Here is a 288,358-nt window from a genome sequence, read left to right on the forward strand (position 1 = left end):
CGAATTTTGGCAGAAGGCCAGAAATTTTGGGAGAGGAAGTAAGTCAATGACATCGATCCCAGTACTCAACTGTTACTGACCCCATTTTATTGACCCCACCAAAGAATGAAAAGGTAAAGTTGATCTCAGCAGAATTTGAACTCAGAAGATGAGATGAAAATATTTTGCCCAGCATGCTAATGATTCTGCCAGCTCACTGCCTTACTACTACTACTACTACTACCACTACTACTACCACCACCACCACCACCACCACCACTACTACTACTACTAATAATAATAATAGGCACAGGAAAATACATCAAGCAAAAGTCGAAATTGTCCTTTTGATATTTGTGCACTTGGAACAGTTTCAAAGAATCTGGATGCAATACCTGAGATCTTAGGCATACTAGATATACTAAGGAGTGCACAAATGGCTGTGGTACTTGGAATAACTCCTGTGCTGTGGAAGATGTGCTTCTGAGCTGCAGGAAGCAGCTGAGGTATAATTACACACAACCCAGCCATAAGAGGTCCATGTGTCGGGGAACAACAATCTTAATAATAATAATAATAATAACAAACACACTCGGAGAGTGCAAACCACTGCCAAGGCAACACCAATGTCCTCTCAACGATTAACCAGAAATGATTTTTAAAATGAGAATATCTGAAATAAACTTGACTGCTCTCACAAACGAGAATACTAAAATTGAAACTGACCACTCTCAAAAATTAAGCAAAAAAACTGGAAAAATAATCCAGAATCCTGATTTATCCCAATGGTAGTCATGGAATGTGAAGGTGGATGTGCGGGCTGTGTTTGTAATGCTGTGTGTGTGTTGTCTGTAGTGGGAACAGGGACAGTTTTCTCTACGATGGCCTTTTTCAGTCTATCCACTGAAATAGTGTCTTTATGATCATTAAAGTCTATTGTGAAAAATTTATCCTAGTGTGAAAGAAAACGGAAAGGACCTGCATATAATGCTGTTAATGGAGGTTTAAAAACATTGTAGCACACAAAAACGTGAGTCTAAGAAGTAAAGCTTCCTTCAAAGCAGAGCTAGAAATGCAATTGTCAAATAGGTAAGAGGTTTTAAACAGGAGTGATATATTCAAAATTGGTAAAACTAAAAATTGTCGAGGATAAATTAAATTTATTATTGTTACTGAATATGTTAGTGTTATTTAATTTCTGAACAGTTTTGCTACTATTTATTTATGTAGTTTCATTTCTTTATCTCTCAGTTTCTACTAAGGTAGAGACGTGAGTAAAATTAATAATAGAGAAACAAAAATAAAACTTTGGAAACAGCAATGCCGCCATAATTTATGTGGAAACCATGAGCATGCTTTCAAGGGAGATAATTAGAGAAAGACTTGAAAGTCAAAGTAAGATTGTAATACTTCATGTAAAATAAAGTAAATATTACAAATAATCCAGAATCCTTATCTGATACTGGATTGATCCCATAATCTAATCAGTTTATGCCAGTCACAAGGCCAAACAGCACTGAAAGTTTCATCTGAACCCATCCAGCAGTTCTTGAGATATCTTGTCCACAGACAAACAAATAAACAAACACAACTGAAAACAATACACCTACCTTCGATAAGGCAGAGGTAATAATAATAATAATAAATAATAATAATAATATACCAGGCAGTGGTTCTCATGGCTTCTGATCTTAACTGATTGGAAGTGTTATCATGTACATTGTTTTACCTTGGTATAAAAGATGGGCTACAGCAAATATTCTGCTCACTACCACAGATTTGCTTGTCAGTTGCTTGACCTTAACCAGTTGAGCATGTCCGTTAGTGGCTGACGATATGTGCATCTCTGATCACGAGCAGAAGTAGTGGGGGAGCATCATAGCCATGTGTTGAGAGGGATTCTTTGGGGTTTGAATAATTCACCTCTGGAAACATGGGTGGTTCTTTCAACATCCTTAAACAACCCTTATTCAGGGACCTTTTGAGCGGGATGGGCTACTCAACCTGAAGAAAATTCTAACTGGGCCCCACCTGCAAGGTCATGTGCTGTTTATCTTGATATGAGATCACCATGTCGCGCACATATGGTTGTGATGCATGTGCCTGGTGTACCCTTATCAGACGAGTAGTCATGATGGGTATATTGGGCTTCGTATATTTTACCCCAGTGTCACTTTGATGGCATGAACTGCTCTCTCACTCAATAATAATAATAATAATAATAATAATAATAATAATGGTTTTGAATTTTTCCACAAAGGCAGCAATTTGGGGAAGGGGATGAGTTGATTACATCGACCCCAGTGTTCAACTGGTACTTATTTTATCGACCCTGAAAGGATGAAAGGTAAAATCAGCCTTGGTGGAATTTGAACTCAGAACATAAAGACGGATGAAATGCCGCTTGGTATTTTGCCTGGCATGCTAATGATTCTGCCATCTCGCTGCCTTAATAATAATAATAATAATAATAATAATAATAATAATAATAATGATAGTAATAATAATAATACTAATAATAATAATAATAATAAAAGTTGAGTTAGTATTAATATGGTTAATGTAGTTAGAATAAAAAAACTGATTAGAAATACTTTATGCAGTGGAAGTAACAACAAAATTATTAATTATTGAGTAAAATTATTTTGAGTCTTTCAGTAATTATGAAAGACAACTCTGTACATACTCCAGTGATATTAGACCTCCTCAGCAAAGTATGGACTTCACCTGACTTGCTGAAGAAGTGATGAAAGAATTTCAAAGTACATTTACAATAATGAATAGCTGCAGGTGTACAAAAATACAATCATCCAGAGAGTAAATTGCTCTTAGGCACTATCTGCACGTAAGAAATAAAATAAAAAACAACAACAACAAAACAAACAAGAACCAAACAAACAGTGGTTGAGTTTGTGTAAACATGTTTAATGCTGGGAGCATGCATTAAATATGTTAATACTATTTCTTTCTTCATGTGGTTGCCATGAAAGTGTACTTTATCTTTTGAACATTTCTAATAACGTTATTTTGTTTTATAGGTCAAACAATTTGAGACGGGGAAACATAATTTCCTGCTCCTGCCCCCTTTGCTAAAGAAATAACGGATCTTTTCGGTTTGAACGGCAGTTTTCTCTAGCAGTGTCATATGAAATTGTCACCCATAATTATGACCCTAGTATCGATCTATCGCATTTCAATCTGTTTTAGGGTTAGGGCTGGGGGAAGGGTATCTTTTTTTTTCTTCAGAAATGTAAATAAACCCAATCTGTTTCTTAAACGAGGGACATATTCATATGGCACAGAATGTTTTCACCTCAATAGACGTCATTGATTGGTTGAAATTGCAGAAATTGAAGAAAACAAACAACAAATATCTTACAAACTATAGAATTTTCTCAATAAAGCCAAGAGAAAAAGATGTTTTATGTAACACATTCAACCAGTATACGAAGTTTAAAAGTGTTTAGTTACCTAGAAATTATGTTAAAAACTGCCGTTCAAACCGAAAAGATCCCCGCCCTTTGTTAAAGAAAAAACTCAACTAGATATAAGAAAGTACTACAATATTGAAGGGATACGAAGTATTTGGTCTTCAACTAGTTGTGATCGTCGTGATTATGATTCTTCAATTTAATAGAAACATTAATTATTGGCCAGTTTATTTTCTTATAATACATACTGAAACCTAGTGAATCCTTTTGATTATCACAAGTGGCTATGTATGAAATATTGTCTCATTTTTTTTCTCTGAAACTTCCCTCGTACTTTATCTTCTTTTAAACATAATAGCAGAAATTTGTCAGAAGCTAAAAAATATTGATTTAGCATGCAGAACAAGGGAAGTAACATTAAATATCTGTAACACGAACTGAGTTACTTCCCTTAGACAAACATCTGTAATTATATTACTTTTTAATGTAGCACTGCGTGATTTCAGCTGAAGCTTAACCATTTCTTGCGTGCCATATGTGTAAAATAAGTAATTCTCTTAAGATTTATAACGTATTACTATATTACTTCAGCTGTAGCTAAACCAGAGCTTACATGCCATTTACAACGATACAGCACTTCATTAAAAGCTTGACGAATATGTTGATTAACTTTATTTCCTTACAGCAGATTTATGAATCTGTGAGGAAAAATTAATTAAGCTGTACGTTTACTTAGGATAGATTAATAGTCAGCTGAATAAGACAGCCAATATTTTGTCGGTGAGCAGGCAGAAACGTTAGCACGCCGGGCGAAATGCTTAGTAGTATTTCGTCTGCCTTTACGTTCTGAGTTCAAATTCCGCCGAGGTTGACTTTGACTTTCAACCTTTCGGGGTGGATAAATTAAGTACCAGTTACGCACTGCGTTCGATGTAATCGATTTAATCCGTTTGTCTGTCCCCTCTGTATTCAGCCCCTTGTGGGTAGTAAAGAAATAGGTATTTCGTCTGCTTTTACGTTCTGAGCTCAAATTCTGCCGAGGTTGACTTTGACTATTCATCCTTTCGGGGTCGATAAATTAAGTACCAGTTACGCACTGGAGTCGATGTAATCGACTTCATCCGTTTGTCTGTCCTTGTTTATCCCCTCTATGTTTAGCCCCTTGTGGGAAATGAAGAAATAAGACAGTTTATATTCTGAAAATACCTTTTAAAATAACGTTAGAAATCAAACCTAAAGTTACATTTTCTGTTATTGATATTAATTAGCAGAATAGTATAAAACAGATGAATGTAAAGGCATCAAATGAGCAGAGATTACTGAGAATTATCAGTGAGTTTATATAAAACAGAAAGGCCGAGTTTGATTATCTGGTGTTTAGTGAGATTGCAAATATTTCCATGATTCTGTGCCCCACAACACAGGACTAAGAATAATGTATTTTGAATGTTATAAAAATAAGTCTCTTCAAATACTACTAAATTTTTTATATGTAATTTCTGCTGTCTTTTAGTTTAGTCTGAAGATAAAAGGCATCTCCCAGTTACAACTTATTTGTATTGTCATTGCAAATAAAGGCGGACAGCAGGCCAAATTAAATACCTTGGCATTTCTTTCATCTTTACATTCTGAGTTCAAATGCTATTGGTGTTGACTTAGCTTTTTGTCCTTTAGGAGTCGATAAATTAAGTACCAGTTATACATTAGGGTTGATATAATTAACTAGATCTACTCCCACAAAATTTTAGGCCTTGTGTCTATAACAGAAAGGATTATTAATTGCAAATACAAATCAGAAACAGCTATTGATAATTTGAAGCAATTCTTTTACTCTTACACTTGTTTCAGTAATATGTCTGTGGCCAACGCCCTGTGAATGGATTTGGTAGACAAAAACTGAAAGAAGCCCATCGTATATATATATATATATATATATATATATATATATAGGTAAACAGTAAAAATAATTACAGACATGGACAAGAACATGAAACACCACAGAGACGACACAAGAACCACAGGACGGGACATTCGAAGCCCTCAGTCATCAGTCAAGAACCAGATCATCTTAGCAATATATATATATATATGTATGTGTGTGTATATGTTTGTGTGTCTGTGTTTGTCCCCCCCCCCAACATCGCTTGACAACTGATGCTGATGTGTTTACATCCCCGTAACTTAGCAGTTCGGCAAAAGGAACTGATAGAATAAGTACTAGGCTTACAAAGAATAAGTCCTGGGGTCGATTTGCTTGACTAAATGTGGTGTTCCAGCATGGCTGCAGTCAAATGACTGAAACAAGTAAAAGTATAAAAGAGTATTCAGTTGTAGAATTTTTTTGTTTATGACAAGTTCTTTCAAGTTTTAGAGTAAAAGAAATGCAAATATTAGAATTCTTTTGAGATTAAGCAAAATAAGAAAATGGCAAGTAAATCCCCCTCCTCTTTGCTCAAGACACTACACAGTGGGACCAAATCTGAGACTACAAGGTTTGGGAAACAAATGCCTTACCACCCAGTGATGAGATAAGAAATTTAAGTCTATGAAAAAAATAAAAAACAAAATAGATATAAAATATCTTGCTAGTTATGGTTGGAGACGTGGAGGCAAAATGGCCCAGTGGTTAAGGCAGCGGAATCACGGTCATAGGATCGTGGTTTCGATTCCCAGACCAGGCGTTGAGTGTTTATTAAGCGAAAACACCTAAAGCTCCCTGAGGCTCCGGCAGGGGATGGTGGCGAACCCTGCTGTACTCTTTCTCTCACTCTTACTTCCTGTTTCTGTTGTGCCTGTAATTCAAAGTGCCAGCCTTTTCACACTGTGTCACGTTGAATGTTCCCAAGAACTACGTTAAGGGTACACGTGTCTGTGGAGTGCTCAGCCACTTGCATGGTAATTTCACGAGCAGGCTGTTCCGTTGATCAGATAAACTGGAACCCTCGACGTCGTAAGCTACGGAGTGCCAACAGCAACAATGGTTGGATACAGGAGTGAATGGCATAGTTTCGGTTGTAGTAGCACAGATTTCCGTCGATTTCCGTAAAAAACTTTTATTTTTTTACATAAGTAATGAGAGCGAAAGAGACTAAGAGGAAGCGATTTTATGACGAGAAGGTTTCTCTTTGAAGTCGGCCTGTGTGTGTTTGATGGGGTGTGGGAGACAGACAGTATGTTGTGTAAGTGAAGTGCTTCTGTTAGTGTGTGCGAAGAGACAGACATACATATACACATACACCGAGTAAAAAATTACGATGAATCGGCCATACATACATACACACACACACATACATAGATACATACACACACACACATACATACATACACACACACATACTTACACACACACACACACATAGATACATAGATACATACATAGATACATAGATACATACACACACACACATACATGCAGACATACATATACACATACACCGAGTAAAAAATTACGATGAATCGGCCATACATACATACACACACACATACTTACACACACACATACATACATACACACACACACACACATACATGCATACATACATATACACATACACCGAGTAAAAAATCAGTTATCTCTCTCTTTCACACATTACTCTCTCTGTCTCTTCGCACACACTAACAGAAGCACTTCACTTACACAACATACTGTCTGTCTCCCACACCCCATCAAACACACACAGGCCGACTTCATAGAGAAACCTTCTCGTCATAAAATCGCTTCCTCTTAGTCTCTTTCGCTCTCATTACTTATGTAAAAAAATAAAAGTTTTTTACGGAAATCGACGGAAATCTGAGCTACGACATGCGAAACTTCGCCAAGTGAATGATTGGACAAGCAAAATTTTAATTTAGAGTCCTTATATATCGCATAAAAAAGTCCGTCGTGTATGTATATATATATATATATATATATATATATATATATATGTATGCATGTATTCGTCTCACACACACACACACAATCGCCTAACAAACGATGTTGGTGTGTTTACGTCTCCGTAATTTAGTGGCAAAAAAAAAAAAGACCAATAGAATAAGTACTAGGCTTACAAAGAATAAGTCCTGGGGTTGATTTGCTCGACTAAAGGCGGTGCTCCAGCATGGCCGCTGTCAAATGACTGAAACAAGTAAAAGAGAGTAAAAGAGTAAAAGAATAATATATATATATACACAAAAATCAGGGATAACTTGACAAGCAATCATAAGGGGAGATAATTCAAAGGAATTAAAAAATTCTCATGATTAAAAGAAAATATCATTTAAGGTAGCAACGACGCCATTCATATTGTTGCCTTATTGGACCTCTTCCGTGCAGTACAGTCAGCACGAACCTGCTTGATTAATCGAAAACAATTTCTTAACTATGGAAAAATGTTTAGAAATATTTTGGCTGATATTAACTTGCATAGAATAAGAAAATTGACCTAGGGGGAATAACTCCTATTTAATTTAAGGGAATTAACTTATAATTTAATTTCATAAATATATGCTTCATGCTTTGGTTTTTTTAATTCGAATTGTGATATCTAAGAGTTACGTCGCTTACATAGTTAATAATAATAATAATGAAATTATTGTATACAGTGCTCAGGTGCACCACAACTTGTCAGAAAGTGCATATAAAGTACATGCAGTAATGTAGAAATGTCTGGAAAGCGAACAATGTATGAGTCAGATACATGCTTGCGTGTGTATGGAGAGGAGAAAATCAGGTGTAGTGTTGGCGAATCTCAGGAAGCATGGAAGTTTTGAAGGATGCAGTGCTCCGATAACTAACAACTGATGCCAGCAGTTTGTTCCATGCTTCAGCAACTCTCAGCGTGAAAAAATGTTTCCTGAAGTCATGGGAGCTGTTGAATGGATACTGAATAAAAATAAAAATTAAAAAGCAAAAGAAAAAGAAAAATTTTGAAAGAAGCGAGTGTAGTGATTAAAGAAACTAATTTCGCTTTCCAAAAAATGTTTTAGTCTTCTGTAAAAGATTTATTGTCTTTTATAAAAAAAAAATCAGTGAGCAAATAATGATCTTTGGGTTGAACTCAAAAATGTCTAAGTCTCACGTGTCTTATTCAGAAAGCTCCAGTAAAGGAAATATAATAAGTTAAGATGGTTGATAACTAGTATTCTTAATTAAAAAAAAAAAATTTTTTACGTATTTTGACAGAAAAAAAACGTCAACACTAACATTAAAATAAAAATCAAATGGAAATTGTAGTTAAGATACCCATGCAGGTGACATGTAAAAACCGTCCGAACGTGACCGGTGCCAGCGCCACCTCGACTGGCTTCTGTGCCGGTGGCACGTAAAAAGCACCAATTGATCGTGGCCGTTGTCAGCCCTGCCTGGCACCTGTGCCGGTGGCACGTAAAAAGCACCCACTACACTCATGGAGTGGTTGGCGTTAAGAAGGGCATCCAGCTGTAGAAACTATACCAGATCAGACTGGAGCCTGTTGCAGCCTCCTGGCTTCCCAGATCCCGGTCAAACCGTCCAACCCATGCTAGCATGGAGAACGGACGTTAAACGATGATGACGATGAAGACAAAACTGCAAAAAAGAAAAGAAAAAAAAAGCAAACAAACAAAAACACACCGCTTTTACTCCATAATATTTTACAGAAAAAGAAAGGATTGCCCGAATGGAATTAAGAGAAATTATTGCCAGGAATGTAGCACAAATGAATCTAAAGGTCCAGCTGTTTATATATTGGTAATGCGTCCCCAAAGCCCATCCCCTCCTCACTGTGGTGGGGACGCTGGCAACGGATAGTGTCAGAGCTATGCCGTCGGGAACTTCGGTTCCTGGTAAGTCCACCCAAGGCGGATTGGTCTGACACCGAGTGGTATTAGGGCCGCAACCCGGCAGACAGGGCTCTGGTGAAAATCCTCAGAGTGTCTGTTTCGGCAACCGGCAGCTTCTCGGTCGTTCTGTCCCTGCGTCTGCGGACAATCAGCAGCAAACAGGATGTCTCTACATGCGAGATTGTTGGGGACCGCTTGTAAAATCCACATATTCCCACGAAACTTCTTCCATGGTAGAAGAAGCCGACTCAACCCGCCCAGGGTGAATGTCGCCACGAGTACAAGTACAAGTATATTGGTAATGCAACATAGCTAAATATAGAAATTAAAGTATTAAATAGCCGGGGATGGCTGAGACAAGAATTGTTTCATGATGATCAGCTGCCATTTGGGAATAGCAATGATGTTATTTTAGTTATTTATTGAAACAGTTGTTATACGGAAGATTGTTTTGATATTTATTTTACATTCTTACTTTAGAACATATTCATTATTATTTGTATTATTTCCTTAATGCTTTATTTTAATTTATGCAATTAAAAAGTGGTTAAAATGCAAAATAGAAATGTTGAAGTATTGTCATGTAGTGGTTTATTCCAAAAAAAAAACAAAAAAACATGTGCAAGCATGACTGTGTTGCAAGGAGCTTGCTTCCCAACCACATAGTTCTGGGTTCAGTCCCACTGCATGGTACCTTAGACAAGTGTCTTCAACTATAGCCTTGGGCTGCCCAAAGCCTTGTGAGTAGATTTAGTTGATGGAAACTGAAAGAAGGCTGTCATATGTATGAGTGTGTGTGTGTGTGTGTGTGTGTGTATGTATGTATGTATGTATGTATGTATGTATGTATGTATGTATGTATGTGCGTTTGTGTGTGTTTGTTGATCCCCATCCATTGCTTGACAACTGGTGTTTGTGTATTTATGTCCCTATAACTAAGAGACTAATAAAATAAGTACCAGACTTAAAAAAAAAAAACAAAAGTGCCAGGGTCTATTCATTTGACTAAAAATCCTTCAAGGCAGTACCCCAGTATGGTTGCAGTCTAATGACTGAAACAAGTAAAACTGTAGAACACTTTATATCTAGAAGTGTTCTACAGTTTTAAATCTATTATTAAGAAAGTTTATAATACAACATTGATGGCATCAAAAATACTTTTATGAAACTAAAAGATGTTATCATCTTGCATAGCATTCATTTAGCAATAATTCAAGAAGTGTCTTACTACCTCAAAAATAGAAAGCCTAGTATTCAAAATCACGATAGGATCAGCCTAGACAGAACCTGCACAATGATGTGTGAGTGTGTAATAAGATAAATGTAAATACGTATATAAGAAATATCAAATATGACATTAACAGGAACGAAACTGCAAACAGAAGCTTTCAAAATAAAAGGCAGCGACATGAAGCTCATTTAGTCTTTCAGTTGTTTCAGTCATTTGACTGCGCCCATGCTGGAGTACTGCCTTTAGTCAAGCAAATCGACCCTGGGACTTATTCTTTGTAAGCCTAGTACTTATTCTATCGGTCTCTTTTGCCGAACCACTAAGTTATGGGGACGTAAACATACCAGCATCGGTTGTCAAGCGATTTTGGGGGGACAAACACAGACACACAAACACATACACACACATACATATATACGGCGGGCTTCCTTCAGTTTCCGTCTACCAAATCCACTCACAAGGCTTTGGTCGGCCCGAGGCTATAGTAGAAGACACTTGCCTAAGGTACCACGCAGTGGGACTGAACCCGGAACCATGTAGTTGGTAAGCAACTTACCACGCAGTGGGACTGAACCCGGAACCATGTAGTTGGTAAGCAACTTACCACACAGTCACTGCTTACCACACAGCCACTCCTAAACATATATATTTTTCTAACACAAATCTCACCGACCGTCCCACTAAAATACACACTCAACTCCCACCCTTTACCAGAGTATGACACTGAGTACGGATCTTTTTCTGTTTGGTTGCCAGCCTCAATTTTCTGTTCGAATTGATCCCATATTCAGTGTAATGATACACTTTCATAGACAGGCTAATTAATGGCGTGAAAGTAATTTTCGATATATATCAATAAATAAATAGTTATTAGTAATTAAAGTTTGAAAATTTTGTTAATTTTAGCCAATCGTAAGCCAGGGACACATTCATGTCTGTTTCGAAAGTAACAAGCGGACACATAAGAATTCTTTTTTGTTATTGCCAAAGTAACAGTCTTTGAAAAGTTTGCGAGGAAGTACGTTTTGACAGCAGTCTTGTTTGCTCGTTTCTTTTTGTCATTGAGCATCGAGGTGGTTGTGAGGTGTGCTAAAAATAACAGCTAAATATGATCTTTGCAATAAATCTTTTAAATTAAAATTTATTTGCCAATATTTCGTTCAGAGATTTAAAACATATTACCGGAGACATAACACGTGTTGTTTACAAATATAGACAATACGTACTATTTTCGGGATGTTGACGACAAAATGTGCAGTCACGCACAAAATGACAGCTTCCAAATCCTGTTTCCTGACTGGTTGTAAATGATCAAACTTTAAACCTCTATAACTTTTTAAAAACATTTTTCTGAAGAAAAAAATAAATGAAATAACTCCAGCAGTTCAGTTTGGGCAAGTCTATTATTGTGCTAAATTTTAAAATTTTCGGTAAACTTTAATTTTTGGAGTCACTGGCAACCGAACGGAAAAGATCCCTGAACACTCAACGCATCTTCATTTTAGTATATTACAGATAATTAAAGAAGTAACAATAGTATCACAACTGAACTTTTTACATCCTAAATATCTCACATCAATACACATACACCTCACCAAGCTAACTAAAACAACTTTATCGCAGGCATCACCTTTACAACTTAACAAACACTTGTAGAAGAAGCTGTAACGGTTGATTAGTCCAAAGTCTGTGAAACGTAAACATGGAAAATAAAAATGTTGTTTACAGTTTTCATTCGTATTTAGGATCAGTATACAAGGCTGTAGTGGGGGCACATGGCCTAGTGGTTAGAGCAGCGGACTCACAGTCGAGGGATCATGGGTTTGAATCTCAGACCGGGCAATAAGTGTGTTTATGAGTAAAACACGCAGCTCCGGCAGAAGGTAATGGCGAACTTCTGCTGACTCTTTCTCTCACTCTTTCCTCCTGCATCTTGCAACTCACATGCGACGGAACCTATACGCCAAGGAGAGCCAGGCGTAGATCGAGAAGGAACAAACATACAAGGCTGTAGTAGTCAGCAGTTTAGTGGTACGATACAAATGAAGCTCGTGCGTCCTTAGGAATATGTCTGGTAGGAAAAGCTGTTTGATAGAAAGCGAAAATATACTGACCGCTAATGTTCTCTCCTATGTAAGTTCGAGAACAAAGGAATTTATATGTTTTATCTACCATAACCTTAAAATGACCGTAGAATTTTACTCTAACAAAGGAACAAAGATAAGTTTGACAGGTGACCTCGTAAATTTATAAGTACTAACGTCAAAAACAAAGCTAAAGACGTCGTAGGAAAATCTAGGTTAAAGTTTCGATTCTTGGCTATGAATCCAAGAAACGATGTCTCCTTAACTTTCCTCTGACCACCTACCAATTATAATCACACTACCAATGCGCGTCAATGTAAAAAGCAAAAACACTTTTATAAGCTTGGAAAAAAAGGAGAAAACAAGAAGCCAAATTAGAGAGAAATTTTACCAAGAAATTGAATCTGCTTTTCAAAATTCAATAACATTGCTATACACGCGGGCAACAAAATGATTACAGACGCATCCAAAAAGCCAATTCCAACACGACAACATAAAAAAAATATGACCCTAATTACCCATCAGAAATGCCTAATTTTATAAAAAAAATTCACACCAACAATGGAAATAAAACTCAGCATCAAGCAACTAAACTAAGAAAAAAAACTTTTTTTCGCCCTTTTCAAGCCGAGCCAGGCTCATGGGCCCGGTTTCCCGGTTTCTGTGGCGTATGTGTTCCCCCATCCCAGCTGGATGGGACGCCAGTCCATCGCAGCGTTACTCAAGAAACAGGAAGAGGGAGTGAGAGAAAGTTGTGGCGAAAGAGTACAACAGAGGTCGCCACCAACCCCTGCCGGAGCCTCGTGGAGCTTTTAGGTGTTTTCGCTCAATAAACATACACAACGCTCGGTCTGGGAATCGAAACCGCGATCCTCCGACTCTGCTGCCCTAACCAGTGGGCCATTGCGCCTCCGAACTAAGAACTAACAGAAAAAATAAATAGAAAAATAGAAAACCAAGGAGCAATTGTATCCAATGTAAACCGCAAAACAAGCAGTAACACACTATTTAGAGCATTCCCACTACCATCACCAACAATGGTTACACCACACCATGTGTCTCAATGATAACGTTTAAATAACACGTTCACAGTGCAACACGAAAATAACGTCTTGGTCAAACATTTCTCAAAAATCAATCACCAAAATCTATTCAAAGAAGACATAACATATAACAAACAATACACTCTTTCTACCTTGACCATCGTTTTGAATTCTTTCCCCATTAAAAATCCAAAAGACAATTGGTAAATGTGAAAACTCAAAGGGCCTCAAGGCCAGACAAAATGACAAAAATGCATATACGACATATAGGTACTTGAAGAATTTTACATACATTAACATTCACCACTGTCAAATTCTCAGATTCTGGGAACTTGCAAAAGTCACAATTCTAAAGCCCAACAAAAAACACAAGTGAAGTAACATCATACAAATCCATAATTCTTTATGTAAAAACTAAAAAATTCTAGAAAGGCTAACCATTCATTTGTCCAAATCACAATACTGGACACCGATATAGACCACAACATTCAAACGTCCGACAATCCACCGATTTTGGTTATCACCCGTCCTAGTCAACTCCTCAGCTTCACTTAATTGACCGTTCTTCCCCCACCTGATTTAGGCCAACGACAGAAATCATTATTATTACTATAAGGGTAGGACAGCGAGCTCACTCTTTATACTTTGCACTGTTTCTTGCGGTTCTTTACATTCTGAGTTCAAATCTCGCCAAGGTAAACCTTGCTTTTCAAGATCGATAAAAAGCAAGTATCAATAGATTAACACTGCCCTTACATCTTGTATCTTGTATGTTTTTGCATGCAGAATTCAAAAATAATGTCAAATTATCTGTATCACCCAAAGTTTCTCTGTTCCACGATATCCCTCTCAGTTCCTGTTACGTGGGCTAAATTTCAGTTAAGCTGTTGAAATGTGAAGCTAACGGTTAAAGAAATACTCCGAATTAAAATTTTCATGAACAGAATTAACCTAGTGAAATCATAAAACCAGCTAAGTCAACGAGTCCCAAAAATATATGAAATGAAAAATATGTAAAAATACTAAGTGTGAAAAATCAACATAGACAACTGTAGCACAGACAACAGTGAACCACAACACAGCGTGTAGTTGTTATGGTAACAAGTTGTTAATGTCACGCTGTCTGTTGATTGGCTAAAATCACCCAAATTTCCCGACTTTAATTCCACGTAACATCAAATTCTTTAATTTACGAGATGAAGTAATTGGTTGATCGTAATCAAAGTACAGAGTTGCATCGATACCCCAAAATTGAAAGCAATCTGAGCAAAATTAAGTGGGGCTCATTTTGTGAATGAGAAACTAGATCCCATCTCCTGCTCAGTATACCAACATCACTTAATATATTGAGTAGGGAGCTGACCTCATGGTATATAATGCTCACCACCGCAATTATATCCTTCCTCAACTCCTGATATAATCGTAGAACCTATGACTATATCAGTGGTTTCAGCTCAACTAAAATTTTCCTTTTCACTTCATTTCCAACACTACTTTCGAGAGACAGATTTTTTGAGTTGTAGACTTAATCTGACGCCCAGTTTAACACCGTCACATGGCTGTAAAGTGTCTTTTCACAGAGTACACCCTGTTTCAAGTATTTGATCCTAATCTTCTAATTTTCCCGTACTCAAAATAGACGTTTTTGTGCTTGGTCAAAACAAAAGAAGTGAGCGAACAAGGGAACTTTTGCATGGTTGTTAGACCAGCTAGAAAACACAACCAGGCCTGCCTTCAATAATTTCCTACTGTCTTTTAAAAAAAGACACATGGAATAACATAATTGTATATACAGTGTTCGAAGCAAGAAGAAAAACCATATAGTCATGGCTGGAAAGCTTTTGATCGGAGGACTCGTGCATCAGGGTTGATCTGGGGATCTTTTCGCTTTGACCGGAAGATTTTAAAAATAAGTTATTTTTAACTAAACACAATAGCAGTGACATACTGACTGCGCACCACCGGTTGTTGTTGTTGACAAAATAACACAGAAACAGTATTTACCTCAATACACGTCATTGATTGGTTGAAATTGCCGAAATTCAAGAAATTAAGCAAGAAATAGCTTACAAACTACACAATTTTCTCAAGAAGGCCAAGAGAAAAAGATGTTTTATTTGACACATTCTACCAGTATACGAAGTTTAAAAGTGTTTAGTTACAAATAACTTATTTTTAAAATCTGCCGGTCAAAGCGAAAAGATCCTGATCTGGGACTAAATAACACCACCACCAAAAACGAAAGGTAGTGTCTGGTTGAGAGAATGGTAAATGGTGAAAGTAGTACAGTAAGAATACAGAGTCTCTATTCTTTGGGAGCAAACGTACAACAACGGCGAATTTCGACAGTTTCAATTACTCCACTGACGTCAGACCATACAAGCTTTTTAGTTCAACTAATTTCGGGTATTGCCCTTTATCTGGGCGAGAAGGAAAAGAGCGACATACTTTATCTTTCACCGTCCGTCTGTTTCTGTTTGAGAAAGTGATGTAGCTTGGACAGTAAAAAAAAACCCAGAAAATCTCTTGGTAACCGAATTCGTTTTACAGCTTTCATTCTAGTATTGTAGTTATTTAAGTTTCACGCGCGCGAGCGTGTATGTGTTGTGAGAAAGCGAGAAATAGGAAGAGAAAGAGAGAAACACAAATATTAGGCACAAACATTCTCATATACCCAGTACTGCGCGTGAGCCCAGGAGGGCGCGTCTGCTTTTCCTTGGCTTGCTAGAAATAGCAACCAAATCCCACCCTACTTAATTCAAATCATATGTTGCCGTCTTAACGAACAAGAGAGACACATTGGATAATGTAAATCCTAGATATCATATATCTGATCGAAACACACACACACACACACACACACACACAACGGGTTAAATAAGGAGGTGGTCTCGACTGGCATACTTTTGATCATATGGAACTGCTCAGTCAGGGTTGATCTGGGGGACTAAACAACAATAACAAGAAGACAAACAATATTACCCGTAGTAGGAAACATTCTTTCCATGGAGACCGATTTGGCCTGTCGGTGAATCTGGTGTGAGTGGGCGAGGCGAGGCGGAAAGCCACGGAATTTAACCTTCTTTTATATATGTGTGTGTGTATGTATGTATGAATGGTGTGTATGTATGTATGAATGTATGAATGGTGTGTATGTATGTATATATGAATGGTGTGTATGTATGGATGTATGTATGAATGGTGTGTATGTATGGATGTTTGTATGTATGAATGGTGTGTATGTATGTATGTATGAATGGTGTGTATGTATGAATGTATGTATGAATGGTGTGTATGTATGGATGTTTGTATGTATGTATGTATGAATGGTGTGTATGTATGAATGGTGTGTGTGTGTGTATGTATGTATGAATGTATGTATGTATGTATGTATGAATGGTGCGTATATATATATGTATGAATGGTGTGTATGTATGTTTATATGTATGTATGCATGAACCTGTGTGTGTATGTGTGTAAGAGTATGCGTGTATACGTATATAACACACAGCTAAAGGAGATTATATATATCCATCCATCCGTCTATCTATCTATCTATCTATCTATCTATCTATCTATCTATCTATCTATCTATCTATCTATCTATCTATCTATCTAGATACATACATACATACACACACATACATGTCTGTATATATATATATATATATATATATATATATATAATATATATATATATATATGTGCGTATATGTACGTGCGTGTATATATATGTATGTATGTGTATGCATATATATATATATATATATATATATATATATATATATATATATATATATATATATATATACGTACCTATCTATATCTCTGTTTCTATCTATCTAGATACATACATACACATATATGTCTGTGTATATATGTGTGTATATATACGTGCGTGTATATATATGTATGTGTATGCATGAGTGTATGTACCTATCTATATGTGTATATCTATCTATCTAGCTACATACGTACATACACTCATTTATTCATACATATACATACATACACATATAATATCTGTGTATGTATATGTACGTGCGTGTATATATATATGTATGTATGTGTATGCATAAGTGTCTGTATGCATATATGTATGTACTTATCTATATCTGTGCATATCTATCTATCTATCTACACATACATAAGCATAAAAAGGTTTTATACATCCACATACATACATACATACACACACATACATACATATGTATATTCTCATTTACTTGCTAATTTCTCTTTTTTTTTCTTTTTTCCTTTTCTTTTTTCAACTTGTGAAACAGAAAGGAATTCGTAGAAAAAAAACTCAGTCGGTGTCAACTTCAGGTTAACGGACGTAACGACCCACTTTTGAAGTGCTTTATTTGTTGATCTTAGAAAGAAATAGCTCACTTGTATGTTTGTGTCTATTGCCCCAGTAAAGCCACCCTGAAATGTAAGGAAAAGCAACGTTGCTGCTTTTGTGTTGTGGACTTTTTTTTGAATATTAAACATTGACTTGGCTTGACTCTTTGTCGTGGGAGTGTAAAACGAGTTGATCGTAGCGGAAGGGTCAAATGACTGCTGCTGCTGCTGCTACTACTACTACTACTGCTGCTGCTGCTGCTACTACTACTACTACCACCACCACCACTACTACTACTACTACTACTACTACTACTACTACTACTACTACTACTACTACCACCACCACCACCACTACTACTACTACTACTACTACTACTACTACTACTACTACTACTGCTACTACTACTGCTACTGCTGCTACCACCACCATCACCACCACCACCACCACCACCACCACCACCACCACTACTACTACTACTACTACTACTACTACTACTACTAGAAGGCGGCGAGCTGGCAGAAACGTTAGCACGCCGGGCGAAATGCTTAGAGGTACTTCACTTCGTCTGCCGCTAACGTTCTGAGTTCAAATTCCGCTCAAAGGTCGACTTTGCCTTTCATCCTTTCGGGGTCGATAAATTAAGTACCAGTTACGCACTGGGGTCGATGTAGTCGACTTAATCCCTTTGTCTGTCCTTGTTTGTCCTCTCTGTGTTTAATCCCTTGTAGGTAGTAAAGAAATAGGTATTTCGTCTGTCGTTACGTTCTGAGTTCAAATTCCGCCGAGGTCGACTTTGCCTTTCATCCTTTCGGGGTCGATAAATAAAGTACCAGTTATGCACTCAGATCGATGTAATCGACTTGATCCCTTTGTTTGTCCTTGTTTGTCCCCTCTATGTTTAGCCCCTTTTGGGCAGTAAAGAAAAAAAACTACTACTACTACTACTACTACTACTACTACTACTACTACTACTTGATTAAGTAAGAGGAAACGGATCCTGCGTCAGTATCGACGATGAGCGTTTAGTTGTTCGATCAACTAAATTTTAACATTAGCACACACACGTACACACGACGGGCTTCTTTCAGCTTCCGCCTACCAATTCCACTCACAAAGCCTTAGTCAGCCTGAGGCTACTTGCAGACTTTGTAACCTCCGCATTAGCGAAGGCGGAGGTATCGTTTTCAGCCGCGTTTGTTTGTTTATCCGTGGACAAGATATCTCAAGAATTGCTGGATGGATTCGGATGAAACTTTCAGGAATGTTTGGACTCATGACTGGCACGAACTGATTAGATTTTGGGATCGATCTGGCACTGGACAGTTTTAGGGTTAGTGTTGCGGAAAAAAGTCAAAATTGAAGAAGTTGGGGGGAAGGGGAAAAATTTTTACAATGCAGATTTTTGGCAATTTTCCGGAATCTCCGTATCCAAAAACGGGGATTTTTGGCAAAAAAAAAAAAAAAAAATTTAAATAAGCAAATTTGGGAGAAAATGGGCGGAAGTCTTTCCGACAAGGATTCAGGATTATTTTTCCGGATTTTTAAATATAATTTTTGAGAGCAGTCGGGTTCATTTTTAGTATTCTCGCTTCTGAGAACAGTAGAGTTTATTTCAGAAATTCTCATTTCAAAAATCATCTCGGGCTAATTGTTGGTGTTGCCTTCGTAGAGGTTTGTGTTCTCTGAGTGCTCTTGTTAGAATTACTTTTAAAAAAATTATTTATTAGATTTTATTCTTAAAAATATATACTACATAAACTTTGCTCTGTTAAGTACATCAAGAACTTGAATCTACAGAAGTATGTAAGACAAGAGATTATGACCAAGAACTGTGTCCTAATTTCCATTTGTTTTCTGGCAGATTTAGAAAATAATTTTTTGTAACTAAACACTTTCAAACTTCGTATACTGGCAGAATGTGTCATATAAAACATCTTTTACTCTTAGAATTTTTGAGAACCAATCAATGACGTGTATTCAGCTGAATAAAATTACTGCTGTTGTTTGTCAACAACTATCGGCAATGTATATTTCGTTTGTCAATATTATTTATGACATCGTTTGTGTATTTGTACTGGTTTTAGCTTTAAGGTTTTAGGGTTAGAGTAACGGGAAAAAATGAAAAATGAAGCACGAATGATTATGGTGATGCCATGAAGTAAACATGCTTCAGATACACTCGTTTATTCATACAAACATAACTGAGATTAAATATGTCATAAATAACAGTGACAAACGAAATATACTCCACCGGAAGTTGTTGAACGTCATTGATTGGTTGAAATTACCGAAATACGACAACTTTAAAATGAAATAACTTCGTATGTATAGACTTTTCTCAAAAACGCTAACAGTAAAAGATGTTTTATATGACACATTCTACCAGTATACGAAGTTTGAAAGTGTTTAGTTACAAAAAATTATTTTCTAAATCTGCCGGTCAAAAGATAAAGATCCGTTTTTCTTTTTACTTCTTTCATTCTAATGGTAGTGAAGCAGGCACTTCCTTTGCCCTGCAACAATTGAAGATGATATGACAACATCAGTCATTGGAAGCGATCCTCTTCTGTACTGCTTGATTAATTATTCGAATGACTAGTGCGCACCCTGTTTTGTTGAATATTCCAATCCCTCAGTTAATATCTGATGATTCGGCTGTTCTTACTGCTTTCAGACGCTATCGTGGCTAGACGGGGTAGGGAGGAGGAAGTGGTCCACCCCATGGAGCACTTTTATGAGGGCGGCACCACTTTGGGGTCTGCTGTAGGTAATATGCATTTTTTGTTGGGACCCGGGGGCGGAAAAATGAAGGGTCACCCCGGGTGGCACACACTCCAGCTATGCTAATGCCTTCAGATCGTTAGTGTCCATTTTTATAGCATAGTGTAGGGCAGGATTCGTGGCAGACAAACTGTAGACAGATACTTCGCTGTGGGTTAGCTAGAAAGTTGGTCAGCAGGAAAGAAAAAGACTTCCGGGGGGAGAATGAAAAGACAGAAGAATGTCAGTAGCGAGCGTGGAACGAATCTGAGTGAACTATACAAAAATAACTGACGACTTAAGCCCTATTGTACCTAAAGTAATAAACCTTTTGGTAAATGTATTCTCGTCTCTACTAGTTTGTTTGCGTATAGCTTAACAAAGCTATAACTAGTGAGAGTTTACGCAAAAAACAAAAGACGAAGACAGGTGGTGTACAAAACAAACAGATGTATTAGTATAACGCTCAGGAATAGAAAAGTCTTTTACGTTTCGAGTCTACGCTCTTCTACAGAAAGGGACACAGAAAAAAACAAGGCGAGAGAGAAGCGGGTTTTTTTAAAATGAGTAAAGAGAGGTTAATGGACGGCTGAAAGCAGTGGGAAGGAAGTAAGCAGAGGTATTGTTTTAGGCAATGGTGAAGAGTGAGGAGGTAGGATTTCCAGTGGAGAAGTTCGTAGTGGTAAGAAAAGATAGGATCAACATGTGCGACCACGTAAGCGTGTGATATATATAGGGAGAGTTTACGAAAAAAACAAAGACGAAGACAGGTGGTGTAGAAAACAAACAGATGTATTAGTATAACGCTCAGGAATAGAAAAAGTCTTTTACGTTTCGAGCCTACGCTCTTCTACAGAAAGGGACACAAAAAAAAAAAACAAGGAGAGAGAGTGAACCCGACGATAGAATAATAGCTCCCGCTACCGAAACAAACATGGCTAGCAACAAAACACCACTGAGGCTACCACAGTTCTGGTCTCAGAGGGCTGAGCTGTGGCTCGCGCAGGCGTTAGCTCAATTTGAAATAAACAAGATAACGGCCGACCTAACAAAGTACTCGCACGTTGTGGCGGCACTAGACGAAGACACGGCAACGAGGGTGCTGGACATTTTAACCCATCCCCCACCAACAAAAAATACGCCATATTGAAAGATAGGCTAGTGGATACATTCCGATGCAGTGAAAGAGAAGCGGCAGCCAGGATACCGGAGGGGGAATTAGGCGATTCCAAGCCTTCAGAACTGATCGACAGGATGTTGGTATTAGTTCCCCCCACCCGGTGAGTCACCTTCCTTTTTGTTTAAAGAAATATTCCTCCGCAAGCTGCCACTCCAGGTCCAGGCCCTCATTACTCAGACCGAAATCAAGCACCTGCGGCAATCAGCAAAGGCAGCCGACAGGCATTTTTTATCCAGTGGTGTCTGGTCAACGCCATAGGGTCGGCTCCGAGACGGGGTAGGGTTAAGCATAATGACCTGTGCCTCTACCATGCAAAGTTTGGAAAAAAGGCGACAAAATGTAAACAACCATGTAACTTTCGGACCCATTCAGTGACTCAGGGAAACTCCAGGGCCGGTCGCTATTGAACACCCTGGTGGCCGGCAGACACGACCAAATGCTCCTCTATGTCAGCGATTGCAGCTCCGGACGCAGGTTCCTCATCGACACAGGAGCAGAAGTTAGCGTGATCCCGACGTCGGCAAGGGACCTCCGTCACAGAAAGCGTAGCCAACCTTTAACAGCCGCCAATATGACGTTGTGTCATATTATGCCCTCCTTGCATATATCAATGGGTACATGCAGTGTTACTAATCTCAGTCTGAGCACAGGTATCTAATGTTAGCTCCATATAGAGATAGTGCTTAATTGATCTATGAGGATGGTGGAAGGGGGAATGTTGTGCTTATGTGAGACTTACCATGCTGTACTCACTGAGTGGCATACACCATTCTATGCCTGACTGGCTGTACTGTAGCAGTATACAGTATGTAGATTTCCATGCTGAGCTCTGATTGGCCGTATACAAATGAGTTCATTACTGGGGTCCGAAACTCTCGTGGGGAAAAAAAATCTCGCGATCCGGTCTGTTGTTTCTGCATTACAGGTTACAATTATCTCCGCCTTTTCAACTTAAATATGACCCACGTCTGGCTGCGTGATCTCTCAGTTTCTATATCTTCCGTCTGGCAGAAACGTTAGCTGCCGTTACATACTAAGTTCAAATTCCGCCGAGGTCGTCTTTGCCTTTCATCCTTTCGGGGTCGATAAATTAAGTACCAGTTACGCATTGGGGTCGATATAATCGACTTAATACTTTGTCCCTGTTTGTCCCCTCTATGTTTAGCCTCTTGTGGGTAATAAAGAAATATATATCTTCCGTCTGTAAATTTTCTTGTCTTTGGGCCCATCTCGCTCTTAGCCTGATGTCACTAATCATTAGTCTATATCGAATATGACACCCTTCACCAGGTTCAGACTTAATATTCAGAACAATCTGTTTATCCAGTTTCATGGTAAGTATGAAGTCTATTTGGCTTGCGTGTTCGTAATAAAGTGACTGTTCAGTAACCTGAAGTTAAAGTTAGAAACGGTTAGCTATCTTTCATCATCATAGAATCCCACGTACTGAAAACTCTATTCCTTCCGTGTACCATGACCATAGTTTTCATATACACCAGAATAACCATAATATGCTTGTCCAACATGTCTACTGGCTGTGATAACGAAGTCACTATAGTCTTTTAACAAACTTGTATTCTTTTTTCTTTTCTTTCTTTTATTTGTTTCAGTCATTTGACTGCGGCCATGCTGGAGCAAATCGACCCCAGGACTTATTCTTAGTAAGCCTAGTACTTATTCTATCGGTCATTATGCCGAACCGCTAAGTGACGTTAAACCCTCCTTTCCTGAGCGTCCAATAATACTATATTTGTTCCACGTCCTCGCGTTGTTGTGTTTTTTTGTGCTTTTATGTTTGGATTAACCATATATATATATATATATAATATATATATATATTATATATATATATATATACGACGGGCTTCTTTCAGTTTCCGTCTACCAAATCTACTCACAAGGCTTTGGTCAGCCCGAGGCTATAGTAGAAGACACTTGCCCAAGGTGCCACGCAATGGGATTGAACCCGGAACCATGTGGCTCGTAAGCAAGCTACTTACCACGCCAAACATTCTTATAGAAATAGTTCTTTTGTTCCTATTCCAACTACTACAATTACCTTATCTATCCATTTCTCTATTTCTACTCCGCCAAATCCAGTCGTTATCTATGCAGAAGATTTTGTACTTGTGTTTCTTGTTCATGAGAAGTCTGACTAAAGATCCCCTCTTTCTTGTCTCTTGTACACAGCCCTCACTGCATCCTCTTTACAACCTCTCCAGACCTACCTGCCACTGTGACAACGCTGATGGCAGACTTGAATTTTTTACTTCGAGAGGGAGAAGAGTTTCAGATTAGTGGAGGTGGGTTGGTTATTTCTACATCTAAATGGAAGAGAGTTTGTGTGATCATCTGACGTTGTTTGAAAGGCTTTCACTCATTGCTAGACGTCCCTAGCTTGGCCAACTCACTATTTAGTCTTATACACACAAGAAAATGCATAGATGCCTACATACTCTCACCCCACCACATATGTATACACACGCACACATATACATACGTACACACATAAATACATTCATACATGCTAGCATGTAAGAACATCATGTATTAGATGTACATTGGATGCCTCACTTTGTTTTTACTGATCATTTGTGTTATTAATAAAATTAGAAACACGAAACCTGAGCAAGCTGGGGAAGAAAATAGAACTGTGTAGACAGGCTTCTGATGATTCAAGCTGTCTGGGATGCATTGATGATTTCCAAAACTGGTGAGTTGAAGGGAGGGCGGTATCCTCGAATCGAAAACCTAACCCGATTGTTTGCAGAAGAGTGGACTCTGTGAAAGGAACCCAAGGTACTTGGTGGTGGAGTTAAATCAAGCGATGGTTACCACCCAAGTAGGCCACAATGGGAACCGAGAACGCAAAGAGCCGGAACAAACACCACAAGTTATCTGGTCTGACGTTATTATAATTCTGCCAATCCAATTTGGTACTTTTTTTGTTGACCTCGAAAGGATGAAAACGAAGTTCACCTTGGCGAGATTTGAACTAGGTGCGCAGAAAATCAGAACAAATAATGCGAAGCCTTTTGTCCAACGCTCAACCAATTCTGCCAGTTCGTAGCTTACCTACTGACATACATATATATGTAATGTGAATATCAAGAGTTTCATTCGCTTTCCAGAGTGATTTAAACTTTTCAAAGGAAAGCTCTCTACAACAAGCATCTTATTCAACAAAAGATTTGCGCTTCTTCCAGTTCGTTCTTTGGACACAAGACAGAAGCCGTGGTTCACGTAGGATCTATATGTGATAAACAATATACTAATGATTGGTACAATTCCGCAGATCTTTTTGGCGAGTGTTGTTGAAATTGACTCAATTTTTGATTGGTATTTATTTCATCGATCTCTGTCGGAATGAAAAAGTAAGTTTAACTAATAACTTTTCAAGGTGGAACGTAAAAGGATGTAACTAATTATCGCCGTTTAACAGATTCTGCCATCTACCTATTTCTATACTACCCTCAAGGGGCTAAACACAGAGGACAAACAATGACAGACAAACGGATTAAGTCGATTATATCGACCCCAGTGCGTAACTGGTATTTATTTAATCGACTCCGAAAGGATGAAAGGCAAAGTCGACCTCGGCGGAATTTGAACTCAGAACGTAACGGCAGACGAAATACGGCTACGCATTTCGCCCGTTGTGCTAACGAATCTGCCATCTACAATACTCTATGTCAGGTATGGGCAACCTTCTTTCGAGAAGCAGTCTGCATGAGACATAGCTCATCACCAGGCGAACCGCACTGCTAAAAAAGAATTGAAGATAATTTTTCGTTCGGCGTGCCATGCAGAAAGTTTCGCAGGCCCCTAGGTTGCTCACGACTGCTCCAAGCACTCACACGCACACACACAGTATAATATTTTATAAAAGAAAATAAAACATTTATACATGTGGTCAAGTGGTTAGGATTCCTGGCTTTCTCCCAGGCGGCCCTAGTTCGATTTCCGGCATGGGAACGCATACCTCAGTGGCGGTGCTCCAGCATGGCCGCAGTCATTGGACTGAAACATATAAAAGAATAAAAGGATACATGAGACTTGGAATTAAATGATAAATTTTGGAATTAAATTTGTATTTGAAATATCCTTCATAACAAGATATTTTTGTTTCGTATCTGACATGTACACATTTACTTTTGCCAATTGTGGTTAAATCTTTCGATATTTCTTCGCATGTTGATGTGTTGTTGTCCAATGCCATTCTTCGTCTTTATATGAATAAAGAAATCAATTATACGCATTTATAAAGGGAGGTAACTTTGAATTTTATTTCCCTATTGCTCACAGGAGGCTAAACACAGAGGGGACAAACAAGGACAGACAAAGGGATTAAGTCGATAACATCGACCCCAGTGCGTAACTGGTACTTATCCAATCAACCCCGAAAGGATGAAAGGCAAAGTCGACCTCGGCGGAATTTAAACTAAGAACGTAACGGCAGACGAAATACCTATTTCTTTACTACCCACGAGGGGCTAAACATAATGGACAAACAAGGACAGACAAAGGGATTAAGTCGATTATATCGACCCCAGTGCGTAACTGGTACTTATTGAATCGACCTCGAAAGGATGAAAGGCAAAGTTGACCTCGGCGGAATTTGAACTCAGAACGTAACGGCAGACGAAATACCTATTTCTTTACTACCCACAAGGGGATAAACACAGAGGGGACAAACAAGGACAGACAAACGGATTAAGTCGATTATATCGACCCAGTGCATAACTGGTACTTAATTTATCGACCCCGAAAGGATGAAAGGCAAAGTCGGCCTCGGCGGAATTCGAACTCAGAACGTAACAGCAGACGAAATACCGCTAAACAGTACACCCGACCTGTTAACGTTTTATTCCATGTTTGTTTTTTGTTACACGTATATCGAGTGAAGAAAGATGTCATTCATAGTCTGTTGAATTCCTTTGAAGATGAAAATGTATGGAGATGATTGGCATTAGGGCTATCCTTCGGTATAGGTACCGTAAATACCGTTTACATTTCTGAAGATAACAGAAACCCTTTTCTCCCACCCCTAAACTTAACCCTCCTCCATATATATATATATATATATATATATATATATATATATATATATAAACACTTTCTTGAAATGTATCCGGTACTTCCGGTACCTATACCGAAGTTACGCCGACATTAGAATAATCAACGTATAGCCGAAGTTTCAGAAGCTAATAAAATTAAAAAGGTACTACCATTACTTTACGGTTACATATTTGCTGTAGAAGGGAAATCCATCTTTATCTTGATTCCCCAAATCTTGAAGTATTGAAAGAAAAAAATGCAGACCTGCAAATAAAATATTTAAATGATAGATTATAAAGACAGAAGACCAACCTGTTTATCAATATACCAGGAACTACTACATTGTTCAATGTAACCCTCTTTATTTAAAACTGTTGGGAGTTTAAGTTCAAGAAAATTTGACTGTTATTTCTAGCAAATCAGACGACAATATAGAAACCTCCTAAGTTAACTCATATTCATAGAGATATGTAAGATAGCAGACTGTGGTTTCAGAGAGATTTAGCCGGTATTTCTAGATGTTTTAGATTTGATTTTTAGAAAAGATTTCTACACCTATATAGTTTTTCATGCTAGATAGCTTATATTAATTTTAAAAGCTTGGTTTAAATTTGTTTGGGTTCAAGAAGTAGTTCTGGGAATATATGGCAATTCCGACTTTTGGTGTGTCAACGTTGGCTGAAATTCCTCACAATTTCAGCCTTTAAAGGCTCGTAACTTTTCCATTGTTAATTTCTCCAAAAATCGTGGATACCTATGAAAAATTATATCTGTGCATAAATTGGAAAAAAAAAAAAAAATCGGAACTGATGTGTTAAACTGAAAAGATTCAAATCGTCCGACGTTCTACTACTTGATTCGTACACATTTTAGCAATCTCGGAATGGAGAAAGGCAACGTTGACCTAAGAATATAAAGGGAGATAACTTTATGTACTACAGCATTTTGACTATTGCGTTACCGTTTCTGCCACTATTCTTAAAAACTAACACAGTATCTTTATTTGCATCCATAGATATATAACATTTACTAAGTACATATTTCTAGTTATTAAATAAGTGACAATTAGTATGTAAATAATTTCCTGTACTGATTCAATCAAAAACAAAGGAAAGACCCCCCCCCCCCATTTTCTCCCAAATTTGTTTATTTTTGTAATTTTTTTTGCCTGTCTGTTTCTGGCTGATTTTTATTCTAACCACCTGTGATAATTTCTACATATTGTATAGCTAAACAAGTAATGTCTTTATTTCTACAGTGGCCAATGAGATGAATGCTGTAAATAAGTCAACATTTTAAGTCTGAAAGAAAAAAATATTTTCAATTCTAGAGTTTGACTTATACAGCAACATTAAAATGTGAACCTTTACTTACAGAATGACCAACCAATGGAACAACACTTCTAATAATTGCTGCACACTAATTATCATAACTCAAATAGGTCACCACAAATATTTCTGACTAAAACTTGTGTTTGGTGAACATGGTTAACCCTTTTGTTACCAATCCGGCTGAAACCAGCTCTGGCTCTAAGTTCAAATGTCTTGTTTTCATGAGTTTTGAATTAAAATCTTCCACCAAACCTTTGTCACAATTTATGTTCTTAACACTAGCTGAATGATAAGTAAGTTATTTTACTAAATTCTTTGTTATATTTAAAGTAATTGAAAGAAACACAGAGCATCTCAAAATAAATACAGTAACAATAGGGTTAACATATTAACACAGAGGTTAATATAAAGTAATAAAATTGTAATAGAAGTTCAATATCATATTAATGTTATTGTGCACACACTGACAGTAAACACTGACCAGAAAGTCACTGGACCCAAGTGGCCAGTCAGACAACCATGGTATGCATGCCACTTGCGTAATTTCCTGATAGCACATTGCATTGTGAGCACTTACTACACTCTCGGAGTGGTTGGCATTAGGAAGGGCATCTAGCTGTAGAAACTCTGCCAGATCAAGATTGGAGCCTGGTGCAGCCATCTGGTTCACTAATCCTCAGTCAAATCATCCAACCCATGCTAGCATGGAAAGCAGACGTTAAACGATGATATTTGCCGACGATATCAAACTGGTCGCTCCTCGCGGTGATATAGAGGATCTTCGTCAATGCCTCCACCAAATTTGGAGGTGGTCTAACGAATGGGACCTGTGTCTGAACGTGTCAAAGTGCTGTCATCTGCCTGTTGGCTCTCCTCCTGCAACTCAACTTGATTTTGAGCCAGGTCGTCTGCTGCTGGAGAGGGCCGATCAGGTAAAGGACCTGGGTATCTTGGTGGATTCCTCCTTTTCGCCTTCGGCCCAGTGCGTCCATGCTGCCAACAAAGCACGCGGAATTCTGTTCCTGATTCGACGGTCATTCGGAATGCTCACAGCAGCCATATTCCTACCACTCTATGTCACGCTGGTGAGACCCATATTGGAGTACGTGATTCAAGCCTCTTCTCCTTATCTCCTCAAAGACATACAGCATCTCGAAAGAGTCCAGAAGCTGGCTACCCGCATGGTTCATGGTCTCAAAAATTTGTCCTATGAAGAAAGGCTGAGGACGCTCGACCTTTATTCTCTAGAAAAACGCTGCCGCCGTGGTGATCTCATTCTCGCCCACAACATCATAAGCGGAAAATATAACCTCTCGAAAGAGCTGTTCTTCACTCCTGCTCCAGAGCGTCGGCTGCAGGGTCATTCTGAAAAGCTCTACCTGCGACGATTTCATCTCAATTGAAGGAGAGGAGCTTTCTCCGTCCGGGTTGCGGATCTGTGGAACAAGCTGCCAGACGAGATGGTGAAGATGCCGACGACCGCTTTGTTCAAAGCCTCCCTTGACCTCAAGTGGCCTGAACTCTTTACATGAACACCACCCTGTACTTAACTCCATGTCCCCCTACATAGCCTTGCTATTTGCTTTTGAGCCAAATTAACTAACTAACTAACTAAGTATTTATGGCTTATGGATGTTACAAAAAATAACAAATGCATTTACTATAACATTTAAATTATGCACAAGATTTGCATGTTTCATAGACTCATGTGGTAGTCATAGGCCTAATACAGAATTTTGAGCTAAAAATCTTGAAGTTGACTCATATACCAAGCTGACTTACATGTTAGATTGACTTATGTGTCAAGTTGACTTATATCAGGTCATTAAAAATGAAATGTCCGATATTCTTATGCGCCAAGTTTGACAGTCGTTAACTCTATTGTTTTATCCTGACAATTCTTTGTTTTACAACATTGTAGAGTTACATCATCATTTTTCAAAATGCAATTCATGGTGTCTGATTATATTGTGAGCTTTTTTTTGTAAATCAATTTTTGTGAACCCATAGATTGATCAAACATTCATGTTATTTATGAATATGAGTTCCATTGTGGAACCATTGCATCCCAGACAGGTTGAAACATTAATTAGGTGTTTGGTGAGCTGGCAGAAACGTTAGCACGCCGGGCGAAATGTGTAGCCGTATTTTGTCTGCCGTTACGTTCTGAGTTCAAATTCCGCCGAGGTCAACTTTACCTTTCATCCTTTCTGGGTCGATAAATTAAGTACCAGTTATGCACTGGGGTCGATGTAATCGACTTAATACCTATGTCTGTCCTTGTTTGTCCCCTCTATGTTTAGCCCCTTGTGGGTAATAAAGAAATAGGTTTGGTGAAGATGTGGTGAATGAGTGCATTATACGTCAATGGTTTGAGAAGTACCAGTCTGGTGACTTTACTCTTGAAAATCAAACAATGTAGTTGACTTGAGACCAAGATAGATAATGATGAGCTGGAAACTGTAGTGGAAGTGGATACATCTCAAACTATGCGTGAGTTAGCAGCAAGGTTTGATGTTTCAATTTCAACTGTGCTGGATCATCTGAAACAAATTGGCAAGGTAAAACGCTGGACAAGTGGGTATCACACGAACTGAATGAACATCGAATGACACATGGTCTTGAAACTTGCTGTTCTTTGCTGTCATGGAATAAAAGTGAACCATTTTTGCATTGTATTGTTACATGTGATGAAAAATGGGATTCTTTTCAACAATAGCAAGCATTCTATACTGTAGTTGGGTAGAGACAAAGTGCCAAAACACAATCCCAAAAAGAATATCCATAAAAAATAGCTAATGGTGTCTGTTTGGTGGTCCAGCGCTGGTGTCGTAAAGTACAGCTTCATGAGACCTGGTTTGTCAGCTGCAACTTTTTTCTACTTCAATTATTACATATTTTTCTCTTAGAAAAAGGCACATATACAGGAGGGGTAAATGATATATATAATAATACTTTGAATGTGGCTCCTGAGAAACAGTAAAAGTAATTATCTAATCAATGATGGGTATTACTACTAGTGTATATATATATATATATATATATATATATATATATCATATAATTAAGGGCTAAAGAGGGTTATTCTAAAGCCAAATACACTGTTTTATCCACTTATAATCCGCTTGTTACAGGAAAATTGAAACTGAAAACGGGCAACTAACCTTTAGAAAATTTAAATTTCGTTATCTCTATATTGAATCAATTTCGGACTTAATCTTATAAAAAAAGATATATTCTTCTTCAGTAGAACTTTCGATATATATATATATATATATATATACATATATGTGCATACACATATATATATATATATATATATATATATATATATATATATATTATATATATATATATATATACATCTATCTATACATGTGCGTTTGTGTGTGTGCATCTTTGTGCCTGTGTTAGTGCCCCACTACTGCTTAATAACTGATAGAATAGGTAATAGGCTGAAAGGATTTAGTTGAACATATTGACTCTAGGACTTATTTTTTAAAGACTAGTACTTGTATCGGTTACTTTTGCTGAATTGCTAAATTACAGGGACATAAACACCAACACCTGTTGGCTTTTGTCACCCACCTGTTGTGGTGGGGGTGATGGAGACAAACACAAACACAAAGATACATGCATAGATATGTAGTGGTTTCATGCAGGCATGGCGTGGATTCGATCCTTGATCGCCAAATTTCACTTAGCAATTAAAACAGCACTTTTTTTCACAGTAAAACAATAATTTTTCTGTGATTGACAGCAGTTACATTTACCAGATGCCTTAGCTAAGCATAATAATGTCTTTACCACTTGACCCTTCTGATCTCTTCTAGGCCACCAAAAGTTAGAATTCTTCTCAACAATATGTCTCTCTTTCTGACTGGTTTTACATGGGCGAAGTTTCCTATGCCTGGTTTTAAATACTAGAAGCAATGTCAGTACACATGCACGGTAGACAGCAATTTTTGTACACATACATACACGCGCGCGCACACGCACACACACACGCGCACACACACACACACACACACACACGATGGGCTTTTGGTTTCCGTCTACCAAATCCACTCACAAGGCTTTGGTCGACTCGATGCTATAGTAGAAGACACTTGCCCAAGGTGTCACACAGTGGGACTGAACCCGGAACTATGTGATTGGAAAGTAAGCTTCTTACCACACAGTCACGAGCCTGTTCAGTCTTAAAACACATCGCCAACTGTACAATTTATAAACTAGTTCTGAAGGAAATATGAGGCAATAGACTGCAGTTGTAAATTCCAACCGATTACGCACATACACACCATCACGCCTTTCTTTCTCCCTCTTTTCCTCATGTACATCTAAAGCAGAAGAATGTATGTATCCCCACCTAGTTTCATATTCCAACAATTAATATTTGCATACAATATCCTCGACAAAAGCAAATTTAGAATTCAGCCTAGGACACACCTTAGCATAATTGATGTGTTGGTACCGGACAGTTTAAAGGAAGTCGTATAAAGCTAAATGATTGGTTAGACAAGTGAAACGTCACCATATTTATTTAACATGTACTTAAAAAGGTTTTACTCCATTAAGTTGTTTTCATTAGGTATTTCACAGACTTTATCAAAGCATCTCATCAGATCTTTTTCAAAGTCACCGATTGTATTTTATAGACAAATGTGTACTAACAGTGATACGACGATACATGATGCCCACATCACCGACATTCACGAAGTTCCTATTGATATCATCCAGCGACCGATACCTCCAGTACTGGATTCAGAGAAACTCAAATCATTGATGGAAACTATTAAGGTAGATTATACTGTTATGTTCGCTACATTTGATACTTTCTCGAGTTGTTATTGATAAACATTAACTTCTTGTTATCGTTGTAGTCGGTGCTCAGGGGAAGTAACTCTAGATAGTTTGCTAATAATGTGGTTGACTTTCGTTAAGTTCGTGAAAAGAACACGGATCTTTTCGGTTTGACCGGCAGTTTTTTCTAGCGGTGTCATATGAATTTGTCACCCATAATTATGACCCTAGTATCGATCTATTGCATTTCTATCTGTTTTAGGGTTAGGGTTAGGGGTGGGGGGAAGGGTATTTTTTTTTTCTTCACAAATGTATATAAACCCAATCTGTTTCTTAAACGAGGGACAGAATGTTTTCACCTCAATAGACGTCATTGATTGATTGAAATTGTAGAAATTGAAGAAAAAAAACAACAGCAAATATTTTACAAACTATAGAATTTTCTCAATAAAGCCAAGAGAAAAAGATGTTTTATAAACACATTCTACCAGTATAGGAAGTTTAAAAGTGTTTAGTTACGTGGAAATTATTTTAAAAACTGCCGGTCAAACCGAAGAGATCCAAGAACAGTGTACTTAATATTTTGGGACTGATCATTGTCTGAGAGAAAAAATGTTCTTTCACTCTCCGTCTTAGATAATTTTAATAGATTCAAAACTTCACTACTTTCCATGTCTACTGTATTAGTAAATGCATTTTTATATTAAATTATCACCCCTTAACGTTACTTCGCTTTTTTGTATGTGTATTTTCTCACGAAACTTTAATAGGTTTAAGTTTCTTATGGCCAACAGAATCACAGGTTTGACATGTTGCAACTTTTGACAGGAAATAGAGACTAGGATAGTGTTATACACTGAAAATTTAATAATCTCATTTCAATACCCAGATCTGTAGGTTCTGTATAGTGATCCAACATTCTGTATTAGCTGAAGCATTTCCATCTTATTATTGATTTCAAATTTTGGCACAAGGCCAGCAATTTCGGGGAGTGGAGTAAGTCAATTGCCTCGACTCCAATACCCAACTGGTACCTATTTTATCGACCCTGAAAGGATGAAAGGTGAAGTCGACTTTGGTGGAATTTGAACTCAGAATGGGAAGACGGACGAAATGCCGCCAAGCATTTCGCCCAGTGTGTTAACGATTCTACCTGTTCACTGCCCTAGTTTCATATTATTATTAACAGGTCAATAAGTGGTGAGCAGGCAGAATTGCTACTGTGCTGGGTAAAATACTTAGTGGCATTTCATCCATCTTTATGTTCTGTGTTCAAATTCTGCTAGGGTTGACTTTGCCTTTCAGCATTTCAGAGTCAATAAAAAATATGTACCTGTTGAGCATTGAGGTTGATATAATCAACTTACCACCATCCACGAAATTGCTGGTCTTGTACCACAATTTGAAATCATTAAGAAGTGGATAGGCTCCATATTAATTGCAAGTCCAACTGAACTGAACGTGTTCGTTTGTGGATTTAAAGAGGGGCCATGGGATTGCACCTAGAAAGTTACCCTCCCAGGCACAAGTCTGGGTAAGGTTGTTTATGGAAGACCAGCAGTCGCCCATGCATACCGGCCTCCCCTCTCCACACCACTGATGTTATCCAAGGGAAAGGCAACGGCTGATACAGCTTGGCACCTGTGACGTTGCAACTCATTTGTACAGCTGAGTGAACTGGAGCAACATGAAATAAAGTGTCTTGCTCAAGAACACAGCATGCAGTCCGGTCTGGGATTCGAGCTCCCAATGTCACGATCGTAAGCTTGACGCTCTAACCGCTGAGCCATGCGCCTTTAAAGTATTGGGGACTTTATAGCAATAGTAGAAAACATCCTTCTATATACAGTTAATGACTGTAATAAGTTGATATATTTTCTTGCTTTGCAAGAACATGATGTCTAACCTATCATATGTAGTCTGCCCTGGGTTAACTCTGATCAATCAAACCAATGAACAAAATGACTGTTACATCTTCTTTTTGTCTTTTTAGACACACTGTAGCTAGTACCACATTAATCAATGGGTTCATCTCAATTTTAATTAAGATGGCAATGTGTGATCTGGTGGTAATTTGAAGATTATTTCTGGCAGGGTTTTATGATTGTTATTTATGACAATATTTGAGAGTATTATAGGGGTGTTTACTTAGTATGCCTGTAAATGTATGTTGGTGATTTTGAACGAGATAATTTCAAGTTCCCTGTTTATGGAACCTGTCCCCTGAAAGAGATTAACCTATAAAACTGATGGAAAACCATTATGAAATTTGATTCATATTTGACCTTTTTGACGCTTGAGCAACATTAACTCTTTAGCATTCAGATTTATTTGAAAACTGGGAAAGGAGAGATGTTATTCAGCACCTGAAAAGAAGGTTCCCATGATCGTTTGGTAACAAATGTCATAAGAGTTGTTCTTGCTTTTAACCTATCGACATTCAAACATGTTAGAATTGTTAAAGTTGTTGCCTCTACTGGGGTGGGGGTGGGGGTGAGGAAGCATTGTATAATAAAGTTTTTGGGGCATTGTATATATAAGCATTATAGTATATATATGTGTGTGTGTATATATATATATATATATATATATATACACACACACACACATATATATGTGTATATATATATAAAAATATATATGTATGTATGTATGTACATACAGTGTACATTTAAACACATAAGAGATATACATCATAGCATACCTGGCACGCTAGAAGGAATAGCCAAAATCCAAACCACTATTAGGGATAAATTTTGAAGGGAATGAAAAATAAGAACATTTACCATCTATCTCCTAGACCATGGTTTCTGACTCTATATTAGCAAATAAAATAATTTGCTAGGTGGAGTCTTCATCAACAGGTACGCCTAGATTAAACATATAAATACAAGACAATCCAGCATGTGCCCCATGCTTATATATTATAATTTTTCAAATCCACTGTGCAAGCGCAGTTTTTTGTTGTCAGCAAATAAGTTAATGCCGGCGTTACTTTGAAAATTTGCCAAAAATGATCAATAATTAATAATATCAGGGTAAGAAATAATTTTAGAAATTTTTTACTGCCAGTGGCCTAGCGTGTAGAAAAATTAGTCAATAGACTATATATTATTCATCTAAATACAGTGTTCATTTAAACACATAAGAGGTATCCATCATGTATATGTATGTATATATATATATAGATGTATATGTATATATATGTATCTGTATATATATGTATGTGTATCTATATATATGTATGTATATATAAGTATATATGTACCCAATGTAAGCTATGGACACGTAAGACGTGCAGCAACATCAAAGGAAAATTAACCGAGAAGATAGCTTTCGTGTGCAGCAGATGCACAGGGGCAATAGACACCACAGATTCTCAGAAAACAGATTCCATTACACACCAGGGGGAGAAGCCAGAAGTAGTTGATAGTTTCCGCTACCTAGGTGACCAAGTTAGTAGTGGGGGTGGATGCTCAGAGAGTGTTACCACTAGAATAAGAATAGCCTGGGCAAAGTTCGCAAAGCCTCTTCCCCTCGCTCAGAGTGAATGGTAGATTGTACGATGCATGTGTGCGAACTGCCATGCTTCATGGCAGTGAAGCATGGTGTGTGACTGTGGAGGACATGCATAGGCTCGAAAAAATGAAGCTAGTATGATCCGCTGGATGTGTAATGTCAGTGTCCATGCACGACAGAGTGTAAGTGCCCTGAGAGAAATGTTGGACATAAGAAGCATTGAATGTGGCATGCAGGAGGGACGTTTGCATTGGTATGGTCATGTACAATGGAAGGATGAGGAGAGATGTGTGTGAAGAAATACCACTCCCAAACTGTTGAAGGAATACGGGGTAGAGGTAGACCCAGGAAGACATGAGATGAGGTGGTCGAGCATGACCTTCGAACGTTGGGCCTCACAGAGGCTATGACGAAAGACCGAGACCTCTGGAGATATGTTGTGACTGTGAAGACCCAACAAATGAAGTGAGTTCATGGCTCGGAGGACAGCCTGCTGTGCTTACCTTGGATTGCAGTACGTCAACATCAATATCAAAATAAAAGTCAAATGGAAATTGTAGTTATTATACCTGTGCCGGTGGTGCGTAAAAAGCACCATCCGAACGTGGCTGATGCCAGCGCCGCCTGACTGGCGTCCGTGTTGGTGACATTTAAAAAGCACCAACCGATCGTGGCCGTTTGCCAGCCTTCTCTGGCCCCTGTGCCAGTAGCACGTAAAAAGCACCCACTACACTCACAGAGTGGTTGGTGTTAGGAAGGGCATCCAATTGTAGAAACACTGCCAGATCGGACTGGAGCCTGGTGCAGCCTTCTGGCTTCCCAGACACCGGTCGAACTGTCCAACCCATGCTAGCATGGAAAATGGAAGTTAAATCGATGATGATGATGTATATATTTCTATTCCTGAGCGTTATACTAATACATCTGTTTGTTTTGTATACCATCTGTCTTCGTTTTTTTTTTTTTTCGTAAACTCTCCCTATATATATATATATATATATATATATATTATATATATATATATATATATATATATATATGAGGGCACCACAATCTATTGCTAAACAACCACACAAATGGTCTGTTTAGCTCATTCCTCCATCCAGCTGACATTGCTTGTACAAGTTCCAGGTGTGCCACAAGTCAGATGTCAACATGATTGCAGAGCAAAGTGAAATGAAGTGTTTTGCTGCTCCAGAACACAATACACCATGGAATGGGAATCGAAACCACGATCTCACTATCCTGAGTACAACACCCTAATCACTGGGCCATGTGCCTTCAAATACATTGATTGATTAATTGAGTCGTTCATTCATACTTTCTTCCTCTCCTTTTTTCTTGTCAATTATTTACCAGCTTCTTCAGTGTAATGAATTTAAACCCATCACCTATTGAGAGTTAAGTGGTTTGCGCTGATGACAACTTAATGTATTTGTCACTGGAATACACAACTCTGCATGCATTGTTTGGTTGGTGGGTGGGAAATACGATACAGTGATAACTAATTGCATTGATGCAAAACTTACAAAGGGAATATATTGGTGCAACAATTACTGTGATTTTATACCCACTTTTTTCAAACATTATGAATGTTATCTGAGAGAAATAATTGTGTATTATAGGTGCAAGCATGGCTGTGTGGTAAAACGTTTGCTTCTGAACCAAATGGTTCTAGGTTCATTCCCACCATGTGACACCTTGGGTGAGTGTCTTCCACTATAACATTCAGGTTGAACAAAGCCTTGTGAGTGGATTTGGTAGATGGAAACTGAAAGAAGCTTGTCATGAGTGTGTGCATATATGTATGTGTGTATATATATATATATATATAAATAGGCTCTTGGAGTGGTTGGTGTTATGAAGGGCATCCAGCTGTAGAAACTCTGCCACATCAGATTGGAGCCTGGTGCAGCCATCTGGTTCGCCAGCCCTCAGTCAAATCGTCTAACCCATGCTAGCATGGAAATCGGACAGTAAATGATGATGATGATGATGGTGAGCTGCCCGTGTGGATGTGTGGTAAGAAGCTTGCTTCCCAAGCACATGGTTCTGGGTTCAGTCCCACTATGGCACCTTTTACTATATCCTTGGGCCAACCAAAGCCTTGTGAGTGGATTTGGTAGACAGAAACTGAAAGAAGCTTGTCGTATATAGTTGAATAAAGTTAAAACATGGTCTGGTTTTCACCTTTTTTTATTATGGTATTATAAAAAAATATAAAAAAAAATAATTGTAATGTTCATAAAGTTCAATTAGCACTTCATACGTTCATAGTAATCATCAGATTTCAAAATATATTTAACTGACAATTGAGTTCTTGAGAGTTCCATGCAGATTGGTCAAAACCATATTCCAAAAATTGAGCTTGTTGGAGCATTCTAAGAGGTACTAAAGTTGTCAGGAACTCAATTGTCAGTTAACCCCTTCGTTACCAACCCAGCTAAAACCAGGTCTGGCTCTGAGTACAAATGTCTTGTTTTCATAAGTTTTGAATTAAAATCTTCCACCAAACCTTAGTCACAATTTATGCTCCTAACACTAGCTGAATGATAACTATGTTATTTTAATAAATTCTTTGTTACATTTACAGTAATTGAAAGAAACACAGAGCATCTCAAAATAAATATAGTAATGAAAGGGTTAAATACATTTTAAAATCTGATGATTACTATGAACATATGAAAGCTCTAATTGAACTTTATGAACATTACAAAATATTTGTTATTAATGTTAAAATACCATAATAAAAAACATGAAAACCAGACCATGTTTTAACTTTATTCAACCGATTATTCTATTCACAATCACACAAATTCGGAATCATCATCATCATTTAACATCCGTTTTCCATGCTGGCATGGGTTGGACAGTTTGACCGGGGTCTGAGAAGCCAGGTGGCTGCACCAGGCTCCAGTCTGATCTGGCAGTGTTTCTACAGCTGGATGCCCTTCCTAACGCCAACCACTCCATGTGAGTGCTTTTTACATGCCACCAGCACAGGTTCCAGGCAAGGCTGGCAATGGCCATGACCGGTAGGTGCTTTTTACATGCCACTGGCACGGAAGCTAGTCAAGAGACTTATGCACCTGACCAGGTTCAACTGACCTCACGTTATCTTACTTCATCCATCACAAAACTCTCTGATGGTTGCTTTCATTTCCTAATTTCTGATGATCCAACCAGTGCTCTGAACCACACTTACTGTATAGCATACTATAAATTAATATATATTATGTGTTTTATAATAAGAAATGAGGATCTTTGTGGTTTTTGTCACTGTTTATAATGACCTTTAAAGAAATTTTTTAATGTATCATATAGATGTAATTTTTGACGCTGAATCCGAATTTGTTATTCATTTATTCTAGGAAAATTTTGCAAAAATGTTTCAGGTATTCAAAGTTTGATAATTTCCAGAATTTTCAGCCAATCAGAAAATAGCACATTTGCTGCCTCTTCCATCATCAGTGGGTAGTGGGGCATTGGCATGTCAAAACATTAAACTAGGATTTTATAAAATAAATTATCTTTCTCGCATCTCCTTCTCCTCCATGTGCGCATGCACAGCATCTTTGTACTATGGAAACAGTTCTTCCCAATAAGCTATGCAACACGTGTTTCTTTGCTTTGGTTACTATGGAAATAAAAGTTTTTGCCACATGTTTGGCTAAAATACCTAAATTTTTCAAATTTTAAAGGCTACTAATTTTTTATTATGGATTTATAGGTAAAATGAATTTCATTTTCATGATTAGTATACAAAACCTAATCCTTATATCAAATTTGAAAACAATTGGTACAGAATTGTAAACAGTACCGAAAACCACAAAGATCCAGAAATGAATAGAATATGCATTCATTATTGTAATAAATAAACAAATATTTATTGGTAGAAATTTATCAAAGGATAAATATTTTCATTTAGTAAACTTATAATATATAAAAGACGTGGAAGTTGAAAGGCAAGTATTCACCACATTCTCTTTTCCCAGCTTACATCACCATCTCTATCGCTGAACAAGATTTAATGTTCATTCAAAAGTAATATTCTTTTGTAATTTTGAAAATTCTCCTCCCACCCCCAGCGAACAACATTTACAAGTAATCCAGAAAATGCTCAGCGTTGATGTATAAACAACAACTTTAGCATATCAAGCAGGAAGTTGTCTTTCTCACAATTTTCAATATCACAGGCTTGCAGACAATTCATTTAAAATCATGCTTTTAATTTGTGCACACACATGTGCGCACAAGCACACACACACACACACATTACCTTGATGAAGGTGCATCCAGAATGTACCTCTATTTGGAGGGAGAGAGGGCTGCATCAGCACTCAGCTGGTATTCATGCCCTCCGTCGTCAACCAGGAGAATTCATCTATGAAGCAATTGTCCCAGCTCCCCTTCAGGGTTGGTGAAAGCGATGTGGTGGACAACAAAAAACCTGGCTGATGACAGTCAAGGCTGATCTGGAACCCAACCTAGGCCCCCATATCTACGGTGTTCACCACTGGAATAGGGAGTGGTTGGAGATCACGCAGTCGTTAGCCTCAAATCGTCGGCATTTGTGAGAGATGCAGCATTGAGGATGAATGAAGCCAGCTCAACCCACTCCAGGTGAATGCTGTCTCAAGAAAGAAGACTCACGGCTGAGCGGACTGAACCAAAATGAAAATGAAGTGATTTTTTTTTTCAGGGACATAATACACCAACCAGTTGAGGAATTGAACCCCCATGTTCTTCCGATCAAGACCCAAAGAAACTAACCACTAGGCTATGCATCTTTAGGATTAAAAGTAGTCAAGCAGGAAGATAATGAGATTTGATGTTTAGCTCAATTTATCTCATCTTTGTGAAATAAACAAATAATGTATCTGTTTATCATTTGTCATACATAGATAAGAGATAATCTAGCTGATTAATTCTCTTTGAACTATTACTTCTATTAGGTTATGCAACCATCCTACTTTCTATCGAATCAGCTCAGGATACTTCTGTTAACCCACATAATGGGTTCAATAATTATACATCTTCAAAGGGATCGTTAATGATTTCTGTTAAAAGAATTATTTACATAAATCATAATGGTTACACACACAGGCGTAGTCTTCCAACATTATAGTTAATTCATTTGAAATGAGTATTATTCTACATGAATCAACAAACGCCATTCATTTGAAGTTAATGTTATATATATATATATATATATATATGACTTTTCTGAAGAATAAGTCTCCCTATATAGTGTTCACAGAAGCAATTTGACAACCCGATTAGCACATCATCATAATCAACATAATCATTGTAATCATTATAATCATCATCATCATTGTTATCTATAATTGGTTGTTGTTGTCATTGTCATCACTGTCATCGTCACTGTCATCATCATCATCATCATCACAATCTTTTCATTCTCATGGTAATTTTTAACATCACCATTCTCCTCATTAGCATGATCATTATAATTTTCATTGTCATGTATTTGGATAGTGGAGGGACCAGCTATGATTAGACAGCTCCCTAGTAGATAAAGCAATTAAGGGTATGAAGCCAGGAAAAGCCCCCGGCCTATCAGGAATCACTGCTGAGATGCTTAAAACATCTGGTGGTGTGGGCTATCGCCTAGTCACCCGCATTGTAAACCAGGTAGTTCATAATGGAGTCATACCCAATGACTGGCATAGCAGCACCTTAGTCAACTGCTACAGCCTCCCCTAGCACCTGTGCTGGTAGCACGTAAAAAGCACTCACTACACTCATGGAGTGGTTGGCGTTAGGAAGGGCATCCAGCTGTAGAAACACTGCCAGATGAGACTGGAGCCTGGTGCAGCCTCCTGGCTTCCCAGACCCTGGTCGAACTGTCCAACCCGTGCTAGCATGGAAAACAGAGATTAAACAATGATGATGATGACGATGATGATGAACATCATCATTACTATCAAGATAGCAATCATCATTTCTATATTCAACACGACTGATTTTTTTTTTTTGTCTTTACTTCACTGCAATATCCACAGAATTGACTGATATTAGAATCTCAGCGTCGCTTTTGCTTCCATCACCTATTCTTTTCTAGGAAAGAAAGCCTATTGTCTCTTTTAGCATGGTCATGAGACTGTTATTGCTTGTAAACAAGGAGAGAGAGAGCGAGAGAGAGAGAGAGAGAGAGTGTGTGTGTATGTGTGTGTGTGTGTGCGTGCCTATGCATGCATGCATGTGTGTATAATTGAAAAATAATGTAGTGTATTAATTTGTCTGTGTTGTCAATATCACATGTGTTGTAGGTTTATGATTTCTCTTAATACCTGGCTGCACTCTAATTTATTTAGGTCAGTGTTTTTCAGTATAATATGTATGTATGTATGTATGCATGCATGCATGTATATAGATATGAATATGTATGCATATGCACGTATATATGTATACATATACATCTGTATATAGGTGTATATATACATATAAATGTATATACATGTATATATAGACATATGCATATATATTGTATATATATATATATAATAATATTAGGGAGTAAATCCAAACTTACAGGGAAAAGTTAGATTTAAGATTAAATCTAATTTTATAGTATAAATAAATATATTAAATTAGAGATAAAACCACTATTAGGCAAATCAAACAGTGAAAATCATAAGCCAATACATAGAAATATAATTAATTAAAAAAAATATAAAATATAAAAAATATAAAATTCCAAATTAATTTGGAATTTTATATTTTTTATATTTTATATATTTTTAATTAATTATATTTCTATGTATTGGCTTATGATTTTCACTGTTTGATTTGCCTAATAGTGGTTTTATCTCTAATTTAATATGATATATATATATATAATATATATATATATATACACATACATATGTATGTATACAAATACATGTTTATATAATATATATATATATATATATATAAATAAAGGTACAAGGCCATGCTGGCCACTTGATAATATCGATATTATCCTTATTTATAAATATATATATATATATAATATATATTTGTGTGTATGTGTATATATATATATATATATATATATATATATAGTGTACTGTTCTGTTATTAGTTAAGATCAACAAAGAAAGTAATCTATCCAGTAATAGTTAAGTATCATTTAATAAACAAATTCACATCTCCACTGTTTCCAAACAAGGTAATATTTTCCCCCATTGCTAGACATTTTTTTCATGGAAAACTGGAAATCAACAACCTCACTTGTATGACTGTGATGCTCATTTACAACCATCACATGATGTCAAGACAAGGACACACACACACACACACACACACACATGATGGGCTTCTTTCAGTTTATCATCATCATCATCGTTTAGCTTCTGCTTTCCATGCTAGCATGGGTTGGATGGTTCAACTGGGGTCTGGGAAGCCAGAAGGCTGCACCAGGCCCAGTCTGATCTGGCAATGTTTCTACGACTGGATGCCCTTCCTAATGCCAACCACTCCATGAGTGTAGTGGGTGCTTTTTACGTGCCACCGGCACAGGTGCCAGACGAGGCTGGCAACGGCCACGATCAGATGGTGCTTTCTACGTGCCATATATATATATATATATGTGCATGTATTTATATGTATCTCATCATCATTCATATTAGTGGCACGTATAAAGCACCCAGCTTTTGGTGTTAGGAAGGGTAGCCAGCCATAGAAACCATGCCACAACAGACTATTGGAGTCTGGACTGTTCCTCAGCTGATCAGCTCTTGTCAAACTGTTCAACCCATGCCAGCATGGAAAACAGATGTTCAATGATGATGATGATGATGATGATGATGATGATGGTGGTGGTCGTGGTGGTGGTGGTGGTGGTGGCCATCATCATTATCATCATCATCCTTTAATGTCTGTTTTCCGTGCTTGAATGGGTTGGGCAGTTTGACCAAAATTGGCAAGCAGGAGAGCTGCACCAGGTTCCAGTTTAATTTGGCGTGAGTTTTACAGCTAGATGCTCTCCCTTATGCCAAACACTTTACAGTGAATGTTAGGTGCTTTCAACGTGACACTGGCATAAGTGCTTTTCGTGTGGCACCAGCACAGGGCTCTTGCCGACCAATCCTATTCACCAAAGGAAGCAACATCAACACTTCTGCTCTGGAGGACGGGTCTTTATATAAACATACATACTCATGTGTTTTAATCTTTTAATCGTTTTAGAATCCGAATACCAGGCATCTTGTGCCACCCATTGATGTTTTGTGGATCACAGGATCAGAAGGTGGAAACTATTATTATTCATTTGGTGGTTGTCACAGATTTGAAGCATACACAGCTTTACAGGAGAAAAGCATTCCTTGTAAACTAATTAAAGGTACAGCAGAAGACCTTAAGGTTTACATGGGATCATCTGCTCCTGATCTTCGATAGAAAAGGTAAATATTGTCTTTTTTTTAAGACGAAACATTTTACTCTATTTATGTTGATCTTTTTAGCTTAGTGCTAGGTCACAAATTTCTGTTTGTACAGTCAGTTAAATTAACTCCATTATACTATTGGTATTATCTTATTGATTATCCATGGCTCATAAGGGCCGGTTTCCCGGTTTCCTTGGCGTATAGGTTCCCCACCTGGATGGGATGCTGGTCCGTTGCAGGTGAGCTGTAAGATGCAGGAGAAATTTGTGGTGAAAGAGTCAGCAGAAGTTTGCCATTACCTTCTACCGGAGCCGCGTGGAGCTTAGGTGTTTTGCTCATAAACACACACATCGCCTGGTCTGAGATTCGAACCCGCAATCCCTCAACTGCGAGTCCGCTGCTCAAATCACTAGGCTTTGTACCTTCACTCTCTCTCTCTATATATATATACAATTTATAAGTAAGGGCAAAAGAAAAAAATTTCTAATACCAAGCACTATAAGCACGTGCTTGTAGTGATAAATTACATGGTTATTGACGTAGTGTCCATTTTCGGCATATTTTGGCATTAAAAATTTTTTTCTTTTGCCCTTACTTATAAATTGTTTATAAATTCAACCTTTAAAGGTATTTTTTAATATACTGGCCATTGATAGAATTTTTTTTTTTTCGAAAAATTCTATCCTATATTAGATGTTATATCATCATCATTTAACGTCCCCTTTCCATGCTAGCGTGGGTTGGACGGTTCAACTGGGGTCTGGGAAGCCCGAAGGCTGCACCAGGCCAGTCAGATCTGGCAGTGTTTCTACAGCTGGATGCCCTTCCTAACGCCATGCCCTTCCTAAAAGTTTTAATGAATCTCAGTGAGAGTTGAACTCGTGACATATAGAGATGTAACTAGAACTACAGAGTGTTTCACCTGCATTTCTATTTCAGCCACACCACTGTTTGTATTTACTCCATAAACAGTGAAGGTGACTCTAAGTGTTATTCAATTGGCTAAAAACAATGTCCCAGTCTTTTTTGAACCACGTTGTACAGTCTTAAAAAGAAAAAGTGAACCAACTGGAATCTGTAAATACACTGTGTCTGAAAATTCCACAAAATAGTAAATTACTGGTATACGTTCGACTGCAGGTTTCCTTGATCAAGGATGACCTTGGGTTAAAATAACACTAACAACTCCATAAACACTTCTGGATATATGTGCTGAAGCACATTAACCGTCTGACCAAGTTAAACTTGATCTTCTCCTCCACCAGCCTTTCTCCCACTAACCTACAGTTATACACAATTAGACTCTAACCTACATTGTAAATGCATATTAAAGTGGACTTTGTGATTTGTCAACCAATTAGAAGCTTTGTATATACTGTGTTAGATCGATTTGTTGAGCCAGATGCTTGATTGACTGCCTACATGCTATACTTGTATTTTACAACACTTTGATCTTAGCCAAAAGGCCGAGAAGCTGACTGGAGCTATACAACAACTGCAATAATCAAAGCAAATATTTAAATTTTGAGAATCCTTTAACATATTGTACAATAAAGAAAAATGGTGTCAAATTTTAAATAAAAAACTTACATAAATTAAGAAAAAATAAATAATGATTTATTAATTTAACTTAAAGCCATAGGCATGTGAAATTAAATGACTTAAAGATGTATCTTTAAATAAATTTTTCTTGCTTTCTTGAGACTACTTTATTTTAGCTTGCCTGAGAACAATTTTTTCAATGGACAATAGTCTGATATATGAGCTGCATGTCCTGTCCTGCATAATTGGGAATGCATATGTATCAAAAGTTATAAGAAACTGAATAAACCAGCTTGGGAAATAACTAGAAATTTGGAATCTAGTTGGTATTTACAGGAGTTGAAGTTAGAATATAAAGGGACAAAGCAGTCTATATTGTGACACATTTCTTAAATACAAGTGAAGGTAATTATATTGAAGAAGGACCAAAACTGAATTACAAAGATACCAGAAGCCTGTCTCCGCTTCATGCCATTTGCATTATGTATTCCCACTTTACATTAACACAAGACTACCATACTTAGAGAGGAGGTGTAATTGATAGATTTACTTTAATTTACTATGAACCATATCAGAACACCACCTTCAAAAGTTTTTATCCAACCATATTACCCCAGTATTCTGTTTGGCACTTATTTTATTGACTTTGTAAAAGAAAAAGGCAAAGCTGATCTTAATGCAAGGAAACATAATCAAATACCTGAAGGTAATCTTGTCCAATAATTCTGCCTTGCCACATTCATGTACATATATTTCCTAGGAGCATCTGTGCTGTTTCTGTCCACCAACTTTCATTCAAAAGGAATGCTCTGGTCAAATTGAAGCTATGGTAGAAGATACTTGCTCAAGATGCTGCACAGTCAGATTGAATCTAGAACCAAGTAATTATGAAGTGAACCTCTTAACCAAAGAGCCATACCTTCATTTATTGTAAATTGCCATCATAATCAACAATGCTAGATTTCATTCTTTCTTATGAACTAGAAAAGGAGAGAGCAACAATAGTAACTACCTTCTCAACCTATTCTCTACAACTTTCACTTCTTGGAAAATATAGTTTGATGATTTTGTTTAGTGTATAATAGTTTTTTAATGCAGCATTCGAGTGTGATCGTTACCAGCATCGCCTTACTGGCACTTATGCCCATGCTAGTAGAGTGCCAAGAGCACCATCTGAGCGTGATCGTTGCCAGAGCGGCTAACTACAGTCTCGGAATGGTTGGCGTTAGGAAGGGCATCCATCTGTAGAAACTCTGCCTGATCAAGATTGGAGCCTGGTGCAGCCATCTGGTTCACCAGCCCTCAGTCAAAATCGTCCAACCCATGGTAGCATGGAAAGCGGACGTTAAATGAAGATGATGATGATAATGAGTAATGTTGCAGTCTATCAGATCAAGATCTTTTACAAACCAGTCCAATAATACAACACTTTATTTTTTACTTCTGTTCTTTTAACATATTTTTCCACACAATAACATTTGGTTGGCGATGTCTTTGACTTTCCCTGACTCTTGTACCAGCTGCATTTCATCTGTCTTGCCTGACATTTTTAGGCCTGTCACCAATGCTAACAAATGCAACTATATTTACAACATTGAGGACATTTTTGCTATCTAAGTAGGCTTGTTATAATTGTTTTGATTCTGTTGAAATATCCATTTCTCATTCCCATTCTCTTTATACACAGTTTTATTCTCAGCTGGACACAAATACTTATAGAATACATAATTATTCAGGCCCTGTAATATCACCGCATGGCACCTTGAGCAAGTGTTCTGTTATAACATTGAGCCAATCAAATCCCTGTGAGTGAATTTGGTAGGTAGAGGAAGCTCTATTGTGTATATATGTGTGTGTGTGAAAGTACTTGTACCTCCTTTGATAGGAGTTTCAAATCATCAGTCCAACTTGTCAATCTGTCTCTTGTGGTTAACTGCCTGTAGTTTTTCCAGTCCAAATTTTATTTTAATTGTGTCTAGGGAGAGTGATTCTCTTTTAGTGCCTTATTATTTAACACAGTCAAGACTATTGAAAAGGTTGCAAGACGCAACGAAAATTTTAGGAAATAAAAAAAATAGGAAATAAGTGGAAATTTTACTGGTGAGTGTGTTAAATAATAAGGCACTAAAAGAGAATGACTCTCCCCAGACACAACAGAATATGCTTCAACACACGAACTCATATAAAGAATCTTGCAAACCAAATCCAAAAACGAAATATAATAAGTTTTATTTTAATGTTTTTTCTAAACTGTTTCAAATCACTGAGGATACTTACTCTCAAAACGAGGACTATTTGCTGTATATAAGGTCATCCACTTAGTGGAACAATTTATAAATTACTGGGCCAGTAGTTTGATGTGTCAGTAATTTGTTATTCGCTGTGGGGAACCTCATATATGAAGCCATATGTGTACTAAAGTAAACAGTAAGATCTGAGAAAACTAGTGATGGTCTATGTTGGAAATTAGTGAGTTTAAGCAGTTCAAAAAGGGACTAAACAGGTTTCACTTGAGGAAGAAGGAAAAAAAATTAACATTTTAGGTGGTACCTAGTTTTGGTTTATTCATCTTGATGTAAGTTGGGGATATTGGGTTGTGAAGTGTGTTAAATGACAAATATCAATAATTTTTATGATGGTTTTAATCCCAAAGGTTTTCCAGTTGCCAAAACCGGTGGTGGGAACCAATGAAAAATCATAATGTTGGAATATGTTTTTGTTGATATAATTTTATTTAAAACTGACTTTTTTAATTACTCACCCATGCTAGTCGTCCAACCCATGCTAGTTGTCCAACCTATGCTAGTGGTCGTCCAACCCATGCTAGCATGGAAAGCAGACGTTAAACGATGATGATGATGATGAAGAATTTTAAAATTCACAAGTAATGAAAAATTAATAAAGAAGTAATTTAGATTTCTTGTAATTACTTGTTTAAGGTAACAAATGAAAATCTGAAGAAATTTAAAACAAATTCTAAGAAAATTAAAAATAAAATAATAGGGTTGCTTATTCTGAAGCAATAACTTTTTTTTTTTCACATTTTGTTAGAATTTTCATAACTAATCATATTTTATAAAATATGTTTAACAGTAGAAAAATTTTTTGAAATGTAACTTTGCTTGATGGATGTTAACTTTGATTCAGCCTTCCAATGTAAAAATATTCTTCACCTCTGAACAAAGCTGTTCAGAGCAAGTGTTAATTACATACATTTAATTTAATTTTAAGGAAGATAACCTTTCAATTTCTATTGTTACCAACATAGTAGGCTCATGACTTGTTATTTTTGTTTCTTTTGCTTACATTTTTTTTTGTTTTTATGAAATGAATTTCCTAAATGATTCTCATTTTTCTTTAATAGATATCTTATATACTTCTAGATTATCAGGCACATTCTATAGGAGGTTATTTCATTATTATTCTTGTTATCATAATCCATTACTTTTATTATTATTATCATTATTATTATTATTACTATTATTATTATCAATTATTATTATTATTATTATCAATTATTATTATTATTATTATCAATTATTATTATTATTATTATTAATATTATTATTATCAATTATTATTATTAATATTATTATTATCAATTATTATTATTATTATTATCATTATTATTATTATTATCAATTATTATTATTATTATTATTATTATCATTATTATTATTAATATTATTATTATCAATTATTATTATTATTATTAAGGCGGTAAACTGGCAGAATCATTAGCATGCCAGGCAAAATGCTTAGCAGTATTTCGTTTGTTGCTATGTTCTGAGTTCAAATTCTGCCGAGGCCAAATTTACCTTTCTTTCATTCCTTTTGGGGTTGATAAAATAAGTACCAGTTGAGTACTGGAATCGACTCATCCCCTCCCCCAGAATTCCTGCCCTTGTGGCAAAATTTGAAACCATTATTATTATTATTATTATTATTATTATTATTATTAAGGTGGCGAGCTGGCAGAATTGTTAGCAATACTTTGCCTGTTGCTGCATTCTGATTTCAAGTTCCGCCAGGGTTGACTTTGCTTTTATTCTTTCGGGGGTCGATAAATTAAGTACCAGTTGAGAACTGGGGTCGATGTAATTGACTATCCTACTCCCCCAAATTTCAGGCCTTGTGCCTATAATAGAAAGGATCATCATTATTATCATTATTATCATTATATTATTATTATTTAAGGTGGTGAGCTGGCAGAATCGTTAGCACACTGGGCAAAGTGCTGTTAAGCATTTTGCCCATCTTTATGTTCTGAGTTCAAATTCTTCTGAGGTTGGCTTTGGCTCTCATCCTTTTAGAGTTGATTAAATAAGTACCAGTTACGCACTGGGTTCGATGTAATAGACTTAATCCCTTCCCCCAAATTGAGGCCTTGTGCTTCCAGTAGAAGGATTATTATTATTATTATTATTATCATTATTATTATTCAGTAGTTTTATTTTTATAGAGTGTTTTCACTTCATTACCGAGCGCAGCTCTGTGTGCCTTTGCTATGTGCTGTGATGCTCTTATGGTTACTGTATTGAAAGTGTTTTGCATAGGATGTATGCAGTGCCCAGTAGTGCAATTTTCTGTATGTTATATATATTTGTAAGTCCTAGTGTTTTTGTTATGTATTTGTCTGAATATTTTTTTTATCATACCTAATGTGCCTACTATGATAGGAATTGTTTCTGTTTTTAGATTCCACATTCGAGTTACCTCTATTTCCAGGCCTTTGTATTTTTATTATTATTTTGTATTATTATTATTATTATTATTATTATTATTTTTTTTTTTTACTTCAGGAAGAAATGGTTTGGAAGATGTGAAAGTCCTGTGGTTGAAGAATAAAAAACAAAAACAGAAACTGCTTTTTAGTCTGTGATGATATAGTAAATGCATTCCTTAAATTTCAAGTTTTATATAAAGGCAATTATTCTTTTCAAGAAACATTTTCATTTACCTTATTTGTTGAAACCACCCATCCTCCAATATATGTCAATATTTAACATTCCAAAGAAAAAACTCTAGTTCTGGGTATGAATGTTTGAAATAAAATTAGAAAACAAATATTGTTCATGGATGAGTTTTTCACATTTCAGAACTAAGGCGATTTTAAAACATAACCTTTAGTGAGGGAAGTAGAGTTGATTATATCAACTAAATTACTTTTTAGAAACTGAGAAACGTAAAAAAAAAAAAAAGAAATAATAATGGTCTTCGATTTTGGCAGAAGGCAACCAATTTTCAAGTGCAATTAACACCGGTACTTAGATTGGTATTTTATTTCATTGACCCTGAAATGGTGAAAGTTGAAGTTGGCCTTGGTGGAAATTGAACTGAGAATGTAAAGAGCTGGAACAAATACTATGAACCATTTTTACTCAATACTCTAATGATTCTGCCAGCTTGCCAATAATAAAACAATGTAGGAGTTCTATGTGGGTGCTTGACTTGCTAGACATAGTACCCAAATTTCCCTTAAACCATTTCCTAACACCTTTAAAAGGAATACATTGGCAGGACATCTTTAAATTGTGGGACTGTTCAATCAGGGTGAAATTAGAATTAAAGAATAAAAGGGTATCTTGTTGATAATGAGAGTAAAAACTGACTATAAAAGATGCATGGATTAATCTGGGGGGTTTTCAGTCATTTGGTGCCATGAGATGAAGAGGATGGGATGTAACAATTGATGATGATTAACTCTTTTGTTACTGTATTTATTTTGAGATGCTCTGTGTTTCTTTCAATTACTTTAAATATAATAAAGAATTTAGTAAAATAACTTAGTTATCATTCAGCTTGTGTTAGAAAACATAGTTTGGGACTAAGGTTTGGGGGAAAATTTTAATTCAAAACATTTGAAAACTAGGTATTTGTACTATGGAGCCAGAGCCAGTTTCAGCCGCGTTGGTAATGAAAGGGTTAAAGAATTGACCATGACTTAAAATAGTTGGAAGTGTAATAGTCACCAAATAGTGTGTGTGGTTGTGTGTGTGTGTGCATATTCATTGTTCTAAGTTACGGATCCATTTTCATATGTACTAATTTTATTAATTACCATCAATAATCTCATTTTTTACTTTTCTGTTTACAGTCTTGTATTTCTTAGTCTAACGATATTTATTTGCCACTTTTCAATTTTGCTGAGACAGGTAAATAAAAACTGTAACTTCAATTGCACGTGCATTACTTATTTATTTAAAATCTGAGAAAGTATCTTACAATATTCACATATGTATACTTAACTCTGAAAAACATACTTCAATAAATATACTTAACTATCTTGCCTTCCTGTAATACATCTTTTGTAAGGAGCATGGTTACAAGTTTGCCATGACTGCATCTTCTTAGGTCTTCTTTTGATCTGCTTCTACAAAGAGGCACCATTCAATACTAGTTTACTGAATCTTTTCATGTAAAGGAAAATAAAGTCATACACACAATGTTAAAATTTAGGATTATAGAACCATTGGCACATTTGTCCGTTGTTACGTTTGAAGTTCAAATTCCACCAAGGCTGACTTTGTCTTTCATTCCTTTCAGGGTCGATAAAATAAGTACCTGTTGAGCACTGGGGTCGATGTAAATTGACAAGCCAACACTCTTAAATTTTCGACCTTGTGCACTTAGTACAAAGAATTATTGTTATTATTATACTTGATAATTAAAATCGGGGGTCCTATAATGCTTCTGTGAAAGTCTGGCCAACTTAGTCAGTTGAACAACACAATGTAAAATAATTACAATAATACACTCTTTCATTCATATTATTACTTCAAGCAACTAGGCTGTGGCCATACTTGGGAGAAGCTGTCTAGATTTTAAGCGTCTTTATTGAAACGCAGTGCATAGATGACAGAAAGGAACACAAAAGATGACATTAAAAATTTTATAGAACTATTAAATTAGAACCATATGATTACTGGCTTAGTCTGATCCTATGGTTACTGCAGCTGATGTTCTTTACTATAGCCATGAGTTGACATGTTTTCATGGAATATTGGAAACGAAGAACATTGCTTGTGTAATGGTGATACTTGCTTAAGCCTAGGAGACACAATCACATTCACGCATGCACGCACACACAAACACACGATGGGCTTCTTTTTAGTTTCCATTTACTAAATCCACTCCTAAAGCTTTGGTAGGCTTGAGGCCGTAGTAGAGGGCATTTATCCTTGGTGCTACAAAGTGAGACTGAACCGAAAACCTTGTAGTTGGGAAGCAAACTTTTTAACCACACATCTACGTCTGTACATATTTACAGTATTCTTCTAATGTATAGAAGTAAAACTTAATATTTACATTTTGCTGTTACAATTAAATAATCTTTTGCTTATGAGCTCTTAGTCTGATATTTAACTCTGGTGTCATCACAGTACTGCAAACGATTAGGCTCGTATTTCAATGCCTTCCATATTTGATTCGTTTAAATTAAAATTTCAGGGTTATTTCCCTTGTCAATTTTTTTTTATATACCACACTTAGAAAATGGTTGGTTCTCAAGACTGATTAAAACTTTATAGTTTACAATCTCAAGTACGCAGTACCCACTTTATCAGACAGACACACACATACACAGAGGAATGGCTGTGTGGTAAGTAGCTTGCTTACCAACCACATGGTTCAGTCCCACTGCGTGGCACCTTGGGCAAGTGTCTTCTACTGTAGCCTCGGGCCGACCAAAGCCTTGTGAGTGGATTTGGTAGACGGAAACTGAAAGAAGCCCGTCATATATGTGTGTGTGTATGTATATGTTTGTGTGTCTGTGTTTGTCCCCCCTACATCGCTTGACAGCCGATAGCGGTGTGTTTACGTCCCCGTAACTTAGCGGTTCGGCAAGAGCGCCCGATAGAATAAGTACTAGGCTTAGAAAGTATAAGTCCTGGGGTTGATTTGCTCGACTAAAGGCGGTGCTCCAGTATGGCCGCAGTCAAATGACTGAAACAAATAAAAGAATATATATACACACACACACACACACACATATATATATATATATATATATATATATATATATATATATATATATATATAAAAATACAAAATGGGACAAGAACGCAAAACATTCAGCTAGACGATACAAAGAAATACAAGGACGGGTCATTCGGTGTTTTTTTTCCTCAGTCGAGTTCCAGATTATCTTTGCAATTTTGGCTGGTTATACTCGAGATTGCTCCAATCTGGCTAGCCCCAAGGAAAAACTAAGAGCATTGGATTCCTTGGAACAAAGCAGCGAATGTATACGAAAACAAGAGCGGAAAAAACGGAGAATTGTCTAAGTAGCATCATAGCCCCCCCCCCCCCCCGCCACGACAAATCAATGCACTAGGTCCTGTGGTATTCATTGACAGAAAAACGCAGCTTACATAGATCAGAATTGATCCCCTAGACCCATGACGTACCCAGGCAACTGTCAAGTGTGCCCATGCCTTAAGAGGGCACCGCTGCAGGCATTTTGTTAAATCTCTGGACAGGTCATTAATCGTACTTTTCGGGTTGAAGACCATTCATAGAACTTCTTTCAGGTAGAAAAATGTGATAAATAAAGATCCTAGTCAGGTAGATATTTATCTCTCAACCCTTTAGTGTCACTGAACTCCCACTTACTCTATCCAATCCTCTGTACCACTTCATTTTTATACCCCTCCCTGTAACTTAAGGGTGTGCCCCAATTTATCTTCTTCACCATCTCTCTCTCTCTCCTTTCCTTTTTGCAATTAAGGTAGTCATGTATCTCCTTTACTGCAAGACACCTGTTTGCTCCCTTTTATTATAGCGTAACCTTTTATCAACTGGCACAAGGCCACCTTCCATGAAACTACTCTCTTGTCTTGTAAGTTACTTGGTGATCTCGCTGGTGCTGGTGCCCGTAAAATGCACCAAGTATATTCTGTAAAGTAGTTGGCGTTAGAAATGGCACCCAGCAGTAGAAACCATGCTAAAGCAGACAGTAGAGCTTGGTATAGTCTTCTGGATACCAGCTCCTGTCAAACTGTCTAACCCATGCCAGCATGGAAATCAGACAGAAAATAATGATGATGATGATGAGGATGATAAAATTAGATGTATAGGTCCTCAACAAATGTGGATATTTGTTTAATAGTATGAAACAAAAGAACGGAAGATAACTCTTGCACAAATGGTTCTGCTAGAAGTAATTGTTTCACAAGTAAACCATCGTGACGAATACTAATCGACTTTTTTGTTTTCCACATGAAACGGAAAGTAAGGCTGGAGAAGAAATGCCTGTCGCAAAGTGTGTTTCGTAAAAGATGGAAGTCTATAGCAAGTATGTTGCGAGTGAAAGAATCTGTTTAAACGAGAATATAAAATGGAGAAAGCAAAGTCTTCAGTGTGAGAATGTGGTTTGTGGGGTCCTCAACCGCGTCCTCCGCTTCAATTTTTGTAAATCGCTCATTCTCATTTAATTGTATATATTTTAATTGTTTGTTTATTCATACGTTTCGTCTCATTCGAAACCCTGACCCCAATGTTTGTTTCGTCTGTCCTCGGATCGTCCCCTCTTTTTCTCAACCTCATGGTTAATAAAGAAATTTACTGTTATAAATGAAGTCTTTCAAAACTATAAATCCCCTAACTAGCAGAAAGTTACGGGGTTACCAATGAAAAGTTTGCTACTGGCAAATTTAAATGTAGAAAACTGGGATAGAAAGCGTTTGTTTGTCATAAGATATAGGAATAAAATATGTCAGTGGTTTCGTTATTATAAACGATGTGTTTATTATAAACATCTGTCTATTTATACTCACAAACAAGTGAGTTTGTTGGTTATTATGCATGTGGGTCTGTGATGCCTTGTCATGTTACGTATGCGTATGCGAAGCTTTGTAAGCAATACTCGAAAGAAAAAAATAGCCAGAGAACAGCTGCTCTTCAGCTATCATTCGATGCCTATCTTCACACTCGACAATACCAATATGAAATGTTCTTATAGCTGACATAATACAGTTCACAGACAGAAGGTAGTACAAAAGCCTCACCACACTTAATTCACATGCGCGCGCATTTGAGGATATGTATGTATATATATATATATTCCAATTCATGTACACATTTTGGTATATAATTATATACGTATACTACATACACACACACACAAATATCTTTATGTATTTGCATATATGTGTGCGTATATATATATATATATATATCAATATATATAGATAGATGTGTGTATTTTTCCCTTGTAAGCAATTAACACGGAAAAATAGATAAATGGTTACCAGGGTATCAATATATATATATATATATATATATATATATATGGCTACAGGACGTCACAAAATGTAAACAACATGAAATACGAAGACAAACTTTTTTGCGAACAACGAGAGAAACAAATGGAAAACAAGACAAGTAACATAAAGAACGACCCTTCATCTGTTGTTGGCTGTTTATCTACTCCACATTTCGAGCATTTCACGACAATGTGTGCCTTCAAGAAAGCAGTTACTACCGCAAACCAAAATAAAATTTGGGATTTTGCGGAGGGTCAAAGTTGGCAACAAAAACAGGACAGTTAAACAAATAGTGAGGGCTGCTAAGCCAGACGGGGTAAGGTGGCGAACACGGAGGAACATTTTTTGACAGGAGAAAAGATAGGAGAGGAGATAGACAAGAATACATCTGGTTTGTGCAACAGACCGGAAGAAAAGAAAAATGAACACGCGTGGAAAAAAAGATGGACGATGGTCACGTGTGAGCAACGAGAGAGAAAAGGAGGGAAAAGGAGAGAGAGAGATAGAGACAGAGGGACAAACAGAAAACAGTGAAGGAGAAAAAAGAATTAGAGAAAGGACGAGAGGGAAAAAACGAAAGGGAGAGAAGAGGAGAAAAAAATTAGAGACATGAAGAGAGAGAGAGAGAGAACAATATGGAGGAGGAGGCACATATTTTGAATTGCTCGAAATGTAGGGTAGATAAACAGTCGACAACTGATGAAGGGTCGTTCTTTATGTTACTTGCCAGTGAACAGTTTCGGTGTGCTTTTAAGAACGCGATAGGCTCCAGTGTAGGGGGGTGTGAGCGGTCCCTTGACGGTGTCATTTCTTGCAAACACGTGAATCCAAGTAGAAATATCAGGTGGCACTGCAGAGGAAATAGACTAGTCACGAGGAAGCATTAGTGACAGGTCGGCAAAGAATGACCAGAGTCGCGTGACGTAAGATGTGGGGTCCACATTCGGTAAGTCGATAGGCACCAACATTTGTGCAGGTGGTGCCATACAGGAACTCAGCGGAGGAATAGCCTAAGTCCTCATTGACAGCTGAGCGGCACCCTAGCAGAACAATGGGGAGAAACTCGGACCAACGATGAGGGTCAGGAACTGTGCAAATAGCGGCTTCGAGCTGTCGGTGGAATCTTTTCACTATTCCATTTGCGACGGGATGGTAACTGGTGGTGCGGATGTGCTGAACTCCGAGCAATCTCGAAAGCTCACGGAACAGACAAGCTTCTAATTGGCGTCCACGATCAGTAGTAATTCTAGAGAGTACTCTGAAGCGAGATGTCCACCCAGAGATGAGTACTCTGCAGACAGTTTCCGCGGAAATGTTCACGAGAAGGATAGCTTTAGGCCATCTGGAGAACGGTTGATGAAGGTCAATATATAAGTAAATCTGCAACTGACCGACCAAGGACCAACCAGGTCGATGTGTATGTGACGGAACCTGGTATCTAGTGGCTTGAAGTGTCCAAGAGGTTCTCTCACGTGACGATGCACTTCGGAACGCTGACATGGTAGACAAGCACGTGACCAAACAATAATAGACCGTTGCATATTCAGCCAGAAAAAGCGGGCCGAGATAAGCGTACTGTGGCCGCAATGCCGGGGTATGACAGTGAATGCAGTGCTTCAAAAAACAGCACGACGTTGACATTCGGGAACGAGGGGTCGTGGTGACCCAGTAGAAACATCGCAGAGAATGGTTCCTTCAGAAAAAGGCAGAGGCAGGTGTTCAAACTTGCAGCAGCAAAACTGTAGAGAAGAGACGTCCAGAGAGTCCAAGGAGGGCTGATCAGTAATCATAGCAACCAAATTATTCGAAGCAGGAAACGACAATGTTAGCGAGATAAGGCATCGGCGGGGATGTTGTCAGTGCCAGCGATGTGGTGAATATCATTAGTGAAATATATAATATATAATCCAATTGCTTTGTTTCTCTGGCCGAGTATCGGTCCGTTTTTGCAAAGAGAGTGAACGTTAGCGGTTTGTGATCGGTGAAAATCGCGAAGTCTCTACCTTCAAGAAGATAAGAGAAATGCTTCACTGCCAAAAAAATTGCTAAGAGTTCTTTAAACAAATACACTATATCTCATTTCGGCATTTTTCAGCTGGCGCGAGAAAAAGGCTAATAATGGCTGGTTTCGGCTATTTACGGATTGCTCTAAAACTGCTCCTTTAGCAGGTGATGACGCATCGACAGTAAGTGATAATTTTGCGTCCGGAAGAGGATGAGCGAGGAATGATGCTTGAACAAGGTCAGCTTCGACAGATTCAAAAGCTTGGATGACTGTAGGAGACAGCGTTATCTGTGCGTCTTTCTTCCGTTGATCTTTCAAGTGCTGGGTCAAGGGAAGCAACTTCTCCACACATTCAGGAATGAAGCGACGATAATAATTAATTAAACAAATAAAATTTCGGAGCTGTTTTAAGGAAACAGGAGGAGACAAGCGTTTGATGGCTTCCACTTTACAGAGAAGCGGCCGAATACCATCGGCGTCAATGAGATGCCACAAGAATTCCAAACTGGTAGAACCGAAGACACACTTAGCCGGGTTGATCGTCACATCATAGGAACGTAGGCACTTGAACAGCTGAGTCAAATATTGGAAGTGCTGGTCTGGAGTACCACTGGCGATTAAAAGGTCATCGACGTACGCGAAGACAAAATCTAATCTACGAATGACATCATCAATGAAACTTTGGAACGTGCTGGCCGCAATACGAACTCCAAACGGCATAGACAAGAATTCAAACGCTCCAAAAGCGTGGTGACAGCTGTCTTTGGAATGACGGGGATTTGAAGGTACGCGCGTACCAAGTCGATCTTAGAAAAAATTTTTACAGCCATGCAGAGCAGACAAAAAATCCTGAACAGTAGGAAGGGGATAACGATCTGCAACAGTGACGGTGTTAAGACGTCTAAAATCTGGTCGGAAATCAGTGTCATTCTTCCTGGCCACGTGTAGGGGTGCTGCCCACTATAAGGGACTTTGAAGAATTGGCATCTCTGATAAAGAACATACGATAGGGTGAATCAATGGGAGAGACGACTGACGTGCCCAGTGCCTCCCTGCCTAGTTTCCCCGAGAAAAGTAGGAGCAGGGTTGTGTACATTTTTCGGTCTGGTCCTTGAACTTCTTGTGGTACCTGCAGACTGAGGGAGCAGGAAATGCGCGAGAAGGAACGGCGCCTGTTCCTTCCTGCTGAATGATCCTACACATGTGTGAAACTTGACGGGTCAGTTCTGCGATAGCCCGCAAGATTTCAGAAGATTGCATGTCGACTGGAGCAGAAGTAGAATCTCAAGAGGAAGATGAAGAAGCGACAATGTTATCTGCAGAGGATGGTGAGCCGGAAAATTCCATAATCCTGTCTGTGGATGTGGCGAGTTGTTCAAGGGCCGTGTGTTCCATCATAGGAGCTAAAATCACCTGGACATTAGAAGGCATCCTCGAGAAAAATAGTTGTTTGACAAATGCCTGTTACACAGATGAGCTATCGGACAACTCTCGGATTCGTCGCAAAAACTGCGTGGGGGTTCGGTCCCCGAGATGCTCATCCCACAAGAGTGTGCGAAATTTACTCTCAGCCGAGGGAGAACCTCAGCTTTGAAGGTTTCGTAAGTCTATCCGATGGGGTTCCTGTTATCATATCTCACACTGAAAGTGCGAGGGAAGAAGGAATGCCAGTAAAAGCGATGTGGAGTTTGCTCTGGAGCGACTGAATGTTAGAAGAAATGAAGAATGATTCCAGTTGTGAAAACCGCATCTTAGCATCTCCATGATATTGAGACAAAGGAAAATGACTCATCTTGGACGATAATAGGAAAACGGAACAACACGAGGAACAACTGGTTGAAAAAACGTCGTTAGAAATGGCAGTCAAAACACCCTAGTTGAAGGAAGACACGACGAACAGCAAACTAAGAAACTTTTTTTTCAATAGCAGAGGATGAAAATAGAAGAAATCCTTGGTAGTTGATAAGGAACAAATTATGGCCAACGCGTGGATAATCCGGATGTTGAGAGAAAGAAATTCATACCTGGCACGTAGGAAACTTTTCGGTCCATGTGAATTCTGGAAAAAATTCCGGATAATATTTTTTCCTTTTTTGTTATAAGCAAGACGAAAATTCTCTGGGACGCCGTCTCATCAAATGACCAAGTTGTATTTTTGGTTACAATGCGAGGAAAAACGATTTGGAGTCTCCTGCTTGAAATGACGCCAAACTTTTCCTGGCAAAGAAGACAATATGACGACGAGAGACATCAGTGGTGTTCCTATATGACGAGAAGCAATTTGGTTGCGTAACCAAAGTCGTGAAGGAGAAAAGAGAATACGTTTTCACTGGTCTGTATTCGCCCGGTGTTCAGCATTTTAGATGAATATGTTCATTTTCCACGTCGGGCGACCATTTTAGAAGTCTGTGTTCACGTCGGGTCACCATTTTAGATGGTGTATGTCGTCGTTGAGCCACCTAATATGACTCTCAGAAGGCTGTAATCTTGCTTGTAGTAAACCCTGAAGAAGAGCATATACAAGCAACTTTAAACACGTTTATTATTGCCACTCGTATATACACAATGGAATGATAAATAGAATGGTTGGTGTGTAGCGGGTCATGGTCTACTATGCTATGCTCCTGTCGGCAAGCTGGCCTGTGGCATAAGTTAGAGCCAATCAAGTTGCGTCCTCATAGCTTGCGTGTCAGTGCAGAAAAGTAGAAGAGATGAGGTCACGTGTCTGAACCTTAATGTTGTGTAACACCCTCTATATCTGGCCAGCTTGTTTGACCAGCTGTCAAGGGGGGTAATGCGCCTACACATCTATACCTGGGCTGCCGCATTCACATCTGGTTTCTGTTTTTGTCGGAACATTCCCCTAATATCCTTTATTTTCAAAGAGTGAGTACTCTCTGGTTCTAATGAACTTTTAGTATGGCTGTCAGCATAAGTACGGGAACAAAAATTGCTTTGAAGGTGCAAACCCAGATCCATATTTATTTTTAAAAACAAGGGCAATTTTTTTTCAGTCGTAATATCAAAACAAATACAGTATAACAACAACAACAACAATCCTTTCTACTAAAGGCATAAGACCTGAATTTTTGGGGATGGAGCAAGTCGATTACTTAATTTATCGATCCCGAAAGGATGAAAGGCAAAGTCGATATCGGCAGACGCTAAGCATTTTGTTCAGCGTTCTAACGATTCTAATTTCTTTACTACCCACAAGGGGCTACACATAGAGGTGACAAACAAGGAAAGACAAAGGGATTAAGTCGATTATATCGACCCCAGTGCGCAACTGGTACTTATTTAATCGACCCCGAAAGGATAAAAGGCAAAGTCGACCTCGGCGGAATTTGAACTCAGAACGTAACGGCAGACGAAATACGGCTACGCATTTCGCCCGCCGTGCCAACGATTCTGCCAGCTCACCGCCTTAAACAACAATAATAATCAACTCAGATAAATCCAATAATGGAAAAGTAATGTTTTAAATCAGTCCAAAAATGTTTCCACGCTCCATTGTTTTGGCGATGAAGTTTCCTAGGAAGATATTCAAAGCGTTTTCATTGCTCCACAAAAATATCAGAGGCTACGCTTGCACCCTCTGTTCTCCAGCCTATTACTCTCGGGGCAATCCTGGAAATACTTCCGCCCGTCCACCCCATTTTCTCCCAAATTTGTTTATTTTTGTAAATTTTTTTTTGCCAAAAATCCCCGTCTTCGGATACGGAGGTTCCGGAAAATTGCATAAAATCGGCATTGTGAAATTTCCCCCCGTTTCCCCCAACTTCTTCAATTTTGACTTTTTTCCCCAAAAACCCTAACCGTAAGTACAGAAATGTTTTGAAATTTTTGTCCCAATCATAATCTCCGTATTTTCCCGCATATTTTGAAAAAAAAAAATGTGAAAAAAGTTTAAAATGAAGGAAATGCGGGGGGAGCGGGGTGTAATTTAGAAATGTCAATTTTTGCAAATTTTTTTGGCAGATTCGTATTCCTCGTAGCCGAAAAGGGGGTTTATGTAAAAAAAAAAATCGTACAGGGTGGTTTTGTGGGTGTGTGGGGTGGGGGGTGGGGGCGAAAGTCTTGCCGCAATCGGAAAAAAAAAGCAATCCTTCCTACGCATAGCACTGTAGACAGTTTTAGCAACAATATCATGTCTCACGGGAAGGTGGTATTTTGCGGGCACTTTTGGACAGCTGCCTTCCCACACGATTCAATATTTCCTTCCACGACGTTGAGCTCTAGAGGCATCTTGACTCTCTTGCTCATCAGGTATTTTAGAAGCTATCCCTTGCTGTGCATGTGCGCGCGTATGTTTGAGGCTTCGAACCTTCAAAAACCTTGTCCTACAATAAAGATTTGCTCAACAATTATATTGAATTGTCTCTTTCTCTGAGGTACTAGCTTGTATGCTCAATCAACCTATTCATACATACATGCAATCCTGTAGACATACAAACATATAGGCGAAGGAGTGGCTGTGTGGTAAGTAGTTTGTTTACCAACCATATGGTTCCGGGTTCAGTACCACTGCGTGGCACCTTGGGCAAGTGTCGTCTACTATAGCCTCGGGCCGACAGTGGATTTGATAGACGGAAACTGAAAGAAGCCCGTCGTGTATATGTATATATATGTGTGTGTGTGTTTGTGTATCTGCGTTCGTCCCCCCCAACAACGCTTAACAACCGATGTTGGTGTGTTTTCGTCCCCATCACTTAGCGGTTCGGCAAAAGAGACCGATAGAATAAGTACTAGGCTTACAAAGAATAAGTCCTGGAGTCGATTTGCTCGACTAAAGGCGGTGCTCCAGCATGGCCACAGTCAAATGACTGAAACAAGTAAAAGAGTAAACATACACAGACGCATACATTTATATATACATACATTCTCTCTCTCTCTCACACACACAGATAGTGTGTGGATGACAATGTATTTGATAAATCTGAATTTTCAACCATCTGGAAAGCAAGATATCTTTTGAAAAGTATACATTTACTGTATATTGGAAAATAAAGATGGTCATACTTCATGGTAGCTACCGAGATCTAATCACCTGCAATTAGCGGGGTCAAATGATCAAATTCACACCGAGCGAATCTCTACAAAATAGCTGTGAAATCATAGCCCGGTACTACTTAAGAAGAGTGGTCCCGGTGCGCGCACTCGCGTATCCGCGTCAGCTAGTCGTGACTAGTCGATCCTACAATGACTACATAGCAAAGTAAATAAAACACAAAATGAATAATTTTTTAAAAACAAAGTAAATAAAACACAAAAACACCGACTAGTCACGACTAGCTAGCTCATAACCCTATTATCTAGAACAGTGGTTTTCAACCAGGGTTCCGCAAGAAGTTACAAAACTGCTAAAATCGGCAGTAATTTTTAATTCTCCTGTGCAGATATGTGTGCATAAGACTATTAAATTATTGCACAGGGGTTCCTCGAGCCAGTGGAATGTTTCCTTGGGGTTCCGTTCCAGCCAAAAGTTTCAAAAAGCACTGGTCTAGAAAAAAAACTAAAGCACACATACAAAAGCAGGAAACCCAAAGTGACTGAGTAATGTAGAACTATGCACCTGGTAATGGCTAAAGTGGTTTTGCTATGATCGCATTTATGCGGGTTTTGACCTGGGGTTAAAACAACAGCAACAACTGCGAACAAGCCAATAAGGTATTATCACGCAGTCATACGACTTGCTACAAATATCTGACAAATTTTTTCTCGATTCACTCTATCTTCTCAAAAATTGAAGGACATATTAGCTAATGGGTACTACTTGCGAACAGTGGTCCCAGTGCGCGCACTCGCGTAGTCGCGCTAGCTAGTCGTGACTAATCGATCCTACAACGACTACCTGTTTGTCCCCCTAGCATTGCTTGACAACCGATGCTGGTGTGTTTACGTCCCCGTCACTTAGCGGTTCGGCAAAAGGGCCGATAGAATAAGTACTGGGCTTACAAAGAATAAGTCCCGGGGTCGATTTGCTCGACTAAAGGCGGTGCTCCAGCATGGCCGCAGTCGAATGACTGAAACAAGTAAAGGAGTAAAAGAGTAAGAGTAAAGTAAATAATTTTTTAAACAATGTAAATAACACACAAAAACACAAAGTAAGAATCGACTAGTCATGACTAGCTAGCGCGGATGCGCGAGTGCGCGCACCGGGACCACTAGCTAATGTAGGCTTAGATAAACTATATCTAAAAAATGAATTAGTCACCGCCACATCATTTTGATAAAGTATCTACTCGATCACAACTGACACGGGGTACTCATCCCTGTTTGTGTGTATGTGTATGATTCACTACAGATAATAGTCATTTTGAAACTAACAAAGGAAATATCAATAATATAATTAAGTTGGTGACAGTTTGTGGAAAAAAAAAAGAAAAAAAAGAACCCTCCTTCCCCAAATAAAACAAACAACTAACCCAAATCTTATGGAACAGGAATCGCATTTTTAATATACAACAAAACAACATTTATTTCTTTACTGCCCACAAGGGGCTAAACACAGATAAACTTAGATAGGTTTCGACCAAAGATTGGTCCAGGCCATGTCTAACTTAATAGCACCACCTGATACCACAGAGGGGACAAACAAGGACAGATAAACGGATTAAATCGATTACATCGACCCCACTGCGTAACTGGTACTTAATTTATCGACCCCAAAAGGATGAAAGGCAAAGTCTACCTCGGCGGAATTTTCTTAGAGTACAACAGGGGTCGCCACCACCCCCTCCAGGACCCTCGTGGAGCTTTTAGGTGTTTTCGCTCAATAAACACTCACAACGCCCGGTTTGGGAATCAAAGACAACAAAACAACATTATTAACCAAAAGATCTCGAGTTACACTTTGGCAATAACAAAATTCAAGTTAGAAAATAAAAAAAAAGTTTACCCAAACATCGAAACCCTGCTAATTTATCGAAATGTATTAGAGTTCTTCTCTTATTGAAGAAAGCATTATATTCTGATTTAGCAAGTATCTTTTGTTTCATGTCAATGTTTCTTCCATACGTTGTTTTGCTTTCCTTTTTATCTAAGTTGCTGCTGAAGTATTTTCTTTCAGCAGTGAGGAGATGGTGGAAGATTAAGGTTTATATATACAGAGCAATTGAGTGTGTATATGTGTGAGAGCGCGCGCGTGCGAGAGCGAGAGAGAGAGAGAGAAAGGATGTGTATAGAGAGATTCAGCAACTTTTGGTGGAGCAGGTTGCACATCTATGTATGTATACAGTGTTAAAATTAAGCAACGATAAGCTGTCAATCGCTGCCAAAGACGGAGATCCGGATACAGATACCGAACTGAACATAGAAAACAGTATTACGCAGACACAAAAGGATGACATTTACTCCATCCTTTGTCTTTATTGGAACTATACATCCGTACATTTGCATCTACGTTCCGTCTTAGTCCTGGACCCCAATACGAAATTTAACCGCGCTGAGAGCTGGTTGAACGGCAATCCACTCGGTTATATTGACCTGTAAGTAGCAGCTGTTTTTTTTCTTCCCAAACACATACATTAAATACAAACAAAATTACAGCAAAACACACATGTACATATGGAACCACACTCACATACGGCGCTATAATTATTTTTTCAACCCATAATGCAATTCATTATCGACCATAATCTCTCTTTTTTTTTGAAACTTGCTTAACTCGATCAGAAGTTATCTATCTACGTGTCGTATCACCTGTATTATCAGTTCTATTGTCTTTGTTTAATTTTCTGATTGTTCCCGGAGAATAGAGAATGTAGGAAATCGATTAAAAAACGAAAACATTGCACTTTCCTCCATCCTCTCGCTCTGTCTCTCTCCCTTTCTTTGAGTATGTATGTATGTAGAGAGAGATACATAAAGGGAGGGAGAGACAGAAAGGGGGAGGAAAGGAAAGTACAAAGTTTGTTTTGTGTTCGTATTTCTCCATCTATTTATATACGTGTGTGTATATATATATATAAATATAAATCTACAAGCAAACGTCGTATCTGAAGAAGAAGCACACTCTAAGAACAGTAATGTATTTATATGTAGTTAAATCTTTGTCCAGTCATAGAGTAACCAATAGTTTCTCATCCATAAAGGGCCCAACCTCATGGATATATGTGTGTGTGTGTGCGTGCGCGCTTTTATGTTCTCGTGGAAGTTGAACTGGCACGTTCACATACTTTATCCCAAATTAAAAGGGTCTAGTTAACGATCTTTGGCCGATAGTGAAACTCAGTAACAATTTGTGAGTTTTCAACCTATATATATATATATATTAATGGGTACTACTTGAGAACAGTGGTCCCGGTGCGCGCACTCGCGTAGTCGCGCTAGCTAGTCGTGACTAGTCGATCCTACAACGACTAACTAGCAAAGTAAATAAAACACAAAATAAATAATTTTTGTTAAACAAAGTAAATAACACAAAAACACAAAGGATCGACTAGTCATGACTAGCTAGCGCGGATGCGCGAGTGCGCGCACCGGGTCCACTGTTCTCATGTAGTACCATATTAATGTTTGTTTTAATGTCAATTTATATATAAAAACAATTTATCAATAAACTCGTTACTTTTTGTAGGGTACATGTTTATCAAACTTTTAGAAGAGTGGTGGTAATGCTTCCTTGAAAGTTTCGACCAGCTAGCCTTCGCTTGACTTCGAAGTTACTGTCACTCTTCTCGTAAATATTTAGTAAACACACGCATACTTTTCTCCTTATTCATTTATGTGAGTGCGTGCACACATACACACACATATGTGTATATACATTCGGCATTCTAGAAGCCTGAAGGAGTCGGGCTCCTGTTAGGGACCTGCGAAATTTATACTATTATTATTATTATTATTATCATCATCATCATCATTATTATTGCAGCCCGATTAAAGTAGGGTGTCGGGGAAATCATCATTATGGAATCGGACGACAGTCTGATCTGTCCTACACGTGACAGCAGCTGTTCGACATAACTCCACAAGTCAGCAATGTCCGGACAATAATAATAAGGGCTGCCTTGATGCAATACCAGACAGTGGCTCTCATGGCTTCTGATCTTAACTGATTGGAAGTGATATGTACACTGTTTTGTCTTGGTATAAAAGATGGGTTACAGCAAATATTCTGCTTAATACCACATATTTACTTGTCAGTTGTTTGGCCCTAACCAGTTGAGCATGTCCCTTAGTGGCTGACGATATGTGCATCTCTGATCACGAGCAGAAGTAGTGGGGGAGCATCATAGCCGTGTATTGAAAGGAATTCTTGAGGGTTTGGATAATCCACAGGGGTGGTTCGTTCAACATCCTTAAACAATCCTTATTCAGGGACCTTTTGAGTGGGATGGGCTACTTGACCAGAACAAAATTCTAACTGGACCCCACCTGCAAGGTCGTGCGCTGTTTATTTTGATATGAGATCACCATGTCGCGTACATATGGTTGTGACGCATGTGCCTGGTGTACCCTGATGGGTATACTGGGCTTCGTATATTTTACCCCAGTGTCACTTATATGGCATGCACTGCCCTCTCACTCAATAATAATAATAAAAGTGAAATTCTGTCTGTCCGTTCGCCCGGGACCCCTGTATCTCAGTCTACGTTTGCTCTACATAGACGCATAATACCTTTTTGGAATCAGGATTACTCCGGGATTGAAAACCGGCACTTTATTTGGTTCTTGAACCTCCAGCATTGGGATCAGTCTGGATGAGAATTTGTTATATGCTAACAGTTGAAAATTCGGCGGAGGTAAAGGACATATTTTTCTTTGTCCCCCTCGAAAAGAAAAACTCTACATTGTAATTGTCCCCTCTGCGTCTAGCCCTGTGTGGCCAATAAAGTTATCTATTTATCTGTCTGCCTGTCTCGATCAGTAGACGCACACACATACGCACATCGGTTCCCTAAGTGTTGTTTGAAGAATGAAGTTTGGCTATGAACGATATTACAACACACCGAACGCATTGCTCTTTCTCCTCTTCACATCCAATTGTATAATATAGTTTCTGTTTACAAATCCAAATTGTTCCCTATACTTCTATTTTGATAGCTACAAGTTAGTCCTGATCGAGCAGATCTATAAACAAAAACATTCCAGCCACGACCATCCCATTTTATCTTATTGTCCAAGGTGTCCTTCCATTTGTAAGATGGTAAAGTGTAGAATGAGATATATTTCGCTGCCATATCCTGCTCGATAAATAACCTCATAGAAGCTGCCTCATTGGCTCGTGTTCTATTATTCATAGCTGTGTATGTAAATAGATGTCAGTCTTATATATATGTATATAGCTTCCCATTAGAAATGTAACGGATTCAGTGAATTAGCTGTAATTATTATAGATTGTATATATATTTCTTATGTACACAACTTTCACAATCATCTTTTAAATTATAAGCATAGTCACACATACACACAAGCATATATTTATGGATGTATAGAATTTACGTAATTACGTCTGTGTGTATGTATATATGTATGTACTTGTCTGTACCTGATTAGCTTTTATTTAACACAAACACACACACATATTGAAATAAATAAACACACATAGAGGAAATTCAACAGTAACATTATTCATGTTCATGCATGTATTGATAAAGTTTTATCTTAGCTTGTTTATAGACTATTAAAAGTAACACTGCTATCCCTACCGTTCCCATTTCCTCTGTTCCTATTTATACGAAGTCTAACTTGTGATCTTTGTTTCTTTTTTCTATTAAGTATTTAATTAAAAAGTTTAGGTACATATAATAAATAACCGGCAACATAGCGCTAACTAACAATATCGATCCAAATCTCTTTCTCCACAACATAGCCATTCGTGCGTGTTTATTGTATTGTGTATATACGCCAATATAAATGTTGGTAAAATAGTATTCTATATAACTATTTTTTTTATTTATTTTATGTATAAATCTCCAAGTGTGAGTCTGTATATAGATGGTGTGTATGTGCGTGTGTGTATTCATCGGTTCATTCAAGTCATCCAGTTTTTACGTACGTGCACGTGTGTGTTTATGAGTTCGTATGCTTTCATTCAACAAGCTACTTTTTGTTCTAACAAGCCAAGCAACACAACCAGAAGTTATTAACATCATTCGGCCGAAATAATAGTGTATTCTCTTCGTCTGATTGCAATCTAGGTAAACTAATTATTCTTCCTTAGATAGGCGTGAAACCTGAGATTTTTTTGGCGAGTGAAAATAGGAACCTCTGACGTTTGTAGTGATGCTACAGTGTAGGGTTCGGCGCGCATGCGCAGAATGGGACTACTTCCGGGTGGCCACCGGAAGTCTTCCCCATGCGCATGTGCGGGAAAACATCTCTCGAGCCCGCGAACCTCAAATCTCTCTCTTCGGCTCAAGACAGCACTGCGATCGGTCACGGTTTCCTGGCTCTGACAGCCACACACCAACTTCAACCAACTTCAACCAACCTCAACGACCAACACCAGCAGTATATCAGAGGCTGTCTATTCCCCCATCAGACAACGTACAACCATGAATCAATAAACCAAGTTGTCTGTTCACCTTTAACCTGAGTTTCGTCTGTTTGTTTTCTACAAGAATTTTTGTATGTGACTAGAAAGGATCTCGACACCCTGCCAGTGCTTCGATGATAGATCCTTTCACGTTACAATTGGTGACCCCTAGTTGAGAAAAAGAACAGGATAGAAGAAGACACAGCGAACAGGTTTTTTTTTGGGGCCGAAGAGCGCGGAAATTCACATTTATTTTCCTATTTTCTCCTTTTCAGCACGGCGAGGTGGGTAAAATAGCCTTATTCATCGCACACAGTACAAAAAAAAAAAAAAAAAAAAAGAAAAAAGAAAACACACACACATTCATTTTTTTCCTTTCTGTATTTTGTTTTCCTTGTACACACCTATTCCTTTTTTTTGCTACCCACGAGGTGCACACACAAACACAATTTTGAATTGCCTTCTCGGTTCCACGTGTTCTCTCTCCACTTCTAGACCATACCTTCTGCCCCCTTCTCACAGATTCCTTCCGACAAAGGCATGGCTTCAGGTTTGCCTTCATTTACGGGGGATATGGGCCTGTGGTTTGCCCAAGTGGAGTGGTATTTTAATGCACATGCCATTTCTCCACAGCAGCAGTTGCACCTGCTATATTCCGGCTTACATCCCCGACTCGCCGCATCGATCAGGGATCTAATAATAAGTCCCCACCGGATGCCACATACGCGTCTGTGAAAGCAGAAATCCTCCGCCGCAACACACGTTCGGGGGAGAGCAATATTCAGATTGCCACGATGGCCGATGGAATACTGGAATTTCCGAATCCATCTCCATCGCGAGGCCTCTGTGCATGTATAAGGGCCCTGCGCAAATTTCACTAGCCGAGCGGATTGATGCGCTCACGCGGCGAATCGACGATCTATCCCGTGCGATCGAGCGCCGACAACGCAGTCGTAGTCGCTCTACCAAAAGGGCAGATCGGTGTACCAGCCGTGCACTTTCAAGCCCTCGGAAAACTAAATCCGGAGGAGGTGAGCACGTCACCTTCTTCCATCTCGTTTCCCAAACATCGTGCATTCTATGTAAAAGATCTGGTGTCGAAGACATTCTTCATGGTAGACACCGGTTCCTGTTGCAGCATCTGGCCCCTTCGTCTGGCTGCAGACAAGCCGAAGCGCTCTTCGATTGTCTTGCATGCTATTGACTCGTCTCCCATAACCACTTACGGTCAGATTTCGCTGCGCCTCAACCTCAACCTTCGCGAGACTTTCGATGGGTTTTCGTCATCGCTGACATCCCGCATCCTATTCTCGGCGCTGATTTCCTGGATAGGTTTAACCTATTGGTGGATGTCAGGCGTCGGAGGCTTCTTGATAGCACGACGTCGCTCTCTACACCGACTGGGAGTTCCACACTGCGGTCCTTAGCCCGACATTCTTTGTTGCCACCTCTGGAGACCCTTTTCACTCTCTTTTGGTTTCATTTCCGGAGCTAGTGGACATTGCCTTTAAACCGGAAAATCCTACCCACTCGACCCTCCATTTCATCACCACCAATGGGCCACCTGTATTCTCACGCCCCCGGCGCCTAGCGCCAGACCGGCTTAAAACGGCCAGAGCCGAGTTTGAGCACATGCTTCAACTTGGCATTATACGCCCCTCCACCAGCCCATGGGCATCTCCCCTTCATTTGGCGCGAAGGGCGAGTCTGATTTTCGCCCGGTTGGAGACTATCGACGCCTCAATGCCGTCACAATAGCCGATCGCTATCCGATTAGAAATCTCCGGGACTTTACAGCAAATCTCCATGGTTGTACCATTTTTTCGAAGGTCGATCTGATACGCGCTTACCACCAAATACCGGTCAACCCAGCCGACGTTCCAAAAACTGCAATCACTACCCCGTTTGGGTGTTTTGAGTTTTTGTACATGAGTTTCGGTTTGCGGAATGCTACTAGCACCTTCCAGCGTTTCATTGATGAGGTTGTCCGCGGTCTTGATTTTGTGTTTGCCTATGTCGATGACATACTCATTGCGAGCGACACACGAGAAAATCATCTCCGGCACCTTTCTCAACTCTTCCAGCGTCTTCGCGCGTATAGCATACGCATAAACCCCGACAAGTGTGTTTTCGGACGCTCTTCCATAGATTTTCTAGGGCATCATATTGATTCGACTGGAATCAGCCCCCTCTCGTCAAAAGTCGATGCCATTCAACGCATCGCACCCCCACTTCCTTGCGCCAGCTCAGGCATTATAGGGATGGTCAATTTCTACCGACGCTTCATTCCCGGTTGTGCAGATAAGCTGCTACCTCTCACCAGGCTGTTAAAGGACTCTCCTAGAAAGGACAGTCAAGTCACCCTCTCTGTTGAGGCAGTGACAGCCTTTGAGTCCATTAAGAAGGAGCTGGCTTCTGTTTCTTTGCTTGCACATCCAGTTCCTGGTGCTTCTCTCTCTTTGACTGTGGACGCATCGGACACTGCCATTGGCGCTGTGTTACAACACACAGTGGATGACCATGTTCGACCTCTAGCCTTCTTTTCCCGTCAACTGCAACCAGCTGAACGACGATACAGCACCTTTGATCGTGAGCTCCTAGCGATCTATCTATCGGTTCGTCATTTCCAGCATCAACTTGAAGGGCGAGATTTTGTGATCTATACGGATCACAAGCCCCTTACGTTTGCCCTGTTTTCAAAAACGGACAAACTCTCACCCCGTGCTTTTCGGCACCTGGATTTTATCTCTCAATTTACTAGCAACATTCGACACATACCTGGAAAAGAGAACGTTCCTGCTGACGCTCTCTCTCGCCTTCCAGTTTGCGCCCTTTCGTCTCCTGCTGCTATCGACTTAGCTGCCATATCGCAGAGAGCAGCCACCTTTGGCGTCGTTAGATTTAATTTCTCCCAAGTTCTCCTGTTGCCAGTTTTCCTACCTTCCGCTTCCGTCAGCCGAAGGCACCATTCTTTGTGACACTTCAACTGGATCTCCCAGGCCACTGGTGCCTGAGACCCATCAACGCTCAGTGTTTGAAGCACTGCACTCCTTATCACATCCTGGCATCGCTGCCACCCTCAAACTAATCACTGCTCGGTTTTTCTGGCCGAATATGCGTCGCACAATTACTTGTTGGACACGCACCTGCTCCAAGTGTCAACGATCCAAGATTCAACGGCACGTTCGTGCCCCGCTTGGACAATTCCCCCCACGGATGCCCGTTTTCGCCATGTCCACATCGATCTGGTTGGACCATGGCCTGTGAGTCGCGGGTTCTCTTATCTATTAACTTGTGTCGATCGTTTCTCCCGCTGGCCAGAAGCCATTCCGATAGCAGACATTTCTGCTGAGACTGTTGCGCGAGCTTTCGTTTCAAACTGGATTTCTCGCTTCGGAGTCCCGTCCCGATTGACAACTGATCGTGGACGACAGTTTGAGGCCTCGCTATTTCGCGAATTGTCGCGAATTTTGGGTATGCACCATATCCACACCACAAGCTACCATCCAGCGTCTAATGGATTGGTTGAGCGGTTCCATAGACAGCTCAAGGCCGCTCTTCGTGCCTCTTCGGACCCACAGTCCTGGATCGAATTTCTGCCCATTGTGCTTCTCGGCTGTCGGACTGCTGTCAAGGCAGACCTGGGGTTTTCTGCTGCAGAGCTGCTGTATGGTACCACACTGGCATTGCCCGGTACGATGTTGGTGCCAGACACTTCCCCGCCCCATGATCCGGCGACCTATGTCACCAGACTGCGGGAATATTTTTCAAACCTTCCGCCCATGCTTCCCAGAAAGCAATCTCCACCGTCCCATCTTCCACCGGATATGAACACCTGGTCGCATGTTTTTGTTCGGGACGATTCTGTGAAGGGCCCACTTGTTTCTCCCTATAAAGGACCTTTTCGTGTGCTTTCTCGCACACCAAAGGTTTTCACGATTGAGATAAATGGTCGTTCGGAGACCGTTTCCGTGGACCGTTTAAAAAAGGCACATTTTGAGACGTCTTCATCTTTTGATGACAACCTTGACACCACCCACCTATGCACCTTTAACAACACTTTCACCTGCACAAACGCCTTCACCTGCACAAACGCCTTCACCTGCACAATCACTTCACCGGCTCCTACAACACCACCCTCGCCGTCAACGGGTGCCCCGAGCACACCGTATGTTACAAAATCGGGCAGAACAGTGCATTGGCCCAAGAAACTTTCAAAAACAATTTACATTTAACTTTCTTAAAATGTTTCTTATTGTATAATAGTATGTACCAAGTCTTCTGGGGGATCGGCAAGCCTTCTGTTTCTGCAGCACCACCACAATATTCTGGTTGCCGTACTTCGCACTCGGAGGGGAGCCCTGTAGTGATGCTACAGTGTAGGGTTCGGCGCGCATGCGCAGAATGGGACTACTTCCGGGTGGCCACCGGAAGTCTTCCCCATGCGCATGTGCGGGAAAACATCTCTCGAGCCCGCGAACCTCAAATCTCTCTCTTCGGCTCAAGACAGCACTGCGATCGGTCACGGTTTTCCTGGCTCTGACAGCCACACACCAACTTCAACCAACTTCAACCAACCTCAACGACCAACACCAGCAGTATATCAGAGGCTGTCTATTCCCCCATCAGACAACGTACAACCATGAATCAATAAACCAAGTTGTCTGTTCACCTTTAACCTGAGTTTCGTCTGTTTGTTTTCTACAAGAATTTTTGTATGTGACTAGAAAGGATCTCGACACCCTGCCAGTGCTTCGATGATAGATCCTTTCACGTTACACGTTCATGCTTTCTCCAAGGGCATCAAAAGTGCGATTGAAGATAATTACCCTTCCTTTTATCTTTTACTTGTTTTCGTCAGCGAACTGCGGCCATGCTGGGGCACCGCCTTGACTGTTTAGTCGAACACATCGACCGCTGTACTGTACTGTACTTATTTTTTAAAACCCTGGTACTAATTCCATCGACTTCTTTTTGCCGAACGGCTAAGTTACGGAACTTACCATTACTTTATAATACCTTGCCTCGACGGGCAGGTTGATAAATCCAAAAGCATGCGAAATTAAAGTTAGATGTGGGAGAATATTTTTGTGCTTGGTTTGGCGTACACAAATTGTTAGTAGTAAATGCTGAGACAGATAGAATGATGTTGTAAGAGCTAGAGAGAATTGTTAGGTGTTGTCTCAAGTTGCTGATAGTTAACTTCATTTCTCCCTCTGACCGAGGTTGGTCAGCCAGATCTCGTTGAGTCGTCACGATGTGACTGACTGCTGGTTGAATAGTCGGTCACCCGGCTGGTAAATGAATGATTTTTGCTTGGGATGTGCTGGCTTATATTAAGATCCAGAAGGATAGATGTATCATCGAGAACGATAGATTTAGTTGGTGTCCATGTTATCTATTCTAGCTTTTGGTGAAGACATTATTTTGGCCAGCTAAAGGCATCTGGAAAATGTAAAAACTGCTGTCAGAGAAAAACCATTGTTCCATCGTGGGAAAAGTTCTGTAGCAGTGTTAATTCAAATTTGGCTATGGTGGATCGAATCTACTTCATACATGCAAGATTCGCTACACACTATATATATGTATACACACACACACACACACATATAACAGCATGTGTATGCCTTTGCGTTTACCCCAACCCCAACAAAAAACGCCGGTTAGCAAACACTGGTTGGACATAAGTACAACAATTTCTTTCAGTTCCTGTCTACCAAATACACAAACCTTTGTGTATTTGTGGAAGGCACCTGCCAAAGATGCCAAGTAGTGGAACTGAACCCGAAACATTGTGTTTAGGAAGCAAACTTTTTACCACACAGCCACGCCTGCACCTATTTCTGTTTAGTAAAGATAATGAAATGCTAAGTTTGCCATAAATTTATAGTTTTAGGAGATTCTATTATAACTAACCTGAATTTGATTACAAACTGGGCCAATTTAGACAAGTTATCTAGAATATTCTGAAGAGTAACTAACCGGCCAGTAAAATCTTTTACGACTCACCGCGAGAAGAAAGATATTCAGCTGATGATCCAAAACACGACAGCAATGATTGATGAGTTCCAACATTGTATCTAGCCATTGATAATATCATTGATCTCAGTATGGACGCAGTATCATGACCGAATGGTTAAAAAGTTCGCCTTGTAAAGAGTGTTTGGATGTTTTCGGTTTGAACGGCAGTTTTTTCTAGCGGTCTCATATGAAATTGTCACCTATAATTATGACCCTAGTATCGATCTATTGCATTTCAATCTATTTTAGGGTTAGGGATGGAGGAAGGGTATCTTTTTTTTTTCAGAAATGTAAATAAACCCAATCTATTTTTTAAACGAGGGACATTTCATACGGCACAGAATGTTTTCACCTCAATAGACGTCATTGATTGGTTGAAATTGAAGAAAAAAAAATCTTACAAACCATAGAATTTTCTCAATAAAGCCAAGAGAAAAAAGATGTTTTATAAACACATTCTACCAGTATACGAAGTTTAAAAGTGTTTAGTTACATGGAAATTATTTTAAAAAACTGCCGGTCAAACCGAAAAGATCCGAGTGTTTTTTTTTTAACAATAGTCTCTGGTCGATCCAAGTTCTTGTGAGTGAAAGTTGATAGACGGAAACTGTGGGAGCTCGTCAAATGAATTGTATCTGTAATCCAAAATACACTGTGTCGTACTGATTACATTAAGGGTACAAGCGTCTGTGGAATGCTTTGCCACTTACATGCTAATTCATTGAGTAAGTAATTCAGTTAATCAGTGGAAAGCGACAGAGATCTATTTTTCTTAACTAATTCTATATCTGAAAACATCTGTTAATAAAAATAAACATGCAGCAGTTCAGTTTGTGAAGAACTTCAGGAGACACAGACACTCTTCTAAAAGCACTCGACAGCAACTGTTTCTGCTAATATAAACAATATATGTGCATTCCCACAGTGCAGTAAAACTTGTTAGAAGATTTATTTTAAGAAAGTAACACATCACAAGTACGAGCTTCTGATAAGTGGTATCATTGTAGTCTAAATGTTTTTACGGATATTTCTATTTAACCAAATCCGTTTGATTGGAACCTCATTTTTTGGAATTGATATCTTAGAACCGTAGTTCATCAGGCAGTTATATAAGGGTAGGTACAGTTATAATTCTTTTTTTTTAGATGTTTTGAAGAGGACGGAAGTCTATTTCAAAAAGCTATTACTGTCGTCACTACGAACGACAAAACATTGAGGGAGTTTACAAAACTGATTCGAAGCAAGACTCCAGCTTGCATAATATTCTGAGAGAGAAAAAAAAAAGCCCCAAAACAAAAAACACAAACGCAAAACAAACAAAACCAACAAACAAACCAATACTAAAACCCTTGAAGAACATTTTTGTCGTGTAATTTCATTCATGTCTCGTAATGTAAATCAATTGCAGTAGTTTATCTTATCGACTCTGGAAAGATGAAAGTTAACATCGGCTAGATTTGAATTCAGAAGTGAAGGACTTATAATTAAATACTGCTAGGAATTTTGTCCCTCGCTTCACCAACAACGATTCCGCCATTCCACCCCATTTATTAAAATCATATTTTTAAAATTCTTTCTTTTTTTTTTTTTGAGAGATCCAAATTTTATTAGAACATTTAAATACAAACAAACACGAAAGACAGATAAGAAAAGAAAAAGTGGTGGTGGGGTTGTAAAACAACGCAAGATGGATGTGGAGAGGGCGATGGACCGCACCCCCAAAACAAATGATGTGCTTAGCCGCTCACACCGGTAATGACCGCGATGTTGTCGCGGATAACGGTCAGCGACACTCACTGCAGCAATTTACTCCACTTCGCGGGGCACATTTCTCCGAGGTGCTAGAGTACATTTAAATTTACAATTAGAACACCCACCCATATAAACATACTCTTACACGCGCACAAAATATATTTTCTGTCAGTGATATTTCTACTTTAGTCCTATACCGCACATCATCGTCGTTATCTCATAGTAAGATTGTTGTTGCTTGTCTCCAAGTTGGCTCTGATTTAGTAGATTTATGTTCATTGTGTTCATGGTATACCAGTCATAGGAGGCCGCTACGTTCTGAGTTCAAATTCCGTCGAGGTCGACTTTGCCTTTCATCCTTTCGGGTTCGATTAAATAAGTACCAGTTACGCACTGGGGTCGATGTAATCGACTTAATCCGAGTGTCTGTCCTCGTTTGTCCCCTCTATGTTTAGCCCCTTGTGGGTAGTAAAGAAACAGGTATACCAGTCATAGAAGGCGGAGAACTGGCAGTAACGTTAGCACGCCGGGCGAAATGCGTAGCCGTATTTCGTCTGCCGTCGCGTTCTGAGTTCAAATTCCACCGAGGTCGACTTTGCCTTTCATCGTTTCGGGGTCGATAAATTAAGTACCAGTTACGCACTGGGGTCGATGTAATCGGCTTAATCCGTTTGTCTGTCCTTGTTTGTCCTCTCTGTGTTTAGCCTCTTGTGGGTAGTAAAGAAATAGGTATACCAGTCATGACCATACCGTCCCTTTTGAAGTCCAGTACTACTTTACCTAGTTGTACTTTCCATGTCCGTCGTTAAGGGGTTGCATTGGATAGCACTGTCCCCTCACTATTCATTGGTGTAGCTTCAGATTTATAGTGATACATTTATTTCTAAACTCCACTTAAGCAGTAGTACTAATTAGTGTCAACCCAGAATGATCTTAAGCACCCTCAGGCACCAAAGTCTGGCGACGGGCCTGGCTCATTCCTTATTAAGACAGAGGGGGTAGTATATGCGGGAGATTTTGCCTGTTTTTTTCTAACAGGTCGGTCTACTACGTAGAGGCTACTTCAATGGCCCATGGGACCAATACCAGTGGTGGTATTGTGTTTGTATGAGATATATTAGTAGTTAGGTTCCATGTCAATCTTTATTGAGCAAACCTCTGATCGAAGTCGTCCCAACCATGACTGTCCTTTTTTTTTAAAGGTTCCTTCCTCGGACTACATTATCTGATGTGTCCTTTTTTTGCATTAAAGCAGTTTTGTGTGAGTAAATGTTATGCGAGTTATTATATGTACCTTGCCTTGTCTCGAGCCCTCTACTTCTGAGGGAGTAGGTACACAGCTGTGACACACGGCGTCTTCTGTATGTAATCTTGAAGGATTACATACTTCTTACAGGTTTGACCCAAATCGATATAAGAAGAAAAAGAAGTAATTTTTAGCATTGAACTGGTACTTTGTGTATCGACTCAAAGTGGTGAAAAGCAAAAAAAAAAAAAAAAAAAAAGGTTAACCTCAATCAGATTTGAATTGAACGCACCGAGAGACAGAACGAATATTGGAAGGTATGTTACCCGATGCTCTAACAACTTTAGTGAACTCGCATGTAGATATATCTCAGTGTTGTTTTGCTGCTTAGCCAGAGGTCAACTCTGAACGAGCATGTACAGTCTGTCGAACGATTAATATGATTAGTGGGAAACGCGATACACGGGTCCTGTTGTTCTGGATGTGTTTTATTTCTACAGGGGAAAAAATTTATCATATGGCGTGCCGTGTGATAGCCTTTCATTATCCAGTCTATTTTGTATATCAGTTATTTCTCTTTCTAGCAGGGCAAGCTACAGTTTAGATTCTAAAAGAGTTTCTAAATCTTAGAAGCTCTCTTTGACTCGTTGTATACCGGTTGTTGTTGTGTAGCCTTAGTTCGGCCCTTATCGAGTCTTTTCTATATCTACTACTACATTATCCAATGCGTGATTTCCTTTTTTAAAGTCAACAGGGTCTGATTTAATGGTGATGGGTGAGATTTGGTTACTCATGCTTGCTGGTCGAGTGACCTCAAGAGGTTCCGTCGTTGGCTTCTTGTATGGCAGTAGTAGTAGTGTTAAGGCGGCGAGCTGGCAGAAACGTTAGCACGCCAGGCGAAATGCGTAGCCGTATTTCGTCTGCTTTACGTTCTGAGTTCAAATTCCGCCGAGGTCGACTTTGCCTTTTATCCTTTCGGGGTCGATAAATTAAGTACCAGTTACGCACTGGGGTCGATATAATCGACTTAATCCGTTTGTCTGTTCTTGTTTGTCCCTTCTATGTTTATCCCCTTGTGGGCAATAAATAAATAAGTAGTAGTAGTGTTAGTAGTAGCTGTAGTTTAGCCCCAGACAGGCCTTGATCGAGTACATATATATGTAGTAAATGACCGTATACTGTCGGAGATAAAAACCTGTTATAGTCGTGCTGTGTTAAAAATGTTTCGTCTCCCTCCGATATATATGGTGTTTTTAATACTATATTATCAGAGGGAGACGAAAAATCGCCTCGCCAGAGCACCAAGTGCATTTCGACCTTTTTTGGCTTTGTCAATGACGTGTACTCGCAGCCACATGCCTTGACGAAATTTGTTACCTTCCCTATATATTTGTTAACTTCCTTGAATAGAATAGTGCTGATTTTGTAGTGTTTACATATTTTCCAATGTAAATACTGTCCTAACCTATTGTGGTGATTTTGTATTCGTTTGGTGTCAGCACAGGACATTCCGAGACCAGATGGTCTATTGCTTCGCCAAATGTATCGCAGAATCTGCATTTAGGGTCAGAACCGTTTTGAAGAACGTTAGCCCGATATTTTTCTGTGAGCAAGCTTTGATCTTGTGTTGCCAATATGAAACCTTCAGTTTCTGCTTTCAGTACTGGATAAGTGCCTGTTCATTGCTATTGTGGAGATTTTATAGCACTGGAGTCGATGTCATCGACTTAATCCCTTCCCCCAAATTTGAGACCTTGTGCTTCCAGTAGAAAGGGTCGTCGTCGTCATCATCATCGTCGTCGTCGTCATCATCATCATCATCGTTGTTGTTGTTGTATGCCCGTTGCAAAACGTCGTAGATCGTCTCATGCACAGCTTCGAGTGTTCGTTTAAGTTAGTAACCAATATGAAAAGTTTGATCCGTTCGATTATGTTCCTTTGTATAAATTTGTGGCTTTGTGCCAATATCACTTATTTTGCTGGTAAATAATTATTTGACGGCGAAACACCCACAGCAGTAGAGTGTCAGCCTAAAGATATAATATTCGGTGTTTATCCTTCCAGATTCGAATTTCGACAGTGTATATTTTTACTTTTCCTTCCATCCTTCCGTATCTCTAATATACACTATTCGATACAGTCGACTGTACATAGTGCTCCTTCAAAAAACGAAAACCAAAATGGATTCATACTGAGTGGAATATCCATTGCATTATCAGAGAAAATTATTTGCGTTGCCGATTTGACGTAATAAAAATCTTTTACGATAGTCCGAGCAAAACTTGTTCCGATTTCCATGAATGTTATGCAAGGGAGAAAACTCCATCTTTGGATGCGTTTTTATGCTCTCCCTTGTAAAGAAAAATGCGCAAAACTTGAAATGATCCGAAAGTATTTTGAATAACGTTCTGTATTTCTTTTGATCAGTGTTTCTTGACCTTTTCTTTTTTGCATCCTCCACTTTATAAACTCACCTTCTTGATTCCCGTCCCCTGTGTATGATTAAAAAAAAAAGTACTCTTGTTTACAACTCATTTGCATAAAAATGTAATTTTTATTTAAAAATTAAATGTGCTATTCATAGTGTTTTGCATCTGTGCTATTCTGTACTACAGAGTACATCATCATCATCATCATCGTTTAACGTCCGCTTTCCATGCTAGCATGGGTTGGACGATTTGACTGAGGTCTGGCGAATCAGATGGCTGCACCAGGCTCCAATCTGATCTGGCAGAGTTTCTACAGCTGGATGCCCTTCCTAACGCCAACCACTCCAAGAGTGTAGTGGGTGCTTTTACATGCCACCGGCATGAGGGCCAGTCAGGCAGTACTGGCAATGGTCACGCTCAAATGGTGCTTTTTACGTGCCACCTGCACAGGAGCCAGTCCAGTGGTACTGGCAACGACCTCGCTCAAATGTTTTTCACATGCCACCAGCACAGGTGCCAGTAAGGCGACACAGGTAACGATCACGCTCGAATGGTGCATTTTACGTGCCATCAGCATGGAGGCCAGCTTGTTGCTCTGACAACATTCACGCCCGTATGGTACTCTTAGCGCTCCACTAGCATGGATGCCAGTCATCGAATTTGATTTTGATAGATTTTAGCTAACACAGTATGTAGTAGATAGATGTAAATACCTTTTCTCTATATGCAGTATCTTTATGAAAAGAAAAATATGGATCAGGTGGACTAGTTTCAAGTTTGTGTTGGGACTTAATCGGCATCTGAGTACCCTCTGTAATTATCTACGCTGATACCTCTTATAAACTTATGAATTAAGTAATTCAGATAGACTAGTTTTCTTCTTATAACATATTTTGGCAGCTAGCTTGATTATTAACTTATTGGTAGGTTTATATAGTTGTTACATCTGTCTTCTATCAGACAGTGTTGAATAAAATTTTTAGCTGTATTCAGTGTTACAAAATAAGACTGAGACAAGACACTGTTAATGCACCAATAATTTATTACTCCATAAAATAGCATATTACAACATATGTTGTAATATGCAATTTACCTGATTTACTTAAGCCATAAATAATATTGGGTCTATAAGCATTGTCTCTGTGGGCAGTTAAAGGAGGTCAGTTGCTGATAAATATATATATATATATTTTCTTTAGTTTCTATAAATATACACTGTGCTCATTAAACAATATTTCTCACTCACCAGATAAAGTACTTTTTTTGTTGATCTTACCTTTGTGGAACAATATACTATATGTAGTTTACACCCCCCACTAAAGTTTATTTTTATTTTTGTGGAAAAAAGTGTGTAAATTACATGGGTTTTTACGGTATATATAAATGCACTCAGACTCACACAAATATATGTATATGTGTGTGTGTGTGTCTGTGTTTCAAAAAACCAAAATGACAGTGCCATGTAGGACTAATAAGCTTTGAAACACAAACAATCCTACACCATAACCAGTTGCAGAAAGTGAAATTATCAAAATGCAAATATTCTTGCAAACTCTTCCAATTTTGACTTTGCTGCCAGGTCAAATGCTGGCTTAACTAGCCGTCTTCATGTTCAGGTTACTCGAAGTAACTTAAGTCTCACATATGCAACTTATAAATTGACTGTATAAAAGACATTAAGGAGTGAATATAAATATTCATACTCATTAAATTGAATAAAATTTTTTGTACTTACTATTGGGTTGTCCAGAAAGTTCGTGCTGATTTTTACAGGAAAGAAAAAAGTCAATAAATTGAAATTTTTACCATTAAGACTATTCTACAGAGACCTGAATAACTGTGCTCTAAATACAGGATGTTTAAAAAAATTTGATATCATTTGAGTTGTAAATATCACAGAAACTACAGAGTCAAAGTAAATGAAACTAAACAAACTTAATGATTCATTCCTCCAAATCTGAATGAGAAATTTGATGGTATGTGGATTTCACGAATGTTCAATATGCGCACCACCTGAGACATGGCACACGCCAAGTCGGTAGTCCAGCTCCTCCTAAACTCACTGCAGCATGTCTTGGGTAACAGTCTCCAGCGTAGTAGTGATTCTCTACTCGAGTCCCTCTAGACTTGCAGGAAGAGTGGGGACATAGACCAGACCTTTCACATAGCCCCATGTTTGCGCTTTTGCTTGTCCTCTGCCGTTTTGGCCTGAATGAGCTGCAGCTTGTAGGGTTTCATTAGCAAGCATTTTCTCAGGACATGCCAAACTGTCATTGTAGGAATCTGGGTTTCCAGACTTGTTCTTATTATGGACTTTTTGGGGCTTCGCAAGAGTTTTTGGTAAACCCACTCGACCATCTCTTCCAATGTTAGTGGTCATCCAGATTCTTTTGCTCTGCACAGACAGCCTTCCTCTTTGAATTTTTTGTGCCATGTCCAAATCTGCATTGCCGTTGGTGACCTTTAAGAGTACTCTCTCACAAATGCACGCTACACAGTCTTGTTCGACTGTGTTTGAGCATACTCCAGCACACAAAACACCTTTTCTCTTTTGGTGAATGCCATTTTTATACCTGAAAAGATAAAAATATCAAACATTAAACATAAAATTTTGACCTGTTTCTACACATATTGTTAAAATTTGAAGTCATTTGAAGATAAACTGGCAAAGTTATTAGATTGTGAAATGATATCAAATTTTTTGAAACACCCTGATACACCTATTTATTTAAGGAAATTTCATTTCTCCAAAACACTAAGTATAGAACAGTGTTTCCTTGGATATAAACATTCCTTTATGAGGTTAACATATCCTCTAAGCAACTTTATATATATACAGTAGTGCCCTGGTATTCGCGGGGGCTACGTTCCTCGACCACCTGCAAATAGTGAAAATCTCCAAATATTGGACGTGGTCCATAAAAATGACTATAAATATCAAAATATGATGTTATATATATATATATATATATATATTTAATAATAATTTAATAAAAAATAAAGTAAAATGTACAAAATGAATGATATTGATTTAAGACGATGATGATGAAAATAATGAAATAACTGCACAGCAAAGAAGATTTAATGCTCTTCAAGTGATACCTCTTCTTTAGGTATTTTAGGGGTTGCCGTATCTTCCTGCAGGGCTTTCTTGGTGGGCTTGAGGAATATTGTGATGGGAAGTGGCTGTCATTGTTTCTTCATGATGGTGAGGAGAATTTTATATGTCTACATGGCAGCATTGGTAGCATTTCTCAATTGGAGAGAGAAAACCATATAGGGATCCCGTATCTGCCTTACCTTGTAATTCTTATTGGACAGATGTTAGATTTCCAGGCTCACCTCATCCTCCTCTTCCTCTGGATCTGGCACTTCCTCCTCCTCTTCACTGGCAGGCTTAGTTAACTCTAACAAATCCTTGTCTGTCAGGGTTTCAGAGTGGGCATTGATGAGGTCATTGACCTCATCTTGTGTTGATGTCATCAAAACCTTTGCCACCAAGTACCTTTGCCAGTTTCATCGCATTGTTGACAGCCTCGTGCTGAATATCTTCAGGTGAGAAGCCTTCGTAATCCTGGACACACTCCGGCCGCATCTTCTTCGGGCATGTGATGAGGGTTTCTTTTTACATGTTTTTAAGAGCCGTGTAGATGACAGACAGGCACATTGCGATCGTGAAGTTATGCCAGTACTTCCTTAACTTGAAATTCTCATCTGAATCCATTGCGTCCACAAAGTGTTGGAGAGTTCTGAGTGCAAAGTGCCTTGAAGGCATGGATTACACCTTGATTCATAGGCTGGATGAGGGAGGTATTGTTGGCCTGGAGAAACTGAACTTGGACTCCCTCATGATTCAAATCCAAAGAGTGACTACCAGTATTATCCATAACAAGTGACACCTTGAATTCCATGCATACATTTTGGAGGTATTCTTTGGCTTGAAGGATGAAGTATTGGTGGAACCAATTCAAAGTTAGACTTTTGGTAATCCAGGCCTTGGCGTTGTGCATCCAGTGGACAGGCAGCAGGTTTTTATTCTTATTTTTGAAGGCCCTTGGGTTTGTGGGCTTGTAGATAAATCTTGGTTTCATCATGAAGCCAGCAGTATTGCCACACATAATTAGCATCACTCTTTCTTAAATCCTGGGGCTCTGGCTTCATCCTTCATGATGTACATTCTGGAAGGCTTCTCCTTCCAGAACAAGCCAGTCTTATCCATATTGAAAACCTATTTCCCTTGTCCATGATGATCTGCCTGAAAGTCTCAAGGTACTTCTTGGTGATTTCTTTGTCTCTCCATGCAGGGAAACACACTTTATTATTTTAAACCGTTTCTGGAAACAGTCAAACCATTCCTTGTTGGCTTGAAAATCTTTGGGCTCTGGTGCTGTTAATGGTCTTGGTTGCAGTTCTTCCGTACCTTCTGTTCCATCTCCTCTTGCGAATAATGTTACCATTCAAGGGGATGTTTTTCTCCTTGAGGTCACTGATCCACAATGCCAAGGCAGATTCCATCCTGATGAAGTGCTTATTTCTCACTATTGTTATCTTTTTGACACTTTCACAGAAACCTACTGCTACGGTGGTCCTGATTGTCACCTCATTCTTCTTTATGTAGCGTATGGTGCTTTTGTTGACAACATGATAGCAACCTTCTGCAGCATAACTTTACCTTCCCAGAACATATCCAACAGTTGTACTTTCTCATGGAGCGTCATAACGTTTTTCTGGTGCTTAGGTTCACTGCCAGAAGCCTTAGAAGGTGTAGGGCATTTGGGTGGCATCATAGGGCTTTAATAACACACTGCAAAAAACACAGCACTCAACAAAATATTCGAGATAGGTACTGGATGTGGTTTACTCCTCCCAAAAACCTACAAAATCTTCCTTTCGTCTAATGTACACATCCCACCTATGGGAGATTGAGCAGAAATTAAGAATAATCATGGTTTCGAAAAATTTAGTCTATACTACCACTAGATACAGTAATCTATACTATAATAATGATAATAATAATAATAATAATAATAATAATGATAATAAGAGATAGATAGATAGAGAGAGAGAGGGACCAGCAAGTAGCCTAATTTCAATAAGGCTATATTGGTTAATGACCTAAAAATTGGTTTTCAGCTAGGAATTTAATGGAGTGTTAGTTAACAGTCTGATTATGTAACTCTGTGTTCATCAGAAGTAGCCATTATGGAATAAAATATGGTGACTGAATTCCTCATGCAAAACTGATTAGCAAGACTGGCTGTAATTGATATATAATCCTGTACACTTCGATTAATATACCCACTCTATTGACAGGTATATGGTTGCATTTTTTCCTAACTCATGGACTCTTAGACGACTTACATACATACATACATACATACATACATATATATATATATATATATATATATATATATATATATATATATATATATATATATATAGAGAGAGAGAGAGAGAAGAGAGAGAGAGAAGAGAGAGAGAGAGAGAGAGAGAGAAAGAAAGAAAGAAAGAGAGAGAGAGAGCAATAAGAAAATGGAAGGGATCAATGGGTGGTTCATCAACTTTTAGACATTATATTATGTTAACTTATTTATTTATTTACTAAACTGACAATTACAAGAATAAACATACATTTATAACATTTGCTTTACATATAAAATATAAAATATATTAATATATAAAGATACCAGTAATTATTACAATATAACATACATGAATATAAATTGGGAAAATAGCTTACAGCTGTTTCAGCCAATAGGCAAAAATACCTCATTTTACCTTTATTACTCAAGTAGATTGAAGTAATAGGTCGATGAAATTGAGGTACTAGGGTGTTTCTCTAGGCTTTGTCAGAGATTATATAGTACATAATATTAAGTTATATATATATATATATATTTGTATACACAGGGTGTTCATAAATTACCTTTACAATTTGAAAAATATGGATAAAAAAGAAATGAAGATAAATTAGCAGCCCCATCATATTTCACTCTGAAGACATCGCATGGAGGGTCACTCTCCTTTTTTACTCTATAAGAACTGTCATGGTGTGACAGTAATTTCCTAGTATTTGTTATTATGCTGGTATCGTGATCACTGATTGTGGTAAATTTATTCCTGAAGTTTAAGTTTTAATCAAATATACTGATAAAAACAGTAGATACTATATTGAATTACGTATTGAAATAAGATGATGTGGTGTTTTTGAGGTTGTAAAACTACATTCTGGTGCCATTGCTCTACTTTTGTTCTTGTCTAATTTTAACCCTTTCATTACCAACCCGGCTGAAACCGGCTCTGGCTCTGTAGTCCAATTGTCTTGTTTTCATCAGTTTTGAATTAAAATCTTTCACCAAACCTTAGTCACAATTTATGTTCCTAACACTAGCTTAATGATAACTAAGTTATTTTACTAAATTCTTTGTTATATTTAAAATTAATTGAAAGAAACACAGTGCATCTCAAAATAAATACAGTAACGAAAGGGTTAAGGTTAATTACATTGCAACTGTACTTGATAAATATTCTCAACTCAATTTTGGCAAGTTTGATTTGCCTATGTTTGGGTTTGAAAAGGGAATTGACCTTTGAGTCTTTAAAAGTTATGTAAAGTTTGTGCAAAAGTGGTGAACAATTGTCTACTTCTATTTTTAACTGGAAAGTTACCTCTTTTTGCTTCTGAATTTATGGTATTGCAAGTAGTGGAATTGTCTTTTTGTGTATTTTAGTCATGTTATTTGTCAAGAGTTTAGAGCAATCATTGGCAACCTGCTGCTCATGGGACTTTCTGAATGGCACACCAAACCAAAAAATTACTTAAAATTTTTTATTAGTGTGGGCTTCCAGATGATGGTCCATGTATCATCATGTGGCCCACTTCTTGAAAAAAAATGCCCAGGTGTGGCTGTGTGGTAAGAAGCTTGCTTCTCAACCACACAGTCTTGGACAAGTGTCTTTTACTCTAGCCTTGGGCCAACCAAAACCTTGTGAGTGAATTTGGTAGATGGAAACTGAAAGAAGCCCATCGTCAAAATGGCTGAGAAAGTAAAAGGTAAAGAGCATATAGCAGTGTTTCATTCATAGATATTCTTTGCCGCAGGTACAAGAAATTATTTGAAGGGTTTCATGTAATTAGACAAGGTATTTTAAAAGAAGTTAAGGTTGTGTTGAAATCCTTTTCCATCAGTTTCTTAAGGTTTAATTCAAAGTTTCTAAGGTGATGGGGAGAGACTTTTGTATTCTAAATCCATACTTACTTGGGATAACCCAGAAGGGTTTCTGTTGCATGAATTTAAGTATGCTTCCCCGCTTTTTTTTTTTTTAAATAAGTGTATGGTATACAGTTTCTCATATAGTATTTGGGTGCTCTTCAATGAATAATCCCTAGGGTACTTCTTCATTTTCATTTGTTTGTTCTTGATTTTTAGATGGGGTTTGACAGGATTAGATCAGGTGTACAACATAACAATCTAACCAGCAATAATGATACTTCTGGTCTGCCATATATTTGTCTATCTGACCTGCTTCTACTGAAATGACAAGACTAACCAAATATGTCAGCTTTAGTAAATGAAGCTCTCTGCTACTTTTGTGGATAGCAACTCTGTTCTTGAAACTGCAGCCAAAATATTTCCCCAAGTTTTTGACATGTTGATTTGTCAATGTCAAAACATTGGATAGGTATGTTCAATTTTTCCAGTGCTCTCAAATAATGGATATGGAAGTGGAACCTTTTCACTACTTTCTCTTCGGCACAAGGGATGTTTTGTATTCTTCTCCCATCTTGTATTTTATATCTGTATATATATATATATATATATGTATGTATATGAACTAAATTCAATGACTGGCACCTGTGCCAGTGGAGCACTAACAGCCCCATCTGAGCGGGATCACTGCCAGAGCAGCTGTCTGGCTTCCGTGCTGGTGGCACGTAAAAAGCACCATTTGAGCGAGATCGTTACCAGCATCGCCTTACTGACACTTGTGCCGGTGGCAGATGAACAAAACATTCGAGCGAGGTTGTTGCTAGTGTCACTGTACTAACTCCTGTGCAGGTGGCACATAAAAAAACCCATTTGAGCGTAGCCATTGCCAGTACCAGTGGCATGTAAAAGCACCCACTACACTCTCAGAGTGGTTGGCGTTAGGAAGAGCATCCAGCTGTAGAAACTCTGCCAGATCAAGATTGGAGCTTGGTGCAGCCATCTGGTTTGCCATTCCTCAGTCAAATCTTTCAACCCATGGAAAGTGGACGTTAAATGATGATGATGATGGTAATAGTTTAATGCTCAACTTTGTCCATGGGATGAGTTTCTCAAGTCTTTGTAAGATTTGCCTATTATCAGTGATTGCTGACATTGTTACAATCAGATCATCTTATTGGTGACTGCTTTGCATATTAGTATTTGCCTGAACTCCATCTTGGAACCTCACCTCTGCTGACTTGACCTGCAAATTCATGGTGAGGGTAAAAAAGGATGACTGAGATAGTGCAGCCGTTCTCTAACTTGTATCACTCTGGTGTTCTGCTTACAGAATTATCTCTCTTCCAGAAGTTGTAATGATAATCCAGAAGGTAACTGATCTTGCTGGGAACATGGTGTCCTCAAAGAGCCTCCTGTACAAATTTATGTGGTAAGAACATATAGTTGATTGTGATGTCCAATCACAAAACTACCAGATCTACTTTGCCTTTGTTTGCTTCTTTTAAGAGCTGTGTAACCACCCATCTGTATACTCTAAGAAACCTGGTGTTTCAGTGGTATTACCTTTCTGTATCTTTGGCTATAGTAGTCGTACCACCTTTCTGTACTGAGGATATAGTAGAAGATACTTGCCCACAGTGCCATGTAATTGGACTAAACTTGAAACCATGTTTTAGCAGAGAATTATTTAACCATACAAGCAAGCCTGTTTATATGTGTATATGTGTGTGAGTGTGTGTGTGTATATATATATATATATATATATATGAGATAATGGTGTCACGGAAACCCAAAGTTATCAGGTAATGCTGAATAAGTGCTATAGACAGACCATAGTTAAGTTCCAGATTCGGTAATATTGTGAATCTATACAGCCTTGGTTTTTTATCTTATTATGCAAAAAATTCTTTATATATATATATATATATATATATATATACATACACACACACACACATATACGCATGTACATAAATATATATGTATGTATATTGATAGATCGACTGACACAATATATATATATATATATATATAAAAACACATACACACATATATACAACCATAGAAACCATGCCAAATCAGACAATAGGGCTTAACACAGCCCTCTGACTTGCCAGCTCCTGTCAAATTGTCCAACTCATGCCAGCTTGGAAAACAGATCCTAAATGATGATGATGTATATTACTTTATAGGTACACCTTCACTGGTATCAACTTACATTTCCAAATAATTTTCTCCCACCTTTATTTACTTCTGTTTCCATATGCATTTGTTTTAGTAGCATGCAAATAACAAAATTTACAATACTTGGTTGGTTGATGGAGCACTCCGTCGGTTGCAACAACTAGGGTCCCAGCCAATGCGATGAACGGAACAGCTTGCTTGTGAAATTAACATGTAAGTGGTTGAGCACTCCACAAACATGTGTACTGTTAATATAGTTCTTGGGGAGGTTCAGTGTGACACACAGTGTGTGACAAGGCTGGCCCTTTAAAATACAGGTACTAATTTTTGCCAGTGGAGTGGACTGGAGCAATGTGAAATAAAGTGTCTTGCTCAAGGACACAACGCACCACCAGGAATTGAACTCACGACCTTACGATCATGAGCGGAATGCCCTTAACCACTAAGCCACGCACCTTCACAATAATTACTGACTGATACTAAACTCACAAGAATTTGGTTGGCCTGAGGCTATAGTAGAAGACTCTTGCCCAAAGTGCCATGTAGTATGACTGATTCTGGAATCATGTTGGGAAGCAAACTTCTTACCACACAGCCATATCAGCACCAATGTGAAGTTCATAAATTTGGACAAGTTCATATATCTTGATCATAGGAATTTAGGATCTTTTCGGTTTGAACGGCAGTTTTTTCTAGTGGTGTCATATGAAATTGTCACCCATAATTATGACCCTAGTATCGATCTATTGCATTTCAATCTGTTTTAGGGTTAGGGGTGGGGGGAAGGGTATCTTTTTTTCTTCACAAATATAAATAAACCCAGTCTGTTTCTTAAACAAGGGACATATTCATACAGCACAGAATGTTTTTTACCCCAATAGACGTCAGTGATTGGTTGAAATTGAAGAAATTGAAGAAAAAAACAACAAATATCTTATAAACTATAGAATTTTCTCAGTAAAGCCAAGAGAAAAAGATATTTTATAAATACATTCTACCAGTATACGAAGTTTAAAATTTTTTAGTTACCTAGAAATTATGTTAAAAACTGGCATTCAAACCAAAATGATCCGGAATTTATATAAATTTATGAATTTCACAACCAATGTATGCACATATTGAGGAGTATGAGAAGTTTGTAAAAACAGTGGAATTTTAAAGTAATCACTACTAACTAAATACAATTTACGTGTCTCGAAAATGTGTAGAGCTTTTTACTGTTCCCATCCTCTTATTGTTGTGAACAAGGGAATTCAGCCTTTCTGAAACTGTAATATTAAATTGAATAAAATTGATCTCTTACATGAACACAAGACCAGACATTTTATGAGTAGGATCAGTTCTAGATGGATACTTTATTTTATCAACTTTGGAAAGATGAGAAGCAAAGTTGATCTTGGTCAGATTTGAACTTAGAACATAAAGAGCCAGAACAAATGTCACAAGGCATTTTTTTTTCAATGTGGTAATGATTCTGTCAGTTTATGTGAAGGCACGTGGCTTGATGGTTAGAGTGTTGGACTCATGATCATAAGATAGTGGTTTTGATTCTTGTTGCATTGTATTCTTGAGCAAAAAGGCGTAGGAGTGGCTGTGTGGTAAGTAGCTTGCTTACGAACCACATGGTTCTGGGTTCAGTCCCACTGCGTGGCGCCTTGGGCAAGTGTCTTCTACTATAGTCTTGGGCTGACCAAAGCCCTGTGAGTGGATTTGGTAGACGGAAACTGAAAAGAAGCCGCCATATATATGTATGTGTGTGTATATGTTTGTCTCCCCACCCAACATCGCTTGACAACCAATGCTGGTGTGTTTACGTCCCCGTAACTTAGCGGTTCGGCAAAAAGAGACCGATAGAATAAGTACTAGGCTTACAAAGAATAAGTCCTGGGGTCGATTTGCTCAACTAAAAGGCGATGCTCCAGCATGGCTACAGTCAAATGACTGAAACAAGTAAAAGAGAGTAAGAGCAGAACATTTCATTCCACATTTCTCCAGTCCACTCAGCTGGAAAAAAGGAGTAAACCTGTGACGGACCAGCATCCTGTCCAGGTGGGGAATGTATGTGCCATAGAAATTGGGAAACCGGCCCTTATGAGTTGGTATGCCTTGAAAAGGTAACTTTATCTTTTCTGTCAGTTCAACATCTTAAATAAATAACAAGTAATACACGTCTGTTATCTATTTTATGGTATCTTTAGCTTTTAGCTTTTACTTGTTTCAATTATTGTACTGCAGCCATGCTGGAGCACTGCCTTGAATAATTCTAAGTCAAACAAATCAACCCCAGTACTTTTTGTTTTTCTTTTAAGCCTAGTACTTATTCTTTTGGTGTCTTTTTGCTGAACTGTTAATTAAGGGGATGTCAACAAACCAACACTGGTTGTCAAGCAGTGGCAGGGGACAAACAGAAACAAACACACACAAAATACGACAGGCTTCTTTCAGTTTTCGTGTACCAAATCTACTCACAAGTCTTTGGTCGGCCTGGGGCTATATAAAAAACACTTGCCCAAGGTGCCATACAGTGGGGTTGAACCCAGATCCATGTGGATGGGAAACAAACTTCTTACCATACAGTCATGACTGCACCCCTATCTTACTATTTTCACTATATTCTTCACACATGGTATGTCTGTAGAAAAAGTTGAGGACATCTGCACTAAATAGTTTTTTTTTTACTTCCTTTTTTTTTAATATATTGGATATCCAGCTGAATTGATAACTGGTTTTCAGTATGTTGCTGATAACCTGTTTTCTCTATGTCACGTTGTTTCTATGAAGGAGACATTTAGCTGTCATTACCTGAGGAAACAATGAAAAATAGAGCCTTTTATTATAAGGTATTCAAAGGATGCTGGTGAGTGTCCATGATCTTTGCAGATTTCCAAGACTGCTCTCCGGCTATCTATCTGCGGCTTTATATAGCTATGGTATGACCTCACCTGGAATTTGCATCACCGGTCTGGAACCCCTATCTTGCCCAGGATATTAATCATGTGGAAGCCGTTCAGTGACGTGCAACCAAGAGAATACCTTCCATCAGGCATTTGCCATATTCTGCACGCCTTACTTCTCTGGGCATGGACACATTGAAACTTCGATGTCTGGCAGCTGACTTGGCAGACACCCATAAAATTATTAACCATCTTACAAACAATAACTCTGAGCACCTTTTCAAACTCCACCAGTCTAACACCTGTTTACAAAGTCAGAAAACAGCACAGCTCCCATGACTTTCAGAAACATTTTTTTCACGCTAAGAGTTGCTGAAGCATGGAACAGACTGCCCGCATCAGTTGTTAGTTGTCGGAGCACTGCATCCTTCAAAACTTCCATGCTTCCTGAGATTCGCCAACACTACACCTGATTTTCTCCCCTCCATACACATGCAAGCATGTATCTGACTCATGCACTGTTCGCTTTCCAGACATTTGTACATTACTGCATATACTTTATACGCACTTTTGACAAGTTGTGGTGCACCTGAGCACTGTATACAATAATTTCATTATTATTATTACCATTATTATTATTATCAATGGAATTGGCAGACAAATATTGTAAATTTTTTCACAAAATGCTATGGTAAACGAAGGGGAACTCTGGTTCTTAGGGTGCTCATGATTGGGAAAGTATTTGCTTTTTTAAAAAGTTTAAGTGTACGTTAGGGGCTACAATTTCATTGTTATGCATATTTTTTCTTTTAAGAACAGTTTATTTATAATAATAATAATAATAATAATAATGGAATTATTGTATAGGCGCAGGAGTGGCTGTGTGGTAAGTAGCTTGTTTACCAACCACATGGTTCCGGGCAAGTGTCTTCTACTATAGTCTCGGGCCGACCAAAGCCTTGTGAGTGGATTTGGTAGACGGAAACTGAAAGAAGCCCGTCGTATATATGTATATATATATACATGTGTGTGTGTTTGTGTGTCTGTGTTTGTCCCCCTAGCATTGCTTGACAACCGATGCTGGTGTGTTTATGTCCCCGTTACTTAGCGGTTCGGCAAAAGTGACCGATAGAATAAGTACTGGGCTTACAAAAGAATAAGTCCCGGGGTCGATTACTCGATTGAAGGCGGTGCTCCAGCATGGCCGCAGTCAAATGACTGAAACAAGTAAAAGAGTAAAGAGTAAAAGAGTGCTCAGGTGCACCACAACTTGTTCATTCTTCGTTATGAAACAAAAATAAGGGTTTCATCTTTGAAGACAATTTTCTATTTCTGTATGATTAAAATTTACTGGATCGATTAATAAAGAGCATAACGTACACCTTTTCATCAAAACTTGGAAGAAGTTCGTTAAAAAAAAAAAAAAAAGCAGTAAGTAAAGGGACATAACTCATTTACATATTCGTGTGGAGTTATACATTGTGGATACTAAATTTTCACTGCTAATAAAATATTTAGTTTAAAATCTTTTACAACCAGCCTTTCCCTTTGCCTATGAAAGGCTTTTAAAATTTTTAATACCTTACACGTCATTATCTATAGCTTATCTGCTTTAAGATCCAACATTCCAAAATTATATGTATGTAAGTGTGCACATACGCGCATTCACATAATCACTCACATACATATGCATAATTAGTATGTTTAAATTTTATTGAATATCAATAAAAATTCGGTGAAAGTATTATCTATCAATAAATAAATAACAAAAATAACAATCAATTGATTGTACGATGATACATATTCAATATAAAATAATTTTCTGGAAAAATTAAATTGTCAACGTACTAAGCGGCTTTGATAGTCAGTGCGCATGCGTAGCCCACGTAGCAGTAGAGACAATATGGCTGCCGCAACGACAGCATTTATCATTGCGGTACATTTGATATATTTAGCTTAAAATGACTGTTATATTTTATCTATGAAGTTGTCAGGATCTTCTTGAGTGTATTAAATTTTTTTTCATTTATTCGATTTTATTTAAACTTTCGCTTTTGGGGGGGAAGCCGATAGTTTATCTCAGCTGACAACACCGTTTTTCTCGCCGTCTTTCATTAAACAAAATACTAAACCAGAAGTTCCAATATTGGCAAACTTTTTACTCTTACACGCGAGTAAAAAGGAGACGATAATTAATCAATTAGAGAGAAAACAATCTACACATACTAGGGAAATCGTCTATCAGGTAAGTATATTATGTCTACATCTCTGTCCGTTTGTTGTTATACGTGTAGGTGTGTAAAAGCGAACTGCCAAAGCCAACAGGTCGCCAATTTAAAAATACAATTCAAATTATTTTATACATTGCAATATATTTCTCGTATTCTTGTCATATTTTCATTTATATATGTATCCGGAGATGTATGAATAATATCATTTCACCCCCCCCCCCACATGTTCTAATTTAATAATATAACAAATTACTGTTAATCTGTGTTAAAGCGCTATCTTCCACGTTGACATCTAGAAAGTCGTATCAGTGAATTATTCTCAGCTGTTAAGGACCTGAACGATTTCGTCGAATTCTTCATCCGTTTTAAAAAAAAAATTGATATAAAAAAGGTGTGGTCGCAGTAAACACTGAAATAACGATCCTGTTTTTATTCACCATATGTGCATCTTGTGAATGTTATATTTTTTTTAAAGCTTAACTCATTTTTGAAAATAAATTTCCAGCTATGGCCTTAAATCAGTGTTTAACAACGTGTGGGTGTGTATGTTTATGTATATATGTATACACACTCATACACGCTCTTTCTCTCTCTTTTACACACACACACTCTTTCTCTCTCTCTCTCTCTCTCTCTCACACACATATTTAGATATATTAAAAAGCAAAAAATCAAGCACAAAATAAAATTGTTTACATCTGTCAAAACTTATAAGCTCAATGTCAGATTACTTAATCTTCTTATATATTAGATAATTTCACACTTCTGTGGTGTATTCAGTTTTAAGTAGCATGTCCGATTTAGTTTCATCTTGATTCCATTAAGATTTGGCCCTGGATGAAACTGTTACGAAAAATAAATAAATATATCAAAATTATAATTTCCCGATCTCCTTTTCCTACGGAGCGTAAGAGATGTCACTACTCCTTACTATATATATATTCTTCTGTGTGATGTATACACAACGATATATATATATATATATATATATATATATATATATATAAAACTTATTTTCAGATCTGCTGGTTGTGATTCAACCCTGAACGAGTGATCAAAGTCATTCTAGCCATTATCATCCTGTCTTTTTCAATTCACAGCTACCTAGGTTTACATTACCTAATTTATCCTTATATTTTTCTTTAAAGATGGAAAGGAGATTTGTCTGCTATTTCAAGCAAATTGAGCGATCAAGTCGAGGCGTCTTCTGATAGTGGTTTGCATTTGTTATCGCTTAGTCTCCGCTTAGTATTGTAATCAAGGCAGACGTATCATCAAAGCCTTGACCAGCTGCTTCTCTTTTATTTTCTTTTACCTTTTTCACTCGTAGTAGTGTCTGGAAGTACATTACCCGATGCATATTTCCTTATTGTTAAGAGAGCAGAGTGTGAGATTTGAAGGATTTCTACCAACTCGTGCGATCACATAGACGCTCCTTAGTTGGCTCAGCATTGATAATTCAGTTGTACCGACTGACTATAAAGCATATTGCTAATAACGATCATTATCGATACCGACTGTGTGGATTTATCAACGTGTCACGTTGTTAACCTAAATTTTCCATATTTTCTTTAAAAAACAAAGGAAGTTTGTGTGTACGTGTATGTATGTATGTATGTATGTATGTATGTATGTATATATATATATATATAACATTAGTTATCTGCATTATATTGTAGTTTCGTATTAATCTCCTTCACAAATTAAATTTCAGTGGTGGAAAAATAAATATATAAATGCATTGAATCATTTATAGATAATTAGAATTGGGTTTACTTTTCAAAGAAATAAATAAGCCCTCTTTCACTTTTATCTCAAAATTGGTCAACTGAGGCAATTAGATGGTCTTTCAGATACAGTCAGTCATACCGTAGTGATTTGTCACTTCGGTTGTCATCAATCAAAATATTGTCTGGAGATTATATATATATATATATATATATATATATATATATATGTGTGTGTGTGTGTGTATGTACATCATCGTCGTCGTTTAACGTCCGCTTTCCAAGCTGGCATGGGTTGGACGGTTTGACTGAGGGCTGGCAAGCCAGAAGGCTGTACCAGGCTTCAATCTGATCTGGCAACGTTTCTACAGCTGGATGCCCTTCCTTACCCCCAACTGCTCCGAGAGTGTAGTGGGTGCTTTTTGCGTGTCACTGGCACAAGGGCCATTCAGTGGCAATGATCACGCTCAAATGGTGCTTTTTACATGCTACCAGCAGAGGATGAGTCAGGCGGCACTGGCATCGACCACGCACGAATGGTGCTTTTTATGTCCCACTGGCACAGGTACCAATCAGGTGGTACTGTCATAGGTCATGACAATGACTCAACTTGACTCAACAGGTCTTCACAAGTGCAGTTTATTGTTCAGTGATTGAAAGGTACTCTTAAATGGGCTGGTTATGCTGCACTGGCATAGGCCATTGTTACGAACTCTCTTGGCTTGCTGGGTCTTCTCAAGCACAGCATATCTCCAAAGGTCATGGTCACTTGTCATCGCCTCTGTGAGGCCCAATGTTCAACGGTCGTGCTTCACCACCTCATCCCAGGTCTTCTTGAGTCTACCTCTTCCATAGGTTCCCTCTACTGCTAGAGTGTGACACTTTTTCACACAGCTGTCCTCATCCATATGCAAAACCCCAAATAGGAATTAGTATACAGATAAAAAAAATTCAAAAAGCTTGTTAATGCTGATAAAGCGGTGACCACCTACATGGATTTTATATGTGTGTGCATATATTTATGTATATATATTTATACACACACACGGCTTGGAAGCAAATGGGTGTGGCAACAGTAAGGGCATCCAGCCATAAAAAAACTCTGTTCCTATGTACTCTTGTCTAAACCATGTGAGCATAGAAAAGTAGATATTAAAATACTAACGGTGTTGATAAGTATGTATATATATATATATATATATATATATATGTGGAGGCGTAATGGCCCAGTGGTTAGGGCAGCGGACTCGCGGTTTCGATTCCCAGACCGGGTGTTGTGTGTATTTATTGAGCGAAAACACCTAAAGCTCCACGAGGCTCCGGCAGGGGTTGGTGGCGGTCCCTGCTGTACTCTTTCGCCACAACTTTCTCTCACTCTTTCTTCTGTTGGCCTGCTCGCTTAGCCAGCGGGGTGGCGTTATTTGAAGGCTAAAACAATGCAAAGCGCATTGTGACCAGCGATGTGTAGCAACATCTGATAGTCTGGTCGGAAAAAAGAAAAAAAAAGAAATATATATATATATATATTATATATATATATATATATATGTGGAGGCGTAATGGCCCAGTGGTTAGGGCAGCGGACTCGCGGTTTCGATTCCCAGACCGGGTGTTGTGTGTATTTATTGAGCGAAAACACCTAAAGCTCCACGAGGCTCCGGCAGGGGTTGGTGGCGGTCCCTGCTGTACTCTTTCGCCACAACTTTCTCTCACTCTTTCTTCTGTTGGCCTGCTCGCTTAGCCAGCGGGGTGGCGTTATTTGAAGGCTAAAACAATGCAAAGCGCATTGTGACCAGCGATGTGTAGCAACATCTGATAGTCTGGTCGGAAAAAAGAAAAAAAAAGAAATATATATATATATATATATATATATGTGACAACTATTCGGTTGCCATAATAAAACTGAGTTTCGGATGTCGGGGCGCAAATCTGCTCCGGCATCTTGTCAGTTATTAAGACAAAAAAAATGCTATAAAAATGACCGTTAAACAAAGGGAAATTATTATGTAAATGACTGTTATTACGACAAACAAAAGAGTTATTAGAATGACTGTTAAACAAAGGGAAAAACCCGAAGGGGAGAAAGTAAAAAATGCTCACAAAATTCGTGTATGCGTGCATGTACATACATACAGATGTGCACATGCACACCCACGTACATGTGCCTATATGCACATGCTCACTCACACTCGCGTGAAACACATGCACACCCACCCACATGCCTATATGTGTACACATACATGCAACCATGCACATATACATATCTGCACATGCGCACAATTATATTCATATGCATGTCTAAATATGCATATGCTATATCATTTGCTCACTCATACTCGCGTGAAACACATGCATGCATACACACACGCCTATATACATATATATGCAACCATACACGTGCACATATACATACCCGCACACACACACGTATATATATACCCATACATATATGTCTATATATGCACATGCACAAAAAAATGCAGGGTGAAAGTTAATATACAGAATAAAATATGTTAAAATATATAAAGCAATAAAAATATGTAAAAAAAAAATCTATAGGCGCAGGAGTGGCTGTGTGGTAAGTAGCTTGCTAACCAACCACATGGTTCCGGGTTCAGTCCCACTGCGTGGCATCTTGGGCAAGTGTCTTCTGCTATAGCCCCGGGCCGACCAATGCCTTGTGAGTGGATTTGGTAGACGGAAACTGAAAGAAGCCCGTCGTATATATGTATATATATATACGTGTGTGTGTGTTTGTCCTGCTAGCATTGCTTGACAACCAATGCTGGTGTGTTTACGTCCCCGTCACTTAGCGGTTCGGCAAAAGAGATCGATAGAATAAGTACTGGGCTTACAAAGAATAAGTCCCGGGGTCGATTTGCTCGACTAAAGGCGGTGCTCCAGCATGGCCGCAGTCAAATGACTGAAACAAGTAAAAGAGTAAAGAGTATAGAGATAAAATGCTTGAACGTGCACACAATATAAAAAACAGGTTCTTGGGGAGACCAAAAACATAACAAATATTTAGCCATATGTGGACATGTTCCAAAAAGTTCAGTTCTTGAATTTTGACATGTAGTGGGGGTCTAAGCTGCTTTTCCAGATGAGCCTCTTTCCACTGCTGTTGGTGTAAGGCTTCCACTTGGCTAAGATCTTCCAATGGATGTTGTAATTGACACCTTTTTCTTTTAAGGACCCTATATGACTGGATAATTTGGTTGTATGTCCAACCCATGTTAGCATGGAAAAACGGACATTAAATGATGATGATGATGAGATATATACATGTGTGTGTGTGTATGGTTTGGTAAATTCCTGGAATTAAAATTTTAACCATTGTGTCACTCCTATAGCAATCTCAGCTAAAGATTCTAATTAACTTGATTTCGAGCCGGGTCGTCTGCTGCTGGAGAGGACTGACCAGGTAAAGGACCTGGGTATCTTGGTGGATTCTTCCTTTTCGCCTTTGGCCCAGTGCATCCATGCTGCCATATTCGTACCACTCTATGTCATGCTGGTGAGACCCATATTGGAGTACGGGATTCAAGCCTCTTCTCCTTATCTCCTCAAAGATATACAGCATCTCGAAAGAGTCCAGAAGCTGGCTATCCGAATGGTTCTTGGTTTAAGCATTTGTCTTATGAAGAAAGGCTGAAGACGCTCGATCTTTATTCTCTAGAAAAACGCCGATGCCGTGGTGATCTCATTCTTGCTTACAACATCATAAGCGGAAGGTGTAACCTCTCGAAAGAGCTATTCTTCACTCCTGCTCCAGAACGTCGGCTGCGGGGTCACTCCGAAAAGCTCTATCTGCGACGATTTCATCTCAATCGAAGGAGAGGGGCTTTCTCCGTCCGGGTTGCGGATCCGTGGAATAAGCTGCCAGACGAGATAGTAAAGATGCCGACAACCGCTCGGTTCAAAGTCTCCCTTGACCACAAGAGGCCTGAACTCTTTACATGAACACCATCCTGTACATAACTCCATGTCCCCCTACATGGCCTTGCTTTTTGAGCCAAATAATTAACTAACTAACTAACTAACTGTATAGCTTATCCAAATGATTGGTAACTAAATTAAAGGCAGAGAACTATTAGGGTATTTGTTTCTATAGATCTTGGCCATTGATTGTTTTAATTTTACAAGTATCCCTTTTTTTCACTCTTTATTCTTATTACATTCTGGCACATTGTCTTTTTAATTTTTTTTTTTTTGACATTTTATTGACAGTAAGATGTTATATACACATACCCAACACTATTATCACCATCTTTGTATTTTTATAAATTTATTTCTAAAAAAGTTTGCAGCCAGATTAGATCAAAAATTCTCATACTCTTTTATATAACTTTCTTAGATTTCTTATCATAGCTATGTGAATTATATGCTCATAACTTAAAGCTAAAAATAACTTGAATTTATAGTTTTCTTTTAATTATAAATAGAAAACGCTTCTAAACATTCTTGATATTCATGTTTGCTTGTTAGGTATTGTCAGTTTTTATCTAAAAATTACAGTGAGAATCATTGTATGAATAATATGCTAGAGCTTAGTGATAAAGGCATTTCTGCACGAATGAAATTAGTTGATTCTTGTTTAAAGTTTTGTATTGCTTATCTTTTTCATATCTGGCTGTTGCCTTAAACTTCACTATTGATTTAGACTTTTGTGTACAACAATAGATTTTTGGGCTTCTGTTGTATTTATTTTGACAACATAACCTGGAGCTGAATTAAATTTGATTTTGATAGCAGTGTGATGTTTATAGACAATTTGGTGATTTCTATCTTTGAACTGCTTTTGGCTGTGATAGTTTCAAAACATTGTTTTATACAATCCTCACTTTGCTCAAAGCTTTGGAAGATGTGTCTAATGTCAATAAAAAGCCATTTTCATTCTGCAGTGAGGCTTGTATGTAAAAAAAATGGCTTTGTTTGAAAGTCAAGTTGTTTACTTAGTATGTTTGTTAAAGAAACTCTACCAAATGTTTGAGAACTACAGGATTAACAGTAAGAATTTCAAGCTTGCAAGGCAGAAGTAGAAAGAAGATATATATTTTGCAACAATTACTAACTTAATATCATCACATAATACCCTAGTTCCATACTCCTAAGGGTTGGACACTTTGACAGGATGCAGTGTGTTCCTCTGTCTGTTTTGGCATGGTTTTTATGGCTTCATGTCTTTCCTACTGCCAACCACTTTACAGAGAGTAGTGGGTACTTTTTTGTGGTATGAACACTAGTGAGGTCACCATGCTGCTTGCAAGACTAACATTCCCTTTGCCAAAGTGGGGCTACAGTAGAAAGGAACTTGACTATTTGCTTGGAAATAAAGGATTAAATTATCAGAGAAGGGACCAGAATGGAACAGTTTCTTACATGGCTACTTACGTTATAGAAAAGAAGGTTGGAATAAGCGGAGTGGAACTGTGGATAATAGTGTAAGTAGAAAGTAGTGAATATATAACGTACAAACAAAATTGGAATTACTGTAATAGATTTTTAAAAAATACCTACATGGTGCAGGCATGGCTGTGTGGTTAGAAGCCTGCTTCCCTACCACATGGTTCTGGTTTCAGTCCCACTGTGTGGCACCCTGGGTAAGTGTCTTCTATTATAGCCTTGGGTTGGCCAAAGCCTTGTGAGCAGATTTGGTAGATGGAAACTGAAAGAAGCCTGTCGTGTATATATCTGTGTGTGTCTGTGCTTGTCTCCCATCACCACTTGACAACCAGTGCTGGTGTCTTTATGTCCCTTGTAACTTAGCGGTTCAGCAAAATATACTGATAGATAAGTACTAGGCTTAAAAAAAAGAAAAGAACTGGAGTTAGTCAATTCAGTTGACTAAAAATTTTTCAAGCATGGCTGAAGTCTAGACAGAAACAAGTAAAAGATAAAAGATGGTTACATTATAAATTTATTTTGATATCAAAAGAAATCCTTTTTTCCTATAAAGTAATTTTTATTATTAATAATGACTTGAAGGTGGTGAGTGGCAGAAATGAATCATCTTGTGGTATTCAGTTGCGACCCTTTGTTCTAACTTCATATCCTACCTAAGTTGACTCTTTTTTTATCCTTCTGGGACCAATAAAACTAGGACTATCAGGTACTGGAGTTGATTAAAAGTGACTTGTATTTTTGTACCAAATCATTACCCATAATGAATGTTCTTGTTGGCTCTGATGCTTGTTGTCATGTGTTTAAAAAATATTTCATTGTAAGAAATTTAACCTTATAGAAATTCTATTTCTGATCTGGATTGTTGAAATATATTCAAGTGTGGTCCACAGCAGATTAATGTGCCCGTAATGAAGTAATGCTTACATCCAAGGAAGAGCCACTCCGCAAATTGACATTCAATCACTAACAAATACCACCCCTACTTCTGGTCCACAGACATACTGTCTTTTCTATCATTATTAATGGCCTCTTTTGAAGGTGCATGGCTCAGTGGTTAGCGTGTCAAGCTTACAATTGTGAGGTTGTGAGCTCAAATCCCTGACCGAGCTGCGTGCTGGGTTCTTGAGCAAGACACTTTATTTCACACTGCTCCAGTTCACTAAATATTAGAAATGAGTTGCAACGTCACAGGTGCCAAGCTGTATTGGCCTTTACCTTTCCCTTGCCTTTCCACTGGTGGCGTGGAGAGGGGAGGCTGGTATGCATGGGCGACTGCTGGTCTTCCATAAACAACCTTGTCCGGACTTGTGCCTGTGAGGGTAACTTTCTGGGTGCAATCCCATGGTCAGTGTTGTGACCGAAGGGGGTCTCAGAATGGCCTCTACTCTTCAGAGCTGATTAATCTCAAAGCACCCGCCACCTCATATTACCCTTGTTGTATCCAGCACTCCTGGCCCTGCACTAACCACTTTTCTCAGTTCCTTCTCTCTAGAACATCTGTCCACTAGAATCTCCCCCTTGCTCATGCTTTCCTGCAGGTGTTGACCTGGAAAAGTTTGAATGGAATATTAGCTGCATTAACCTTATCTGTCTCTGAAGGTCTGCCAGGGTCATTGCTCCTGCCTTCAGACTCAGTAAGTAAAGTAAAAAAAAACCAAAAAAAAACCCAGAAACAAAATATGACACTTTTCCTTTCAAAACCGAAAACCAAAAGTTTTCTAATCAACTATCTTCCAGATATTTTAAAGCAATTTCAAGATATTGTTTTTTTTTCTTTACTAAATATTAAATTTATAAGCAAAAGAACATATAGCTTATAGATGCTATATTTTTGATATTTTATTCTCATAATTGGGTGTAAGTTAAGGTCAACTTTTGCAAGATTGGAGCTCAACAATTAAAAAAAAATCCCCAAACTGGAATTAAAAATTGAATTGTAATAGAGTTTCTGGAAATACTGAATCTATTTTTGTTTTATTGAAACAGTTGCAAATATCATGGAAATTTATGATGTTCCATATTTATGTATATCTTTATATATAAATGTGAGGTTGTGTGCTGTCTGTCTCCTATGATTTAGATTCCTAACTACTCCCACATTTTGCGGTGCAGTTTAACCAAAACCGGGTATCTTATAGTCGTGATTCATATTGAGCCCTTCTGGGTATTAGCACGCGTCTACGATGAGTCTACGATTTAAAAAAAAATTTACCATCAATTTTCCCCATTTTTAATGCATTTTTGGCATATATAAGGGAAGTAACTCTCTAAAAATTTATTATTAAATCTCAGAACGTAAAAAGCTACAGTAACACCACCCCCCTTTGTGGTTAGCCATATTGAGATGGCTATTATACTTTACATCTCTAAAAATGCTTATATAGTTATTTCCCTTACAAACCCAAGCAACGCCGGGCGATACTGCTAGTTAATATATACATAATGAACATATTGTAGATCTCTGAATAGAGTCCACTCTGTGAGTGAAGGTCACTAATAAGTAGCAGTATAGGAGAGCAAAAGGAACTCATTGTGTTCAGAATAATTGGAGATGGAAATTTTGTGCTGATAAAAATATAGTAATGAATTTAGCAATAGATTTCTTTCAGGGCTCAACTCTCATCCTTTTCCTATTTATTATAGCCCTTTTGACTATAACTGAGGGTCTATGTATTGGCTGCCTGTGGAATTTCTATAGAATTAGAGAAGAAATTCCATATGTGGGGGAAAAAAAAATTCTAAAATCAAGTGGATTTGAAGTAAACTTAACAAAGGGCAAAATTTTAGTAAGTAGGAGTGGCTGTGTGGTAAGTAGCTTGTTTATAAACCATATGGTTCCAGATTCAGTCCCACTGCGAAGCACCTTGGGCAAGTGTCTTCTACTACAGCCTCGGGCTGACCAAAACCTTGTGAGTGGATTTGGTAGATGGAAACTGAAAGAAGCCCATCATATGTATATATATATATATATATGTGTGTGTGTGTATATACGTTTGTGTCTGTGTTTGTTCTCCCAACATTGCTTGACAACTGATGGTGGTGTGTTTATGTCCCTGTAACTTAGTGATTTGGCAAAAGAGGCTGATAGCATAAGTACTAGAGTAACAAAGAATAAGTCCTGGGGTCGATTTGCTCAACTAAAGGCAGTGCTCCAGTATGGCCACAGTCAAATGACTGAAACTAGTAAAAGAGTAAAAAAGAGAGCAAAGAGACAAGACAAATCCTTGCTGCTCTCAGAGAAATGGCTGTACTTGGTATGCAGAAAAGGAGTAAGTGGAAATTCTATATGTTGTACTCAAGAGGTGTAGTGGGATCACAGGCTGAGTCACATAGAACATTAACTTCCTCTCTGAGCAGATGTATAGGATTAGTCAGCAGTGAGAGTATATGAGAAAGAGATACTTTCAAATGACTGGAAGGCTCCCTTGAAATAGTTGATGACTTTTGATACCTAGGTGGCCTAATTAGCAGAGGAGGTAGAATGTTCTGAAAGCATAATAGCCAGAATAAGGTTGGGTTGGCAAAAGTTCAGGAGGGCTATTACTTTTACTTGTAACAAAGTGTTTCTCTTTCAGATGAAGGGCTTATTGTACAATGTTGTTGTTGTTTGTTCCTTCTCGAACCATGCCTGGCTCATAAGGGCTGGTTTCCCAGTTTCCTTGGCGTATAGGTTCCCCCACCTGGACGGAGCCGCGTGGAGCTTAGGTGTTTTCACTCATAAACACACACATCACCCGGTCTGAGATTCGAACCCGCGATCCCTCGACTGCAAGTCCGCTGCTCTAACCACTAGGCCATGTACAATGCTTGTGTATGAAATACGATGCTACGTGGTGGCAAAATCTAGGCCTTGAATCTGAAGAGTTTGTGAAAGTAAGAAATAAATGATATATGCTACATGATATGTAATGCTAGTGAACATGGTCAACAAAGCACAAATGAGTTGAGAGGAAAAGATAGATAGAATAGGAACTGGATGTGCAAGAGAGAAGAGTGCCCTGGTATGGACAATTGTATAATGAAGTGCTTGGAGTTTGTGGAAGAGGAACCTGGGAGAATATGGAATGAATTGATAAAGATTGCGGCTAGTGGCAACACATGTCCTTAGAAAAGACATGCTCCCATTACTAGCTCTGCAAAACAGATGTTAAAATGGTGGTTGTAATTGAAATTATGATGCATATTTGCATTTACATGTCTTACACACTGTCCTGTTCAAATTCCATCTGCTAGCCTCTCTCACTTTGTGATTCTCTCATCTGTCACACACAACCTCTCTACTATAACTACCAGGTCTCCTATATAACAATGTCATTGCGGGCTTATTCCTCCCCTCTTACCATTATCCTTTTAGCAGTTATCATTCTACTCTCCCAACACACTGCCTGTGTAATGAGGGATGGTATTGGATCTGACTATTAATGGTTCCTGTCACCCTTCTTTGTTGTTAGTTATCACTCTCTTTCTCTCCTACTATTCCCCCCCCCTTATTTCTCATCATTGACACCCACTGCACCTATCTTTATTGCTACCCCCCCCAGCACACTCGCTCCCCATCGCTCTCATTTCCATTACTCCCTCTTCCTTTACCTCCTTCCTGCCATACATCCTCCACCATGCCATCCAAACTGTTCTGTTTAATCTTCTTAAAACTATCATGTAACTGCCTATAACTATCTCTCTTCTATTACTACCTCCTTTTTTTTTTACCCTCGATCATTGTGAATGTCTCTTCTGTTTCACTTTGCCTTTGGATCTCTCTGCTACTCACTTCTTGTTTATATTGTTTTGAACAAGTGGAGATAATTTGTTTTGCTGAGGACAAGACAACTTCTTTGTTGCTGGCTCAGTGATAAAACAAACCCATAGTACTCCATAAAAGGATTGGCATTAGGAAGGACAGCTGGAATAAGGAGTGGTTGGAGATCACGCGGGGTCGTTAGCCTCAAATCGCCAGGCCTGGTCGGCGTTTGTGAGAGATGCAGCATTGAGGATGAATGAAGCCACCTCAACCCACCCCGGGTGAATGCTGTCAAGTCAGTCATTAGGAAGGACGTCCATCTGTATAAACCACACCAAAAGCAACTGTACAAATGAGATGTAGTCCCTGACCTTTTTAAGGAAGGCGGTAGTAATTTCAAATAAGAACACTATCTCATCCAACCTATGATAGCATTGAAAATGAGTGGAAGATGATGGTAGTGATGATGAATATACACAATGAGATTGAATGTCTATCTATAAACTGATAAGTTGAAAGGTTTAAATACCAGTCCTGACTATGCAAGCAAGGAAAAAGTAAACATTAAAATGACTAGTAGTGCTGATGGTATTACTAGTAAGGTATAACGAAGAAAAGAAACTGAAGTTAGGTGTTAAAACAGTTTTTCAATATTTGATAGTATAGATTATTGGGTGTGGCCTTGTGTCAATTTTTTTTTTTAGTTATAGAATGGTGAGTTGGCAGATGTAAGAAATTGTGGAGTGTTGGACGAATGCTTTGTAATATTTAATTTTGTCATAAGTTAAATCCCACCAGAGATTTACTTTGCTTTTTTTCTTCTTATCTCATTTGTACAAATAAATGAATAAATTTGGAATACATTGAGGTTGATCTTATTTACTATGCCATCATCATTTAATGTTCATTGTCCATGCTGGTATGGGTTGGACGGTTTGACCAGAGCTGGCAAGTTAAGGAGCTGCACCAGACTCCAGTCTGATTTATCATGGTTTCTACAGCTGGATGCCATTCCCAATGCCAACCACTTTACAGACTGCAGGGTGCTTTTATGTAACACCACATGGGTGCTTTTACGTGGCACTGTAAAAGTTAAATTGAATCAGTCATCAATTTATACCCATTTTTTTTTATTCTTGTATGGGTTGTACTGATCTTCTCCAGCATACTTGTTGCAATTATGATTTCTCTCCTGTGGTTCAGGCCCCTGGGATTAGCCTCAACCACTTTGTATGTTTTCTGCACTGTTTCTTCAATTTGGATTGCTTGGTACTTTTACTTAACTGCCATCTTCCACACACATTAGATATATTCAATTTGTTTAATCTTAGTACTTGTTTAATTAAATTTGTTATGCCTCAGTTCTTGTTTAATCCCATTTACTTTTGTCTCTCTATATTCTGAATGAAAATTCTAGCTGGTTTCTTATTTTTTTCTGGGTTAACGAACCAAACTTGACCCCGTTGGCTGTCCTTTACATAAATAATTTGGCTTTGAGCCCAGATCAAATATATATAACTCATGCATTAGTTATATATATATATATTATATATATATATATATATATATATATATATATATATATATAATATATATATATATATATAACTGGCACTCCATCAGTTACAATGATGAGATGAAGGTTCCAGGTGAACCGATCAATGGAACAGCCTGCTTGTGAAATTAATGTGCAAGCGGCAGAGTACTCCGCAGACACATGTACTCTTAACATAGTTCTCAGGGAGATTCAGTGTGACACAGAGTGTGATAAGGCTGACTCTTTGAAATACAGGTACTACTCACTGTTGCCTGCTGAGTGGGCTAAAGCAATGTGAAATAAAGTGTCTTGCTCAAGGACAAACATGCTACCAGATATCAAACTTATGACTTTATGATTGTAAGCTAAATACCCTAAACACTAAACCAGGCCCCTTCACCACATACAAGGTTGGCCTGACAGTAAACCAAAATTCCATAAATATTTTATATTCAATTTTATTTATTCATTCCAATTATGAATGTTCACAAGAAGGACATCAGTTTGAACAATTTTCTTGATGTTTCATATTTAGATGCTTTTATTAAATACATTCAGTTGTTAAACATGAACCTTGGAATTAAATGGTTTTGATTTACCGTCAGGTGACTTTTGGCCAAACCTGTATATATATATATATATATATATATATATATATATATATATATATATATATCTATGTATATATATATATATATATATAAATATAAAATGGAAATTGTAGTTGTGATACCTGTGCCGGTGGCACGTAAAAAGCACTATCTGAACATGGCTGATGCCAGTGCCGCCTTGACTGGCTTCTGTGCTGGTGGCACGTAAAAAGCACCAGCCGATCGTGGCCGCTGCCAGCCTCCCCTGGCACCTGTGCTGGTGGCACGTAAAATGCACCCACTACACTCATGGAGTGGTTGGCGTTAGTAAGGGCATCCAGCTGTAGAAACACTACCAGATCAGACTGGAGCCTGGTGCAGCCTCCTGGCTTCCCAGACCCCGGACGAACCGTCCAACCCATGCTAGCATGGAAAACGGACGTTAAACGATGATGATGATATATATATATATAGGCACAGGAGTGGCTTGCTTCCCAACCACATGGTTCTAGGTTCAATTCTACTGTGGTACCTTGGGAAAGTGTCTTCTACTATAGCCTTGCGCCGATCAAAGCCTTGTGAATGGATGTTAGATGGAAACTGAAGGAAGCCCATTGTATATGTTATATGTGTGTATATTTATATATGTATATGTGTGTGTGTGTGTGAGACTGTTCCCACCATCACTTGACACTGGTGTTGGTTTGTTTACTTTTCCGTAATGTAGCGGTCTGGCAAAAGTGACCCGATAGAATAAGTACCAGGCTTTAAAGAAGAAAGTCCTGGGGGTCAATTCAGTTGACTTAAATTCTTCAAGGTGGTGCCCCAGCATGGCTGGAATCTATGTGTGTGTGTGTGTGTGTGTGTTTGTGTGTGTGAAGGCACATGGCTTAGTGATTAGAGTGTTGGACTCATGATAATAAGATTGTGGTTTCAATTCCTGGACTGGATGGCACATTGTGTTCTTGAGCAAAACATGGTATTCCTCAGTTCACACGGCTGGCAAAAATGAGTAATCATGTGATAGACTGACACCCTGTCCAAGGGATAAATATATACACCACGGAAACTGTGAAAGTCCTATAAGCCCATATAATTCTCGAAGGATCTTTATCCTTTCTTTGTATTATATTCTTTTTTTCTTTTGTTTGTTTTGGTCATTTTGACTGTGGCCATGCTGAAGCACTGCCTTTAGTCGAACAAATCGACCCCCAGGACTTATTCTTTGTAAGCCTAGTACTTATTTTATCTGTCTCTTTTGCTGAGCCACTAAGTTATGGGGACGTAAACACACCAACATCAGTTATCAAGCAATGGTGGTGGGAACAAGCACAGACACACAAATATATATATATATATATATATATATATATATGTATTTCTTTACTACCCACAAGGGGATAAACAAGGATAAACAAAGGGATTAAGTCGATTACATCGACCCCAGTGTGAAACTAGAACTTTATTTATCGACTCCGAAAAGGATGGAAGGCAAAGTCGACCTCGGGGACATGCTGCTTTCAGTTTCTGTCTACCAAATCTATTCACAAGGCTTTGGTTGGCCCAAGGCTATAGCAGAAGATGCTTGCCCAAGGTGTCACACAGTGGGACTAGACCCAGAACCATGTGGTTGGGAAGCAAGCTTCTTACCACACAGACAGCCATGCCTGTGTGCACTCACACACACACACAGGTAAATTTGAAAAATTAGACTGAATCAGTTAAATCAGTAGAAACAAATAATAGTCAGATTTGAGCTCTAGCTAATGCTAAATATTTTTGTTTTAAATGTTAGATATGACATGCATTTCAATTTAATTTTGTTTGAGCTATAACTAAAATATGTATAAATATTGAAGATTATAGCTGGGAAAATAACAAGTTTAGCAATTTTTTGTATCAATAACCATCATTGTTTATCAGTTTTTCTCTGCTTGCATAAGTAGGCTGGGTCTAGGGCCATTTCATTTTGCATCACCTCATCAGGTGCTGTTTTTGTTTAGTTAAAGGTCGGTCCTGCTTGTGCAGACTTTTGATCAAATGCTTTGCTGACGTGACCATCTTGTTGTTTTGTATATAAAATGTTACATTGTCTCATGTATTTTTCATTAAGAAACTAGTGTTAAATTTGAGGGATATTTAGCTGCTATGTCTAGCAGGGCAAGCAAATCTGTAAATGCTCCTTTGTTATGCATTATCTTATCAGTGATGTTCTCAGGTGTAACATAATGATTTCTATCATGTCTTTGGATATTTTTTGCACAGCTGTCTGCCGTTTTTCTTGAAGCATGCATAATTTTTTCGCAGTCCATATTAGTATAGTTGTCTCCCCTTTATACATTAATACCTTCTGTACTTGGACACTTTCTGAATTTGCTTGAACTTTATCATTTCCCTTTGCCATCCAAGAGTGATTTCGTTTTTACTCTTTTCATTAAATTATCACTGACTTTTTTTCAGTGTTTAGCCAATGTAAAAGAAGTCAGTAATTATACTGGATTATTGTTCAGTCCCAGATCAACTTTGAATAAACAGATTTACAATCAAAGGCATACCAATTATATGATCATTCTGCCTTTTTTCAGGTGTACTAGTATCTATATCTAGGATTACATTATTTTCACATCTACTTCCTTCTTTCTTTGAAACTCTGGATGTTATTTGTGAGAGATTTGATTGCTATTTCTAGTAGACAGAGTGACCATGTAAAAACACCCTCTACACTCTTGGAGTGGTTGGCATGAGGAAGGGCATCCAATTGTAGGAACCTTACCAAATCAGAATGGAACCTGGTGCAGCTCCCTGACTTACCAGTTTTCACTCAAACTGTCCAACCCATGCCAGCATGGGAAATGGATGTTAAATGATGATTATATATATATATAAACATGAAAATATTGATTTCTAACTTTTGCAAAAGCTGCAAATTTGTAGGTGAGGCATTAATTGAAAGACTATATAACTTGTACTTATTCTGTTTAGATTGCTGTGATGGAAGAGAAAGCTTGCTCTGTTGTGACTTGCTTGTAATTAAATGCTGCTGGGTATTTAGTGTAACACTTTATCAATTATGTCATTTCATAGCCTTCATATACAACTTTAAAGTATAAAAGAAACATTTTATGTATTTGATCTGAGACTGTGTGGTGAAGCTAAAACAATTACAGCATGGAACACATATATTAGCTATTCAAAAACACATACTGACTGTTAACTCCACTTAAATATTTATTATTTGGTGCTAACAATTTTTGTTGCACCAACTGCAATTGGTCATTGATGTGATTCCACTGCAACCAAGTTTCAGTTGGTATGATGAAAATTTTGACACCAAATTAATAAATGCTTAAGTGAAGTTAATGGTGTGTTATTTTGAATGGCTAATTTGTCTTCCATGTTGTAGTACTACCCAAGAGACAAAAGAATCAACCCAATACTGAGGGAACTATCAGGTTCCCTCAATTTATATAAATTACTTAAGAACTAGATGGGTATCAAAATAATAAAGCATGAAACAACTTGATTGGTTAATGTAGGAAACTGCTCTACAAGAACAAGCATATTAATAGTATATGTCCTTATGGTCAGAGAGGATCTCCAGGAGCTACATTATCTATTTCAACTTTGTCTTTTGTCCTCCTGGGGCCAATAAAAGAAATACCAGCTCATGACAGTTGATTGGCATACGTTTAAGAATGTTGAAGTTGTTGCCTAAAGTATTTGTCCTGGCTCTTTGCGTTCTGAGTTCAAATCCTACCATTACTGACTTTGTAGTGGACTTCATCCATTCAGTGCCTGACTTAACACTACAACCTGGCACTTTGGATGTCTTTAGCAGAGTGGACTCTGCTTCTTTAGCAGAGTGGACTCTGCTGCAAGCATTATAATTAGATGTCTGGCTTGAGGATATATTCCTCTCTTCCACAGTCCTCAGAGACCCTGTAAAGAGTCATGGGCACTGCATGTCCGCCCTGACAAGATACAAAACAAAACGACAGTAAAATGCCTTTGTATTATTCTCATATGATTTTGTGCATACAGATCATCTTAATGTAATACTCTTCTCAACTCACACACTCTCCCTCTTTCTCTCTTATATATATACACAGGTAAATGCTCTTAGATAAACAACAGGATAAGGAGGGATTCATATATGAACAGATTTTGTAGATTTATATAGACTTAGCTTTCTGAATGCTCAGTTATTCTAATTGTTAATCTTCCGTGGATTAATCTGGGTGATTATATAATCTGATTGACATGATTGTTTTCTCTATTGTCTGTAAGAATATGTGTATGTATGTGTGTGTGTGTGTATATATATAGTGTGTGTATATATATATATATATATATATATATACCTTTCAGAATGAGATTGACCGGTTTGATATCAAGTTATCATAAATGTTTGTGCATAACTGTTGCATTTGTGGAGTGCAAGTCTGATTACGAATGTATTTTATTGAAAAAAAAAAGAAAAAAATTTCACATTTTTTTTGGGAATGGTTTTAAAAAAAAAATTTGATAGGTGTAGGTGTGGCTGTGTGGTAAGTTGCTTGCTAACCAACCACATGGTTCCAGGTTCAGTCCCAGTGCTCTGCACCTTGGGCAAGTGTCTTCTACTATAGCCTCGGGTCGACCAAAGCCTTGTGAGTGGATTTGGTAGACGGCAACTGAAAGAAGCCCGTCGTATATATATGTGTGTTTGTGTGTCTGTGTTTGTCCCCCACCATCGCTTGACAACCGATGTTGGTGTGTTCACGTCCCTGTAACTTAGTGGTTTGGCAAAACTGCAGTCAAATGACTGAAACAAATAAAAGAGAGAAAAAGAATATCAATTTTGGATGTGTACTTACCAGGCAAGTGATTTGATCTGATTGTGTATTGAAACTAAAACAATTACAGTGTGGAAGATACATATTAGCCATACAAAAACACCCAAAGTCTTTCAGCTTCACTTAAATATATATCAGTAATAACTTTTTGATGCCAAATAATAAATGTAAATAGTCATTTTAATGTTATTGATATAAGTGTTTTAACTACTATGAAACCATCTCTCAGTTAAAATTCGTGGTGAGAGCCTCCAATGAATTTTAACTGAGAGATGAACATTTATTCTATCATAAGTTCTTATCTCAGCCTACCATTATAACATCTCATTATGAGTGAAGTTTACTGAGTGAGGTTTCTCAGCAAGTAATTAGCGGTCTGAACTCTTAGTGAGAAAGGAGGCTGTTCCATCAGCTGTACGTGATCATCTTAAATCCACTCGACCTCTTCTTTGTCAACTATCTGTCTCTTTTGTTTGATTATCTGATTACAAGTATCATCAGATGTTTTTCATCTACATCTCATTGAGGACATCTATATCAGCTTTTCTCTCTTTAAAGTTCTCTCTCTCTCGGTAACATTGATTCCACAAATCTTTCCAGTTGAAAAAAATTTGATTAACAAATTTTATCTATGTAATTATTGATGTAGACAAGTTAAGGAAATTTCTTTCTGTCATCACTTTTCTTGTAATGTATTAGTGGTAATTTAAGACTAAGTTGGCTTAAAAGCTTGGATTTTCCATTAAATTTTTTTCTGTATCATCAACTAGGAAATTGAAGCATAAATTCAAATGTGTTAAAATTTTCGATTTTTTTCCATTTCTAGTATTTAGTTTAAGTTGCAATTAGTTAAAAAAAAACTTTTAAACGAATCCATTAAAAATATTTTAATTTAATTAGTCACATTTAATTTTATGAAGTGAATGCTTGAAAGTATAAAGATAAAATTTGAAGGTTAAAATATTTTTAATTCTCTTCATATCTTTTTCAGAATGTCTCAGCCAGTAGCACCTTGGAATCCAGATAATTACGGGAACCAGTCTGGCAGTGTTGGACCAGTGACATTTTATAATCCTGCTGAATTTCAAAATAATGTTCCAAGCAACCAGTTTGCTGGTACTTCATTCCAACCATTGTCTGAAGGTAATACAGTGTCTACTATTACAGACCAACCAATAACTACTGCCGAATGTAATATTAGTAATCAACAAGCTCAGTTACAAACTGTAGCTCCTACAATATTTCAACCATCTAATTGTAACAATGTTCAGCCTGCTAACCAGGTGCCGCCTGATAAAGATTCTTTGAACCAGCTAAATGCATCTACAGATAGCAATAATACTGTTAATGGCACGTGGGACCCAAACCCTGCATGGGGAGACCATCCGAGTTCTTTCTTTGGTAACCAGTTCACTGGAATGGGGCAGTATCATGAACACAATGTTAGTTCCGTAAACAGTGTTGGAAATGATTCCCATGGAAATAATATTTCTGGTCATGAACAAATTTCAACAGGTACAATTCAGTATTTTGACCAAAATCAGAACTTACCAGCTGGAATGAATCAGGATTTATCAGGTGGACAAATGTGGCCAAATATACTATCACCAAACACACAACAGTGGCCTAGTGATACTTCTAATAATGTTCTTCCGCAGACCTATTTTTCATCAGATTCTAGTAATTCACAACCAACTATCCAGGCTAACTATTCTGCATATCAGAGCCCTTCACCCATGTTGTTATCTTCACCTGTTCAAGACCCCAGTTCATCTCTTCAAACTCCAGGACAAAAAATAATAACTACAACAGAATCAAGATATTTTTCTCAAGCACCTGATAATAACCAAGCTGTTCATTCTCAGAATAGCTGGCCTCAAGTTTCTAATATAGCTGTTAGTAAACCTCTAGAAGCATGTGAGCAGCAAACAACTGCTGCTGCATTTTTTAATCAGAGTAATACTGGTTTAGATAACTCTCTGTGGGAGCCCACAAAAAACTTGTCAAATTCTAATCCACCAGTTGGGATTTTTCAACCACAAAATTATCCAGTTTTAGTGAAAAATGACTCCTATCCAGAACCGAATTCTGTACCTGTTACAGCAACTCCCTCAAACCAGACAGTTGCCGATAATTTAAGTACATCAGTTGCACAAGCTTTTTCTGTTGGTAACAACTCACAGTCTATTGGGAACAGTATACAAAATAGTGCTGCTAGTGTTGCAGAAGTTAGTAATAAATTTAATGAAATTTCACTAAACGCATTGCCTGAGGAATCTGTTCCAACATCAACTGAGGCTGCTAGTTTTGTTCAACAAAACCAGCAGCAACATTTGCCTTTGGATTCCATAACGAATGTCAACTTGCATGATTCATTCATCACCGAAAACAAAAGCTCAAACTCAAATGACTGCAGTCAGTACATGAAACATGGCTTACCACAGTCCACAGAGACTCCTGACCAGGAGTTCATTAATAATTGTAAAGAACATGCTAATACTTCTAGTCAGGTTCATCCAATTACAAATGCAATTGTACTTGATAGCTTTAATACAGAGAATTCAAATTTTCAAAATGAACATTTTTCTTTTCCTCAGCTTGCACCGTCCTCTACAATTAAGGAGACTTCAAATCAAGATGTGATACCAAAACCAGCTGAACAGCATCATAATTATGACCCCCAGAATGAAATAGTGGCAGCCCCAACTCCGCCTTTGGAGGATTTGGATCAGCTCAAAGAAAGTATGAAACAGATTCCTAATACTTCCAATATTAATAATACATTTGAATCAGTTGCTAACTCTAAGAAAGAAATGGCATCACAATTTGGCTCAGAGCAAACTGCATCTTTGAGAAAGGACCATATGCTAAACGTTTTTGCAAGTGAAATTCAGCCAAGAGAATCTAGCCCATTCCAGCCACCTCCTCCAAGGCAAAATTCTGTAGAAGGAAATCGTCCACAATCCATCTCCAGAGGAAGTTCTCAAGAGAGTAGTCGAAGTTTGCGAGGCAGTGTTCATGGAGAACCCAGTTCTAAAGGAAACCAGAGCCTTAGAGGAAGTGCAACTAAAAGTGATCCATCTCTTCAAGACTGTTGGTCAAATTCTGGTGTTCAGTCATTTTTACGGCAAGGATCACAGGAGAGCATTCGATCTGTAGAATCCAATGCATCACGACCCTCTATGGAACAGATTGAAGAACGTGCTAAAGACACAAAGGGTCTTATGCCACCACCAAAAAATGTAAACCGACATGATCAAACCTCTGCAGCAATCAGGGCCAATGCAGTTGATGCAGCTCGTTTACAAGACTGCATGTCACCTATGACCACATTATGGGATAATCCCCAGATATCATCAAGTGGCATAATGCTTGTGCCCAGCATACCTGTGGTCAGTTCTGAAAGTTCTACAGCTTTTTCTCTTGTGGCTAAAGGATCTAGTACTAGTTCAGAAAACAAAAATATCACTGCAGAAACTTCTATTGCAAGTAAGCGCTCTTTGGATGTCACTAATGATACAACTAACAACAGCAGTGACAAATTGGACAGTTCCCAACCTTTGACATCAACTCCAAATTCTTCAAAAACTGCTACTAGTAATCATGATAGTTCTCCAATAAAACCAGAGTTTAAAAGCCCCCCGCAACAATATGAAGAAGGCCATACAAAAAAAGACTTTCCTGGATCTCGTGACCCTCACAGTTCTTGGAGTGTTCAGGATGCAAGATTTCCACAGAACTCACAAGATCGTCATGATTTCAGAGGTTCTCGTGACTCTTTGGATATCCGGGATTCAAAAGGTTATCGAGATCATGACTTCCATGGTTCTAGAGAATCTTTAGATATGCGAGATTCTAGACATTCTCGTGAGTACCGAGATCGCGAGCCAGTGGATTTTAGAGGTTCAAAAGCAAGAGACAGGGATTACCGTCATCCTCGAGATTATGATTATGATTATCGAATGCGTTATCACAAGAATCCACGATATGACGCTTACTATGATCGACCTGTGAGTCGACCTGAATTTGAACGTTATGGAGAATACAACAATTACTACCGTGATGAAGAACATCATGAATCATATGAAAGGCCACGTTCTAGGCAGGGTTAGTATTGACATTTTTACCCTTTTTTTAATATACTAGCAGTATCGCCCGGCGTTGCTCGGGTTTGTTTCAACCCTTTAGAATTGGAATTTTTGAAAAGTAAAAATTTTGCATTATGTAGCTTGTTATTCTCTTTAAGCGAACATTTTTCTGGTTGAAATACACCGAAAAATGGCGACACAGCAGTAAAAAAAATCGTAAAAAATAGGGATTTTCATAGAAAAAAAACACCTTTTTGATGTAAATAATTTTTGGTGTTAACATGGTCTGATTTGAATTTTTTCTTCTATGGAAGGAAGAGCAAGCCTTCTTCTATCATACTCTCATTTTTGGTCAACTTGCGCTGCAGGGTCTCGGAGGAGGTAGCGTTAGTTGAAGGCTACCAAACCTGCCATACACAGACAACTTCAGCTTTATATGTATAGAGAGATTATTGTAAACTTATGCACAGACATATAAACATATCATGTGCATATACAACAGTGTGTATAAGCATATACACATATAAAACAAATAGTAGCGTTAATGAATGTTGGGTTTAGAGTATTTAGATAATTTTTCAAATTTTGGTACCTATTTTACTTGATGACTTGTTTTCAGATCAGTTCCATGGCAGGGAATGATCCACACATTTGTAGGTGGAGGCACATGGCCTAGTGGTTAGAGCAGCGGACTCGCAGTTGAGGGATCACGGGTTCGAATCTCAAACTGGACGATGTGTGTTTTTATGAGTGAAACACCTAAGCTCCACACAGCTCCAGCAGAAGGTAATGGCGAAACTTCTGCTGACTCTTTTGCCGCAACTTTCTCTCACTCTTTCCTCCTGCATCTTGCAGCTCACCTGCGATGGACCGGCGTCCTGTCCAGGTGGGGAACCTATTTACGCCAAGAAACCAGGAAAACGGCCCTTATGAGCCAGGCATGGCTCGAAAAGAAACAAACAACAGAACACATTTGTAGCTATCATTTGTTGTTATGCTTTATTGGATAAAACAAACAAAGAGGTTCCTCTTAAAGTGATTAACCTCATCTATTTGGTGACATGCAAGAAAGTAGATTCCATCTTTGTTCATGTCTGAAATAGAACCACTTATGTAAAATGAAAGAGGTGTGCATGTATATGTGCCTACTATGAGGTGAGCTGAGTTCTTTCATTTCTGGCAGCTTCTTCCTATGTTTATAATTATTTAATTTTAGCCATTAAGACTAAGATCATGCTGGAGAACTACTTTTCTTTTTTCAGTTTATCTTAGCTATCTTGGTCAAGACCATGCTGGAATATTGATTTTAATGTAGACAGTTCTAATGTTGTTGTATCATCTCTGCTCTATGTCCTGATTAAAATCTTCCCAGGTGATTGGTCTGACTCACTGGAAAGAAATGCATCTTGGCTTCCTTAAAAGTCATAGGGGAAACTTTAGGAGTGGCATACATAAATATGGACCTTAAAAGACCAAAGTATTGCAGTATAGATTCTTTCGTGTGAACGTGAAGAAAGCTTAGAAATGTGACTATTTTACATCCTTTTCGATCATTTAAGTGCCTAATAAACCTATTTGCTTGATATTTTTTTTTACATGTGAATGTCATATTTGACTTTGTCAAAAGGTTTTGGTAAAATCAAGTTAGTCAACTCTTAAAAAAAAATAAATAAATGCGCCCTTTTAAAGCCTAGCCAGGCTCATGGTCCTGGTTCCCCGGTTTCAATGGAGTATGTGTTCCCCAGCTTGACAGGACACCAATCCATTGCAGCGTTACTCATTTTTGCGGGCTGAGTGGACTGGAGCAATGTGAAATGAAGTGTTTTGCTCAAGAACACAATGCGTCACCCAGTCCAAGAATTGAAACCATAATCTTACAATCATCATGCAGACACCCTAACCACTAAGCCACGTGCCTTCACAGTCAACTCTTAAACATGGGTAATAAACCTTTTCACAAATTAGTTTTATTTTGAAGCTACGTCAAGCAGTTTTTTTCTGTATTATGTATTGTTGAAATGGTTGTTTTTCTGAAAGAAGCTTATCCTTCTGTCTTAAATTCTTTCTGAAACTTCTTAAAAGTGATGGTATAAACAGCATGAGTTTAATAGTTGCCTGCTTGTGGTTGACTATCATCACTTAATAAATTGATATTGCTACTTTTTACTGCATAATTGCATGTGGTTTGTTTAAATAGTTTTGCTGAAATATTCCAGCTAGACTGGCTCTGTTACATTTTAGGAGCCAAGTTTTCATCAAAACATTTTACTTCAGTTATTTATCATATTTTGTATAAAGAGCATTACTGTCGGTATTCTTTACACACTCAATGTTCAGTTTGTTGCTCATTTTTATTTAACTATAGTTAAATTTAGTCTGATTTTCGAAGCAAGTTTACTTGTATATGAATCCTGCTAGTGGAGAATTGGTTCAGTCTTTTTTTTAATTTGTGTCAAAATTGGTGTATTGGGTGGTATTGAATATAGTACCATCATAGTACCCTGTATTGAGGTGAACCTCCAGGTTACCCCTTTAGCATTCAGATTACTCTATCAAATGTAATGGTTATTTATTCACATTGTTTTGAATTAGTCATGTAGTAACTTGTAGCTTTGAGATTTTGAAGATGTGGTTGCATATTTTTAGATAGGTTTGAGAGGCCAGATCCGGCCAATTTGAATATAAAACAGGCCGAATATTTTGGCCGGATATGGCTGGTTTAAATGCTTAAGAGTTAAATATCTCTTAAAAGCTATTATATTTCTGGCAAGTTGAGATCACCTTAAAGGATGTTAATACATGTGCCAGCATCCCCAAGTACCTTCTATTTAATTAGTTGTATATTATCAAAACAGTAACCATAAATGAACAGCAGTGTCCGGGGGCCAATACATGAGAAATAGTATAATGTTGTTCTGTTCAACATGAACTATGATTGACTCAGTGGCTGTATTGGAATGAGAAATGAGCATTTCATCAACCAGGTGTTCATGGAGAGGCTAGCTCTAAGATTATTAGATTATTATTTCAGTTCATTTGCTTATGGACTTCTTGGGTTTTAAAAAGAATTAAGGTTTCGCTGCTGATGTGTGTAGACTTATGTTCTGGTTAAATATATAATGAGCTACATGATAAAATTAGTATTTATCTCTTCTGTAAGTGTTGAAGTTGTTGAATCACCTCTGGTCAGCTGTAGAAAAGAAAGGCTGCGAGCTGGCAGAACCGTTAGCACGCTGGACGAAATGCTTAGTGGTATTTCACCTGCCGCTACGTTCTGAGTTCAAATTCTGCCGAGGTCAACTTTGCCTTTCATCCTTTCGGGGTCGATTAAATAAATACCAGTTATGCACTGGGGTTGATATAATCGACTTAATCCTTTTGTCTGTCCTTGTTGGTCCTCTCTGTGTTTAGCCCATTGTGGGTAGTAAAGAAATAGGTATTTTGACTGTCTTTATGTTCTGAATTCGAATTCCGCTGAGGTCAACTTTGCCTTTCATCTTTTCGGGGTCGATAAATTAAGTACCAGTTATGCATTGAGGTCGATGTAATTGACTTAATCCCTTTGTCTGTCCTTGTTTGTCTCCTCTGTGTGTAGCCCCTTGTGGGCAGTGAAGAAATAAGAAAAGAAAATCTCTTATGATAAAAGGCAGATTTTCTCTGCCTCCCAAATCGTTCGTTTTTTATACAATTGTACAATATAGAATGTCTTCAATTGGAATTTACCTATGATTTTTCCAAGTAGATTCCATTGGGTCATGGCATGTAAAGTTTTTTCAATTTGACCCCCAATTAAGCAAAAATTCGAGAAAACTCGATATTTTACGATTTGCCTCTCTCATTTCAAGTGCTTCACTCCTTCCATTACCACTACACTTTCTCCTCCTTTCTCTTTGCAAGTGTGCAACAATTAAAGTGAAAGTATTTATATAACAGGGATGAGCCATTAATACTGGTCATCCTTTTTGCTAGAGGAAGATCCGCTATGGTCTTATATGCTACACCACTGGTTTTCAATTCATATTAATCAAATTAATATTCAATTTTTCACCCTTATTATGTGTGTGTGTGTATTAGCAATTCATATAAAATTGCATCAATGACTTGAACTTGAATAAGTGGTTTCACATAAATGGGGATAAATTAAAAAGGTTTGTTGTTATTATTATTACTGTTTGACTATTGTAATCACGTTTGTTGGTTCCTCGTCAGGGAAACGTTGTTGTGTTGCATTGGGGCTTTGGTTATTGTTTCAAAATTGAATTGTGTCCCTGTTTGGGGAAATTGACAATATTTTCACTGTCATAACGGAAGCATTTTTGTTAAAATGCCTTCGATAGAAGAAAGTCCAAAAATGAATTTTGCTGCAGCCGTACACTTCTATACAAGAGGGAGGACAAGATCCAATTGATCGAAATTGCAAGAGACGGGCCTACAATTCCAATCTGTTATATATTTTGAGTATTGTTATCACTAGCGATATCAAGATATAACTTTGTATTTTATGTGTAGATGTATAGATATATAGATGTACATGTAATATGTACACATATATATATACACATATATACATGGATAATATATCTACCCAGACACACACACACACACACACACATACATAGGGGCAGGTGTGGCTGTGTGGTAACAAACTACGTTCGAAGATACTGTACTTGATATGGGCGGTAGTGCCTTGCTGGTCTACCTTCAACAAACCAAGAAGGCACAAACACTCTGTCTTCACATTTGCTGCATGAGACATGTTTTAATGTTGACGAGCTTGCCGAGTACATAGCCAACAATGAGCCAAAGCTCCTTCCAGAACAGAAGTTCGCTTACAACTCCGTTGTTAATTCAGTCCGGGCCAAAGCTGTGGGGATTTTCTTCCTGGACGCTCCTGGGGGCACTGGGAAAACTTTTCTCAACAAATTAATATTGGCTGAGATTAGGCGAACACAAGGCATTGCCCTAGCTGTGGCATAATCTGGAATTGCGGCTACTTTATTGCCAGGTGGCAGGACAGCTCACTCCACTTTCAAGCTTCCGCTTGACTTAGCGAAGACTGAGACACCAACTTGCAACAGCAGTAACAGCTCCGATCAGGCAGAAGTCTTCAGACGATGCAAGCTTATCGTTTGGGATGAATGCACGATGGCCCACAGAGGTGCTCTTGAGGCACTAGATAGATCTCTCAGAGACATCAAACACTCTTCCGCTCCCATGGGAGGCATAACACTTCTTCTTTGAGGGGACTTCCAACAAACACTTCCCGTTATTCCCAAAGGGACTACAGCTGATGCAGTAAGTGCGTGTCTTAAGTCATCCACATTGTGGCCACTGGTGAAGACTCTCAAATTTCACACCAATATGCGTGCTCATATGCGATGTAATATCACATCAGCAGCATTTTCTCACACCCTCCTCGCACTTGGCGAAGGCAAAATACCAGGGGATGAAAATGGTAATATTGCCATTGATTCCATTTGTACCGTTGTTAAAACGCCTTCTGATCTCAGAGATGCAGTGTTCCCAGATCTACAAGCTAATTATCAGAATATGGATTGGATTGGCCAAAGGGCTATTCTGGCCCCGAGGAATAAAACTGTTCACCATATTAATGATGAAATGCTAAAACTCATTCCTGGGGATGTCTATGTATATGAGTCTATCGATACAACTCCTGACCCAGAGGACGTCATCAACTATCCAATAGAGGTACTCAATTCCTTTGAGCCTCCTGGACTACCACCACACATTCTCAAACTTAAAGTTGGTGCCCCTATAATGCTCATTAGAAATTTGGTTCCCCCAAAACAATGCAATGGCACACGTTTGATCGTTAAGTCCTTATCTCCCATCGTAAACTTATATCAATATTTGCCTGAATAATCATCATAATTCAGTGCAATCATTAACAGTACTTTCAAGCAGTTCAGCCCCGAGCATCGCCGGGCAATTCTGCTAGTGTTTGATAAAAAGCATTCCCATCATGACAATCCTTATTTTAGTATCATCATTATCCTTTAACGTCTGTTTTCCATGCTGGCATGGGTTGGACTGTTTGACCAGAGCTGGTAAGCTGTGCCAGGTTCCAGTCTAATTTGGCTTAGTTTCTATGGCTGGATGCCCTCCTAACACCAACCAAATTATAGTGTGTGCTAGGTACTTTTAATGTGGCACCACGCAAGTATATCTATAACTAAATTCTTCAATGTGTCCTCCTTTTTTTAAAGATGTAAACATGTAACCTGAAGGAGATTTGACTGCTATTTCTAGCAGGCCAAGTAAACATATAGAGGGTACCTCATTAGCATGTAAATGTTAATATAATTTCATGTGCTGTCAGGTTTTGTGTTTTGTTCCATTATTGTTTTAGGTGTTGATGAGGTAATTCTGAAAATGCTGCTTATCAATTTTAGTCTGTGACTTTATTAAGTTTGTTTTGGAGAATATTTACGTGTTTGTTTTCGGTGTATGATATTTTGTGGAGAACCAAAGAACAGTCTGGTTTTAAATGTTACATTTGTGTGTTCGCTGTTATAGTGGTGCATCTCCTTCAAAAGTGCTTATCTGTCTTCTGTTTTTCTTTCCTTATTTAGCCATTTCATTCCAGGTAGGTATGTGAATAAACATTTTTTTTAGTGAGTATTTGTAGAGGATAGGTGTCATCTAGATCAAGTAGAGATTTAATTGGAAAAAAAATTTTTTTTTCATAACTTTTTTTCTGCCTTTGGCATTATTTATTGCATGGGATATTTTGTTATATTGTAGTACTTCTCCCAATATCTCGTGTCTGTGGAAATTAGTCAGTAAGAAATAATTTCATTTTTTTTTAGTTAGATGTCTTGCAAACAACTTGCACATGCAAGTGCTACCAGTCAAAAACTCTGCATACCTGAAGCCAGCAAGTGTATGGGGTCATCAGGAGGGGCCTACCTCTCTATGGCATCAATGAGCACTGCCCCCCCCCCTCACTGATATGAGGCCCCGCTTGCTAGATCAGCTGGTTATCAAATAAAGCTCAATATCCTTCTAGCCATCGCTCATTGTCTCTTTTTAACCAAATCTAGTGGCTAGCCTTTTGCACTGTAGATTGGATATTGGTCATGGTGGTATTGACTTTACGATGAGTTAGGCCTAGCGATAACAACAGTTGTCTCACACTGTGTCCAACAAACCCTCTACATGTTAAAAGTGGTTGGAGCAGGGCTAGTGAGATAACTTATGATTTCTTTTGAATCAGGCAGGGTGAGGAAAGATATTGGTTGTACTAGAAGGTTTTGTTGTTGTTTCACATATGCAGAAAAAATTTTCTTCATTGTTTTTGCAGTGTTATTTTTTGTTTGTATAATAAGCAAATATGATTTCTGAAATTTTTTTCTCTATTTTGTCATCAACAATCTCGATTGCAGTTCTGTAGTTAGATTTTATGGCAAAGACTTGTCAAATTGTTGGATCAGTTTTGCTTAAGCTGATACATTATGTATATATATGTATGAATATGTGCATTTATATCTAGTTTATTTGACAATCAGTTGAAAGTCTATGGAATCATTTCTGAATGACAGCTTTGTTTAGGGGTAGGAGAAAGTGGTGTGCATGCACATGCGCGCACACACACACACACACACTAGTAGGACTGCAGCATTTTTACTAGATGTTTATTCTGAGTTCTGCATTGCCACTTTTCAAAACAAATTTTCACAGTTTAGGAGCTGAAATGTTTTGAAAAGTGGCAGTGTACACACACATACATTATAATCATCTACATCATTGTTTTAACATCTACTTTTCCGTGTTTGCATGGGTCAGACAGAATTTGCTGAAGCAGATTCTCTATGGCTTATTACCCTCCGACTAGGCATGTTTAGGTAGATAGGAAATGAATGACAGTGTTTGTATGACAATGGCACTAGATGAGGCAACAAACACACATTCACACACACACAACCACACACACACACACACACACACACACATATGTGTGTATACATTCTTTTATTCTTTTATTGTTGTTTCAGTCATTTGATTGCGGCCATGCTAGAGCACCTCCTTTAGTTGAGCAAATCAACACCAGAACTTATTCTTTGTAAACTAGTACTTATTCTATCGGACACTTTTGCCGAACCGCTAAGGTATGGGGACGTAAACACGCCAGCATCGGTTGTCAGACACACACACACACATACACACATACAATGGGTTTCTTTCAGTCTCCGTCCACCAAATCCACTCACAAGGATTTGGTCGGTCCAAAACTATAGTAGAAGACACTTGCCCAAGGTGCCACACAGTGGGACTGAACCCAGAACCATGTAGTTGGTAAGCAAGCTACTTACCACACAGCCACTCCTGGGACTATAGAAGACACTCGCCCAAGGTGCTGCGCAGTGGGACTGAACCAAAGTCATATGATTGGGAAGCAGACATTTTGCCACACTGTCATTCCTGCATGTTGATATGTATATAATGGAAATAGGTATGTATTGTTCAAACTGTGATGGTGGGATGATGAAACTGGAAGAAGATTGATGAATAAAAGAAATGGCTTAGAGAATTGCAGAAGGGGTAGCACATGAAGTGTCTAAGGGAGCCAAAAAAGGTTGCAAAGAGAACAGGTTCAGAGGGAAATGTTCAAAGATTGTATGGATCCAGAGGAAGGTCTGGGAGAAGTATTTTTAAGATTATGAAGGTGTTAGCAAAAAGAGAGATGCACTGTGACAGAATGAACTGCTTGAAGGAAGAAGTGGGATAAACTGCTGTGGATCCAGATAGAATTAAGCAATGGTTGAAATGATAGTGGAGAGAGTGCTGAATGAGGTGGCAATCATCATCATCATCATTTAATGTCCGTTTTCCATGCTAGCATGGGTTGGACGGTTCGACCGAGGTCTGGGAAGCCAGGAGGCTGCGCCAGGCTCCAGTCTGATCTGGCGGTGTTTCTACAGCTGGATGCCCTTCCTAACGCCAACCACTCAGTGAGTGTAGTGGGTGCTTTTTACGTGCCACTGGCACAGGGGCCAGAGGAGGCTGGCAAACGACCACGATCGGTTGGTGCTTTTTACGTGTCACCGACACGGATGCCAGTCAGGTGGCGCTGGCATCAGCTACGTTCGGATGGTGCTTTTTCGTGTCACCGACACGGGTATCTTAACTACAATTTCCATAGGACTTGTAGAGGAGATGACTGAGAAAGAGGTTGTGGAAGTGAGAAGGGTAATGAAGACTGGAGGGCCAACAGGAATTAGGGGAGAGATGTTAACCCTTCAACTACAAAATTAAATTTCATGGTTAAACTGAATGACTTCTAAGTTCTACAAATGTTCTAACAAGAATTAGGGGCCCAACACTCCTGAGTAGTCCTGTGGTGTATTTCTGTCTTCTGTGCAATTGAGAATTACTGAGTCTGTGTTTGGTTTGTCCTTCTTTTTGGCAGGTATCGTTTTTTTTTCTCTTGCTGGATTTTTATGTTTTCCTCCTCACCTGGCAAGCCAGGTGGGGGATAGTCAGCTCAGTTTAGCTGTTAATGACCTGACCATGCTGCAGATTGTACTGGTCTACATGCTACAAGTAACACTGTTGAGCGATCGGACTTAAATATATACACGCATGCACACATACACACACACTACTGCACCCCTACCCACCCCGACATCTGTGAAGAAACACGTATGTACACACATATACTTAGATATTTATGCATTTATATATATATATATATATATATATATATATATATATATAAGCATAAGCATGGTTGTGTTTAAAGAAGTTTACTTCAGGATCATGTGGTTAGGGTTCGGTCTTATTGCCTGAACAGCAATACTTTGTGAGTATAATTGGGTGATAGAAGTAGAAGAAATTTATCTGTATGTATGCATGTGTGAGTTCATATTTTTCTTGTCTTTATGGCTTCGTGGACTGTAAACAAAACAACAGTTTCACTGTTACACGAGGTGTCATATACCTGCAGTTAACCACGAAAGTACACTTGGGTTTCTTGACATGTTGCATGTCTTTGTAAACAAAAAGGTTCATAACTGTGTCTGGGCTGTGTATTGCTTAGTTGACTAGAGTATCAATATTTTGCTTGGGAACAGGTGAGGGCTGATAACAAGAAGGGCATCATCATCATCGTTTAACATCTGTTTTCCATGCTAGCATGGATTGGAAGGTTTAACCGGGGTCAGGGAAGCCAGGAGGCTGCACCAGGCTCAGTTTGATCTGGCAGTGTTTCTACAGCTGGATGCCCTTCCTAATGCTAACCACTCTGTGAGTGTAGTGGGTGCTTTTTAAGTGCCACCGGGGAGGCTGGCACTGGCCATGATTGGTTGGTGCTTTTTGTGTGCCACTGGCACTGAAGCCAGTCAAGGCGGTGCTGGCATCAGCCACATTCAGATGGTGCTTTTTACTTGCCACTGGCATGGGTATCACAACTACAATTTCCATTTAATTTTTATTTTGATGTTGATGTACTTGACTCATTAGGTCTCCACAAGCACAGCAGGTCGCCCTACAATTCGAGGTAAGCACAGCAGGCCGTCCTGCAATCTGGATGGGCTGGGGCTGGTTATGTGAAGCTGGGGCATCAAGTTGTAGAAAATATACTTCAACAAATACTGATTCCTGCAAGCATGGAAACATGAACATCAAATTGCTGATGATGATGTCATCCATCATCACACTCCTTTAATGTCTATTTTTTCATACAGGCTTGGGTTGGACTATGAGATGTATATGTATATATATATATATGTATGTGTGTGTTCATTTTCAATCTGTTTTTCTAGGTGTGCATGGTTATTCGAATGTATTATTAAGGCATCGTTTTACATCCAAATGCTCTTCCTGTCAATAACCCTCACCTGTTCTTTGAAGCTGCAAAGACAGTGGACCAGTTTTAATCAAGGAAATGACAAAAAAACATCACCTATTGTGGTTCCCTGATTTCCAGAGAACCACTGCAAATATACACAAACACAGCTGCATGTAAGCACAGATACTCATATGCATATACACACATATATGCGTACATTCACATATATATGCATACACTGTAAAGTGGTTGGCATTAGGAAGTACATTCAGCCCTAGAAACCACGACAAATCAGACTGGGGTCTAGTGCAGCTCCCCTGCTTGCCAGCTCTGGTAAAACCGTCCAACCCATACCAGTATGAAGAATAGACATTAAATAAGGACAATGATGATGACACGCACACATACACACAAAGAATTTCTTTCATTTTCTATCTACCAAAGAATAGAAAAAATGACTTGAAAGGCAAGAGAAAGAGAACAAAAATTGTATGATACCAAAATAGATGTCTATTCGCTTGGCTGGTATATATATGTGTTTGTGTATATAGCTGATCAACAACCTTATTGACTCAATGGGAGTGTGATGTACTGTTCTGATATACAAATAAACCTTTTAAGTGCAGTCTTCTCTTGAATACTGTGTTAATACTCTGTTTAATTTGTGGTTATAGTCCTACAGCAGGACACCTTGAACACGTGTCTTCTACTATAGACTAGGCTGTGCAAAGCCTTCTGGGTGAATTTAGTAGGAATTTAGTAGTGAATTTAGTAGTGAATTTAAAAGGAAGCGTGGTATACATACATATATGCGTGTGTTTACGTTTGTGCTATCATGTTGTTTAGGTGCTAGTGTTGTTCGTACTACTCCTCTCAATTACTTCTCCTCTTGTTTCATATCTTTGAAGTTGTGTGTAATCAAAAGATAGGTAAGGGTTAGTGTCTGGAAGGGCATCCAATAAAGAAAAAATAGCTGAATAACATGCTGGCATGGAAAAATGGATATTGTATATGTTAATATATACAATTACATAAGCATATATATATATATGGTGAGAGAGAGAGAGGCAAATTATGTGGATAAACAAATTTGATATATTAAATATAATAGTTTGGGTATGAAATACAAAATATGTATACATGTAAGAGAAAGCTCAATTGTTATATTTATACTTAAATATTCGTCTGAAACTCTCCACTCTTTTGCATTCTCTCGCTTTGCATGTATACATATATACATATTTTGTATTTCATACCCAAACTATTATATTTCAGCTCAACTTGATCCCGAATTGCCTTTCTTTACCCTGTGGACTCGATTCCCTGTAAAGAGATTGGAGTCTAAGTTTGGATCTTTTGAGCACTTCTGTCTTCTGTACTGAGAATCTCTGGATCTCGTGGACGATATATATATATATAATATATATACACATATATGAGTGAGTGGACAAATGAAAGAAAAGGGTACGCAACATGCATTATTTAAAAACAACATCACCTATTGCTGATTTGGTAATCCAAAGCCTGAAAGTGACAGGCTCCTGTTAGGGGCCTGTGAAACTTTAGGATGCATAGAACTGAATCAAACTATTTTAAATAATATGTGTGTGTATGTGTAGTCTGATCAGTTAGTATCTGGACTGTTGCTATTGTAATGAACCTAAAACACACAGAGTGAAGCCGCTTGGCACAGAATGACCTTGAACTCTGCTGTGCACGCACACCAAGTTTTAATGTTCTAGCTCACTTCCACTGTTTACAGCAATGCTTTGAAGGAAGGTGTGTAGCATATGATTGATGTGTTGACCATGACAAAGAGAGTTGAGCAGGAAATCTACATCAAATTTTGCCAAAAGCTTGGCAATACTTGCTCAGAGGCCTATGCAATGTTTTCAAAAAGTTTTCCTTGTTCTCGATATAAAATAGGTGATCTTGTGCAACTGAAACCTGAGTGTCTTTTTGGTCAGCTGAAAGCAGCTTTGGCACAAACTTGGCAGACATGCATCTCATACCCAAATCTTCAGTGATAATGGACTGAACTGAATTGTAACTAAGCTGCACATCCTCTGATAACTCACGGATGGTGATTTGATGATTTCCTTTCATAGTTGCATGCACATCTGTGATGTTTTTTTCAGTTCTACTGGTTGCGGGTCTTCCAGCACATACGTCAACATAGACGTTCTTTGGCCATCTTTGAAACATCTGAACTACTTGTACATTTGTGTGCGGCTCATACACTCCTCTCCATACACTTTCTCCAACTTTGCGTAGGCCTCTGAGCAGGTGTTGTCATGGTCAATGCGATGATCATATACTGCACACCTTCCTTCCAGGCACTGCTGTAAACAGTAGAAGTGAGCTAGAATTTTAAAACTTAGTTCCAGGTCAATCTTTGCCAAGCAGCTTCACTCTATATGTTTTAGCTTCATTACTATGGCAACAATCTGGGTACTTATTGATCAGAACTTGTATATATATATATATATATATATATATTATATATATATATATATATATATATATATATATATATATATATATAATAGGTTCTGACAGAGCTGTGTGATTAAGGATCTTGCTTCCCAACCATGTGGTCTCTGTATTCTGCTATGGGGTAGCTGGGATATGTGTTTTCTGCCACAGCCTTGCATATTAGGACTATTCCTCCTGATAACAGCTACCCACTAGGACAATTACCCACTTTGGTTAATTACACCTTCTCCAATATATTAAGAAGTTTTAAATCATCTGTTGTCCTCAGGGGTAATTGGCCCTGGGTGGGGTTATTGTCCATGGGAAGTAAATGTCCTATACACCAATCGTAGGCTAACCAACCAAAGCCTTGTGAGTTGATATGGTTGATGGAAACTGGAATGTTGTGACAGTCATGTTCTTTCAAATTTCACTTGATTTCTACTCTTTATAACTCTGCTTTCACACTCTCACAAACCTACCTACCTACCTACCCAGTCATCCTTTGGTTCTCCTTTTTCTCCCTTTATCCGTCTTCTTATACCTTGTCTGTATGTCCTGATACCAAATCTCCATCATCCATTTTCTCTTTTCTGTGGTGGTAGCCATGTGTCTCCTCCATAGTAGTTCCTACCCCTCTTTTGTGATTTAGCCTCTCAGCACTGGCACAAAGCCATATCAAGGGGGCTTGTTTTCCAAGGTACTTGGTAACCTCATTAGTGCTGGTGGCACAAAAAAAAAAAAGGACTGAGTGGTTAGCATTGAGAAAGACGTGCCATAGAAACTTACCGAAGCAGACACTGGAAACCAAAATAACCCTCAGGCTAGTCAGATCCTGTTGACCCATCCAGTGCATTCCAGCATAGAATAGGAACATTAAATAATGATATATATATAAATATATATATATAATATAAATAATATATAAATATATGCATATATACATACATATATGTACATACCTACATCTATATGTATATATACATGCATATATGGGTATAGGACATCAAAAAAACGTTGGACACAATGAGAAACAAAAACATTGAAAGCGAACTTTTTTTCGAACAATGAAAAAGGCAAACAGAGAAACGTAAAGAATATTCCCCTTCATCAGTTGTCCCTGTTTCATCTACTCCGCATTTCAAAGGCATATATATACATATATATATAGTTGTGGCCAAAAGTTTGGAATATTTTTTAAAAATTAAAATTGTTATGCCCAATATATGTTTCAACCAAATATAACTTAGGGCATTTAATATCAAAATTCTAATTTTCAGACTTATGTTCCAAACTTTTGGCCACAACAGTATATATATATATATATATATATATATATATATATATATATATAGGCGTAGGAGTGGCTGTGTGGTAAGTAGCTTGCTTATGAACCACATGGTTCCGGGTTCAGTCCCACTGCGTGGCACCTTGGGCAAGTGTCTTCTACTATAGCCTCGGGCCGACCAAAGCCTTGTGAGTGGATTTGGTAGACGGAAACTGAAAGAAGCCTGTCGTATATATGTGTATGTATATATATATATATATATATATATATATAATATATATATATGTGTGTGTGTGTGTTTGTGTGTCTGTGTTTGTCCCCCCCCTCCCAGCATCGCTTGACAACCGATGCTGGTGTGTTTACACCCCCGTAACTTAGCGGTTCGGCAAAAGAGACTGATAGAATAAGTCCTGGGGGTCGATTTGCTCGACAAAAGGCGGTGCTCCAGCATGGCGACAGTCAAATGACTGAAACAAGTAGAAGAGTAAAAGAGAAAGAGTATATATATATATCATCACCATCATCGTTTAATGTCTGCTCTCCATGCTAGCATGGGTATATATATATATATATATATATATATATATATATTATATGTATATTGGCAGGGCTGGCCTGCTAGGTAGCCGGCCAGAATGCTAGAAATAGATCATCAACGATCAAACTACAAGGGAAATTCTCTAGAGGAAGAATTCAGCGAACACCAGAACCAAATTTGGCGGGCAGGACATATGAAAAATTAAATAAAAAAAAGACTTAAATGCATACCTCGGTTTCGGTCTTAACAAAAGAATTACTTGCATAATTCAAGTGTCCGTGACTTCTTCAGTACATTCGGTCCTCGAGATGCAAACCGCAAGACTAACCCCAGCTCTCTGTGTCAAGACAGACACGTGCTTAGTCTTACTGATTACATCGGGAATAAAATTTCAAATGTCTTGGTTCCGGCGCGCTAAGAGACTCCTGAAGCGAAGGGCTGCAGTGAATAATTCACTGCGGGTAAAGCTTACTACTAGGGAACGTATTTATTTAAATATTTAAAAATTGAGGGAGATAAATTAATATTAATTTTAATATCAATTTAAAACCAGTAGTCCAGCATTCAAAAAATCTGAGGAGTCAGAGAAAATTCAAATATATGTGTATATTGGCAGGGCTGGCCTGCTAGGTAGCCGGCCAGAATGCTAGAAATAGATCATCAACGATCAAACTACAAGGGAAATTCTCTAGAGGAAGAATTCAGCGAACACCAGAACAAATTTGGCGGGCAGGACATATGAAAAATAAATAAAAAAAACAGACTTAAATGCATACCTCGGTTTCGGTCTTAACAAAAGAATTACTTGCATAATTCAAGTGTCCGTGACTTCTTCAGTACATTCGGTCCTCGAGATGCAAACCGCAAGACTAACCCCAGCTCCCTGTGTCAAGACAGACACGTGCTTAGTCTTACTGATTACATCGGGAATAAAATTTCAAATGTCTTGGTTCCGGCGCGCTAAGAGACTCCTGAAGCGAAGGGCTGCAGTGAATAATTCACTGCGGGTAAGCTTACTACTAGGGAACGTATTTATTTAAATATTAAAAATTGAGGGAGATAAATTAATATTAATTTTAATATCAATTTAAAACCAGTAGTCCAGCATTCAAAAAATCTGAGGAGTCAGAGAAAATTCAAATATGTGTATATTGCAGGGCTGGCCTGCTAGGTAGCGGCCAGAATGCTAGAAATAGATCATCAACGATCAAACTACAAGGGAAATTCTCTAGAGGAAGAATTCAGCGAACACCAGAACCAAATTTGGCGGGCAGGACATATGAAAAATTAATAAAAAACAGACTTAAATGCATACCTCGGTTTCGGTCTTAACAAAAGAATTACTTGCATAATTCAAGTGTCCGTGACTTCTTCAGTACATTCGGTCCTTGAGATGCAAACCGCAAGACTAACCCCAGCTCTCTGTGTCAAGACAGACACGTGCTTAGTCTTACTGATTACATCGGGAATAAAATTTCAAATGTCTTGGTTCCGGCACACTAAGAGACTCCTGAAGCGAGGGCTGCAGTGAATATTCACTGCGGGTAAAGCTTACTACTAGGGAACGTATTTATTTAAATATTAAAAATTGAGGGAGATAAATTAATATTAATTTTAATATCAATTTAAAACCAGTAGTCCAGCATTCAAAAAATCTGAGGAGTCAGAGAAAATTCAAATATATGTGTATATTGGCAGGGCTGGCCTGCTAGGTAGCCGGCCAGAATGCTAGAAATAGATCATCAACGATCAAACTACAAGGGAAATTCTCTAGAGGAAGAATTCAGCGAACACCAGAACCAAATTTGGCGGGCAGGACATATGAAAAATTAAATAAAAAACAGACTTAAATGCATACCTCGGTTTCGGTCTTAACAAAAGAATTACTTGCATAATTCAAGTGTCCGTGACTTCTTCAGTACATTCGGTCCTCGAGATGCAAACCGCAAGACTAACCCCAGCTCCCTGTGTCAAGACAGACACGTGCTTAGTCTTACTGATTACATCGGGAATAAAATTTCAAATGTCTTGGTTCCGGCGCGCTAAGAGACTCCTGAAGCGAAGGGCTGCAGTGAATAATTCACTGCGAGTAAAGCTTACTACTAGGGAACGTATTTATTTAAATATTTAAAATGAGGGAGATAAATTAATATTAATTTTAATATCAATTTAAAACCAGTAGTCCAGCATTCAAAAAATCTGAGGAGTCAGAGAAAATTCAAATATATGTGTATATTGGCAGGGCTGGCCTGCTAGGTAGCCGCCAGAATGCTAGAAATAGATCATCAACGATCAAACTACAAGGGAAATTCTCTAGAGAAGAATTCAGCGAACACCAGAACCAAATTTGGCGGGCAGGACATATGAAAAATAAATAAAAAACAGACTTAAATGCATACCTCGGTTTCGGTCTTAACAAAAGAATTACTTGCATAATTCAAGTGTCCGTGACTTCTTCAGTACATTCGGTCCTTGAGATGCAAACCGCAAGACTAACCCCAGCTCTCTGTGTCAAGACAGACACGTGCTTAGTCTTACTGATTACATCGGGAATAAAATTTCAAATGTCTTGGTTCCGGCACACTAAGAGACTCCTGAAGCGAAGGGCTGCAGTGAATAATTCACTGCGGGTAAAGCTTAAGTGTGTGTGTTTGTGTATATCCTTTTCTTGACACCACATGGTAGTTGTAAATGAGCATCATCATCATATAATTGGTGTTCATTTTCAGTCTTCCATGAAAAGCATGTCTGGCCATGGGGAAATATTGCATTGCCTGGAAACTGATGAGAATTGATGACATGAAGGGCATCTAGTTGTAAGAAATCTGTTTCAACAAATTCTGTCTGACGCATACAAGTATGGAAAAGTGGACATGAAATGATGATGATAATGATATACACAAACTTATATATATATCTATACTAATAAAAGTGAAGTTCAAGCTTGCTTGCTTGCAATGTTACACAACCAAACTGGCGCATAATAGGAAAATACTATGAATTAAGTTGTCCCTGAAATGTTAATACGAACGGAATGAAACAAGTTTCGTGTAAATCAGACCAGTAGTTATTGAGATGTTTGGGGTATAGATACTCAAAATGGTGCATAATGGGAAAATATTCCGAATTTAACTTCATCCAGAAAGGGAAGAAACTCTAACCTTTAGATTAAACACATTATGACTAACTTGCCAATGAAAAAATACAAGTTCTTACAGTGAATGTTTCTATTTTTGCTTTTTTTAAACATTTAGAAATACTTTTAAGCAAATGTGATTTCAAAAATGTAAGTTATTTGTACAGTAATTATTTATATTTTAGCTTTCTTTAAACTGACAATATTTTAATGTTTTTTAAATTATTTCAAGTGAAAAAAATTACATAACTCTTATTTGGCATATTTAAAAAATATTTTTAAGTGAAAATGACTTTAGAAATACAGTAAATATTTCATAAAAGACCCATTTGTTACCTTGGTGTGAAATAATTTTCTTCCATTGGTTTTTTTCAAGTGCATTCAACGTATCTCACCTCCAAAGATTTGGCTGCTATTTCTATCACGCCCTGTTACCACATAGCAGCTATTTTCGATAAAGGACACAAAATACCTGTTATGTGGTAGCAGGGCATGCAAGAAATAACAGCCAAATCTTTCCTTTTTCTGGGGGAAAGGAGCCGTGTATGTGTGATTTTGATGTCACATTCATTGAAAGCATGTGAAATAACCTAGAAAAAAGAAAGAAAAAACCCACGAAACAAAGCTCTGGGAAACTAAGACTTTCCTGAAACCAACAGGTCACGAGTAGTCTAGTGTGTGTGTATATTATATATATATATTCTATAATATAAATTGGACATGGGCGGTCATTATATTCTTTCTTGTCTTGAGGTTTGCAGCTAAACGGCTGGGTGGATTTACATGAAGAATGGCGTGGAGACGGGTGCATAGATTGAAATATGGTTTGTATTTTTTTTTCCTAAACTGAAAATGATCACAGCCACATCATCCAAACAGACTGGGTGAAACCGGGCTTAGCTGCTAGTATATATATATATATATAAATAAGAAAATGGAGGAACAAATTCATTTCAGTCATCAACTTTCAGATATTACCATTTGAATTTGTTCCTCCATTTTCTTATTTGTATTATGAATTTACGGTAAAATATTTTACCTTCGCCCATCCGATACAATAAATGACTTAATTGCTTTGCAATTATAAGCATTTATGTATTTGGCATTTGGGTGCTTCACCGGCAGTATATTGGATAACTGATATCCCATAGTGGGTTACCCTCATAACCCCTATCTTACTTTTTACTATATATATACATACATATATATATATATATATATATATATACAGGGTGTCCCAAAAGTCACGTACCTTTCTGGTTATCATTTAAAATAATTAAAGTATTTTATTTTATTATATTTTTTTGGCATGTTTTATTGTAGAGGTTGCTCAATTTGAGCATTTGTTGTAATTAATTTCAATAACGTGTTTTTGAAATCAGTAAGGGTGTATTCTTTTATGAAACCAGGGTGGTGTGCGATTTCTGGGACACCCTGTATATATATATATATATATACGAAACATACATTGAGTCGAAACAGGGGCAGCTGAAGAAGGGGAATGTTCCTTGTGTTGGTTGTCTTGTACTCTGTTTTTTCGTTGTTAAAAAAAGTCCGTTTCCTTGTTTGGTTTTATGTTTTCGTTTCTTGTTGTGTTCTACGTTTATTTGTGGTGTCCTGTACTCATATATGCATGTGCTGTCTGCCAGCCTCGTCTGGCACCTGTGTCGGTGGCACATAAAAAACACCATCTGAGCGTGGCCGTCTGCCAGCCTCGTCTGGCACCTGTGTCGGTGGCACATAAAATCACCCACTACACTCTCGGAGTGGTTGGCGTTAGGAAGGGCATCCAGCTGTAGAAACACTGCCAGATCTGACTGGCCTGGTGCAGCCTTCGGGCTTGCCAGACCCCAGTTGAACCGTCCAACCCATGCTAGCATGGAAAGCAGACGTTAAACGATGATGATGATGATGATATATATATATATATATGTATCCTTTGAGTGAAACGTTTTGGATATGCATATAAAAGCTTCTATTCTATTACGCTGGCTACAACCTAATGATGCCAAATGGCGATACCAGTTTTTTGGGTTGTACTGGGCCATGCTGATATAGCATGTAATTTGTGGAAATGCATGTAGTGATGCATTAAAATATAAATTCCATCAAAGGATTATGATTGTTATTACTGTATATACACACACACATGTACAAATTACACACACACACACACCTTTAAATACACACACCTTTGAATACACACACACACACACACACACACATGTATACGTGTTTATTTATATCTGTGGTTCTGTAGTTAAGGAGTTAGCATTGCTGTCATGGTTTTAGTTTCAGTCCCACTGCATCGCACTTTGTGCAAGTGTCTACTACTATAGCCCTGGGTCAGCTAAAGCCTTGTGAGTGAATTTGGTAGAGGAAATATATATATATATATATATATATATGTAAAATAATGTGACAATTATTCAGTAGCCAAGATAAAACTCTGAGTTTCGGATGCTGAGGTGGAAATCCACGCCACCATCTCTTCGGTTATCTGGCCATCTGAAAAATGCTATGAAAAAAGACTGTTATTTATTATATATCAGCATGGTTCAGTTCAACCCAAAAAACTGGTATTGCCAGTTGGCATCATTAGGTTGTAGCCAGCATAATAGATAACGGTCTTTTTTCATAGCGTTTTTCAAATGGCCAGATAACCGAAGAGATGGTGGTGTGGATTTCCACCTCGGCATCCGAAACTCAGAGTTTTATCTTAGCTATTGAATAATTGTCACATATTTTACCTTCGCCCATCCGATACAATAAATGAATTAATTACTTTGGAATTATAAGCATTTATGTATTTGGCATTTGGGTGCTTCACCAGCAGTATATTGGATAACTGATGTCCCATAGTGGGTTACCCTCATAACCCCTATCTTACTTTGTACTATATATATATATATATTACAGATAAATTCCTCTATTTACATAATATTGAGGTCTCTTTCTTTCTTTTGTTATCTTACCGTTTTTACCAACACACACACACACACATATGTGCTTGTGTATCTGTTTGTTTGTTTGTAATTGTGCCTATGAATGTCATTTGCTACAACTAGTGTTGTCGCTTCTGCCAACAAATCATCTGTTCATCTCATGCCTTTAATGACATGTAAAAGAAAAATTTCCCTTACTTGAAAAACAGGTAAAACAGTGTCTCACTAAAATATGCCCAACCTGTGCTAGTACAGAAAAAATACGATTGTAAAATGAACAGACAATATCCATATACATAAATACATATTGAAAAGCTCTAGAGGAGGTTTCATGAGTAAATTTGTATTAAAAAACAAAAGGCAATAAAATGCTTTGAGCACTTCCTCATGGTGAAAGAATGTATAAAAAAACGTACATTTTTTTTTCTTTTGTTCATTATAAAGTTCTCAGGCCATTTCTTTTTGTTTTTACATTTGTAGATATTTTTATATACATAGGTAAAAACTGATATACAGGGTATGATGAATAAACTGTCATCTAAATCAGGGTACAATGAATAAACTGTCATCTAAATCAGGGTACAATGAATAAACTGTCATCTAATATTACTAACATCTCATTTTAACAGATATAGTTACCAAAATTACATAAAAATATCTTGAAGTATTAGAGAGTAAACTTATTCAATAAAATTGCCATTGGCTTCAACCACAGCCTCCAGACAACATCAAAATTTCCTGCAACACTTCTGCAAGGTCTCCTTGTTTAAGTTGGTGAATGCTGCCATAATCCTTGCCTTCAGTTCATCTTACAAGGAGTTTTATTGGTCTCTCACTCAACTGTCCCCCACACATAATAATCAAGGGGCTTGCAGTCAGGGGAGTTAGGTGGCCAGTTGTTAGGGTTGATGTGGTTGCAGAAATTGTCTGCTAACCATGATTGGGTTCTCGTACTTGCGTGGCATGGAAGATGCAGGGTCTTCCAGCTGCTACCCTCTTGACCCAAGGCAGTACTACCTCCCCCAGGCACTTGATTACAGGCCCCTGTATCGAGTCTGAGGCCATGTGGGAAGATGAATTGAGGCATAATGTCACCATTGTTTGTGATGTGACAGGATGTTTGATTTTTATCATTCTCAGTACGTGTCCTTAGACACCCAAATACTCTGAAATGTTCATATTGGAACTTCTAGCACGAATGTCAAGCAGTGCAGCATGTTGTTTCCAAATTTATGTCGGAGTGAATTGCGTCATGGTGCTGTTTTTCTCACAGACAATGCCCAACTGACCCTACCATACTGTGTAGTCAACAAAATTAAAAACAATGTGCATGTGCAAAATTAAAAATATAAAATGGTGACAATTTACCCATTGCACCCATATATACACATTATACACACATATTTGTAAAATTTCACCTATATACAAATACAGGTAGACATGCTATCATACATATACAAATATACAAGTGTAGAAACGTGTGTATGTATATATGACTCTTTTTATGTATGTGAAATATATACAAATACTTATGCATATTGCTCACTGGCCCATAAACGTACCTATATGTGTATATAGTTACTTGAACTGAAAAAAAATGTATGTGTATGTATGTATATATATGTGTGTGTGTGTGTGTGTGTGCACACAGACATACATACACATATGCATATGCTGGCAGATACACAGGAAATATAACTCTGTATGCATATACAGATATATATATATATATATATATATATATATATATATATATATATATATATATATATATATATATATATATATGCTTTTACTTGTTTCAGTCATTTGACTGCAGCCATGCTGGAGCACCGCCTTTAGTCGAGCAGATCAACCCCAGGACTTATTCTTTAGAAGCCTAGTACTTATTCTATCAGTCTCTTTTGCTGAACCACTAAGTTACAGGGACGTAAACACACCACCATCAGTTGTCAAGCGATGTTGGGGAGACAAACACAGACACACAAACATATATACACACACATATATACATATATACGATGGGCTTCTTTCAGTTTCCATCTACCAAATCCACTCACAAGGCTTTGGTCGGCCCGAGGCTATAGTAGAAGACACTTGCCCAAGGTGCCACACTGTGGGATTGAACCTGGAACCATGTGGTTGGTAGGTAAGCTACTTACCACACAGCCACTCCTGAGCCTATAGTCAAGTGTGATCTTAAAACTCCTGTACTGCAAGTCAATGCAGCTATTGTCAAGTGTGATCTGCATAATTCAGATAGTTGTTGTGTGGCACCCTAAATCAGGAACTAAGCACTCTTCTGTTTGAGAAAGAATGTTTAGTCTCACTTTAGAATCAACTTACTGTCAAAAGATTTCCTGTTCATATGATGCACTTTTGGATTTCTTGTTTATTAATGAACCTCTTCAGAAGAACTTCTTTTTTCTTGCTTTAGCTTTCAAGCATTATGTTTGATATTCCTCAAGTGTTGAGTTAGAATTTGGTGATATTATTTATTAATGTTTTAAGGATAAATTAGAGAATGTGAGCTTGACCTTGGAGAAAATAATCAGAGAAATATTTCAGTATCATTTATATATATCAGTGATCTAAATGATTTATGTATATATAAGTATAATCTATAGATACATATAAAAGCATGTGTGTATCTATATAAAATAGGTGTGGTTAAGGAGTTTGCTTTTGAAGCAAATGGTCTCAGTTTCAGTCCCACTGTGTGGCATCTTGGGCAAGTGTCTGCTACTATAGCTCCAAGCTGACCAAAGCCTTGTGGAAACTGATGGAAACCTGTTTAAAAACTTATTAATGGCTAAAAGTGACTGAATATTGTCTGAAAGTGTCATATAAAATTGTATCCTTAAAATAATCCATGTTTTTTTAAAAAATAAATCACTTTATTTACTCAAGCAACAACAAAAAAATTTAATTAATAATTTATGTTGATAACCTTATCTAACTATATACTTCAGTTGTTTCATTAAATGAATATGTGTTAATACCTTGTTTTGAATAACTGATTAACTGTCAAACTTAATTGGTGTTAGTAATTAACTTTGTGCTATAAGTATTACAAATGAAGCAGTCTCTATTTAGAGGGTAGCACAAAGGAGTGTTGAAATTGCATTTGATTAGATTCGGTGTATGGTTTTGGTTTTCATATTTAGATATATTTAAGTGGTTGTAATTAGCTATAGTTTTCTCAAAGTTGCTGGTTGTAGAATACAGTATTTTGTGTTTTTCTTACAATTTGAGATACTTATGGTTAGGGTAGAAATGTCTTTCTAGGATTTTGAAGAAATGGTTGGCTACAGGTGTACAGAACTAAAGGTTGAAGGGTGGATTAAACCAAATAATCTTTTTCTGCTTTGTTTTTCTTTCTTATTGGTATGATATTATTTGTATATTGGACTTTTTATCTGTATTTAATATCGTGAAGTTCCTGAAGGTGTTGCAGTTTCATTGACTACAGATTCATTGAATGATAAAGTAGAGAGTTTTAACTCTTAATACTCCTGTACTGCAAGTCAATGCAACTATAGTCAAGTGTGATCTGCCTAATTCAGATAGTTGTTGTCTGGGGCCATAAATCAGGAACTAAGCACTCTTCTGTTTGAGAAACAATGTTTAGTCTCACTTTAGAAAAAAACTTACTGTCAAAAGATTGGGTTTCAGTTGCACAAAATCACCTTGATTATATCGAAAACAAGGAAGACTTTTTGAAAACTTTGCATAGGCCTTTGAGCAGGTATTGCCAAGCTTTTGGCAAAATTTGATGTAGATTTTCTGTTCAACTTTCTTTGTCATGGTCAGTGTGATGATTATATGCTGCACACCTTCCTTCTAAGCATTGCTGTAAACAGTGGAAGTGAGCTAGAGCATTAAAACTTGGTGCACATGCACAGTAGAGCTCAAGGTCAATCTGTGCCAAGCGGCTTCACTCTGTGTGCTTTAGGTTCATTACAATAGCAACAGTCCAGATACTTATTTATCAGACCACATATATATAGTAAGAAAATTTTAAGTAATAATAAAAATGTTATCTGTTTCTCTTTGCACATAAGAAGTATTAAGTTACTAAATATTGACCAAAAAAAAAAAAATCATTGAAATTGTGGGAGATTGTTAAAGGAACCATGGAAGCCATAAGAAAATATAATAAACTAACTAGAGAATGCTTCTGAAAGGAAATGACAAGGCATGGTAAATCATTCCTAATAATATCAGTTTGAATGATTTAGACACTCTTTTCATTTTGTATTGAAATGTTGCATGTTGCACCATTAACAAGATTAAATGGAAGGCCTAATACAGAATAAATTCTTCCCTTCTCTGCCAGGAAAAGAGTAAAACAATTATGGCAGGTGAGGTTACTGCAATGTTTTTATCTTTATGAGCATAAATAGAGCAACACCATACAAACAAGATAGCTTTGGATATTGGTAATAAATCATAATACTACTTTAATATGTATTACTTGTTTCATTTCTTGGAAAGCTGCCTGTTGCTCTATATTTCATATATCTCTTTTTCATAAAAATAAAAAAATATTTATTGTCTTTAAAACTTCCATGATCTTGAATAATTAATTCATTTTGTATTCCATTGTTCACATTAGCCTTGTTAGGTATTGCCTTGGCCAGTTAATTATTTGAAGTAAGCTCACAGTTTTGCTTAGTATGTATGAGACCAGGGAATTCATTAACCCCCTAATAGATTCATTATACCAACTGAAAATTGTTTTTCAAATGCTCTAAATAACAGCGCAGCTACTGCAATGATGTAGCAAAGAGCAAACAATCTGAAATCTTTGTAACTGATGTGGCATTACAGAAATGTGTACACCCTCCATTGTCTGATAGTATTTTCACTCATTCTCTGCCTAGTCCATTTTGACAGAATATTCTTTGTAATTAGCACGAATGTTACCATAGCAATTCTAATATTTTAAAATGATGTAGCTCCTAAAATATGTTTAATAAAGTTCTTAGATAAGAACACTCCCTGTCTGTTGGAGAAAAGAAATACATTTGTATAAATGAGTGTGTGTTGTATTTTCTGTTAATCTGCATTTTCTTGCTTTTATCCGATGTGTAATTTTCTGAGACAATCAGGAGAGCAGATTATATACTTTGAAAACTGCAGAGAAATTGAAGATAACTCTCATCCATAATTAGAGTTATTTCTCTCAATAATCTGTCCAGTTTGCTTGTCTTTTTTGAAACAAGCATCCAAACTTTCTAAATTGACCACTACTTGTTCATAGGCAGATATGAACCGTGTAATTTAAACCAAAATAATTCCAACTGTTTTTGATGTTGAAACATACTGGTCATTGATATAATTTTATCAATTTCATCTGTTTTTTTTAAAAATCTTTTCCTTGTTATGTGTCAGTTTTTCTTGACCTTTATGAATATATTTACTTACATATTTTATTGTTATAACAGTTCCAAATACTTCCACGTCAGTGAATTATAAATGAGAAGATTATTGTTGTATTAAGGAAAATCAATTATTCATGTTTTTAAGACATTGAAGTATGTAATTTGAGGCATACTTATTTCTAATTAATATGATTTAATTTAAAACTTGGAAGATTTTCTATTCTTAATCAGACTTTTACCTATTCAACCTGGCAACTGTAGGTGGGTTGTACCTTGACTTTATCACAGTTTGCTTACATTCCACCTTTTCTTTACTATGTTTTCACTTTCTCTTTCAGTATATCTTTTGACTAAATTGTTTTCTGGCATATGCTTTCAACTAATGTGAAACTATGCTTTCAACATTTTACAAAATCTTTTCATTGAATGTTCATCAACTCATAGGGGATTTAATAAAATAAATAGATGTGTTATGAGTTTTATAAATGTCCAGTGGCTTAGAAACAGAATTATTTTGTTACGTAAATATGTAGTGGTGGATAGCAGAATCGGAGCATCAGTCAAAATGTCTTCAATGTTCTGAGTTTACATTTGGCTAATGCCAGTTGTGCCCTTCACTTTCAACAGATTGATAAAATTAAGTCCTGGCCTTTATTGAATAAAACTAAAACCGAAATAAGTAGTCTTGTGTCTCTGTAGAGAAATCATTAGAAAAGAAAAAAATTTTCGCCTTTTGTTGTATATTTTTCAAGATAGTTTCTTTTCAATTATTACAGCTGTTCCACCAGAAGAAAATGGTAGGTTCAAGAAGAATTGTCAACAACACCTTCTTTCTTTTTTCTCACACTAGCTATTGCTTATCTCCTCCCTTATTTTTTCCTTTTCCTCTTGTGTTGTATAGTTTCTAAACTGCACAAGCACTAACTTCTGTCAATTCACCAAGCCTCACTTATCCTTTTTCTAGATTAATAGATGCACCTCAACTCTGCCGAAAAACAAAGCTCTTGTCAAATGACCAAAATAACAAATCAGCTATTCTTTAGGATTTTGAGCACTTTTCTAACACAGTAATCAATGTTGTAATCCAATAGCTTTCACTGTCTTTATGAATTTTGAAATATAAAAGTAAAATCTAGATGTGTATCTATGTACACACACGTGTGTGTTGTGTATGTGTGTGTGTGTGTGTGAGAGAGAGAGAGAATGATATTGTCATTAGCACTAGTTAAATTTTGTCATTTTCAGCATTGTCATTTAAGCACTTTGAAATATTACAAATTGTTTTCATAAATTGTAAGAATTTCTACATTGCTAAAAATATTAATAATAAAGAAAAATTATACTGTTGATTCCAGTCAGTTTGTTTAGGCCAAAATAAAATAAACCTCAATATTTCTCATCTTTTCTTCCACCCTTAATGCTTCAGTTTTTTTCTCTTATATCAAGATTATGTTAGTGCTAACTTAATCTTTTATGATGATGCTTCATTATTACTCACTACTAAACACTAATATCCCTAAATATTGGTTTCCCCGCTGGTAGACCTCAATTCTTTGTTCCTAAACAATAACCATATTTTTAATTACTTTCATTTATAATTAACTTTTGTCTGGAATATTTCAGTAAATATTCGTATAATTTGTTGATGTAATCGTTTGTTAAATGTTAAATCTGCAGTTCATATTGTGTATAGAGGAATCCATTCTCTGTATTTTTATGTGGAGGATGGATCCATTTGTAATAATGTGAATCATATGCCAGGGTTTAGAGCAGTGGGTGACAAAGTGCTACTAGTAAGGTCTGAAGAGCATTGTCTGTTACAATTGTGGTGTAAGTGAAGTAAAAAATAATACAGTATGAAGGATGTAGAACAAGAGATTGAAGAGTTTCAGTGATGGAATGTTTATTCATAGAGTGCATGTCTCTCTCATTAAACTTTGGTAATTTAAGATATGAGAAATGAACATAGTTATACTGGGAAGTGAGTTAGTAAAATGAAGGTAGAAAACAATATGATAGATCTGAAAGATTTTATAGACGAACAGTCATTTTGTAAGTTCTGTGTAATTAATTTTCCCTTTTGTCTGTAAATTCAATATTTGGGTTTCTTCTATTGCTGATATCTAGATGCTTTTATGCATGCAGACTATGTTATTGTATAAAATATTGGCTTCTTACTTAGGTACAGCAGAATATGGAGAATAACATTATGATGATTGTTTTTTTCCAAGGGGGTTAGGTGATATAATGATGTGAATTGACTACAGTTACTATTTAGGTTACTAAACTGGGTCACAAACTTGGTGGCTTTCCAAGAGCTTACCTCAACGTTACTGTATTTTGAACAAGCATAATAATTATTAATGTGGGAAAAATGTTTTAGTATTTTATCTTGTGTTATAAATGTAGAACATATATATATATATATATATATTAATTTTTGTACTTTTTGTTATCTAGTTATATGTTTTAAAATATATTTTATATTTTATTTATGATTTGGTTTATGTCTATCATTGTTTGAATTGCATAATAGTGGTTTTTCCTCTAATTTATATTATATATATATATATAAAACAGATAATTGTTCAAAATACATTTTCAATTACAAGGTTCAGCAACATTTTCTACCAAATTCCAGTAGCTTGAGCATTTTGAGAAATTGAATTGTTGCTTTTCATAGTTTAACAATTTGGTAAAGCTAATTTTATCACATAGAAGGTTACTAATTATAGTATAGATATATGGTTGCCAACTGGCAGAATCTTTATTGAATAGAATTCTTTGTGATGTTTGTTCTGGCTTTCTGCATTCTGAATTCAGATTGTACTGAGGTCAACTTCGCCCTTCATGGTTTTTGGAGTGAGGGTCAGGTGGATAACTAAAGTACTACTGTAAGAGCAGAGAAGGGCAGAATTGTTTGGGAATTAGACAAGGTGCCTTGCTGTATGTTTTTGGCTTTATTGTGATGTTGGTTTCAGTAGTTTATCTCTCTCCATTGCAAAACACTAGCTGACAGATGAGAGAGAGGGTCCAGAGATGACTAAAGATTTAAATGAATGAATGACTATATATTTTAGTGTAATTATGTTGAAAAGTTAATCACCTTTTGCAAATACTTAATGGAAACAGTTTCTTTTAAGAAATATTCCATTTAAGTAATAGGCTTTCTTCAATGGGTATCTATGTCTTAGTACATTCTGTGGTTTAATATACTGTTAGCATGGTAAAAAAGTGGAACAGTTTATTATAGGAAATGTTTGAGCCATCTGCCAGATGAGTCGAATCTTAAAGTACTGCATTGTGTTGTTGATCCTGATTCTGTTTATTTCAATGTATGCATAACCCAGGAAGAAAAAGATTAGGTTTTTCTTTGACTTGTAATTAGAAACTAGGTGTTATGTATTTTATAATATGAAAAGAAATGACATTGTTTTCTTTTAATCATATTTTATCCTTGAAGAAAAGAAATCAAATCAGGCACGGGCATGGCTGTGTGGTAAGAAGCTTGCTTCCCAACTACATGGTCCCAGGTTCAGTTCCACTGCGTGGCACCTTGGTCAAGTGTCTTCTATAGCCTTGGACCAGTCAAAGCCTTGGGAGTGGATTTGGTAGACAGAAATTGAAAGAAGCCTATCATTTATATATATATGTATGTGTCTTTGTGTATGTTTGCCCCCCACCACTGCTTGACAACTGGTGTTGGTGTGTTTACATCCCCATAACTTAGTGGCTTGGTAAAAGAGACTGAGAGATTAAGTACCAGGCTTTAAAAAAAACGAAAATAAGGTCTGGAGTTAATTCATTTGACAAAAATTCCACAAGGCAGTGCCCCAGCATGATTGCAGTGTAAAAGATAAAAAGTATCAGTGATACTGGATGGAAAGTAACATGATTTTAAAAGCTAATAGTTGGAAAGAATTTAATTTGAAAGAAAATGGTAAATGATGTATCGTTAGGTTAAGATATATGCTACTACCTTGCCGGTATTGATTTTATTGTTTGTATAATGCCATGAATTTCTTAAAATTTCTTTGTAGATGATACTGATTCCCGCTCTGAGCGTCCTTCCTCTCGACTTGATTATAGCCGTTATGACAGAGAGTATTATAGTAGACACAAGGATCCATATGGTAAGTCTTATTTAATTGGAAACAGTCCTAATTAAGTGATGCAATAATTAAATCATGTACTTCATTGCCTGGTAATTATTAGATTTCTGAATCAGTATAATTTCAATTGTATATCAGTTTGAAGTGTATATGTACACGTGTGTGTGTGTGTGCATGCTTGGAGTAGGGTGGAGGAAATATAATTGGAGTGTAAGTTAGTGGATGTTGTGCTATAAGTATCATCATCATTGTTTAACGTCAGCTTTCCATGCTAGCATGGGTTGGATGGTTCGACTGGGGTCTGGGAAGCCAGGAGGCTGCACCAGGCCCAGTCTGATCTGGCAGTGTTTCTACAGCTGTATGTCCTTCCTAACGCCAACCACTCCGTGAGTATAGTGGGTGCTTTTTACTTGCCACCGGCACAGGTGCCAGGTGAGGCTGTCAATGGCCATGATCGGATTGGTGCTTTTCACGTGCCACCAGCACGGAGGCCAGTCAGGGCGGCGCTGGCAACAGCCACGTTCGGATGGTTCTTTTACATGCCACTGGCACTGGTATCACAACTACAATTTCCATTGATTTTTGAGCGATTTCGATTTCACTTGCCTCATCAACATGTTTGGTAGTTAGTGATTGGATACAATATGCTGAAGTTAGTTTCTTTTTCAATCAATTAAATGTACTATAGTTAGTCAATTAACTGAATTCTCCAAAGTTTCACGCTGCCTTACATATGGGTATGATTTTAAATTGTAGAGAAAAACATTTTCTTTTATTCAATTCGTATTTTTACTAAATATCTTTCAAAATTGTTTCTGTAAAGAAATAAAAAGGAAAAAAAAAAAATTGTTGAAGCTGTTTTTATTCTATCAAGTAAAATGTGCTTCTACAAAATATTACTGAATTTTGCTTCAGCATTTGTAGTATGGAAGACTCTATCAGTTGGAAGTTATTTTTTTGAAAATTAGGTGCTTTATTTTGCAGATAGTAAAATTAGCATTTTAAGAGTTATTGAATCAATGTAGATCTGGCTTTTGAGACATTGTTAATGTTTTGTAAGGCAGCTGAGTGGTAGGAATCGTAGATTAATGGACTAAATATTGATTATTAATTATCAGGTCATTAAGAATGTCCGATTTTCTTATGTACCAATTTTGACAATTTTTTGTTTTACAACATTGAAGAGTTACATGCTCACTTTTTGAAATGCAATTCATGGTGTCTGATTATATTGTGAGTTTTCTCTTGTAAATCAATTTTTGTAAGCCCTTGGATAGATCAAAAATTTGTATTGTTTATGAATATGAGTTTTGTTGTGGAACCGATGCATCCCAGACAGCTCAAAACACCAATGAGGTGTTTGGTGAAGATGTGGTAAATGAACGCATTGTATGTCGATGGTTTGAGAAGTTCCAGTCTGGTGACTTTACTCTTGAAAATCAAACCCTGTTGTTCACCTGAGACCAAGATAGATAATGATGAGCTGGAATCTGTAGTGGAAGTGGATACATCTCAAACTATGCATAAGTTAGCAAGGTTTGATGTTTCGATTTCAACTGCATTGGTCCATCTGAAACAAACGAGCAAGGTAAAGAAACTGGACAAGTGGGTGCCACATGAACTGAACTAGCATCAAATGACACATCATCCCGAAACTGCTGTTCTTTGCTGTCATGGCATAAAAGCAAACCATTTTTACATTGTATTGTTATGTGTGATGAAAAATGGATTCTTTTCAACAATAGCAAGCGTTCTGTACAGTTGTTGGATAGAGACAAAGTACCAAAACACAATCCAAAAAAGAATGTTCATCAAAAAAAGCTAGTGGCATCTATTTGGTGGTCCAGCACTGGTGTCATCCACTGCAGCTTCATGAGACCTGGTAAGTCAATTACAGCGGATGTATGCATCAACCAGTTGGATGAAATGATGAGTGAACTTACAATTAAACAACTGAGATTGGTCAATAGAGACAGGCTTGTTCTCTTGTAAGACAATGCTCAACAACATGTTGCACAAAGAATGCTACTTAAGTTACAGGAATTAAACTTGGAAGTACTCTTGTCATCCACCATATTCACTAGACCTTGCACCAACTGGCTATTATCATGTTTTCCTGGCATTAGACAACTTTTTGCAAGGAAAAAACTTCAAATCTAAAGAAAATGCAAAAACAGCCTCTTGTGATTTCATCACCTCTTGCTCTCCAGAATTCTTTGCTGCCAGCATAAATATGCTAATGATAAAATGGCAAAATTGTGTTGACAATTTAGGTGCATATTTTGATTAACTGCATTGCTTTTTGTTGAGATAAAGTAAAATAAACCTCCAGTTTAGGATCAGACAGTTCATTCTTAATGACCTGATAGTTTTTCTCCTTTATATTCTGAGTTCAAATCTTGCCAGAGTTGATTCTATTTTTTATGTCTTTCATTCCTCTAAGATTTGCAAAATAACTAGAAGGTACATACTAAAGTTATTTCAGTGGAATATGTCCTACCTCTATAAATCTACTAATGTGTAGAGTCTATACTAAATTAGTTGAGTATGGTAATGGGATTTTGGTAGCCTTATAACATTATTGAGATCAAATTAGATATTCTTTACCATCTACTAACTCTGTGGATTTATATAATAGTTATTAAGAAGTGGAGAAAGGCAGTGTATTTCATATTTTTGCATTAAAATTCAGCTGGGTTGATGTTACTTTTTATCATTACAATTGAAAAGAAAACTTCAATATTCTGGGTTTTATTAAATTAATTATACTCTGCTCTTACAAAGTTGTTAATAAAATTATCTTTATGGTGGTGATTTATGTTAGGTTTATTTGAGGAAGATAAAGTATGTGTAAATTTAGGACAAGAAAATTTGACTATTATACTAGTATTAATAGTATATTATACTAATATAATAGTATACTGTTTTGACTATTATACTAAAATTTGTTATGGGATATGCTCAAAGATTTTAGTTATTACTGCACTTGTAAATTAATTAATTTTACCAGGAACACATGATACTTGAACATGAAAAAGTAGCTTTATATACACTTTCACAGTGGCTGTAAAATGTAGGGTTAACCAGAAATAACAGCATTTACTTGACTCCTCGTTTAATGTCCATAGTGAAGTTATATAATAAATACACAAATGTTTATCAGTGTGTCTTATATTGAGAAAGTTCAATCTATTTTATTAATTTACAAAGATAGTGATGACTAAACTCTGGGTATATCCCTATGTAAGCTTTTGTATGAAAACTAAAACACTGCAGTAGTTTATGTTTTGGCTATTGGATAAGTACTATTGTGAAAGTTGAATTTTATATTTCTGGACAAGATTATTCTGTATAGAATAATATTCTGGGATCATCATCATCATCGTTTAAACATCTGTTTTCCATGCTAGCATGGGTTGGATGGTTCGACCGGGGTCTGGGAAGCCAGGAGGCTGCACCAGACTCCAGTCTGATCTGGCAGTGTTTCTACAGCTGGATGCCCTTCCTAACGCCAACCACTCCGTGAGTGTAGTGGATGCTTTTTACGTGCCAGGGGAGGCTTGTGATGGCCACGATCAGTTGGTGGTTTTTACGTGCCACCTACATGGAAGCCAGTCAAGGTGGCGCTGGCATCGGCCACGTTCGGATGGTGCTTTTTACGTGCCAGGGTAGGCTGGCCACGAATGGTTGGTGCTTTTTACATGCCACCGGCACGGAAGCCAGTCAAGGCAGCGCTGGCATTGGCCATGTACGGATGGTGGTTTTTAGGTGCCACTGGCACAGGTGCCAGGGTAGGCTGGCAACGGCCACGAACGGTTGGTGCTTTACAATTCAAAATAACAGTAATAGTATATTTTTACTAATGAAATTGTAGTTTCATTGTTTCATTTGTTTTAATGAGGAGATTAATGATGTAATAGTATTTATTACCCCTTTAGAATCTCTTAATATGTAGGTATGATCAAGTCTTGAGAATCGAAGAGGTTAGTATTGTTAGTGTTCATTTTAAACTGAAGGATGGAAAATATGACTAAAATGACAATTCTAGAGGAATGTAAATCTAGAAAAGATTATTTAAGTGCAATTTATTTGATATACGGTTTTGAACTTCTGTGGCATGTTTTTCCCAATTAGTGCTTTATTACTTTCTTGAATTTTTTAAAAAAGAATGTTAAGTGTTTGAAAAAATAGAATTGGATTATTTTGTTTATAAATTAGAGGTGAGCTGAAGAGGTCATTATCATCATCGTTTAACGTCCACTTTCCATGCTAGCATAGGTTGGACGATTTTGACTGAGGGCTGGTGAACCAGATGGCTGCACCAGACTCCAATCTTGATTTGGCAGAGTTTCTACAGCTGGATGCCCTTCCTAACGCCAACCACTCCGAGAGTATAGTGGGTGCTTTTTACGTGCCACCGGCACGGGGGCCAGTCAGGCAGTACTGGCAACGACCTCGCTCGAATCCTTAACTTTTCAAATTTATCAAGGACAACTGAGCTAAAATTATTATAATTTTAGTTCATTAAATCCTGAACCTTGCAGCTATAGCCCTACTATTAAACTAATATGGAATCTATTGAAATTTTTGGTCATTGAATTAATAGTAGGGGTATTATTGCGAATCATTTGTCTCATTTGATTGTGTAATTAGATAAAAATCGGTAAGTATATAAATTTCCTTGTAACATTCCAAAGGATTTACTTGATGGATTTTCTGAATAATTGCAGGCCGCAGGTATCATAGGAAAGGTATGTAAGTCCATAGATTCTCAACCAGAATCTTTTTTGCATTGGCACATAGAGCAGTAGAGCATTCCTGCCTGTCTCTATCACTTTCAAAGTTTTTGGAAGATCTTCTCAATTCAAATCTCCATCTTCTGCAAATAATTGATCTTTGATATTTTCTCCCCTTTAAGTTCTCAATATCCAGTAAGATATCTGCTTATTCTTGTATTCAAATCTTTCTCAGCTGTATGTTTGTCAATACATCTATCTTTGTTTGCAAATGCATTTCTTTTTTCCTGGTTGTGGTTTCTATCTGTAATACATTTATCAGATAGTTTCTTTCTTTAAGGATGCATGAATACATATTTTGTTATGAGTATCAAATAATGAGAATGTTCCATTTTTGCAAAACCATTCAACTTGTGCTAGAATAGCAAACTGGGTATAAATTGTTAACATATACAATCAAGTGATTTTCATTGTATTTATAAAATTTTTATGAAACTTGAAATAGTCAACACTTATTTTTCTGTTAAGTATTTGTTGGAATTCAGTTACTTAGAGTAAATATTTTGGTTATAATGATAAAGATGATTGACAGTAGAGCACCAAGCTAAATGCTTTGCCATATTTAGTTTCCTTTTTGCAGTTTCTGAGTACAGTCTTATGTACACCCTCCTCCCAGTTTTAACCTAAAAATTAGGGCTGTGCGTTATGCACAAGTACTAAATGTTACTCATTTTTCCTGGCCTCTAGTGCATGGTCATATTAAGGATAGCATGCCCAAAAGTGAGTTATGTCTATTGCCTAAGCTAACTGATGTGTAATGAAGAGTTTATAAATGCTGAAACTGTGTTTCACAAATATACAATACTGTCATTTACAATAGTTACCATGCATGGTTGCCCTTATTGGAAATTGTATTGATCAATATCTGAATAAATAAAGCAGAATTTTACTCATAATTATTGATACCAAATAATCAGAAATCAAAATATACAGTGGTGGCAATGGAACTCTTTTCTGTTTTTATCTAGACATAATTTTATGTTATAAATAAAATACTATCTAAGAATAGTGTCAATATAATTTATTTCCCATAAAATTACATATGGAACACTTGATGGAGTATATTTTAAATATACTTTTTTGCTTTATTTAGATTTCCAGTTAAGAAGAAAATTTTTAAAATCCTTTTAGCATTCAGATTGCTCTGTCAAATGTAATGCTTATTTATTTACACCATTTTGGATTAATCTTGCATTATATCATAGCTTCAAGATTTCCATGATGCGATTTGTAGAATTTAAGTGTAGGGTAGGTGTAAGAGGTTGGATCTGGTCAGTTTGAACATAAAACAATATTTGGGCCAGATATGGCCTTTCAAATGCTAAAGGGTTAACTCGATAAAAAGAAAATCAATTTTTAATTACCTGACACTGAATGTCTGATGTTCAAAAGCCTAAAGCTCTATATGAAGTTTTTTTCTTTTTATACAGGCTTCTTGAAAACATAAGTGTTTTTTTTTTAAACTCATGTTTAAATAAATCTTTGTTCTTCATTGACAACATGATCATGTGTGCATCACTGTGCAAACTGAACAGCAAAATTATGAACTTAAGTACACTGCTGTTATCATTATAAATTGATTTTGCAGGGAAAAAACGAAATGATCATCTAATTTTCACAATATTGACTTTACAGCAAATGCACTTCTATGGCCTGTACTAGTAAAGTTGAAAGATCACTTTTGGTTTTGCTTTTTGTTTTAATTAGGATACTTGAACTTTTTCAGGATATTTTATGTAGCGATTATAATATAACTAACTAAACATTCTTTTCAAAACACCATAATACAAGGTTTCAATCTTGATCTGGCAGAGTTTCTACAGCTGGATGCCCTTCCTGATGCCAACCACTCCGAGAGTTATTTATTCATATTAGATAAATATGGTAGGTCAGAGCTGATTCCGTTCTGTCATGATAACGTGACAACAAAATCATTGGATGTAGATTTCCAATGGACAGTCTCCACTGGTTCCTTGCATTTTTGATGGTGAGAGTGTCAAACAGGTGTCTATGCAACTTGGAAAGAAGTGCTACAAGACATTTTGTGCGAGTGCTCCGTTGTTGCTGATACACATTGTTGAAGAATGCGTATGCAAGTATATATACACACACATGCAAGGAACTTCTGCACAATTTTTGTCAACCAGATTTCATTTAAAAACATTGGTGGCTTCAAGGCTATGATAGAGGATTCTTGCTCAAGGTGCCATGCTATGGGATCAAATCAGAGGGACTGCATAGCCTACATGGAAAATTCATAATGATTATAATGATAATAATAGATGACTGAGGGCTGAAATATGTAACATTCTAATTTGTTCATTAGTTGTTTGGGGCTAAGAAGGGATTTAGAGTTTTCAATTCTCTGTATCTTTCAATTTATTCCAAGATATTTCACCATTCATTGCCTTTAATGTCTTCATACCGAAATGTGATGCCATACTGTTTTAATATACAAAGTCACAATTATTCTTATTTTTATCAACATATTCTTTTGAATTAACGAATATTTCTGTAATTATTACCTATTCTGAAAATATTCTCATTGGCCATAGATTAGGGTTATTCAAGTATTTTAAATTTTAACCTTAGTTTTACTTGTTGAAACTTTAAGTTCTAAATGTATCGATTCTTTAGAACAAGTAACTTTTCTTTTGCTAGATTATGACCCAAGTTATTATAATAGAAATGCAGCCTACTATAACTACTATCGAGGCCGTTATGGACCAGGATACTATGAAGATGCAGAATCCTACTATAACCGCTACTATCAAGAAAAAGCAAGGTGAGTGGAGTTTTTTTTTATTAATATCTTTAACAATATTTTCTAAGTAATCTCATAAGGTAATGTGCACAAAATATATTTTCTCTGAGATTTTTGATAATTTAAAATAATTTTTATAATTCTTTTGTATGTCTGTTTTACAAAAAGCTTAAATGTACTTTATAATATATAAATATGTTATGTTTGTATTTGTGTTGCTTGTATTTTTATTTTATTTAAATTAATATTGGTTAAATTATAGTGGGTGAACCTCTGCCTAAAAATCTGAATCATATTTAAGGCATTTTGATATACAAAGGGAAATCTGAATGGAATGTAGTTGACTAAACACTTTTTTGTCAATTTAGCATGTGATACTAACAAGGTACTTTTGACATTATCTTTGAAATTTTGTTACTTATAAACATTGATAAGCTTATTTCATACAGAGTAACTTAATCTTTAATTATTCAAGGTTAAAACTTTTTGGTGTATTGGTAGTTGTTTATCAAAATTATTTAATAATAGTTAATTTAAAGTTAAAACAAATGTCAAGATACGGTGTAATGAAACATCTGTTGCTAAAATTATCTTTTTTCTTTATCTTATGCAAAATTTACAAATTGCATTTGTGGGAATGTAGGCAATTCATATATCTATTAACCCTTTGTCTGTCCAAAGCATTTTCATAAGTTTGTCCTAGACATTCATGCTTGTTTTCAGACTTCTGGTTAGTTCTTGTTTCATATGTTCTGAGTATTATAAAGCTTTCCTTTCAAAGTCCCAAGTTACCCTAGTGGTTGTGAAAAATTGGGAAAGGCATCCATGCATCATATATGATGCATGGACACCAAAGAAATATATAATGTACAGGACAGCTAAAGGACAGGTTAGGGTATTCAGATCAGAACCTTAAGGTTATCAGTTCAATTCCCAGTGGTTCATTGTGTCCTTGAGCAAGCCGCTTTATTTTCATGTTGCTCAGTTAGCGAAAATGAATAGTCACACTCTTTGTCATGCTGAATTATACTCTGTGTCTTGCTGAGTCTCGTAGTCACACTCTGTGTCTTGCTGAGTCTCGTAGTCACATTCTGTGTCATGCTGAATCTCCTTGAGAACTACATTGAGTACACATGTTTGTGGAGTACTCAGCCACTTGCACATTAATTTCATGAGCAGGCTGTTCTGTTGATCGGATCAACTGGAACCCTTGTTGTAACCAGTTATTATTATTATTATTATTATTATTATTATTATTATTATTAATTTAATTGTAGTTTGAATTTGATAAATTGTATTGTATTTTAAGGAATGGCCTTTCAGTAATCTGATGTGCAGTGAAATAAATTGGGATAGGCAAGATTGGTACTGTTATTGTGTTTATGTAATGTAGGAGTATGTAAAAGTAATAGGAGTTGTATAGGTAGAATATGGAGAATATTACAGAAAATCATAGAATATGGGGAATAAAGTGAAAAGTGAATAGTAGATATTAGTTTAATTGAAGATAAAGAGTAGCTTACAAATTCTGAACTGAGGCAGAAAGAAGGTTTTATTGATTGAACAGATGACTGTGATTGGAGGTGGTACAACTCCCAAATATGAGAATGCAATGTCATAAGGTTCCAGGTTTTAGCTGTTACTGATAAGATGAATAATAATCTTGTTAATTTTAACTGAAGTAATTTAGGAAAAAAAAAAAAGTTACTATTAGGTCCAAGGAAGTCCTGTTAAATTGGTTGACATACAAGTTGTTCTGCTTGTCATGAACAAAAGTAATGAATATTTGGAAGTGAAAAAATATTGTTATCGTTCTGTGTAATGAGTGTCTTTATTTTGTCAATTATTTAAAATTCATTTTGGGTATTAATAAAATTTTCATCAGCTCTTATGGCTAGTCTGCAATGTTTTTATAGTCTTTCACTGCTTTCCATTTTTAATCTGTAAATTTTCATATGCTTATGTCTTGTTTAATTTTGAAAACAATAAGAATTTGGAATGAATTAGTTAAATAACTAATTTTTAGGTGCATTTCTATATCAAATTGGTGTTTTTAACATAAGGATAAAATTTTATTGCGTAAAATTATGATGGAAAGTTCTGACTTAATTGTGCATACTTCAAAACAAGATTTTAGTTTGCATCCAAGAACCAAACGAGCAAAATACGTACAATTTACTTTTACCATTATCATGGGAGGACTCATTGATAGAAAAAAAGTTTTAAACGTTTATCTTTAGAAACAAAGACTGACTCAGTTAATTTACCAAATAATTTAACTTTCAGTTATTCTGAGAGAATTTATATTGAAGTTTAACAGAGTAGAAAAATATATCGAAACTTGTAGAAATAGGATCATAAAAGAGTTAGCAACATAAAAAGACCTTTTAGCAATCTTTTACATTTTTCTGGATATACTTGGTTATTTTCAGCATTATCAAATACAACAGGATGCTTGCATGTTTGCTATTTTGAGTGCATGTTTAAAATATTTCTCTTATATTTCACAATATATATTTTTTTATATTCTTTTTAAATAAAGTTATGGTGTTGGTGGCTTTTATACTTTTATTTGCTCTTCACCCGGAACTTGTGTTTTTGGTGTTTTATATAAATTTTTGCTTTGGACATTCAGTTTAAGAATTTTAAAATCAAATCTGAAATCTCAACACTTAATTGTACTGTTACTTGACAAATTTCTTGTCATCAATTTATTTCATCCTGAAGCATTGCTTTCTCTTTTATTTTATTCACAGTATTGGCTACTGTGATAGTGCTGACCACTGTTTTGCTCAATCCTCATTCAGAAATGCGTCCTGTTTGAAATTTTTGTATTGGTACATGCACAGTTAAAGAGTTGTGTAATGTATTTGTTTGCTGATGTCTAATCTATATGTATAATCAGGACTTATCTTACTAACTCTTAACAGTGGGACACATAGAGGCATCGTGTGCATGCATAAACTTTTTAAGTTAGAATGAGGGCAGTGTAAAAATGCCATCAGATGTGGGGCTAGATTTCATATATATATATATATATATAAATACAGATGAGTGGTACAACAAGGCATCAATATTTACTGGAAATAGCAGTCGATACAAATACGATGTTATTGTAAAGCTTCACTGCGTATATACTGGCAAAGACGTGTGAGTGCAACAAACATGAAAAATTTGTTTTACCTCTAGGAAGAACATTCGATAAATGGACAACCCAGAATTGGATAATGCAGGACCGGTTTCTGACTCTTCAAATACGTTTGTCAATGTAAATTTGATCAGTCTTCATCAGCTGCATTTACCTAGACAAGATTTCAAATGTTGCCACATCAATGCCAGTACACTCGCCTGAACGCTTAGTTGTTAAAAGAACGAGAAGAGTGAAAAGGTTTTCAATGAAAAAATACAATAAAATAAAAATAAAACCTCATAAGGGTAATAAAATAAATACAGTAAAATAAAGCCCTATAAGGGTAGAAGTATAACTATAAATACAGATGAGTGGTACAACAAGGCGCCAATATTTACTGGAAATAGCAGTCGATACAAATATGACAGTATTGTAAAGCTTCACTGCGTATATACATTCAAATATATATACATACCTGTATGTATGTGTGTGTGTATATATAGGACCCGGCAGGACTAGTCAGGCCATATCCCGTGGCCCCTACCTGGGACGTAGTCGATCCACCTGTGCATACCTTCCTTCTTGTGACACTTGTGAAGACCTGCTGAGGCAAGTGTAAATCAATCAAAATAGATGAACATCAATGGAATTTGTATCTTTGTGGTACCAGTGCCTGTGGCACACAAGAAAACCATCCGAACGTGGCCGTAGCCAGTACCGCATCGACTGGCCTCCGTGCTGTGGGAACATGGTGGCACATAAAAACACCATCCGAAGACCCGGCAAGACTAGTCAGGTCATAACCCGTGGGCCCTACCTGGGACGTAGTCAGTCCACCTGTACATACCTTCCTTCTTGTGACACTTGTGAAGACCTGCTGAGGCAAGTGAAAATCAAATCAAATCAAAACAAATCAAAATAGATGAACATCAATGGAATTTGTATCCTTGTGGTACCAGTGCCGGTGGCACACAAGAATCCATCCGAACGTGGCCGTAGTCAGTACCGCTTGTGGTACCAGTGCCGGTGGCACACAAGAATCCATCCGAACGTGGCCGTAGTCAGTACCGCATCACTCGCCATTGTGCTGTGGGCACATAACAAACACCATCCGGTCGTGGCCGTTCGCCAGCCTCATCTAGCACCTGTGTCGGTGGCACATAAAAAGTAGTCAGTACCGCTTGTGGTACCAGTGCCGGTGGCACACAAGAATCCATCCGAACATGGCCGTAGTCAGTACCGCATCACTGGCCATCGTGCTGTGGGCACATAACAAACACCATCCGGTCGTGGCCGTTCGCCAGCTTCATCTAGCACCTGTGTCGGTGGCACATAAAAACACCTTCCGAAGACCCGGCAAGACTAGTCAGGCCATAAACCATGGCCCCTACCTGGGACGTAGTCAGTCCACCTGTGCATACCTTCCTCCTTGTGATACTTGTGAAGGCCTGTTGAGGCAAGTGAAAATCAAATCAAAATCAAATCAAAACAAATCAAAATAGATGAACATCAATGGAATTTGTATCTTTGTGGTACCAGTGCCGGTGGCACACAAGAGAAAACCATCCGAAAGTGGCCGTAGCCAGTACCGCATCGACTGGCCTCCGTGCTGTGGGCACATGACAAACACCATCCGATCGTGGCCGTTCGCCAGCCTCATCTAGCACCTGTGTCGGTGGCACATAAAAACACCATCCGAAGACCCGGCAAGACTAGTCAGGCCATAACCCATGGCCCCTACCTGGGACGTAGTCAGTCCACCTGTGCATACCTTCCTTCTTGTGACACTTGTGAAGACCTGTTGAGGCAAGTGAAAATCAAATCAAAACAAATCAAAATAGATGAACATCAATGGAATCTGTATCTTTGTGGTACCAGTGCCGGTGGCACACACTTTGTGGTACCAGTGCCGGTGGCACACAAGAGAACCATCCGAACGTGGCCGTAGCCAGTTCCGCATCGACCGGCCTCCGTGCTGTGGGCACGTAACAAACACCATCCGATCATGGCCGTTCGCCAGCCTCATCTGGCACCTGTGTCGGTGGCACATAAAAACACCTTCCGAAGACCCGGCAAGACTAGTCAGTCCACCTGTGCATACCTTCCTTCTTGTGACACTTGTGAAGACCGGTTGAGGCAAGTGAAAATCAAATCAAATCAAAATAGACAAAATAGATGAACATCAATGGAATTTGTATCCTGTGGTACCAGTGCCTGTGGCACACAAGAATCCATCAGTGCCGTAGTCAGTGCGGTGGGCACATGACAAACACCATCCGATCGTGGCCGTTCGCCAGCCTCATCTAGCACCTGTGTCGGTGGCACATAAAAACACCATCCGAAGACCCGGCAAGACTAGTCAGGCCATAACCCATGGCCCCTACCTGGGACGTAGTCAGTCCACCTGTGCATACCTTCCTTCTTGTGACACTTGTGAAGACCTGTTGAGACAAGTGAAAATCAAATCAAAACAAATCAAAATAGATGAACATCAATGGAATTTGTATCTTTGTGGTACCAGTGCCGGTGGCACGTGGCACATAAGAAAACCATCCGAACGTGGCCGTAGCCAGTACCGCATCGACTGGCCTCCGTGCTGTGGGCACGTAACAAGCACCATCCGATCGTGGCCGTTTGCCAGCCTCATCTGGCACCTGTGTCGGTGGCACATAAAAACACCATCCGAGCGTGGCCGTCTGCCAGCCTCGTCTGGCACCTGTGTCGGTGGCACATAAAAACACCATCCGAGCGTGGCCGTCTGCCAGCCTCGTCTGGCACCTGTGTCGGTGGCACATAAAAACACCATCCGAGCGTGGCCGTCTGCCAGCCTCGTCTGGCACCTGTGTCGGTGGCACATAAAAACACCATCCGAGCGTGGCCGTTTGCCAGCCTCGTCTGGCACCTGTGTCGGTGGCACATAAAATCACCCACTACACTCTCGGAGTGGTTGGCGTTAGGAAGGGCATCCAGCTGTAGAAACACTGCCAGATCTGACTGGACTGGTGCAGCTTTCGGGCTCCCCAGACCCCAGTTGAACCGTCCAACCCATGCTAGCATGGAAAGCGGACGTTAAATGATGATGATGATGATGATGATACACACACACACACACACACACACACACACACACACGATTACTTATAGATATAGATACATGTATAAAATACATGCATACATTCATGCGTACAGCAGGCAGATTTTGCCATATCAAACAAAGTAAATATACAGAAACTATGAAATATTTACTTTTGGTGAAACGAAATAAACTCCGGCTTTAATGCACATAACTGCTAAAGTATGAGTCTTTCCTGTAATAGTTTTGAGATTAAATATTTGACAGATAGAATTTAAAAAAAAATGTTTTTCATATGATTTATGAAGATATAATTAAAAAGAGAAAAGATATCTTTCAGGGACACAATTGTCAAGTCCGAACATTTCAGATTTTATTGTTTACTTTCACCCACTATCTGCTTTTATTACTATTGGTGCATGGCTGATTGGGAAGCTATACTAACAAGCCCATTGCTTTCAGGTATGAGGAGTACTTTGGTGCTGGTAGTTACGATGACTATGAAAATTATAGTCGTCCAAGTCGAGAGCAATCTCGTACACACACCCCATTACAAGAACCCTCATCTCGAGGACCTATGTAAGTTTTAACCCCTAATTTTTGTTGCTTGTTTGTTTTTTTTCTGTATATTTTTGTAACTGTTTGGTTCAGTTTTTGTTTTTGAGTTTTAAATTGTGTGTATATATATATGTGTGTATCTAAGTGTACTCAGTATGGAACTGAAAAGACTATAATTCAAATTAGTACTCAGTACATGTGTTGAGTAGAATGGATGTATTCATTTGTTAGCAAAAAGACCCTATGGAAAGCTCATTCTGTTTCAGTGGGTTCAGTTATAGAGGTCAAACTCACATCATTAGGAATAAATAACTGCTATGCATACTGAATGTGACTAGTGCTGTATATCATAGAGTGTGTGTATGTTTGTATGTATGTTTAATTTGGGTGATGGGTTTAATTGTGGCTAATGTATGTGTTTTGGTTTATAATCAGTTGGGTGTGCATGTCTGTGAGTGTGGCTAGTGTAGCTCTATAGTGTTAGTTCATAAACACACATGCACACACATACACATGAGAAATTTGATAGTCATGCTTTGACTAAAAAGACAAGTGAACTAGCTAAAGTTGTTTTAATTAAAACAGGTTTCTAATACAACTTTGTTGTTGCTGTTGTTGTTATTAATTAGCTCTGACTGTGACGAAGTGGTATAACAAGTAATCTAGAGGGAAAATATAAACAGATGACATCAAGGTTTGGGTTGGAAAACTGATCAGAGAGAGAAATAAAAGCAAACAATTTCAGTATTCTAGAACATGTGAAGGGGATATTTGGAATGCATATGGGAGTTTGAAGCCTAGATGTTTTCTATGCAAACCGTTTTCCTCCCTGCAATAATATAAAATTATTAAAGTGGATAGATGCAGTTTAAAACCAAAAGGCACAAATACAATCATCACTAAAAGTGACTAAGAGTGCAAGTTAGCACCATCATTTCTAGAAATAAGAGTCAAAATAACTCTTAGCCATGAACAGAGTGCATGCACACATACACTCTACAATACAAAATGGGACAAGAACGCAAAACATCTGGATAGTTAGGTGTTACATAATGGGACAACAAATAATCCAGATAGATGATACAAAGAAAATAAGGATGGGTCACTTGGAGTTTTCTTTCCTCAGTCGAGTACCAGATTATCTTTGCAATTTCGGCTGAATATATTCAAGATTGTTCCAATCTGGCCAGCCCCAAGGAAAAACTAAGCTAAGAGCATTAGATTCCTTGGAAGGAAGCAGTGAATGTATTATATATATATATACACATACATACTGTCCAACCCATGCCAGCATGGAAAGCGAGATAAATGATGATGATGATGATATATGTGCATGTATGATGTTGCACTTTGGGCAAATGTCTTCTACTGTAGTCTCAAACTGACCTATTTTTTTGTGAGTGTAATCAGTGGATGGAAACTCTCTGCATATAATATATATATATATATATATATATGCATGCACTCACATGTCTGTGTATCTGTGTGTACGTTTTATTTCTGTATCCTCACATGAAAAGTGTCTAGAAAAAAAAAATGGTGACATTTGTTGACATTCTCTGCTAACATATTGTTCTGTAAATCTGTGTTTTCAAAAACAAATGGAATTAGAAAAAAATATCCATCATCTAAAAACAGGTGAAGGTTAGCTGCAGAAAGGGTATCCAACTGTAGAACATTGCTTCAGTAGGTATTTGTCCAGAACATGCTAACATGGAAATTGATGTAGAATGAATGAATGATTGGATGAATAAATATACATACATAATTTCATGTGTTGCATGTACACGAAAATGCATACATGTATTTATGTACAGACACACACACACACTATCTCTCTCTCAGATGAGTGAAAAAGTTAACCTTTGATATCTTCCTAAATGTTTACCAGTGAAAACTAGCCACTCATTTATATTTCATATCTTTACTGTATTAAAATATATCCTAATGTCTTTAAAAAAATGAAGATTAAGCTGCCCATCGCTTGACCATGCAATTTAAGCTAAAAAACAACAATGCATAGTAAAGTCACTGGTAAAATGTCTCAAAGTACAATGTTACCAACACAAAGTAATGAAATAGTCTTTTGTATAAAATGTACCAAAAAACAAAACGAAAAACAATCCATTGATATTTGTTTTTATTCTCAACAATCTTGTTATAAATTACCTTACTTAAATTGGGTGGATTTTCTTATTAAATGCTGTTGCAAATTGCTAAAATATTAGAAGGATCAAAATAAAAAAATGAAGAGGTTTTGATTTTTGTTTAATTTCAACCAGACATGTCTCATATACTAACTAAATAATAGCATGGTAGGATTGATACATCAAGCATTCTATTTTTTTGTTTTTTGGTTTTGTAATATTATATACTTCAGTATGACTTTTTTTATTTATTTAAAAAATTAACCTCTTAATGAAAATCTATTATCATGGAGCAAAATATGTTTAAAACCTTTTTCTTTCATTATATATATATATATATAATATATATATATATATATATATATATATATACATTACATATATCCATCCATCCAGCTAACCACACACACATATCTTCACTTCAATCTCTGGGTCATTTGCTTTTTTTTCTCTTCCATTTTCTATTCTTGTTAATGCACAAAGTATGTCTTCACAATATGGCTGGTATTTTTTATCACACATTTCACCAACTGTGAATGTTTTCTCTTGAATTAACCCTGATGTTGCATGTGTTATTCAACAGGTTAGGTGCATTTATTGACATTTAAAGTTTTCCTGTTTCCTTTTTTTTTTTCCCTTCCTTCTTGAAATCCCATTTCTGATTTACTGGAAATGGAATTCCAAGAAGCAAAATAATTAACAGTTAAGGATAGGGAAGAAAGAGGTGTACTTACATATTCAAGTTTTATGTCATAATGTTTTTATGCCAATGTCTTATGAACTTTTGTTATTTTATTTCTTCATATACTTTATTACTATGAAGTAAACTTTACTCTTCTTTCAAGGATAAGATGTTCATAAATAACCATGTTCGCTTGGTTATGTATGAATATCACTAAAAAAAAGTAAAAGCACTGTAATGATGTTGTTAGCCACTTACTACTTATAAAAGAAGGAATATGGTTTGTTTTGCTTTAATTTATGGAAAAATATTACTGTATATACATATATCTGCAAGATTTAAGTCAAAACTACTTTGTTGATTAAAGAAAAAAGGGAATTTTGCAGGTTTTGTGCATTATAAATTAAAAATTTGAGGCTATTTTAGTTTCATTGTGTATATTACATTTCTGTTTACATTCTTTGAAACTTAGTCTGAAATTGCTATCTCTTTACTATCTCTATTTATAGTGGTCAGTATAGCTCTCTTCCAGAAATGTATGACTATGAGGCTTATTACAATTACTATGAAACTGCAGACTGGCCAACACCTGAAGGTAAAACTTAATTTTGTTAATATAATTACAGTTTATAACAATTCACTTTTCTGCTCATTTTTTTTAATTGTTGTTTCTACAAATAAGTCTTAATAATCATTTGACCTTGAGAAGGGTTGTAATTGTAAATGGAACTGATGAATGTTACCTAGGGTAGTCCTAACTGAACAGAGCAATGATTAAAGGCATTCTAGCCATGATCATCTTGTCTTGATTGAAATTTAGCTCTAATTTCTAGCAGGTTGAGCAATCATATGGAAGCTTCTTCATTGGAACTGGTAGTTTAGAATTTAGGCCCTCAATATTTGATGTTTTAACTATTTTGTCTATTTTGTTGTATTCTAATGAAATAACTTTACATACTGTGGACCACCTTTTGTGCTTTTCTGGGTTTGGGGTTGATCATATTTGCTATCTATATGTACTTATGTTTAGGATGAGTTTCACACAAGTAGTTAAGGCGGTGAGCTGGCAGAAATGTTAGCACGCTGGGCAAAATGCTTTGGGGCATTTCGTCTGTCTTTACATTCAGAGTTCAAATACCGCCGAGTTTGACTTTGCTTTTCATCCATTCGATATCTATTAAATAAGTACCAGTTATGCACTGGGGTCGATATAATCGACTTAATCCGTTTGTCTGTCCTTGTTTGTCCCCTCTATGTTTATCCCCTTGTGGGCAATAAAGAAATAAGTAGTTAGGGCATTTAACAATGTTGAAAAAAAAAAAAAATTTTTAAGTTGTTTTTTTGTTTTTCACCTCTGTCTTCAACATTATTTCCAGAAACTACAGGTCGAATGACCCCTGCAAAGTTTTTTACTCCTCATACTTGTGCTGTGTTTGGCCCAAGTGGCCAGCTTATCCATGTGCCTGCAAACTTACCGTCTGATGGTCAGCCAGCTACAGTTGAAATCATGAGCGTAGAAAATGTTCTGTCAGACCAAAAAGAAGCTGAAGAACTGCACAGTTTCCCAGGACCTTTAATAAGGTATGTCAAAGATTACAAAGAAAATGATTCTGGATTTTAGTGTCATTGTTTGTTGATGAAAGTTGTATAAATAGTCTCATTTGGGAATTTGAGTGTTAGTAAAGAAAAACAAGGTTTGTTTTTTTAGTTCTTTAATATGTTGGAATTTTAAATCTTAGCTGTTGATGCAAATATATCTTATGATTTGATTAGGTGTTATTTATGTATTGGAAAGTAGTGTGTAACATTTGAAATAAGATATTAATGATCCTTGTGGAATTACTGGTATAAAGTTCATTGAAAAGTTTGAGACAGACATTAATCTTCAAAATGATAGGATAATGATAACATTATTTATCAAAATTGTGAAAATAAAATCCCTATAAAACCAGAGTAAAATAAGAAAGTTATAAGATTTTAAAATAGAGTTGAAGTTGATGAGGTGATTGTTTAAATCAAACAAAATTTATAGGCTATCTTAAACTTTAGACATTATCTTAACAGGTTTTTCCTAAAATGTTGATTATAGTATTGTGTAAAGTTTCTTCAATTGTTTTCTTATAACTATGTTTTTCCAGAGGAGAAACCCACAAGAATGATGTGTTACTATTTTGTCAATCTAAAGTGAAAGAGTATGGTGAAAATATGAGAATGACTGATAGAGAATCTGCAATTTTATTGTGGAAATTTCTTGAACTTCTTATTAAACAAAATGGCGTAAGTATTCTCTCTCTCTCTCTCCTAGTATACATACATACATACGCAAGTACATACATACATACATATAGCTGTGTGGTTAAGATGTTTGCTTTGCAACTACATGCTATTAGGTTCTGTCCCACTGTGTCGTATCTAGGGTCAGTGTCTTTATTATAGCCCTGGACCGACCAATGATACCATGTGAGGGAATTTGGTTGATAGGAATTTCACAAAGCCCTTTTCTATGCACATGCATGCATATATACACATGTGCAAATGTTCATACATTCAACACTTATCAGTACTTGAATGAAGTGATGCTGATGCTGACATTATGACCGATCAGTCTCTGCTTTCAAAGCTCTATGGAAAAAAAAAAAAAAAGAAAAAAATGGAATTGACAATGGTAAGAGCACATGGCTGTAAAATCCTGCCTCAAATATATTTCTGTCTAAATTCATGCTAACATGGAAAGACTTATATTTTAACTTGGGTTGAAACATTAGTTTCTTTTCCATCATAGATACTTTCACAATGTGTCAGTATCTGTGATGATGAATATATGAGATGAGGAAAGTTGTCTGATGTCAAACGAACAATTTTTTCAAGCATGTTTTTGGTTTTATAAAGCATAAACTCACTTTTCTATATTTTATATGTGGATATTATGTGTCAGGGGTTATGATATTAAAATTAATGGATTACTGAACATGAGTCATACATTTAACCAAACCTTGATACAAGTGTTCATCATCATCATCATCATCATCATCATCATCGTTTAACGTCCACTTTCCATGCTAGCATGGGTTGGATGATTTTGACTGAGGACTGGCGAACCAGATGGCTGCACCAGGCTCCAGTCTTGATCTGGCAGAGTTTCTACAGCTGGATGCCCTTCCTAACGCCAACCGCTCCAAGAGTGTAGTGAGTGCTTTTATGTGCCAACAGCATGGGGGCCAGTCAGGCGGTACTGGCAATGACCTCGCTCGAATCCTTTTATACATGCCACCAGCACAGGTGCCAGAAAACGATTTTGGTAACGATCACACTCGAATGGTGCCCTTTTACGTGCCCACTGGCACGGAAGCCAGTTGGCTGCTCTGGCAACGATCACGCCCGGATGATGCTCTTGGCACCCTACTAGCACGGGCACAAGTGCCAGTAAGGCGACGCTGGTAACGATCACGTTGTTTATTCATAAGTAAGGCAGATGTCCATGTTGTAGGGTAGCTTTTGTGTCCAGTACATTACTCTGATCTCTTTCATCTGCTTGACTTTTGATTGCTAAAAAGGAAAAATAGTTGTAAAAATTTAAATTATAGCAATATTGATAATGAAGTATTAGTAAAAATAATTTTAATTCTGGAACCTATTTGTTATTGGCCTTTGCTAACTGAAAGGGAAAATTTAATTGGAAAATACAAAAAAAAAAATTATATAACAAAAATATTTAGGAGTCATTGTTATCATGATTGAAGTCCAAGTGTATACTCTTTTTTGTTTCTACCTATAATATCATTGCACAGCTGTGTAGTTGGTAGAAAATAATGTTTTGGCAGAGTTGTATATCTCTCATTCAAGGAGACAATAACAGAGAGTGAATGAGGTGAAATGTAAAAAGGTTTGGGAAGTAAACATGCAGATAGCAACGCACGCGCGTGTGTGTGTATATACATACATGCATACATTCACATCTGGTTTCGGCCCCTACTCCTCTACCATCAAAACGGTAGAAGAGTAGGGGCCGGAACCGGATGTGGTTCCTCCTGATGATGTCTTGAGCTAACTGGATCCTATAAAGGAGCTGTTGTGGTAGCAGACCACGAAACATGGTTGAAATTCCTCTTTCCTACACACAAGCATACATTCACATCTGGTTGAATCAAATGAAAGATGGAAGTCAAGTTTATTGTGAGTTGTTGGAGCAATATATAAATGATATGTTAATTATTAGCATGTATTATTAGCTGCTAAAACTTAAGGTCCTTGAATAAAGCAACCAGACCATCACTGCATACTTTATTGAATCATCATACTAAGATAAATGCTTATAAACTCCAACACCCTAATGTGTTACAGCATATTACTATTCTCTAGTTTTGTAGTTTTAGTGTTTATAGGGTGAGATAAAAACTTATTGTTAAAGAAACAGCTATCAATATGTGTGTGAGGGAACGAGTCTTTAGAAATATACTAGAACCCATCATTCCCTGGAACATCAACAAGCAAGTGCAAAAGCCTGTTGGTGGTACAAAAATGTAGTTTCTGAGATGAATACTGAAAGTGTCCTGTACAACAAACTTCAGAAAACTTTTTAACAATATAAGGAGGTAGCAAGCTAAATTCATTGGGCATCATCTGAAAAGACAAAAACTTGAATACTGGGTGACAGCTGAATAAATGAAAAGGAAGTATGGGGAAGACAGAGCCAGAAGCTACTCAGTGGTTTTACTTGCTGTTTACGGAGAGATTGACCTTATAATATGAGTTTGGAGGCTCATGATCTCTTGCACTTGTGGGTATGGGACATAGAAAGATGAATGATTTGCACACATATATTTGTTGTACACAAACTATATATACATTTGTTTGACTTTATCTTGTATGAAATATTGGTTTCAAATTTTGGCACAAAGCCAGCAGCTTTGTAGGAGTGCTCAACTGGTACTTATTTTATCAACTCTGAAAGGATGAAAGGTGAAGTCAATGACAGTGGAATTTGAACTCAAAATGTAAAGATGGATGAAACACCATTAAACATCTCACCTCGTGGTTAATGATTCTGCCAGTTTGAACAGCTGTGAAAATCGGGTAAATACCCTTAGAAAATGGAAACAAATTGGCCAGAAAGCCGCTAAGGAGAATTAAACCATGTACCTCTTAAATTCCAGTTGAGCACTCTGTACCCTTAAGCTAAGCAACCGCAGTCTATATTGTTTTGTATTGTATGAAATATTGGCAGACATTTTAATCATTTATGTTACTGTTTTTACAAATCATATTTTCAGACGATTGTTGGAACAGATATTGCAGATTTACTTCTTGAAGATCATGTACCAAATACATCTGATTATGGAGACAGTGAATCTAAAGCGGAGAGTGAAAGAGAAAGTACCCAATCTCCGGCAACACAAGAGAACAGTGCTCTCCAAATGACAACTACCTCAGATAGAGTTTTAGTAAATCGCGGTTTGGACCTGAATGAAAAAACTGATCGGTTTAGAAATCTTTTACTGTATGGTAGGAAAAAGGTATATAATTCATTTGTTTTCAATGGTTATTTTTTTATTTCATCCGAAATGAAAAACTATTTTTCAAAATAATTGTCAAGTTTGTAAATGATGGCTGTGATGAGGTATTTTGTTTCTAGATTACTCTTTTACTTGTTTCAGTCATTTGACTGTGGCCATCCTGGAGCACTGCCTTTAGTCAAGCAAATTGCCCTCATGACTTATTCTTTGTAAGCCTAGTACTTATTCTGTCAGTCTCTTTTGCTGAACTGCTAAGTTACGGGAACGTAAACACACCAGCATCGGTTGTGAAGCAATGTTGGGGAGACAAACACAGACACAGAAACATATGACGGGTATTTTTCAGTTTCCGTCTACCAAATCCACTCACAAGGCTTTGGTTGGCCCGAGGCTATAGTAGAAGATACTTGCCCAAGGTGCCACGCAGTGGGACTGAACCCAGAGCCATGTGGTTGGTAAGGAAGCTACTTACCACACAGCCACTCCTACGCCTATACTATTTTTATTTTATAAAGATTGTTATTGGAATTTATATAGCTGTTGACTTCAACTTAAGGCTTGTTTCTTTAGTTTTCTGTTAGCAACTTCAAATTATATTTCTTTAAGTTTATCATTCAGTTCACTCAATTTCAGAGATAAAATGTTCTTCATTACTTTATGCTTTATTATTTTCATATACTGTATATACTTGTCATGTTCAACCTCCATGCCTTTTTTTTTCACCTCACAATCATAGATTTATCGTTTACTCCTTGTAATGTTCAAGTCTGGATTTTAAAGTCCGCAGTAGTAGAGTCAGTATGTGCAATTTGAATCTTTGTTGTTCAAATATGTTTTCTATTAGTGTAAGCATAAAGAAAAACTGATTGTGTAGCCTCATGCTTTCTTGGTGTATGCACTCCTTTTCCTCTTCTGTTATCTTTTTACTACTTCTTTTATTCTAATGAGGTAGCCATTTGAAAATGCTTCTCTCGCTGTTATCACTTGGTTGAATATGCTTTAGAGGCATTATTTACTCTTTATTCACCCACAAACATAGAGAAGATAAGTAGAGAGTATTGCTCTACTTGTTCTTGGTGTGAGATATGTTTCATGTACGCCTGGCAGAAACTGTTAAAGTTATCTGAGAAAGTAAAACTGATGTCATAGTTATTCCAAGTAGATTAACCAGTGCCTCACAATCACTTGATATTTGGCTTTACAAACAATTTAAAGAGAGTCAAAACTATTGAAAAGGTTGCAAGATGCAACGAAAAGTTTAGGAAAATAAAAATAAGAAATAAGTGGAAATTTTACCAGTGAGTGTGTTACATTATAAGGCACAAAAAGAAAATGACTCTCCCCAGACACAACAGAATCTGCTTCAACACACGAACTCAAATAAAGAATCTTGCAAACCAAATCCAAAAACGAAAAACAATTTTAAGATAGAATAAAAAGTGAAATGACTGTATAATTAATGAGGAGAAAGTTTTCAGAAAGGGTGGTGTTGTGTGAGTGCCATTTTTTGTCAGTGTGGTGTACATTTCTGGATGAAAGATGTGTAGGAAAATATCAATTAAAAAAATTGTTAAATCTTTTTTATACAAATATAGATATGGTATTTTAAAAATATTTTTATTTAAAACAAATCTAAATGAAACTTTTTTTTTTACAGGAAGCTTTACGATGGGCAACAAAAAATAATCTTTGGGGTCATGCCTTGTTTTTAGCCAGTAAAATGGATAAGAGAACACATGCAGAAATTATGACAAAGTATGTTTGATATTGTTGTTTTCTAATGAAATGAAATTACTTTTATCTTAAATTAACAAGAGTAAAATTGTTGAATGACTTAACAAAATATGTGATTGTTAGACAGTGCAGCATTACAGCTGTAATAGTTTGGCTCCTATTATGGCATGGGCTTAACTTTTGAACTGATTCTGTATTAAAGAAAGTAAAAATGTAAGATATACTTTAAAAAATACAGTTCTGAATTAAAATTTTGGCAGAGTTTTGTTTGCTTTTTATTCCTTTGTAGCCTGTAATATAAGTATAATTGATATTGGCATTGATTCCTTGCAACAGTATTTAAAATGGAAATTTCTGTTCTCTTACTTCTGAATTCAAATCCTCATTATGTTGAGTTTGCCTTTTACTTCTCCAAGAGCAATAAAATTACCTGTTCAATCTGGCCACTTCAATTGATGAATGTCTCTCTCTCTCTTTATAGCCAATTAGAGTATATTGAAATTTCCAAGAACTTTGAAGTGTTACACTGAAATATTAGCTGCAAATTACTGGCAGCAAAGAATTTGAAATATCCTATTGAAATTTTATGAAGAAAACAGTGTTCTAAATATAGTATTAAAGATAGATAATCAGAAAGCTAGATAGATCAATATACACTTCTCTTTACTCCCTCATTAACAGTTTTTTCTAATTGCCTTTCTTTCTCATGTGCAAGGTAGCAGAATGATAGAGAAAATGGTAACATTTTTAGAGGTCCTCAAATATATACATAATAATAAAGTTCTTAAATGTTATATGCCAGCTCTGTCTGGCAACCGTGTCGGTGGCACGTAAAAGCACCATCTGTTCGCGTTCGTTGCCAGCCTCGGCTGGCCCCGTGCCGGTGACACGTAAAAGCACCATCCGTTCGTGGCTGTTTGCCAGCTCTGTCTGGCCCCGTGTCGGTGGCACGTAAAAGCACCATCCGTCCGTGTCCGTTGCCAGCCTCGGCTGGCCCCGTGCTGGTGACACGTAAAAGCACCATCCGTTCGTGGCCGTTTGCCAGCTCTGTCTGGCCCCGTGTCGGTGGCACGTAAAAGCACCATCCGTTCGTGTCCGTTGCCAGCATCGCCTGGCCCCGTGCCGGTGACACGTAAAAGCACCATCCGTTCGTGGCCGTTCGCCAGCTCTGTCTGGCACCTGTGCAGGTGGCACGTAAAAAACACCCACTACACTCGCGGAGTGGTTGGCGTTAGGAAGGGCATCCAGCCGTAGAAACACTGCCAGATCTGACTGGGCCTGACGAAGCCTTCCAGCTTCACAGACCCCAGTTGACCCATCCAACCCATGCTAGCATGGAAAACGGACGCTAAACGATGATGATGATGATGATGATGTAGAGATGTAATTCTTAAGAAATATATTATTGGTCCCTAGAAATAATGTATTTTAGTTTGTTTAATGCAATACAAGGCAGATGATCAAAAGTTTACCCTGAATATATATAAACGATGTGAATGAGTATGGGCTTTGTTGATCAGATTAATAGAGTTAGGCTTATAATAATCATAAACCTTTCTACTATAGGCACAAGGCTTGAAATTTGGGGGAGGGGTCTAGTCAATTTCATTGATCCCAGTATTCAACTGGTACTTATTTTATCAGCTCAAAAGGATGAAAGGTAAAGCTGATCTCTATGGAATTTGAACTCAGAACATAAAGCCAGAAGAAAAGCTGCTAAGTATTTTGTCTGGCATGCTAATAATAATAATAATAGTAGTAGTAATAATAATAATAATAATAATAAATTCGTTTATTGACCACAAGGGTTAACAAAAATCAAATAAAACATTTAAGGACAAAATACAGGATGAAAGTTACAAAAAGGGTTTTGTCCGTTTGAAAAGTCCGTGTAAAAATGCAAGATAACAACGAAAATATAACAAGTAAAAACTCCCAATAGGGGGAGGCGCTTCGAAAGGTTACTCGTGGAAAAACAGCACACAGTTTTTATTTCCATACATGTCTATGACACTTTAGCTAGATCTCTTAGATTCTTGAACCAGTATTTTTTGATGTTCATGTTTAAAATAACAGGTTAATAAATATAAGAATATTATTGTATATTTGATAAATTATAATAATAGTATCAAGGCTGATTTTCAATAGTGATATAATATATTTTTGCTGTTTCACTAAGACTGTTTCCACATTTCTGACAATGAGTTTACTTTACTTTTATATTAGGTTTGCTAACAGTGCTATTAAAATGAATGATCCCCTGCAGACTTTGTATCAGCTTATGTCTGGTCGGCAACCTGCTTCTGTTACTGTAAGTCCACTGAAATTTATAATTTAACCGTTTAGTGTTATTCTTGTAATTGTTTCCTTATTAATGTTCTTTTGCGAATTTCATAATTAACATTTTGTTAAAATATTATTTTATTTAACACAGAGTCTTTGTGATGATGCTTGGGGTGATTGGCGGCCCCATTTAGCTATGATGCTGTCTAATCATTCCATGAGGCCTGATCATGACAAGAAGAGTATCATTACCTTAGGTGATACTTTAGGTAAGTGGAATTATTTTTGTTTTGGTGAAATTATAGGAATAGGACCTTCTTCAGTCATGAATGACCATGGGCTTGCACCTAGAAAGTTACCCTCCGAGGCACAAGTCCAAGCAAGGTTGTTTATAGATGACCAGCAGTTTCCCATCCATACCAGCCTCCTCTCTCCATGCCACTGATATTATTCATGGGAAAGGTGAAGGCTGATACAGCTTGGCACCAGTGACATTGCAACTCATTTCTACAGCAGGATGAACTGGAGCAATGTGAAATAAAATGTCTTGCTCAAGAACACAACACACATCCTGGTCCAGGAATCGAACTCTGTACCTCGTGATTCTGAGCCCGGCACTCTAACCACTGAGCCATGCACCTTATTCTGAGACCCTCTTCAGTCACGACACAGACCATGGGATTGCACCTAGAAAGTTACCCTCCCAGGCACAAGTCCGGGCAAGGTTGTTTATAGAAGACCAGTAGTCACCCATGCATACCAGCATCTCCTCTCCACACCACCAGTGTTATCCAAGGGAAAGGCAAAGGCTGATACAGCTTGGTACCTGTGACATCACAACTCATTTCTACAGCTGAGTGAACTGGAACAACTTGAAATAAAGTGCCTTGCTCGAGAAAACAACATGCACCCCTGTCTGGGATTTGAGCTCACAACCTCACGATTGTAAGCTCGATACTCTAACCACTGAGCCATGCGCCTTCACTGAGCCATGCGTTTCACATGCACCTTATTAGAAACCTAATAATTCTATTCAGTATCATACTGTCTGTGTTCTCTCTGATCAGTTGCTGATCCTTTATAGAGCTCAGGAGTACATCACATTAAAGTACTGTTCACACACTTGGGATAGTTCTGTTGCTCTACACCAGTGATTCTCAACTGGGGTCCATCAGCAAAAATGGCTGAGGAACACTGCTTTGCACGAAATAATCATAGAATACCCCACTCACAACAGTCTCTAGCACAGGTGAGGTTAGTTTTAGCATGGATGCCCTTCCAAATGCCAACCATGTTACAATGTGGACTGGATGTTTTTAACATGGCACCAGCACTGGCAGGGTAACCAAGTAACTCACAAGACAAGGAATGATGAGAGAGGTAGGGGCATTTGAGGAGAGGAACTTGTGTCAGACAGAGGATGAAAGGTTAAAGTGTGACAAAGAGACAGAAAGACAGAAGCAGGTGTCTTGTCACCTGCTTCTGTCTGTCTGTCTCTCTCTTTGTCACACAACAGAGAGGGCATTAGAGGAGGTGATCCAGTAACAGATGATGAAAGGTTAGAGTGTGACAGAGAAATAGAGAGGCAGAAATAAATATCTTGCTATAGAGGAGGTACATGGTTATCTGGCGTGTGTGTGAGAGAGAGGTACAAGAAAGAAGCCAACACGATTTGAGTGTGGCCGTTGCCAGTACTGCCTGACTGGCCCTCGTGCTGGTGGCACGTAAAAGCACCCGCTACACTCTCAGAGTGGTTGGCGTTAGGAAGGGCATCCAGCTGTAGAAACTCTGCCAGATCAAGGCTGGAGCCTGGTGCAGCCATCCGGTTCGCCAGTCCTCGGTCAAATCGTCCAACCCATGCTAGTATGGAAAGCAGACATTAAACGATAATGATGATGATAAAACCTAAGGATGTGGCTATAGAAATATTTTAGTTACTGTTTGCTATTATTCTTTAGGTCAGGTAATCTTACAATCATTTTAGAGTATGAATGATAAAAATTACAAGTTTAAAAACCTTGTATATATATATTTTTTCTCTCTCTTGCAGCTGCTAAGGGCTTTCTTCATGCCAGTCATTTCTGTTATTTGATGGCACAAGTTCACTTTGGCATTTACTCTAAAAAGACATCAAAGATTGTCCTCATTGGTTCATCTCACAGGTAATAATATATTGTTAATATTGTTATACTATTTTATTCTTTTACTTGTTTCAGTCATTTGACTGCGGCCATGCTGGAGTACTTATTCTTTGTAAGCCTAGTACTTATTCTATCGGTCTCTTTTGCCGAACCGCTAAGTTACGGGGACATAAACACACCAGCATCGGTTGTCAATCGATGTTGGGGGGACAAACATACACACACACACACACACACACACACATATATACATATATACGACGGGTTTCTTTCAGTTTCCGTCTGCCAAATCCACTCACAAGGCTTTGGTCGGCCCGAGGCTATAGTAGAAGACACTTGCCGAAAGTGCCATGCAGTGGGACTGAAGTCAGAACCATGTGGTTGGTAAGCAAGCTACTTACCACACAGCCACTCCTGCACCTATATATGTTATATATATGTTAAATATACATAACTATGTGTATTAAGATGTTGCTTATAATTTTTATTCCTTATATTTCCTAGTTTATCTTTGAAAGAGTTTGCAACCAATGAAGCCATTCAATGCACTGAAATATTTGAATATGCCCAGTCTTTGGGGAACCCTCTCTATTTTTTACCTTCTTTTCAAGTAAGTACTTCCATATGCATTTCTAAAACTCTCATTTTGTCCTTATGTTTCTGTTTTATGTCGGTACTTTTTGTGAAATGATATTTTTTCCATTTTGTGCTTTCAAGATAAAAATTTGTTCTTTTAGCTTCTTCCCTTCATCACACTTCTAGCTCAGCTAAATAAAAATTATATCTTGTAAACCACTAAGCTAGTTTAAGGTTTTTAGCTTTTAACTCTTCCACAATGTTGCCCACACTGCTCTATGTAGTAAGTTTAAAAAGTTGTTTCTCTGTTTTTTTTTCAGGATATGGTGTAGTTTTGCAATACTTAACACTATATCTATTCCACTTTCCTTTTATTTTTGACATTGTTGGCTCTTATTAAACCATTAGTCTTGATCAAGTTCTAGATTTTAGACTTCTTTAATGTCTACTCCCATTAGTTTATGTTATATAAAATCTAAGGTATTGGTTCTTGTACTACCATAGATAATTTTTCTATTCTAAAAAGTGACTAATTCTGTCGGATGTGATTTATTATACGGAAATTAAGGAAAGTAGCTTTATGTTATTGAATGGAAATATAGTGAATGGAAATTTATTGAATGAAAATTTTACTGTCCTTTGTTTGGAAAATTGTGACTTGTTAATGTTGTATTTTGTAATTTTCTTTTTAGCCATACAAATTATTATATGCCTGTCGCCTAGCAGAGTATGGATTGACCCAAGAGGTAGGTTTTGACTCTTGTAGATATAAAGTTTTAATGCGTGCTTTGTTTTCAATTAAAGTATATTCCTCATTTGGCAATATTGAATGTCAGTTGAATTAAAGAATTTTATTTGATTATAATCCATCTTTTAGAAACAATAACTTAGTTTAAAGAAGTGGTAATAAAAGTGTTAATTACAAGCTAAAATAAAAGGGGTGTATTTATACTTGTCAAAGTGAGAAAAGTTTTATAATTAATACTTTGTCATCTATGTTTAGATGAAATTGTTCTGGGATTTCAACTCTGTTATATTTTCAGTGTCAGTATAAGTTCTTTTTTATATATATATATATATATATAAACACACACACACACATAAAAATAAAAGACAAGGCATAAATATGTCATAGAAATATGTAATGACCATTATTTATGCCTTGTTTTGTATATCACTCAGTGTAAAAATCAGTATAAATGGAACACAACCATAGACTTACAATATAGAATGGTAATGAACTATAACCTTGGACCTGCCACAAGAATACGCAGAGTTATTTACTAATCTAAACAATATTGTTATCATAGTGTACTAAAAGGGAGCTTATAAAGTATTTTGCCTGAGTCATTTTGAAATGTAGCATTCTAATGAAATAGAAATATAGGAATATTGCATAAGAATAGTAAAACTTCATATCTGGAATATAAAGTTATCAATAATGGTGTTGTATTTTTAATTTTTCTACAGGCATTGCATTACTGTGAAGTGATAACATTATCTGTGATAAGTAACCCAGTTTGCTATCAGTTAACTGTGGTTAAGGTGCTAAATGAGGTAAGTCTTTGCATCATTAACTTCATCTTCTGCATTATAATTTATCAATTTATTCTTGTATATTTGGAATAGAATTTGTTTTAATTTGACATGCCTCAAACTTTGTGTTGTCTCTAAAATCAAAGTATTGGGTCATCCCATAAATAATACGTTTTTTTTAAAAAATACTTCTTTTATTTTTCAAAATTAAGATAAACAAAGTTCTTTTTTAATCTAAAATATACTCTCCTTCATTTTCTACAATGCTCTTCTAGCTATCTGGTTGACTTGCAAGGACCCTCTTCCAAAATTCACTTTTCTGTGATGAAAAATACTCCTCCAGTACTGTTCTGATCTCGCCTACAGAATTCATATCTTTTCTGTCTGAATGATTTTGAAGACTGTGGAATAATTTATAATCAGAAGGGGCAATGTCTGATGAATATGGTGGGTTGGGCATCGTTTCCCATTCAAACTGCTCCAGCCTTTGGAATGTCTTTCTTGCTGTATGTGGCTTCCTGATGGAAGAACTCCTTTTGTCTTGAAACTAAAGATGGTGGTTTTTCTTCTAGCATTGACTTTGAAGTCAATAAATGTTCAGACTTTGCAAATGATTGTGAAGGACCAGAGAATTTGATATAATTGTATTTCCAGGCTTTTTCTTAGAGTTTCATCATCATTACAAAAGCCTTTCTTAAATTTCAATTGAAGTTCAGTCAAGAAGCTTAGGCTGAATTTAAAAAAAAAATTTCTGGTTATGGGAGAGTTGTTCCCAAAGTAATAATTTCTTTTTCAGAAAAACCTAAGGAGAAAATATGAATTTGTTAACGTTTTTTTTTGTAGATCTCCAATCGCCTGAAGTGTTATGATCCTCAGCATTTACAGCAAGGAGATATGTCTGATCCAGTTTGGTTACAACAGTTGGGAAACATCTGTAAAAGCTTTGAAGTTAGTAAAAGTTTTTGTTATTAATGTTTTTAGTTCTTCTCTGTCGTAGCCAACTAGATAGAACCAGTAAAAGACTTAAATATTTTTAATCTTCTGTAACAAATAATATATATTTTTTAAATATTTGTACTTTCTTTTAACATAACAAATTTAATGCTTTTTTCACAAAATCTAAATTTACCAATGGTATTGTAAGTACCAAATTGAACCAGAAAATAGAAACATACAATGCTCTTCATTGTTAATCTATAAATTTTCCAGTTTCTTCCTCTCATTTTATCAAGAAACTAGCAGTATCGCCCGGCGTTGCTTGGGTTTGTTTCGACCCTTTAGAATTGGAATTTTTGAAAAGTAAAAATTTTGCATTATGTAGCTTGTTATTCTCTTTAAGTGAGCATTTTTCTGTTTGAAATACACCGAAAAATGGCGACACAGCAGTAAAAAAATCGTAAAATATAGGGATTTTCATAGAAAAAAGCACCTTTTTGATGTAAATAATTTTTTGTGTTAACATGGTCCGATTTGAATTTTATCTTCTACGGAGTGAAGAGCAAGCCTTCTTCTATCATCATACTCTCAATTTTGGTCTACTTGTGCTGCAGGGTCTTGGAGGAGATAGTGTTAGTTGAAGGCTACCAAACCTGCCACACACAGACAACTTCAGCATTATATATAGAGATAATTGAAATTATGTAAACATTGTTTGAAGATTCAGATGAAAGTACTATATTTAATAAAAATATTTCATTAATAAATTGTTGTTTTTTTATCATTTTTGACTTTCCATTCACAGGAAGGCGCAATACAACCATTATCTGGTTCTGCTACACCATTAGGACCCCAAACAACGGCAACTAGCAGTGAAAGTGGAGAAGTGGCAAATTACCTAAATAATATGCAAGATTCTTTGGTGTCTGGCTATTCACAAGGAGCGATGGGAAGTTATATTCAAGATCAACAGTGGGGTGCACCCGGTATCTCAACTGAGGCTGGTTACAGTGGAGAGCAACATCAACAGCAGCCTTTTCTTGAACAGCATTTACCTAATAATAATTATTTTAACAATTCAGTTAGTGCACAACAACACTCTCAGCAACAAGTACTACAGCATCAACAACAATATCAGCAACAACTAAATAGTCAACAACAGTTTCATGGAAATGCTGGTAAATACCTACAAACAGTTTTCTTTCGTACCATTTTAATTACACTTCTTTAAATACATTTAAACACTCTACATTGTTAATCCGATTTGTTTACAGAATCTCTTTATCACCATTACTAATATAATATTAATGCCTCTTTTGATAGACACTGAATATATATATATATATATATATATATATATATATATACACACACATATATATATACTGGCACTTGTACTGGTGGCACGTGAAAAAACATTCGAGCGAGGTTGTTGCCAGTGCTGCTGGACTGGCTCCTGTGCAGGTGGCACATAAAAAGCACCATTTGAGTGTGGCCATTGCCAGTACTGCCTGACTGGCCCTCGTGCCGGTGGCAACGTAAAAGCACCCACTGCACTCTCAGAGTGGTTGGTGTTAGGAAGGGCATCCAGCTGTAGAAACTCTGTCAGATCAGATTGGAGTCTGGTGCAGCCATCTGGTTGGCCAGACCTCAGTCAAATCGTCCAACCCATGCTGGTATGGAAAGCGGACGTTAAACGATGATGATATATATATATATATATATATATACATACAGATGTGTGTGTGTGTGTATAAACCTTTTGTTGTAGAAATATAAACATGGCAAATTTAACTACATCTCCCAAAACAGAAAAACAATGATGAACACCTTTAATTGATTTTTGAACCTTAGTGCGTTCTCATCAGAGGTGTCTACATCATTTAACCAATCCCAGAGAAATAAGCAGCCTGTCTTTTTATATACACAACAAATCCAGTAGATTCAGAGAACTGTTTATATATTCTGGCTGTAAAACCAAACCAAAATGATATGCAAGTGGGATTCTGTCCCTCAATGCATGCACACCGACTGCAATGACCTGTTCAACTTATACCAGCATGCAAAGCTAATGAAATGATGAGATTTATACACCTACACTAAGTTATTTCATATATATGCTAGATTACTTTGTGTGTGTGTGTGTGTGTGTGTGTATATATATATCATCATCATCATCGTTTAACGTCCGTTCTCCATGCTAGCATGGGTTGGACGGTTCGACCGGGGATCTGGGAAGCCAGAAGGCTGCACCAGGCTCCAGTCTGATCTGGCAGTGTTTCTACAGCTGGATGCCCTTCCTAACACCAACCACTCCGTGAGTATAGTGGGTGCTTTTTGCGTGTCACCGGCACAGGTGCCAGGCGAGGCTGGCAACGACCACGATCGGATTGGTGCATTTTACGTGCCACCGGCACGGAAGCCAGTCAAGGCGGTGCTGGCATCGGCCACGATTCGGATGGTGTTTTTTATGTGCCACCGGCACGGAAGCCAGTCTAGGCGGCACTGGCATCGGCCACGTTCAGATGGTGCTTTATATATATATATATATATAGAGAGAGAGAGGATGCAATCAATAAATTGTTGCCATTTTATAGTTTTAATTTTGTGCATGTACATTGTTTGTTTTTGATTTTGTCTACTACACAGTATAGTAGGATCAGTTGGGCACAGTACTTATTCTTTTGGTATCTTTTGCTGGACCTCTCAGGTTTAGATTAGTGGTAACATCCTAGTAGGCTAAGTTTCTCACATAGATTTGTCACATTTATTCTTGTGATTCTTATGTCCTTGAGGAAAATGTGTTATCCACAACCAATTTAAATGTTAAGACTTTTTGCATGTTTGATGAAAGCAATTGAAAAGTGCTTTTGTGAGCATTCATTTGCTATAATAGGATTATAATAAATTATATTTGGAGATACTGATATTGAGGAGAAAAAAAAAAGAAGAGAAAAATAAACATTGTCAAAGATAATTATAGCCTAAGATAAGAAGAGTAATGTGCCTTGCTAAATAGCAGCCTTTGATTCTTAACTCATTACCATTGTACTTCTTATAACATATTCTTTTACTAGCTCCAGTCAGTGGACTGCATTCATGCTGGGGATTTTTACTAGAAAAGCTCTTAGTTGATTATAGCAATCACAGATTTTAGTCAAGCACTTATTTTATCAGCTTTGAAAGTGAACAGTAGGCCAAGTCAGTATGGTGCAAAGGGACATAATCAAGGCAAATCAAATACTGCAAGGTATTTTTTATTTAGTTCTCTGATTTTGCACTCTCACTCTGTACATACATCAATGACTGATGCATCTGGATACATCTTCAGTGATGTGCCTAGTATCTTCGAGTGTTTCGAGTCTTACAACATCATACACCCTCCTCCAGGTGACCCAGGTGGGGCTGATCAGACCCCAGCTTGTGTCCAGATGGCCAGTTAGCTAACTCATGGCTCTCCTCTTTTGATCTACACCCTTCTTGAGGCCCCCTTTGCTGCATCAGTGGTACTGCAGATGGTCTTCTTCACTCCTTCAATGCCCAAACTGTGGAAGGCTCTGGTCAGGGAATGGGCTGCAAAACCCCTGTATCCAACCTCCACTGGGAGACACCTTGCTCTTAAGGACTTGGGCATGCCTCCAGCAGTACCGTCCTTCACCATGTGCCCCTGTGCAGCATCTGAGGATGTGTTCCAGGGTTCCTCGTTTGAAATACAATGCACATGGTGGTGTCTCTGCTATACTCCATGTGTACAGGTTTGATGGGTTTGGAAGCACATCGTACACTGCCTGGATGAGGAATTTAATGTGTGAGGTTTGGCTTTCCACAGCTCAGCCCAGGTCACTTTCCTCTTGGCCACATTCTCTCATCTTGTCCAGGCTCTCGGTTGCTTCATTTCCACTGCCTCACATGTTCTCATTTCCTCCACTGCAGCTCTCACCTCCTCGTGAACAAGGCGGTGCCCTTCTTTCCCACTGGTGTTCGTTTGAGGAGTTGGAAAGTAGCCTAGCCCAGCTCTGCCTTGTGTGACCACTCCTACAATTCTCCTTTTGGTGCAGCCTTGCCTCTGCCTCTTGAACTGCATCCTCTGCTCTTCACTTCCTGTCAGTCCTCACTTGGATCCCTGCTTTAGCCACCTTCAGATCACAAGAGTTCCTGTACTGGACCACTTCTCTGGATCTTGTCACCTTGAATTCCTCTTCCAATGATTTGAAGGGCAACTGCAGTTTGGTGTTGTTGCTGTAAAGCGTGATGCTGCTCAGGCTCCTTGGTAATCCAAGCCATCTCCAGAGGTGGTTGCTGACCCTCCTCTCTCAGGTCTCTACTGTTGAGATGGGGATTGCATAGACAAGGAGGGACCACAGGATCCTGGGAAGAATGCTGTGTTGGTAGACCCAGGCTTTGAACTTCCTAGGTAGGCCTGACTTGTCCACGGATTTCAGCCAGCCATCCAACTCAGTGCAGGCTGACTGGATAGATGTAGTATCTCTCAATGAGCTGTTGAAAACCTTGCCCAAGCTCTTGACTGACTTCTCTGTGATTGCTGGAATGGCTAACTTCTTGATCCCAAAACTATGCATGCGCACACATATATATTCATTTGCATAAATGCTTATGACTGGCTTTTACTGATCCCATTTACCAAATTCTATTCAAAAGTCTTTTGTTGACTTGAAGCTATGGTAGAGAAAAATACCGAGTGTCACACAGTGGACTTTAAGATGGGAACATGAGGTTGTGAAGCAAACATTTTAATTATACACTAAAGTATATAAGTTCAAATATTTTTGTATGAAGATTCATTTTTCTGTTTCTAGTCATTCAGGTTTCATTCCTTGTAATATTTTATTATTTATAGAATATTCCTATAATTATACACAACAACAACAACAACAGCCACAAGAATCTATGTATAACTATCAAGAAGAAACAGATGGACTTCAGAATTCAAATTATCCCCAGAACGAGCCTGATAGTAGAATCCATGCCCCTCAAGGTAAGACATTGTTTTTTTTTTTTTTTTTTATCCTTTAATAATCAGAATCCATTTATTGTGTTGGCACAATAGCAAATTCTTGTGTTTAAAATGTTAGCTGAGAGAGAAGAGGCACTTAAGCTTTTGTATGGTATGGTCTTCTTGACGGGTGTCAGTAATGTACTTGACTGTCAGTTTGAAAAACTGGAGGTCAACATCTGTTGGTAAAATGTGGGAGAGTTGGGATTCTCGAGGGTGGTGAGAATGGTTAATAAAAAAAAATGCTCTGTGCAGAATCTGGCAGGTAAAGCATAGTAGGTAGGTTGGGTAGATTGAGAAGACCTGGATGTTTCTCAGAGTTTTATGTGTATGCGTGTGTTTGTGTGTGTCTTTGTCTTGACATCACATGATGGTTGTAAATAACCATCACCATCATACAAATGATGTTGCTCATTTTTAGTCTTCAGTGAAAAACATGTCTGGCTATGGAAACATATTACCTTGTTTAGAATCAGCTGAACATTGGCAATAGGAAAGGTATCTAGTCAAAGAAAATCTGCTTAGTAAATTTACATCTGACCCATGCAAGCATGGAAAATGGATGTTAAAAATGATGATGATACATATTGCCAAATTTGCAAGCCAAAGATGAAGCTTTTCTCTATATTTGATGCAAAAAAAGAATTGAAATCCTTAGTTATTGTTTTTTTTTTTTACTGTTTCACATTTGTTTTTCCATACTAGCATGATTTGTATACAGTTTTTATAGATTTGGACATCTGCTTGCTTTCAAAGCTATGATTTTTATTGTTGATTGCTTTTCCTAATACTATCATTTGAGTGAAGTTGTTGCCAGTGCTGCTGGACTGGCTCCTGTGCAGGTGGCATGTAAAAAGCACCATTTGAGCATAGCTGTTGCCAGTACCGCCTGGCTGGCCCTTGTGCCAGTGGCACATGAAAGCACCCACTGCATTCTCAGAGGAGTTGGCGTTAGGAAGGGCATCCAGCTGTAGAAACTCTGCCAGATCAGATTGGAGCCTGGTGCAGCCATCTGGTTCGCCAGCCCTCAGTCAAATCATCCAACCCATGCTATTATGGAAAGCGGACGTTAAACGGTGATGATGATGATAACTATTAAAATCTAAATTGAGAAGTAAGTTTGAAAGTGACGTCTGTCAGACAGACTGACACAATCAGAGTTGTATTTGTATTCATTACTATGTCTTCAGCAGTCAGATGCCTCAACCACACAACTGTCATCTCTAAAATTTCTAATGCTACCTTATTTAGTCTTCTATGCAAAATAAATGTGAAACAGTCAGAAAGTGAAAATAAATTAAAAGATTTTTTTTTGTTGTAAAAGGTTAGGAAAAAAAAAATCACTGAGAGATTCTTTATGATAATCTATTTGTTTCTGATGTTTTTATAGAGACAGTTGGATCTGATGCCCATCTTGGAGCTGGAAATATTACAAGTGATAATCAAGCATTTGGCAGTCAAGAACAGCAGGTTTCAGCCATATCTGGGACACAGTCTTGGGAAAAGCCTTTACATCCACCCCAAGCTCAAAATCTAACCCAAGGATCTAATTCACATTCTGAAGAAGGAGTATCTGGAGATCAAGTAGGTTCTTCAACAACAGACACAACTAATTCTGAAGGAGGTGGATTTGATTATTTTGGAAGCAGTACACACAAGGTGAGCAACCAGTTGTAGTATTTACGAAAATGAACTATTCCACTCCTCAAATGAGACAGCATTAGCAATTGATGGCATCTCAGTATTAAGATTTCCTTTTTTTTTTTAATTTTATTAAAGTATTATAATAATGGGTTGTTTTCAAATTATTATCATCTGGGTAATTTTGTGGAATATATTTTAATTTTTAACTTCTCCAAAAGCTTGCAGATGTATTGCGATGTTTTATTATATTCAAAGATTTTGGCGCTTTGTTGTATTCTGCAAATCATTGTGACTTTTAAAAATTCAGTTGAGAAGTATTTTCTCAGACATGGCGATTATATTATCTTAGATGAATAACAACTTTGTCTCTGTTATAAAACTTGTTTACGTGTATTCTAAAATTTTATGGAAATATTTTATTTTAGAAAAGTATATCAAATTGTAAATAAATAAGCAAATTCTTCAGAAACCTTGTTCGCGTTTTTCATGGCCTTGATTATTTTATAAAAGATAAAATTACTGCATTACTAATAAATGATTTCTGATATGGGATACACTGGTTATGTATATATATATATGTCAATAAGAAGAAAAGATTTGCTTGTAAGGCTAATGACTTAGTTGATGTTACATGAACTTTTGATGTTATAACAGTTCTGAGATTAAACAGAGCGTGCAACCTTTTAATCCTTCATTTGTGGATAAAATTGTTTCTTAAATATATTTGCTTATAAAGATATTTTCAATAATAATAGAGTAGAATGAGGAGCAGATAAAATGCATTGCTACTCCTATGCAGAAAAATGTTATATAATTTTTTTCCTGTGACCCTAGAGAAGCAAAACAATTTAATTATTTATTATTCAATTACATCCAAAAGTAAAGTTGAAGCAAAACTTTTGTTGATACCTTATAGAGAAGGAGAACAGCAAATCTTTGATAATGTAACTGTTGCACTGTCAAAGAACTCTACTAAAAATGTTAGTAGGTTTAGCTGAAGTGCATATTATATTTATTTAGATTTATAGTATTGGAGAATGTATCTTTTTTTTTTGTGCTGTTTAGTATAGTTATCTTTTTTTCAAATGTTCAACTTAAATTTCCATACATTCAGTTATACTGTTTATCTTTAAAGAGTATGAAGTTAATTATTTATATTTCTTTTGCTTTTGGATTTGATGTTATAACCTTTAAAATTGTGTTTATAATTAACCTTCCAGTTAGTTAATTAATTATAGCTTAAAAATGTGGTTACTTAAGTAAGGAATTAGCTTATTCTTTTGAGGAAAGCTTGTTTGTACAACATGGTTGATGATACAATAAGCAATGTATTATCTGAAGTCCACTGATTATCATCAAGATGGTGGTATGATGTATCATCATTGTTTAAAGTTGGAGATAGATAGAGAGAGAGAAAGACATACACACACACACAGAAGTACAGTTTGAGGCTGAAATCAATAGAAGCTGTAAAGGAAAGAGAGTTCTATTAGAAGAGCTTCTAATTTCAGAATCAACATGGATATTTCATTAGAATTTAGCAGAGAAACAAACTGATGCTAAATGTTTGTGTGAAAATGATGAAGAATTTAGTAAAGTAATTTTGTCATTATTAAGCTGGTGTTTGGAACATCAATTAACATAATATTTTGAAAAAAAGCTTTTCATTTAGATCACTTTAATACAGGAAATTTGTGCCATAGAACCAGGCATGGTCTTCAGATTGCTTGGTATCAAAAGGGTTATAGCAGAAGAACTTTCTCACCTGAACTTTTTTACAAATGGAACTGTCAGAAAGTTTGTCCCTGTGATAGTAACTTAATGTTATTATTTGATGAATTTCATTTACCCAGGTGCAAAATAGAACATGAATTTATAATCTATTTTGCACTGATGAGCTGGCAGAAACGTTAGCATGCCAGGTGAAATGCTTAGTAGTATTTCGTCTGTCGTTACATTCTGAGCTCAAATTCCACCAAGGTTGACTTTGCCTTTCATCCTTTTGGGGTTGATAAATTAAGTGCCAGTTACACACTGGGGTCGATGGGATCGACTTAATCCCTTTGTCTGACCTTGTTTGTCCCCTTTATGTTTAGCCCCTTATGGGCAATAAAGAAATAAGAACATGAAATTGTGAAAAAGTTTTACTGATCTAAATATATGCAATGACTAAGAGCAATTCTAAGTATGTGTATATCTGTTGGCCTAAATGTTTTGATATGATCAAAGTGATGAACATGCATTGCTTGTAACATAGGGTCAGTAAAAGGAAATTTTCAACTTTGAATTGAGTAACATTTTTGAACACAACATTTTTGCTCAAGAACACAACACACTGCTCAGTCTGGGAATCAAACTCACTACTTCATGATTGTGAGCCCGATGCTCTAACCACTGAGCCATGCTCCTTTATGTGTGTGTGTGTGTGTAATTATATATATATATATATATATATGTGTGTGTATATGTATGTGTTTATATGTGTGCATTTTATATATCTATATACATAAATATGTAATGTATATCTATATATACAAATGTGTAACTTCTGGTCATTATCCAATTTTTATTGGAGATATTATATGTAAAGATCATTAAAACCCTTTTGTACCTGTATTTTTAACAAAGATATAGTGACTTTTTCAATTAAATTTCAAAAAGAATCTGGAATCTAGCTTGGCTCAGTACTCCTTACATCATCATCATTTTACATCAATTTTTCTGCGCTGGCAAGAATGGATGGTCTACACCAATGCAATATCTCAGCACTTATTGCTGTCATTTGCCACTCCTTTCGTAAAATTCAGCATCCTGAGATCAGAATCCACTACTATGTTTCATGTTTTCCTTGGATTTCCTTTTCCAAGCTCTTTCCACCTGGTTCTTTACTAAATTGTTATTTTTGGCACGTAAAAAGCACCATCCGATTGTGGCCATTTGCCAGCCTCGTCTGGCACCTGTTCCGGTGGCACATAAAAAACACCCACTACACTCACGGAGTGGTTGGCGTTAGGAAGGGCATCCAGCCGTAGAAACATTGCCAGATCAGACTGGGCCTGGTGCAGCCTTCTGGCTTCCCAGACCCCAGTTGAACCGTCCAACCCATGGAAAGCAGATGCTAAATGATGATCATGATGATGATCTGTATCAAAGCAGTCATCTTCTTGCATCATTAATTCCTCTATTTAATTTATGAGAAAACTTTGGTGGTGTGTGGAACACATCTTACACAAAGTATTGTAATAGTAAATCTAAAATTTTCGAACTGAAAAAAAAAAAAAAAATCTTCTCAGTTACTATTGACTAAAAACATACTCATTTACTAAGATTATATTTGTGTTGATGTAAATGTAAATAAAAGTCAGTGTTTCAGCTGTTTGGATGAGGTTCGTAATCTGAAGAATTATCTTATGTAGTATGATAGACTGGTCTTTTATTCTTTTACTTGTTTCAGTCATTTGACTGTGGCCATGCTGGAGCACTGCCTTTAGTCGAGCAAATCGACCCCAGGACTTATTCTTTGTAAGCCTAGTACTTATTCTATCGGTCTCTTTTTGTCGAACCGTTAAAATACGGGGACGTAAACACACCTGCATTGGTTGTCAAGCGACGTTGGGGAGGACAAACACAAACACACAAACATATACACATACATACATATATATATATATATCAAGTGAAAAAATGGTATGGACGATTTGTTTTGGAGTCTAATAATACCATGTACGCCTATATATATATACATATATGCGACGGGCTTCTTTCAGTTTCCGTCTACCAAATCCACTCACAAGGCTTTGGTCGGCCCGAGGCTATAGTAGAAGACACTTGCCCAAGGTGCAACACAGTGAGACTGAACCCGGAACCATGTGGTTGGTAAGCAAGCTACTTACCACACAGCCACTCCTACGCTTTGAGATCAAAAGGATCCATCAGTGGATGAGCTGCTATATCAAGAGAAGAAAGAACAGTATTGATGATGCTTTTTTTACCGCCAAAAGCATTAATAGCATAAGTAAACTGAGTGTTGGTTGATAATTGAAGCTGCATTGGAAGTTTAGTGTCTAATCAAAGGCACTTGATATATTCTATATATTTAGCATTAAATAGAGTTTTATTTAGAATGGTGAAAATGATGACACCTTATAGAGTTGTACAAAGACACAAAATAAACTACACTGTTTTCTAGTTTGGAACTGTGCTCTCTGTTCAGCCTTGAAGAGATGGGCTGTTTCTGGTGCATGTGTATATGTTGGGGCATTTTGCATTGGCTTTCCCATCCAAGTTTTTAATGTTTGATGTGTCTGATGGTGTTACAGCAAGATGGCATTGCAAATTTCACGGCATGATGGATAATTTGTAATAATGTTATACAGCAATAGAGGATCCACTGGAAAATAAACTTGAATTATTTTATGTGATTCAAACTGATAAGAGCTGCACAAGCCAATGTTTTTATTTTTGTAGCTGGTTTTCCATGACTGGATGCTGTTTCTTTAACCAACAGTAGAACTATTACCTTGTCACCCGAAGAACCTTTTTTTTTTGTTTTTTAAAGCTTGTAACGCAATGAACTACATCTAAAGCACCCAGCATTTCCTTTCTCCATACTGATTGTTATCATTTACTTGATAAAATGCCACAAATTTTAAAGAAATTATTAGTATGACTATTATTTAAGAAAAGAGAAATTAAAATATGAAATGACAATAGGTGTTAATGAAAGAAATATAAACGAGAATTCTTAACTCTGTGAAAAGCTTCATACAAGAGCAAAACTTTTTCCATTAAACTTTTTAATTTTTTTCTTAATTAGTCTCAAAATTTATACATAAGAATTTGATGTTGAAGCAATTGCTTTTACAATTGGATGAAATAAGTATTACAGTTATTGTGGAAGTGATATGTAGTTACTTGAGCTAGCTAGAGTAATCTACCTTGTTGATACAAAAGATGCATAACCTGGATTATTGCTGGTTGACCTGGCATATCAGTTTCTTATAAATATTACTTTTCAATCATTGTATTATTAATAATGAAGTATTAACATGAGGCTTTCTGAAAAGATTTATAGTATTTGAAAGACCTATTCAACTTTAACTAATTTGGAAATGCTGATTTTAAATGAATCAGTTTTTTTCTCTCTACAACTTTTTATGTTGTACTGTCTTATAACAAAGAGATCATTTTCTTTTCTCACAACTCCAAGATGAAATATTTAGAATAATACTTTATTTTTACAATACTTTGAAACCTATAGAGGCTTATTAATGTTGAAAAGGTGTTTCACTTGCCTACATGGAAAAAGATCTGTTGGACTGTTCCTGCTAGCTTTGTTTGAGCAAATCTATTATCTAAAAGAAGACTTAGAGACCATATACAAACTCATGATTCTAGATGTTTATTTGGGTTTTGTTGTATCTGGGGAGAGTCATTTTCTTTATATGCCTTATAATATAACACACTCACCGGAAAAATATCCACTTATTTTTATTTTTATTTTCCTAAAATTTTCGTTGCGTCTTGCAACTTTTTCAATAGTCTTTTAGGAAAATAAAAATAAGAAATAAGTGGAAATTTTACTGGTGAGTGTGTTACATTATAAGGCACAGAAAGAAAATTACTCTCCCCAGACACAACAGATATGCTTCAACATACAAACTCATATAAAGGATCATGCAAACCAAATCTAAAAACGAAATATTTGGGTTTTATTATTCTAATAAATTAGATATGCAGAACAGCTTTTTATATAATGGTCTTTAAGAGGAATTTTATATAAGACATTTAGTTTGGATGATAGAATGCTAGAAAAAATATGCTTTGTATCTCCATGGGAATAGTCTCATGAATTTATAAATAAAATACAATTGACCATAAATAGTGGGTTACTCAGAGGTAAAAGTGTAATAGAGATTCCTTGTTGCTTGTGATGTGGATAAATTGCTTTCAATTTTGATGTATCAAATTAAATCCATCAAGAGACAGATTTACAAGAATGAAAAAATATTTTGGCTGAAAGGAAGGACACAATTTGGATGTTATTCATACTTCAAATTTTTACAAAAGATAGCATTATAAAGAGCTAACCTAGTGTTCCACATTATCTAGTTTGATGCTGCACAGTTTAAGTGAAGATCATGTCAGAGTCTATTCCAAGGTTAATAGAATGTCCCAATAATGTACAGAGCTGTTCAGTATGCCCTATTATCATTATAATATACTTATTCTCAATACAGTAGCAAGGAAGATAAGTTCTTTGTGAATTGAATTGCCTCATTTTGATTTTAGTATTTTAGTCAGGAATTGGTCGATTTATGTCAGTAATGCAAATCTTAATTACTAATATACTCCTCACCCAGTAACTTGAGACTGCATGTTGTTATTGTTGTTGTCATTTGATATGATAAGGAAGGAATGGATTTCTTATGAAGTATTTTTTTCTTTTGTAGCCTATCATTGCACCAACACGTTACAGAAATAATCGCCAGCGCACAATATCGGAAAGCAGCAATGTCAGTAATGGCAGTGCCAATAGTGTCAAAATGGCATCACCAAAGAAAACAAATAATGTTTCCAAACCTGTAACTGTAAGTAAAACAGAAAAATTCCTGTCCTATTTGATAAGGTAGTTTATTATGGGATACAAATTTATGTAGGTTTTAAATTGTTTTATATTTCACCATATTCACTTGGATTATTAGGAAAATGCAAGAACCTATCTGTTCACTTTGTATGTTTGGGGTCAGGTGGAATAGGAGATCCTTAAATCATAAACAGGTAGGGAATAACATCGGGAAGGGCATCCAGCTGTGAAAAAGACAATGCCTCAGTAACATATTTGTGTAAGCCATGCTAACATAAAAAAACAATTGTAGTCCTGTGCCAGTGGCACGTAAAAAGTACCCACTACTCTCTTGGAGTGGTTGGCGTTAGGAAGGGCATCCAGATGTAGAAACTCTGCCAGATCAAGATTGGAGCCTGGTGCAGCCATCTGGTTTGCCAACCCTCAGTCAAAATCGTCCAACCCATGCTAGCATGGAAAGCGGACGTTAAACGATGATGATGATGATCTACTGAACAGAGTATGCATTTGGGTGAACTTTTAGAGCAGGTTCTTTATAGCTAGATGTCCTTTCCATTGATAACCATTTAATGATTTGTCCTCCCACCCATGCTAACATGGAACACGGACATTAAATGATGATGATGATAATTATAATTTTTGCATACAACTTCAATAAAAGCTTTATGGTGAAATTTGCATTTAGCATTATAAACATTTACAGTAACTCTGTCATTATTTATATGTTTGACTGGAGGTTATGTAGAAAGCTCTTTTAGTAGGTGTAGATGGCAAATAGAAGCTTTCAAAATCTAGAGTGAAAGGTATTACAGTTTTGGGGTTAAAGATACATACAAAAGACTGTAAAAATGAAGATGTCATCATCATCATTATCATCATCATTATCATCGTTTAACGTCTGCTTTCCATGCTAGCATGGGTTGGACGATTTGACTGAGGACTGGCGAACTAGATGGCTGCACCAGGCTCCAATCTTGATCTAGCAGAGTTTCTACAGCTGGATGCCCTTCCTAACGCCAACCACTCTGAGAGTGTAGAGTATGCTTTTACGTGCCACCGGCACAGGGGCCAGTCAGGCAGTTCTGGCAACGACCTCGCTCGAATCTTTTTACACATGCCATCGGCACAGGTGCCAGTAAGGCGATGCTGGTAACGATCACACTTGAATGGTGCCTTTTACGTGCCACCGGCACGGAAGCCAGTTAGCTGCTCTGGCAATGATCACACTCGGGTGGTGCTCTTAGCACCCTACTAGCATGGGGCCACTGCTGTAAATTATCAATTCTGTAGTAAGTCAGAAGTAGTTGCCCAAAGATGCCAGAAATCTAATAAATATTTTAAAATAATTTTATTTAATTTTTCAAAGAAAAAGAAACAAAATAAAATAAATATTAAAATTATCCTTCACATCCAATGATAAATATATTTTGACTATTTATAGTAAGCTCTTTGCTTTACCAAATATATTTCCTATTCTAGTATTCCAACAGGGTTCTAGTTGTTATTGCAATCTTTATTATGGACAATACTTTTTCCAGCATTAAGGATTAAAACTTCAATCTCCATTTATAACAGTACTATTAACAATAACGATACCTTGAAATCTCATTACTTCAGGGAGAGACCAAGGGTTGGTGGAATAGTTTGAATATATTCAGTCAACTTGGAAGGCAGAAGAAGAATGAAATGATACTTCCTGAAGATAAAAATCCTGCTGTAAGTTGCATTAATTATTTATCCTTAGACAGTTTTAAAATTATGTTACAATTTTTTCTCTGGCATGTAGCTGAAGCCAATTAAAGATAACTAATTTTTAATGTCTCTTCATCAAATTAGCTAAGTATTTGAATATTTATCAAGTCCAAGGTGGTGAGCTGGCAGAATTGTTAGCATGCTGGGCAAAATGCTTAGCAGTATTTTGTCCTTCATTAAGTTCTGAGTTCAAATTCTGCCAAGGTTGATGCTGCCTTTCATCCTTTCAGGGTTGATAAAATTGATGTAATCAAATTAACCCCTCCTCTGAAATTGATGGTCTTGTGCCAACATTTAAAACCAATATTGATCAAGTCCTGTTTTGATTTGGTTGTTTTCATCACAATAAAATAAAAATGAAATCAAAAGAAATTTTAAGGCCTTTATATATAAATAATTAAACTTTTTGTTATACAATGATTTGTATACTCTCACCTCTAGAAACCTGATAATTTAAGAGTTGTACTAACAGTTATGATATTAAAATATGACAAGAGTTGTTAGATTATTTTTTTTTAATTAATAAAAACTTTGCTCTTATTTCATTTTTCCTCTTTAACCCTTTTGTTACACATGGTATTTTGGTATGTGTAGCCAAAAAGGCCGAAGTTTTTTTTTCTGTTGAGATTGAATTTGATGGGTGCATGTAGAAAACAAGGGATAAAGTGCTTAAAACTACTTTATTAGTATGTAAAACTATATATATATATATTATATAGTTTGATATTATATCTACTGAAAGACAATCATGGGTAGACTCTAACACTTCAAAACATGTGTTTCCTTGGACCAATGGAACGACTTCAAAGTCCTTTCAGCTTGTCTCACTTGGACCGATCAATTGGGTGTTGCAAAAAGGGTTAGATACAATCTTTCAGTTATATTTCATTTTTGGAATGAATACTTTTCTAATAAAAATTCAAATTGAAATACTTGTTTTATTTTGATGAGAAGCATCTAGTTGTCAAAGCTGATAAATTTGGTAACCAATTTTTTAACAATTTTTCATAGATTGTTGAAGAGAGAACTGAAGATGTATTCATGTTAATTTTTTTTTTTTAACTCTTGTTTATTTATCAGATTGTGTGGGATGCTGAAAGAAAGAAATGGATCAATACAGGAGAGGAAGAAGAACCAGAAGCTGAGGCTGCTCCACCACCTAAAGATACAGATCTAAATAGAAAACGTAAGATTAGATTCCTGATATTTTGATTACAATACTGATATGATAAACTAGTTGTTTACTTACTCCATTCATAGAATTTTTAAGATTTATAATTTCAGCATCCTAAATGTTTAATTTCTCTCTACCCCAACCTTCAAAAGTAAAACCAGGCCCTAAAAGAATAAAATTGGTAGATTATACATGTAGGACTAGAATGGAGATAGTAAGCAATAATTGAAGGTACTTGGAATCTACAAGAGAATATATAAGTCAACATTTAAAACTTCATACATTAAATTAAGAAATTATTTATTGAAATCGAAATCAAATTCGATGACTGGCATCCGTGCTAATGGAGCACTAAGTGTACCATATGAGCATGATCGTTGCCAGAGCAACAAGCTGGCCTCCGTGCCGATGGCACATAAAAAACGCACCATTCAAGTGTGATCATTACCTACGTCGTCTTACTGGCTTTTGTGCTGGTGTCACGTGAAAAAACATTCGAACGAGGTCGTTGCCAGTGCTGCTGGACTGGCTCCTGTGCAGGTGGCACATAAAAAGCACCATTTGAGCGTGGCCGTCACCAGTACCGCCTAACTGGCCCTTGTGCCAGTGGCATGTAAAAGCACCCATTACACTCAGAGTGGTTGGCGTTAGGAAGGAAATCCAGCCGTAGAAACTCTGCCAGATCAGATTGGAGTCTGGTGTAGCCATCTGGTTCGCCAGACCTCAGTCAAATTGTTCAACCCATGCTAGCATGGAAAACGGACGTTAAATGACAACAATGATGATGATGATTTATATAATGCAGTTGTCTAGGTACAGGCATGCCCATATGCAGTTGTGGCTCTGTAGTCAAGGAGCTTGCTTTTCAGCCATGTAGTTTTGGTTTCTACTGTGTGACACTTTGGGCATGTATCTTCTTCTATAGACCCAGGCTCTCCAAAGCTTTGTGAATGCATTTGATAGATGGAAACTGAAAGATGCCCATCATATATTTTGTGTTTGCGTGTGTCTTTGTGTATGAGTATAGACAGACATGCACCCACAGACATGCATGTATGCATTTTTGATGGTGGCTGTTTAACTTCAGTCCTATCCTTATCAAGTAAACTAAAGGAAGAAAACATAACATATATAAGTATATTATCCAATATTGAAGATTTGGATGCTATTTCTAGCAAGTGGAGCCATTGCATGACTTTTGTGGGCAGTTTTGAGATTGGAAAGTACATTTCTGTTGAATGAATGCACTTCATCTCTTTGTTATAACCTGAAGTTTTTACCCTAGCCAGTAACTTGAGGGTTAGACCATGTCATGAGGATTTATTATTAATTAGCTATATGAAGATAAAATCTTTATTTTGATCTGAAAGACCATTAAAATTTGCTGGGCAATTGTAATATAAAAAACATTATCTCCCTTGGAATATATTTTACAAAGTTGTCTCCCTTAAACAACTAGCTTGCTTTCACACCCGAATTATTTAATAAGTGAGTAACAGCAACAACGACACAACGATAATTTCTTTATTAACAATAAGGGCTCACAGAAAAGAAGGACAGTATTAAAGACAATATGTAAACATAGTGGGTTGTATTATGAAGTGCATGTAAAAAAAAGGAGTAAAAAAAATAAGTAAAGAGAAAATTCCAACAAGGAGTCCCTGCAGAAAGATAATGAATATCTCACAGAACCTACATCACTCTGTTCCATGAATGTAAGCACCCTCTCTTAGTTTTCCTGTCTATAGATGCACGCTCAGAGCTAACCTGTTCATTTGGGCTTTGTTCACTACTCTCACCTACCTTAAAAATTTACTGGAGGGTTGTATTTTCTGCTCCACCCTCACCTTCCTTTCCAAATGGCATTTGGGAAAGTTAATGATGGTTTGGCCAAAGAGGGACATATCCATTTTTAGTCTTCGAATCTTTTCCACCACACTGTCTCTTTTGTGAAAGCCACCAGACGGATAAACTCAGCCAATAGCTGGATCTGTTCTGCACAGAATAGCAGTTGTTTGATGAAACTTCACAAGCCAGTGATGTATGAACTCCATAAGAATGTGTGCAGAATGGTTTTGTCTCTATATGTTTCTTAGGTCTGATTGACAGCACTTCTACACTGCTAGGGTTTATCTCAAACAAGCAATACCCGCTCCACCATAGAACAACCATCCCAGGGGCTTCTGGTCCTAGATTGAAAGTTCTCTCAAACATACTTTCAGTTGATTCTTGACACTTGGAGTTTCTCTGAAAACATTGTCATTCTTTTCCACCTCTAATCCCTTATAGCATGCCAAACATGGAACCACCATTAACTGCAATTCTTGACTGAAATAGGGCCATGAGTGTTTGACAACAGCCAAGATACCAAGTGTCCAGTATAGGTTTTTGCTTGATCCAGGACAGCAACACTGCCAAAGAAACAAGTAGTAGTATCAGCACATGTCTGTACATTATTAGTCACAGCATATCCCGTTATCCATGCAGAGGATGCTGTCAGTAGATGGACTGTCCAACCAGTGAAATGCATTCTCTTCACAAGAAGAAAAAGAATGGATGCTCTAATCTAGTAAGATGAGAGCTGTGGCAAGGCATGACAGTCAGGCATTAATGTAATTACAGTGTCAGTATAGGCATTCAAAGGTTCAAAGCTTTATGTTAGGAGTTATTTTGGGGCTGGGTACAGTCAGTGAAATGAAAACCAGTACTTAACTGGTATTTATTTCCTTGATCCCTAAAGGAGGAAAAATAAAATCAGCCCCTGTAGGGTCTGAACTAAGAACAGAAAGCAACATACCTAAATACTGCTAAGCTGTCTCTCTATTCTAATTGCTCTTCCATTCTGGTCATTCACTGCTTCCTGATAAGGGTTCTCTACATGGTCATGCAACCTTTTAGAAATAGCAACCTAATCTTTTTCCAACCACACCTTGACTGATTTAAAAAAAGGAAGGACACATTGAACAATGTAAATGTAACAACTGGTTAAAGTAGAAATAGAACAGATGGTCACTGTTAGAATGCCTTTGATCAAAGGTCTGTTTGACCAGAGTTGACTTGGGGCTAAACAACGAGAGGCATAAATTATGTAATTACGATGCTAATGTGGTATGATTGATTTGGATAAAAAAAAATACATAATCCATGTAATAATTCCCATAATAAGAAACACTGGAAACAAACGAAAATGTGTAAGTAGTTTATTTGGAGAAACGAATGGAAGCAGTGATGTAATGAAGTAATAGTCATGATTAGTTAGCATTTACTCTTATTTTAACATACTTCTGTTGAAATACACTGCTTTTGTTTCAGTTAATTTTGAAAATGATAAAGAATTTAGTAAAATAACTTTGTTGTTTTTAAGCTGGTGTAAAGACCCCTTTTGGTCATGAATGACCATGGGATTGCACCTGGAAGAACACCTTTCATTTTGAAACCAAAGATAGTTGTTTTTCTTCTGGCACTGACTTAAGCTGCTCGCAGTTAGATCTCCTTTGTTATTTGGTTTGGGTTTAAAAGTTCAAAGTGGACTAAACCTTTCATATCCCACCAAACAGATAACAACTTACGTGGGTGAAGACCTTCTTTAGCCTGGGATGCTGGTGTTTCTCCTTTCATTACCCACTGTCTTCAGCACTTGGCATTTTTATAGAGACCCTAATTCTTGTCACCAGTCACTATTCAGTCCAAAAAGGTTCATTCGTGAGACGTGGCAGCTAAGAAGAGCACACATTCATGCTCTATGTGCAATTAGACTCGGATAGTTTATGAGGAACCCATTGACCCAATTTGCTAACTTTTCTGATGGCACACAGGTGTGATGAATGGTTGAATGACCAAATCCAAAGTTCTCTGCTAGTTCCTCAACAGTTATGATGGGGTTTTGTTCCACGAGGTTTTGCAGGATGTCCTTGTGGAGCTCTACAGATCTTCCAGGATGAGGCTCGTCTTCTAGGCTGTAGTTTCTGGCTTGGAATTTCTGGCTCCACCATTGATACTGGCTTATGCTTGTTGTCCAATCCCCATATAATGCATTAATATTCCTTGCACTTTCCGTTGCGCTGTTGCCTTTATTGAACTCATAAAGCAAAATATGCTGAATATGCTCCTTTGCCACTTCCATTATAGCTTTGAAAAAATAAGTATTAAAATCGAACTGCAGTCTTCAAAACTTGCACCAAGAATAAGTACAAGGTAAAATTACCTGCAATTATAGTAAAGTTGTTGCAGCTAGTTTATCCTGTCCTTCTCCAACTTTTAGTTCATGCACTTGAAAAAACTACATTATTTATGGGATGACCCAATATAAATATTTTTTATCTAATTCTTGTAGAGTACCTGTTTAATCTTTACTTTTTTAGAATTTTCATTTTGGGATATGTATTTTTGATCCAGATTTATCATACCACCTTAAAATTATGATTGCACACTACTTGTTGTTGAATTCCAAGTCAAACTTGTCCTGACAGACTTATGCTCAAAATCATTTCAGCCATGTCTATCTGTATTTTCTAGAACTGTATCATCTGATATGTCTTTTTTCTATGATGGTTGGATGTGGTTTGAGAGAGGTTTGGCTGCTATTTCAGTAAGTCAAATTAGCATTGTAGAGTCTCCCTTGCTATTTTGCAATTGTAACCTATCAGATTTGAAAATAGCCCAAAAATTTCTGTTATAATTTTGGATGTGTTTTACCATCATTTGAGGGAAGTCATAAGTACCACTTAGAAAGGTCATAAAGTAGTGCTCCAATTAACTAAACAAACAAATCAATGTGAAATAGCTATGGAGAGCTATTTATGCTGAATATATCATTCCATTATCTAATTCTTTTTATACCAGCAGAAAGTTTATATAGGACTCTGGTGTGGAGTAAAAAGGAGAAATTGAAAAAAAAAAATGCATCTTCAGAAAATATCTGCAGTAAATATATCTTCTATAGGATTATGGCAAATCTGCAATTGATGTTGTTAAAACATACTATTTCAAATCAAATAAATTATGATATCAAGACAGCCAGAGATGTATGTGTCCATTTCTTTATTTTGAAAAACGAAAACAAAGAAACTGCTTTACATTAAATCATCAACTGGACTAAGTATTAGAAAATTTTATACTTAAGTTTCAGTATAGTAATTATTTTATATGGATATGCCTCTCTCTGATCACACGGTGAGTGTGTACCTACCTAAACACCTCTCTCTCATAATTCCCTTCTTTCTTGTTTTCCAGCATCTATTCCTCAAGCAGGTCCTCCACCGCCTACTGGGAATAAGTTTTCCTTATCCAGGGTTCGAGGTAAGTACTTTCCCTTCCATTAACAATGTTTATCAGATTCGTTGTTACAACTGACAATCTTTCCATTCATTCAAGTTGATAGCTTCTTACATTTGCTTTCCTTTTAATAAATTAAACCAGTCATTTACTCATCTAAGCTCCAAGTACAGATTCTGGAAAGCTTTTACTCTCAATGTCTGGACAGTGTGATAAAATTGACCACCAGCTAACTCCTACATAGATGAGTTACTGAAATGACCCAGTATTACATTGTCACCCTTGTATACGGAAATATAATATTGTATTAGCTTGTCATAAGGTTTCACTATTTGCAGAACTTTAAATATATATCATAGTCTAACAGCATTCTCCTTTGTATCAAATTTCTGCCTGTAATGAGCAAATACAGGTGCAGGCATGGCTGTGTGGTAAGAAGTTCACTTTCCAACCACATGGTTCCGGGTTCAGTCCCACTGCATGCCACCTCAAGCAAGTGTCTTCTACTATAGTTTTGGGCTGACCAAAGTCTTGTGAGTGGATTTGGTAGACAGAAGCTAAAAGAAGCCTGTTGTCATCATCATCATCATCATCGTTTAACATCTGCTTTCCATGCTGGCATTTGCTGGACAGTTTGACTGAGGACTGGCGAGCCAGATGGCTGCACCAGGCTCCAATCTTGATCTGGCAGAGTTTCTACAGCTGGATGCCCTTCCTAACGCCAACCACTCCGAGAGTGTAGTGGGTGCTTTTACGTGCCACCAGTACGAGGGCCAGTCAGGCTGTTCTGGTGAAAGCCATGCTCAAATGGTGTTTTTTATGTGCCACCCGCACAGGAGCCAGTCCAGCGGCCTCGCTCAAATGTTGTTTTTCACGTGCCAATAAGACGATGCTGGTAATGATCACACTTGAATAGTGCTTTTTATGTGCACACACACACATATATATATGTATCGAAATCGAATTGAACCAGCCAGGATCCCTGGTCTGGTGGTACGTAAAGCACTATCCGACTCGTGGCCGTGGCACGTAAAATACTCCAATGCGACCGTACGACAGGCACCCTTGCCAACCCCCTTTGCTTGTGAAGACATGTTGGGGCAAGCAAAATCGAAATCGAATTGAACCAGCCAGGATCCCTGGTCTGGTGGTACGTAAAGCACTATCCGACTCGTGGCCGTGGCACGTAAAATACTCCAATGCGACCGTACGACAGGCACCCTTGCCAACCCCCTTTGCTTGTGAAGACATGTTGGGGCAAGCAAAATCGAAATCGAATTGAACCAGCCAGTATCCCTGGTCTGGTGGTACGTAAAAAGCACTATCCGACTCGTGGCCGATGCCAGCACCGCCTCGACTGGCTTTCGTGCCGGTGGCACATAAAATACACCAATCTGACCGTGGCCGTTGCCAGCCCCGCCTGTCACCTGTGCAGGTGGCACGTAAAAAGCACCCACTACACTCACGGAGTGGTTGGCGTTAGGAAGGGCATCCAGCTGTAGAAACATTGCCAAATTAGACTGGAGCCTGGTGCAGCCTTCTGGCTTCCCAGAACCCCGGTCGAACCGTCCAACCCATGCTAGCATGGAGAACGGACGTTAAACGACGATGATGATGATGATGATGATGGACTCTTGCATCGAAGACGATGTATCAGTCTTCATCTTGCCAAACAACCTGCACAAATGATTTGTTTATAGTGATCAAATGTTTGTGCAGCACATTAGCTCACTCTCTCCATCAAATCAACATTGTCTGAACAGGTGCGCTGTGTACCATGTGATTACAAAGCAACCTGAGATGAAGTGTTTTGCTCAAGAACACAATGCACCACCTGACCTAGGCATTGAAGCCATGATCTTGTGATCGTGAGTGCAACATCCTAACCACTAGACCATGTGCCCTCATATATATGTATATTTATAGAGAGATGCAGCATGGAATTTTGTGTGTGAACAGGTTGCAGTCTCAAAGCGATGAAAATATTTTGGCAAATTAAATTTAAATGTTGAAGTGAATCTAACGGATTTTGTGTGTTTCTTTAATGGCTTATAAACACCTTCCACGCTGCAATTGTTTTCGTTCCAGCAAACAATCTCAGATCTGGTCACTTGCTATGCAAGTACATCCTCTCTCTTTCTCTCATATATATATATATATATACACACTTATATATATGTGTGTGTATGTATACACACACACACACACACACATATATATATGTAAGTGTGTATGTCTGTTTGTCCCCTCTCACCACTTGGACAATCAGTGTTGGTTTGTTTATGTCCCTGTAACTTAGCAGTTCAGTAAAAGAGGATAATAAATAAGTACCTGTCTTTAAAAAAAAAATTAGTACTGGGGTTGATTCATTTGACTAAAATTCATGAATGCGGTGCTCCAGCATGGCCCCAGTCTAATGACTGAAACGAGTAAAAGCCAAGAGGTAAAATATAGTCCAAGTTGATGTAGTTACCCCACATTTCACTCTTCATCTTTGCAATTACTAAAGTTTTAAATGTGTTTTAATTTAGAACAAATAAGGCCTGATATATTGCCACCGTTGTTTTGTTTGTTGTGTCTTTGTCAAAGTTATGTTACATTGGTGGTAATCACTCCAGTAAACTAGTTGTTATTGTAGCTACATTCTGTCTGGAATGCAAATTGCATGTTTTGTAATCCAAAAAAAAAAAGAAAAAAAATTGTCAAAAGAGAGGAAGTTTGGCAAGCTTGTATATTCTCAAATTGTAATTACCATGGAAAAGAACAATACCATTGGTCCTTTTCTGTTATTAATTTTTGACATTAAGGTTTCTCTCTATTTAGTTATTTATTCGTTGTATATCATGAGGTTGGCAGATGACTAATTAATATAGTAACTGCTGTTCAGCAGAAAAGGGGTCAACTAATTGGGATATTAAGGTTAGGAAATTGCATTACTATTGCATATTGCTGTGCATATTTTTATTTTTTTTTCTCTTTTTATAAGGCTCTAAACCACATTTCTTTTTTTCTTATACATACAGCTTAACTTTTTCTAATGCAGCAATAATTCTAATCTTTTGATGATTACTGCTACCCTAGTTATCTTCTTGTTGAAGCAGTCCTATCACAATTAATATTTCACACTCCTTTTATTGTGTGCTTGAATACTTTGGTACTCTGCTACTCCCTAATAATCTAGTCATCAAAAAGCACTCACATTCTTCTTAAATAAAGTTTTTTATTTTCTAAAAAAATTTCACCTTACCTGTTGTATGTGTTTATATTCCTGCTTGTTTTTTTATTCTGTCACTTTCTTGATGAATAACAACCAATTGTTATTTCGTGAAAATTACAAAAGAAACTGTTGTTTGTGTAAATCTAGGTTTAAAAGTCTGAATATCTTGCTTTCATAATTAACTTGTTTCTATACTCACTAAACTTCATAATAGATCTTACTGAATTTTATTTCTCATAAATGATGTTGCAAACTGGGATCTAGAATACCATAAATCTTCGAGTATAATCTACATTTTTTCCCCAAAATTTAAGGATCAAAATCCCTGGTGCGTACTATATACGAGGCTAAAAATGAAAATTATTTTCTAAGCAATGTCCGAGTCTCTATTTACTGTCTGGCTATGTTTATTCAGACGCATTTTGTGATGTCGGGTGTGAAAATACCTTAAGTTAAGCCTGAAAGCAATGAAGTCATAAAAGAATCATCCATAACTTGCAGTAAGCAACATTTATTAAACGTTATTACTGTTATTTCTTTATTTTCTGCAAACAAAATGCACAAAATAGCTACATGTTTGTATTATGTTATATATACAATAATAATTAAGAACGTTACCATGTACATTTTTACAAACCAAGGACGTTATATAGACCTCCTTGACTCAGGTTAGAGAAGGGGTATTATACACAAGGTTTAGGTTTTTCAGAGGTACAGCCCCCTAAACATCCCCTGTGTATTATACTCAAGGGTGGACTATACTTGAGTATTTACAGTAATATACTGCAACAGTTTTTAAAAATCCTTAACATTTAGGGACAGGTGTGGCTGTGAGGTAAGAAGTTTGCTTCCCAACCACATGGTTTCAGGTTCAGTTCCATTGACTAAAATTCTACAAATAGAAGTTTAGTCGAATGGATCAACTCCAATACTTTTTCTTAAGCTTTTTACCAAACCACTAAGTTACAAGGACATAAACACACCAACATTGTTTGTCAAGCAGTGATGGGGGATAAACAAACACACACACACACACAATGGGCTTTCAGTTTCTGTCAACCAAATCCACTCACAAGTCTTTGGTCAGCTTGGGGCTATAGTTGAAGACACTTACCCAAAGTGCCACACAGTGGAACTTGGCTACAATCAAATAACTGGCAAATGACCAAATGAATAAAGATATATAAGTACCTTATTTTTATTTATTTATTAATGTTTATTTATTTATTTATTAATGGTCCCAGTGGCATGTAAAAAGCATCCACTACACTCTCGGAGTGATTGGTGTTAGGAAGGGCATCCAGCTGTAGAAACTCTGCGAGATCAAGATTGGAGCCTGGTGCAGCCATCTGGTTTGCCAGCCCTCAGTCAAAATCGTCCAACCCATGCTAGCATGGAAAGCGGACATTAAACGATGATGATGATGTTGTTATACTTGTAACAATTACCTCTTGATATTTACAAATGTGTTTGACACAACTGCATCTTCAGTTACATCCTAACTGTCACTTAGCCTTTACATATGTATTTTTATTAACACACTCACATACATGCTCATCCCAACATCAAACTCGAACCTGGTGCAGCTCTCTGGCTCACTGGTTCCAGTCAAGGCATCTAATCTATGCTAGCATGGAAAGCGGACGTTAAATGATGATGACCATGGAGATGATGATTCATACATATATACAGAAGAGCTTAGCATTTTTCTCTTCTTATATTTAAATACAATTCAAAACGCTTCAAACAAATGCAGAGAGAGAGAAAGAAAGAAAGAAAAGAGCTTATGATGCAGTGATGTCACAAACTTTGCTGTCTTGATATTTTTCCCTTTTCTTTCCTTCATGTTTAACTCTCCATAGCCCTTTCAGCCTTTTTTTTGTGTGTTTCTTTTATCAGTTTTATTCACCCTCTCTCTTCATAGAATCTTTTGTTTTTATCTATCTCTGCCTCCCTGTTCCCCACCACTCATGTTTTAGTGTTACACAATAGGTACACAGATAGGAAGAAATTTTTGTATTAGTATTTAGATATTCATCAGCATCATTTGCTATGGCAAAGAACAAATCAAGTTTCGATTAGGGAGCAAATATTTAAGAAAAAGTGGAAGTGGATTGGTAGCACAATTAGAAAAGACACACCAAATGTAGCGAAAAGTGCTTTACAGTGGAAACCGGATGGATACAGAAAGAGAGGTAGGCCTAAGAACCCGTGGCGTCGATCAACACAAAAGGAACTACAGAAAGGGGAACATTCATGGCAGAGTATAAGTACAGAAGCGAAAAATTATGTGACATGGGATTCGGTTATAAGTGGTCTATACTCCGCGTTGGAGGGTTAAAGGCATAAAGAAGATATCCTATTTAGATATTCTGCTAGTGTTAACCAATTAAAATCTCATTTTTTAAATTCATGTTGTCATGAATTTTGATTTATATTTTCATTTAGATATATATAGTTTAAGCACCAACCAAACCAGTCAAATATGGATAGCTTAAAAACCAGCCAAATATACAGTTACTGATTCAGCTGGTGTTTAACCCTTTCATTATCATAGTTCAATTGAAATACACTGCTTTTGTTTTAATTTTGAAAATAATGAATTGAGTGAAATAATTTTTATCATTATAAGACCCCGGGACTTATTCTTTTGTAAGCCCAGTACTTATTCTATCGGTCTCTTTTGCTGAACCGCTAAGTAACGGGGACATAAACACACCAGCATCGGTTGTCAAGCAATGCTAGGGGGACAAACACAGACACACAAACACACACACGCATATATATATATATATGTCGGTGGCATGTAAAAGCACCATCCGTTCGTGTTCGTTGCCAGCCTCGCCTGGCCCCGTGCCGGTGACACGTAAAAGCACCGTCCGTTCGTGGCCGTTTGCCAGCTCTGTCTGGCCCCGTGTCGGTGGCACGTAAAAGCACCATCCGTTCGTGTCCGTTGCCAGCCTCGGCTGGCCCCCGTGCCGGTGACACGTAAAAGCACCGTCCGCTCGTGGCCGTTTGCCAGCTCTGTCTGGCAACCGTGTCGGTGGCACGTAAAAGCACCATCCGTTCGCGTCCGTTGCCAGCCTCGGCTGGCCCCCGTGCCGGTGACACGTAAAAGCACCGTCCGTTTGTGGCCGGTTGCCAGCTCTGTCTGGCCCCGTGTCGGTGGCACGTAAAAGCACCATCCGTTCGTGGCCGTTTGCCAGCTCTGTCTGGCCCCGTGTCGGTGGCACGTAAAAGCACCGTCCGTTCGTGGCCGTTTGCCAGCTCTGTCTGGCAACCGTGTCGGTGGCACGTAAAAGCACCATCCGTTCGCGTCCGTTGCCAGCCTCGGCTGGCCCCCGTGCCGGTGACACGTAAAAGCACCGTCCGTTGTGGCCGGTTGCCAGCTCTGTCTGGCCCCGTGTCGGTGGCACGTAAAAGCACCATCCGTTCGTGTCCGTTGCCAGCCTCGGCTGGCCCCCGTGCCGGTGACACGTAAAAGCACCATCCGTTCATGGCCGTTCGCCAGCTCTGTCTGGCACCTGTGCAGGTGGCACGTAAAAAACACCCGCTACACTCGCGGAGTGGTTGGCGTTAGGAAGGGCATCCAGCCGTAGAAACACTGCCAGATCTGACTGGGCCTGACGAAGCCTTCCAGCTTCACAGACCCCAGTTGACCCGTCCAACCCATGCTAGCATGGAAAGCGGACGCTAAACGATGATGATGATGATGATGATTAAGCTAGTTTTCTGGACATAGAATAGCATAAAATTTTGATGGAAAGTTTTTAATATAAATTACTTGCAAACAGTTTGTATGCTAAAACCAGAAGTGGTCTCAGGCAGGTTGATTTCAAAATGATTAAATATTCATTAAAGGGTTAATATGTATTCAGTTCTGTCTGCTATAATTCCTTTTATTATCTTCATCATTAATATATTTCTAATACTCGAGTTCTTGAGTGCTGTACCATTATACTTGTATCAGCGGTCACTGTTCATAAATGAAAGCATCAGTAGTAACAGCTTCAGTAATCTACTTTGTCTGTCTGTGAGTTGTTCTACTTTGATTGGACTGGAATGTTCTGAACCATCACTTTCATACTTAGCAGATTATATGCTAATAAATCATTCAGTATTATAAAACCTAATCTGAAAACATCTGCCTCTGCTTTATCACCAATAGGATCAAAAGCAGAAAAGTGCTCCAGATATAATCTAAGCTGTCAATTAACCGATCTAACATAAGTTATTGTTGCCTGTTTCTTGTGTCTCATGTTGCTGTGAACTTGGAAATATAATCTTTTGTGATTTTTCTGTTTATCACGTTGTCTGAAAGTTTTTAATGCTTTTTCGTATTAATGGATACTGTAAAAGTATGGCCGTGTGGTGAAGTTTGCTTCGTTACGTGGTTTTCAGTTTGATCTCACTGCAGAATCCTGGGGGCCATTGGGAAATGTATTCTACTTTAGCCTTGGGTTGATCAAAGCTTTGTGAGATTTTAGAGATGGAAATTATATGAAAATCTGTTGTACCTGTGTGTGTGTGCATGCACACATATATGTGCATGTAAATATATGTGCATGTGTGTGTGTGTTTGTATGGGTGTATATTGTTCGGTTGAGTGTGTAAATATATGTGCATATGTGTGTGTGTGTGTGTGTGTATATATATATATATAATATATATATATATATATATTAAGGTAAAGACCCCCTTCAGTCATGAATGACCATTGCACCTAGAAAGTTCCCCTTTGAGGCAGAAGTCCCGGTAAGGTTGTTTATGCATGACCAGCAGTCGCCCATGCATACCAGTTTCCCCTATCCATGTCACTAATGTTATCCAAGAGAAAGGCAAAGGCTGCTACAGCTTGGCACCAGTGATGTTGCAACTCATTTCTACAGCTGAGTGAACTGGAGCAACATGAAATAAAGTGTCTTGCTCAAGAATACAACACATAGCTCAGTCTGGGAATTGAACTCACTACCTCATGATTGTGAGCCCGATGCTCTAACCACTGAGCCATGTGCCTTTACTTGTGTGTTTGTGTGTGTGTGTAATATATATATATATATATATATATATATATATATATATATATATATATATATATTATATATATATATATATATGTTTGTATGTATGTATGTATGTATGTGTATATATGCGTGCGTTTTATATATCTATATACATAAATGTGTAATGGTGTCTGTGTGTGTGTTTGGGGTTACTCTAACTCCTACCACACCATCCAACCGATTTTAAGGATTTTGGCACATAGGTAGATCAAATAAGGCCGGAATCTTTTGAAAACTTGATAATGTTCAGTTGGCATCAATTTTTGTGAGCTCAATCGGGCGTTTGAATGGAAATTCCCATAATGATGTTATTTTTCCTGCAGCTTTTGCTTTTTATGTCTGATTTTGATGAAAATCAATGAGTGAGTGAGGCTCATGGCAGTGAGTTGATGTCAGTATATGGCGTGGATAAAAAATTGATAATTGCGCCTGAGCAATGGTTTTATAAAATCAATAGGCATTTTGCGTGCAAATACCCACAGGGATTTTATTTTTGGCCATAACTTTTGTTTTTTTATTCGATTTTAATGAAATTTGAGATTTAGGTAAATTTTGTAGTAGGGGAGACGGTTAAAGTTTTAATTTAATTCCAGAGGAATTGGAAGGGCACAAGTGTGTATCAGCTTTTTTCAGAGACTATTCTATCGATTTTAAGATATGTTACACATGATTACAGTTCATGAATGTGGCATGTAGAGTTGACAAAAAAATTGATAATTGCACATGAGCAGGGGATTATTATGAAATTATTAGGCATTTTGTATGCAATTGAACTACACTCCAACAATCAACCCAGGAATTATGAGGTACCTCTGCTAAAGTACCTTGAACATGATGTCATTCATAAGATTCAGACAGAAATTTTATCAAGCAACGTTTACAACAGCATAGGCTTATCCTTAACACAGAAAACCCGAGCAATGCCGGGTACAACAGCTGGTATATAAATAAATCTTTTACAATTCCAGGATAGAAAGACAACTACTGTTAATATCAAATCCAGGTGAAAGCCCACATTATCTTCAGACTGCTTGGGCTCTCCATGTTGCAAACATTTAATTTTCTCAACAGGAATGCTCCATGCAACATGAAAATAATCTGGCTTTTGACTAGATTTGAAATTAATAATAGTTGCCCTACCATCTTGAAATTGTAATATATTTGTAAGCCTACAATAGATTTACCTTGTATGTGTGTGTGTTTCCTCCGTAAGTAATTTTTTTCCTGATGTAAAAAAGGAAAGGATGTAAACATTGGCAAAAAAGTAAAAAAAAAGTGATTGTTTTGAGTAAAAATACAGTTTGTAGTATATGTTCTACCAAATTGTCTGATAATCTCTTGTCAGTCTCACAGTCCTGAAAACTTGCTTTTGTCCAGCAAATGCAATATAGGATGAAACAAAAATAAAAATAATTACATTGACATTAACTTAATGGATATATGATTGATAAATACTTCTGTTTCTTTAATGAATCCAGGTTACTTTTTAATGGTTGTTAAAAATTGTTGTATCTTTGATGTGTATTGTATGGTTATAATACAAGGTGTTATCAACGGCAACTGTTTTCTCCATTAATTGATGGAATTTATTAACAGTGGTTATTCTCTGTTGAATTATTTCCTTTTCTTCTAAAACCAGGTGCCAGAAACCAGTATGTTGATGTAATGAATCCTAATGCTACAGCCCAAACTGTTCCAAAGAATCTCTTCAATGTATTGCCTCCAACCACTTCTGCAGCTCCAACTCCAGGTATTTTTGTTCCTCCCGGTAAGTAACAGAGCAACATTTTTATAACTTATTATACCAACTTTTTCAGTGTTGCACAATCTTATATTAGCAAATTCTGAATAATTTTCAACATAAAGATGTTGTACATGAAATTTTTTTGATACTGACAAATCAAAGCTTTAAAATGTTGATTTCTTTTGATTACATACAAAGTGCCAGAGTTATTGGGAAAGGATTTTAGAATGTGTAGTCATCATCATCATCATCGTTTAACGTCCGTTTTCCATGCTAGCATGGGTTGGACGGTTTGACTGGGTTCTGGGAGGCCAGGAGGCTGCACCAGGCTCCAGTCTGATTTGGCAGTGTTTCTACAGCTGGATGCCCTTCCTAACGCCAACCACTCCGTGAGTGTAGTGGGTGCTTTTTACGTCCCACCGGCACAGGGACCAGGGGAGGCTGGCAAACGATCACGATCGGTTGGTGCTTTTACATGCTTTTACGTATTTATGTTTTACTCAATCCATATGGCTTATAACTGACAGTCAATAATGAGTTTCTGATTTAGACCATTTAGTGTTTACTTATTCCTCTGTATTACTCTTCAACAACTTGGCTTTTACTCTATGGTATTTGCTTGGATCTTGTGGGTGAAATCCTAATTTCCTGTATTGCAAACATAGGAGTCGGAAGAAATTTAGGGAAAAAATAAGGCCCGGGGGTGGGGTGGGGTGGATGTCACCTTGGACATGCTAGAAAGAAGAGGTAAAGGACAGGATTTCTGGGAAAACTTCCTTTTAAGTTTTGATTGAAGATCAGGTTTTTAAATACGGTCATCACAAACACAAATTACACAATAGAAAAAGATAATTTCAATTGGGTTTGAGCTTTTAATTTGCGCATGCACACTGCAGGAATTAACATAATTTGCACAGAAGTTTTACCTAGAGTGTGTGTATGTATGTGTGTGTGTCAAAGGAAGTTATTTTATGGCATTCTTTCATTTGAAGAAGCAAAGTTGTCAACTTGACATATGTGGGTAGGAAGGAGGCAGGACATTTGATCGCAGTATCTTATAACCGTATTTTGTTTAAAGAAATCACACAGATTGTAGTTTAACATTTGTTACCAGGCTGTTCTAAATTCATGGGAATATTGCTTATAATTTAAAGTCTTATTAATTTTTTGAAGATAATGACTCTACTCTGATAGGTGACGCATTGGGGTGGGGGTGAATAACTGAGATGGGGGATGGAATGATGGCCGGAATTTGATAGGTTCAGAACTTAAGGTTTGTTTATTTGTTATTTCATTAAAGACTGCTGTTTTGACTGTGCAGACTTAATTATAAGTGGAATATATATATATATATATATATATATATATATATATATATATATATATACACTGTATACTATCTATTATGACATTTATTTCAATTAGCTATTATACATTTTATTATATTAATTAAGAAATAGTTATTTAGTAAATAATTAAATTAAGAAAATATGAAGTACACCATAATAAATTTAATTACATGGAAAAATGCAAGCATGTAAAGTAATATTCTTAAGATTATAAACCTGGAAAAGTACAGGACAAGTTATTACACATGGAAAAATATAGGACAAGTAAAGAATAAGAAACTTTTTTACTTAAAATGTTGCAGCAAAGAATCCCAGTTCTTCTAATTTATCACTCTTTACAGTTCTCATCTTTTAAATTTATTGTACAAAACTGTTCAGCTAATTTGTAAGTTTGTCTAATTAGTCACTTTTTTCCATATTTAAGGTAGTAAATTAACCAATTTCTACTTAAATAAGTATAGTGTTATTTGTAAACTATAATAAAATGATTTTTAATATTGAAATTTTAATTGCAATATTTTAAGTAAAAAATTTCTTATTGATCAGGTTGACAAAGGTGGGGTACTCCACTACATGCGGCGGTAGCATGTTGTCAACAAACAGGTCTACAATCCTTCTAGAAAGGGTCATAGACACTGCCTTTCCTTTCAGTCTAAGAAATAAAAATGAAGTGGAAATATTGTGGAAATCATGAGTATTTCTATACTTCTCAGATTGAATTAAATTCTTCCAAGGGAAAGCAATAGGCCAACTTCCTATCCAAGGGAAATTTAATTTCTCCTCAGCTTAATGTTATGAAAACTGGAACTTAAAGCACTTGCCTGATCACATGGGCTTTTTAAAACTGATCAGCAATAGTTTGTTGCTTTATCTCAATTGGTGACCAATTTTTAGTATTTTGGACTTTCCTTTTCAGCAGTGAACACCCATTGATAATAACATTGAATTTTGTTTCTTTTATTGAATAGGTACAAGTAATTTTAATGAAACAAATGCTTCCACTAACAACAGTCAAAATGAGACAATTAGCCAACAAGAGTTATCAGAGGTAAGATAAAATATTTTCTTCTATCTTAAAACTTTTGCCTTGCCACTTTGGTTATTCACTCCTTAAATAAAAAAACAACCCAAAACCAGCATAATCACGTTAATTCTTTTTTTTTTTTTTTTGATGTGTGTTTTGAGATTTAAATCTGTAGCTGCATATATAGGGAAGGGATTTATTGTATTTTGATCACTAATTTCATCAAGAAAACATCTTTGGGCTTTAAGTTGTTAGTGAACATTTCCCTGAATTGCTACCATGTATTAACACACAGCTGATATTGGAAATTCATTAGCATCATTTTGATAGAAATTTTTCTTTATGGCTTTCTTAGCTATCTTTTGTTTATTTTGAGCAGACATTAAAACTTGTTACTTCTCTTTAAGCCTAGATCATTGGTAATCATTGATCTAACAATATCAGTTGATGACTTAATTTTGTATTCTATGAAAAGTAATAGTCATATGATTCGTACAAAATGTTTACTTTGCAACGTGATTCAGGTACTATATTATTACTTGACAGTTTTAATTGCTGCTTAGAATTGCTCATCTACATTAAAAGACAGCTATATTTACTATTTGAGAGGGTCATTACTATAAGCAATATTTTTTCCTAAGACAGCATATCAAAATGTAAAGAAAATATGTTTGCTATCTTTTGATTAAATTTCCATGTATGTTTGGATGCATGCATGCAATCATTGCCTCTATAGTGAGTTGATTCTGAGCTACTCTTGTTCTGCAATGTCCATCTTGGGTTTCATGAATGTTTTGCCCACTTAATTCCCATTCCAGCTGTCTAGATCCAGCTCTATGAGCTCCCTATCTCAAGAAGTGCAGCAGTTGACCCTCAAACAACAGGTAAACCTCTCCCAACCTCTCACTCCATCTGTTCACACCGACACCTCTGTCACCTTTCTGTGCTTTGTAGATTTACTGATCAGTCTTCAGCTTTTGTAGCAGTAGTTTAGCTTCTTCGTACCCTTCTGTAATTGCAGCTTGTAATCCGTTGCATGTTCTCCACTGTGTTGTGTGTTGTTCTAATGGATATGATGTTTCATGTATATTAATCGTTTGTGTATATGTCTGTGTATACATTTAACATGCACATGTTTAAAACGAGATGAAACCTGATGATCATGTGTACTTTCCCTTCTGTACTTGACTGTTAATCTTGCTTTAGCAGTTTCTCTTTCCAGTCATTATCTAACTCTCCTTATAAAGCACAGTACTTCTATAACAAGCGAGTACTAATTTATCAACACTGCTATTAGTGCACTTCAATTTTCAAAATTTCAGTGAATAGTACTGTGCTTTATTCTAATATATATATGTATATTTTCCTCTATTTCATAAAATTTTCAAGTGAAAATTTAGTTTCTTTAGTTTGATATATCTTCACTCCTATAAATAACCTATTTTATTTCCTTTAATAATTAAGTAACTGTTTCAGTTTCTTATGTTGAGTTATATTACTAAAGAAAATAAAAAATAAAAATAAAAACAGGCAATTTTCATGAAAAGTTTTTGCTAAATATTTTCCACTACACATATTAAAAGACATCCCCAAAACTTGCTATTCTATTTGTAGAATTACAGGACATTTAATATGTATTATAGGTATTGCATCTTTATATATTCTGATACACAAAAATGTTTGTATCTTCACTGAACTCTATCATGATATAATTTTTATAACATTTAGTTTTAAGCCTGTATGTTTTTATAGTTAAGCAATCAGTACCAGACCAGAAATTTCTGCAGAACTTCACTTGTTAACTAAAGTATTTTTGGAAGTAGAGGTATTTTTAGTCATTTAGCTCTTCGAATATTTTTAGGTTCCAGTTGTTTAAATTTGATTCTGAAATAGTAAAATCTTAACTACATGGAAATGTTGAGTGAGGAAAAAACTAATTTTTCATTTAATACAATCTTGGTTGATAGTATAAAGCACTCTTGAATCTCCGCAGTGAGTAGTTTGGTAGTGCTGAAATTATAAACAAATGCAACCTGTTGATCTATTCTGTTGTTTGTTATTATTCATTCAGAGATGGCAGAGAGGAGCAAATATCTAAAATATCTGCTGAAAGCTTTTGCAATGGTGAGCAACTTGTAAATGTTTTCATTTGGTTTTGTATGTCAGATATGTGCAGTATATACCTTGTTATTGAGCATGTATATAATTTAAAGTGCAACTGACTTTCAAAACAATTAGAATGCTTTTTTTTGTATGTTTGGAAAATTATATTTCTAGAGTTACTTTTTCAATTTTGAAAGCTTTCTAACAGTTTTGATCTGTTTTCTAATTGGTCTATGTTTGCGTGTTTTCTTCAACTTTCCTAATTCCCATTATTCTAACATGTTATTAACATATTATGCTTAATGAATTTATTCTTGGTTTTCAAGTTGACTCTTCACCTAATGTTGGCATAGCATACTCAGCACTTAAAGAATATCATTGATATCTAAATTATCTATTATTTCTTGCTTTAAATTGAAGTCCATCTTTTCTAGTTAAGCTTCCTCTCAGAACAGAGATACATAAGTGTAATTGTACTGTTGTGGTTATATATCTTCCTGTTTATAGTAGTTTACTTTACTGGATGTATAAGATTTAATGTTTACACATACTTTTGAAAGATATTCAGTTTCCTCAAACCTGCCAAATTTGAATGTTCTTATTCACAAATCAGATTTAATATTTAGTTGAATAGCTTTTCTGTTGAATAAAAATAATTCTCCATTCTGTCTGAGGTTATTTTCAATCCCAGCATTTCTGAGTACTAACAAATTTTTTGTTTCTCTATGACCTAACTGATTGTGTTTTTTGACCATTTAATACTAATTATTACTTGACATTGTTTTTCCCTTGAAAACCCAATTTTGATATGACTACATTTACTAAGTATTAATATTTACAATCCTTATATAACACACTGATGCATTTTGTGTATTAATTTTTTATTAACATTATTTTGTACAATAATTTACAAACTGATACATTTTAAAATATTTAAAAAAATAATTTTGTGATATGGTTTTGTTAATTTAGTTTTTACCTTGATCATTTACTAAAATGATATATGCCATCATTTATTTTTTAATTATACTATTTGCATTGTAATATGTTTGTATTTTTTATATTGTTTTCACAGTAGCATGCCTAACATCTTGTATGTTGTGAGGATATACAATATGATGCTTACTTTTCATTTTCGTCATCATTGGGATGTTTCCTATCAGACATTAATATTTCATGTATTCTCGGCTTTTTATGTTTGCCACTGTGTTGTAAACATTTCTTTAATGCATGTAAAACCAAATTAAAAAATTAGGTTAGAGTGATATTTCACAAGTATGGATTGGGTTTCTTAGGTTTCAGTCAGTCCTTTTTTAAAATTAATTTATTACTAATTCATCTTCTTTTCAGTATTAACCCTTTTATTACCATAATTTGTTGAAACACACTTCCTTTGGTTCAATTAATTTGGAAATTAATGAATAATTTAGTAAAATAACTGTCATTATTATACTATCATTTGGGACATAAAGTAAGAATATGAATGAAAGGTTTCCATTTAGATCTCTTTTCACTCTTTAGTATCCAAATTACTCAGTCAAATGTAATGCTTGTTTATTCACATTATTTTGATGCATTGTCTCATAGCTTTGAGATTTTAATGATGTTGGGTGGATGTGAGATGCCGGATTTTCCCAGTTTGAACATAAAACAGGTAGAATATTTAGGTTGGATTAGGCCGGTTTAAATGCTAAAGGGTTAAAACAGGAAGTTTGTACTGGGCATTTTTTTTATGCAGGTTGGTATCAAAAAGGTTAAAGGGGGATTTTATGGATGGGTTCATGATAGTTCGTATTCCAATTGAGAGATTCATTGGAATTTATTAAATTGTGTCAGACTTGGTTTTTAATGTTATCAAATATATTTATGCTGTTTGGTACAGTGCATAGATACACAGCCGTACACATTCACAAGCACACTATTACTGCACTCCCTCACTGTTTCTTTTCAAAAGTTTCACATCCAAGTTACTGTTCAACTACTTGAAGTATGTTGCTTATTGTGTCACACAGGAATGACGGTAGGTTGGGGGAGTGGGGGTAAGAAGTCAGCAAAAGGAGTAATGTGAGAAAGCACAAGATGTACTTAAGTACTTTACTTTCTTTTCAGAGCCACTCACCAAGAACAGTTAGTGCCTCCCATCGCTGTTAGCATTCACAGTCATGAGTGATTGTTTTTAACTTGAGTTGGCAACAGCTACCCTATCCTCCATTTCTTTAAAAAAAAAAAAAAAAATCTAAAAGCAATACAATAGAAGAAAAACCTTGTGCAATTTAGATTAAAATTTTTTTTTACATATATGACTAGAACTTTCTTATACCTCATAGAATTATGTAAACAAAGAGGTACCTGTATAGAGTGAGAGAAGAAACAAAGAGCAGCACTTGTAGTTTTTTTTTTTGTGTCATTGTTGGGTGTTAGTATCATAGTTTTCTTGGTCTACTGCTCTAACCACTAAGCTATGTACCTGGGAGATTTTGATTGCCGTTTCTCACAGGTCGAGCAATTGTGCAGAAACTCTTTACTGGGATCTTTTCGGTTTGAACGGCAGTTTTTTCTAGCGGTGTCATATGAAATTGTCACCCATAATTATGACCCTAGTATCGATCTATTGCATTTCAATCTGTTTTACGGTTAAGGTTAGTTAGGAGTGGGGGGAAGGGTATCTTTTTTTTTCTTCACAAATGTAAATAAACCCAATCTAAAAGCAATACAATAGAAGAAAAACCTTGTGCAATTTAGATTAAATTTTTTTTTTACATATATGACTAGAACTTATACCTCATAGAATTATGTAAACAAAGAGGTACCTGTATGGAGTGAGAGAAGAAACAAAGAGTGGTACTTGTAGTTTTTTTTTTGTGTCAGTGTTAGGTATTAGTATCTATTTCTTTATTACCCACAAGGGGCTAAACACAGAGGGGACAAACAAGGACAGACATAGGTATTAAGTAGATTACATCGACCCCAGTGCGTAACTGGTACTTAATTTATCGACCCCGAAAGGATGAAAGGCAAAGTCGACCTTGGCGGAATTTGAGCTCACAACGTAACGCAGACGAAATACTGCTAAGCATTTCGCCCGGCATGCTAACGTTTCTGCCAGCTCACCGCCTTAACTGTTAGGTATTAGTATCGTAATTTTCTTGGTCATTCAAGCTATTGAATATAGGTGTTTGTAGTAATAATATAATTTATAGTATTAGGAGGAAAGACATGTGAAGTAAGAGATACTTGTTGCACTGGATTGAGTGAATCATTGCCTTTATTTCCTGAGTTCAAACCCCGCTGAGGTCAGTTTTACCTTTCGTCTTTTCAGGGTTGATATAATAATAAAGTACTGGTCTTGTATGGAGGTTGATGTTATCAACTCCCATCTCCTCCAAAGATTGTTAGCCTAGTGTCAGAATTAGAAGTATTATTATCATTATTATTATTACTATCATTATTGAGCTGGCAACATGCTTGTAGAATCATTAGCATGTTGGACAAAATACTTGTTGGCATTTCATCTGTCTTCACATTCTGAGTTCAAGTTCCACTGAAGTTGACTTTGCCTTTCAGCCTTTTGAGGTCGATGAAATAAGTACCAGTTTTCAGGCCTTTTACCTATAGTGTTGTTTGTTCCTTCTCGAGACATACCTGGCTCATAAGGGCCGGTTTCTCGGTTTCATTGGCATATAGGTTCCCCACCTGGATGGAACGCCAGTCCATCTCAGGTGAGCTGCTAGATGCAGGACAAAAGAATGAGAGAAAGTTGTGGTTGAAAGAGTCAGCATTGACAGTGAAGGAGACACTTTTCCCTCTTGGTCAGAAAATCTGTCCACTACCAATAGTTTGTTCAAGAAGATTTTAGAATTCTATAGCTTATGTTGCATATGCAAATGTTTAGATTAAAGCATCTGCAATGACATCTAACATAGCAAAGTGGTTTGGTTGTTGTTTCAGATTTTTTTTTTTCTTTTGCATCTGGTAAATTTTCCTCAGCTCTAGAGTTCTCAGGGATAATTTTCTTTGGCTCTTTCAGATTGAATGTCATGGCCAGCTTCTTTGTAGGGTCATTTTTCCAGGCGATATTACTTTTACATAAGGTTAGCAATCTGAGAATCGTTAGCACACCAGGCAAAATGCTTAACGACATTTCATCTGTCTTTACATTCTGAGTTCAAATTCTGCTGAGGTTGACTTTCATCCTTTTGGGGTCAATAAGTACCAATTGAACACTGGGGTCAATGTAATTGATTTACTTCCTCCCCTAAACATGCTGGCTTTGTGCCAAAATTTGAAACTATTATTACTTTGACATATTTCTCCATCATAGGCGCAGGAGTGGCTGTGTGGTAAGTAGCTTGCTAACCAACCACATGGTTCCGGGTTCAGTCCCACTGCGTGGCATCTTGGGCAAGTGTCTTCTGCTATAGCCCTGGGCCGACCAATGCCTTGTGAGTGGATTTGGTAGACGGAAACTGAAAGAAGCCTGTCATATATATGTGTATGTATGTGTTTGTGTGTCTGTGTTTGTACCCCTAGCATTGCTTGACAACCGATGCTGGTGTGTTTACGTCCCCGTAACTTAGCGGTTCGGCAAAAAGAGACCAATAGAATAAGTACTGGGCTTACAAAGAATAAGTCCCGCGGTTGAGTTGCTCGATTAAAGGCGGTGCTCCAGCATGGCCGCAGTCAAATGACTGAAATAAGTAAAAGAGTAAAAGAGAGAGTATAGTAGTTCAGCCATTTGAATCTGTCTGAGATATGATGAAGTAAAAATTCTTTATGATTTTCTTCACTGCCCATTACTTTCTTTTCTGAAAGTTAGTCTGGTTGAAAGTAACCACTGTGTTGACTCAATCACTTTTAGAATTACCATCTGTTGTATTATAGCAAGTTTTGTAATTGATGGCAGTTGCAACACAATTGCCAAAGAGTTTCTTGAGGATAGGCATGGGCAACCTTTTGTGAGAAGAGAAGCTCATGAGACATAGCTCATCATCAGATGAACAGCTTTACTAAACAACTTAGGCATAGGTTATTTTCCTCAGCAAATTAGGTGTGCCATTCAGAAAGTTTTGCTGGCTGTAGACTGTCCATGACTGCTCTTTGGAAAACAAGGGTAGATAAGTTAGTTTTAGTTACACAAAGATTTTGTGAAAAGACATGTGGAAGTGGTAATTTGGTACAAGTAAATGGAGTAAATTTGTCTGTGGTGCCATTTCTTGGTACACCAGAGAAGCATTTATTGTGACAAAAATCCCCTTTCTGCTCTACCGTAGATACAGTTGTCTGTGTTTGTTTTTCTGTGTTATTTTGTTCTGATTCATATGTTGTAAATTTAATGTATTGTAAATGTCTTTCATTGTTTTTGTTGTTTAACCACTGGTTGATATGCAAAGTATTAAATTAAAAAAAAAATACATATTTTCATCCTGTCAGTAACTTGGTGTCTTATGAAGAAACCAATATTATTACTGTGGTTGAAAGTATACTATAATTCTTATAAAATTGTGCTTAAGGAGGAAATTATCACTCTTCTCTACTTATTGTCATCTTCATGGTGGATTGGCAGAATTGTTTGAGCAGTATACAAAATGCCTTGCAGTGTTTCTTCCCACCTTTTACATCCTGAGATCAAATTCCACCAGAATCAACTTTGTCTTTCATCCTTTTTGGGTTTACGAAATAAGGCATTGACCTTTCTCCATTAAAATTGCTGGCCTTGTGTTAAAATTTGAAGCTGCTATTATTGTTGTTATGTGAAATGGTTGGCATCAGGAAGGGCATCCAGCCATAGAAACCACAGCAAAGTGGACAGTGGCGCGCCCGGTGCAGTTCACTCCTATCAAATCATCCAACCCATGGCAGCATAAATAATGGACGTTAAATGATGATGATAGATCAATATATTCACAAGAGCCTTGAACAAAATGCTTTGTGGTATTCATTTGTAACTCTTTTATGTTCTGAGTTCAAATCATTTAAGAGTCATCTTTGTCTTTCCTTCTGCTAGGATTGATTAAATAAAGTACCAACAAAGCACTTGAATAGATTATAATCAACTGTTCCCTTAAAACTTGGAACCTTGTGTCTGTGTATGAAATCTTTTTATACTATTATTGAAGAAAGGGACATGGATTTACAGAATTGTTATAGTATTAGGCAAAATGTCTTGCAGTATTTGCTCTGTCTCTTTATATTTCGAGTTTAAATCCTGCTGAGGTCAACTTTGCCTTTCATCCTTCTGGGGGCCACTATATAAATGGCTCCTTGCTTACCATCGAATCTTAGTACTGTGCCTTTGTTAGAAATAACTATTATTAAGTTGGCAAAATCAGTAGGACATGATGATGATGATAATAATAATAATTATTATTATTATAATTATAATAATAATAATTATTATTATAATTATAATAATAATAATAATTATTATTATAATTATAATAATAATAATAATAAATTCTTACATAGGCATAAGGAATTTGGCATGAGTTAGTCATTTAAATAAGAGTACCAGTTTTTGACTGGTATTCTTTTTTTACTGCCTAATGTTCCCTTTTAACTATTTAGTTGTATATCCAGTCAAAATGAGTCATTGTTTTAAAATAATAACTATTAGCATTTTAAAGATGGTTTTCAAACATTATGTTAATGGGTCAGTCAACAATATTTCTTCTTGTGAAAGGATTTAGTAAAATAAGTTCCACTAATATTCCAATTCATTTGACTATATCTTTTACTTGGAAAATTGGCTTTATGCCTTGTCAAATGAATTATCATCATCATCATTACTATTTTCATCATTATCATTAACAGTATTATTCTGGTAGCAGAATAGTGGCTTGGTAGAATTGTTAGAGTGTTGGACAAAAATGCATTGCAGTATTTATTCTACTTCTTTACACTCTGGGTTCAGATTCCATTGAAATCAACCTTAGGCCTCCATATCTACAGCGTTTGCTGCTGGAATAAGGAGTGGTTGGAGGTCACGTGGTCGTTAGCCTCAAATCGCCAGGTCTGGTTGGCGTTTGTGAGAGATGCAGTATTGAGGATGAATGAAGCCAGCTCAACCCACCCCGGGTGAATGCTTTCTCAAGTCAAGTCAAATCAACCTTGCCTTTCATCCTCCCAGAATCATTATAAAAAGGTACCAGTCAAGTACTTGGTTTGATTTAACCAACTAATCCCTTCTCACCAAATTTCTGGCCTTTTACCTCTGTCAGAAATTCTTCTAGCTGTAAGTTGTCTATAGTCTGAATTGCAAGAAGTTACTTGACTTAAATTTTAAGAGAAAATGTCCCAAATTTCCTGGTGCATCGTTTTTAGACAAATCTAAGAAATAATATTGGTTTCAAATTTTGGCACAAGGCCAACACATTTGGGGTATAGGGGAAAATCGATTCCATTTACTCCAGCGCTCAACTTATTTTATCTATCCTGAAAGGATGAAAGGCAAAGCTGACTTCCACAGAATTTGAACTCAGATCCTAAAGACGTATGAAATGCTGCTAAGCATTTTACCTGGCATGCTAACTGTTCTGCCAGCTTGCTGGCTTATGGAAGACACCCGTGCCGGTGACATGTAAAAAGCACCATCCGAACATAGCAGATGCCAGCGCCGCCTGACTGGCACCCGTGTCAATGACACGAACAAGCACCAACCGATCGTGACAGTTTGCCAGCCTGCTCTGGTCCCTGTGCCGGTGGTATGTAAAAAACACTCACTACACTCATGGAGTGGTTGGCATTAGGAAGGGCATCCAGCTGTAGAAACACTGCCAAATCAGACTTGAGTCCAGTGCAGCCTTCATGGCTTCCCATACCCCGGTCGAACCGTCCAACCCATGCTAGCATGGAAAACGGACGTTAAATGATGATGATGATGACAGTAGTTATACGAGAGGCAGAAATCAACTCTAGTAGTACTTGATTCTTAGTTCTAATATAATGGGAATCATCTTTGCTGTATATCGGTCTGGGATTTCTAAAATATACTAGAGCTAACCAAATTAACACTCATTGTGCTGAGTTAAAGGAAAAAAAAAAATAATTGTTATTGTTTAGAATAATATTGCTAAGAATATTTTTCCTGTTAATATGTATTAAGTTATAAATGCAAGTAAAAGACAACTGCACTTGTGTTGTTTGTAATTGTTGAAAACTGAAATAAATAAATAAATGTAATGATAAACTCCTAATGAATCTGTTCAGTAGTCTTACCACCTGTTGGTGTTTCTTGTGAAGAGAATTGTTAAGTAATTGTTGTGTGTGTTCCACTGGCTATATAGATGAAGGATGATGCTTCCTACCAATCCCCCTTTGTTCCCTGGTCGACACAGCAGAAGATTTACGAAAGCATTGTGAAGTTCACAAAGTCACCTACATCTCCTCACCAATACCAGGTTTCTTGTTTTAAATTTTTAAACGGCAAATTTCTGCACTGATGGAACTGGGTGCTAACACGTCACTCTAGCTAAAAGCTTCGAAAGAGGTCAGAGTTGTTAGATCCAAATGGTGCCTAAACAAATCTCTTGAACGAAATGCTAACTTAACTTTGTTAATCCTGCTTTTAAAATTAAGATTGACTGAAACATTTACAGAACACACTTTCAGAGGTGCTTGGTTAAATCACTATGCACATGATTTAGGAGTTTGCAATTAACTAAGATGTTGCCAATCCACTGGTAAATCCAAATAGCTTTATGCCACATTTAAGTGTGTGTGTGTGTTTGTGTGTGTGTGTGAATGAGAGAGAAGGAGAGAGTTTTTATTTGCTGTTGCAATGTCACAAATGCACTTAAATTTCTTACTGATTTTTATATTATTTCCCTTATATAATAACAATTTAAAGAAAAAAAAATAGTTACATTATTTGCTTTTGGTTTCAAGATTAGTCCTTTTTGAACTGTTTAGTCACAAAGCACTTTAAATTTACTTTTAAATTGCCTTCCTTCACTGCTTTCTGAAATAGTTAAAAAAAAAAAAAATGTACATGTTTATATTTTTGGTTGCTGCCCTGGTGAGTTCTGCTTTGAATAAACCTGTTGAATGGAGTTAGATAACCAAATCAAAATCTTTGTTGGGATTTCTAGCCATAATTATCCCATCTTTGTCTGGTATACTTTTTTTTCAAGATTTAAGGAATTAGAGAATGGAACTTAAACTATGAAGGTAGTTTCTTCAGAGAAGTTTAGTTTGTTATACTGAGCAAATTGAGTAGCTATGCAGGTGTTGTTCACTTGCTGTTGTTGTTGTTGTCTTCTTCTTAGCCACAAAGAATAATCTCTAATTCGAGCTTACTCTAAGCTACTAAGAATGCGTGTGGCAACTTGAAGAGCCACCCACCACACGTGGTAGACTGGAGGTTGCACGGGTGCGAAAGCTACGTTGTTATCCTCATTCTGTAAACGGTGGCTTTTAACGGGTAGAGAGCTGAACCATCGTGGGGTACAGAGGATTCGCAATCCAGACTAGGGTCTGAAAGTTTACCACACCATAGTGGGTTACACCATGGTTCCTCTGCTTTGTGGCAGAAAGTTGTGGTGAAAAAGTACAGCGAGGTTCACCCCCCCCCACCCTTCTTCCCCGCCGGAGCCTCTTGAAACTTAGGTGTTTTTGCTCAATAAACACTCACAATGCCCGGTCTGGGAATTGAAACCATGTTCTTACGACTGCGAATTCGCTGCCCTAACCACTGGGCCATTGCACCTCCACTGCTGTTGTTGTTGCTGTTTAACCCCATGTCAGCTCTGGTCATGCATATTAAGAGTGACCATTCCAACTTCATAAACATATTTTATTTCAAGCTACACTATCATACATGTTCTTTTTTGATAGTTGGTAGAGTGTGTTTGGGGGATTTGGTTGCTATTTTTAGTATGTCAAGTGACCAGAGAGACATTCACTTATTGTTGTGTCATGTAGCACTATTGAATAAAAATTATATCTTCATACTTTGAAGCTTTAGCTTAAGTTGTTTAGCCTGTAAGGGCCTCCTAGAAAGCTTTCAAAATTGTATTGAACACAGAAAAATATGGAAATTTGAACTTAGTAATAACTACATAACTGTAACTTTTAGATGAACTTTTAGTAGAAAAGTATTAGTAGCATCATGTTCATAATTTTTTTTGAGTTACTATTCACGTCATGTTTTGATCTATATTTTCTGATTATATTTAAATGACATATTTCTACATCTATACATATCCTATAGACATAAGTAGTAATGTTGATATCCACTGTCAAACATAAAGGTTTGCAAGCTGAATATCCCTAGCCTAAGGATATATTTGTAAAAATATTGTACCTAAAGATGATTGCAGACCAAGTAATAGTATATGTAGTCAAAGCAATGAAGAATTCCTTCTACTCTAATAGCAATTTTTCTCAATGTTTTCAGATATTTTCTTGTAATTAGATAAATATACTTAAAGATCCTTTCTGAAAAACTATTTCAGCAGTTATATATTGCCAGGTGTTAAATAAATTTTAGGATGTGTGTGAGGCATTAAGAGAGAGCAAAGAGAGCCCCTATTACCTTAGGGGGTAATAGAGCCCCTATTGGTTAAAGCGTGTGTGTGTGTGTGTGTGTGTGTGTGTGTGTGTGTGTGTGTGTTTTGTTAGTGTGTGAGATGGAGAAAGATAGTGTAACTACTATTGGTTGAATGTTTGGTATGCTATTAGGTTATGTGTTAGCACAAGGTACATTAACTCTTTTTTGTTTTGTAGCTGAAAATAGCTACTATTCTCACATCACAGCTGAGGATCTGCTCTCACAATTCATGCACATTTTATTTTCAGAATAAGTACTGCTTTTGGCATCGTAGAGAAAATAGTTATAAAACACTATTTACTGTGTTGCACTTGTCAAATGGTGTTGATATATAAAAACCGGTAATTCACAAATTGGGAAATAGTTGTCCTCACCACTAAAATGACAGTCGTTAAGTCAATGGTTAGGAGAAATAAGAGGACACTTAAAAGAAACAAGTCACAGCAAAATATGTGTTAATGCTAATCTCCTAATCCATTTCTTGTTAAAAAAAGATTAGAGTGCAGGATCAATGTTAGGATATTTATGATGTTTTCAAATCCTTATTGTTTTTTTTTTTCCCCTTTTAATTCTTGTAATAAAAATTCAAGGAATGAGGTATATAATTTGTACTGGTTGACTTTAGATTAAAAACAAAAATGTATTGTTATTGCTTTGGCACTTGCTTAGATTAATAATTTGTTTGAAAAAAAAATGCTATAGATATGCTGTATTTGTACTGCTGTTTGGTTAGTTTTTGCATCTGTAGCCAAAGTGATTTTGGTGTTACCACACACACACACAAACATTCAGACATGTATATCCATACACATATGCGTGTTTTACATAGGTGTATGCTTGTAAATGTATCTTTTACAACTTTATTTTTTTTGGTTTCTTTCAGGCCGTACCGGTTTCTTCTGATTCTACCAACCAAACAGCATCTGGTATGCCAATGCTATTTAACCCTGCATCTTTCCAGAAACAGTCTCAGCCCACAGCAGCAACTGGTGCTGGCTCTCGGTTGTCACAGCGTCGGATTTATCCAAAATAATGATGGCTAACAGATAATTACAGCAGAAACCAAAACAAGACCCAAATCTGTTCAATGGATATGGAAGTAACGGCAATTACTCTCACGAGGAATAATGGATTCCTTGCACACATACTTCAGTGAATACATTTTTGATTCGGTCACTGAAAAATCCTCATGTTAATGAACTGAAATGAAAGCCAAATATACACATGCATCAATTCGGAACCCTTCCCCCACCCCACCACTAAACCTGTCTAAAAATGATTTTAATGTGTGTGTTTGTATGTATATATGTGTGTGTGTGTATATATATATATAAATAAAAATATATTTATGTATCTGTGTGAATGTATGTGTGTATATATGTGTATGTATATATATATATATATATATATATATATATATACACACACACATACATACATACACATACACTCATACGTATATATATGCTTGTATATGTATGTGTGTGTATAAATATGTATGTGTGCATATATATATATATGAATGTATATATGTATGATATAGATGTATATATGTTTGTATTCAAGGGGGTGTGTGTGTGTGTGTAAACATATACATATACACACACATGCACACATGTACACATATATATGTACACAAACACACACACACACACATACATATATATATATTAATATGTATACACATATAAACAATATTTTATGAAAATATTTTGTATTCTATTGCTTAATTATGTATACTAATTAATATTATCTCAACTGTTTTACACACACACACACACACACACATGCACACACACTTGGCTGGGCATACACAGACACACACACACATGCATACACATCAATATCAAGGAATGTTGTGTAGCAAATGAAGGAGAGTGTGTTAAAATACAGATTCTGCTCACCGGTGTTGGGCATGGCAATTCGTTGTCTGTTTTTGAGTGTCACTGGCAGAATGTGATATTACTATTGTATTTAATGATGTAATCCTGAGTGCACACACACATATACACATGCACATGTACACCACATCCATATAGAGGGATACACACAAGCACACACACACACAAACACCTTAGTGTATTTTGGCTGCAACTTTCATACATCTGCTATTGAAAAGACAACAATAGTTGACAAGTTAAATATTGAACTTTTTCAAAACTCTGATATTCTTTTTGCTTTTAGATTAAAAAAAAAAAAAAAAAATTAAAAAAAAGTATGGCTTTCAAACTGGAAATGTTTCTAAATTTCTAAGAGTTTTTTTTTTTTTTTTTTTTTTATTCTTAACCTGTTGTTCTAGAATTAAGCAAAAGTTCTACGCAACAGAAGTGAAAAGCTAAAGCCGGAAATGACTGCATATGGTTGTATATGCCATGTTCTGATGTGTTGTGAACAATATGTTTTGTTAAAAAACCATTGTGTCTTGGAGCCTCATGGCATATATGTAGAGGGAGACAATTATTAATTTAAAGGCAGTCAGTGTTCATTATTGCCAATTGTTTGGCTGAAGTTTTAAAACTTTGGAGGATGACTCTAACAACCGTCATTAGTTTTGAAACTTGATCAGGAAAGCCTCATACTATGTATCTGAATCAAGACCTGTGTCCGACTATTGGAAAAACTCAATATTTAATTTGCCAACCAGATCTATAGTTGTTTATTTTTTTTTTCCAACACTACACACACACATACACACACACACACACACACAAACATATACATACACATATAAATATATATATTTATTCACATCCTCCTGTTGTAGTCGTGTCTATAGTCTGAGGTTAAAAACAAATTCTCCTCGTGATTGTCATGCACTTCCTACAACATTTTACTAATAATGTATAAAAGAATCTTCATAAAGATGAAACCCAATCAATTCTGTATAAAAAATTCCAATAAATGTAATTGTAAAAATATTGTTGGAAGATGTTTGATGATACTGTGTTGTTTATTGATTTTTATGAATATTGTTAATATTATGTAATGTTGTCCAATCCATGCTAGCATGGAAAGCGGACGTTAAATGATGATTATGATGATGTTATCCAGGTTAGCTGTTATTCAGTTTTTTAATCTGTTATGATAAACTTCTTTAAAGATGGCATGTAATAGCGACTAATTTTAAGTATTATTTCTTGTAATTTTAAGCATCAAAATTTGAAATTTTATTATTGTTGAACTTTTATTAACATAATAAATAAAAATAAATGTGTCCTTTTAAAGCGTAGCCAGGCTCATAGGCCCGCTTTCCCGGTTTCAATGGCGTATGTGTTTCCCAGCTTGACGGGATGCCAATCCATTGCAGCATTACTCCTTTTTGCCACCTGAGTGGACTGGAGCAACGTGAAATGAAGTGTTTTGCTCAAGAGCAGAACGCGTCGCCCGGTTCAGGAATCAAAACCACAATCTTATGATCATGATGCTGACACCCTAACCACTAAGCCATGTGCCTCCACTTTATTAACATAGAAGTTTAACTCTAGCACATTTTTGACTGGGTACTCAGTATTACTTGGGTAGGAATAGTTAATTGGATTAATATATACTGTATTGGGCAGTGTATATGATGCTCTTTTACAAGTATATTTTGTGGAAAAAGCAAATTTAATATATTTCATTATACACTCATATGCTCAGTATCCCATCTGTAGTATGGTCACATTAGATGCTTGCAATTTTTGATAAACTAGTATATATGGTGTGTTTGTGAATGTGTGTATATATATATATGTGTGTGTGTATACATTTATATACATACACATACAAGCACGTGTACATGTGTGTGTATTTATTTAATTAATAGGTTAGCTCATTAAAGTTTCATGTATGTGATAGGACATTCATTTCCTTGAACATTTTGAATGAAAAACAAGATAGTTTCTTTATTATGGAGATAACATAAACCTCAGTGGTCAGTTTGTATCATATTGATATAGTAATAACTCAGTGGCAGCATATGTTAAAGCAGGCCGAGTATTAACATTTACATAGTCATTGATGCATAGTTGTTGAATGTCAGTGATTAAAACAGGGTGGCAAGAAATGGCTTATGTATTAAGGCGGCGAGCTGGCAGAAACGTTAGCACACCGGGCGAAATGCTTAGCAGTATTTTGTCTGCCGCTACGTTCTGAGTTCAAATTCCGCCGAGGTCAACTTTGCCTTTCATCCTTTCGGGGTCGATAAATAAAGTACTAGTTACGCAGTGGGGTCGATATAATCGACTTAATCCGTTTGTCTGTCCTTGTTTGTCCCTTCTATGTTTAGCTCCTTGTGGGCAATAAAGAAATAAGAAATAACTTATGTATTGCAGAGAGAAAGAGAGAGAGAGAGAGTTAAACGTCTGATGATCAGTTATGCTTACATGGATTTAGTGATAACTTAGTAACAACAGATAGTAGGTGAAGACACGGCATATTAAAGTAGACTGCATGTTAAACTCACTTAGTCACCAGAGTGTTTGGTGCAGATGTATATGGTGTGTCTACTGGGCCACTGAGGTGCAGGAACGGTGGACAGTAATCTCTGTGGGCCGCATGCAAATAACGACCCGGTCTAAGGTAGAATATCGGGATTGCTGGGGTCATTAGTTCAAAATACATTAAAAATGCATTGTGATAATATGAAATGTCTGTCTTTTTATTAATGGTTACTGTAAGCTTGTTGGAATATGTGCAGTTTTTCATGGAGAAAGAGTTGGCAGTTGTGAGCCCCAGCCACGTAAGGTGAGACCTCGTCGAGTATACACCATTTGATGCTAAATAAGGTGTTATTGGAATCTTGGAGACTCCTGATGAAGTGGAACATCAGGGTAGAGTTTTACTTGTCCCTATATCTGAAGCAATGCATAGGCCACCATACCCATATAGTGTAATACCATTACCACCAGGTAGTGTGAGGATGGCCATATAGACCACAGCTTTCAAGGGGTAGGATCCAATCAGTGGTCACTTGGTAGGATTTTGACAGTTGCAGATATGAGTGTGGGATGGAGAGTGTGTACTTACTTGTACTTGTGGCGACATTCACCCTGGGTGGGTTGAGTCGGCTTCTTCCACCACCCTAAAGACATTGTATTCGCCATTGAGAATTCATGGAAGAAGTTTCGTGGGAATATGTGGATTTGACAAGCGGTCCCCAACAATCCCGCATGTAGAGACATCCTGTTTGCCGCAGATTATCCGCAGTCACAGGGGCAGAAAGACCGAGGAGCCGCCGGTTGCCGAAACAGACACTCCGAGGATTTTCACCAGAGCCCCGTCTGCCGGGTTGTGGCCCTAATACCACTCGGTGTCAGACCAATCCGCCTTGGAACCGAAGTTGCTGACTTTAGTATTACGGGAATTAAAAAACTTATGGTATTTATGGGTTTTATGGAACAGTTGATTTACATTGTTTTATAATAGATTTAAACATTGGGAGAAAATGATACCTGTTTTGAGGAGAATACCGTTCATAAAACTAGCTACAGTATGTGACCTATTTTATTACCCTTGGAGAGATGAAAGAGATAAATATTTGCAGCCACATTTTAATTAAGATCGTAGAGTAACAAACAAAATACCGGCGCTTTATTCTGACAGCTGCTATCCTGAGTTTTGTAACCAATGTTATAATTAAGAATTATTTATTATTCGTCATACCTATGCATATTTGTCATACCTGTATGCATCACTTTTAATTTTAGTTTTATAATGAAGGCGCAGGAGTGGCTGTGTGTTAAGTAGCTTGCTTACCAACTACATGGTTCCGGGTTCAGTCCCACTGCGTGACACCTTGGGCAAGTGTCTTCTACTATAGCCTCGGGCCGACCAAAGCCTTGTGAGTGGATTTGGTAGACGGAAACTGAAAGAAGCCCGTCGTATATATGTATGTATATGTGTGTGTTTGTGTGTCTGTGTTTGTCCCCCCAACATCGCTTGACAACCGATGCTGGTGTGTTTACGTCCCCGTCACTTAGCGGTTCGGCAAAAGAGACTGATAGAATAAGTACTAGGCTTACAAAGAATAAGTCCTGGGGTCGATTTGCTCGATTAAAGGCGGTGCTCCAGCATGGCCACAGTCAAATGACTGAAACAGGTAAAAGGGTAAAGGGTAATGAAAATATAACTCCCCTACTACTGTCAGTCACACTGATGTATAACGCACAGCTGTCAATTTTTTTTTAATTGAGCAATGTAAGGGCCTTGTATTGTTTTCCTTCTTTGAGCATATATTTCCAGTTTCTTTGCATGCTGAAACTTGATTTGGTTGACCAAAGATTTGTGCGTGAAATTTGAAAAGACTAAGATTTTTGTCTGAATTTCAGAATAGAGGAATTATCACCATCATCTCTATATATATAAAGCTGAAGTTGTCTGTGTATGGCAGGCTTGTTAGCCTTCAACTTACACTATCTCCTCCGAGACCCTGCGGCGCAAGTTGACCAAAATTGAGAGTATGATAGAAGAAGGCTTGCTCTTCCTTCCGTAGAAAATAAAATTCAAATCGGACCATGTTAACACCAAAACTTATTTACATAAAAAAGGTGCTTTTTTTCTATGAAAATCCCTATTTTTTACGATTTTTTTGACTGCTGTGTCGCCATTTTTCGGTGTATTTCAACCAGAAAAATGTTCACTTAAAGAGAATAACAAGCTACATAATGCAAAATTTTTACTTTTCAAAAATTCCAATTCTAAAGGGTCGAAACAAACCCGAGCAACGCCGGGCGATACTGCTAGTATATTAATATATTCAACAAGTGTCCTCATCTTTGTTGTTGTAGTCAACGTCTCGGCCGTTGTACTCTTTGGTTTTCTTTAGTTGCCTGTCGCATTTGGTAACATTCTTGAAATTTCGAACCGAACCTTTTATTAAATCCACGATGATAGATTATTCTCATTCCATTCTCTGTATCAGAGGTTACTCCTATTATTTTCCTATTTGTGATGTAGAGACAAGCTCCAGAGAAGGCCAGGCCTCTCAAATTCTACATCACAAGAGTGAGAAAAAACAACGCATATCAAAAACTGCAGAGTGATACCACCATCACAACACTACTAACAAGGACAAAGTTTCAATGGTGTGCATAAACTGGAATGCTCAAATTGATAAGTCTAGCGGGGGATGGTAGATACAGCAAGTTTAAGAAAGATCTAACCTTATTTATTTATTGTCCACAAGGAGCTAAACATAGAGAGGGACAAACAAGGACAAAGGGCTTAAGTCGATTACATCGACCCCAGTGCGCAACTGGTACTTAATTTATCGATCTCGAAAGGATGAAAGGCAAAGTCGACCTCGGCGGAATTTGAACTCAGAACGTAACGGCAGACAAAATACCTATTTCTTTACTACCCACAAGGGGCTAAACACAGGGGGGGAGGGACAAACAAGGACAGACAAACGGATTAAGTCGATTATATCGACCATAGTGCGTAACTGGTACTTATTTAATCGACCCCGAAAGGATGAAAGGCAAAGTCGACCTCGGCGGAATTTGAACTCAGAACGTAACGGCAGACGAAATACCGCTAAGCATTTCGCTCGGCGTGCTAACGTTTCTGCCAGCTTTATTATGATCCAACTATAATAAATGAAAGAAAGCTGTCATACATTCCTGAAAAAAATATTCCACTGAGACCTAAAGTTATTTGTCGGGTTGTAACATCATTCGCTGAGTAGATTCTTTACAAATACAATCAACCCACTAACAGGTAAGTCTCGCTCTTAAAATAAAGTTCTGTCTGCTTCGTGGATATAATTGAAGATACTCCCGTTCATAGTAAACGAATGGGAAATTTGAACACAGTAAGGCCATCGACGTTTTTACAGACAAGGCTCCGTTAATGGTTAGAGATCAAATGAAATCTGATTCTTCAATTGGGGAAAATATCAGTAAAAAAGATAGAGAGCCTGTTGATATTCTGTGTACAAACAATATACTTCCAATTGAAGGCGGCGAGCTGGCAGAAACGTTAGCACGCCGGGCGAAATGCTTTGCGGTATTTCGTCTGCCGCTACGTCCTGAGTTCTAATTCCGCTGAGATCAACTTTGCCTTTCATCCTTTCGGGGTCGATTAAATAAGTACCAGTTACGCACTGGGGTCAATATAATCGACTTAATCCGTTTGTCTGTCCTTGTTTGTCTTCTCTGTGTTTAGCCCCTTGTGGGTAGTGAAGAAATAAGAAAACGTTAGCACGCCGGGCGAAATGCTTTGCGGTATTCCGTCTGCCGCTACGTTCTGAGTTCAAATTCCGCCGAGGTTAACTTTGCCTTTCATCCTTTCGGGGTCGATTAAATAAGTACCAGTTACGCACTGGGGTCAATATAATCGACTTAATCCGTTTGTCTGTCTTTGTTTAGCCCCTTGTGGGTAGTAAAGAAATAAGAATTGTTAGCACGCCGGGCGAAATGCTTTGCGGTATTTCGTCTGCCGTTACGTTCTGAGTTCAAATTCCGCCGAGGTTGACTTTGCCTTTCATCCTTTCGGGGTCGATTAAATAAGTACCATTTACGCACTGGGGTCAATATAATCGACTTAATCAGTTTGTCTGTCCTTGTTTGTCCCTTCTGTGTTTAGCCCCTTGTGGGTAGTAAAGAAATATACTTCCAATTGTAGTTTGATCTATATCATCAGTAAGAAAGTTTAGCTATGAGTTTACCATTATGTTTAGCAATGGCAAACACAAGGAATATTTTGAGAAATGATCTTGAAATATGGTCACTTAAGCCTACCATGTGGCTGAGGTTTGTGGATGGTTCTGGCTTCATTAGGAAGAAATACAAGTGCTGCCGGGCAATATTGATTCAATAAGACCTTTAATACAGTTTGCGACTGAAAAAAAAAAGGGCAATAAACCGGCCTTCTTGAATATGCTAATAACTTGTAGATTATGAATTCATTAGATCCGTATATTGCAAACTCACTTGTATTGGACAATTGCTTGATCTTTGATCACAACCATTCATACAGTGTGAAGAAAGGGATTATTCGTGGACAAAAACATAGAAGAAAATTCAGCAAGTGGTAACTGAAATACACACCAGCATATGATCAGAACAAGAAAAAACCCTTCACAGTTGCAACTACCCTGGAAGTATTGCGTTAAATTCACAGAACAGAGGTATATGGGCCGATAATGTTGAATCGAAAAGCTGCCACAAACAGTATTTCAAAGCAGTGTTCATGTCAACGAATGTATACCCACCCTTCTTCCTTTGGACTTTCAATTCTTATCCTTTGACGGGTTTTTATTTCCTATCCTTTAGGGGCGTGTCTCCTGAACAAAACAAACGTCTACCAAAAGAGATCACGTTGAAGAATTGTGAGTATTCTATCTCATGCAGTTCATGCGGAACGAACAAGTGACATCACAAACAAGAGACTAGCTAATAGGAAAATATCTCTGGTATGGACTACAGAATGAGAATAATTTACTCCTGTGGTATTAATAAAAGGTTCGTTCGAAATTCCGAGAGCATTACTGAATACGACTGGAATCTGAAATAGGGCGGAGCAAGATTTGATTTATATGTAAGACATTATAAGCGTAAATTTAGGACAGACACCACCCCGCCTCCCGCGACACTCCGACGGGATAATTTGTGTTTCACTTAACTTCCCGTACTATGAATTGTCTGCTGTATCCTGATGTGATATTTGGTATGGGGGAATCGTTAGTTTCGTTTGGCAGAGACACTGGGTATTCTGTGGTGGAATTGATACAGTGACTTTTAGAATGTAGAAAACACGAGGTTCAAGTACCGTTAGAAGAGCAACTCTTTCAGTGCACAAACGTGTGTGTGTGTGTGGTGTGTGTGTGTGTGCGTGCGTGCGTGCGTGTGCGTGTGTGTGTGTATGTATGTATGTATGTATGTATGTATGTAAGGCGGCGAGCTGGCAGAATCGTTAGCACGCCGGGCGAAATGAGTAGCCATATTTCGTCTGCCGTTACGTTCTGAGTTCAAATTCCGCCGAGGTCGACTTTGCCTTTCATCCTTTCGGGGTCGATTAAATAAGTACCAGTTACATCATGGGGTCGATGTAATCGACTTAATCCGTTTGTCTGTCCTTGTTTGTCCCCTCTGTGTTTAGCCCCTTGATGATAGTAAAGAAATATGTATGTATGTATGTATGTATGTGTGTGTGTGTGTGTGTGTGTGTGTGTGTGTATGTGTGTGTGTGTGTTCATGTCAACGAATGTATACCCACCCTTCTTCCTTTGAACTTTCAGTTCTTATCATTTGACGGGTTTTATTTCCTATCTTTTATTATTTTAACTTATGTTATATATAGCCAGACCCATTTGCAGGTTATAACCCCAGAATTATTCTACTCTCCGTCAGTGTACCCTCATACTACGAGAGAGTACAACATGCATGGAGAAACTCAGTATATGTAGTAGAATATCTTTTATACCAAACACCCGAGGAGACACAGACTGCACCGATTGATGCAACACAACTAGATATGCAATATCCTACCCGAAAGGGACAGCTGCAGGAAGGGTCGAAACAATAGTCGCGTTGAATAAAGATTCGCACCAAATCCATTTCCGTTTCCCTCATCAATTATCTATTATATAAAATCCGTTCTGTCTGTCTGTGTGTGTGTCTTCTAGGATCTCGGGCATCCTCCATCCGATTGCGCTCAAATTTGATATGTAGATACCGACGGTATCAGGGCGTATAGAAGTCTTGAAAAAATTACAAAAATCGTTTCCAGGTGAGAATGCAATCAATAAAGCCGTGGGAACGTGCATTTGTACGCGCAAGTACACCAGCTGTTGCTCAAATTAAGGTTAAATCAGTGTTTCTCAAAGGGGAGGCCTATGGGACGGTCGGACAAGTTGTTCTGAGAAAATTTAGTTTAAATGTTTGATAACTCAGTACCGTCCATTGGACGGGGGTGGGGGAGGGAGCGTTTTGCTCGTATATATGTATATATATATATATATATATATTTATATATATATTATCAATAATAATAAAGGGTAAAATTAATTAATCAATTTATAATTAATAATCTTACCAAGTAGTTCGGTATGTTAAAAGAACCATTATCGGTAAACTTATACAAAAATTATTCTAATTATAAACATAATTATAATTAGGGTTTACCAAAATTGCTTCACCACATACCGAAATTTAGAAATAGCAGTTAAATACTATTCCTCTACCATAAGATATCTCCCAGACAGCAATACTCTCAACTCACGCAGGTTAAGAGAAAAAATAACGAATAGTTAATCAAAGCCGGTCGGATTCGTTATTTTTTCTCTTTGCATGTGTGAGTTGAGAGCATTGCTGTCTGAGAGATATCTTATGGTAGTAGAATGGTATTTTAACTGCTATTTCTAAATTTCGGTATATGGTGAAGCAATTTTGGTAAACCCTAATTATAATTATAATAATTTATATATATATATATACATATATGTGTGTGTGTGTGTGTGTGTGTGTGGTAAGTAGCTTGCTTACGAACCACATGGTTCCGGGTTCAGTCCCACTGCGTTGCACCTTGGGCAAGTGTCTTCTACTATAGCCTCGGGTCGACCGAAGCCTTGTAAGTGGAATTGGTGGACGGAAACTGAAAGAAGCCCGTCGTATATATGTATGTATATATATATATATATATATATATATATATATATATATATATATATATATATATATATATATATGTTGTTTGTAACACGTGTCTGTGAATCTTTTCTCTTAGACAAAAACCACACCACCATGCATTTGAACGGTGTATATACATTTAGTATGATATATATATGGCAACACACACACACACACCACACACACACACACACATACGCAGAAAAGTATGTATACAAAGTTTGTAATAAGATGTCAAATGACATAAGATAGTAGGTACATGCAAACAAAACACAGGTCGAATTTGCGTCTAAACCCCAGCTTTAAGTGCAAGGAAATGATACCCGCATAAATCAAGATTGGCTCTAGGCAACGGATCGATCGAGCTGGTATATGACGTATAACGGAACAAAAGCAGTCTACGGGTAGCAAGTAATTTTATTGCATATTTATTCTTACATAACATATTGAAGAGAAATGCAAATACATTTCCTTTATGCATATTTGCTTTTCTTTCCAACATAGTATATAAGAAGTATAAATAGGTTATCAATTGAGGTGATACCTGTTGATTGTCTGTCTTTGCTTTTTTCCCGTTGCACATACATACAGGCATACATACCTGCATGCATGCATACATAAATGTAAGTCTGTCTTCCACCTCTCTTTCTCTAAATATAAATAGGCGTAGGAGTGGCTGTGTGTTAAGTAGCTTGCTTACCAACCACATGGTTCCGGATTCAGTCCCACTGCGTGGCACCTTGGGCAAGTGTCTTCTACTCTAGCCTTGGGCCGACCAAAGCCTTCTGAGTGGATTTGGCAGACGGAAACTGAAAGAAGCCCGTCGTATATATGTATATATATATATATATATGTGTGTGTCTGTGTTTGACTCCACAACATCGCTTGACAACCGATGCTGGTGTGTTTACGTCCCCGTAACTTAGCGGTTCGGCAAAATAGACCGATAGAATAAGTACTAGGCTTACAAAGAATAAGTCCTGGAGGTCGATTTACTCGACCAAAGGCGGTGCTCCTGTATGGCCGCAGTCAAATGACTGAAACAAGTAAAAGAGTACCGTAAATCCTCGAGTATAATCCGCATCCTCCCCCCCCCCCAAATTTAAAGGTCAAAATCCCTAGTGCGTACTATATACGAGGTTAAAAATGAAAAAAATATTTTCTAAGCAATGTCCGAGCCTCTGTTTGCTGTCTGACAATGTTTATTCAGATGCATTTTGTGATGTCGGACGCGAAAATACCTTAAGCTAAGCCTAAAAGCAATGAAGCCATAAAAGAGTCATCCATAACTTGCAATAAGCAACATTTATTAAACGTTATTACTGTTATTTCTTTATTTTCTGCAAACAAAATGCACAAAAAAGCTACACGTTTGCATTATGTTATATATACAATAATACTAAAGGACGTTACCGTATGCATTTTCACAAACCAAGGACGTTATATAAACCTCCTTGACTCAAGTTACTGAAGGGGTGCGTATTATACACAAGGTTTAGGTTTTTCAGAGGTACAGCCCCCTAAAAATCCCCTGCGTATTATACTCAAGGGCGGACTATACTCGAGGATTCGCAGTATATCTTTTGTGTACAAATAGGTCTACGACTGCTACTGTTAAGCAGGGTTCCAATCAACTATAATGGTGAAACGTACGTAGGAACTAATTCTATAAATTTGTATTTATCTTCACTTCTCATATATTTACGAGAATTTATTACTGATTACGACAATTGTTCTGGCACATCTACCATCGTCGTGATCAATAATAAATTCTCGTAAGTTCCTTTTCTACTCTATCGATCCAGTAGACAACTGGTACTTAATTTATCGATCCCGAAAGGATGAAAGGCAAAGTCGACCTCGGCGGAATTTGAACTTAGAACATAAAGACAGATGAAATACCGTTAAGCAGCTCACCACCTAATTCTCGTATATTCCATCTTCCGTCTTTCATTTGTTATAGAAATAACTATCATTACGAAAAGGAGGTGTGCTTAACCAGTAAGCTACCAGGTGTAAACCATTCATTTTATTATCCACCATATATATATATAATAATAATAATAAATTCGCCCTTTTAAAGCCTACCCAGGCTCATGGGCCCGGTTTCCCGGTTTCTATGGCGTATGTGTTCCCCAACTGGACGGGACGCCAGTCCATAGCAGCGCTATTCATTTTTGCCAGCTGAGTGGACAGGAGCAACGTGAAATAAAGTGTTTTGCTCAAGAACACAATGCGGTCCAGGAATCGAAACCACAATCTTATGATCATGTTGCTGGCACCATAACCACTAAGCCACGCGCCTCCATACACACACACACACACACACACACATATACATATATGTATATATGTGTGGAGGCGCAATAGCCCAGTAGTTAGGTCGTAGGATCGCGGTTTCGATTCCCAGACCGGGCGTTGTGAGTGTTTATTGAGCGAAAACACCTAAAGCTCCACGAGGCTCTGGCAGGGGGTGGTGGCGATCCCTGCTGTACTCTTTCGCCGCAACTTTCTCTCACTCTTTCTTCTGTTGGCCTGCTCGCTTAGCCAGTGGGGTGGCGTCATTTGGAGGCTAAAACAATGCGAAGCGCATTGTGACCAGCGATGTGTAGCAACATCTGACAGTCTGGTCGGTCACGGTGACGGTGACGGTGATATATATATATATATATATATATATATATATATATATATATATATATATATACACATACATACACATACATAATCTTTTCTGTTATATTGGGATCGATTCGCTCGACTAAAAGTTCTACAAAGCGGTGCCCCAGCATGGCTGCAATTTAATGACTGAAACAAGTAGAAAGCAAAATGTAAAAGGTATGTTTATATGGAGTTTATGCAACATATGTATTTTATATAAACTTTTCCAAAACTTTCTAGCTTTCTTGCAAGCTTTATACTCCCTAGAAGGGCTAAAAATATAGCATAATACACTCTGACCAAAAGGGAGGAAGCAGATGCCAAAAAATTACAGGCTTTCCTCTCTGGTTTCACATTCCAGTCATATAGAACGAATTGTCAGATGACGAGCTTACGAGAACCTGACTTGCAGCAACTGACACTAACACGCCACACGGTTTTTGTCAAGGAAGAAGCTGCCTCACACAGATTCTACAGCATTATGATTGCCTATTGTAACATCTGCTCAACTCTTCAAATGTGGATGTAATATATTTTGACATCGTGGAGGCTTTTAATAACGTTGATCATGAAGTGTTATAGCATAAACTGCGTGGTTTCGGCATAGTTGGAAAATTAGGAGACTTATGAAGTAAAAAGTCAGGTAGTTGCGACTTCATCTTTTCTTCCACTTTTCTCTCGGAATTAGTTTTCATATAAACTGGTCTCATACTACGAGTAATTTAACCATTTTGTTATTTTGTTACTGTATTTATTTTCAGATGCTCTCTGTTTCTTTCAATTACTTTAAATATAACAAAGAATTTAGTAAAATAACTAAGTAAAATAGGCGTAGGAGTGGCTGTGTGGTAAGTAGCTTCCTTACGAACCACATGGTTCCAGGTTCAGTCCCACTGCGTGGCACCTTGGGCAAGTGTCTTCTACTATAGCCTCGGGTCGACCAATGCCTTGTGAGTGGATTTGGTAGACGGAAACTGAAAGAAGCCCGTCGTAAGGCGTAGGAGTGGCTGTGTAGTAAGTAGCTTGCTTACGAACCACATGGTTCCAGGTTCAGTCCCACTGCGTGGCACCTTGGGCAAGTGTCTTCTACTATAGCCTCGGGTCGACCAATGCCTTGTGAGTGGATTTGGTAGACGGAAACTGAAAGAAGCCCGTCGTATATATGTATATATATATATGTATGTGCGTGTTTGTGTGTCTGTGTTTGTCCCCACCAACATCGCTTGACAACCGATGGTGATGTGTTTATGTCCCCGTAACTTAGCGGTTAGGCAAAAGAGGACGATAGAATAAGTACTAGGCTTACAAAGAATAAGTCCTGGGGTCGATTTGCTCGACTGAAGGCGGTGCTCCAGCATGGCCACAGTCAAATGACTGAAACAAGTAAAAGAGTAAAAGAGTTATAATTAAGCTAGTGTTAAGCACATAAATTGTGACTACGGTTTGGTGGAAGATATTAATACAAAACTTATGAAGACAAGACATTTGTGCTCAGTGCCAGAGTCGGTTTCAGCCGGGTTGGTAACGAAAGGGTTAATGTTTAAGAGATGATTTCCAATATTGCAAAGAAGGATCTGACGCGCCAACAAAATAGACACAACATTTATCCCTCTCGTTCTTTAAAACATTGGAAAAGAGTTTTAATTAAGCAATATGAAGTTTAATTAAATATTTCTAAGATATTAGTTTAATGTTTGTGCTATTTCGTTTTTGTGTTGAACCGGTGCGTGTGTTATTACTATTGGCATAATGGCTCTCCCAAGACACAGCAATGTTTGTGTTATTGCTATTTTTTGTTATATCTAATGCTTTATCTGTATTATTAACGCTTTCTATGAGACATCGATTTTCTACACATTCCCCGAATGACGTAAGCAAACTATAATATTCACGGACACACATACACACGTGCATGTACGTCTAGACAGATATCTATCTATCTATCTATCTATCTATCTATCTATCTATCTATCTATCTATCTATCTATCTATCTATCTATCTATCTATCTATCTATCTATCTATCTATCTACATTGTCCTTTGAGAGAGAAAGAGATTATTGGGTAAGTGTATGTGTATTTTAGATAAGGAGACCAAAGAAAAGAGTAACGCTGGTTTCTTGAGTATGCTGTTAAGAGAAGTTGTTTGGTGTAAGCTAGGCTGTTTTGCGTGTATGTATACATGACGTGTATGTATACGCGAACATAATACATTATTATAATATTTATTGCACATATTTATATACATTTTTAATGACTGCTAGTAGAGACGTAAGAGATTAGAAGCGAGTTCTAGTGTAACAGAGATTACACAGTAATCCATTCTTCTATAATCACAAGGTCTGAAATTTTGCGGGAGGGGTAAAGTCGATCACATCGAACCCCAGTATTTGACTGGTACTCAATTCATCGACCCCGAAAGGCATGAAAAGCAAAGTCGACCTCAGCGGAATTTGAACTCAGAATGTAACGACGGAAGAAATAGCTATTTCTTTACTACCCACAAGGGGCTAAACACAGAGAGGACAAACAAGGACAGACAAACGGATTAAGTCGATTATATCAACCCCAGTACGTAACTGGTACTTATTTAATCGACTCCGAAAGGATTAAAGGCAAAGTCGACCTCGGCAGAATTTGAACTCAGAACGTAGCGGTAGACGAAATACCTATTTCTTTACTACCCACAAGGGGCTAAATACAGAGAGGACAAACAAGGACAGACAAACGGATTAAGTCGATTATATCCACCCCAGTACGTAACTGGTATTTGTTTAATCGACCCCGAAAGGACGAAAGGTAAAGTCGACCTCGGCGGAATTTGAACTCAGAACATAACGGCATGCTAACGATTCTGTCAGCTCAATGATTAGTAAGTCTGAAGATGCCGGAAAGATTTGGCCTGAAATTATGAAGAAGAGTTCCTTTCGTTTCTAATTGGATTCAGCAAAGGAAACTGGACGCTGTAAAGGGTTAATTGCTTAATTAAAACTGCAGTGAATTCTTTATGAGTGCTTGCTTGATGAGAGTGATGTGCCTTCAATGAAAACTAACCCGCCTATGTTCTCTTGTTCGTGCCTTTTCCTAAATAACTAGAGAAAGCGCGCGAACTTCACGGACATTGAAGATAGTGTTCATGATTTGCCATGATATCACTGCGAACGGATTGGTTGATAATCAGGACAGACCGCGTGACCTGAACATGATCTACGCGCAGTACGAACCTGGCAACTGAAAATGTGAGGCCTCGTTACAAAAGAAAGAAAAACAGTCTGATAAGCAGATAACATTTCGGTACCTCAATCTCATACACTCCTACTTAACTGCTTCTCCGTTACAACTTTCAGTTTCTCTATATTTTGCTTGACTAATTTCTGTTTTACTCCAAGAAGATTTCGGACCCGGGATCATTTGTTTACACATTATTTTATGTTGCATCGGGATGTCTGCGTATAATTTGGTGCAAAGACAAACGGACGAACATCGACGTTTATAGATATGAATTTGTTACTAAACTAATCAAGTACTTGAGATTTATTTACTTGAAATTTATTTACTGTCTTCTAGTAGAAGTTACTAGTTGACGACAGACTCGTTCTCTCATTTCGTTCAATCGAATTTTGAAGATGGGCTAACTATAGCTATATAACGCTGGTTACTTTATCAATCATTTTCTTTAGACACTGGCAGATGACACCAGAAATTCACTTGTAGAAACTATGTACGGTCCTGAAATAATATTTACCATATGTTTTGTAATTCATTTGTGCAAACCACAAATCTATGTTTAAATTCGTGAGGATAAAGCAGATCTGACGAGCTATATAAGTCAACTTAAGGGAGAGTATATGAATTTAAAAAATCAGTGAAACTTTCCAGAATGTTTATTATTTAAGTATATATATGAGCATATCTAGAATTACAAATTATATGCATGAGAAGATAAACATCAAACAAAACATTCAAATTTGCACATATACATACATACAAAAATACCCTGTTGATGTTGTTGGCATTCCAGTGAAGGAGCTTTCGATCTAGGTTTGAAACCGGTTCTTTTTCTATTGACAAGAAATCTTGAAATAAATCTGAAAAATGACATACATACGTAAATACATACATGCATGCATGCACACACACACATACATACATACATACATAGATACATAGATACATACACACATACATACATACATACATACATACACACGCACACATACATACACAAACATACATACATATATATACATTCATACATATAAAGTGGATCCAAACGAAGAAGAACAAACAAGAAAAAACAACAACGCGAGGACGTGGTACAAGTAATGTATTATCAGACGCTCAGGAAAGGAAAGGAAGTGGATTTAACGTTTCGAGCAAAGCTCTTCTTCAGAAATAGAGGAAACTCCAAAAGAAGGGAAGACGAAGGAAGAAAATCTCCAACGATTTACACGTGGTTACATTATATATATATATATATATATATATATATATATATAAAATGAAAATAAGAAGACGAAGAAAGAGTTTGACACATCTTTATTACTTTATTACTTGTTACAAACGTTTCAGTGACACTCAGTTTTTAATGCAATTGCACGAGGATTTCATGCAAAAAGTTATATAATATTTGCAGTCCTTTTTTTTTTACATTCGAGTGGCACTTGCATCGAAAGGTGCTCTTACATTGTGCAATGGTCTAGCGTTGTACGTTGCCTATCTAGAGAAGAATAAAAAGGATGAAATAGCGAAGAGACAATAAGTAGACGATATTAATACTAAGTATGATAAAGAAGAATAAGAATAGAGAGAGTGAGAAGGGGGAAAAAAAGGAAGGAAAAGATAAGGATGATGATGAAGATGATTATGATGACAACAAAGAAGAAGATGAAGAGGAAGAGCATTAGGTGTGCAGCAGGCTGTAATGATAAATTTAATAAGAAACTACTACACCAGCAACAAAACAATAAACCAGTAAGAATAAGAATCTCTCATGCCCTCTATCTATCTATCTATCTATCTATCTATCTATCTATCTATCTATCTATCTATCTATCTATCTATCTATCTATCTATCTATCACTCTCTTTTATCCTGTAAATCGTGAGAGAGAGAGAGAGAGAGAGAGAGGAGAGAGAGAGAGAGAGAGAGAGAGCACTTTGTTCTCATGCATTTATTTTCTCCCTGCCTGAGGTTACCGTGGTCTTTTCTGAAGTCTTTTCTTCCCACGGATGAACCTGATCTTGTTTCTTATTAAAAAAAAAAATTGCTTCTGTGATACACGATCCCTATTGATCGCCTTTTTTTCTTCCTGATCCCTTTTGATCGAAATTTTACATTTGTTTCCTTTTTTGTTCCTTTTTTTCTTTTTCCATCACCGAAAAGAAAAGCTCTATATTTGTATTCAACCCTGTGTGGTCAATAAAGAAAGTTATCTATCTATCTATCTTTTTTTTTATTCTTTTTATTTTTTATTTTATTTTATTACTTTTTTTTTGTTTTTTGTTCTTTTCTTCCCTTTTACGATCCCTCTTGATCGAAAACCTACGCCACTCCCTTTTTTTTTCTTTTTCTTTTGTTTTTTGTTTTTTTCATCCCCCAAAAGAAAAGCTCTACCTTGTAACTTGTCCCATCTGTGTGCAGCCCTGTGTGGCCAATAAAGAAACTTATCTATCTATCTATCTATCTATATAATTGTAGTTGTTGATTCTGTTAGAAAGTGAAGGAAACCACAATTAAACTCCGATACTTACTACTACTACTACTACTACCACCACCACCACCACCACCACCACCACAACCACAACCACCACTACTACTACTACTACTACTACTACTACTACTACTACTACTACTACTAAATTAAGAATGATGTTGCTTTTGGGAAATGCAATCATCTCACATATTCCTGTTGCCTGTAAATAAGCAGTTATATGCTCAGTGAAAATAAATCATCATTATTTTAAAATGATAATAGCTTTCATCGTACCTGCCAATAAAAATAATATTCGTCGTTGACTAATATTTTTACTGTCTCATTCGCCAGCATACATTATTTTTAGTCATCCTTTTGAAGCTCTCCACATTAAAAATTTTAGTGCTAACTTAACTATTGCGTTTCACGCAGATGGTGTCTCTGAATCATTTATTCTCTAAATAATTCTGTTATCCTACGCCACCATACATACATACATACATACACAGACACAGACTCCGAGACGCAAGCAAATGTTTAAACTGAAGGCCGATGTGCTGGTAGTGGAATACTTACTATTATTAATGAGTTGAGAGATACATCAAGAGTATCGTTTCTTATATCAAAAAGAATTAAATGCGCTGTGGAAAGCACGAAGTAAATGTTTCATGGTTAAGAAATGATTTGTGAGAATTCTCTAACAGCATTCACAGACGCCTAGGATTGCTATTTTCTGGAACGTTCTTATGTTTATCTTTGTACGTAAGCTGAACCAGTTAGTTGCACGCTATTTCCACGTTTGTCACGAAAATTAATGTCTGAATTATTGTGATGCGAGCTGTGTGGGAACCGGCATATCAAAGAATAGACCCAGCCTTTCCTTCGCGTGCTGTAAAAGGCGACTAAAAAACACCGAGGTAGGATTTGCACTTCGACCTCGTAAAATCATCCTCGTCGTCAGCGACTATCCAGACAGACCCATGGGTTGGAGGATTGTCGCCTGAGTGATGCAAAGGTGCCACCCGCCAGGACTTGGGAATCGCCGGCAAATGGTGGATGCAGCGACGCGCTGTAACAGCGCATGCTTTCATACCTAACCTGACCTATTGTGATGGACTGTCTGTAACCCCACAGGGTTTTTGAATTGTGACTTTCTCAGACAAGTGCCGTAAAAGGCGACTAAAGAAGACCGAGGTAGGATTTGCACTTCGACCTCGTAAAATCCTCGCTGTCGGCGACTATCCAGACAGACCCATAGGTTGGAGGATTATTTTCAGAGTGCAGGTACTAGCTTAGAGATTACTGCGTTCAGCTAATAATTATAACGGTGTGAGTTCAATTTCTGGAACGGGCAGTGCGTTGTGTCTTTGAGTAAGGCACTTCATTTTACTTGATCTAATCTATTGAGTTGAAAATAAGTACCAGCCAATTGCTGGTGCAAGCATCCCATGGTCTAGGTGTCACATTCCTAGATATGCCACCGAGTCAAAGGCGAGAGGTCCGAGAGAGTGTTTATGTATGTTCGTGATTACATAGGCACCTAAAATAATTAGTGAAAACTCAGCACCTGTTATCAAGCCATACTCACTCGCGAGTGATGACCGGCTATACTTTGCTTTCAAGAATAGAACTAGATGTCCAAATGTATATTAAGTTGTATTACTACACTGGGAGCTGAAGTATATTTTAGGGGAAGTGATGTTGAACAACTCAAATCAATATGGTACATTGTTCCAGAATTTGTACAACATAAGCAATATTTACCGTATTTATTTTAAGAATTATACGTATTCTTCTTAATATGTCTAGTGAATACAATTCCGTCGAGGTCGACTTTGTCTTTTATCCTTTCGGGGTTAATAAAATAAGCATCATTTGAGCACTGGGTTCGGTGTAACCGACTTATCTCTTACCCCAAAATTGCTGGCCTTGTGCCAAAATGTAAAATCAATGTATCTAGTGGCTATGAACTGTTCCCATTCAGGGTAGATTTGTCCACCAAAATCAGACTCAATAAAAAGCAAAAACTTACTGTGTGAGACATTCATTCACGAGGGAACTCGACTTGTAAGGGATCCACTATTGTTGCGATCAAATGTTTTGTTTTCGTAGACACATTGTATCTTGACAGTAGATTGAGACTTGGAAGAAATTTGGCTGTTATTTCTAACAAGTCGAAATATACATAGATATTCTATTGTTGACTTCTGCCTGTTCATGGTTGTTCCCTATGATCGTTAAAGGTGTCATTAGAATGTTCGTTTTTAGCTTTATATTAATTTTGAATTTCACGCCTTTGAAATACAAGCAAATTTGTAGCGATACCTATTTCTTTATTACCCACAAGGGACTAAACATAGAGGGGACAAACAAGGACAGGCACAGGTATTAAGTCGATTACATCGACCCCAGTGCGTAACTAGTACTTAATTTATTGACCCCAAAAGGATGAAAGGCAAAGTCGACCTCGGCGGAATTTGAACTAACAACGTAACGACCGACGAAATACGGCTACGCATTTCGCCCGGCGTGCTAACGTTTCTGCCAGCTCGCCGCCTTTTTGTAGCAATACCGATTTACCATCGTATAATCCTAACTAACAAGAGTTAACTATTATCTAGGTTATCCACTGTTCCGTCTTACAGCAGTACTTGCATCCATTGTGGTCCTCCATACATCTTGCTAATTCACCAGTAGATTCCGCTCTTACATCTTTCTTTACTATGGGCACTTGTAGAGTAACCTTTTCTTTTAATACTCATGTATAGGCTTCCATATCAAAAGCTTATAACTTTACTTGATCCCGAAAGAAGGGGTAGCGGATCAATCATTTTCTACTTTATCTCTAGTGTTCTCAATTGTTTTTGTTTTGTAAACCAACTCACTGTTATTGCTGTTATTTTTATTGCACGACTTCGTTGCATAATCGAGAGCAGCTTTGTATGGTTTGGGTTTGTCCAGTGTTTTGTTTTGATTTTGTGTTTTATATTGTATTTAAAGTATTCTATGTAACATGTTAGTTTCTCTACTTTGTGTATACTTGTCAATCCTGGATTTTGGTTATGTAGTCGTCTGCGTCAATTTTAATCGCTCCAAAACTCCCTCCTATGATTGAAGTTGTTTGTAATTTAGTCCCCACATTATCGTTATCTCTATTCTTGTATATTTGGATAATTTCTTTTCCTGATACATCTGCTGAGACTGATACTTCCATCACTTACTTTCATAATAGTCCTTTAGAACAACAACAACAACAACAAAAAAAGACCCTGAGAACAACAAACTATTGTCACTATTTCAAACTTAGATAATTTCCTGTCTGTAAAATCCCTAACTCTATCATGCCTATATAAAGGGATTCAGGCAGGGCAGGCAGAAACAACGCGTTTGATTGTCTCTTCAAAACACCCAGACATTCTCCGGTTACTTTTGCATTCTAATTTTGGTGGTTTCTGTTGGAGAGGTTTTGGTATTGTATTGCAATAAAAAAATCATTTGGTTTCTGCATTGACTCCTACACTCCTCATCAGACTGCTGAGATTTTTCTTTACTGATTTCTCTTTTAGACTATCTTGTCAAGTATTGGCCGTGTAGAGGCTTTTTCTTGCCATCGCTTTTGTATAACACTTTGTAATTCCATTATCACCCCAGTTTTCAGTCTTTTCAACAATTTCTGTTGTTTTCCTCTCTGTCATCTGCTGTTCTAATCACAGTCTTTTTATTTGTTGCCTTCTTTGAAAATATATAATAATCTTTTGTTTTATTATTATTATTTTTTTTTATAGTTAGTTGCTCCCGTTAGCACGCCGGGCGAAATGTTTAGCGATATTTCGTCTGCCGCTACGTTCTGAGTTCAAATTCTGCCGAGGTCGACTTTGCCTTTCATCCTTTCGGGGTCGATTAAATAAGTACCAGTTACGCACTGGGGTCGATGTAATTGACTTAATCCGTTTGTCCCCTCTGTGTTTAGCTCCTTGTGGGTAGTAAAGAAATAGGTATTTCGTCTGCTGCTATGTTCTGAGTTCAAATTCCGCCGAGGTCGACTTTGCCTTTCATCCTTTCGGGGTCGATAAATTAAGTACCAGTTGCGTACTGGGATCGATCTAATCGACTGGGCCCCTCCCCAAAAAACTTCTGGCCCTGTGCCTAGAGTATAAAAGATACTTTTATAGTCTTAGAGTACTTTTTAGTTGCAGAAAAGCCTCACCCCTCTGTATTCAATGTAACAATAAATGTTTTGTTTTGGATATTGGGTATATTCTAAATGATGTTGCTTTCTTGTTTTCCTGCTTATTTTTGCTAATTCACTAAGCTTCTATTATAATTATAGCTTATTACTGAATGTTATATTGTATCGATGTCTATTACCTTAATTTTTTCATTTAGCTCTGTTTCACCTATAAAAAGGCGGCGAGCTGGCAGAATCGTTAGCACAACGGGCGAATTGCTTAGCGGTATTTCGTCTGTCGCCACGTTTTGAGTTCAAATTCCGCCGAGGTTGACTTTGCCTTTCATCCTTTCGGGGTCGATTAAATAAGTACCAGTTACGCACTGGGGTCGATATAATCGACTTAATCCGTTTGTCTGTTCATGTTTGTCCCGTCTGTGTTTAGCCCCTTGTGGGCAATAAAGAAATAAGAATTGTTAGCACACCGGACGAAATGCTTTGCGACATTTCGCCCGCCATAACGTTCTGAGTTCAAATTCCGCCGTGATCGAGTTTGCCTTTCATCCTTTCGGGATTGATAAAAATAGTACCCGTTGAGCACTGGGGTTGATGCAATGAACTTCCCTCTTCCTCCTAACTTGTACCAAAATCTGAAACCAATATTATTCATTTAAAATATTCCCTCATAAAGTTTTCTTTCATGCTTGTGTGTTGTGTGTACTCTGTCTAGTTATTAATTCCCAAATATTTGTAATATGGTATCTGCCCAATATTCTTACTGTTGTTTCTTTAACATCATATTAGTGGAGTTTATTAGTGTGTTTCACTTTAAGATTGCATTATTGTATTTTTCTTAGTTTCATATAAATTTCTCTAGAAAATTCCATGTACTGTCTGAAAAACGTGTTTTCCGTTGTTTAATATAAACTGTGTATAGAAAATGTACCAGCTTCCATCAGTTACTAACACTCTACAACAGTGCTTTTCAAACTTTGTGCTGGAGCGGAACCCCAAGGAAACATTCCACTGGCTCGGGGAACCCCTGTGCAATAATTTAATAGTCTTATGCACACATATCTGCACAGGAGACTTAAAAATTACTGCCGATTTTAGCAGTTTTGTAACTTCTTGCGGAACCCCTGGACTGTACTGGCGGAACCCTAAGTTTCCGCGGAACCCTGGTTGAAAAGCACTGCTCTACAAAATAGAGTTCCCTCATCTGAAACAGTGCTGCTGTTCCACACACAAACATTCTAAATTGCTTCCAGAGAAAAGTCATTCGACTGACTGACATGAAGTCACTCACAGATACGACCAAATTTCTGGCTCACAAGTGTGGTGTCCTTTCTCTATCTCCTGCTCTGCTTTTCTACTATTATACACAATGTACTTTGTTTTCCGGATCTGGTATCGTTCAACATCTATTTAGGCTCTTCCCATTTACTTATCTCTTCTCCTCTTTACAGCCACGTTGTGTCCAAGCACTAGCCCCCCCCCATCCCACTAACTATTGCGTCCATATCTTCCTTACCAGAATATCGGCCTTCTGCAGCTCCGTACCTACACATACGTTTCTTTCAGATGTCGACAACTAGCAATATTCTTAATGGTACATTAACGACATTAATCTCCCTGGTTTCCGAGAAACAAAACAAATAAAATAGCAAAAATCCCATAAGACCACACAAACGCAAACATAGGCCCAGGCGTGGTGTGTAGTTGAGAAGCTTGCTTCCCAACCACGTACCCTTGGGCTCAGTCCCACTGCGCGGCATCTTGGCCAGGATCTTCTAATACAGCCCCGCATTGTGAGTGGATTTGTAGACGGAAACTGAAAGAAGCCCGTTGTATATATATATATATATATATATATATTATATATATATATATATATCAAAATGTGACCGCGTGTGTACCGTTGGCGATTTTTTCTTCCTCCGTCTTCCCTTCTCTGGATCTTTCCTTTTCCTATGTTTCTGACGAAGAGTTCCGCTCGAAACGTAAAACCCTCCTTCTTCCCTTCCTTCCTGAGCGTCCAATAATACTATATTTGTTCTACGTCCTCGCGTTGTTGTGTTTTATCTTGGTGCTTTCATGTTTGGATTAACTATATATATATATATATATATACACAAAAATACAATATATATGTATATATATATATATATATATATATTATATATATATATATATATATATATATATACAGAGAGAGAGAGAGAGAGAGAGGAGAGAGAGAGAGAGAGAGAGGAGAGAGAGAGGGAGGGAGAGAGAGAGGGAGGGAGGGAGGGAGAGAGAGAGAGATAAGAAAAGAAATGGAACAACAATTAACAATTAGAAGTTGATCATTGGTATTAAAAGGTATAGTTTAATTGTAGCTAAAAACATTTACAGCTGTTTCAGTTTGTTATTTTTGAAGTAAATTTGCATTTATCTCGAACCATATAACAAACATCGTCAGAATGATTTAGAGTTTATCGGAGGAATATAGACAGGAGAAAAAGGTAAAAGGAAAAGAAAAAGGAAAAATGTTCGTTAAGCGCTTAGGCTTATATTTTTGTGTCCTTCAAGGTTCCACGTGTGTCTACATTTCTTCAGTTAGATGAATGGAGCAATAAGTGGGGAAAATGTCTAGTTGACCGGCGATGTTAGTCGAAAGAGTTATACCTGTTAGTAATATCGGTGTCGTTAATTGTGATAAATAACGGTGTTTCCTCACACGTGATCAGCGGCTATCGTTCTTTTTTCCTCTCGCTTCACAAGAGATAAGACCTACTTTTGCCTGTCTCTTGTCATAGCTCCTTTCTCCAGCGTTCACCACTTCACCTCGTTATGGCTTAATAGCCCTCACCGTTTGTGTTTTACTGTTTTGTCCTTACTGTCTTGTTTTTTTGCTACCACTTTAACCCTCCGCAAAAATTCCAGATTTTATTTAATTTGCTCTGCGGGAAGGACTCTTTTAACGAAGTTACGTCTTGTCCCTACCATCGGAACGCGGAGTAGGTAAAACAGGGAGCTACTGATGAAGGGTTTGTCCCTTAATGTTGCCTGTCTCGTTTCTCTATTTGTTTCTTTCGTTGTCCCCCAAAAGTTCGTTTTCCATGTTTTTGTTTTTTTATGTTCTCGTCTTTCATTTTGTTAACATTTTTTGACGTCCTGTACCCATATATGCATGTATATATACATATATATGTAGGTTTGTACATATATGAATGTATATATGCATATATATATATTATTGGTTTATATATATATATATATATACTCTTTACTCTTTCTCCTTTACTCTTTTACTCATTTGACTGCGGCCATGCTGGAGCACCGCCTTTAGTCGAAGAAATCGACCCCAGAACTTATTCTTTGTACTTATTCTATCGTTCTCTTTTGCCGAACCGCTAAGTTACGGAAACGTGAACACATCAGCATCGATTGACAAGCGATGGTGGGGGACAAACACAGACACACAAACATATACACACACACATACATACATATATTTATACATATATACGACGGGCTTCTTTCAGTTTCCATCTACAAAATACACTCACAAGGCTTTGGTCTGCCCGAGGCTATAGTAGAAGACACTTTCCCAAAGTGCCACGCGGTGGGACTGAACCCGGAACCATGTGGTTGGTAAGCAAGCTACTTACTACACAGCCACTCCTACGCCTATATATATATATATATACATATATATATATATATATATAATATATATATATATATATATATATACATATATATATATATATATATATATTATATATATATATATACTATACACACACACACACACACACACACACACACACATAGATGCATAAATCTTATTCGCAATGAAGAGCTGCTTTTTCAGCTGCTCTATCCTCAAAGCACCAAACTTAACATACCGACAGCTGGAAGACATTATATTTTCTTCTGCTTTTGCACAATGCCTAAATATTTGTAAATTTTTTATTGTAATTTTATTATAAATTTTCTTCAACAGCGATACATAAATGGAATTAGAAAATTAAGTGTTCATGCATTTTGAAAGAAGTCTTTTATTGTGGCTTCCTTCCAAAACAGAGTCATCATGTGAGCGTTAATATGAAACTTGGGTCGTTGTTGGAAATAGAAAATTTTTTAGGAAAACTATAGTAATAAACTTCGCATAAAATATATTGTACTTCTCTCTCTCTCTCTCTCTCTCCTCTCTCTCTCTCTCTCTCTCTTTATATAATCAACTGAAGCGCAGAAGCAGAAATAATTTCGATGTTTCGTCATCCATGATTCAGCTTTTTGTCAGATTTGCAGAAGAACACAAACAATCGAATTTGAAAATATGTGCTTGTTTATTTATTTACTTATACTGTATTATATTTCTGTGTTGGAATTGTCGTTGAGTAATATAATTGTTGATTACATGTTTCCAACAGGCCAGTCATTGGTTCTCTACAATCATGACGGTGAGAGTGACACTGGAAAGTACAATATTGTGATAATCTCTCAAAAATGCACTAGGCTTTCGGTTTTCTCGCCGATGTCTACGTCCTCCGTCGATATGCGCTAACATCTATCCATCCAGGTTTTCACAGTTTATTATTTCTTTACTGCTCACAAGGGGCTACACACATAGAAGACAAATAAGGACAGACAAACGAAATACTTATTTCGTTACTACCCACAAGGGGCTAAACAAAGAGAGGACAAACAAGGACAGATACACGTATTAAGTCGATTACATCGACCCCAGTGCGTAACTGATACTTATTTAATCGACCCCGAAAGGATGAAAGGCAAAGTCGACCTCGGCGGAATTTGAACTCAGAACGTAACGGCAAACGCAATGCTTATTTCTTTACTGCCCACAAGGGGCCAAACACAGAGGAGACAAACAAGGACAAACAGACGGATTAAGTCGATTATATCGACCCTAGTGCATAACTGGTACTTAATTTATCGATCTCGAAAAGATGATAGGCAAAGTCGACCTCGGCTGAATTTGAACTCAGAACGTAGCGGCAGACGAAATACGACTACGCATTTCGCCCGGCGTGCTAACGTTTCTGCCAGCTCGCCGCGTTTTCACAGTTTCTGTCCATCAAACCTAATTCATAATGCAAATTTGAGACCATAATTAAAGGCACTTATCCACATTCCCACAAAATCGGATCGATCTGAGAACCACGAGGTTGTGGAACAAATATTTTAACAACACGGCTATGTTTAATTTTTCTAACTGCTTCTGTATTGATTTAATGATTAAATTTCTTTAAGAATAAATTTCTTCTGGATATTTATTAATATTTTTCTCTAATTAAAACGTAAAATCATTTAAATTCCATTACTGATGTTTATATGTCTGGATAGAGCAATTTCAAGCTTGTTACGGCAAACAGCTTAAAATGGCTTCAAATTAATTAATCTTATTTGAAGCAAATTACTAGAATTATTATAAAGTTAATCTAGCACCTTTTTACTTTAATATTTAAAAAAGAATCATGTTGAATACTGAATGTTGCTTTTATGAAATTAGCAGAAAGCACAAATCTACTTGGTTTCTCTAAGGAATTAAGAACTATATCAGTTTATTCTCGACATAATCTCCGCAGGCGTGGCTGTGTGGTAAGAAGTTTGCTTCGCAACTAAGTGGTCTTGGGTTCAGTTCCGCTACACGGCACCTTGAGCAAGTGTCTTCCACTGTAGCACCGGGCCGTTCCAAGAGTGGATTTGGTAATAGAAACTGAAAGAAGCCCGTCGTATATATGTGTATATATATATATATATATATATATATAGATATATATATATATATATATATATATGTGTGTGTGTGTGTGTGTGTGTGTGTGTGTATGTATGTAACAAACCATTCCACGAAAAGTGATCACGCACTTCCTCGGCTCCCGGAGACAACCACGAAATTTATAGCTGCTGGTTGACGATATACATATATTAAGAATTTGTATCATATTACTACAGGATTTACATTAAGTTCTAATGATTTACAAAGCATTTTAATTACTTTTATTTATTTGAAAATTAACGAAGCAGCAACCACCAAGGAAAATGAAAGAAAAAAATATAAGTAAAACAAATTTTCCATATATCTCAATTTGATGATTTTTTTTTATTGGTGGAAAAAAGTTTATTTTTTATTTGGGCACACTACATTTTAATAACGAGTCCAATCAACGCCTTAGAAACCAAGAGACGGCAATTTTTCAATTTTTATAATGAAGTGGAGTGGCTGTGTGGTAAGTAGATTGCTTACGAACCACATAGTTCCGGGTTCAGTCCCATTGCGTGGCACCTTGGGCAAGTGTTTTCTACTCAAGCCTCGGGCCGACCAAAGCCTTGTGAGTGGATTTGGTAGACGGAAACTGAAAGAAGCTCGTCGTATATATGTATATATGTGTGTATGTGTGTATATGTGTGTATATGTTTGTATGTCTCTGTTTGTCCTCCCCCACCACCAGCATCGTTTGAGAACCGATGGTGGTGTGTTTACGTCCTCATAACTTAGCGGTTCGGCAAAAGAGACCGATAGAATAAGTGCTAGGCTTACAAAGAATAAGTCCTGGGGTCGATTTGCCCGACTAAAGGCGGTGCTCCAGCATGGCCGCAGTCAAATGACTGAAACAAGTAAAAGAGTAGAAGAGTGTTTCAAATTGACTGCCATACTTGGTTTAAAATTTAAGTCGTGTAAGATATGTTATAGTACTGCAAGAGAACATAATACATTCACCCCACCCCCCACACGCGCACACACACGTAACCTTCGGCAATGCACAGCTCGAAACCACTTCCTTTTATTAAATAATTTTAAATGAGAACTATTTTTTGTTGAGTAATTCTTATTTTTACCTTTCGAGGTCGCATTAGTATTTTAATTGCATTTTACCAGCATCATTTCATCATTTACTGATGTAATCCATGGATCTCGAATACGTCATGTTGACTCTTAAACAAATACATGGTTTACCCCTAAATTTAACTATTTACCTATTTCTTTACTACCCACAAGGGGCTAAACACAGAGGCGACAAACAAGGACAGACATAGGTATTAAGTCGATTACATTGACCCCAGTGCGTAACTGGTACTTATTTAATTGACCCCGAAAGGATGAAAGGCAAAGTCGACCTCGGCGGAATTTGAACTCAGAACGTAAAGGCAGACGAAATACTGCTACGGATTTCGCCCGGCGTGCTAACGATTCTACCAGCTCGCAGCCTTAACTTAATTTAACTATTTACCTCAGTATGAAACAACGAGGAAGCCTCTAAGTCCTTCGACTTGTTAGAAGTAACTGCAAAAACTTCTTCAAACAATACCTTACCTTTTTAAAAAGGAAACGTCACATTGAACAATATAGTTCGAGATCTGTTACAAGAATGGTGTGCCGATCATAACTGAAATGTTTTTGATTATAAGGCTAGTCCACGAGAAACAACTCTGGATCACACAACAACTTACCTCAATGTAGCCCTGGTGCAGAATTTAAAGAATACCGGAAGCTTAAATGGCTACATCGCTCCAACACAACTCAAATTTATCACAGAATCACCAGCAAATTTTCTGTTCAGAAGAGCTTCTTAGAGGTTCCATCCAAAGTAGGCTACATGATGATCTCTATTCTGTAGCAGATGCACTGATGAGATTTTCGGTAGGTATTGATTAGTCTGAGAAGTTAGTATGTGATTGATTAGGCTCTTAATCTGTAAAAGATCAATGTCTTCTGTTTGCACAACGCTTGGTAGAACATAATTTGATTGGACTTTCTGTAGATCTTTTCATATGTATCATTTATGATTATTGAGATGCTTCGCAAGGAAGGTGCAGTCAACCTATATGCTTTTTAGCCAATAGCTGTTTATCAAAGGAAATATATTTGCCATCTTCAAAACTGAAGTAATTTTCTTAAATCATGATTTATGTTAAGCTCGGTTTAATATTTATAAAGATGTTCATTCTAGTAAGAATACCTATTTCTTTACTACCCACAAGGGGCTAAACACGGAGGGGACAAACAAGGACAGACAAACGGATTAAGTCGATTACATCGACCCCAGTGTGTAACTGGTACTTAATTTATCGACCCTGAAAGGATGAAAGGCAAAGTCGACCTCGGCGGAATTTGAACTCAGAACGTAATGGCAGACGAAATACAGTTACGCATTTCGCCCGGCGTGCTAACGATTCTGCCAGCTCGCCGCCCTCATTCTAGTAAGAATACCAATCAGTTAAAATTAAATATCACTTGCGTTTAATTTAGGGATGAAAGTATTGAATTTTGTACTCCACTACCAAAAAAAGAAATACAAAAACGTGGCAGATATTATAACAGAACAGCAGTATATGGCTTGAAAAAAATATGAAAAGTGAGGTAGATCTCAGCGGAATTTGAACTTAGAAAGGAACGTAACGGATTACCACAAAGACTTTAATCCTCTAATTTAACGTTTCTGCCAGTTTCCGCTTCTATCGCCAGAAATGCTCATCTACACTCTTATATATTCATATTCTAAATTAAATTAATCTTCTAATTTAACGCTATAGATTCATATTCTAAATTAAAGATCTGGAAACTACCCCAAGTGAATCCCTTCAGAAACGTTTAAGCCAATTTTTTTGCTGACATGTAAATGACTTAATCTTTGCTTACTTTTCTGAAAGTAAAACTGGCTCAGATTTCGTTGTCTCCTCGAGATAGTTGGACGAATCTAAACTCAATGTAGTGTAGTTTCAATTTAAAAATTCAGATGCACACTCATAATCCTATGAATGAAAATCAGTAAGAATTCTTCTAAAGTTTATGTTTCATATTTCGCAGAGATGCGGTTTATACATTTTTCTGTCATCTGGAAAAAAATTGTCCTTTAAAAAGACTTAAGGAACAAAAGAAAAATGAAAACATACAAATATCTATCTATCTATCTATCTATCTATCTATCTATCTATCTATATCTATCTATCTATCTATCTATCTGTCTGTCTGTCTGTCTGTCTGTCTGTCTGTCTGTCTGTCTGTCTATCTATCTTTTTCCTCTTCCCCTTTTTTTCCCCTTTTTTCTTCTTTTTTCATTTCTCTTTCCTTTTGTTCCTTTTCCTTTTCTTTTTTTTTCTTTTTATTCTTTTTATTTTATTCAATTTTTTTTTGTTTTTGTTCTTTTCTTCCCTTTTACGATCCCTCTTGATCGAAAACCTACGCCACCCCCTTTTTTTTCTTTTGTTTTTTGTTCTCTTCATCCCCCAAAAGAAAAGCTCTACCTTGTAACTTGTCCCATCTGTGTGCAGCCCTGTGTGGCCAATAAAGAAACTTATCTATCTATCTATCTATCTATCTATCTATCTATCTATCTATCTATCTATCTATCTATCTATCTATCTATCTATCTATCTATCTATCTATCTATCTATCTATCTATATGTCTGTCTGTCTGTCTGTCTGTCTATCTATCTATCTATCTATCTATCTATCTATCTATCTATCTGTCTGTCTGCCTGTCTGTCTGTCTGTCTGTCTGTCTGTCTGTCTATCTATCTATCTATCTATCTATCTCTGGAACGAGATAACGAGTAGGGTGGTCACTCTCGCCCGGCAATGGGCCGAGAGGAAACTGTCCCTAAAAGGTCGGGCGGAAGTGGCGAACACGTACATCGCGTCCATCATCTACTACCGCCTGACCGTCGTACCTTGTCCCGACCCTACCATCACCAAACTAGAACGCATTCTCTTTCGCTTCTTGTGGAAAGGATGCATCCCGATGGCCAGGCGATCCATTTGTTGTCAACACCCGTTAAAAGGAGGACTGAGCATGCCGTGGCTGATGATGCGCAGACACGCGCTGAGACTGCGACATCTCCAGCTCTGTGTAGACGACGGTGAACAGGAGTGGTCGCCGTTTGTGAGGCACGCTTTCCCGCAGCTCCTCTCCATGACCGAAATGCAGTCGTGGATCAAAAAGAGGCCGAGGAAGGGCGAATGGTACCGCGAGTGTCGCCTTGCTCTCAAGCAACTATGCCGTCCCGGGTCGACCTTGAGTGACTTCAACACAACCAAAGCATTCTATAGGGGATTAGTGGAGGGGAGGTACGACGACGATCTTGGGGCGAACCTGGACGTCGACGAGGAATACCGGACCCGCCTGTTTGAGACGACTTTCGGGCCGGGACCTATGGACAACTTCCAGAGATCCCTGGCCTGGCAGTGCTACCGAGAAGCGCTACCCGTTCGGGCTAAGCTCTATAGGCATGGCTCGAGAAACTCGAGGCCGACCTGCCAGAGATGCGGTCAGAGCGACGAAACCGTTCTGCACGCAATCGTGCAGTATCCAACAATCTGTGTCCTGTGGGCTTATGTCGAACGACTGCTGTCACGTGTGGGACGAGTCGGTTTATCAGCCGAGTCTATCGTTAATATCGTCACGCCTCCTTCCTTCAAACGGGAAGGAAGAGCTATTTTTATCATACTTGTGGCTATGGCGAAAGAATGTATCTGGTGGACGCGCCTGAAAGGATTAGAGACAAACACTTTCCTCTCTGGTCAATCTCTCATCAACTTCTTCAAGTATCACTTGAAAAGGAAAGTGAAAGTAGAGAGGCAAGTTTTGTCTAGTGAATGTTTAAAAAAAAGATGGGTGAATGTAGCAAGGATGGCACGTATGAATGGCGAAGCCACCTTGACTATGATCCTATGAACCGAAAAAATTAATACAGAGAGTTGCTTATTTGTCAAAAAATATAACATGTGACTTCATTGACCGAGGTTACCGTGGTCTTTTCCGAAGGCTTTTCTTTCCACGGGTAAACCTCACCAGTCCTCCCCTTTACACTTTACATTGACATTTCTGTGATAACGATCCCTATTGATCGATTTTTTCTTTTTCCTTTGTTCTTTTTCTTTTTCTTTTTCTTTCTTTTTTTTCTTTTGCTTTTCTCTTTCTTTCCATTTACGATCCCTTTTGATCGAAAACCAATCCACCTTTTTTTTATCTCCAAAAAGAAAGGCTCTACCTTGTAATTTGTCCCATCTGTGTTCAGCCCTGTGTGGCTAATAAAGAAACATATCTCTCTCTCTCTCTCTCTCTCTCTCTCTCTCTCTATCTGCCTGTATAACTGCGCGTTCACACTCAATTTAAATTGAATAAAGAGAAGTTGGCACAAAGCAGGTACAAGTTGGTACAACAATAGTAAAATAGTGACACAGTAATTATTTAATGCAGCTACATTCTCGATAAAGTGTTGGAATGATGCAGTCAAAATACTAGCATAATAATCTTTTCTACTGTAGGCACAAGGCCCGAAATTTTGGTGGAAGGGCCAGTCGATTAGATCGACTTCAGTAAGCAACTGATACTTAATTTATCGACTCCAAAAGGATGAAAGGCAAAGTCAACCTCGGCGGAATTTGAAATCAGAACGTAACGGCAGACGAAATACCTATTTTTTACGATTTTTTTACTGCTGTGTCGCTAATTTTCGGTGTATTTCAACCAGAAAAATGTTCACTTAAAGAGAATAACAAGCAAACTTTTTACGTTTAAAAAATTCCAATTCCAAAGGGTCGAAACAAACCCGAGCAACGTCGGGCTACACTGATAGTATATATATATATATATATATATATATATATATATATATATGCGTATAATAAGGGATGACCACTAAGTGGACATCCAATATGCTAGAAGAAGATCATCTACAATCTAACCACAAAGAAAAGAATGTTCTCTAGAGAAATTCAGCAAACACCAGAACATAAGCGAGTAAGACAGATGAAAATATACAAAATACAGAATTAATCGTAGAATTTATGAGGGCAACTCGTGTATAGTTCTGTAAATTATATTGAATTGGAACGATCGTACTGAAGAGTCCACGATGATGATTATGTAAGTAAAATCGTTAATGACGAAATCGGTCTACGATTAATTCTGTATTTTGTATATTTTCATCTATCTTACCCGCTTATGTTCTGGTGTTTGCTGAATTTCTCGAGAGAACATTCTTTTCTTTGTGGTTAGATCGTAGGTGATCTTCTTCTAGCATACTGTATGTCCACTTAGTGGTCATCATTATTATACGCATGTATTACAATTTTTCTGAATTTTCAGATTTTTCTATATGCTAGGCTACTGGTTTTAAATTGATGTTAATTAAATTAATATTCAATTTACCACCCTCATTATTTAAATATATATATATATATCGTCCAGAAGGAAGACCAAAAGTTATCGAAACACAATGACCTCGAAATTAAAATAGGAGTAAAAATAGCCTTAGTGATAAATTGGTGTACTGGGTACGGTAAAAAAAGTACATGTAAACAACAACAACCTTAAACGTTTTACCAGGACTCAGAATTTTAGATAAATATGTAGTCATCAAATATGTAGTTACTGCAGCATATATTCTACGCAAGATACTATTAATTAAATAGTACAACTTATGCAATCATCTGATAAAATCTTTCACTACAACCAACAAAAATACAACAAAACTAATCCTCACAACACAGCAAGCTGCATCTAATATTTTTCAACTCGTGGCAATGAGATGGTGGGGACGGGTGAGACGCCTATATGGTAGGTCGACTTGCAAGAAATACAACAAAATTTTTCTCAGATCATACCCTACCGTCTGAGATAATAGGAAGACATATTAGATACTGTAATTTTGCTCACCCTTAAAAGAAGGGTTGATTTTAGTTGAATTTCTTCTGATCGTTAGTTATAGCTGTCACGAGATTAGATAAACAACAACATCAACAACAACAGTAGCAGCAGCAGCAGCAGCAACAACAACAACTTTCCTCTTTCATAAAACAATACCACAAAACCTTCGGGAACGCATTGTTGTTGCCGTTGTTGTTTAGCTATATAGATCTGCCTTGATCGAGGAGGCCTATGATCAAAGGCATTTTAGCCGTGGTCATCTCATGTTATCATTTTTGTATGTACCAGTAAACCAGGTTCACATGTAATGTATCTTTTTCTAAAAAGATAGAGGTATGATCTGAGGAAAAAATTGGCTGCTATTTCCAGTAGATCGAACGACCACGAAGAGAGTTCTTCATTGACTCGACATATGGCGATCTAATAGTGCATTCATAATCTCGAATGAATCTATTGAAAGCACATAATTATAATGATAATCCTGGTTTCTAATTTAGGCACACTGGTACATATTTTTAGGAGACAAAATTATTTCTGTACCAAAAATAAGACATGCGCGCGTGCACACACACACACACACACACACACACACACACACACACACACACACACAGAGAAAAATTTGTGTATGCATGTATCTATCTGTGTACAGGTATTGTTTGCTTACTGTCAACAAGCATCTGAATTCTTCAGTGGCAACTAGTTTGTGATCGACGTATTTTATTCCGCAAAATACAATACTATTTTTCCCTTGAATTTATGATTTTAAAGCAAGGTAAGAAATTCTTCATATTTTGCATCTTTAGCATTTTGACTTTACAGTTTGAATTGTAGAATTGTCTATCCAATCGAAATATTGCAATAGCTAACTGTAAAATATAGAATTAAAAAAACGCTTTTTCGACTGTTTTCACGTCTTTGAGAACTTTCACGTCTGTTTTTCAAAAATATATAATTTGAAATATTGGATTGTTCGGAAAGTTCGTGCTGAATTTTAAAGGAAAGAAAAAGGTCAATAAATACTTGCCATCACATTTTTAATCAAACAAATATGAACCATTTTGTTGCACAATGCGTCTCCATCTTTCCTTTAACTTGAAAATACCCTCTTCCAGAATTGAGAAGGATTCATGGCAAAGAATTCATCAAGGTATCTTTTTGCGTCATCCAAGGAATTGAAATTTTTACCATTAAGACTATTCTGTAGAGACCTGAATAAGTGGAAATCCGGAGGAGCAATATCTGGTGAATATCTGGGTTAACACGTCCCAGCCGAGCTGCAGCAATTTTTGCCTGGTTCCCAAAGCATCAAGTGCCGAAAATGAACTTTCTTATCTTCCATTTTAAAGGGTTACAGAATTAACACAGGTTATAGGAACATAAACCTTCTTCCACGAAAAGATAGCTTAAGCTGTTCTCTAAATGGATGTGTAGTCAAATCCTATTTTATAGACTCAACCATGTTCTAAAATAAGTCGAAATTTAAGCTACTATAAATCGGCACGAACTTCCCGGACAACCCAATAGTTTGCTTTTGTTTTGGACTGTAAATGTTTTGTAATCTTATGTTCTTGAATAAACTTCTTCGCATACAAAAGCTGAGACAACTATACTTCACAGTTGTTATTTTGAAATGCTTATCTTCTGATATTTGTGAGTCCATCGAATTTATATTCAACCCTATTACATGTTGGTCTTCCTAAACATGAAATTATTCTATAGTTCCAGCCCTAAATAAATTTAACTTGTACTTTTAAAGATGTTCTTTAGGATAACAAGAAATATTGAACTTCAGATAGAATAAAGTAAAATATAGCTATGAATAAAAGGTGCGTAGATTATGAATTTTGATTGAAGAGATGGGGCCTCGAAACAATAAGTTGCAGGGGGCCTCTAAAAGTCATGCGACGGCCCTGGGTAGTCATGATGGGTATACTGGGCTTCATGTATTCGTACCTTAGTGTCGTTCAGCTGGCATGCGCTGCTCTCTCTCTCATTCAATAATAATAATAATAATAATAATGATGATAATAATAATAATAATAATAATAATAATAATAGTAAAAACAATAATAATAATGATGACCATCATCATCATCAACATCGATTATTATCATCATCAACATTACAAGAACGTCAGCTTATGTTTAAAATCAAAACAGTTTTATTTGTACCAAGTCTATCGTGAAGATCAATCCATTGCTTTCCTTTGGGTAGCCTTCCTCTGCCTGCTAACTATGCTGAGGAAAGCTGTGTGATGGTCACCGTTGAAACGGGCCTACTCTAATAATGCAGCCATATAGGGAGAAGTCACTTGTGTTTGTTGTATATGGGTTGTTAGGGTATCTAGATCGCACTATTTCAATTTAGGGATCCTTTCTTGCAAATATGTTGCTTTGTTTTGTTATTTCTACTTTTTGCTTTTATTGTTATTGTTGACTTCAACATCCCCCCTGATAAAAATCCCACTGTTCCTTGTTTTCTTCTTTTGTAATTCTCTTTGCTACTCTCCTTAACATTGAGCCCTTTGTGATTAACATTGAGCCTTTTGTGATTAACATTGAGCCTTTTGTAATTCTCTTTGCTACTCTCCTTAACATTGAGCCCTTTGTAATTAACATTGAGCCTTTTGTGATTAACATTGAGCCCTTTGTGATTAACATTGAGCCTTTTGTGATTAACATTGAGCCTTTTGTAATTCTCATTGATACTCTCCTTAAAATTGAGCCTTTTGTGATTAACATTGAGCCTTTTGTAATTCTATTTGATACTCTCCTTAACATTGAGCCTTTTGTAATTCTCGTTGTTACTCTCCTTAACATTGAGCCTTTTGTAATTCTCATTGCTACTCTCCTTAACATTGAGCCTTTTGTAAATCTCTTTGCTACTCTCCTTAACATTGAGCCTTTTGTAATTCTCATTGCTACTCTCCTTAACATTGAGCCTTTTGTAATTCTCATTGCTACTCTCCTTAACATTGAGCCTTTTGTAATTCTCATTGCTACTCTCCTTAACATTGAGCCTTTTGTAATTCTCATTGCTACTCTCCTTAACATTGAGCCTTTTGTAATTCTCATTGCTACTCTCCTTAACATTGAGCCTTTTGTAATTCTCATTGCTACTCTCTTTAACACTGAGCCTTTTGTAATTCTCATTGCTACTCTCCTTAACATTGAGCCTTTTGTAATTCTCTTTGCTACTCTCCTTAACATTGAGCCTTTTGTAATTCTCATTGCTACTCTCCTTAACATTGAGCCTTTTGTAATTCTCTTTGCTACTCTCCTTAACATTGAGCCTTTTGTAATTCTCATTGCAACTCTCCTTAACATTGAGCCTTTTGTAATTCTCATTGCTACTCTCCTTAACATTGAGCCTTTTGTAATTCTCTTTGCTACTCTCCTTAACATTGAGCCTTTTGTAATTCTCTTTGATACTCTCCTTAACATGAGCCTTTTGTAATTCTCTTTGCTATTCTCCTTAACATTGAGCCATTTGTAATTCTCTTTGCTACTCTCCTCAATATTGAGCCTTTTGTAATTCTCTTTGCTACTCTCCTTAACATTGAGCCTTTTGTAATTCTCATTGATACTCTCCTTAACATTGAGCCTTTTGTAATTCCCATTGATACTCTCCTTAACATTGAGCCTTTTGTAATTCTCTTTGCTACTCTCCTTAACATTGAGCCTTTTTTAATTAAAATTGAGCCTTTTGTAATTCTCATTGATACCCCCTTAATATTGAGCCTTTTGTAATTCTCTTTGCTACTCTCCTTAACATTGAGCCTTTTGTAATTCTCTTTGATACTCTCCTTAACATTGAGCCTTTTGTAATTCTCTTTGCTACTCTCCTTAACATTGAGCCTTTTGTAATTCTCATTGATACTCTCCTTAACATTGAGCCTTTTGTAATTCTCCTTGCTACTCTCCTTAACATTGAGCCTTTTGTAATTCTCATTGCTACTCTCCTTAACATTGAGCCTTTTGTAATTCTCTTTGCTACTCTCCTTAACATTGAGCCTTTTGTAATTAAAATTGAGCCTTTTGTAATTCTCTTTGATACTCTCCTTAACATTGAGCCTTTTGTAATTCTCTTTGCTACTCTCCTTAATATTGAGCCTTCTGTAATTCTCTTCGCTACTCTCCTTAACATGAGCCTTTTGTAATTCTCTTTGCTACTCTCCTAACATTGAGCCTTTTGTAATTCTCTTTGCTACTCTCCTTAACATTGAGCCTTTTGTAATTCTCATTGCTACTCTCCTTAATATTGAGCCTTTTGTAATTCTCTTTGCTACTCTCCTTAACATTGAGCCTTTTGTAATTCTCTTTGATACTCTCCTTAACATTGAGCCTTTTGTAATTCTCTTTGCTACTCTCCTTAACATTGAGCCTTTTGTAATTCTCATTGATACTCCCTTAACATTGAGCCTTTTGTAATTCTCCTTGCTACTCTCCTTAACATTGAGCCTTTTGTAATTCTCATTGCTACTCTCCTTAACATTGAGCCTTTTGTAATTCTCTTTGCTACTCTCTTAACATTGAGCCTTTTGTAATTAAAATTGAGCCTTTTGTAATTCTCTTTGATACTCTCCTTAACATTGAGCCTTTTGTAATTCTCTTTGCTACTCTCCTTAATATTGAGCCTTCTGTAATTCTCTTCGCTACTCTCCTTAACATGAGCCTTTTGTAATTCTCTTTGCTACTCTCCTAACATTGAGCCTTTTGTAATTCTCTTTGCTACTCTCCTTAACATTGAGCCTTTTGTAATTCTCATTGCTACTCTCCTTAATATTGAGCCTTTTGTAATTCTCTTTGCTACTCTCCTTAACATTGAGCCTTTTGTAATTCTCTTTGATACTCTCCTTAACATGAGCCTTTTGTAATTCTCTTTGCTACTCTCCTTAACATTGAGCCTTTTGTGATTAACATTGAGCCTTTTGTAATTCTCTTTGCTACTCTCCTTAATATTGAGCCTTTTGTAATTCTCTTTGCTACTCTCCTTAACATTGAGCCTTTTGTAATTCTCTTTGCTACTCTCCTTAATATTGAGCCTTTTGTAATTCTCTTTGCTACTCTCCTTAACATTGAGCCTTTTGTAATTCTCATTGCTACTCTCCTTAACATTGAGCCTTTTGTAATTCTCTTTGCTACTCTCCTTAACATTGAGCCTTTTGTAATTCTCATTGCTACTCTCCTTAACATTGAGCCTTTTGTAATTCTCTTTGCTACTCTCCTTAACATAGAGCCTTTTGTAATTCTCTTTGCTACTCTCCTTAACATTGAGCCTTTTGTAATTCTCTTTGCTACTCTCCTTAACATTGAGCCTTTTGTGATTAACATTGAGCCTTTTGTAATTCTCTTTGCTACTCTCCTTAACATTGAGCCTTTTGTAATTCTAATTGATACTCTCCTTAATATTGAGCCTTTTGTAATTCTCTTTGCTACTCTCCTTAACATTGAGCCTTTTGTAATTCTAATTGATACTCTCCTTAATATTGAGCCTTTTGTAATTCTCTTTGCTACTCTCCTTAACATTGAGCCTTTTGTAATTCTCTTTGATACTCTCCTTAACATGAGCCTTTTGTAATTCTCTTTGCTACTCTCCTTAACATTGAGCCTTTTGTAATTCTAATTGATACTCTCCTTAATATTGAGCCTTTTGTAATTCTCTTTGCTACTCTCCTTAACATTGAGCCTTTTGTAATTCTCTTTGCTACTCTCCTTAACATTGAGCCTTTTGTAATTCTCTTTGCTACTCTCCTTAACATTGAGCCTTTTGTAATTCTAATTGATACTCTCCTTAATATTGAGCCTTTTGTAATTCTCTTTGCTACTCTCCTTAACATTGAGCCTTTTGTAATTCTCATTGATACTCTCCTTAACATTGAGCCTTTTGTAATTCCCATTGATACTCTCCTTAACATTGAGCCTTTTGTAATTCTCTTTGCTACTCTCCTTAACATTGAGCCCTTTTTAATTAAAATTGAGCCTTTTGTAATTCTCATTGATACCCCCTTAATATTGAGCCTTTTGTAATTCTCTTTGCTACTCTCCTTAACATTGAGCCTTTTGTAATTCTCTTTGATACTCTCCTTAACATTGAGCCTTTTGTAATTCTCTTTGCTACTCTCCTTAACATTGAGCCTTTTGTAATTCTCATTGATACTCTCCTTAACATTGAGCCTTTTGTAATTCTCCTTGCTACTCTCCTTAACATTGAGCCTTTTGTAATTCTCATTGCTACTCTCCTTAACATTGAGCCTTTTGTAATTCTCTTTGCTACTCTCTCTTAACATTGAGCCTTTTGTAATTAAAATTGAGCCTTTTGTAATTCTCTTTGATACTCTCCTTAACATTGAGCCTTTTGTAATTCTCTTTGCTACTCTCCTTAATATTGAGCCTTCTGTAATTCTCTTCGCTACTCTCCTTAACATTGAGCCTTTTGTAATTAAAATTGAGCCTTTTGTAATTCTCTTTGATACTCTCCTTAACATTGAGCCTTTTGTAATTCTCTTTGCTACTCTCCTTAATATTGAGCCTTCTGTAATTTGCTTTGCTACTCTCCTTAACATTGAGCCTTCTGTAATTCTCATTGATACTCTCCTTAACATTGAGCCTTTTGTAATTCTCATTGATACTCTCCTTAACATTGAGCCTTTTGTAATTCTCTTTGCTACTCTCCTTAACATTGAGCCTTTTGTAATTAAAATTGAGCCTTTTGTAATTCTCCTTGATACTCTCCTTAACATTGAGCCTTTTGTAATTCTCTTTGATACTCTCCTTAACATTGAGCCTTTTGTAATTCTCTTTGCTACACTCCTTAACATTGAGCCTTTTGTAATTCTCTTTGCTACTCTCCTTAATATTGAGCCTTTTGTAATTAAAATTGAGCCTTTTGTAATTCTCTTTGATACTCTCCTTAACATTGAGCCTTTTGTAATTCTCTTTGATACTCTCCTTAACATTGAGCCTTTTGTAATTCCCTTTGCTACTCTCCTTAACATTCAGCCGTTTGTAATTCTCATTGATACTCTCCTTAACATTGAGCCTTTTGTAATTCTCATTGATAATCTCCTTAACATGAGCATTTTGTAATTCTCTTTGCTACTCTCCTTAACATTGAGCCTTTCGTAATTCTCTTTGATACTCTCCTTAACATGAGCCTTTTGTAATTCTCTTTGCTACTCTCCTTAACATAGAGCCTTTTGTAATTCTAATTGATACTCTCCTTAACATTGAGCCTTTTGTAATTCTCTTTGCTACTCTCCTTAACATTGAGCCTTTTGTAATTCTAATTGATACTCTCCTTAATATTGAGCCTTTTGTAATTCTCTTTGCTACTCTCCTTAACATGAGCCTTTTGTAATTCTCTTTGCTACTCTCCTTAACATTGAGCCTTTTGTAATTCTCTTTGATACTCTCCTTAACATGAGCCTTTTGTAATTCTCTTTGCTACTCTCCTTAACATTGAGCCTTTTGTGATTAACATTGAGCCTTTTGTAATTCTCTTTGCTACTCTCCTTAATATTGAGCCTTTTGTAATTCTCTTTGCTACTCTCCTTAACATTGAGCTTTTGTAATTCTTTGCTACTCTCCTTAATATTGAGCCTTTTGTAATTCTCTTTGCTACTCTCCTTAACATTGAGCCTTTTGTAATTCTCATTGCTACTCTCCTTAACATTGAGCCTTTTGTAATTCTCTTTGCTACTCTCCTTAACATTGAGCCTTTTGTAATTCTCATTGCTACTCTCCTTAACATTGAGCCTTTTGTAATTCTCTTTGCTCCTCTCCTTAACATAGAGCCTTTTGTAATTCTCTTTGCTACTCTCCTTAACATTGAGCCTTTGTAATTCTCTTTGCTACTCTCCTTAACATTGAGCCTTTTGTGATTAACATTGAGCCTTTTGTAATTCTCTTTGCTACTCTCTTAACATTGAGCCTTTGTAATTCTAATTGATACTCTCCTTAATATTGAGCCTTTTGTAATTCTCTTGCTACTCTCCTTAACATTGAGCCTTTTGTAATTCTAATTGATACTCTCCTTAATATTGAGCCTTTTGTAATTCTCTTTGCTACTCTCCTTAACATTGAGCCTTTTGTAATTCTCTTTGATACTCTCCTTAACATGAGCCTTTTGTAATTCTCTTTGCTACTCTCCTTAACATTGAGCCTTTTGTAATTCTAATTGATACTCTCCTTAACATTGAGCTTTTGTAATTCTCTTTGCTACTCTCCTTAACATTGAGCCTTTTGTAATTCTCTTTGCTACTTCCTTAACATTGAGCCTTTTGTAATTCTCTTTGCTACTCTCCTTAACATTGAGCCTTTTGTAATTCTAATTGATACTCTCCTTAATATTGAGCCTTTTGTAATTCTCTTTGCTACTCTCCTTAACATTGAGCCTTTTGTAATTCTCATTGATACTCTCCTTAACATTGAGCCTTTTGTAATTCCCATTGATACTCTCCTTAACATTGAGCCTTTTGTAATTCCCTTTGCTACTCTCCTTAACATTGAGCCTTTTTTAATTAAAATTGAGCCTTTTGTAATTCTCATTGATACCCCCTTAATATTGAGCCTTTTGTAATTCTCTTTGCTACTCTCTTAACATTGAGCCTTTTGTAATTCTCTTGATACTCTCCTTAACATTGAGCCTTTTGTAATTCTCTTTGCTACTCTCCTTAACATTGAGCCTTTTGTAATTCTCATTGCTACTCTCCTTAACATTGAGCCTTTTGTAATTCTTTGCTACTCTCTTAACATTGAGCCTTTGTAATTAAAATTGAGCCTTTTGTAATTAACATTGAGCCTTTGTAATTCTCTTTGATACTCTCCTTAACATGAGCCTTTTGTAATTCTCTTTGCTACTCTCCTTAATATTGAGCCTTCTGTAATTCTCTTCGCTACTCTCCTTAACATGAGCCTTTGTAATTAAAATTGAGCCTTTGTAATTCTCTTTGATACTCTCCTTAACATTGAGCCTTTTGTAATTCTCTTTGCTACTCTCCTTAATTGAGCCTTTGTAATTTGCTTTGCTACTCTCCTTAACATTGAGCCTTCTGTAATTCTCATTGATACTCTCCTTAACATTGAGCCTTTGTAATTCTCATTGATACTCTCCTTAACATTGAGCCTTTGTAATTCTCTTTGCTACTCTCCTCTTAACATTGAGCCTTTGTAATTAAAATTGAGCCTTTTGTAATTCTCCTTGATACTCTCCTTAACATTGAGCCTTTTGTAATTCTCTTTGATACTCTCCTTAACATGAGCCTTTTGTAATTCTCTTTGCTACACTCCTTAACATTGAGCCTTTTGTAATTCTCTTTGCTACTCTTCTTAATATTGAGCCTTTGTAATTAAAATTGAGCCTTTTGTAATTCTCTTTGATACTCTCCTTAACATTGAGCCTTTTTTAATTCTCATTGATACTCTCCTTATTATTGAGCCTTTTGTAATTCTCTTTGCTACTCTCCTTAACATTGAGCCTTCTGTAATTCTCTTTGCTACTCTCCTTAATATTGAGCCTTCTGTAATTCTCTTTGCTACTCTCCTTAACATTGAGCCTTTTGTAATTCTCATTGATACTCTCCTTAATATTGAGCCTTTTGCAATTCTCTTTGCTACTCTCCTTAACATTGAGCCTTTTGTAATTCTCATTGCTACTCTCCTTAATATTGAGCTTTTGTATTCTCTTTGATACTCTCCTTAACATGAGCGCCTTTTAGTATTCCTCTTTGCTACCTCTCCTCCTTAATATTGAGCCTTCTGTAATTCTCATTGATCCTCCCTTAACATTGAGCCTTTTGTAATTCTCTTTGCTACTCTCCTTAACATTGAGCCTCTTGTAATTCTCTTTGATACTCTCCTTAACATTGAGCGTTTTGTAATTCTCTTTGCTACTCTCCTTAACATTGAGCCTTTTGTAATTCTCTTTCCTACTCTCCTTAACATCGAGCCTTTTGTAATTCTCATTGATACTCTCCTTAACATTGAGTCTTTTGTAATTATCTTTGCTACTCTCCTTAACATTGAGCCTTTTGTAATTCTCATTGATACTCTCCTTGATATTGAGCCTTTTGTAATTCTCTTTGATACTCTCCTTAACATTGAGCCTTTTGTAATTCTCTTTGATACTCTCCTTAATATTGAGCCTTTTGTAATTCTCATGCTACTCTCCTTAACATTGAGCCTTCTGTAATTCTCTTTGGTACTCTCCTTAATATTGAGCCTTCTGTAATTCTCTTTGCTACTCTCCTTAACATTGAGCCTTTTGTAATTCTCATTGATACTCTCGTTAATATTGAGCCTTTTGCAATTCTCTTTGCTACTCCCCTTAACATTGAGCCTTTTGTAATTCTCATTGATACTCTCCTTAATATTGAGCCTTTTGTAATTCTCTTTGATACTCTCCTTAACATTGAGCCTTTTGTAATTCTCTTTGCTACTCTCCTTAATATTGAGCCTTTTGTAATTCTCATTGATACTCCCTTAACATTGAGCCTTTTGTAATTATCTTTGCTACTCTCCTTAATATTGAGCCTTTTGTAATTCTCTTTGCTACTCTCCTTAACATTGAGCCTTTTGTAATTCTCATTGATACTCTCCTTAACATTGAGCCTTCTGTAATTCTCTTTGATACTCTCCTTAATATTGAGCCTTTTGCAATTCTCTTTGCTACTCTCCTTAACATTGAGCCTTTTGTAATTCTCATTGATACTCTCCTTAATATTGAGCCTTTTGTAATTCTCTTTGATACTCTCCTTAACATTGAGCCTTTTGTAATTCTCTTTGCTACTCTCCTTAATATTGAGCCTTTTGTAATTCTCATCGATACTCCCTTAACATTGAGCCTTTTGTAATTATCTTTGCTACTCTCCTTAATATTGAGCTTTTGTAATTCTCTTTGTACTCTCCTTAACATGAGCCTTTTGTAATCTCTTTGCTACTCTCCTTAACATTGAGCTTTTGTAATTCTCATTGATACTCTCCTTAATTTTGAGCCTTCTGTAATTCTCTTGCTACTCTCCTTAACATTGAGCCTTTTGTAATTCTCTTGATACTCTCCTTAACATTGAGCCTTTTGTAATTCTCTTTGCTACTCTCCTTAACATGAGCCTTTTGTAATTCTCATTGATACTCTCCTTAATATTGAGCCTGTTGTAATTCTCTTTGATACTCTCCTTAACATTGAGCCTTTTGTAATTCTCATTGATACTCTCCTTAATATTGAGCCTTTTGTAATTCTCTTTGCTACTCTCCTTAACATTGAGCCTTCTGTAATTCTCATTGCTACTCTCCTTAATATTGAGCCTTCTGTAATTCTCTTTGCTACTCTCCTTAACATTGAGCCTTTTGTAATTCTCTTTGCTACTCTCCTTAACATTGAGCCTTTTGTAATTCTCATCGATACTCTCCTTAACATTGAGCCTTTTGTAATTCTCTTTGCTACTCTCCTTAACATTGAGCCTTCTGTAATTCTCATTGCTACTCTCCTTAATATTGAGCCTTTTGTAATTCTCTTTGCTACTCTCCTTAATATTGAGCCTTTTGTAATTCTCATCGATACTCCCTTAATATTGAGCCTTTTGTAATTATCTTTGCTACTCTCCTTAATATTGAGCCTTTTGTAATTCTCTTTGCTACTCTCCTTAACATTGAGCCTTTTGTAATTCTCATTGATACTCTCCTTAATTTTGAGCCTTCTGTAATTCTCTTTGCTACTCTCCTTAACATTGAGCCTTTTGTAATTCTCATTGATACTCTCCTTAACATTGAGCCTTTTGTAATTCTCTTTGCTACTCTCCTTAACATTGAGCCTTTTGTAATTCTCATTGATACTCTCCTTAATATTGAGCCTGTTGTAATTCTCTTTGATACTCTCCTTAACATTGAGCCTTTTTTAATTCTCATTGATACTCTCTTTAATATTGAGCCTTTTGTAATTCTCTTTGCTACTCTCCTTAACATTGAGCCTTCTGTAATTCTCATTGCTACTCTCCTTAATATTGAACCTTCTGTAATCCTCTTTGCTACTCTCCTTAACATTGAGCCTTTTGTAATTCTCTTTGCTACTCTCCTTAACATTGAGCCTTTTGTAATTCTCATCGATACTCTCCTTAACATTGAGCCTTTTGTAATTCTCTTTGCTACTCTCCTTAACATTGAGCCTTTTGTAATTCTCATTGATACTCTCCTTAACATTGAGCCTTTTGTAATTCTGTTTGATACTCTCCTTAACATTGAGTCTTTTTTAATTCTCTTTGCTACTCTCCTTAATATTGAGCCTTCTGTAATTCTCTTTGCTACTCTCCTTAACATTGAGTCTTTTGTAATTCTCTTTGCTACTCTCCTTAACATTGAGCCTTTTGTAATTCTCTTTGCTACTCTCCTTAATATTGAGCCTTTTGTAATTCTCTTTGCTACTCCTTAACCTGAGCCCTTGTGGTCAACAGTAAAAATCGTTGTTCGGTTACACTAGTAATTAACTGTTCGTATGCTGTTTTGTCACGTTCTCGTTACAGTCGTCGGTTTTCAATAATATAACATAACTTATGAAGAGGAATCATTTATAAAATCGAGTGTCAACAAATCAGATTCAGTACTTAAAGATTTATTTCTTCGAATTTCTGTGTTAAATCAGAGATCATTTGTGATACAGAAGATCTTAGTGACACTCTATTTTCTGAAGAATTTCTTTAATATTTTTTTCGGGAACACAAAAAGTGTAGCTCTTTGCCTTGGTTAACATACGAATGTAAAGAAATGTTTTAGGTAAAAGATATTTCATTCAAGAATTGCTTATTTATGAAGTGAAATACTACACAGCTAAAACATTCTAAAAAGTGATTAGTTAATGAAATTCAGCCATAATGCCTTTTCTTTTGTTTACCAAAGTCTAAGTGTGTTTCTTTGAATGACTCATTTACGAGTGCAGAATGTCAAAGCAATAACAAAAAGAAAGCTCATTTATGCATGTGTGATTGCAATTTTGTTCTTTTATTAGAATGCGTTTTTTTAATGCTTGAAATATTTTTTGCTCTGTGCCTGGTTGCAGAGAGCAGTCATCAGCGTATCCTCTTAGCAACTGGCTATTTCACACAACAGTCACATAACAGCCATTATACCAGCGCTCTAATGCAGCAGTTTATGATGCATGAAAGAAGAAGACATGTACTTTTTTTTAATGTATAATCTTTGTTTCTTTAGAACCATTAATAGATTAGTTAGCTTGCCGTTGGATAACAATACAATGCTAAAACAAACAAACAAAATAAACAACACAAGGTACGGCAGCTCTTAAAAGAAAGAGTAACGTCCCTTGATAGCATATTTGAGAAGAAATGACGTCAGTGGAGTGATAATGATGGTACTTGTTTCTGGTTACACCCTCGTGTACCTGGAGTTCATTGTAGCGCCGTTGCATGTTGTTTTCTGTAAAAGATGAAACAATAGCGTCATGCAGGAAATAAAACACCGACAAGAAAAGACGCACAAAGAAAGTATCATATTACCAACTTATATTTTCTTTCTTGTCAGAATATATTAATATTCTGACAACAAGAAAAGACAGAAAAAAACAAGAAAAGAAAAAAAGCATGTGAGGGCAGTTTTTCCGCATGATGATCAGACATAACCATAGACATATCTTTTTCATGCAGAATTTATATTGTCTACAAAAATCAGCATTCGACATGTATATCTTCATTTTCATTCTGCATCAGACTAACTCACAAAATGCTATAAAAACATTTACATCTAATTTAAGAACATTCCGGCTTTTACACATTTTTTTTAAAAACAACAAATGAATTTTCTTTCATTTTTCTTATACCGCGCTCATTTTAAGTGCATCTTATACACTTAAAAATTGGTTTCGGTTTATAATGCGTAAAATCCACATCGTCTGAGAATGTGTTGTAGAGAATCTTTCCAACAGAAATTCACAGCCACATGGCCTCTAAACTTTAAGTGAAATGGTTGTGCAGTTTATTTTCTTTTCAGTTTTAAATTCAGCCACTGTGATAACATAGGAAACCAATGTTTCTCTGATCAGTCTACATAAGACAAATCAGTTTAGTATTTGAGAACTGTCGTTGCAAAACTGACCTTAAATCACTCTTTAAAGTGAATTCTTTTGTATGTGGAAGACAAGCATAAGTACTATATATCTCAGAGAAAACAATGATAAAGTTTCTTCCTTTCTTCCCGTTTGTAAGAAAGATCATCACGAAAACAAGTACGTGAACTTCCTGAAAATTGAGTTTGTTACATTATCTATCTATCTATCTATCTATCTATCTATCTATCTATCTATCTATCTATCTATCTATCTATCTATCTATCTATCTATCTATCTATCTATCTATCTATCTATATACGCATATGTAAATATATGCACATATACACCAACCCCTGCTGCTAAGCGTAAGCTATAAACAATTTTTTAAGATATCGAATTTCGATACAGGAAAAACGACATTGCGTAAATAAACCACTATTGTTTCTGAAAGTTATTTTCTATACTTTCTACGGACTGCTCAAAGCTTACTATCTTTCTACACCTTGATCTTACCTTTACTTATTACTATATATATATACATATGTATATATATCTCGTTGCTATTATGTTAAACTGTTGTATGTCCAAATTTGGGCAAATGCGTTTTTTCCACTATTTAATTTGCTTGTAGTAGCCAGTTCTTTTGGTCAAACTATTGTATCTCCAGCTACTTCGATGCCAAGATATGAAAATTGTCAAAGTGCAGTACAACGGTTCAGCATTTTTCAAGAATGTAGTTAGTCCCACATATGACTGTTTTACAAAAATATTTCTGACTGAAAATATCACACATACATGGAGTTACGATTTTATGCACCCAACAAAGTATTATTGTTAAGCTGAAACTGTTGCTAAAGTAAAAAGAAACGGAATGGTGAAACTATGTTTTCATTTCCTGTAAAAGCAACGTTTTGGACTTACGACACTTTTGCATAATAGCAACGATACATACACAAAGATACTCGTTGTTATATTCTTGTTGTTTGCATTTGTAATTGTGTACATGTTCTCATTTTTGTCCTTGTTGCCGTACACATTCGCTAGCTTTCTTACAAAAAATCTAATGCTCTTAGCTTAGACTTTTTTTGGGGCAACCAGATTGAACTGTCTCAAGTGTAACTGCCCGAAACGTTAACGACATCTGGTCACTTCACTGAAGAAAGAAGGCCACGAATGGCCTGTCCTTTTTTACCCTGTCCTAATTATTGTTTCTCTTGTCCGCCTTTTGTATCGTCTATATGTCCGAATGCTTTATTGTCCTCTATTGAGTATTTGTCCCATTTTTATATTTATATATACATACAGCGGTGTACGTACACACTTGTGCTCACCTTATAGTAAGTGCATATCTAAATTTTGTACGACTCTTTTACTCTATCTTTTAGTTCCCCCATACTTTCTTCCTCTTTTCTTTTTCTCGCTACCGCTCTCTCTCTCTCTCTCTCTCTCTCTCTCTCTCACATTTCTCACACTTTTCCTCCTCAATTATTTCCTATGTCCCTGCCTTTAGGTTTTCACTTCATACACGCCTGCTCAATTTGATTCATTCTTAGTCGAAAGACACCTGTTGTTATATTCTTGTTGCTGCGTACCATGTTCTCTGATTTTGTCCTTGTTGCCGAATACATTCACTAGGTTTCTCACAAAAAGTCTAATGCTCTTATCTTAGACGTTTTTGGGAGCAACCAGATCGGACTGTCTCAAGTGTAACTGCCCGAAACGGTAACGACATCTGGTCACTTGACTGAAGAAAAAAGACCACAAATGATCCGTCCTTTTTTTCCCTGTTCTTCTAATCGTTGCTTCGCCTGTTCGCCTTTGCATCGCCTATGTGTCCGAATGTGTGCATGAGAGAGTACACAAAGACAAGGAAAAATAGTGTAAAGAATTATACTTTCAAATTAGACAGATAGATAAAAAGATAGCAAGATATACATAAATATCTCTCTCTTTCTCTCTGTATATATATATATATATTATATATATATATATATATATAATATATATATATATATATATATATATATATGTATGTATGCATGTCTGCCTGTTTATATATGTATGTATTATGTATGTATGTATGTATGTATGTATGTATGTATGTAAGTATGTATGTATGTATGTATGTATGTATGTATCTATCTATCTATCTATCTATCTATCTTTATTGCTGGTGACATTTTTGATAAATTACTAACAGATAATGGATAAAGGAAAAGGTTTAACTTGCATCAGATATGAATGAAGACTGACTAAAAAGAAAATGTACTTCTGTTTGTATTGGCTAATAAATACCAATGTAACCTTGATAATGACAAGTCAATTATACGTACCACCACAAGCTGTTTAAGACTCTAATAACGAAGACTTCCTTAAAGTCTGAAACTACTGAGATTTCGACCAAAGAAAAGTTAGAAAGCTTCAAGACTGGTCTTCAATGTAGCATTTAATATCGAACGTCTTAAAAACGACACGGATTTCCAGATCCCGGTAAACAGCTATTTAGAGTAAGCAATATGTCCTAGAATTAACTGTAATTAGAACTGTCAGAGACATTAGATTACAATAGTATTACAATAGTCTTAATTACTGTCTGAACCGATTGCCTTATCTATTAACCATTCGTTCATGGTGCAATCTTTGTGAAGTCTCTACATTTCCAGGTCAGGCAACAGTGCAGTCATGTCAATGTCTGGTCATTTTGTATCAACTAACAAAGCTTTTAGGACTTTATCAATGACTATTTTAATAATATTGAGAGCGGTTTATATTTTAGAAAAAGGTGTTCAATTGTAAGAACGAAGAGGTGTTGTTATTTGGATCCAAAAGCATTCAAGACAGCATCCCCCCACCGCACGCCATATATTACTTTATCCAGGAATCGTGTAGCCTCGACTAGATTACTCTTTTAGAAGAGTAATGTTTCAGTCATTTGACTGCGGCCATGCTGGAGCACCGCCTTTAGTCGAGCAAATCGACCCCAGGACTTATTCTTTGTAAGCCTAGTACTTATTCTATCGGTCTCTTTTGCCGAACCGCTAAGTTACAGGGACGTAAACACGCCAGCCTCGGTTGTCAAGCGATGTCGGGGACAAACACACACACACACACACACACACACACACACACACACACATATACATATATACGACGGGCTTCTTTCAGTTTCCGTCTACCAAATCCACTCACAAGGCTTTGGTCGGCCCGAGGCTATAGTAGAAGACACTTGTCCAAGGTGCCGCGCAGTGGGAATGAATCCGGAAGCATGTGGTTCGTAAGCAAGCTACTTGCCTCACAGAGACTCCTGCGCTTTTATTCAATATATCTTTTTCTTTTTTTAAAAAATATAACAAACCGATTAGGCATACTTTGAAGGTGACTTGACGGCTATGTCTAGAAGGTCGAGCGACTACGCAGAAGCTTCCTCGTTGTTGATAATGTTACCGCTTCTGCTATATAGCTCTTGGTTAACTCACAAGCGTTCCAGTCGTGACAAGCCTGTCTTTTGTTTTAAGAATAGGATACACATTATTGTAGTGTATCCTTTACTTTATTTTATCAACCTCGAAAAGATGAAATGTAAAGACGACCTCGGCGAAATTTGAACTCAGAACGCAAGATCTGACGAAATGCCGTTAAGAGTTTTGTCGGTAGTGTTAACGATTCTGCCAATTATACCAATGTAGTAGGGTGGTTTTCGTCGTTTCTTAGGGCGCAGAAGTCTTTAGTTTTGTATACGCATGTCTGTGTGTTTGCACGTGTAGATGCGTTGTACTCACGCAAACACACATGCACGAACAAGCGCATGCATTTTTGTACACACGTACGCGTGGTGTTTGCATATGTCTATATATACTCTTTTACTCGTTTCAGTCATTAGACTGTGGCCATGCTGGAGCACCGCCTTTAGTCGAGCAAATCGCCCCCAGGACTTATTCTTTGTAAGCCTAGTACTTATTCTATCGGGCTCGTTTGCCGAACCGCTAAGTTACGGGGACGTAAACACACACACACACACATACACACACACACACACACACACACACACACACATATATATATACATATATACGACGGGCTTCTTTCAGTTTCCGTCTACCAAATTCACTCACAAGGCTTTGGTCGGCCCAAGGCTATAGTAGAAGACAGTTGCCCAAGGTGCCACGCAGTGGACTGAACCCGGAACCATGTGGTTTGGTAAGCAACCTACTTACCACACAGCCACTCCTACACCTAGCTACTTACCACACAACAGGTACTTAATTTATCGACTCCAAAGGATGAAAGACTAAATCGGCTTCAACAGAATTTGAACCCAGAACGTAAAGAGGGATGAAATTTCGTCAAGCATCTTGTTCGGCATGCCAATGATGCTGCTTGCTCTCCGCCTTACAACAACTCCAAAATATTAACAGGTGAAATCTGACTGAGACCGCAAAAAACCCGTAATAACGCAAAGCCTTTTCGTCGGCTCTCTAACGCTTTAGCAGATACACTATACTGAAGACCACTTTCTCGTCTTACTTTAGATACAACAATAGGAAACAAGCATGAGAATATTTACCACAATCATATTGCCATTTTCTATCCTCCGAATAATATGCATCTCGGCACCTTGTAGACTCTCTCCCGTATGTTTCTCAACGAATTTATCTCCATCAGCTGTAATGATACTCTGCAAAAGAAAATGCAAGATTATTATTATTATTATTATTATTATTATTATTATTATTATTATTATTATTATTTCATGTTTGATTTTTGCTTTACGTTTGTACAAGTTGGCTCCAAGTCTCACCCAGAGACCTCAAGAGACAACAAGTTGGAAGTTCATGTTGGTGTTATGCCTAGGGTGCCATATATTTCGTTTTGTACATAGTGTTGTTCTAGAGAATGTTTAAGAAACCATAAGAAAATTATGTTTGTTTTAAAACTTGAGATTACATAGAAAGTATTTTGCGTAGGATATGAGCAGTTCCCATGAGCACTATCTTTAGAATTTATACCATTTTGGGGTTTTCTGGTATTTGAGCTAGGTAGCTATCAGCTCCTTTTGCTATCATTCCCAGGGCACCTATTATTATTATTGTTGTTGTTGTTGTTGTTGTTGTTGTTGTTGTTGTTGTTGTTGTTGTTGTTGTTGTTGTTGTTGTTGTTGTTTGTTGTTGTTGTGTGTTGTTGTTGTTGTGTTGTTGTTGTTGTTGTTGTTGTTGTTGTTGTTGTTGTTATTATTATTATTATATTATTATTATTATTATTATTATTATTATTATTATTATTATTATTATTTCAAGTTGGAAGTTATATAAGGAAATCATAATGTCCGTATTTATTCTCAAAGTATTTGTATTTGTTTGCCAAACGAAACTTGAAACATATTCTAAAACGTAAACCTGTTTCGAGACGTACATTATTAGAATGCTATTATATTTCCTATGATTCATGTATTCTCTTCAGGAAAATATGTAATTAGTTGCATCTAGATATGAGCCAACACTTTACGGTGGAAATTAGCAATGCGGGTTCAAATCTCGATCGAGCTAATTCCCTCAACACTTTCAGTCTACGGTCTCAATAATTTCCATCTCAGTAATTTCTCTCAGCTATTTCCATCCGTGGTCCACAACATTGAGAGGGATGGATTTCACCATTCTGAAATGTTATTGACATTATATAAATAACGCCTTAGTTGGTCACCAAATAGCAAGCGAGCTAATGAAGGAGCGGGCTTTGAGGTCATTCGACTTGCTATAATTCGCAGCCAAATTCCCGTCAACGAACACCCTACAGTCTTATAAAAGTGAAGACAAACTGGATAATGTAGTCTTAACTACATTATATAACAAAACAATATGCTCATGATTGGATGAGCTTTGATCAGGTATGTTGATTCAAAGTTGACAAAGAACTATATTAAAACAACAGCTAAACGACTATTGCAAGGAAATATTGAAAATTCCAATGTTCATGACTTTCTCCAGGAAAATGTCTCGCATAGGTATCATTGCAAATGCCAGAGATGCACCAGCAGTCGCCCAGAAAACGATTCTGTAACTCTGTTTCAATGTTCTTTCAAAACTAGTAAACCCCATTTACGAAAGGCATGGAAGTCGCAATTTCCTACTTCCTCCGTGAGATAGAATTTAAGAGATTTGTGCCCTGTCAACAATATTCTTACAATGGTGAGGAATTCCAATGGTCCCGAGAATAAAATACTAGCTTGTTATTGAGTGTAGATTCGCACATCTTCACTTACAAAATATTTACTTGTGACAGGTTTCTCTGAATCAAAATCGCATTTCGTGACTTGCCTAATATGAGTTAGGAATGAAGTGAGCATATTTCATTTTTCTACAACTAGAGAATGGGATCATCCATGCATCCTTCCATCCATCCATCCATCCATCCATCCATCCATCCATCCATCCATCCATCCATCCGTTCATCCATCCATCCACCCATCCATCCATCCAACCATCCGTTCATCCATCCATCCATCCATCCATCCATCCATCCGTTTTCTCCGGCTATTATTCCTGAGAGGATCGTAGAACTAGATTCCTCAGATGACTCCTTCACAGGGTCCTAGCAGAAGCAACTGAAGCTATGGATATCATCCAACCATCCCGTTCTTGGTCTGGGTATAGATCTCTCACCGGGTGGCTCGACTTGAAGAATCCGTTTTGCGAGTCTTTCCTGCAACATTCTAATGACAAGTCCGTAGTTCCGGAGCTATGACCTCAGGAGTATTAGTGTAATAATTAAAGGAAGTTGTCTTCAACCAGAAAGCGAAACCAGTCCGCGCTTTGCTTCGGTTTATCGAAACCTTATTTTTTTGCCTCAAAATGAATTTTACCGATTGCATCAACAACTTCAGTAAACAATCAATGCACGCCATTTTCTGCATTTCATTTCTCCATATTAGCCGTTTCCGCGTTTCATTTATCTAAATTTTCAAATTTCACGGTGAAGCAAATTTCTTGATTTCGAAAATGGGGAAATCCTTTTAATTGTTTAAAATACATCTATTCTAACAGATGACGAAGATAAAGGGGGAAAAGTAAGGTAAAATGAATGGAAAAGGAAAAAAAAAAACAAAAAAAAAACGATACAGAGGAAGAAACGGTATGGCAGAACCAGAGAGTGAGGGATATGGAAAAAAAAAACCCCAGAAAAGAAAGAGTAGTCGACAAGGTTGGGGGCGGAAGAAGAAAACGATTAGAAAAAGATGGAGTAGAAAAATATGCACAAAAAAGAAAAAAGATGAGAAGAAATAAGAAGAAAAAGTGGAAGAGAGAAAGGAAGATAAAGACGAAGAAAAGTGGTAGGTCCTATAACGTTTCCTCTTCTACTTGAGAAACTCAAATGAGGTGATGAACAATGGGTAAAGAAGTGAGGGAAGAAAGAAAAGAAGAGACGAAGGAAGTGGAAGAAGAGATAGTCCGCTATGATGAAACAACACTTCTTTCTATTTATAGTTTCGATCATTTGATTTTATTGGAGTTATCTCCCATGCTTGTTGTTCTTAGATTTTAAAGACTACCAGCTAAATGTGCGTCTCAAAGACGAGTCTTTCTTATTAGGAAATGATGGATTCTCCTGTCGTAAACGACTAACGAGGGTTTCGCAATTCCTTGCTAACAACCTACATAGATGATTTGTTTTATAGTGGTCAAATTTTTTGCTGCATATTAGCCCACCCGCTCCATCAAATCAACATTGCCTGTAGAGACGCCCGGTGTGCTAAACGTAAGATGTCTACAAGATCGCAGACCAACGTGAAATGAAATGATTTGCTTATGAGCACAGCACCACCGCTCAATCCAGGAATCAAACCCACAATCTTGCAATCGTGAGTACAGCACCTTAACTACGAGGCCAAATAGGTTAGTATAGATGTCAGATAAGTCAGCATCGAATCAACGACGCCAAATAGGCGGCACCGAAACGGCTGTGCCTAAACGTCTCATAGCCGTTCATTTTCTCTTTCCAGAACGTTGTCCCTCTATAAATTCACCCTACATCTGTCTTTCCAGAAAATCATTGGCCTGCAACAGCTTAAGCGGAACACATATGGCATCAACCGCAACCTCACTGATCTAGGAAGACCTGTGAAGACCATGGATATACACAACTCCGCATACAGACCAAACTAATACAAATAAATAAATAAAGAAGTTAATCGATGTTTTTCCGTCCACCATATCATATATTTTATACTTATTACATATCTGTAATTAATATGCGGAATACCCATATGAGGTAGCTTCTCTCAACCTTATTGACGATATTCATAATTAGCGTCACTTCACTTCTCTAACCTGCAAATCTCTCTGCACGCAAGTTAAGATTGTATTATGCAGTCTTATGATGCAACAAATTCAAAATAATTTGAATCGTGCAATTGACCCACTTGAGTTATTTCTCATAGCTCTTTGTATATATACATATTGGGGCTGGCCAGATTGGAGCAATCTCAAGATTAATCAACCGAAATTGTGAGGATGATCAGGTTCTTGACTGAAGATTGAAGGCTTCGAACTGTGTTTTTGTATCGTCTTCTGAATGTTTTGCGTTCTTGTCCCATTTTGTATTTTTATATATATATATGTATAGCGGCGTATGTACCCTTTGTTCTCTTTTATATATATATATATATATATATATATATATATATTATATATATATATATAATATATATATATATACACATACACACATACACACACACACACACACACGTATGTATGTATGTATGTATGTATGTATGTATGTATGTATGTATGTATGTATGTATGTATTTCTCCCTCTCCCTCTCTCTCTCTATCTATATTTAGTGGTGCTACGTCATAAATATCTGGTTACTCCCACGGAAAGACGGCTGCCGTTAACGTGTTAATTCTCAACTGAACGACTACCGAACTACTTACTAACCCGCATCAATACCCCCAACCATACAAGCAGCTTGCAGACATAGTGGCAACAGTTTCATGCGAACATCCTGTCCGAGCGCGTGGGCCAAAGAATAAAGAAAAAAGAACTGATGTCGCTTTTGGACCAATAACACCACATGACCTGAGTTGACCAACAGGGCCTAACATCAAGAAGCTATCTTCAATTTGTCTCAAATCGTATTACTCTTCTCTCGTTATCTGATGAGGTGGGCTTGTCCCACGAGCCCGCGAAACTTGAAATCGTATGTAGCTGAGTCAAGCTATTATTAAACAACAACAACAACAACACACACGCGCACACACACACACACACACACACCACACACACACACACACACATATATATAT

General features: G+C 37.1%; 4 protein-coding genes and 2 long non-coding RNA genes across 15 annotated transcripts in view; 2 read left to right on the forward strand and 4 right to left on the reverse strand.

Annotated features, from left to right (window-relative positions):
- The first annotated feature begins 32,673 nt into the window (after nt 1-32,673).
- LOC118765500 (putative sulfiredoxin) lies at nt 32,674-44,981 on the forward strand. Its single transcript, XM_036507758.1, has 2 exons — nt 32,674-33,047; nt 44,766-44,981. Exons 1-2 carry the CDS (start codon nt 32,796-32,798, stop codon nt 44,973-44,975), a joined length of 462 nt encoding a protein of 153 aa, XP_036363651.1. The 5' UTR covers nt 32,674-32,795; the 3' UTR covers nt 44,976-44,981.
- Nucleotides 44,982-57,639: 12,658 nt separating this feature from the next.
- LOC115230689 lies at nt 57,640-58,269 on the reverse strand. The gene has a single exon (XM_029800856.1). The coding sequence runs from the start codon at nt 58,267-58,269 to the stop codon at nt 57,640-57,642; it is 630 nt and encodes a 209-aa protein (XP_029656716.1).
- A 7,653-nt stretch (nt 58,270-65,922) lies between these two features.
- Nucleotides 65,923-229,511, forward strand: LOC115219484 (protein transport protein Sec16A). 10 transcript variants are annotated; one of them, XM_036507765.1, is made up of 31 exons: nt 65,923-66,264; nt 116,058-119,173; nt 146,510-146,530; nt 149,774-149,866; nt 154,576-154,596; nt 157,303-157,426; nt 164,071-164,187; nt 167,505-167,590; nt 168,372-168,576; nt 169,134-169,272; nt 172,266-172,508; nt 174,166-174,263; nt 176,469-176,553; nt 176,677-176,794; nt 178,576-178,687; nt 179,171-179,276; nt 179,935-179,988; nt 180,713-180,799; nt 181,622-181,726; nt 182,520-182,892; nt 186,573-186,710; nt 188,119-188,387; nt 194,825-194,962; nt 196,576-196,674; nt 197,791-197,896; nt 203,117-203,182; nt 213,078-213,206; nt 215,500-215,579; nt 216,374-216,439; nt 217,627-217,679; nt 229,088-229,226. In XM_036507765.1, the coding sequence occupies exons 1-30, from the start codon at nt 66,005-66,007 to the stop codon at nt 217,651-217,653; spliced, it is 6,681 nt and encodes a 2,226-aa protein (XP_036363658.1). In that variant the 5' UTR covers nt 65,923-66,004; the 3' UTR covers nt 217,654-217,679; nt 229,088-229,226. The 10 variants fall into 10 exon arrangements, with proteins under 10 accessions (XP_036363658.1, XP_029645526.1, XP_036363659.1 ...); XM_029789666.2 differs by lacking the exon at nt 217,627-217,679 and having other exon boundaries at nt 65,924-66,264; nt 229,088-229,511; XM_036507766.1 differs by lacking the exon at nt 216,374-216,439 and having other exon boundaries at nt 65,924-66,264.
- LOC118765567 lies at nt 177,789-198,096 on the reverse strand. The gene is made up of 3 exons (XR_005001427.1): nt 198,086-198,096; nt 190,359-190,363; nt 177,789-177,993 (listed from the first exon to the last, which is right to left on the reverse strand). It is a non-coding gene; the product is annotated as an uncharacterized LOC118765567 (long non-coding RNA).
- A 29,524-nt stretch (nt 229,512-259,035) lies between the features above and the next one.
- Nucleotides 259,036-261,305, reverse strand: LOC118765569. Its single transcript, XR_005001428.1, has 3 exons — nt 260,561-261,305; nt 259,581-260,309; nt 259,036-259,318 (listed from the first exon to the last, which is right to left on the reverse strand). It is a non-coding gene; the product is annotated as an uncharacterized LOC118765569 (long non-coding RNA).
- Nucleotides 261,306-277,591: 16,286 nt separating this feature from the next.
- Nucleotides 277,592-288,358, reverse strand: part of LOC115218082 (fatty acid-binding protein homolog 9) — a 161,094-nt gene continuing 150,327 nt past the window's right edge. The window contains exons 3-4 of the mRNA XM_029787862.2: nt 283,621-283,731; nt 277,592-278,428 (exon numbers count right to left, since the gene is read on the reverse strand). Of these exons, the coding sequence (XP_029643722.1) occupies nt 278,378-278,428; nt 283,621-283,731 (162 nt within the window). The 3' untranslated portion in view covers nt 277,592-278,377. The remainder of the gene's footprint in view (nt 278,429-283,620; nt 283,732-288,358) is intronic.

This window comes from Octopus sinensis, linkage group LG1, assembly GCF_006345805.1.
Source record: "Octopus sinensis linkage group LG1, ASM634580v1, whole genome shotgun sequence".
Taxonomy (NCBI): Eukaryota; Metazoa; Mollusca; class Cephalopoda; order Octopoda; family Octopodidae; genus Octopus; species Octopus sinensis.

Bases quoted from the DNA above. Each gene is read 5' to 3' on its own strand.
- LOC115219484 (XM_029789666.2), top strand. From the start codon at position 66,005: ATGTATACAGTGTTAAAATTAAGCAACGATAAGCTGTCAATCGCTGCC. The intron at 164,188-167,504 runs GTAAGTTTTAAC...CTCTATTTATAG, and splicing joins CCCTCATCTCGAGGACCTAT to TGGTCAGTATAGCTCTCTTC. The intron at 180,800-181,621 runs GTAAGTCTTTGC...TTTTTTTTGTAG, and splicing joins TGGTTAAGGTGCTAAATGAG to ATCTCCAATCGCCTGAAGTG.
- LOC118765500 (XM_036507758.1), top strand. From the start codon at position 32,796: ATGTACTTAAAAAGGTTTTACTCCATTAAGTTGTTTTCATTAGGTATT. The intron at 33,048-44,765 runs GTAGATTATACT...TAATCGTTTTAG, and splicing joins CATTGATGGAAACTATTAAG to AATCCGAATACCAGGCATCT.
- LOC115230689 (XM_029800856.1), bottom strand. From the start codon at position 58,269: ATGTCAGCGTTCCGAAGTGCATCGTCACGTGAGAGAACCTCTTGGACA.